The 264,665-nt window shown below is 37.6% G+C and overlaps 3 protein-coding genes across 6 annotated transcripts; 2 read left to right on the plus strand and 1 right to left on the minus strand.

The window, feature by feature from the left end:
* Positions 1 to 5,183: 5,183 nt before the first annotated feature.
* OPRM1 (opioid receptor mu 1) lies at positions 5,184 to 60,927 on the plus strand. Its single transcript, XM_043964265.1, has 4 exons — positions 5,184 to 5,701; positions 43,355 to 43,707; positions 47,689 to 48,209; positions 60,625 to 60,927. Exons 1-4 carry the CDS (start codon positions 5,403 to 5,405, stop codon positions 60,661 to 60,663), a joined length of 1,212 nt encoding a protein of 403 aa, XP_043820200.1. The 5' UTR covers positions 5,184 to 5,402; the 3' UTR covers positions 60,664 to 60,927.
* A 17,045-nt stretch (positions 60,928 to 77,972) lies between these two features.
* On the plus strand, positions 77,973 to 82,944 carry LOC122755160 (rho-related GTP-binding protein RhoF-like). Its single transcript, XM_044003505.1, has 2 exons — positions 77,973 to 78,067; positions 82,455 to 82,944. Exons 1-2 carry the CDS (start codon positions 77,973 to 77,975, stop codon positions 82,942 to 82,944), a joined length of 585 nt encoding a protein of 194 aa, XP_043859440.1.
* A 7,053-nt stretch (positions 82,945 to 89,997) lies between these two features.
* Positions 89,998 to 210,850, minus strand: IPCEF1 (interaction protein for cytohesin exchange factors 1). Of its 4 annotated transcripts, XM_043964260.1 has the most exons (11): positions 210,828 to 210,850; positions 205,307 to 205,359; positions 186,957 to 186,993; positions 186,100 to 186,269; positions 155,507 to 155,580; positions 153,600 to 153,671; positions 144,745 to 144,803; positions 143,646 to 143,734; positions 128,794 to 129,157; positions 105,295 to 105,488; positions 89,998 to 96,774 (listed from the first exon to the last, which is right to left on the minus strand). In XM_043964260.1, the coding sequence occupies exons 2-11, from the start codon at positions 205,328 to 205,330 to the stop codon at positions 96,571 to 96,573; spliced, it is 1,287 nt and encodes a 428-aa protein (XP_043820195.1). In that variant the 5' UTR covers positions 205,331 to 205,359; positions 210,828 to 210,850; the 3' UTR covers positions 89,998 to 96,570. The 4 variants fall into 4 exon arrangements, with proteins under 4 accessions (XP_043820195.1, XP_043820199.1, XP_043820197.1 ...); XM_043964264.1 differs by lacking the exons at positions 205,307 to 205,359; positions 210,828 to 210,850 and having other exon boundaries at positions 186,957 to 187,191; XM_043964262.1 differs by lacking the exons at positions 186,957 to 186,993; positions 205,307 to 205,359; positions 210,828 to 210,850 and adding an exon at positions 186,740 to 186,878.
* Between the last annotated feature and the right edge of the window lie 53,815 nt (positions 210,851 to 264,665).

Consider the following 264,665-nt stretch of genomic DNA (forward strand, 5'->3'; position numbering starts at 1 on the left):
ATGTCAATTAGATTTAGGTGAGGCAGAGGTTCTATAAAGTCATCAACCTCATTCCTCTCTTCGAGTCATCAAGGTTCAGTGTCAAGATAAAGGTCAAAATAACTGGCAATGGCCCAGGATGCAGTGAATGACCCTGTTGTCATTGATGTATGACCAAGTTCTAACCACTCCCATAGCACTTGCTTTGACTGCCTTTATGGCCTGTTGGAACAAATTGCTCTCATCTGTCCATTTCACCTGAGGAAGTCTCCACCTACTTGGGGTAGACACCCCTCAAACTCAGTGACAAGTTCAAAGATCATCAATTATACTCAACTTGGTTTAGAATATCTGCTGGGATGGTTTTACTGGGGTGGGGCCACTGTGCATGTTATAGTTTCTTGGAGCCACAAGTGAGTTGGGTGACAGGTGGACACCAAAGGTGGATGACTCGCACTGAAAGGGCTCAGCAAGCACTCACACCAGTGGTGCTAGTCTTCTCTGAATATTCCATATACCCCACCCCATCATTTTACAGATTAAGAAACTGAGACCCAGGAGCTTTAAGTGACTTGCCCAAAGTCAAAAAGTAGTAGACATCAGGTGTAGCAGCTTAATCATCTCTTTTGACACTAGAATTGGTGTTCTTTCCAGTGTCACAGAATCTTTCAAGTGAGGAGTAATAATAAAAATTGTCATTATGATGATCATGATAACTCTAATAAATCACATTTATACAATTACCAAATTAGTTTGCATATATGCTTTACCCAAAAGATAAGTATGCCTAAAATGAAATATCTTTAAAGGAAAAACAATAAAGACGTTTACTGAAAATTACTCCAACCATCAATCAAGATCATTCAGGGTTCCTTGGGAGATATAGCAACAGAAATAAACCAGCCCAATAACTCTGATAATAAACATCAGGCAAAACATAAACCCGGGAAATATTAGTTCTCTGAAACTATTTGACACTATGATGGAGGAGATTAGGTACAGAGCAAACACTGAAAAAAGATCTCCTTCTGGATTTGGATTATGAAGTCTTCTGGCTTCTCCTTTTTCCATAAAAATAAATTGTGTCCACTACATCAAGCCCCAAGAATGCAAAACTGTCTGGAAGAGATTTGTAATCAAAGAAATTTGGCCTGTCCATCTACATACGGAAGGCCAAATGATTGAAGGATGTCTATTGTTCAGATTACAACATGCATCTGAATGGAAACCCCATAAAGTTTGTCTAACAGTATGTATATCTGGAAAAAATGCTATAAATAAACAATGTTCTGCTCCCAAAGTTGAAAAGAGAAGAGCAGGCTGGATTACTTTTCAAAATCTACAGAACACTTTTACTGACTCTAAGTTTCAACAAAAGCTAAGACCCATCTTTTTGATATAAACATTTTGTTGATGGTACCAGATGACAATGAAACCTGGATCAGAGAGATAGGAAGGCAACCAGCATTTATTACGCACTTATTATGTGCCAAGCAATGTCCCTTTAAGCACTGGAGATACCAATAGAAGCAAAAAAAAAAAAGGAAGACAGTCCCTCCTTCAGAGAGTTTACATTTTAGTGAAGAAGTGCACTATAGAATAGTCAGTGCACTATAGTCTAGAAGTCTCTATGCACACAAAAGGGAACTAAGAAGTGAGGAGCAGGTGAAGGATGGTGGTGAAGTCCAGATACTTAGAAATAGAGATGGAAAAGTATAAAGGATAGCAAGTCTTCGTGGGCACCCGCCCAAAATGAAGGCTCCAGGGGAGAAACCCACCAATAGAAGAAAGGGGCAGGAGGAATGGAGGAATGTCCAAGGGTACCAATGTTGGAGGTACTTTGTATAGTTTCTGAGTGTGGAGGCAGCTAAGGCATAGTGCCAAAATCCAGAGTCAGAAGCAGAGGAAGGAGAGACACAGAATACCACCGCCTTCAAGAAATTAAAGATAAGCATATCACAGAGATCAATGAAAAGGTGCATGGTGTGTGTGAGCATGCTATACACACATATACATGACATTGATATAAGTATATATGTATACGTATACACTAACCAACAAGAAATAATTAAGAACAAAATAAAAGATGTTATCATGAAATAATATGAAAGAAAAAAAGATATCATAGTCACATGACAAGTTCAAGGGATGACAGGAGATGGGAAGAGTGGTCCACTAATTCCCTAAAGATGCTGGGACAAAGCACAAAAGATTCCTGTAATGTTGGGTAAACGGCCTGTAGTAAACATAGGATATGGATGGCAGTCAAAAAAATAGTAAGAAAATAATCAATTTTGATTGGCATCATTGGGCAGAATTTACAAATCAATGATATTCCAGATATATTTGAATATTTGAGTATATAAAAATAGCCTCTATCACAGGCCACATTCAAGATATACACATAACTTGGTCTGTGGGAGGAGAAATAAGTGCAACTTATATACAACCCAGGAATGATCAAAAATACCTGAATGTTTCAAATTAGTTTTTTCAAAGATTTCCTGAACACTATGACCAAATGCACTGTCTTGAAACACATCTTAATAAATTATTTTATAGCTTGGAACCAGTTCTGATATCAGTCTTAGAAACATGGTCATGTTTTAATTCTTCCCAAAGCACTAGTTTGCTATTACAAAGATCTAGGATAAATTAGAAGTAGTCAAAGAAGAAGAGGAGAAGGAAGGGGAGAGGTGGGAGAAGGCAAACAAAGCAAAAAAGAGGGGAAGAGATGGAAGAGAAGGAAAGGACACTATGGTGGGACAGTCAGGAGAGAAGCTTGATAATTCCCTAGAGTTATTGTGAGGCACAGATATTTGGGAAAACAATTTGCAATCTTAAAGCACTAAATACATGTAAGTTGATATTCATTTATATTTAGTTTATAAGGTACCTCTTCCGTAGAAGGTTCCATGTAACTATCTCTATGCACTATTAAAAATTCTCAATAATAAACCACAAGAAGCACTATAATGGAGATACATAGAAAGATAAAGATAAGAGGCCAAATAAGTATTAGTAATAGGAACTTTAATTACTAGCATGGTCTTGTTATACAAAGTTCACATCCATCATCTAGGTACTGTTTAGATATTTCTATAGACAATACAAATGTTGTTTTGAAGGACCAGTGACAGCTATTTTGCTTTATGATAGTAATTTTAAATGAGAGGTCAAATAGTCATTGCTGGATCATACAGGAAGTGAGAATCCCAGGCTCATACAACCTCAAAGACTTCAAGGTATAATGAAATGGTCACAGAGTTCTTGTGTGAGTGTGAAAAACCAGTAAAATTAAAATAATTACATTAACATTTATTTCTTTCTATCTGAGTTATTATAAAGCATGGATTTTCAATAGTTTTTAGATTTCTAACAAATTATTTCATATTGTTTAATTCTATAGTCTAAAATAAGATGAAACTTGGATATGCTAATATAAATAAATCATGTCTAGATGGTAGAAATAACCTAACATCATTGCATCAGTTAACAGTTTCCTGTTTCCAAAGCACATCGTTTTTTAAATTGAGTTTATTCTTTTCTCCTAAAATGCAGTTAAATATCTACCAATATCAAAAGACTTTTAATTTGTTTTCCCCTCATATACAGGAAAGAATTGAGGAAATTACAGTGGTTTGGGATTAATTTTCTCATTTAAAAATGAATGGGCACAAGTTGGTTTATAAATGTCTTCCCCAAAGTAAATATGATTATTTGTTGACTTAGATGGGGAAAATATATTCCAGAAATAATTCAATCTGCAAAATGGGACCAATGATTACTTTCTTCCTAAAGGCAGTTGGCTAGACCAGATAATCTTGTGAGATTCCTTGAAGTTTTATCATACTTAATCTTTCCCCCATGAGATTTTTACATCAGACTATTAAAGAATGATGTTTTAGCAGCACTCAAAACTGTTTTAGAATAAGGAGGGTTATCTCTGTTCTAAAATAAGTGGAGATACAAGTTAAGATATGCATAATATGTCCAAGATCACAAAGCTAGTTAAAGAAAGAAACAAGACTAGACTCCAAGTCTCCTAACTCCCTCTCTGGGAGCACTACACCATTTTCCCCCACATTTGATGTATGGAAACTTTCATCCAAGAAAAGTGGTCTAGCCTATAAAGGTTCTACCGTCACATGATTTTTAGATAATTCATACATGCCATTCAGAATGTAAGGGACTCAAAACTATTTGTTTATACTTCATGCTCTATTTTGGTGGGGGAGGGTTGTCTTTTGTTATTGGTAATTCCCATAACTTTTCAAAGGAAGAGGGTCAAATTCCATTGGACAACCATTCTAAATGTAGACAGTAAAAGCCTCATTGAAAGTAAATGCTATATGAGACAAAACAAGCTAATTGGCATCTGATAGTCTATAATGTTCTTTGTTGTTAGAAAGTGACAAATGAAGGTCTTTACCCGGCAGATAACACTTGGAAGATACCTTAATCTGATCAATTCTGCATTTGCTCCCCTGCCAGGTGACTTCTACACTACATATGATTTGAGCTGCTATCCACCAGCTTCTCTCCCTTAACACTAGAGAAGAAAAGTAATTGATGGAATTAAGTCTAGTTTATAGGAACAGCTGAGAAGGGGAAACAAGTGAAACTGTTACCTCAGCTGAACTTCCTTGGCTTTTCCTTTGTTTATCCAAGGACTTTTGTTTTCCAAGTAGGTTTGAGAGATTGAGGGTTCTAAGTTAGATATAATAAAGGGTCTGTTCTTTTTTTCCGTTCACGTAGATATGGAAGGAAGCAATGAGATTTGATAGGGGAATAAACATAGAAGAGCAGAGTGTCATCATCTTCCAACAGATAGCAAGAGGAAGGAGTTGTGGTTTAGGGGTTGTGGTGCGATGTCTTTATGTCTTTCATGCCATATTAAAAAGTGAAAAAATGAGACTGGAAGGATCTAAGTCCCCTCTCCTCTCCTTAGTGCCCTCTCTCTCTCTCTCTCTCTCTCTCTCTCTCTCTCTCTCTCTCTCTCTCTCTCTCCCCTCCTTCCTTCCTCCCTCCCTCCCTCATCCACCCACCCAGCCACCTTACTTACACACGTAACCTTATGCAGGCACATGTGAGAGCCTAGTGGGGAGACAGACTACTTGGATAGCTTTGCGCAAAATCCACTCTCCTTCATTTTCCTTCCTCTTCACTCAGCCTCACACCCCTCCTACCCGCTTTCCCGAGCTGCGCCTCAGTGTGTGTGCACGGGGTGGGAGGGGGCTACTAGCAGAAGACAATGTCAGACGTTTAGAGCTCCCCTTTTCTTTGGTTTGGCTCTCTTCTCCCTGCTGCATTTGGGTTTCTCTGTGAGCAGCAAGAACTGTGACGGCAGTAGTAGCAGCCTGGTGAGACTAGAACTGCGGCTTTTACCCAGGGAACTTGGACTCCTGACCGCCGTCAGAACCATGGACAGCAATGCCTTTCCAGCCAATTCCAGTGGCTGCTCTGACCCCTTCTCTCTCACCTCCAGGTGCTCCCCAACACCGCCATCCGGTGCATGGATGAACTTGTCCCGCCTGGATGGCAACCTGTCCGACCCGTGCAGCGGTCCCAACCGCACTGAACCGGGGGGCGGAGGAGGTAGCCTGTGTCCACCGACTGGGAGTCCTTCCATGGTCACCGCCATCACCATCATGGCCCTTTATTCAATCGTGTGTGTAGTGGGGCTTTTTGGAAACTTCCTGGTCATGTACGTGATTATCAGGTAAGGAAGCACCTAGTGGCCCAAGCGACGGGTTCACTGGCCGCGAAGGCAAAAGAAGCACACTTGAGACACTTGATCCCATTAGTCAACGGGGAGGAGGTTTGGGTATAGGAAGGAAGATACACTAGGGAAGTAGGAGAAAGCAAGGTAGAAGTGGGGAGCAGGGCAAGATAAAAGAGAAAGCTCACTTTTCGTTTCTCTTCCCAACTAAGTGAGAACCAAAATTTTGTGAAAGTCAAAGGTGTACTGGCATAGGGCAAGCAGGGACTGAAAAAACATAGACCAGGACAGTGCCTTCCTATATAGAGTCCAATGGAACTAGAGAGAGAGTTGCTGGTGAAAAGGGAGAAGAGAATCTTTACTTGCTCTGAGCTGAGAGAAGAGTAACTTGAAGATAATGGTAATTGAATTCTAGTTGTTCTTCCTTAATTGGGGAGTAGGACTGGTTTAGATTTCCCAGGCATGATCCTATAAGGAGTATCACTTCACTTGTCCCGGACATCCCTTACCACACTTCATTTCACTGACAACCTTCCATCATGAACCACAGCCCCTCAGCCCTTCAACAGAAGACATGTATTAAAGTTTGTGCTAGAGAGCTTTATCTCAAACATTTTTCTCTGCTGTGGACAAGCATATTAAGGTGCTGTTGTTAGCATCATTGATGCTGGAGAAATAGGCAGCTAGTAGCTGCAGGGGTGCTGGAAAATCTGCATGAAAGTCTTGTGGAATAAGGGAATGTTACAAAGGTTTCATTGGTATGATTAAGAATTTTTATTTTCTTTATTTTTTTAGTTTCTGAAAGAGATGAAACCTTTTAGAATGAACAGATCAGTGCCAAATTTCTGCTGCTTAAACTGCTAGAAAGGGTTTATAGGGAGAAAATTCCAAATTACACATTTAAAATGAAGTGCATTTGTTCGATGACCTCATCTTGAGATAATGTCTTATCAACTTCCTGTTCAAACAGAGAAACTCCAAATTTACTGGGGAAGAGTAGACTATATCTTAGCAGTGTGTATGTATATATTCAATGCTTAGACTGTACTATGGGTGAGACAAGTGATGAAAGAATAGATTCTGTGATGAAAATATTTTACAGTTTACAAAGCTTTAATGTTAAATATTTCTCTCACATTAACATTTGAATACCAGTTCCTGATTTTGTGTTTTCTACCATATTACATGTATGTATTGGTACTGAATATGACATTTAAAATTTAGTTCTAATATTTGCCTTAACCTTTCAACAGATGATAATTGGCTTCCATGAGGATCTCTAATTACCTAAAAGTGATTAAAAACACTTTCATCTCCACAATGTTCGCAATTACCCAGAATAGCTCTTTCTTACATATCACATTTTTTTAATTAATGATTGGCTAAGCACAAAATTAGTTTCTCTGATCTTCTAAAGAGGAATAATATGGCAGTAATGTCTCCAAGAAAAGAGCACCATCTATTGAAAGTAATACAAATAACAGATGGAATGATGCAAAGAATTGAGGGGGGAATCCATCTTTTAAAAAGCTAAAACAGTACTAATAATTTTGCATACTATGAAGTAAAAATTCTTATAAAAATAAGAATAAAGGAACTTTTAGCATCTATACTTATAAAAAACACAAGTTGCAAATAGAAAGGACAGATGCTTAGTAATTAAATCAAAGGCAGCTAATAGAATTATAAGATTTTAGAGTTGGAAAAAACATTAAAGTCCATTTTACAGTTTATGAAACTGAGGCACAGAGATATTAAGTAACTAGCACAAGGGCACATGACCAATTAGTATGATGGCACTGAATTATTCTTAGCTATCTAAAACCACTCACAGTTCACTTTTTATTTGCTAGGGACAATAACTATTTTTATCCAAATAGTAGAATGATCACTGAGAATCAACTAGTAGAAATAATGTAGAAAGGAATTATCCCATATATAAGCATCACAGAAGCTGAGCAGAGAAAATCTCAAAGCAGCTGACTTAATATATGAGAAATTCTCTCAGACCAAATATGAAATCTCCCTTTTTGTAATCTTCATGGTCTTTAAATTCTAAAGATAAATTGCACAGAGAAGAACTCTCTGTGAAAGAGATACATTAATCCTTTCCTCTTTGTGAGGATGAAACTGCCAGTTGGGTAAATTTGTTTTAGCAGAATCACCTCAGAATGTTGCCCAGCAATAGGGGTATCACTGTAGTTGTTGAGAAAGTGATATTAAGCTCTATCCCTTCCCAAAAAACACAATAAATGCACAACTATTCAGAAAATCACCCCCCCAAAAAAAACCTTCAATAACAATGAAGTTTAATTATAAGAAAAAATATTTTTACTTTATTCAACTAATACTTAGGTGAACCGGCTTACAAGTAAATTGATTAAATATTGCATTTTATATGATTAAACCAATACCTGACAATAATAAGAGAGCAATATAAAATCAAAAGAAATAAACATTACATGTATACATTTTAATCATAAAGTAAATGACAAGGAAACATCACTATATAAATCAATAAAGAAACATAGTAGCACACTGGTGATGCTGTTATGCAGCAAAGATAAAGAAATCATTTTGACAGGTAGATATAATGAAAATACTGACTCCAGGATTAAAGGAGTATACTGATGTGGCTTCAGATATTTTACTGATTGTTAGCCAGCTCTAGGATACTGAGTGGTATGAGTTTTGCTAGCACCAAAATAACAGCTACAACAACAACAAACATCTCTTCCATTAAATTGCAAGAAGTTATGTGTTTTTCATTCTTGTGGTGAAATATTCATTTATTGGAAGTATTTTTAGTTATGTAAATAGTTCTGAATGACCCGGTAGTTCCTCTTTTGGTTTGTGGCTAACTAGTCCATGTCAGTACATTTGAATGAACTCTTCAGAGAAAAAAGAAAATACAAGTAACAAACATAGTTCAAATGACTATGAGGATGAAATATGGTACTACCCCTTTTTCATATCTGTTCAAATTCCTAACGTTATACTGATTATGCTCAAAATTAATGTTAGTGGGAAAGCACTATACCTGGAGTCAAGAGGCCTGGGCTATGATCCCAGCTTTGCCACTAAATTCCCTGTGTGACCTTGGTCATATCATTTCCTATCCTCAGGCCTCAGTTTCATCCCTATAAAATAGGGAGAAAAGATTGAGCTAGATTATCCCTGGAATCTCTTCTATTCCAAAAGTTTCTTTATATTTTTTTATCAAAGATCTTAACTAAGCAAACACAAGGTTGTATAAAAAAGTAAAATAAAAGAGACAGCACTCCTGTCCTTAGAGTGATTACAAATCATAAGTCAAAAACTAATTATATTCCTTGTCCTTGAAATACTTAATAAAAATATGCCCCACCTCCTGCACAAAAATAAAGAACATACGTTTGAAGAAGAAACATATCACATAAATAGAACCTAGATCAGAATTTCCTGATCCAAGCTATACTTCACACCAACAAAATTCCCTACCATAGACCCATGCCATCCTCCATGACCTCAGGATTATTATAGGGCAGAAGATAGAGGCTACAAGCAGCAGAGAAAAAGAGATCCAGAGTTGGGAGGATGCTTTGCTTTGGAAGGAAAAGGAAACAAGTGTAGGATGACTCAATTTTTTAAGTTTATGGGATTCAAAAAGGTCTTATGGTAGTAAAAGTTTTATAGATTAATAAAAAAAATTAATGATACTGCTGCTGGTTTGTGCTGGTCTATAGAACAGCAGTTGAAAAAAACTGATCTAGGACCATATGAATACAAGCCAATCAAGGCAAGAAGAGTATTTCAAAGAGAAATAAATATTTCCATCCCTGACGTGACAGCAGAATCTAATCTTTAGAATTTAGGAATTTATCTTTAAAATTTAAGTTCTATGAAAGTTGAGCTTAACAGTAAAATGATCAGACAAAATGATGTATTAAAATGTCTCTTCTAGGAGATGCTTCATCTGGAAAATATCTAGCTGTCAAATCAAGCCAAAGCAAAACATTGGCTATTACCACAATCATTTAAATATTGATGCAGTTCCAAACACATTTTAGCTAATGACAACAATTAATCCAATAGAATATAATTCACATGTATGAGTATCCCAGGAAAGGTCATCTATTCTGTTCCCAAAAGATTTGTCTGCAAAGAGACTGGTTAGAGATATGTTATGAAAATAAGAGAGCAGACTCTTACTAAATTTGTTTATGAGGAGCCAAAAATTCTGTTATATTCTGAAAATTGAAGATTAGAATAGAGTACCATATACTTCTTCTAGTTATGACAATGTTCATCATTAACTAATCCAAACAGTCATTTATTAAGGGAATAAAAGCAGTAAGAGGCAAAGACTATGTCTACACTTCATTTAGAGACAAGCAAAGCAACTGTATTATCTCAATTATTCAATTATATGTCTTCACACATCTCCCCTTACATCTCTACAACACACACACACACACACACACACCATTAGACTGCAAACTCATCAAGGGTGAGACTTGGGTCATATTTTCAATTTTGCATTCCCTGGATATAATACAGTAGCTTGCATATTGTAGGTACTTAATAAATATTTGTCATTGACTACACATGACTTCTGAGGTGATTCTATAATCAATAAAGAGTGGAAAAGCTATTTATTTAACTTGAACAACATAAACAGTCAAGAATTAAAGAATCAAATAATTATCTAGTCCAGATAGTTGAAGTAAAAAAATGTTATTTTACATTGCCTTAATTTCTCAGATAATTATTTAACTTTATTTTTATAGAATCAACCAGTTGTTATCATTGTATATGTATATATGTGTGTGTGTATATAAACACATATATACATACATGTCTGTGTTTTTATATGTATACATATATATGTATCCACGTATGATAGATTTTTACCAAAGTAGAACATTTTAAAGAGTTCTTCAAGTGTTAAAGGCTAAAATTCTAGCTAAACTTTCTAAAATATCTAATGAGTGGTCGCCAATAAATTATAAGCTTTAGCAAGAGTTAGACTTTTAAGCATTTATTAAGGAGAATAAGAATTTGGTAAAGAGAAAGAGAAAGGCCTACATCCATCTATCTATTAAAGGGAGAGCACATTACTAGCTCCCCTCTCCACCAGAGTCCCCAGGAAAGAAACAGTCAGAGCACCAGGCCCCCCTCTTCTTCCTCACACTCGCAAACATCACTTCCTGACACCAAAGAAAAGACTCATGGTCTGGCCTTCAAAGATCTTCACCTCATGGGTGGAGCTCTTCTACAGTAAGTCTCCAGCAGGTGGCATCATTCCAATCGTTACACAAGAATTACAAAGACTTAAGATTTCATTCCCAACACTGTTGAATTTTGTATTTTCATTTAGTGTTCAAGACCTGAGTGTGGGTTTTTTTAATTATGAGGGAAAACTTTCACATGTAAACACATGTAAATATATCATAACTACATATTTCTATAAATGACTTTGTAATTATTCTTAGCATGTCTCAGGGTATTTATAATGCTATGTAATCTCTTCTCTGGTTTGCATATAAAGAATAACTTTGTAAGGAATAATTTTGTCTCAAATTAGATGGCACCAACTCTGTGAAAGAACCTGGTCCTTACTTAGGGATAGTATTGAGATGAGGACCATCAATGCTTTATGTAAAAATAATGGAAGGTTTGCTTGGTATTTATAATAGCATTTGCTACACATTTCCTTAAATAAAAAATATTTTATTGGTGCTTTTTCCCCTTTAAAACTGTTACTTCTCAGTATTATCCACTCCCCTCTCAAAAAGAACTCTTCTTTGGAACAAGAAAGTTCAGATGAGCAAAACAAGTCAATACATTAGTCAGGCTGTGCAACATATGGCAAGACAAGAAAGGCCCACTTCCCATTAGTCTACCACATAAAAAATTGGTCACTATTTAGATTAGCATTCTATCTTTCAATGTTATTAGCCTATTTTGAAAACCAGAGGTAATCCCAGATAGACATGGAAGAGTCTAAATTTGAAATTTGACATTTGAGTCTTAGATAACATTTGAGCATATTTTAAAGTTGATTTACAAACAACTGATATTGACCTTTGAGAAATAATAACCACGTATGGCACAGCATGAGTAAAATAGATGTTAATTATCTTTGCAATAGTCATGAAGTAACAACTTATCTTTGCTCACTTAACAGGACTGACTATAAGAAATTAAATGTATGAGGACATGATAGATTTTCTTAAGATGATTTAATTAGGTTTCATAGACAATTGAATCAAAATGGCCATGTAGATTCAATTCAGATGTGGAGCTTAAAATAAATATCACATTTTTTGGATGACAATTACATACTTTGGAAAAGGATATTCCAGTCCTTGAATGACTGGAGAAGTCTTGGTTATCATATTCATGACAATGTGTGCATGGTGGCATCTTCTGTTCTTAGCTCAATTTTTACTTGATCAGCTGCTCTTTGGATATGAGAGGACACAATAAAAATATTCTAATGGGAATTGAAGAAAAGAAACTTCTTTCTCCTACTTCTTTTCCAATTGTCTCCTCTGGAAGGTAATCAAGTGAGGGAGGTAAAGGAGGAACACCTATGTGCTGATTGATGCCCAATACATGGACCTCCTAAAACCTTGGAAGCATATCTTCATAAACTCCATCACACTCCTATAGCTATATTAATTTAAATTATAGAATTTTAGAGGTGGAAGGTACATTGGGGGTAATCACTAAGTCCAATTTCTCATCATACTGATGCTTTATTTCTTTTTCCTTCTGTCAGAGATAATGTATTCAATTTTAAGGGCATATATTTATAGATATATCCACTTATGATAAAACTCCAAGTTGCACATTGTTTTTTGTTATTGCTATCACTAGTAAAATTATATTTTTCTCTTTGCATCCTTATTTCTAAGAGATCAGAATATTTTCTTTATCACATTGGCCCTTGCCATGTAAAATGAGAATAAAGAAAATAGCTAACATTTATATAACACCTTAAGGTTTATCAAAGTGCTTTATCTACATAATTTCTTTTGATCTCCGCAACAGCCCTGCAACTTAGGTACTATTAAGATCCTTATTTTGCAGATGAGGAAACTGAGGCTGAGAGAGAAGTGACTTGTCCAATGTCCCACAGCTAGTAAGTGTTTGAAACAGATTTGGAATTCTCCTGATTCCAAGCACTCTATCCACTATGCCAACTAACTGTTAATACTCCTATTTTCATATGTGTAAACAGTGGCTTAAGGGGATGGAATATCTTGCTGTTACACAAGTGAGCCCAGGACAATACTGGCTAAAACTCTAAAGTCATTAAATGAATCCTGAAATGCTGAGATATCCCCCTCACCAAAATCAATCTCATAACCCTTGAGATGTTTCATGGTAGAGTAGAAAATATACTTTAGATTTAGATTAAGTTTAGAAGGCCTGGATTTGAATCCTGCTTCAGTCACTTTCAAAAGGTATAAAACCCTGGGCAAAACCACAACCTATCTGAATTAGTTTCTTCATTTGTAAAAATGGGGATATCGCCATTATGTCCTACCTCACGAGATGGTTGTGAGCCTCAAATGAGAGGATATAAGTAAAGCACTGTTTAAATGCCACTACTATTATCCCCAGTTATATTCAGATAAGAAAGATGAAAGAGAAGTAGATTCTTTGGTGCTGAAGAATTTATGACTATGTCTGAGAGTCAGCAGGCCGGTACTTGATGGCAAGTACTTCTTTTTCTTCCTTTCTCCTCTGCACCTCTATTCCATCCCTCAAGGTACCCAGTCCTTGGTCCTCCATTTGGTACTTGTGATTACTACTTCATTACCACACCTAACCAGTGATTAAAGAGGAAACACTTAGAGATGAGAACAGAACATTTCAGAAGATTTTTCTTCTTCTTCTTCTATTGAATGTGATGTGCAGCTATTTTAAATCAGAACAATTTTCTAGACTTTCCCTGGGCACTTCCATCCTCAATCATTTGTAGACTTCTGGGGAAAATTGAAGTTGTCATCCATGCATTCATAGTAACTTCTTAACAAATATAAAATGTGTCCTCAAAGATAGCACTAAAACCCCACCCCTTTTCTTTCTCACAATCCATGTACCTACACCCTTTAATTTAACTAATGAATAGCAACTTCCTTTTCTCTTCCCTACAGCATACCTTTACTAAAACAGAAAATCTTAGATTTTTTTTCCCACTGTCTTGGAGCTTATATAACTAGAACATTTTTTAAGCTATTATGCATCTTCCTGTGGTTGTTTTGAAGAATTTTGTTTTTAGCGTTTGCAAGTTCTTCTATGTCTTGCTGGGTAAAGAAGGCCACTGTGTTCTTCTGAGCTGAATTTTTTGTATCTCTTTGTTTCTGTTGTGGCATACAGAGCAGGGCACTGAATTTTCCCTATTTTGACACGAGTAATGCTATTTTAGAATGTCTCCATTTCAATGTAAAAGAGCAGTTACCCACATGTTTTGCCTTATTTTATTTAATTGCCCTTTTGTAAGGACAACTCAAGACAGAGTCCAAGCTGTCTTGGATCTCTGAGACCAAGAGTAGACTTCTCTCAGTTAACTGTAAAATGCTAAAGATGGTCCACTGTTGACTATCACTTGCAAAAGTCTGTTTGTTGGAGGCAGCTAGATGGCACAGTGGATAAAGCACCGGCCCTGGATTCAGAAGGACCTGAGTTCAAATTCAGCCTCAGACACTTCACACTTACTTGCTGTGTGACCCTGGGCAAGTCACTTAACCCTCATTGCCCCACAAAAAAAAAAAAGAAAGAAAAAAAGAAAAAGAAAAAATATATTTAAAAAGAAAAGTCTGTTCTCTACGGTACTCTCATCAGGGATGCCTTTAATTTTCATATAGATAATTCAATATTCTGTGTGATAGAAAGTAGGCATATAGGTTGGTAACTACAAACTACAGATAACTACTGACATTCCCTTTTTCAGTATTAATAAGTTCTGAGATTTTTTTTTCATTCCTTTGGCATCTTCCCCTCTTTCAGATACACATCCCTCAATACACCAAAATTTTCATACCCCTAGAATAGACCTTTTCTACAGATTTTAGGTCTAATCCAGCTGCTTTTTTCCCATTTTTGTTCTCTTCGATGCCATTTCTACCTCCTCCATATCTCTAGAACTGAGATATTAGGATTCAAGAGTGGCGGTTCTACTGTCTTTATTGAAGAAAACAGTGTGTTAAAATGATTTTTGAAAATATTTTCCATTTTTCTTCTGTGTATGGTTTTTCTACTATTTCATCCTTGAATATAGTGTGATCATACATATGTATAATTTATAAGTAACAATTATGGGTGGTTCTGCTAAAGGCACTTTTTCCTTTCTGCTCCCTCATTCCTTGTATAGGGAAGTGGAGCTCAATCTCACCCATGCTTTTTGTATTTCCACCCTGCCCCATTTCTTTTTTTTCAGATTGGTTGTTGGATATGTAATTAGCTATTGATATAAGAGCTAGTTCCCTAGGGGCAGTATAATATCCTTCAGCTCCCTGTAAAACCTTTCTTTCTTTATGGAGTTTATATCAAATATAAAATTATTAATATAACCACAATAGTTTAGAGGTCCAATTATGAAAAATTACTAAGATTAGGATAAATGTTTGGCTCTCTGGCCTAACTTAAAATTTTGTGTATTCCTAGCTAATCCCAGACTCTATATTTGATACAATCAAAATCAAGATATAGGAAACATTTAGGTAGAAAAAGCAAGCTAAATATGTTGAAGTGTTTGTACTAGACAGGCACAGGGAGGGGGAATTGAGGAAATAATTGATTTTTATGTGAAAGGAATTTCCCTTGGTCCTTGAAGAGGTGAGTAGAAACAATAGCCTCAGTCTACACCTTCTTTTCCTATATTCTTACAGATCACTTTGATATCTTCCTTCTCTACTTCAATCAAGTCTCCTTTTCGATTCTCCTTTTCCATTTCTCCTTTCAGTTGTTGCCCCTGAACTTCTGATTCTTTCCATCCTAGGTCACGCATTCAAAGACAGGGACTGCTACAGCTGATACTACTTAGTACTCAGAAGTATGCCTTTCACACTCTGTATATCCCTTTAAGGATTCAAGAAATGATCCAAACCCATCTTCTGTTCAAAGACTGTAATGGTTCCAGGTTGCTCTCTAAGCTTAGAGGGAATTCTTGTCTCTGTGTGTAAGTCCTAGGATGCCAGTAAGTTCTGAAACCTCTATATCATTCTTCCTGGGGCTTAGAATTTTACAGCTTCTTGAAAAATTGTCTGTAGTACTCTTGACACCTGACATTATACAATAAAATGCCAAATTACATTGGTATTTAATAGAACAAGGATGATTAACCCAATGTCCCAGGTAATCACCTTGGGGTGTGATTCATAGCAAATATACATCAACAATACAGTCACTAGATCTATACAATACAAAGAATCACTCAGGCTGTTTGGGCAGTTACAGGTCTAAATTATGAGGAGGAAATATTACATGCATGTGTTTCAATAATACATACTTATCCACATGCATAATAATGCATAATAATCAAAGCAACAAAAATATTGTTAGGTTAAACAAAATAGTCAGATTGTATGCACATAGCAGCACAAGTAAGCATAGTTAAAAACTATTTTGATCCATGCAAAGTGCTAATAAAAAAGCAAATATAGGCATGACAGAAAAATAATAAAAACAAGAGCACATTAATAAGTGCATTAATGAATATGTAATTACATATGAGATGCACAGCACATGGATAAACAGCATTATCATTTGGCAATAGGTCTTGCCATTTTACCTAAGATATTGTAAATTATCTGGCCATTGGCCTTTTCCCTTCTTCAACTTTCAAAACTGTCTATCCCTATATCAGTCCTAGTTGATGTTATGCGCTTATCATAACCCTCATCAAAATCATAGTCCTGCCTTAAGAAATCTAAACTCGCAGAGGACTCAGGCTGGCTAGCAATGTTACTACACTCTGTAAGGTATATCTGTACCCTGTGAGTCTGTATGGATGAAAAGGTATTACTTCTGGGTTCAGTTCTCTCTCTATTTGAACTAGTTGTTGAAATAGAGTATACAAAGTCTTCTTCACTTGAAATGAATGCTTGTGAGCCACTATTCCTTTTTTTAAACTTGGGGTTGGAAAAGCTTTTTGTAGGCACCAGGGCAAATGGTAACCTAAGAAAAATTTATCTCTTTATTAAGTTGTATCATGTATTTGAAGATATGTAAGAAAGCTGAACTGTGCTACCATCCTGGAGTGGGCTAGTCCCCAGTAGTTTATGTCCAATATTGGAAGATAATAAGATACTCATGGGTCATTGTATAGAAGATTTATTTAGCCATAGCAAAAAAAGAATGTTCAATAAGAACATGCATTGAAGGCACTCCCTACTTAATTCAGCTAAGTAAAGCTAACCTCACTATAAGTTGCCCATTGTGTTCTGACAGCCAAACATCAAAGAGTACTTGGATCTCCCTATGGCTATTTTGTACTCAGGTGACCAGGAAGTGCTATGAACTACCTGAGCCATTAGTCCCCCTGAGCCAATCAAGTTTCAAGGAAGATTTCAATACCTTTTAAGGAAAAATTTTCCTAACTTGCATGGAGGGGAGAGATGGAGTTAAGGTATTGCTCCCACCACAGCCACACAGACTTTTCCTAAAATATTTTTAGTAAGACACTTAGCAAAGCACTGGAAAAGGATGATGTTAAACTTCCCCAGGGCACTAGAGATTTGGGATGTAACAAAGCACTGCACTTGATATGCTGGGGATAGTGTGTGTGTGTGTGTGTGTGTATGTATATACATATATATGCGTATGTATGTATATACACATATATGTGTGTATGTATATATGTGTATATATGTATATACATATATAAGTGTATGTGTGTATATATAGATATATGTGTGTATGTATATATATACATATATAAGTGTGTGTATGTATGCATATATGTGTGTATAGATATATAGATATGTGTGTATATATGTATATACGTATGTATGTATATATGTGTATATACATACACATATATGCATATATAAGTATGTGTATGTGTGTATATACATATATGTGTATACATATATAAGTATATGTGTGTATGTATATATACATATGTGTGTGTGTGTATATATACATATATATAGTGTGTGTGTGTTCAACACAGTATAAAGGTGAGGTTCCCCATTAAGCCAATTAATGTTATACATGATGTTAAATGTAAGGGTGATCACATCTTATGAAGTTATAAATGTGTAAACAAGATAATGTGCACCCTTTTAATGAGTAAAGAAGGAAAAATCTGACTAAGTAAATAAGCTATGTCCCTAATGAACCTTAACTAAAACAGGAATATGAGCAACTGATTTGGTTGATCAGTAATTTAATGAAGTAGTAGAGAACTAGATACGCAGGAGTACCTTAAGGTGACAGATCCTTTTGCCTGTAACAAAGAGCAACAGTGAAGGGGAAGAATAAGACCAGAGGGAGATTTAAACTTCATCTCTCCCTTCAATAAATAAATAAACTGGGGCAGCTAGGTAGCACAATGGATAAAGCACTGGCCTTGGATTCAGGAGGACCTGAGTTCAAATCCAGCCTCAGACACTTAACATTAGCTGTGTGGACCTGGGCAAGTCACTTAACCCTCATTGCCCTGAAAAAAAGAAATAAATAAATAAACTCTGTTATTAGAAAGATTGGACCAGTAAGAAACAGCAAATTGGAGGCCATGTTACATGGTGGATAAAGTGATAGACTTAGCACAAACACAAATAAATCCAGACTCAAATGTAGAAAGATAGCCACAAAGGGAAGAAAGAAGTGACTTCAAGGATTATTATCCCTCATAACAGGGAAGAATGTTACCTAAAGACTCAAGAAAGGATTTCCATTAAGTTGTCTATTAATGCACATTCTCCACATGTATCTATGTATATTTGTTAGAAAATATGCCCCAGGGGGCAGCTAGGTGGCACAGTGGATAGAGCACCAGCCCTGGAGTCAGGAGAACCTGAGTTCAAATCTGGCTTCAGACACTTAACACTTACTAGCTGTGTGACCCTGGGCAAGTCACTTAACCCCAATTGCCTCACTAAAAAAAAAAAGAAAAAGAAAATATGCCCCAGAATCTCTTTTGCTGGGGAAAACATTTTGTATTAATTGTGCTTACTATGCCACATTAGTAGATATGCTTTCCTAAAAGATAATTGAGATCTAGCTGACTGATAGCTGACCGATATTAATAGGAAGCACACCTGTTTATAAGCAACATTACTACCAGTTCATAAGCTCATAAGCAACACTGATAAAACCTCCAGACCCTCAGGGTTACCCCTACAACACTGAGGAAAGAAATAGCCATCTTTCCTTTGGCACCTTAACACCCAGTACAAGAGAAAATGAGGAAACTGGGGAAAAGAGTTGACCTAAGTGTTCAGGGTTTGCTACAAATAAATAAGACTATACGTATGTATCAGAGATTCATTTTTTTACTAATGGGGAGTATTATTTAAATTTTGGTGACCACTGAAGGAGACAACATCTGAGGTCCCTTCCAACCTTAAGGTTCCACAAGTCTGTGAAGCTCTTCAGTGAAAAACTGATCCCCAAAATAAATAAATAAATAAATTTTTTAAAAACTGATCTATATTGTAGGAATAAGCCTAGTCAGAAGATAATTGAGAGGGGAACTCAAAAAATAATGAAAAGAACAGTTATTCATGTAATTCTCCTTTCTAAATAACATCCAGACACTTTCAAATGCATCATCATAAACAGGCCATGAATGCCCATAATAGTCCTTAAAATAAAATAAAATTATTAGAATCTAAGTTGGAAGAGGCCTTAAAGGTCATCCAGTCAAGCGCCATTGTTCCATTTTTTAAAAGTAAGGCTTAGAGGGGTGATATAATTTACTAAAGGTCAGCTGCTCCTCTAAAACAGCTATAAGCATTGTTACAATTTTTGTGTGTATGGAGATACATTTTCCAAATGATAGGGTGAAATAGCCATATTCCTATTGTGATGTTTAAAATCTTAATTGTGGTCGCCAAAAATTAAAAGACTTCAGTACCAGTCTTTGGGCATTAAACATTTATTAGAGCATACAGATATTTACAAAGAGTTCAGAAGGTTATGAAAAAGAAGTCCTACCTAACCTAGCATTCCAGCTTGGTTGGGTTCTTCCTGAAGTCCTCCTCCACAAGCCTGCTTTAATCAGGAACTCTCCCACGAGCCTGTTTTTATCAGGAACTTGTTAGCAAGCTGTTTGTGGAAGCTTTTTTATAGATCTGGAACAGAGGCAGTCCTTACACACTGCTTCAAGGTGATTGGTTGGCATCATCCAAATCCATTGGCTTTGAAGGTGTTCTCAAGTTGAGTTCACAGTCTAGTTTCTGAGAACAATACCTTCTTAAGGGATAGCCAGGCGTGATTACAATCCAATTAACTTGAAGTAGGCTTAATCAGCAGTCAATCACTCTCACTTGATTCATTCAGTCTTGATTAATCTCCAGGTGGGTCTTTGAGTATCTGCTAAATCCCATTATTTCATCATACTATGAAGACCCACAGACTGCCCACAGCATTTTTTTTTTGTCTTCATGATTTATCCTAACTCCTCTTTGACTTTTTTTCTCTTCGTACTATTCCATTCCACTGTGTCAAAGTCATCTTACCATTGATTCTGACAATATGAAGAGATTGTAAGTCTAGGTCAGAAGGGACCTTAGACTTTTTTGTTCAGCTCTATTTGCTGATTAGAAAACTGAGGTTCAGAGGTATTGAATAGGAGGGAAGGGAAAAGGAATGGAATAACCCTTTAATAGCCACCTACTATGTTCCAGGCACAGTGCTAAGTGTTTTACAAATAATATCTCATTTGAACCTCACAACAACCCTGTGAGCTAGGTGCTATTATTACCCCCATTTTATGATTGAGAAGATGCTTTGTCAATGTCACAGAAATGGGAAGCATCAGAGTCAGATCTTCTGACTTAAGACTCAATGTTCCTTGGGGCAGCTAAGTGGAGCAGCGAATAGAGCACCTGCCCTGGAGTCAGGAGGACCTGAGTTCAAATTCAGCCTCAGACACTTGACACTTACTAGCTGTGTGACCCTGGGCAAGTCACTTAACCCCAATTGCCTCAACATGGGGGGTGGAGGGGGGAAAGACTCAGTGTTCCTTCCACTGAAGTAGCTATGGCATGTCAGTTTCCTTAGGTAGATACATATGTTGTTCTCCTTCTATTGATGGACCTTCTTATACTTTTAGCATTTTGTCAGAAAAACAACTTTGGTTTAGCCAGTTCCTTAAGTGGGGTTTTAAAAAGATTAAATGACTTGTTTGGTAGACCAAAAAAATGAAAAGCTTGTATGATCAGAGCAGCCACTGATAGAGGAAAAAATGCATTTATAGAATTTATACACCAATTTTGTACCAATTCGATAATGTTTAGGCCTGGTAGGTATGAAAGGTAAGGGACTTTGCTGAGGCAGTGTGGTATGATGGATAGTGTGAGAGATCTACCATCAAATAAATCTGGGTTCAAGTCCCATCTCTAATTTTTCCTAGCATTATTTCCATGGGCAAGTCACTTAACCTTCATAAGGCTCAGTTTCCTCATTTGTAAAATGAGATTAATAATACCTGTGACACAATAATAATACTTTACAAGGATATGAAACTTGCATGAACCAATTTATATAAAATACTTCATTAACATTAAAGTACATTACAAAGGTCAGGTATTATGCAGCATCTAGCAGAGTGTCTAGAACATTGTAGGTGCTTAACAAATGTGTGTTCACTGAATTAATGAATGAAGTAATGAATGAATGAGTGAAGTGAATGAATGATAAATAAAAAAGGAATGAAAACTTGTCCTGACAGGAGAATTAGAAAAGTCAAGGTTAGAGAGAAGGGAAAGAACATTTTCTAGGAATCTTGATAGTGGAGACACATTTGGAATCAACACATTTTGATTCCACTTCATAACCGTTGGCAAGTTATTTAATCTCACTCTAAATATCTCTAAACCAAAAGATGTTTCCTAAGGTCTCATCCAGCTCTAAATCTTGTGATCTGATCAATGGTTAACTGACTTTTCCCATATTAAAAGGTTTTATGTAATCTTTTAGATAAAACTTCCATCTGGAATGCTGTCTCTAGGCGGACAAATACTTTTCTGTTCATTTGAATGGTTAATGTACACTGGAAGAAAGGTCCCTAACAATAACACCCCCAAGAAACTAAATAGTAAGTCTTTAAATGGCCAGGAAGCTTTACTGTATCATCCCTGCAAAAATCACTTAATGTGAGCCAAATGTTTTGGAAACAGGAAACTAACCTATGATAAAATTCTGTGTCTAGGCTTCATAAAAAATAATTACCCAAAGAATTGGCTAAGTAGGATCTCCATTCCTCACACTTTCCTTTGTCACCTTTTCCACAATTTTTCAAAACAAGCAAGACCTATTAGCTTCCTAAGCTTGAAGAGTGTAGGAACTATTCTAAATGAAAAGAGTACACTTTGCCAAATTCCATTGTCATTAAGGACTTGAACCTATTCCAAGAAGGGAGTGGGAGGAAGGTGTTCCTGAGCAAAGAGTTAAAAGAAAGGGAAAGACTTTTTCTTCAAAATGATGCATTCAACTATATGCTAGCAAGATCTGCCAACTTCCTAAACTAGACGGGTTGTAGGAACCATTCTAAATTAAAGAAGCACACTTTGCCAGATTCCATTGTCACTAAGGACTTGAATCTGTTCCAAGTGGGGGGGGGGGGCACTTCCTGAGTAAAGAGTTAAAAGAAAGGAAAAGACTTTTTCTTCAAAAACAATGTGTTCAACTATATGCTGGGTCCTGTGCCAGTAAGAAGTCAGGTATATTGTGGGGGAGTATTAAATGTTAATTGAAAAATGTTGGAGGCAATCTAACCTGAAAAGCCGACCCTGGCAGTAACTGCCAAGGAGAACAAGGAGAATTATTATCGACATTATAATTTAATACTTACTCAGCCCTACCTACCAGTATGCTAGTCTCTGGAATGGCAACGACCTGAAATAAATGAAATTAAATATGAGTGTGCTTCTGATAATGTATATGTTCCAGTACAGACAGGGAGGGGACAGTTAAAATTCAATTTTGTTGATTAAGGGTCTTTCACACAGTTTCTACCCTTCTGCTGAAAAGGTGGAGCTTATTTACTCTTATGGTAAGAATCCATTTCAATTGATATGCATTAAGCGATCTCAGTACTATATTTATTTAGCCACAGCAAAAGAAAAATATTCAACAAGGATAGGCATTGAGGACATTTCAAGTCGATTTTGCTGACTCTGGTATCCACCAGGATCTACCAGGCAAACCTCTGAGAGAAAAACTCCATGTAGTCAGTCTTTGGGATTGTTTTTGTACTCAGGAAGGTGACAACAGTCTACTTAGTCCCCTAAATCAACCAAGTCTCAAAACCGTTTGAAGAAAAGCTGGGGGGAGGGGGGAGGGGCAGTAGAAATTAGCATATTGCTCCTACCACAGGATGGTGCTAGTAGGACTCTTTTCCAAGACAATGTGATTTTCTCTTGGTTATCATGATCGTGAGAGAAAATGTGGCATAGTAGAAAGAGAGGCAACCTCAAAGCCAGGAAAGAAAAAAAAAAACATTTTCAAGACCTGCCTCTGATACTTTTTCCCTCTATCAATCTAGGTAGGGCATTTAATTTTTCAACCAAGATTCTAAGTTGTGCAGAAGGTGCTGATTTGTATTGGCAGAGGGTATGCTCTCAGCCTGGAGTTCCCTTTAAAAAAGATATCATGGGGCAGCTAGGTGGCACAGTGGATAAAGCACCAGCCCTGGATTCAGGAGGACCTGAGTTCAAATCTGACCTCAGATACTTGACACTTACTGGCTGGGTGATCCTGGGCAAGTCACTTAACTCTCATTGACCTGAAAAAAACAAACAAAAAAGATATCACAAGTATAGTTCCTATGCTCCATAATGAACATACTGAACATGATTTCCCTGATAGTAAAGGGTTAAATGGATTTTATGTGGAGCATATATTGGGTGTGGTAACATTTTATGCCATCTAGGGAGAATCCAGGGGCTCTCAGCATGAAAATCTTTGTGTACTTCTCTATGGGTACATTTAAAGACATATCAATATGCCACTGAAGCACTATTTGTGAACACATATATTAAAGGGAGATTATTGAAATAGGACCTTTCACAACTAAATCCTTGAAAACACTCAATGATTATAGGCAATTTAAAGAGAGGATAAAATTCAGCCCTGAAACTTTACATTTTTAAATTGGTGTCTTATTTTTCTTTAATTCAAGGAAAGAGAAATGACATGAGAGCAAAGGAATCTCTCCAATTTAAAAGGCCATTTGAGCCTTAAACAATGGAAAATTGAATTCATGTGAGCAAATGTATCATATTCCCACAAAAGTCATTGGGATACTCAAGCCAATGCTACTTACTTACCACGTGTTAAAATACATTAGCCACACAGCTGTTATACTCAACAAATGGATATTTGGTTGCTTGGCAATTCAGAAATTCCCAATAACATACTATATGAAGAAAATATCTAGAAAAATAGTAAGAGATTGCTTCTCATTAAAACTGCCACTTCCACATTTCAAAACAAACCCCCAAAATGCGCCAAATTAAGTTATTAAAAGTACAGCATGGGGGGCAGCTAGGTGGCGCAGTGGATGGAGCACCGGCCCTGGAGTCAGGAGTACCTGAGTTCAGATCCGGCCTCAGACATTTAACACTTACTAGCTGTGTGACCCTGGGCAAGTCACTTAACCCCAATTGCCTCACAAAAAAAAAAAAAGTACAGCATGAAGAAAAAAGGGGGAAAGCCTCCAAATAGTATAAAGCCTTCTGAAATAATAGTAAATGGTTACAAGAAAAATACAGGGCCTTGAGGGAGTAGGTGAAGGGAACAAGCATTTATTAAGTGCCTACTCTGTTCTGGACACTGTGCTAACCCTTTTACAAATATTAACACCATGAGATTGCCCCTACATATCTGAATTTAAACATATTGGCATACCTCCTTGAAAGTGACCCAGTGAGGGGGCAGCTAGGTAGCAAGGTGGATAAAGCACCGGCCATGGATTCAGGAGGACCTGAGTTCAAATCCAGCCTCAGACACTTGACACTTACTAGCTGTGTGACCCTGGACAAGTCACTTAACCCTCACTGCAGCACCCCATGCCCCCCAAAAAAGTGATCCAGTGATTCCCCACCCTTTCCCAAATCTTAAAAGACACAGAGCCTAAAACTTGTCAAGACCTCTGATAGGACAACTCAAGTTAGAAGAGAGTGGCAGAAATACAAACATAACTAGAATTGAAAGAACTTCCTTGAGAGAAAGAAAAGAGAATAACTAAGCTCTAGGCATCTTCCTATGAGGTTTTCTTTCATGTGTCAGGGATCTAGCCTGAACCAATCATATGCACAATACAATGAGATTGTCAAAGTCAATGATATCATTAAAGTCAACCAGTTCTAGCTGTAGGAACATTAAAAATAAATAAATAAATAATAAGTGGCAGTGGATAGGGAGGAGCCAAACAATGAGGAATGATGATACAATGCTAGATGGAACAACAACAAAATGCAAACGTGGATGCCAGCAGCAAGTCTAATAAGAAGGAAAAATGAGAAAACACAGAGACACAAAATAATATTATTTACTAAATAATAGGACACCTGAAAACTTCTACTAAAAAAAAAGCCAACAAATTCTACGCAACCATCAGAAATACTAGGGCAGTGGATAGAGCACCGGCCCTGGAGTCAGGAGTACCTGAGTTCAAATCCTGTCTCAGACACTTAACACTTACTAGCTGTGTGACTCTGGGCAAGTCACTTAACCCCAGTTGCCTCACTAAAAAAAAGAAAGAAAGAAAGAAAGAAAGAAAGAAAGAAAGAAAGAAAGAAAGAAAGAAAGAAAGAAAGAAAGAAAGAAAGAAAGAAAGAAAGAAAGAAAGAAAGAAAGAAAGAAAGAAAGAAAGAAAGAAAGAAATACTAGGGCAATAGCAAGAAACCTTGGAAGATAGATGATCTATTTTAAAATAATTAAAAGAAGAAATAAGTATGAAAATTAAGGCAGAGTTGAGAGTAGAAATTAGTAATCTCAAAAAAGAAATCAGTAAGAAGAACAAAATAGTAGACAATTTAAAATACATACCAGATAAGCTTTTTAAAACAGTGGATGTTATAAAATAAGAATATGTCTTCTCTCAACAATAAAAAGGGGAGAAAATTTGAGAGAATAGATTTTGAAGAGAACAGGTTTGGAAGCACACTTGAATTATTTTCCAGTTGAAATGAACATCCTCAAGGATAGCATGACCTGAGATAATTGAAGTTGTTTGTTTTTTTAAAAAATCCTTCTTTTTTTGAGGTAATCATGGTTAAGTGACTTGCCCAGGGTCACACAGCTAGATTTGAACTTAGGTCCTCCTTTACTCCAGGGCCAGTGCTCTGTAAAAATCTCTTAGAAAATCATAATTAATTTTTAAAATGCTTAATCTTATGCTGCAGAAAAACAATTCTCAAAAATCTGCACAGAAGTAAAATCAGAAGGAAAAATTTAGATGTTAGAATAGACAGACTGTTGGCAGAAAGAATCCCCAAAGTTAGTTCATCACAAAATTTAGTGGTAAAACTTTAGAATTTCAACATCAAATAAGTGTTATAGGTAATCAAAAAGTAATTCCTTAAAATATAAAGTAAAATCAAGTCATATGGCTGACTGTTACTTGTATATGAGAAATCAAAGGAACTGTAATATGATGTTTCAAAAAGCAAAGATGATTGCACACAAAAAAGCATATCCAATGAATGTGAACTTAATTATCCATACAAACAATAAACTTCAATAAAAGAAAGAGATGAAGAAAGAAAAAAAAAGACAAAATGGAAGAAAATCTCCAATTCTACTAGCAGGTGAACTAGAAATCAGGAAATGGGAAAAAGCAAAAGTTTTGGAAGCCCAAATTTCTAGGCAAGAAATAAAGGGAATAAAGAAATAACTTATCAAAAAAAAGGAAATTAAAGGTAGATTCTATTTCAGAATACTCTAGTAGGTGAGATGCTTAAGAATGAAATCAAATGAATTAACACTTCTCAAAAAAGCGCAGTTTGGGGAAAGGAGCAAAAAAAGGGTTGGGAACTTTACTCTTATTCGAGATAAAAATAGAAAGAAATGGAAAATGAAAAGCAAGGTTATAATAATGAAAGTGGAGTCAAGTAACTTAGGACTGGGCACAGTAATGGGAGGAAGGCTGGCAGACTGTGAAAAGAGAGATCAAATTAATATGAGTAAACAACCAGAAAGGGGAATCAATATAAAATGATTAAACATAGAAAAACAAAAATCAAAAACCAAACAATTTAAGCTTAACTGCGACTAGATTGAACTCCTCAATATAATTAAAGAGTGCATGGAATGGATAAGAGACAAAATACAAACTCTCTCTCTCTCTCTCTCTCTCTCTCTCTCTCTCTCTCTCTCTCTCTCTCTCTCTCTCTCTCTCTCTCTCCTGTCTGTCTCTTTCTCTGTTTAGCTCTGCCTGTCTTTGTTTCTTTGTCTGTCTTTCTCTTTGCCTTTCTGTCGTTCTTTCTATCTCTGTCACTGTCTCTCTGTCAGCTAGAGACTGTCTTTTGCCTCTTTTTGTCTCCCCCACAATCAGCATTATGAAATTAAAGGGGAAATAGATATACTTGATATAAAAGATCATAGAAATTATTTAAAATTAAGAGCAGTATTTTAAAAGTTATGGGGCAGCTAGGTGGCATAGTGGATAAAGCACTGGCCCTGGATTCTGGAGTCCTGAGTTCAAATCTGGCCTCAGACACTTGACACTTTACTTAGCTGTGTGACCCTGGGCAAGTCACTTAGCCCTCATTGCCCTGCCCCCCAAAAAAAGTTTAATAAAATCAATAAATCATTGGTAAATTTAGAGAGAAAGAGAGATAGGAAAATAAGGTAGGTAAAATGGTAAAGTGGATAGAGTGCTGGGTCTGAAGTCAGGAAGATATGAATTTAAATCCAGCCTCAGGCACTGATTAGATGTGTTACCTTGGGCAAGTCACTTAACCTCTGCCTCAATTTCTTTAACTATAAAAAATGGGATGATAATAGAATCTACCTCCAAGGTAAGTGGTAAGGATAGAATGAGATAATACTTGTAAAGGACTTAGCACAGTTCGTGGCATATACTAGGTACCATATAAGTGCCGGCTATTACTATTATTAATAATAACCATTGTCATGATTGTTGTTATTTATATAAAAATTAAAAGTTAATAATATACATTTGAAATCAATAGAGAAGAAATAAAAAGTTATCAGAAAATATGTGGTTATAGTCCAGGAAAACTGACAATTTAAAAGAATTTTATGATTTACAAAAACCTTTTGTGAGTTGGCTTTAAAGTATTAACTGCATCAAGAACTAGGAACAAAGAAAGTTTTAAATAAATCTGCCTTATTGGAATGAGAAAGAACATGTCACCCTGTTTCTCAAATATCTCCAAGAGAAAAAAGTTCAGCAAAAACTAATTTCATTGGAGCTCTACCTCTGATCAGGGTCCCAGTAGGTAGAGGAAGTAGCCAATTTAGCAAAACAACCTCAATGCCTAGATTTTATCCCCCTCTCCCTCATTATCACTTATTTTCACCTGTTCAACTCCATTCAAACTTCTGGCTTAGAGTGTATCCTCTACAAAACCAAAACTCAGCATGTCTGAATTTCTGTTTCTTTGCTGTTGCATTCTGTTTGGAATTTGATCATCTCAGTCCTTCCCAAGACAGGAAGAAAAACACTGTCTTTCTGGACTGTATTTCCCATAAATTCATATAGCTAGTTTCTGAAGACTTCTCTCCATCTGGAAAAATCCATCTCAAAAACAATTTAAATACCTCAAGGAATATCCAACACTCATGGCTGGGTCATTCCTGCAGAATAAAAGTGGTGATATTTCAAAAATTAATTTATAGTTTGAATTATCAAAAGGATACATTAAGGTGCTCAATAAAGTAACAAAATTCATCTGCAAAAAAATCTAGTACATCTAGTAAAAAAGGAAGGAATGAAGGGAGAGTATGGTTTCTGGAGCTGACACTATATCATAAAATAGCAGTTATTCGAACCCTATGGTACTGGTTAAATAATAGAGAAATAGATCAATGGATAGGACTCTATAAAAAAAGAATCAAAAACAATAAAAATGTCTGTGTGTGGAAAATGAGGCAGGTAGATGGTAAAATGGATAGACTGCTGGGTTTGGAATCAGGAAGATGTGAGTTCAATATCTTAGATCAATATCTCAAGTCATATTCCAAAATACATTTTAAATGGATACGGAATCCTAATGCCAGACATCATTTCATTAAAAAAAAAAATTGAAGAGAAGCAGATAATAGAACTTTCAAGACTAAAGATAAAAAATATATTCTTAGCCAAATAAGACATTGAGAAAATTAGATAAATTTTGATTACATGTAGCAATAGCGCTTCTTCACAAATAAAATTAATGCACCTAGGATAATAAGGGAATCACTCAGTCGTGTAACAAGATGGAGGACTGGGTTTTTCTCTAATCCCGACGACCTCGAAAACCTCCCCAAAACAGAAACCATACACCAAAGATAAAGCAACTTCAGCTTTCTCCATAGTCCAAAGAAGGTGAAAGATAAACAAACAAAACAACTAACTCTCTGACCCTGAGTTCTCTGGATTGCTGGTGCTGGATAGGCTACTTTGTAGGGAGAGGCGGAGTAGAGGGAGAGATCATGCGGCATTTCACTAAGCCTGAGATAGAGCGCAGCAACCAGTTGGGGGCAGTTCTGATCATCCAAAAGTCCCTGGAGAAGAGACCTAGGCTGGTGAACATTGAAGTGCCCAGTATGGGAGGAGGCTGACTTTCTGAGATTCAGACGCCCAAGAAAACCACTGTCAAAATAGACAAAGTCAGAAAGTGAGGATCGTGAAGAAATAAAAAAAAAATCAGGTCGGAGGAAGAGGGGGTGGGGACAAAGAGAGACTGAAATTATCAAAGATCTCAGCAAGAAGAAAATCAAAGACCTTAAACACGGACAGATTAAATCAAGAAGGAAAACATTAACAACAGAAAGAAATATAGCCTCCAGATCTATAAATGAGTTCAAGCATCTATGAGTAAATACTGCAAAACTGAGTAAAGTAATCCAAAACTATTTGGGGAAAATGTGGAACCACAATACTCTATTCTTAAGTGTTTCAAAAGAGAAATGAGAATTATGAGAGCAGAATTTTGTGTCTGTACAGTGAAAATAATGGGCAAAATAGAAAAGTTCTATTCTGTAATGACAAATCTCACCAAAGAAACAAAAGAAAGAACAATAGATTGAGAATGCAAATACACAGACATAAAGGATAATCTAGAAGAAGAAAAGCAAAATATAATAATACTAAAAGAAAATATGTTCACTTTGCAAACAAAATGTACTGATCTTGAAGACAGAATTCTTAAGAGGCATAAATTGCTAAGGATCATAGATTACCCAGAAGAACATGACAGGACAACTAACCTTAGCACAATAATGCAGGAAAAATAGAAGATAATTGCCTTATGAATTTATGAATATAAAAAATGAAATACCAATTGAAAAAATTCAAAGATCAACTCCAGAAAAAAAGAGAAAAACTATGGTTGCAAACTCCTAAACACAAACTGGTTAAATTGAACAATTCAATTCAGAAACAAATTCTGTAAGCAAGCAATAGAAAGAACTTCAAATACAAATGAAAGGAAATTCAAATAGCACAAGAATATTCTTCATCCACAAGAAAGTGAGGGAGAGAAAGGAATGTGCTCTTAAAAGCAATAGAGCTCAAGATACAGCCCAGGATGACCTACCCTGAAAACCTAAGCTTAACCAAAATGAAAAAATGATGGGCTTTCAATAATAAACTTTTTAAAGAAAGAACACTTGAACTGAAGAGATTATTTGCTTTTCAAACAACTCCACAAATAGAAATATGGGAGGAATAAATAAATACAGCATCCAAGGACAACCGCAACATAGTAACAGCAGAAAGACCAGTAAAACCAATTTTAGAAAAAAGCAGCCCTCTTTTCTAAATGTACACAAGGAAACAGGGGTGTAGGTAATAGTAAAGAGGTAGATCTGGAGCATTATTGACAGAACCTGGTGACACTTGCCTACCTGTGAATCATTTTTTGTGACACTTCATTGCAAAATGGGAGGGCACATGAAAGAGAGGAAATGAAGCAGGGAGATAGAGAAGAATGTGTGATTTGTAAGGAGTCAAATTAAGGGCTAGGGAATGAAAGGAAGGTAACTCCAGTTGTCCCAAAAAGAGAAAAGCCTACAATAGAATGAATGACAAAGAGGGGCAAGAATTGAAAAGGGGGGAAAGTCTCAGAAAAAGAAAGAGAGATGTGAATGAACAGGGGCTAGAGGAACTTATAGTACAATTATCTGTGACAGAAAGAATTATACTTTAAAAATATGCCTAAAATCCATTTGGAAATTCTTAGATATTCCTTGAAATTCCGACAAGTTACACTCTGGAGTTTTGATCATATTAAGGATCTCCTTATATTAAAAAAATTAAATAAATTTAAATCACCTTGTGAAAGTAAAAATGTGTCTTTTTAGATAAATCAGTCTGTCCTTATGAAGACATCATCATTAATGTTGGCTCAATAGAAATTATTTCACCATATGACTAAAGACTAGGGCTTTGAAGACTAATGAGAATTATTTATTTTACCAAAATTACTGGTTTATTCATGACTCATATTTTTACCCTACAAGTGCTATTGAATTCTCCACAGGAAAAGCGAAATATCTTCCAAAATATAGCTGTGCCTGAAAATACTTAGAAAACATTCAACAAGTTGCTTTCCATTTCTTAGAAAAGTCCCAGGTCAGTATGATGGGGAAAATACAAAAGACTTTGTAATTCATGGGTGGAAAACAGCCATTATAAATACAATTCTGTAATGAAGTCAAAATCTACAGGAGCTAATGACATTAGCTTTAATTTTACTCTGATTGGAATTTTGGGAAATAAGTGCCTGATGATTTGGAAAGAAAGAGATGCTAGCAATGAGACTTCAAAGAATGGGTAGCACATGGTCATCAATCGACTGACAATCAGAAGGTGAATTGGATTCCTCTCTCAGCTCCTTTAAATATGCATAACTTTGACATGAGGAACGTTTGACAAAGAAAATATTTTCATGGTACTTGGGAGTGACCTCTTAAAAATTGTCTTAAGCGCTGTCAATAAATCTGAAACATTGCCAATTCTGACAATAAATGCTCTCATACTGTTAAAATACTGTGCTTATAGTAGGCTAGACAAACAAATGATGCCTAGAAGAGAAACAAAATGTTCAGTCATCCACTCTTGTTGTCCTCAAGGCACCAAACATACCAGAGGCCAGGTCTTGTTTTATCTATCCAGGAGCTCTCTGTCTCCAGAACAGTATGAGAATTTCATCAAATTCAGAAGTACTAAAAAAGAGAAGGTTGTTTTTTTTTTCCCCTAACCTAGCAGTCTGATATTCATTTCCCACCCAGCCTATCTCATCGATTTCACAATCCAGAAATTCACCATTCTGCAAGATGAAATCCACTCTGAAACTCCTACCTTCTTAGCCTTGCCCCCTAGGGTTCCTCCCTCCCTCTGCTAGGAGTAGAGAGTTGACCTTCTCTTTGAGGATGGACAGGCAGAGAATTTACCCCATCATTTTCCACCCAACTAATCTGGATTTTCTAATCTCCAGAAACTCAACATTCTCTGAGATCAAATCACCTCTGCAACACAAACCCCCTCACATCATTTCCCACTCTAGCTGCAGGATTTAGTCATGCCCTTAGGCTGGTACTTTCACTCCCCTCTTTACAATTTCTTTGTTGTGTTGTCTTCTGTTGGATTGTGAGTTCCTGAAAGACAGGGACTATCATGCCTTTCTCTGGATCTCCAAGCACTTAGCCCAGTGCCTGGCACATAGTAGATATTTAATAAATGTTTATTAATTTGATATGATTATTTCCATGCCTTGATGAGACTTTGGGATAGGATTTTGGTGGAATTAAAGACAGTATTGGTTAAATGTTTACTATTCGACTAGAGCTTTATTCAAAACAACACAACAATACATTATATAGTCCCTGCTCTCTAGGAATTTACAATCTATGAATGTGAGTCTGTGTACTTGTGTATATGAGACCGAGAAAGACAGAGACAATGAGAGAGAGAAAAAAAACCTGATTTCTTTTTTAGCCTTCAAAAATAGTACGCAAGAGGCAGCAGCTAGGTGGTACAGTGAATAGAGCACCGGCCCTAAAGTCAGGAGGACCTGAATTCAAATCCGGTCTCAGACACATGACACTTACTTGCTGTGTGATCCTGGGCAAGTCACTTAACCCCAATTGCCTCATCAAAATAAAATAAAAATAGTACACAAATATTCATTTTAAGCCCATTATTTACAAAGATAAATGTGCTTTTAAAAGATAACATTATGATCAATCATTGCAGTATATTGAAAGATTGATCTCTCCCGGTATACATATTTCTTATATCTGAAAAATATAACTACAATAGTTCAATTTAAAACTCCCAAATATATATATTTTTTAAAATAGGCTTTAAAGTTCCACATTTTCTGATACTGATATTTTGATGTGGATTTAAGACTTTTGACTGGTTGCTTTGATCATCCATTTATTTGCAAAACATCATTTTAGAGACATAAGTAATCCATCTAGATAACTGATCATATTTATCCATGCTGTCTATACAATTATGTACTTTCTTATACTGTGGGAGTTTTAAATGTCACTCTAGCAGAAGTGAGGGTGTGGTACTTTGCTGTGGTGGTGAGCAGGGTAGATGAGCTAACAGTCACTTTTACCCCCAACTTTATGTGGTTCACGCTTCTGCTTCCCTTAGGCATGACTCCTATCTATTTTAGCACTCCTCCTCTGTCTCCTTTGCTGGATTTTCATCTATGTTGTGCTTGTAAATACTGGTTGTCCCCTCAAGGCTCTTCCCTTCTCCCTCTATAATATTTCAGCCCTCTAGTCACGCAAATTCACAATTTTGGAATCAGCTTTGCAGGAACATTCAAGTAAAAGCTTAATGAGTAGATATTATGTGATATATACATATATCATAGATATGTATATGTGTGTGTTCATGTGTATACATGAACATTTACATGCATATGTATACATGTATATGTATACTATATATTGTGAATGCATATTAGTCTATACTACATATATGTAGTCTACATTTCAGGGATGGAGAAAATGTTAATGTAGATTAAACTTAAAAGTATAGAATCCAGATATACAAATATATTATATTACATAAATATATTATATTATATATGTAGGATATATGTATGTTGTACATATATGTAGGACCCATACATATATACTTATATCATGACATATACGTGTGTGTATGTATGTATAGGTATATGTGTGTATATACATACATATGTATATGCATACATGCACACACACATACAGTACCCACTTTTTTTTGTTTTGGTTTTGTTTTGGGGTTTTTTTTGCGGGGCAATGGGGGTTAAGTGACTTGCCCAGGGTCACACAGCTAGTAAGTATCAAGTGTCTGAGGCCGGATTTGAACTCAGGTACTCCTGAATCCAGGGCTGGTACTCTATCCACTGTGCCACCTAGCTGCCCCCAGTACCCACTTTTAAGTTAATTTACTTTCTTAACATTTTCTCCATTACTTATCTGTAGACAATCAACAAAATAATAAATCAACTCCTGATTTATAGCATTTGCCAATTTCCAAGAAGACAGAACTTACCCAGAAAATTTAACAATTGACTGTGATAGACCCCTGTATCTTTGCCTCTTTCCTGTTTCTTACTTCTTGACTTAATCCGTCATGAAAGCTTTCCAATTCCACTTTTCCATTTCCCATACTCTCTCCTTTTATCTCTACTCACAGACCCACAATGAAAATTCAGGCCCTCATAACAAAGATACACATACTATTGAAATAACCAACTGATTGCTCTCTCTGCCTCCAGCTTTTTAAAAGTTTTATTTATTTTATTTTTAATTTATGGAATAAAACAAGCATTTCCATAACATAATTTTTAAAAAGATGATTGCACATGAAACTGCAAATCTATTATCTACAACTTGCTATTCTTTTAAATACATAATAATCATGTAAATTTACTTTTTTTTCCCCACTCCCCTCCCCACCTAGAGATATGGTTACCTTTAGACACACACACACACACACACACACACATATGTGTGTGTGTGTATACATACATATATGCAATCATTCTATACATATTTCTATTTATCAGTTCTCTGCCTCCAGCTTTTGCCTTCTCTACCACACAACTAACAAAGGAATATTCCAGAGTCAGAAGTCTGAACATGACATTACCCTTTGCAAAAATATTCAGTATTTCAGTGAAACAGTAGCTCAGTTTCAGTGACAAAGTACATACCATTCAGTCAGACATTTAAAAACCTCCACTGTTGGAGGGGCGGCCAGGTGGCAAAGTGGATAGAGCCCCGGCCCTGGAGTCAGGAGTACCTGAGTTCAAATGTGGCCTCAGACACTTAACACTTACTAGCTGTGTGACCCTGGGCAAGTCACTTAACCCCAATTGCCTCACTTAAAAAAAACAAACAAACAAAAAAACCTCCACTGTCTTACAATGTTATGCTACTTCTTTCTCAGACTCCATGTTCCAGCCAAACTGGGTAACAAGCTTGGGATGAACTCCCTATTCACCTCCACCTCACAGAATCATTCTTCCTTCAAGGCTCAGCCCAGGAATTACTCTCTACCAAAAGTCTTTCCAAATCTTCACCAGCTCCAACTCCCCCCACGCCACCCTTACCCCTCAGAGCGCTCTGTATCCTGAAAGTCACTCTCTGTTTAGTCAATAGTAAATATGTTATGGATAGCTAGGTGGCACAGTGGGCAGTGAACTGGGCTTAGATACAGGAAGAGTCATCTTCCTAAATTCAAATCTGGCCTCAGACACTGGCCATGTGACCCTGGGCAAGTCACTTAACGCCTTTTGCCTCAGTTTTCTCATCTGTCAAATGAGCTGGAGAAGGAAACAAACTACTCCAATATATTTTCCAAGAAAACTCCAAATGGAGTCGTGAAGAGTCTGAAACAACTGAACAACAACAAAAACATATTATATCTGCCAAAAGGGCTCTAAAGAGCAAGGGTAGGGGCAGCTAGATGGCGCAGTGGATAAGGCCCTGGATTCAGGAGTACCTGAGTTCAAATCCAGCCTCAGACCCTTGACACTTACTAGCTGTGTGACCCTGGGCAAGTCACTTAACCCCCATTGCCCTGCAAAAAACAAAAAAGGCAACAAATAAAGAGCAAGGGTATCTCTTGTATTTGTCTTCATATTACTAGTGACTAGCATAGCATTTTGTCAGCAGGATGTCCAAGTTAATATTGAACCACCCCATGATTTTGTTTGGAAGTAAATCAAAGTGCATTCTAATTCTGCCTCCCACACATTAATTGTCACGTAGTTGTCACTTAACCTACCACAGCTTCAGTTTCCTTACCTGTAAAATGGGAATAATAGTAGAACTTATCTCCAGAAAGATGATATAGTAGATAAAAACCTGGACTTGGAATCAGAAAGATCTGATTTCAAATCCAGTCTCAGATACTTACTAGCTGTATGACTCGGAGTAAGTCACTTAACTTTTCCCTCAGTTTCCTCATTGGTAAACTAGGAATAATACTAGCACCAAAGTGATTATGACAATCAATGAGATAATGTTTTAATGCACTTTGCAAATCTTAAAGCACTATAAAAATGCTACCTAATGTATCAATTAAAATGAGAAACTATATGTAAAACAATTTGCAAACTTTAAAGCACTATATAAATATAATTGTCATTATATTCTGTCTTACAAAGTCAGGTATCCTACATTAACTATGCAAGAGTAATATTTTGCCAGGTATCTCCTCCATTTGAGGAAGAATGTTTTGGAGCCGGCTCAGACAGGCTCATGAGATCTGATTTTTAAACTTTCACCTTGGAAATTGGCAGCAGATGCCACAAAGTAGGGCTTAATTTATTGTTTTGTTGATTGTCTAGATCTAAGAAAACAATAGGAAAAATGTTAATGATACAGGTTAAACTTAAATATACATTTATACACATACACACACACACAATGTAATTGTTAAGCATTTACTAGGATACCACTCATTGGAGGTCTTTAAGTAGAGTCTGGATGACCATTTAGATATATTGTAGTGAAGATTCATTTTCCAGTATTTGTCAGAATAGATGGCCACTTAGGTCCCTTTAAATTAGCCCAGGGTCTGGCACATATTAGGCACTTAATAAATTATTATTGAATGAATTCTGATGTTCTCTGAGTGTGTGAAAGGATATGAAAAGGTAAATAGGAGATAGACAAAAAGGGAGATGCAGAAGCACAGATAGTCAATCTCAATAACAAAGTGATCTATCTCTATTTCATTTCCTATTCTAGATGTCTAACCTTCCTTCTGAGTCCTCTCACCAAGAGCCAAAGTGCTAAATAATAGTAATGCTCCTATCTACAGTGCTAAGAAAGCCTGCTTCTTTCACCCCACATTGGCTTATCTGAATTCTGATTCCTTTATTTTTCAGTCTGAGACATGGAAATAAGTGAAATGTCTCCCGTTCAATCATAGCATAATAGGCATTTCTCCTGTCTCTCTCTCTGTCTCATATACGTGTGTATGCATATGTATGTGTGTATGTGTATTTACATATTTGTGTGTATATATATATATATATAATTTTCCCCCAATTACATGTTAAAACAATTTTTAACATCTGTTTTTTAAAAGTTTGGAGTTCCAAATTCTATCCTTCCCTCCCTCCCTCTTCTCCCTCCCTCCCTCCCTCCCTGACACACTTAAGCAATCAGAAAAAGGTTATATATGTTGAATCATGTAAACAGTCATTTTGTACAAGAAGAGCCAAATAAAAGCAAATGGTACCCACTCTCTTAATCAATTAATCAATCAATATGCATTTATTAAGCACTTACTATATACCAGACACTTTGTATAGCACTAGAGATACAAAGATAAAAAAAATCCAGCTGCTGCTCTCAAGAAGCTTACATTCTTTTTTTTTTTTTGAAGCTTACATTCTTTCCTGACAGATAACATGGATATTTATAGGCATGTGTAAAGTAAATGCAAAATATTCTGAGGAGGAACAATCTGAAACTAACACCAGATAGCCCCTTGCATTACTTCAATGGCTGGCCTTTGTGTAGGACATCCTACTCTTGACAAATGTTTATAGCCCAGTTTTCAGACTGGATAACCACAGGGTAAGCAAGGTGCTTACTTGAATATTCATCCCCTCTACATTTTCCTACAATCTGGGGCAACATATCTTTATTTCATTAAATTGGATCCTGGGCATTAAGTAGGGATTCAGTAGGGTAACTATGTGGTGCAGTAGATAAAGTATTGGGCCTGAAGTAAAGAAGACTCATCTTCCTTAGTTCAAATCTGGCCTCATACACTTACTTGCTGCATGCCCTTGGGCATGTAACTTAACCCTATTTGCCTCAGTTTCCTCATCTGTCAAATGAGCTGGAGAAGGCAATGGCCAACCACTCTAGTATCTTTGCCAAAAAAAAAACAAAAAACCCCAGGGTCATGAAGAATCTGAAATGACTGAACAGCAACTCTTGGAACTGTGCTGTCATTCTTAACTTCCATTTTGAAGCAGAGATAGACTTTGTTTTGCTCTCTTCTTTCTGAGAGGTGAAATGTACATAAAATGTGAGGCAGATGTGAGAAACTGAAGTGGCATATGGTACAGAACAAATAATGGTACACCCACACATAGTAAAGACTTAGTGAGTTCAATAAAAAAACAGCCTGTCTTTCAGTGGCAATAGGGAAAGGCTGCAAAACATCATTAGTTAGAATGTCCTGGCTCAACAACAGCATGGAAAATAAAGTGGGTCCAAAGTAGAGCAGGTGTCCTGCTGCACTTCCCATTCATTTCTTCTTTTACAATGAACTCCAAACCTAGGGGACAAGGCTATTTAAAGAACTTGTTCCAAGTGGCCAGCTGGGTTCTAAAATAGTTTTTCCCTCATTTCCAAAATTTTCAGAAGTTCATCCTTAGTCAAAACTTGTTTTTATTTCTGGAGTCAGAAAGAGTTCATGGTCAATTCAAAGGCAGATTTCAAAAGGAGTTTAAAAAAAATTATCTTGAATAGACTTTTTTTTCTTTTCATGGAACAGACTAAGTTCAGGAAAAAAGGCAACAGAAAGATCAATGAATCTGGACTTAAGCCTGGGCTAGATTTTGTGCTAGAGAACCCCTGGACTCTACTGCTTACTACCTGTGTGATGCGGGGAGGTGGGGGAAACACTTTTCCTCAGTTTCTGCCTTCGTAAAACAAGGAGGATGGGCTCTCTGACCTCCAAAGTCCCTATCAGCTCAAAGTTTATGCTTCTTTGATCCTAAGTTCCCCACTCTTCCATGGACTAGCTGTTTGGTCTGTAAATAGTAATGATAATTCTTTTAGTTAGTAAACAAGGCTTTATTAAGTGCTTACTATGTGCCAAGCATTGTGCCAAGCACCAGGCATGAAAAGCCAAACAAAAAGAGGTCCCTGCTCTCCAGGAGCTCACCTTTTAATTGGAGAGTCTATAGGAAAATAATAATGTAAATATGAGATATGTATACACAGGTGTGCATAAGAAGACTGAAAAGTAGGAGAGAATCAGGTTGTGAAGAGTTTTAAATGCCAAACAAGAGGATATTTTATCATATAGGTAATAAGGAGCCACCGGAGTATATGGAATAGGATGACATGATTGATCTTGCCCTTTGGGGAAATCATGTTAGCTTCTAAATTGAAGATAGATTAAAATGGGAAGAGATTTTAGTCAGGAGACCAATTAGAAGGCATTGGAATAGCACACGTAGAAAGTGATAAGGGCTCAGTATAAGGATATTGGTTAACTCTTTATCAATAAGTCAACACTTATTAAACACCTATACTATAGTGTATAGAGTATCCAGTGAGAGAAAGTGACCAACAGTGCCAAAGGCTGCAAAGAGGTCAAAAAAATATGAGGCAATTAAGTGATAACTGGAAACTTTGGAGAGAAGAATTTCAGTTGAATGATGCTCTACATCCCTCAGAAGGTGGTGCCATGAATAGAACACTGGACCTGGACTCATGAAGATCTGACTTCAAATCAAAACTCAGATACTTATTAGTTATGTGACCCTGGGCAAGACACTAAATCTCTGTTTGCCTCAGTTTTCTGAACTGTAAAATGGGGGTAATAATAGTACCTACCTCCCCAGGGTTATTGTGAGGATAAAATGAAATAACACCACCTAAACATTTCACAGTGTGGATACATCATCCCATTCTGATCATGTCCACATAACTATGACAGAATTGGAAAGAATTGAAAGAACTACAGTTTCATAATATTTGGGGATTTGAAAAGTGCTTTACAAATGTTATTTCATTTGATCTTTGCAATAATCCTTGGAGGCGGGTGCTAATATCATTCCCACTTTTCAGATGAGGAAATTAAGAGAGGCTAAATGACTTGCCCAGACCCACAGTTAGTAAGCTAGGAAGTATCTGTGATAGGAATTTGAACTCAGGTCTCTATTACTCCAAGTTCAGTTTTATATCCACTATGCTACCTAGATGCTTATGAGTCTGGGGAAGGAGAAGTTGAGGTACACAACCTATTCTCTAAAGTCTTGCTTAATAAACTGGAGCATGACTGATTATATTTCACCTATATAGACAAAGACCAGTGACTCAATTTGTGAGTAATTTGGAGAGGAAAAAAAATAAAACTTGAGTCACTTCTGAAAAAGGGCTATTTTGCTTTAAATAAAGAAAAATTAAGCAGTGCCTTAGTTATTTTTTTAATGTCAATTGGGATAGTTTCAGTAGATAAATGTGCAATTTTCTTTGCATGACACATAGGACAGAGAATCTAATTTTGTTCAACTTCATCTCAGTGAAGGAGAAAATTATTTTTAAAAAAAAATTTAAATAACCATACAGCAAGAAGCACTGAATTCCAAGATAAGAGAATAGGCTAAGATGTGTTATGATGAGTCACCACCCTGACAGTGAAGGAGCTGATATTTAACATAAAACACTCTATTATAGATAAAGATAAGGTATGAAATGTAGATTCTGCTTGGTAGAAAAATGACTAATGCAGCAGGAAAGTCTTTAGACCAGCCTAGTCTGTAATGAACAGCAGCTACCCATCAATAGTGTTCTTGTCTCTTCTGCTCAGAAACATCATTAAAACCTGATTTTGATTAAGGTCAGTGATATCAAAGCTTAAAGACTCACAATTTCTTTTTAACTAAAAAAAAAAGAACAACCCTCCTCAAAATTGTGTTCCTTAGTTTGTTATTTTTTTAAAAACCTCATAAAAATAAAAATGTTTTAGCTACTTAAGTTAAAGACAATTTTATTCATTTTTTTTTCTTTTTGAAAGATTCATTTCTTTTTTTTTTAATTTTTTTTCTTTTTTAGTGAGGCAATTGGGGTTAAGTGACTTGCCCAGGGTCACACAGCTAGTAAGTGTTAAGTGTCTGAGGCCGGATTTGAACTCAGGTACTCCTGACTCCAGGGCCGGTGCTCTATCCACTGCACCACCTAGCTGCCCCCGAAAGATTCATTTCTAAAGAAATAACCTGAGGTGATGACTAAAGTTTTGGTCTTGGGGTCAAGAAGTCCTGGGTTCTTATGCCCATTCAGAAATAGATTAGCTGTATTACCTTAAAATGAAACCTTAATGGGGCAGCTAGGTGGTGCAGTGGATAGAGTACCGGCCCTGGAGTCAGGAGAACCTGAGTTCAAATCCAGCCTCAGACACTTGACACTTACTAGCTGTGTGACCCTGGACAAGTCACTTAACCCCCATTGCCCTGCAAAAAAAAAAAAAAAAAAAGAACCTTTAATCTCTATTTGCCTCAGGCTATTCAGTAGAATTTCTCTACTAAATCACAGGTTAGAATGAAGTAGACTCAAACACCTAGGAAAGCACAGGTTCTTTTCATATTCTAGGTAGTGGGTGGGGCAGAGAGGATAGAGTTTAGGACATAGAGTTAGGAAGAGAGCAATGCAAATCCTGCCTCAGACACTTTCTGCCTATATGACACCAGGAATCTCAAGTTCAGTTTCATCAGTTCTACAATAGGGAGACTAACAGCACCTACCTCACAGGGTTGTGATGAAGATCAAATGAAAAAAAGAAAAAAGGAAGAAAGAAAAAAAAGAAAAGAAAAGAAAAGAAAAGAAAAGAAAAGAAAAGAAAAGAAAAGAAAAGAAAAGAAAAGAAAAGAAAAGAAAAGAAAAGAAAAGAAAAGAAGAGAAGAGAAAAGAAAAGAAAAGAAAAGAAAAGAAAAGAAAAATTTGGGGCAGCTAGGTGGTGCAATGGATAATGCACCAGCCCTGGATTCAGGAGGACCTGAGTTCAAATTCAGCTTCAGACACTTGACACTAGCTGTGTGAACCTGGGCAAGTCACTTAACCCCAATTGCCTCACACACACACACAAAAAAGATAAAATGAGATAAGAAAACCTTAAAGTGCCTTATAAATAATAGCTACTATTATTTTTACATTGGTTTTCTAGACTAGCTAGTCCAAATATCTGCTTCCTGGAGCCACTGTTTCTATCATAGAGTCAGTGCAACACAAGTTTTGTCAATATTACCCTACCTCTGGAGGTTTTTAGAGGGTTTCTGATAATTACAACAAAAAGCTAAGGGGGGATAATCATTACACAAAATTGTTTAACCTCTGCCAGTGAGATTCGATTACCTTCAGTTTGCCTTTCTAAGTTGCCTGGGAAATATTTAGGATTACAAACAATTCATGAGCTTCAGCTTCTTTGTTTTATCTTTAACTTTTTTTTTGTAAAGATCACATATAGATTTCAAATGCTCTATGGGGAAAAATGATAATTTTGAGACTACATCTGTGAAATAGAATTTTTACACACACATACACACGCAAATATTGGAGCAAATCATTCATTCTTTCTAGGGCTCAATTTCTTTATCTGTAAACTGAAAGCATTAGACTAGATTACCTCTAAGGTTTCCTTTTAAATCTAATATTCTTGAGTCTGTCCATCAATAAAAATGTAATAATAATAATAATATTAACAACTAGCATTTATATAGTGTTTTAAGGTGTGTAAAGCACTTCACAAGTATTTTCTCCTTTGATCCTCACAACAAGCCTGGGAGATAGATCCTATTATTATGCCCATTTTAAAGAAGGAAGCTGAGGAAGACAGAGGTTAAGTGACTTGTCCAGGTCACTTATAAAGAGACCAAAGCCAGATTCGAACTTAGGTCTTCTTGATTTGAAACCTGATGCTTTATCCACTAAACCACCTCCCTGCCTTATAACCAAGAATAATGCACTTTCACAAAACTAGAATTTTTACTAAATTACTTTTGATTATTTCACTGAGTCTATGACCACTCTTCGTTTATCTTTCAGATACACCAAGATGAAGACAGCCACCAACATCTACATTTTCAATCTAGCCCTGGCAGATGCCCTAGCAACCAGCACACTGCCCTTCCAAAGTGTCAACTACTTGATGGGCACCTGGCCCTTTGGCACTATCCTCTGTAAGATTGTGATCTCCATAGACTACTACAACATGTTCACCAGCATCTTTACTCTCTGCACCATGAGTGTTGATCGCTACATTGCCGTCTGCCACCCAGTCAAGGCCTTGGATTTCCGTACTCCCCGAAATGCCAAAATTGTCAATGTCTGCAACTGGATACTGTCCTCAGCCATAGGTCTTCCAGTCATGTTCATGGCTACCACAAAATACAGGCAAGGTTGGTAATGATTTGAAGGGTGATGGTGCAATACAAAATGTGGGCAGAGTTGAGTAAAGAGGAATTTGGAGGTGGCAATATGCTTTGATCAACGTTTTTTCTTCTGTACTTACTCCAATTCTCTGATAGGCAAGATGATGTAAAAGAGAAAGGACCAACCCTGAAATTAGGAAGACATATTTAATTCCTGCCTGTGACATAGATTAATTTTGTGACCATAAGGAAGTCAGTTAACCTTTCAGTGTCCTAGGCAACTCTTTAAGACAATTATTTACAGATTAATAGCCAACTTGTATTAACAGAAGAAATTTTCACATCAAAAGTTTCCTATGCCTATAAAAATCAAAGACCCATCCCAAAGACAGCAGTTAAGGAAAATGCAATAATCTAGTAAAATTGTAAGCTTGTAGATAATGGATCTTCCCTTCTATGAATTGTTACTGATCTATGTTCATCAATTCTTAATAACTATTGTCCATGTCTTCCTATAAGTACACCATAAGGGATCTACCCAATGTGTTGGCAGCCTCCTCGCTTTTGTAATATCATTTGGATGCCAATGAAGCACATGGGCCATCAGAATAATATGTTATGGATGTTTATTTACCTCTTGGTTGGAAAGAGTCCAAAAAGGATTTGGAACAAAATAGTTTCTTTAATTTTTTAATTCATTGGTGTATAAATAGGTAAAAATACGTCCTTCATTTCTTTTTTTTTTGTGGGGCAATGAGGGTTAAGTGACTTGCCCAGGGTCACACAGCTAGTAAGGGTCAAGTATCTGAGGCCAGATTTGAACTCAGGTCCTCCTGAATCCAGGACCAGTGCCCTAGCCACTGCACCACCTAACTTCCCCCTACTTTCTTCATTTCTCAGGATAAATAGGAAATAAGAGAAGGAAGGCACTCCTCCTTAAGAAGATAGGGAATGGCATAGGCTTCATGTAGATGATGGAACTACAGTAGGGATTTAAAGGAAGCCAGGTAAACCAGTAGGTAGAAATGAAGAGGCAAAAATTCCAGGCAGAGAAAATGCCCAGAGACAAAAGATGGAGTGTCTGCAAGGAGGCCAATGTCACTAGATCAAAGAGTATGTAAAAGAGAGTAAGATATAAGTAGACTGGAAAGGTAGGAAGGTTCTAGGTTAAGAAGATCTTTAAATACCAAATGGAGAAATGTATATTTGATCCTAGAGATGGTAGGAAGCGACTAGAGTTTGTTGAGTAGAGGGTAACATGATTAGAACTGTGCTTTAGAAAAATCACTTTGGTGGCTGAAAGGGAAGCTAGATTAGAGTGGGCAGAGATGAGCAGGCAGACCCACTAGAAGGCTATTGCAACAATCCATGCATCAGAGGGCCTGAACCAGAATGGTGGCAATGTCAGAGGGGAGAAGGTAGAGAATTTGACAGGTGATGCAAAAGTGAAATCAACAGACCTCAGCCAAGGATTGGATATGGGGGGAGGGAGAGGCAAAAGACAGTGAGGAGTTGAAGATGACTCCTAGGCTGTAAGCCTGATTTAGTGGGAGAGTGGTATTGCCTTGTACAGTAATAGGAATTGGGGGGGGGGCAGGATTTAGGGAGAAAAAGAATGAGTCTGGTTTTGGACAAGTTGAGTTTAAGATGTCTACTGGACATCCTGTTTGAGATGTCTGAAAGATAGTTGAGATGTAAGACTGGAAGTCAGCAGAATGGTTGGAGCAATATAGGTAGATTTGAGAATGATAAGCATTGAGATGGCAATTAGATCCAAGGATGCTGAAGAGATCACCAAGTGAAGAAGTATAAAGTGTAAAGAAAAGAGAGCCAAGGACAGAACCCTGTGGGATATATGCTGTTAGAGGATATGATCTAGATAAGGATCTAGCAAAGGAGACTTAGAAGGAGTGGTCAGATGGGTAGGAAGAGACCCGGGAGAGAGTGGTGTCTCGAAAATCTAGAGATAAGAAAGTATCGAGGAGGAAAGGGTTATCAACAGTGCCAAAGGTACAGAGAAGTTTAGAAGAATGAAGATTAAGAAAAGATCACTGGATTTGGCAATCAAGAGATTACTAATAACTTTGGAGAGAGGAATTTTGATGGAGTGATCAGGTTAGAAGCAAATTGCAAGAGGTCAAAAAGAGACTGAGAGGAGAGAAAATAGAGGCACCCATTGTAGATAGATTTTTTCCAAAGAGTTTAGCCACAAAGGGTAGAAGAAATAGAGGATGATAGCAAGATAGAAAGATCATATGAGGATTACCTGCCCATCATCAGACTGGTAGAGAAATGGGAATGTTTATAGACAGTAGGGAATGAGTGAACAAACAGGGAAAGATTGAAAGTAAGTAATAGAGTGGGAATGACAGAGGGGGAAATATGTTGGAGGAGACCAGATAAAATGGGATCTCTTGAGGAGGGTGAGAGGTTAGCCTTGGTAAGGAGTAAGACAATTCAGCATATGATACAGGAAGGGGTAAAAGAGATTATAGCAAAAGGCAAATGGATCATATGAGATGGGGAAAGAGGGATTAAAGGGAGCCCATATAAAATGACCTCATTTTTTCCATAAAATGAGTCAAGTTTCTCAGCTGAGAAGTCAGGGGAAGGGGAGGAGAGTCAAGGGAGGAAGAAAGGATGAAAAGGTTTGTAAGAGCTGCTGTGGAGAGTAGGATAGTGAGTTATCAGGCAGATTTACAAGAATTATCTAGCAGCAATGAAAGCCCAGTCAAGGAAAGAAGGATGGGAGGCAGCTAGGTGGTGCAGTGAATAAAGCACAGGCCTTGAATTCAGGAGGACCTGAGTTCAAATCCAGCCTCACACACTTGACATTAGCTGTGTGACCCTGGACAAGTCACTTAACCCTCATTGCCCTGCAAAACAAATGCAAATATAAAAATATAAGAAAGAAGGATGAAACAAAAGAAGGATGGCAGAAAGTTTAACCAATGGGTCAAAATGTGGAAAAGAATAGAGTGGCTAGTGCAGGGGAGATGGCCTGGGAAAGAACTAAACAATCAAGAGATTGACAGTCATGGTGCAGACAAAAATTATGGTTTTATAAAGGAATGAAAAGAGAAAGAGAGATAAAAATCAATAAGAGCATAATAAGATATGGGGATTTCAGAATTCTTCAGTGTTGAGGTGGTAAATTGTGGGTGATGGCAAGATCAACAGTATGACCATCTTTGTGTCTGACCAATGGAGGTGGGATGGAGTAGTATGTCATGGGGAATAAGTAAGTTGAGGACTTGAGTGGTTAGAGTGTTTGAGGGACAGTGAATATATATGTTGAAGTTTCTTAATATGAGGGCAAGAGTTGGGAAGGAGAAAAACATTGTGAGCTAAGAAAGGAGAAAAGAAAGAGAGTGGCCAGACAACAGTTACGTTGATTGCTAAAAGAAAACAAGAAGGCTCCTATTATGTTGGCTAGAACCAGGGATACTGATAAATGTTTAACAACTGCTCGGGTTTGGGGGAAAGAAGAGAAAGACATATTCCACACTTCTGCGTTGAATTATAATTATTATTAACATTTTCATCAATTTCTTGAGTGTAAACAATTAATTAAGCCTTGGTTTGTAGTTTTTCACTGTTTCCAAAATATAAATACTCACAGTGAAATTTTACCAATTGTTTCATGAGAGCGATTGGGAACTGGCTCCAGTACATCTCTGGCTAGAACCCCCATGGCCAAATAATGGGAGGACAAACACAGGGTTGAGAGGATTGGGAGCTAAATCACTGGAAGGATTATTCTCATCACTAAGCTCACAGATGCCTTTGAATATCTAAGAGAAATTGTAATATAGACAATTTAAACCAAAACATCCCTCCTGAAATATCCAGAGAAGCAAGCCATTTCATTATAATACATAGGCACAGACTTAGTTTTTGTTCAAGGGTCCTTCACAATAAACAGCTGTGGCAATGATTTAAAAAACAACAATAAAGAAAGTCTGCAATGCTATTATTGCTCATCCTTCTTTATAACTTGTATTCTAGGTTCCATTGATTGTACACTCACATTTTCCCATCCAACTTGGTACTGGGAAAACCTGCTGAAGATCTGTGTTTTCATCTTTGCCTTCATCATGCCGGTCCTCATCATTACCGTGTGTTATGGTCTGATGATTTTACGCCTCAAGAGTGTCCGTATGCTGTCTGGCTCCAAAGAGAAGGACAGAAACCTGAGAAGAATCACCAGAATGGTGTTGGTAGTAGTGGCTGTGTTTATAGTCTGCTGGACCCCCATTCACATCTATGTCATCATCAAAGCCTTGGTCACCATCCCTGAAACTACTTTCCAAACTGTTTCCTGGCACTTCTGCATTGCTCTAGGGTATACAAACAGCTGTCTCAATCCAGTCCTTTATGCATTCCTGGATGAAAACTTCAAGAGATGTTTCCGAGAGTTCTGCATCCCCACTTCCTCCACTATCGAACAACAAAATTCGACTCGAATTCGCCAAAACACTCGGGACCACCCTTCCACTGCCAACACTGTGGATAGGACTAACCATCAGGTATGACTAGTGGTTGAGATGTCATGTCCAGAATCAGTTATTCCCACTGAGAGTGACTTGAATTTGAAAGTTTTGTAATTTACTACCTAGTTCCAATTGTGAAGTTTTGGCGGGGGGTGGGGGTGGGGGGAGGTCTGGTGTGTGTGTGTGTGTGTGTGTGTGTGTGTGTGTGTGTGTGTGTGTGTGTTGAAGCAAGGCAGCTTATTTTTACACATTAAGTCCATATATATTCCTAGGTGTAGCCACACAAATACAAATGTACTTAAATAAAAAAGAAAAGCCTTTTAGTAGCTGGATCAATACATTCTTTCTATATATTAATCAGTTTCCACAATCTTTTTTTTTTCAGGGCAATGAGGGTTAAGTGACTTGCCCAGGGTCACACAGCTAGTAAGTGTCAAGTGTCTGAGACTGGATTTGAACTCAGGTCCTCCTGAATCCAGGGCCAGTGCTTTATCCACTGCCACCTAGCTGCCCCCAATCTTTTTTTTTCTTAATCTATGGCATTCTCATATCACTAACGTAACTAGCAAAATAGTTCTATTCTAGGGTCTCTTTCCAGATCTCCAGTATTAGAATAAGTCTATATATTTTGATATATTGAAAAAACCTTGGACTTGAAGTAAAAAAATAAAAAACACCTTGAGCTGTAGCCCTGGCCTTGTCACTGACTAGGCTTAGACTAGTCTATTTCATTACTCTGTGACTCAGTTTCTTTATATATCAAAAGAGGAGTTTAAGCTCCCTTCCAGCTCTGAAGTCCTACAAATCTGTCTTTTTTCTAAGAACTTTATGAATTTTCATGTAATCTCTGACCATTGTCATTTTCATCTGAAATTATTCTGACCTTGATACTGTTCTTGGTGGTACTATGTGTCTAGAGAAAGTATCACCTCCTCAGTTGTCTTATCCACAGTACCATGCTGTGACTGTCAAAGTCATATTGCATCTATGAATGTGCTACCAAATAGATATTTATTCCACTTCATGTTAATGAAACTAACCAATTCTCAAGGAAATAGAAAAACGTTTGTTCCTAAGAGAGTCCGTATAATAGGCTGCTGACCTGCTAAAATGAATGAAAAGGAAAGTATAAGGGTGTGTGTGTATGTGTGTGTGTGTGTGTGTGTGTGTGTGTGTGTGTGTGTGTGTGAGAATATTACCTGTTCCAACTTCTATTTCAAAAATTAGAAGCTGGAAGGGTGGTAGTGGTGCCTTATTTCTCCTATTTGACTCTTTCATATTCTTTTGGTTTTGTTTTTGCGGGCAATAAGAGTTAAGTGACTTGCCCAGGGTCACACAGCTAGTTAAGTGTCAAGTGTCTGAGGCTGGATTTGAACTCAGGTCTTCCTGAATCCAAGGCCAGTGCTTTATCCACTGTGCCCCCTCTTTCATATTCTTTTACCAACTCTTTTCTACCTAGTTCCTTTTTCTAAGCTCTCTTCCAGTTTCCACTGATTCATTTAAAATATGTCTAGGATTTTAGGAAAGGAAAATTTTAATGGACCATTCAAAGCCCAGTATGCTGCAGAGATTATTGACCTAGGGTACATGATCTTATTTTATACACACACATATAAGCACATGTACACATACACATATATGTTCCTATATAATGATACATGTAAACGTAGCATATAAATAAATATAGTTATCACATGTATATATATAACTATATGCAACATATATAAATATTTTAATTCTATATACTTCATTTTATATATTTAAAAACATTACTCTGAGAAGACCTCCATAGGCTTCTCCAGATTGCCAGAGGAATCCATCACACACACACATGGTTAAGACCCCTTACTGTAAAGGCTTATAGGATGCAATTCATATGATTAGATAGTTGGGTGGTGCTGTGGCTAGAGCACAGAACTTGAAATGTAGACAAACCTGACTTCAAATTTCCTTTCAGACACTTTCTAACTGATGTGACCCTGAGCAAGACACTTGATCACTGCCTGCCTCAGTTTCCCCATTAGTAAAATGGAGTTAATTATAACATCTACCTCCCGGTGCTATTGTGACAGTTATTGAGATGATATTTGTAAAGGGGTTTGCCAACCTTAAAGTGGTATATAAATACTTGCTACTACTATTATTATGACAATCCAAGCCCAAGACCCAAATGTAAGTTGAATTATTTTATTCCATTTAAGTGGCATGATGATCACTTATTGCAAGCATCAGAGTACTCTGTGTTTAGGTCTTTTCCTTCCCACCTGACACAAGCTCTGTCTCTGTGGAAAGTGAGCTCTTAGGTGGAGTGTAGTACTTCACTACTAGGACCTCTTTACATCCAAACTCCAGTTCCAGCTTCCATTCTGTTCTGTTGGTCATGTGGCCTGGATACAGAAGCATGACCTTGGCTCCCAGCAGCAAATGGGCTTTCCTTATGCTGACAGTGACCTTAATGTGTCTCTAACATGGTCCCAGCACAGTGCAGATTAAGGTAAATAAAAGGTCTGCCTTTAAAAAAAATAATTATGCTTTATCTTCAGCATTATCTCTTTGGAGTTGCAGCAGTGTCAGATACCAGTGGAAATGCATTAGCCGAAGAATTGGCTGCCTTCCCAAACTGTCCAACTGGGAAAGTCATACAGGGGAAGAAGGCCACCAGGAAGCAAGAGAGTGAAATGCAGCAATATTTGCAAATTCAGAAAAACCTGAGGTTCCTTCTTCTAATCTCTAGTGAAATATCATCATTATTAGGGCCAAAGAAGTTATACACAAACATTTATTTCTCTGAGGCTTCAGTAGCAATTGGAGCTATATACCAAAAATATATATGATGTAGCTAGAATTAAAGTCCTTATATCAGTGATCAGACAGTACATAATGTAATCCTGTTATCTTCAAAAACAAATAAAAACAACCAGCCAAATCAGATGATTTGGTTCTCAAAATGTAATGTGGAGACACAATTGCAGGCACAAGGATCTGTGGCAAAGAACCTAAATATTTCATGACACATCAGGACATGGAGATAAAAATGGAAAAGTAGAACCCACCTGCATAGTCTGACAATTCAGATGTCCAGCCACCTGGTCACTGAGGATATGTACTAGGCATTTGAATTCAGAATCAAGGGACCTGCATACCTGCATATAGCATCAACTAGCTATATGACCTTAGTCTCCTCATCTATAAAATGAGATGGTTGACCTAGATGAAACGTAAATCCCCTTCCAGTTCTAAAACCTATAGATTTCTGTTCTGTATTATCTTTTCCAGTCTAAATAATTCCAATAACAAAAGCCTCTACTCTAGTCTCATACATTCCAAGGTATTCATCATCTGAGTTTAGCCTTTGGATAATCGGCATCTGTCTTAGACTGTGAATCCCCAGTGCTGGTCACCATACTCTAATGAGGACATGCCCCAGGCTGAGCACAGTGAACAGATTACCTCATATCTTTGCCATGTTGTCCCATTTTTGTGCATTCTAGAATCGCCTACTCTTTCAGCAAATTCTGATTCATGCACAGCTTATTATCTTTATGACCCTTAGATCTTTATTAGATGCACTTGCACATAGACTATCATTTCCCATATGGTATTTGTGCAATTGATTTTTCCCCATAAAACGTTACCCTCACTTGCCCTTTATTGAACTTTGTTCTGTTCCTGAATACTTCTCCCATTCAGTAAAAGTATTCTACATTCTAATTCTTCCCTCAGCCATCATTTGTGCTTCCCTGACCTCTCCTTATCAGCCTTCACAGTTTGGTTTCAGGCCAAAGCTTTCTTATTGAATCCATTTTAGTTCTATCCTAAAGTGGATTTATGAAAATCTTAAACATGACCCAAGGAAAATGATAGATCCTTATGCAGTACCATTTGATTTCTAGGGTTTCACCAGGGAGACAAGGACCCAGTGACAAGTGTGGCAAATAACTATAAGCTAGGGCAGCTAAATGGTACACTGGATAGAGTGCTGGGCCCAGAGTCAAAAGACCTGAGTTCAAATTCAGCCTCTGACACTTAACTAGCATTGACTCTGAGCAAGTCACTAAACCCTGTTTGTCTCAATTGACTCATCTGTAAAATGAGTTGGAGAAGAAAATGGCAAACCACGCCAGTATCTTTACCAAGAAAAGCCCAAATGGAGTCACAGAGTCAGACACAAGTGAAAAACAACTGGAAATAACTGACTACAAAGGACCACCAAATTAGCTGTTTTGACTGTTATGGATTACTCTCACAAGTCAAAGTCTTAGGGACAGCTAGGTGGCGTGGTGGATAGAGCACAGGCCCTGGAGTCAGGAGGACCTGAGTTCAAATCCAGACTCAGACACTTAACACTGACTAGCTGTGTGGCCCCGGGCAAGTCACTTAACTCTAATTGCCTCACTTTAAAAAAAAAAAAAGTCAGTCTTGACCTTTAGCATCATTTTCTCACTGAATTCACTGGTTATACTAATAGATTGATCTTTTTTGTCATTAAACAAAATTTTAGGACCAAATGCTGAGCTGAGTTAGAACATGTGCTGATTTTACAGGCCCAGTTCTACTTCCTTACTATCAGGATGACCTTGAGAAAGTATCCTAAAAACTCTGTGACCAAGTTTTCCTATTTGTAAAATAATGGAGCTGGATCAAATCAGGAGTCCTTATCATTTTTTGTATCCTGGACTCCTTTTGAAGTTTGATGAAGCTTTTGGAACCTTCCTCAGAATAATATTTCCTAATATATAAAATAAAACGCATAGGATTAAAAAGAAAATGAATTAATTATATTGAAATGCAATTATCAAAATCTTTTTGAAGCAAGTTTATAGACTTAAGGTTGTCCTGACTATAATTTATAATTTATAATGTCACATTCTATAATGTTTTCTTACTAAATAAATGAATTAATCAACAGGAAGAAAGGAAAGAAGGAAAGAGGGAGGGCAGGAAGGAAGGAAATATTTATTAAATAATTGCAATGTATCAGGCACTGGGCTAAGCACTCTCCCAATATTATCTAATTTTATCCTCACAACAATCCTGGAAAATAGGTGTTATTACTATTTTCATTTGAAAGATAAGGAATCTGAGGGAAACAGGTATTAATTCTCTAAGGCCATATTTGAACACAGGTCTTCCTGAATTCTGCCCCAGTAGTGTATTACTATGTCAATCTCACACCCAAGTCAGAACAAAAGCCTTGATCAAATTAAAATAGGGTATACCTAGCAATTAATCCTTCTCCTCGACATACTATTGTTATTATTGTTTTTTTTACCAATTTACAAATCTTATAAACAGATTTTTTTTTGTAATTCCAGTCACAGGAATAAGACTTCAGAATTTTAAAAAGGCTCTCTGAATTACAATTGATTCATTCAGCTTAGTTCTATCTCCAGTTAGGAGATGACTTAAAACAGAGATGATTTTTTAATGGCTACTAGAGTATTCCCATATCCTGGGTCTTTGCTTTTACTAGGCATCTGCTAGGGGCTAAATGGTGGAGAAAGACATTTAAAGCCCATGACAAAAGCCCTAAATGAGAATGGCTCACAAATTGCAGAGCTAGAATATAATAACACACATTTGATCAGCAAGGCCAAAATTTCCTTCCCTTCAATTTTGTGATGTAAAACCATGGTAACAGCTGCATTCTCTCTCTCTCTCTCTCTCTCTCTCTCTCTCTCTCTCTCTCTCTCTCTCTCTCTCTCTCATTTATTTCTCTCTCTCTCTTTCTCTCTCTCTCTCTCTCTCACTCTCTCTCTCACACTCTCTCTGTCTCTGTCTCTGTCTCTGTCTCTCTCTTTGTCTCTCTCTCTCTCTGTATCTCCCTCTCTCTACCCCTCTTATCTCACCTCTCTCACTCCTTCTTCCCTTTTCACTCTGTCACTCTTCCTGGTATTATAATATTAGAGCAAATTTAGTTTTAAAATGAATCATGCATCCATGAAGAACTGGTATACATTAGGTATATCCCAAGTTCCAAGTTGAATATAAACAGAACCAGAAGAAAAAAAAATTGTTGATGGTGTCACAGTGTTTAGATGTAAATGAGACCTTGGAGATCATCAACTACAAATCTTTCTTAGCTTTTACTTATTAAAAAAAAAAACAGGATTAAATTGCTAACAAATTTTATTTAATTAGAGTCTTAGGTGGTAATTAACTTTAAGATTAATCTGGTTTAGATTCAGTAAATTCAGAACCTTTAGAGTTCAATTAAGTCCAATAAAGTTTTAGCTTAAGGTTTACTTACTCAAGGACCAGTTTTCAAAAGCTTTGGTTCACTTAGAATTGCACAAGAGAAAAGAGAAAAAGAATATGGAGATATGACTAAAGGACCAACAAGGACCAAAGCACAGCCACTTCGAAGATTCATTAAAGTGAGAATTCTGTTACTACTGTCAACTTCAATTATTGGTCTGTGTTAAAAAGAAAATAATAATAGTCGGGGCAGCTAGGTGTCGAAGTAGATAAAGCACTGTCCCTGAATTCAGGAGGACCTGAATTCAATTCCAGCCTCAGACACTTGAAACTTACTAGCTGTGTGACCCTGGGCAAGTCACTTAACCCTCATTGCCCCACAAATAATAATAATAATAATAACAACAATAATAATAACAATCTGCTGTTATATAAGGCTCATCAGTAGATGATATTTTCTTTTCCACAAATGGGGATTTTGTATTTTTTAGGAATGTTTGTAAAAGTGAACTGGCATTTATAATCAAGATATATGATTTAACTTAATTTGAGAAATTATTATTAACAAAACTAGACACAGCTTTAAGAATAGACTATATCTATCACATATAATATGGAGATTTGAAGACAGGGGTTTTTTTTTAGCATAACATAGGCAATGTAAGGATTACATTTGTTACTATAATTTTGTGTTTCAATATGTGGTTCCAGAAAATATTGGGCATGTGGTCTAAATGACAGTGGATTGTTCTTATTCTTTAAGGAGGTAGTTCAACTGAGATTTTAATTTTCTTATTTGGTTCAAATTAAGATTTCAGTTAGAATTTTATTTCATCTCTTTTCATTTGCTTCATCAAAAATGGTGGTTTGCTTTTACCTGTGTACCAGAGAGGAAGTGCGGAAGTGAATAGTGGTTAGAGAGCCAGTATCAGAGTAAGGAAGACCTGGGTTCAAATTCTGCATGTGGCATACTGACTGTATTACCTTTGACAAGTCACTTAATGGCTTACTATAACAGGAAATCATCTGTGACTTAAACTGCAGGAAAATTGTGGATCCACAATAAAGAGGGAGGAAATTACAGGCCTGAACCAAAAAAAAAAAAAAGCTGTCTGACTACCCCCACACATAAATGAGCATAGACATTTTGACTGAAATGAAATCACTAACTGGTTATTTGTCTAAACAGTTTGGCTGCTTTTAGTCCCAGCTGTTAATCACACTTTGTATGTGTGTCTATGTCTGTCTATGTGTGTATCTGTGTGTGTGTGTGTGTGTGTGTGTGAGTATAGTCAGTAAGTGAAGTCCAAATTGTAAAACAAAAGATCATAAAGCAAGGCCCTTTGCATTTGGCAAAAGAAAAAAGTTTTTCATGTTCTTTTTTTTCTAATAATGATCTCCCTGAAGTAAAGAATTTGGGGGCCTCACTTTGTACCTTTTCTCCTTGTTTTCCCCTTTGGTATCTCTTTTCTTTGTAGCAGAATCATTGACTTCAAAGCTCCTAAAGAATATTCACATTTAAGAGCTAGAAATGGTCTATATCAATAATGCCCTTCACTCTTTTACACATGGCAAAGTGCCTTCATGCTACCAAAGACAGAGAAAAGAAAAGGGAAAAAAAGCCCTGTGATCAGGATCTTATCTATTGTGTGTATAAAATAATTTTATGTTAAAGATGAATGATAGAGTGGACGTTCCATTCTGAAGATTTATAATAAGCTGAATATGTATCGATAACGTACTTCAAGGATAGAGATTCAGAAAACATAGAGAAGCATATAATTCTAAAGAAGATTTAGCATTCTAGAAACTGGATGACAAGTTACACAGTATTCCCAGCCCCTAGTATATTACCTGATAGTAGGGTGCTTTAAGAATGTTTCTTGGTTGATTTATATGTCATCTTTGTTCTTTTTTCTCTTCTAACCTAGACACTAGAGATATAAGGAAACCTGAGCTTTTGCAAAAATCTATCAATCTTTGGAAAGGTTAATTTCCTTTTTCTACTCCATTTCAATTATTAGCATGTTTCTTTCTCCTACCCCAAGCATTAACAAAGCATTGCTGGGGGCGGCTAGGTGGCGCAGTGGATAGAGCACCGGCCCTGGAGTCAGGAGTACCTGAGTTCAAATCCAGCCTCAGACACTTAACACACACTTACTAGCTGTGTGACCCTGGGCAAGTCACTTAACCCCAATTGCCTCACTAAAAAAAAAAAGAAAGCATTGCTATTGGTAATTAATCTAGTAGGGAGTTGATGGGGAATCCCTGATGAGGTGAGTTCTCCATTCCCCAAATTTTAAAGGGATATCCTCTTATACCTCTTGTTCTCAGTTGCCTTATAGTATCATTAAGTGGACTTGTGGGAATCAGTTGGCCAGGATTCCCTGATCAACCCCCTGATACAAATAAATACTAACCAATTTCCCAAACACTAGGTTTGGTTACACAAAGAGCCTCAGAAATGCCTGACCAAAGTAGAAATTAATAAAAGAGAAATATGGATAACTGAAATAATTATTTGCTTAAGTAATCTTTGAATCTGTTTACAGCTTCTAGGAGCTTTAGGAAAGAATATTAAAATACCTCTTATCTATAGGAAAAAAAAAAACAGTGAATTCAGTAGGTTCTGTGATTGCTTTGCATTCCTGATTGAAGGAATGTGCATTGGCCATCCTATAATTATCTATTTAACTAGATTATGCTATTCTCTTTCTTCTTCCTCCTCCCTTTCCCCTTTTCTTTGTCACATTTCCTAAATTATTCTTTTGGTCAGAAATCTCCTAGAATGATTAAATTTGGCTAATCTAGACATGAGACTATGACTCTTAAAATGGTCTATGTTTTGGTTGGGGGTTTTTGTTTTGTTTGTTGTTGGTTTTGGTTTTTTGGTTTTTGGGGTTTTTTTTGAGAGAAAGCTATTTAATTCTTTCTGCATGGAGCATTTACTGTGCCACAGATGGAAATTTGCAATGCTGGAAGTTTGTGCTTTAATCTATTAAAAAGCACGTCATTGAGCTCTCTCCTTGGGGCTTCAGAATGCTATCACCATTATCAGAGAGTCTATCTAATATCACCATTCAAATAGTTACAACATAGTTTTAAAAAACCATCAGCAACAAATTACTGAGATTAGCTTCATTGAGCAAGTCAGAATAGTCCTGGGATGATGCAGCTGGAAGGGACTTTGAAGATCATCCAGCGCCACTACCTCATTTTAAAGATTAGGAAAACAAGACCCGGAGGGTTATTCAAAAATATTTTATGATTTTGTTCTAAATGTAATGGATGGGACAGATGAAGACTTTTAAAATATCTGCTTCTCAAATAGCTTTTACAAAGTAGTTTGGTAGCCAGGGCAAAAACAATGTATAACATTAAGAACAAAACAGTGCTATGTAAAGGCTGGTTAATTTCAATAAACACAATCCTACAAAGTGCAAACTGTATAATCATCCAGCTTAGCAGCACAAACAAAATTTTACACCCTCAAAAGTTAGATGACCCATTTGTTGTGCATTCCTATGAAATGGGGTTTTTTTCTGCTCTTAAAAAAAGTTTCCTTTTTCAATTAATCAATAAGCATTCACAAGTCCTTACAATGTTCCATGCACTGTGCTGAGTATTTGTAAATACAAATAAAGGCAAAAGACAGTCCTTGCTCTCAGGGAGCTCACAGTCTAAAGCAAAGGGGAGAAGAGAGAACATAAAAAACAACTATGTACAAATAAGAGATATCAAGGCTGAACTGGAGAAAAATAATTAAATTGGAGATCACTAATAGAGATCACATTGTAATGGGCGAGGCCCAACATGCCAAAAAAAAAAATGTACCTATAAGATATACATTGTGAATGTAAGGTAATCTCAGAAGAAAGACAAGCAAAAAAGTAGGGGAAGAAAAACTTGTAGTTCTGCTTGAGATGAGGAAGGTTACAAGGGTTTGCAAAGGAAAAATGGTAAGGAATAGAGGAACTTCCTTAGTCCCATCCTGTATGTATTAGTTCCTTTCCAACATTCTATGGTCGAGCCAGACTGGCTTTCCTACTTTTGTTCACACACAACATACCATCTGCCATCTTTCTGCCTTCGTATTGGCTATCATCTGTTTCTGGAATGCATTCTATCCTCATCTCTGACCTTCTTCAAAACTCAGCTCAAGCATAGCTTTGACACGAGGACTCTCCTGATCTCTTCCCCCCACAAACAACTAGTGCCTTCCTCCAAAATAAAACTACCGTATATCTATTTTGTTTGTACTTATATATGTTCATATTGTCTCCCCAGAATGTAAGCTCCTTCAAAGCAATCACTGTTTCATTTTTGTCTTTGTATCACTAATCTAGTTCTATACCTGAGACAAAATAAGTGCTTAATTAAAGTCTGTTGATTAATTAAATGATGAATAAGGAAACAGGGGATCAATTAGGAATAGTGAAGAGTATGAAAGGACTTCACATCTCCTGGATGTAGTTTTTGGTTTGGTTTGGTTTGGTTTTTATTCAATACCACAAGGGAAAACTCTTCAGAATCACTGACCTTCATTCAGTTCATGTAGTGATTGGAGAGAGATAGGGTATATTTCTTCACACTCTGAATTTGCCTGATACCCTAAGCTATCAGGCCCATCTGGCTGAGAATTTTATTATTATTGTTATTGTCATTATCATTATTATTTAGGATTGAGCTAGAGCTTAATAGCACAGCAGCACAGCATAAATGGCAAGGCTGTTTGTTCATTTACTTTATTGTTTCTTCTTCTAAACAATTTGTCCCAAAAACTCATCTAATATAGTCATTAGGAATCTAATATATATCGTGTTCTATTAGTCCAAATAAGACTTCAGTGACAGTGGTAAAGAGACATTCAAAGCCATAGCTCTACTTTCACAGGCAATCATTCTCCTCTTAGCAATAAAGCTTCCTCTTTATGCCATAATTATTTCTCATTGGAAGACAAATGTGAAAGGCAACATGAAATAATAGACGAGGAGACATACTAACTGGGTTACCATGGCCAAGATAATTATCCATTCCATACCACTAGGCAACCCCTATAGACTATAAGTTATAGTATAGTTGCCAACAGAAATACTCCCATGTCTATTTATTCCCAAATGTAGATGGTTTGTGTTGAATAGAAACTCAGAAGCTCCATTTGTAAGCCAATATCTTAAAATATAAATGTGTTTCCTAATGAAGCTGACACAAATGCTCATGAGCAAACATGAAGTTAGTGTAACTTTTTAGCCTTAAAGTTTGTCACTTTGGGGTTTCTAGGGTAAGAGAAAGGACTTTGGCTCCTTTGGGATGATTTATATACAACTGCTGTTTTATGGAGTACTCAGAAGCCAAGATATGCTAATGACCCTAAAGATCTACATTTTTCTTTTCTGAAGATTGGGTCTCCCTATCTTACTCAGGCTGTAAATTCAGTCACTATTCATAAGCCCGATTCTACTGTTGATCAGTATAGAAGTTTTGATCTTGTTTGGGTCACCCCTGAGTAAGAAGTTCCTTGATCCCAATGACTTAGCATATTGGTGGTAGACTTAGTATAGATACGCAGTCAATGTTAGCCCAGTTGCAGCTAAGAATTCTGAAATTCAAAGAACCACTAGTCTTGACCTCCCCAGTAGCAGGGATTACACATGTGCATTTCACCATGGTTTTATATACTTGTTCAAATAAATGGTATTGATGTGTTTTATTTTTATATAACCTATATTTCCAAAGTCTATCCTCCTCAATGAAAGTAATAATAATAATAATAATAGTTAAAATTTATGTAGCACTTTAAATTTTGAAAAGGACTTTGCATATTTTTCCTTTAATTTGATACAACATACCTATGAAGCAGGTATTATTATTATCTTTATTTTACAGATGAGGAAACTGAAGGGAAGACAGATTAAATAACTTGTCTAGGCACACACAAGTTAATATGGGTCTGAGGAAGGATTTGAATACAGATCTTCCTGACTCTTAGTGTAGCATTCTACACACCAATCCCATATGACAAAGGATAAAAAAGAGGTGGGGGAGACATTTCAACAAAACAAACTAACATATCAAAAAAAGTCTGACATCATGTTTAGTGTTCACCACTCCCATGCTCCCACCTCTGAAGGAGGCTTTTCATATGTCTTCTTTGGGAGGTTTCTGTTGATATCAATAAGAAAGACTTTCATTTCACCTGCTAATATTCCAAGAGAACTTGCTCATAATTGCTTTTCAATTTCTTTCTTTTCAGCTAGAAAACTTGGAAGCAGAAACTGCTCCACTGCCGTGACAAGGTCTCCTACTCGAGCTCAAAGCAGTTGGACACCAGCACCAGTGTCTGAGCAGGTTGCTATGAGAATATGGAGAGGGTGGACTGTTGTCTAGATGGGAAATGCCTGCTTCCCAAGGCTTCACACTTCCGCTCCTCTCTGATGACTCTTCTTTGTACATCTAAGGGGGTATTCAACGTATGGCAAGCAAACAGAATGGAGGGAACAGGCTATGCAGTCTTGCAGGAAAGTATATATAGTCATGAAGAATAGAGCCACCAGGGCCAAACCATGCTGTGTTATGTGAATTATGGTCATCTCAGCAGATGATTCCAACACCTGTATATAGTCTTTAGTTTTCATATAAATATATATGACCACATCATTGAAAATATCATTCATTAGTATATCCATCACTGTAATGTGTAAGGTAAAAGCTACCTCTGAGCATCAAAGTATCTTTTTATAGGAAGGCCAAATCTTATTAGTGTTTGATGAGATATGTGTGTGTGTATGTGTGTATACATACATACATATACACATAAATATGCATTGTGCATACACGTGTATACACATGTATATATACACATATAGTATATATGTCTATGTATGCATGTATATATATACATACATACATATGCACACAATATGTCTTTAATACTGACTGAGGATAGGCTTTTGGTTAAAGTCAGGATTTGGGGGGGGGGATTTTTTTTTTGCTCTGTTAAATTATTGTTGCTTCCCCCCACACTCAAAACCCCTCAAACCATATCTCCATGATTGCACCAGAGGGAGAAGCCCACACTAATGGCAATCTGGAAAGGGACAATGTGTCAACAGCAGAAAGGTAAATTCCTTAGTGTTTCCAAAGCACTCGTCTTTTTCATAAGAGTCATAATGGGTATTTTTCCACTCTTCCTCTTATGGTAGTTTTGCTTCCCAGTCCCGATTGTGCAATCATTTCTCTCCCATGGAAGTATCCTCAAAAGGCCCATCATCAAACTTATCACTTCATCTGTGAATGCAACCAACCATTACAGTGCATTCTTCATCTAAGCATTGTTTTCCAAATCGTTTCCTGCATACATTATTTTCTTTTTTTTTAACCCAGCTCAGACTATTTATGCCCTTCTTTCAGTCAGTGTTATTAAGTGACAGTGTCTCTCTGAACTGTGCATTGGCTGCCAAAGCACTTTATATTTTTCAAAGTGAGTACTGATCAGGGAAGGTAGGATCCAAGATACAAAATTCTGCTAATCCCAGAGAGAGACAATCAGTGATCACCTGGTCATGTCTGTGTAGTCACCAAAAGTAGAATGGTGATTGCAGTGGGGCTAAATGCAATATCTTGTTATCAGAGGCATTACCACAAAGGCCATGCCCTGTAAATTAATGTAAAGTTTTGGTTTCCTTGATCCTTGGTGTTTTTCATGTCTCCCTTTAGAAAAAAATCATTATGTATATAGAAACCTCCTAAAATATTGCCTTCTTGGACTCCTATGTAGCACAAGGTCAAATGGAGGTTTGGCAACTTCCCATTTCATTCAATCTCTGTAGAATCCAAATCAGATTATTCCTGCCAAAAGATAATCCACATTGGAGCCTTTGTCAACATCAATCAAATGGACCAGATAAGTCCTGGCTATATGTGAAGACAGAGCCTGAAGGAACAATGCTGGCTGGCTTCCCTATGGAAAATGTTCAGAGGTGGAAGTCCAGGTTAAGTCATTGCTCCAACTGGATACTTGTCAGCAACCTGGACTAAAACTTCCCTGAGACTGTCAAAGGTAGTCTCTTTTATTGAATGTGACTGATCTAATAAGGCTTGGCCACAGGGTTGGAATCTAGACCATTGGTTTCATGAAGACAATGGTGGTGAATTTGATGGTCTCAGGTCTGATTGGGTGCCTGTGTACATTCATGTTCACAGACTATGAAAGTGTATACTAGGTAAGGAAAACAAGTCCAGATGTGTGCCTTAATGATTCCTTCTGACAAGAATTCTCCTGTTCCCACCTTTGCTTTATAATTTACGTGGAACAAGATCAATGGCCTAGGATCCCTCAATCTGTCTATTGTGGAGTAGATGTACATTCTCTTTAGGGTTTTTATTTCAAATACCAGAGTAATTAAAATATTTTTTTAAGAGAATGAGAAAAATTAAATATATACATATACACATATATGTATATATGTGTGTGTGTATACATATGGATATATGGATGGATTAATACATCCATATATATATGTATATATATATATATTGCACATAAACAACTATATTTCATAACATCCAGTAGTTTCATTGAAGAAAGTGACTAATTTTCCTGAACCATACTGATATCAATGCTTTAAGGACCTAGAACTTCACTGATGTAGACACTCCCTCAACTGATGTAGTAGATTGTGATCCCTCTATGTCTTATTAGGTGGTCTTCTGAAAAATTAATCCCCTGATAAGGTATCTGATTTCACAGTGATGAGTGATGAACCTCTCAGTACTTAGCCAAGCTGTTCCTTAGAATAAGAATATCTGGTAGACTAGTGAGCCAAATATTTCAAGCTTTTTCCAGCTTGGTAGCATCTGCCAGAAGCAGCTCTGTTGTCAGAGCTTTCCAGACTCAAGGGCTATCGATACTCCATAATTAGACATAGAGTCAAGCAAGCAAGCAACAAGAAATAACTGAGCATTTACTATGTAACAGGCAAGGAGGAACAAAAACAAAAGTGGAAAACAATCTCTATCCTCAAGGAGATTCCTTTGCTATTAAAATAAAATAGAATATGCATTAATGCTAAAAAAAACCACTTAATTGATGAATAATGATGTCATCAGGCATCCATGTAGAAAGTGGGAGGGGGAATTTGAGGGGCTATCACTTATTTAGGCCATATGTAGAGACATAGTTGATGGTCAAGCTATTTGTGCTATACCTATCAAACAATTTGGATGGTAATAAATGAGGTGCCTGATTCTGCTTTTTAAAAAAATGATCTTCTTACAGAAAGTTTCTGAGCATCCCTATTAGTTGCCAATGAATTGTTCCTGTTCATCTTTACTGACAAAATCCCCCTCATTTATCAGCAGGTCAGACAAATGACTTCATTCTTGACATATTTAAACAGTCTTTATAGATCATACAAGCTTAAGGACCCCACAGAAAGACAATCTAAGTTGCACAATATAATAATTCTGCACTATAATGCAGTGTAATACTTAATGAACTGCTGTTTCTGAAGATAATTGTTTTTGCCTTTGCTCTTATTTCACAGTCAACATATTACATTCCTCCTGTATTCAAAATTATCACAATAGCAAATGGCCAACAGCAAATTTCAATCTCAAAATGAAAGCATCTGGAAATTCACTTTGGAACCTAGGTTGGGAGGCATCTTATTTCCTACTCTCACTCAATCTCTTTCACAATTTTGTCCCTATTACTCTTCCCTCACCCAATATCACTGACTATACCAAGGCAAGAATCCTGGAAGGTCTGCCATTCTCCTGAGACCAAGGTCCCAGGAGAGGACCCTCCCTAGCTCTTGTTCTCCTCTTAATAAGAAGCAGCAACACTTGGCTTTCCATCATCACATACTTTTGCTGCACAAAGAGGGATACAGGAATACCAAAAGTAAGGTAAACTTCCTGAATCTATCAGAATTCCTGGTACAGATCATAGAATCACAGAATTTGAGAGTTGGAAGGAATTTCAGGAGCAATCTAGCTCAACCCACAGCTTAAAGGAATCCCTACTATAACATATTTGACAACTGGTCATGTAGCCCTCCAGAGAAAAGAAACACGCCAGTCCATTCCACTTTAGGACAGCTCTCATTTTTAGGACGTTTTTGCCTTTCATCAAGTCTAAATCAGCCTGTGTGCAACTTCCAAGTATTCCTCCAGGTTCTCTGCTCTGAGCCCAAAAGGAATGTGCCTAATCATTTTTCTATATGATAGCCTTCAAATAGTTGATGATAGTAAACTTGTCCTGTCCACCTAAGTTTTGTCTTTTCCAGGCTAAATAATTTAAGTTCCTTCAAGTGATCTCCATATAAAGCATGGACTTGAAGCACTTCACCATTCTTTGTTACTCTCTTCTGGACAGTCTCCATTGTTTTAATGTCCTTCTCAAACAATGGCACCCAGAAATAAACACAATATTCCCGGTGAGATCTAATGAAAGCAGAGTGCAATAGGATTATCACTTCCCTATTCCCATCAGCTATCCCCCACTTAATGAAGCTTCTTTCACTATGACTTTACACTGCCAACTCATATTGAACTTTCAGTCCACTAAAATTCACACATCTTTTTTTTCAGAACAACTGCTGTTTAACTAGGTTTTCCCATCTTATACTTGTGAAGTTGCTCTTTTGTACTCAAGTTCAATATTTTACATATATTCCTATTAAATTTCATTGTATATTCATCTAATTTCTCCAGGCTATCAAGATTCTTTTACATCATGGTTCTGTCATCCAGTGTTTAACTATCCCTCCCAGCTTTTTGTCATCTTCAAATCTGATGAGCATAGCATCTATGCCTTCAGCCAAGTAATTGCTAAAACTGTGAAGCAGCAAAGGGCCAACCACAAATTCCTGGGTTATTATAATGTAGACCTCCTGTCATGTTGACATTGAGTCATTAAAAACTCTCTTTAAGGCAAGCCATCCATCCTGAATCTAATTGATTGTTTTATCATCTAATCCATTATCTCTCTATCATCTCCATCAAAATGGCATGAGATACTTTATCAAAAGATTTGCTCCCAGGGTTGTCAAAGATCAGGGGTTAGGAATTTCCAATCTGCCAAGCACAGACTACCAATCTCAGGGAGCCCTTTTGGAGGGACTAAAAAAACACCAATATAAATTTTGTTTCTGTTGAATTAGCAGGAAAGAGTGAAGACTGTCATCTTTAAGTCCAACAATGGCATTACCTAGAGCAATGAATTTGGGTTACTGGAAATACTTACAAAAGTTGAAAATTGACAGGTTGCCATATTAAAAATGAAGTATGCTTTTTTAAAAAAGCAGCTATGAATTGGACCTACTTCAAACAGCAAATTAACTCATTTCTGTAGCTTGAATTTTGAGAGTAACATTTGTCCCTGTTCACAGATTCTAGTATTCACAAGGTGCTCAGTTAAGGCCACAGAGAAGGGACAAACAAAATTCCATTTCCAGAGCTCTCACATGAGGCTTCAGATAAGCCAGAATTCTGACATAACCTAAATCTGCAGCCAGAGATAGCAATGACCCAGTCCTGCAGCATTTAGCTAAGAAACCTAAGGACTGGGAAAAAAGTTTTCCTCTGATTAAAACCTATTCCCTAAGGCCTTATCACAAGACATAAAACACCCAGCCAAAAGTATTTGTATATTCAATAGCTGAGGAATTTGACCTTTTGAGTATTGTGTAGGCTACTTTATTCCTTTTTACCTGCAAGGAACTCCTGTTTTTGACAATGTGTTTAGCCATGCTTATCTTAAGGGCTTTATAGAACACTATCATAGTGAATTAAGAGCTGGCCTTGAAGCCAGGAATACATGTGTTCAGATCCTGCTTCTGACACAGATTGGTTGGGTGAGTCTGGTCAAATCACACTTGTAGTGCTTTAGGAAATTCTCTAAAAATTAGAAGTTGCATAGAAGTTATTGAGCTGCATCATCAGAAGATGTTTCCTATATCAGTGAAAACAAAATTCCATCCCTTTATCAAAAAATATAGGCATTTTGTAGGCAAAGGCTTTCCCTATGTGCATTTGTAAAACAATCCACTGTTGAGCCTTCTCACTTCTTCATGGCTATCTTAGTGTACCTTGCTTGTTCCAAGGGATTCCATGAGTCAAAATGTCCCAAAGACCCAGGTTGAGGCATTCCTAAAGCCCAGGTTTCCTTTCAAGATTAAGCTTTTGGAAAATGTTCATTAAGTATTATCCTAACCTTGACCCAGAACTGCCAAGCATTTCCCACAGTTGGTTTTAATAGTTCTTGAGCTTCCATATAATATTATAGACATTTGATTTTTTTTAAATAAAGAAAACTAAAATCAAATAAAACCAATAAAGGGGAATGAGCTGATTTAATATTTCATCCCTTTTTCCAAAGAAATCATTGAGCATGGCAGGAAAAATGGGTAATGACACTTTTATTGTGAAATAGACTGAAATAGAAAAAAATATTAAAATATATTAATTTGGCAACAGAAGCATTTCTAAAAAAGAATATTATAAAATATTCCCAGGTTACATCAGCAAGCTATTAAAGGGCTTATTCAGTGTACTTAGCATGGGGGGCAAGATGAAAAGGGGAAGGAAGGTAGAAATCTGTAGCTTTTTGTTACTCTTGTGATTATTTTCTTTTCGATTGTATTCTTCATGACTTATTGTTAAATTTAAGAAAGGACTCTGGTCAGGAGAATAGGTTGTCCTAATATATATATATATATATATATATATATATATATATATATATATATATATATATATATATGTATGTATGTATATGTATGTATGTATATGTATGTATGTATATATGCATATATGTGTGTGTATATGTACATGTATATATATATGTGTGTGTATGTGTATATATATATATCCAATATATATATATATTTCTCCTCAAAGTAATTTTCTGTTTTTCAATGCTTCGGCTCTGAAAATGGGAAGCTTAATTGGCATCTCTTGGCACAAGCTTGCTGTAGCTAATCTTAAACAATGTTTAGTAACAAGATGTTGAGTGGGAAGGGAAGAGGGAAAGGGGTTGAGAACATGAGGAGACAAAAGCAGAAGAAATGTTGGTTTCTTTTTTTAAAAAGTATCCTATTTAGTGTGGGGAGGGGGGTCAGGGTATAAATGAACATAGATCCTTACTCTATGGAAAAATATGTCATATGAATTTGAGAATAATGGGTCAAGTGGGTCAGACCTCTGCTTCTGTCCTTTCCTTGATAGATGTAAAGAGCACTCAATGAGAAAGCTACAAGAGAAAGAAATAAGGATGTGTGTGCATACATGTATATGTGTGTGTGATGAAGATTGTGAAGAATGATATAGACCTCACCCACCAAGAAAAGAACAAAGAAGTGAGATCTCTGAGAAATGGCCTTGATGAGCAATAACTTAACCCTTCCAGCAAATCCTCAGTGTGGGAGGGGAGTGATGGCAGGTTGTGTTTGACTGTTCACCATAATGCTAAGTGATATTTGCAGAAGCCAGCCCCCAATTCATTCTTTCATTTCCCTGGCTTCATTCTGGGTATGGGATCCAAGGGTGTGAGGTCTTTCTTCATGTTCTGCTTCCCACTGGAACATTTGTATCTTGACACCAGGACAACCAAGTTTACACTACTGCAGGGACCCCTGATGGGAATAGGGGACCCTTCCCATCCAAGACATATAGGACTGAGTTGGGTAGGTCTAGATCAAATCTGGAGTCTTGACCAGGATTGACAGTTAAAGGTGAAGATGTAAACATCATTGGATTCTGTAGAGGAATCAGCACTTGAGTCTTCTCTTCCCTACTCCCCCCAAAATAGAGAAGGTTGCTATTTCCATAAGATTTCTTTCATAAAGACTGATTTGATTTAGTATTTTATGATTTTCCTAGTCAAATACCATATGGGACTTGTTTTTCTTTGTTTGGGCCTTGCGGCAGCAGCATATTATAATGGAAACACTGCCGGATGTGCAGTCAGCAGACCTGGATTCAAATCCCCACCTTGTCATAGCCACTTATCTAGTCTTTTTAAATCACTTACCCTTTCTTCATCTGCAAAATGAGGTGGGTTGGCCTAGATGATCCATAAAGGCCCTTCTGGATCTATATCTCTAATTCTGAGGTCAGTGTTCAAGTATCATTTGTAGAAATTAATAGAGAGAGGGAATGTGGTTTAGGGATAGGCCACTAGGCTATTCTTGTCTTGGTCCTGTCACTAATTCGCTGTGTGACTTCAGCCAAATCACTTCTTCTATAAAATGAAGATGGTGGTCTAGAATGATGCCTAACATCCCTTCTAGCTATAACATGCTAGGAATGCATAGTTATTATCTAAAGATTCTATCAAATATTCCTAGGTGGCTGCCACCAAAGAGCTACACAGTAAAAGGGAAATTTGATAACTGCCCAATGAGTTTGTAGATAAGCTAATATATTAAGCCCCCCTGACTATTTTTTCAACCTGGTTCTGCAACCGCTTGGGGGGGAGTAGGGGGCAGGAGGGCAGAGCAGGAGGAGAAGATGCAATTTGCTAGCTTTGAACTGGAATATTTCACTTTATGTCATTGACATTCTGGCTGTCATCCAAGTGTTATTTTTAAAGACCCCCTATTCCCACTTCTCCTACATGCAACACTCCTTCAAAAGGAGTAGCCTTGACCTGTGTCACCTAATCCTACATCAACCACAGGAGGGCCGAGATATTCAATTCCAGCTTTTGGCCATCCACCTGGCCCCAATTTCACCAGACAATTGCAGACAATCTGCCTTGCTTTGGCTGTGTAGATCCAACCAGAGGGCTCAAGCTGCTATATTTTTAACTATTACATAAAAGAGATTTTACACCCATCAGGTTATTCTCATTACCTCTTGGCTCCCTGCTAGGTGGTAAAATGGATTCAAATCACCTCCTGCCTGTCTGCCTCCTCCAGTTTCACTGCAGGATTCCATTCAGAAACCAGGAAGGCAACAATGGCTTCCTGGAATTCTCTTTCGGTGGAATGTATAGCCTATTCAAACCTTCCCCTCTAGAGCACAGGCAGGGTTACAAATGCAGAGGCCAGTCAATCTTTTTGTAGTATCAGTGCCAATTTCATTTTCTTCCCAAGGGAAACTGATTGACCTAGCATATCTGCAGGGATTCATGGGAGCCAAAAAGTATGGTACCCAACCTACCCTATTTCTGCACTTTAGTTAATGCATTTATTTACAATAGATAAGATAAAGTCAACTTATTTCTAGCATTTTATAAACTTGCTGTTTACAACAGCTAAAAATGTTAAATATTCCCTTGCTTTTCTTATAACTTATGAATGTTACCTATAATTTCCAGAATTAGAAAAATATATATGCTCCAGTATTTTATTTTATTTTACTAGATAGACTCTGCTTATAGAGAAATATAGATGTTTAAATAATTTCTTATTTTTTCTTGATCATGAAATCCCTTCTTTTTGAGAAATGCCGGCTAAATCCTTTACAGCAGAGACCATCCCAATAAAATTTCTGTAATCAGATTCCCGAAGTCTAGCCGATATCCTACTAATTTCAAATGATATCCTCTTTACTACAAAATTACACTGTGACAAAATACAATAAGCAGTCCATTGATATTCCTGTTCATGGGAGCTGCCCTCTACTGCTAAACCTGAATGTTAGGCATCTCTCCTACATTTCCATTGATTCTTGGGTTTGACTATTGCTATAACTAGTATTTCTGGTGGAAAATAAATTCTTTCATTAGAAAGAAAAGTAAGCCAGCAGAATTTTGTAACAGAAAGAGCACTGGATTTGGAGTATTAGGACACTTGGGTGTGATTTTGGGGTCAGAGGACATGGAATTAGGGCTACTTGAATTCAAATCCATCCTCACACCTTTCCTATGTGACCTTAGGTAAGTCATATAATCTCTCCAAACCTCAGTTTCCTCACCTGCAAAGTGAAGACAATAATAGAACCTAGGGTTGTTGTAAAGCTAAAATGAGATAATATATGTAAAGCACTTTGCAAAAATTAAGTTTTTCTATAAATGCTGTTATAATTTTGACACTGCTCTTTATTACCAAGGGCAGCTAGGTAGTGCAATGGAAATCAGGAAGACTAATCTTCCTGAGTTCAAATCTGGCCTCAGACACTTACTAGCTGTGTGATCCTGGGCAAGTCACTTAATCCTGTTTACCTCTGTTTCCTCATCTGTAAAATGAGCTGGAGAAGGAAATGGCAAACAATTTCAGTATCTTTGCCAAGAAAATACCAAATGGGTTCACAAAAAGTTAGACATGACTGAACCAAAATTTACTACCTATGAGACTTTGCATCACTCATTCAGTCAGCTGGGCCACTATTTCTTCATTTGTCAAATGAAACAAGATTTTCTTTAGGGTCCCTACCTTCTCCAAATCTTATGAATCTATGAAATACGATACAGTGGCGTGATTGTGTTCTTGGCTTCTACTTAATCACCAAGAAAAAATAGAAGCTCTGAAAAATGAGTTCACCATTTGCTCAGTACAGATCATGGAGATAGCTGAAGTCATCCCACTGCCTCTTCTATATAGTCTGATTTGACCTCCCTTTGCAGACATGTTCTATTGCTGAGCTATTACCAGCAAAAAGAGGAAAGAGGTTATGTTCCATTTGGGGGATAGAGGTAGAGAAGAAATTATAGCAAATGAAAACTTACCAGATCAATCTAGCTACACACACACACACACACACACACACACACACAGAGAGAGAAAGGCAGGCAGTTAGCTGGTACAGTGGATATATAGAATGAATGCTAGAACTGGAGTCAGGAAGACCTGACTTCAAATCCAATCTCGGACACTACTAGCTTTGTAGTACCTGGACAAATCACTTCTCCCAACCTCATTTTCCTCATTTGTAAAATGGCAATAATAGCACTTACCCGTTAGCATCACTGTGATGATCAAATGAGCTTATTTGTAAAGTCTTTGAAAACCTTGACACACTATCTAAATGTTAGTTATTAAGATTGCCTCTGGCAAACCAAGGTTTCCTCTAGTTTAGTGCCCCCACCAGGTCGTGTTTCACTTGTACAACATTGAGTGTTATTTTGACATTGTCTAAAGATATACACCAACTGGACTGAACTCAATTTTTTAAAAGCCACAGGAGTTTTATACAAGATGATAAATATCCAGTGTGACTAAATCCCTCCCCCAATTTGAATGAGTTATTTGGATACTCTATAGATGTAGTTTAAGATCCTCCTACCGAACGCAAAGTGAAAAGAAGCTTTGGCAGTTATCTGGTTTAATTTAATCTATGTAGAGCAACCAAATAGGAAAAGTGAGATCAATCTCCAACCCTACCCCCACAAAACAAAACAAAAAAATCTCATCTTGGAACTTTGTCATAATATTTAGCTTGCTGCAGTCATCAAAACCATAGGATCACAGCAGCATGAATGCAATGGAAAGATTCCTGAATGTGAAGTCAGATGACCTGAGTTCAAAATCCAGTTCTACTATTTTCGACATGTGTGATTTGGGGCAAGTCAATCCCCCTCTCTGGGCATTACTTTCTTCCTCAGGAAGACAAGGTCATTGGACTAGATGGCTTCTGAATTCTCTTTTAGTTCCAAATCATTGATACTATGATTTAAAGCTGTCAGAAATTCTAGGGATCACCTAGTCCCAATGCCCCCCACCTTTTCTTTCAGATGAAGAAACAAGCTCAGAGAAGTAAACTTGCTTGCCTGAGTTTACACAATGAGCCACCAAGTCAGAATTCCAGTGGAGGATTTCTGATTCTTTATCCAGTTCCTTAACTACACTGAGTTGCTCTCAGTTAATTGTTGTTAAAAACACATCTCAGTTTGTCCTATGGACCCAAAGCTATAGAATTAAAAAATTGGAAAGTCAGTATCACTCTCATCTGTTTATTTTTAATGTATATCTTTATTTAGAGTTCAATTAACTTAAGCTATTTCTCTAGGGCACACTCATTGCCTCCCTTCACCTTTTTTTTTAACCTGAAGCAATGAATCATTCTCTCACAAGGGATAACAGAGGGATTAGGCTACCATAATGGTGGAGTAGAATCTATATTTAATTATTTCCATCACAGCAAACACCAGGACCAATGTAGCACCATACAAATCAACATATGATCACCCAATAAGTGTGGTCCAGGGAAAGATGTAATAAATTCTCTCCAAGTGGCTGAGACAGCCAAATCTATTATAAACCGAATACCTTTTTGCCTTGCCAGTACATTTCCTGGACTTTTTGTCCAAAAACCAATTTTTAGAAAATGAAACTGGCAGAAGAATATATGCTTTATGACTTTCACTCTGTTACATGGAGAGAAATGAGATCCATTTTTGTGTACAAACTTCTTTAAAAGAAGAATTAAAAATTCTCCCCCACTGCCCATAGGAATTGCACAAAGTTAGACTGTAGATAGTCCCTGATATCTTTGAACTTTCATTTAGAGTTGGAAGGAAATGAGAAAGAGTCATCTAATACAACACTTTCCTTTAACAGATGAGGACACTGAGACCCAGAACAGTTGAAGTATACAGTAAATGGACAAGATAAATGTAGGATTCTAAAGAAATCCATAGGTGCTCTGTCTCCTTTTGTAAGATGATTTTTTCTTTCCCCAATTTGCTTTTCTTCATAAAGGAGTAGAAAGCAATGCATTTTTGTGCTTGTATCATCCCCTAACTGAATGTAATATTCAAATGGCTAACAACTCTTTGATGAGGAATCCCTTTGAGTAGTTGCAAGAAAAAAAAAAGGGAAGGGATGGAATCATGAATTTAGTGAGTTGATTAGGTTAAAGGAAGCAACCTATGGATAATCTAGCTCAGGTATTTTTAAATTGAGACTTGGCTGCAAAATTACTTCTGTCCTGATAAGTCTATACAACTGACAACCAAATCATCTCCCAACCTGTGCTCTTACTTTAAATTAAACCCTTCAACTACACTTGACAGAGATACTTCTCCTGAAGTGATTGATGCTTCTAATTCCCTGGAGAATACTCAGAATCTTCACTGGCTGCTAAATTCTGACCAGAAAGGTTCCCTATAGGCATGGTCCCAGGACATCTCCCCAGCCTAGCATGACAACCCTGTCGCTATTAAAGAGAAATCTTTCCAAGCAGAGTATTGGAGATATTACTAAGTAGCAACAACATATGGAAAAATGATGAAAAAAATGGTTGAGTGCCAGTGTTTTCAGATTCTTGTGTCCCATCCAAGGAAAACAATACCAAATCTTTTCAAAATAGAATGAGAAATCAGACTGAATATTGGGCATAATGTACTTAAGAAACATCAGTTAAGTTCAGCTTTAGGAATCTTCAAAAAGAGCTGGCAAAAAAGGGGGGAATAAAAAAAATAGTTGTCCTAGGAACAATCTGGGTTTGTTTGATTTGGGTGGGGGTTGGCAGGGGTGGGGAGGGGGAAGGAATGGGGGTGGTTTTTGTTTGTTTTACCCAGGACAGAATGCTGGACTTGGAGTTCAAATCCTGCCTCTGACCCTAACTGTGTGACCTAGAGCAAGTCACTTAGTCACCTCTCTAAGCCTCGATTTCTTCATCTGTAAAATGAGAAGGTTGGACTAGATAGCTTCTAAGGTCACATCCACCTCTAAGCCTATAAGTCAAAAAACGTGGCTCTAATTTTTGCTTCTGATACATCCAGGTCATGTGGCCTGAGGGAAGTCACTTAACCTGCCAATGCATCAAGAAGTATTCTAGTTTCAGAAAAGCAGCTGCCCTGCACTGGTGAAGGCAATTTCCACACTGGAAGTTTCCTCCATCCATTAAACAAGAAGTCAAATTGTGAAAATATCCCTTCTAAAGGCATTTCTGAAATTGGTTTGGAAACCCAGGAACGAAATTCTTGCAGAATTTAGGTTGCGCAGTATGAAGAGAAAAACTTGAACTTGGCTCCTTTCATTTAGTTAGTTTGGGGAATAATGTTTGCACTTCTGTCAGCCTGTCCATCCCACCCTACAATGTCTTCTGAATTGTTCAAAAATGGATACCCATGCTTATTTATAATGACCAAGACCCTGTGAACTGTCATGTTCTCTTTCACATTTTACCCAGACATAAATGTTTCCATGTAGGACAAGGTGACCAGATGTAATTTTCAAAATCTCCTGCCAACTCCCAATGGTGGAGAAGTTAGATCCAAGTGTAAAGTCATCTTAGAGCACTTACAAATATTCATCAGATCTTCATTAAAAAGAGTCGGTATATCTGGAGAATAATTTTGTACTCTTATTTGAATGCATAAATCTGTGGTTTGTAAATCTCTGAAAACTTTGCATAGTGTTTTCCCAATGTGCTGGGATATATAACAATGTGTATAAATGTGCTGTGGTTTTAATTGCATGCCCTGTATGAAAATATACACATATATGAATAAAGGAAAACTGAATTTAGAGGCGTCTGTATATTTTCCTTAACATAAAGCTAAGGAAAACCTGGGATCTAATCCAGCTTCTGTCACATATTATACTGTGAACTTAAATTTCAGTATTTCAAGCAACTCTAGAAGACTTTAAATTGCAAAACAGGTGCAAATTAGCATTGATAGAGGTAGATTTCCCACTGAGAATTCTTTATATCAATAAATGCATAGGTCTGGGTGAAAAAAAAATTATATGTATGACTTGCCCATCATTCTGGTAGTGAGCCCATCAGCCAGCGTGAAGAGGGTATTTTTAGATGACAGATTTATATGGCAGAATAAAGAGCCTGGGGATCCAAATTCTATTAAAATGCAGAAAAGATATTTGACAATTTCTGAACTTGTAATTTGGATATTTAGCAAATACCTTTCATAGTAATTCTTTTTGAACTGTTGTAATTTTGGCACCAAAATAGTAATGACTGAAACAGTCCCTAAAGCTCTAACTTCTACTGCTAGTAATCTGTAGAGAAATATTAAGTACTTTGGGGGAACAAAAGATAATTACACACTTATAGCACTAAAATCAATTGTGCTCTGCCTCCTCTAATGCATCTGCTTAACCTAGTGGCATTTGAAAATTGGGAAAAGCTTCACATACTATTATAAACTAAATGAGATAAAGAATAGAGTAGGCTTTAAGATCCATTGGCACTTTAGAATGTAGAAACCAGCTTTTACGAATCCGCTTTACAGTGGAAACAAATAATATGAAAATAATGTATAATTGCAATTTTATTACATAGAAAATAGATGATCAAATCTCCCCAAATATGTCCCATGCCTCTACTATTAAATATGAAGATGGCAATTGAAGAAAACAATGACCCAGAATTTAAGATTGGAATTCTGCTTGTTCATTTGAAAGGTAGTTTAATTCCCTATTGGGAAAGCAAATGAAAAGTGAGACAGGGTCCTAGAGTGGAAAGAGCATTGGCTCTTTAACCAGAGGACTGGGCTTAAAATCCTTTCTCAGATGTTTACTGTCTGTGTGAACTAGGGGAAGCCATTTAGTTTCTCTTGGCCTCAGCTTTCTCATCTGTAAATTGGGAGAAATAAGATTAAATGTCTTCCAATGTCCCTTCCATTCTTATAGCTATGATTCTTTTATGATTTATTTTGCTGGACAGGTGATTTCATCAGCATATAAAAACTCCCTCTACCCAATCATATTAGTAACTCATACCCTTAGGGCTGGGGTTTTTAACCCCCTTTTGTACAGTTGATTCCTTTAAAACCTCCTGAAGCTTCTGGGATCTTTCTCATAATAATGTTTCAGTTCTTAACTAACCCTTAGTCATTAAGTGGCTGATGCCTCAGAAAAACTGAGTCCCAGGAAAAACCTTAATTTAGAAATGCCAAGGTCAGTCACTGCTTCCTGGGCCATCACCAGTTATCCTGACTTTTGTCTTATCACTGGGCTTCAATGACTCTGGAGAAGAGAGTGGGGCTGACAACTTTGAGCAGTTCCACCTCACTTAAATCCAATTCACCTGCAAGTCAAGACATCACCCTTGTGATGCAATTGGTCCTTTTTAAAGGTGAAGGACAAACAACAACATTTTTAAGGCATAAAGTAAAATACAGAGAAGTAGAATGTAAAGTAATTATACTGAAAGCAACTTACAAAAATAATTTTGAAAATAAGTTCTCAGGTTAATTTTTAATTAACCCTCTTTTGAGGGTTACCTATGGAACACTGACAAGTTAATTAATTTGCCAATTGTTATGTATATATGTATCAGAGAGAAGTTGAATCTCTTCTGGGCTATTGGGCTATGAGAAGACCCTTCACCACCAAGAGTACCCTACTTTGCCTTCCCCCTTCATACCGTTCACCAGCCCCAAGCTGTCCCAGAACACAGACACTGGGAAGGAGGACTATTTCTAGGCATAAGCCCTGCCCTCAAGGAGTTTATAGTCTACATTTTACTGAATAGAAACATTAGGTACATAGAGAAGTAAATGCAAGTTATACAAACATTATATCAAACAACTGAAATACTATAAATATGTAAATATCAAGATTTTTCATGCCTGCTGAATGGATTTTATACTATACTTTTCTCTCTCAAGTCTCTCCTTTTTCCTCACCTCATCCTCCCTATCTAATTGCACACTAAAAGGAGGCTTCTTCCGTGTTTGAAGGCATCTATCATAGCCAGGTAGTCTCTCAAGGACACAGGCTTTGTCTATGCATAATGAAAACCAAGATTTTTTTTTTCTGAGTCAGTTTTGGGGACAGTCACAGCCAGAACATCTTCATAGGTAAGTAAAGAATTTTGTGAGGAGATTCATCATCTATACTCAACAAAAAGGAGTGCAATCTGGGTACTCGGCTGCACAACCTAAGGTGTTTAGGCTTAAACCTGGGGCGTACAAAGCTCTTTTGTATGAGTTAACCTATGTGCCATATCTGTTTGTCAGGCCATTCAGTGAATTTTGTCAACCAGTTAGGGAGCAAATCAAGTCCAGTCAGTGAACATTTATTAAGTGCTTATTACATGACAAGCATTGTGCTAACCAATGGGGAAGCCAGAAGAAAAATAACCCCAGACTTTGAGGAGCTTGCATTCAAAGAGAAAAGACTACCCATAAAAGGAAGCCATAAAGGGGGTAGGGAGGAAAGACGGGAGTGCACATGTGCAAGGGCCTGGAGGCCCTTCCTTAAAACAGAGGTGTTAAGAAAAAAAAATCAAGAAAGCCAGTATCTTGGGGGCAGCTAGGAGGCACAGTGGATAAAACACTGGCCCTGTATTCGGAAGGACCTGAGTTCAAATGTGACCTCAGACACTTGACACTTACTAGCTGTGTGACCCTGGACAAGTCACTTAGCCCTCATTGCCTCACTCAAAAAAAAATAGAATCATAATTCAGTGGAGAATTTTGTTTTGTTTTCTTTTGGGGTTTTTTGTTTGTTTTTGCTGGGAAAAAAATAAATAAATAAATAAATATATATATATATATATATATATATATATATATATGTATATGTGTATTCTATATTCAGACAATATAGAGTGAAGGAGCTCTCCCATTATGAGCAAGATTACTTGGCTCTACCCAAAGAGTTTGTCTTTAATCTCACTCAAGGGAAAATGACTTAAAGTCTCTAGTGTAGCAAACTGGATGTAGGGACAAGATGGCTACTCATGTCTTCCCAGAATCTTTTCCGTCAGCAACCTGAAGTGGGATTGGCCTCTTCTATCTTGACTCTGGAAGCTAGAAGCCGGAAGTGCCAGACCTGGTAGGTGAAGAATCCTGAAGAAGACTAGCACTGTAAGAGTCCCAAAGGGGACTCAAATGGGAACTCTCTTTTAGAGAGTCCCTTTACTGCCTGCCACCAACTTTGCTACATTCCTCCTGAATATCAGGACATTCATCTCCACCAATAAGTACAGAATTTCATGACCATGAGCTTTGAAACAGAAATTACGTTTAAATAAATGGAAAACTCCATACCAACGCAGCTCAATTTTTCTAGTTAAAAAATGTGACCACTATAATTTGAATAAATTAAGACAGTGAGTATTTAGCAAGAACACACTACATGCCCAGCATTGTGTTAAAGACTACAGGTAATTCAATTTCAAAGAGTTTACAAATCTTTTTGGAGAGAGAACAAAATAATATAGTACAAACTATAGAATCATACATTTATAATAGAAAGTGACCCTCAAGGTCATTTAGTCATGGGTTCAAAAATGTAGTGCTTAAAGAGATCTTACAAGTCATCTAGTTTCTTATTATAAAGATTAAAAAAAGTGAAAATGGGCCAGCCAGGTAGCACAGTGGATAGAGCACTAGCCCTGGACTCAGGAGGACCTGAGTTCAAATCTGGCCTCAGACATTTGATATTTACTAGTTGTGTGACCCTGGTCAAGTCACTTAACCCCAATTGCCTCACAAAAAAAAAAAAAGGTAAAACCTAGGAAATTTAAATGACTGGCTCAAGGATATAGGTAATAACAGAGGTTTTCCAAGTGGTGCAGTGGAAAGTGTGAGACCTAAAGTCAGAAAGGTCTAAATTTAAATCTAGCCTCAAAAATGTACTAGCTGTTGTGACCCTAGGCAAGTCATTTAATTTCTGTCTGACTCCATTTTCTCAACTGTAAAATGGAGATAATACCACCTACCTCCCAGGATTGTTGTGAGAATCAAATTAAATAATTTATACAGTGCTTGGCACAATACCTGGTACATAGTAGGCTCTTAATATTAAATCTACTACTCCATGTCCCCTCAAACAAATGTAAAGCATGTTTTACATACCATATAAGCAAGGGAATTTTTAAGAATCAGGTAGAACCACCAATCGAGGTGAAAAGCCTCCCAAAGGAGATGGGACTTGAAGGAAGCTAAAAATTTAAATAGATAGAGGATAAAGGGGAAGCAATGTCAACAAAGGCAGGTAGATAAAAATGACAACAGTATATATAGGGAAGAGTGAAGAGATCTTCGTGGTTGGAATGGAGGGACTATGCTGATGTCTCCTAGAAGATGAGATTGGATCCCAGATGGGACTCATCTATTTTGTTTTGGTTTTTTTTTAGTGTGAGATTCTCAGAAGACTTCACCTTGACAGTCAGTCATAGTCAAAGTAAATGAGGCTCATTTCTATGCCACTTTAAAACTTCTTACCTCTCAAAATTTCTCTCAGCTTAGAGAAAACAATAGGATCATCATGGCACAAACTCTTAGGTGGTTACCCTGAGAGTTCTGCCTAAGATCCCTGCAATCATCTTCAATGGGCCATTTATTTTATGGCTCCTTGAAGGTCTTGCCTGGAAGTACATTCTTTATTCACATCCACAAGCTGGGGTCCTTTGAGGTAACTTCTTTACCATTTGAGGGGAAAAGTATCTTTTATTTCACAGTTTTCCTCAAGGAAAAGACATGCACTATTTTAAGGATATTGCAGTGGTATGATGTGACCATGAATGGAGAATTGGCTGGCATTTTTATTGAGAAGCCATCAGAGTGAACACTACTTTAAAACCTTTGGAATTAGAACACACACACTTGGATCAGTGTCCAGCATTGCACACACTAAAAAATTAATGAAATGTATTTTGTGTCCTCCAATATATATGAAAGAAAAAGCCAAGCCAGCCAGCCAATGCACAGCCAAAGGGTCAGAAATAATAAAAGTTAATTATCTTGTCTACATTATTAATTTCACCAAGCCATGAGTGATGTCTCCTTGGGAATAAAAAAAAAAATATCCTTGAATCTGTCTGTTCAGTGGGATGTTTGAAGAAGTGCCAATGTATCTTCTCCACACTGGCTGCTAGGGCCATCCAGCTTATCTGCTGTAACACCTTCTCCAACTTCAATACAAAAATGCAGAGAAAAGGAACTAAAATGTTGATATATAGGTCATTCCTCAGGCAATGAGTCAGTTTTCTTCTGAAAGCAATTAGCAATTACCAGTATTTATTCAGTGAATAAGTCAGGCAAAATGAACAGATAGTGATTTAGGATTCAACAGACTGTCACTATTACAACAAAAGAACCATGAGGTTTATCTTCCCCAAGAGAAAGAAGATTTTGAGAACTACAGCCAGTTTCAATTTGGGCTACTTTCTGGGTTTTTCACAAAGAACTTTAAAATAACATAATAGTCTATGGTTTATATTTATCAAGTTATGTCTTCCCAAGGATGTGCTGATGATTTCAAAGAGTCCTGAAAAGGATAGAAAATTTTACCCAGAACAGGTCAGTGATAGTATTGAAATAGTCAGGGGCCCTAAGGTCAAATCCCAGCTCTGCCACTCACTACCTATGTAAGACCATAGGTAAGTCACATGCCTAAAACAAAAATGTTAGATTGATCATCTTTTCAGCCCCTAAATCTGTCATTTTTCAATGTCCTCTAGGTGGAACCCCCAAATCCCTATTTCAGGCATCTCCCTCTTAGCAAGACAAGTCAACAAACAGGTACCTACTATGTGCCAGACAATGAATCTGCAAAGCTCCACCAAATAATTGTGTGTTGCCTTATTTAGAACTATAATATCCTTTTAAACCGGGCTCTACAACTAACTTCTTTCAATATACCTTTCTAGCTCAGTCTTCTATTAATTCCCGAATGAACCCAGATTTGTCTTCTCACTGTCTCCAGAATGTACTCTAGAGAGAGTCAAGATGCAACAGGAAGTATAACACCAATTTCTCCCCACCAACCCCTCCAAAAAAAGAAAAGCCATACTCCAAACAGTTCTATAAAAATACATTACACTGAATCTTATAGGGAACCCCCCCAAGAAATCACAATGATTCATTTTTTCATACCTAGTTTGGCATTAGGAGACAGAAGGAAAGATCTGTGGATACTGGTCTGGCCAGGAACAGCCAAGAACTTCAGTATACAGGAAAAGGTTGTACACCAAGACTCTAAGAGAAGGTCCCAGATCCATAGCAGGGCACCATGACAAGAATGAGGGCCACTGGCAGTTTAATCACCCACTACCTCAGTTTCAAGTCACAGATTCAGGGCAAGTAGAAAAGGACCTGCATCCAGGGGTGGCATTCTGGGGTAAAGAGCAGTGTCAGGCTCTAGGCTGTGTACCACAAAAGGAGCAAGTTCTAAAGGAAGCAGGAGTGGTGTGGCTCAGACCCCAAGAGTTTAGTAAAGTCTCAGTACCAGGTTCTAACCCTATATGAATCCTGCACAGGAATACTCAGGGCAGGAATTTGAGACCAGAGCAGAGCTGGCAGTTCTGTCCCTCTAAATCAATAGAGCTTTCCAGCTGAATGATAGTAGCTGAGTCCAAAAGCAGTCAACTATTGCTCAGATCCAAACCCAAATCAAGAACTGACAGCACTCAGGGGGATAGCAATCAGACTTTTTTCTGTAGATCCAACCACTTTGGGAGCATTGAAAACTTGCAATCCCCATCCCCACTCAATACTCCAATAAAGCAATGACAGAAGCAGCCCAGATCTCCCTTCCTTCCAAAAGTATGCAGAGCCCATCCCTAGAATCAAATCTGAAGTCAGAAATTAGACTGGAAACATGAGCAAACACAAAAAGAATCTCGCCATTAAAAGCTGTTATTTTCAGTGATACCCAGGGCAGAAACCAGAAGCACAGAGATCTTTAAAATGTCCTAAAGGAAAGCCTAATAATAATAATAATAGCTTTGATACAGATTCAACTAGAATTCCTAGAAGGGATGAAGCACAGTTTTTCAAAAGAGCTAAAAATGTTTTTAGGATTGAAATGAGAGTGATAGAATTTTTTAAATGGAATAGAAAGGAGAGCCATGAGAGAAAGAATCAGAAATGGAATTTACTGGTACAAGAGGTTCAATATCTTGCCCAAGCAAGAAACTCTTTAAAAATTGGAATGGACCAAATAGAAGCCAAAGACTTCATAAGAAAACAAGAAATATTAAAACAAAGTCAAAAGACTCAAAATAGAAGAAAATTAAGTTCTCTCAAAGCAAAAACAACTAACCTGGAAAATAGATCAAGGGGAAAAAAATCAGGACTCATTGGATTTCATGAATACCATGACCATAAACAGAGTTTACATATCATATTTCAAGAAGTCTCAAAAGAAAACTGCCCAAAGATCTTAGAAGCAGAGAACAAAGTAGAAATAGAAAAGGTTCACTGGTTAATTCCAGCCAGGGGGCCTTTCTGGAGCACTATGCCCTTTCAGTCTTCGAAAAGTATACAACCAACATGACCCTGGGCAGCAAGGAGGTGATCCTGAACCTCTATGATACAACAGGTCAGGAAGACTATGACCACCTTCGTCCACTATCATACCAGAACACTCACTTAGTCCTGAACCCCATCAGCTATGACAATGTGCTCATTAAGTGGTACCCTGAAGTCATTCACTTCTGCCATGGGACACCCATGGTTCTCATTGGCTGCAAGACCAACTTGGAAAAGGACAAGGAGCAGTTGCGGAAGCTCCGAGCGGATGACCTAGAACCCATCACCTATGCCCAGGGTGAGAGTGCCTGCTGGCAGATGAAGGCAGCTCTGTACCTGGAGTGTTCAACCAAGTTCTGGGAGAACGTGGATGACATGTTCCAAGAAGCCACCAAGGTTGCCCTCAAGAAGGCCCAACAAAAGAAGAAATGGCATATCTGTCTGCTGCTTTAGTGGGATCCCAGGTCCTGTACAGCCCCTGGATGGGCTAGGCCAACAGTCTTTGTTTCCCCCGTATCCTTTGGACCTAGCGGCTGGAGAGGGAGGGGGGGGGGTGACACCACTGCTGCTCTGGGAAGGGACCTTAGACCCGATCCCCAGGTGACTCCTTTCCTAGCTCTGAGTCAGTGAAGAGCAGGGTGTAGGATTCCTCCCATGGAACCCACGGCCCAGAATGATTCCCTTCTGCCCAAGTGGAGCCAACAACTCCCAATCAGTCTCTCTGGTTTGACCCTCATGTTGAAAATGGGGCCTGGAGGCTGCCCAGCTCAGATGATCAATCCACTTTAACTTATTGATAAGCACCTCTGTACCAGGCACTGTGCAAGGTGTTGGGGTTAAAATTATGACGAGGCAATCCCTGCTCTCAAAGAGGTTTCCACTCTATGAGGCACTGGAGATAAAGGAGCCATTGCTTGGATCTAAGTGGCCACTTCCTGGCTGTTAAGGGGGCCACACAGGCAGTTCTATTTTCCCCCTCAACCCAGGGACATAGGGGATTGGGGGTCAGTCAGGCCCTCTGGGTAAAACACAGGAGCAATCTGGGGAGAACATAAGGGAGGCCAGACATGGCCTCAGGTAGAAGGAAAAGTTCCCTGACACTCAGAGAATGTTGCGCTCGGAGAGATCAGTGCCCAAGTCACTGGCAAGATGGACGCTTGTCTGGGTGGACACTTTGCTGTCTTCCTGTTCGTTTACAGGCTGGAATAGCTGACTTCTGCAATCCTGTCATGCTCTGAGAGTCTCTTAGTCACCCAAATGACACACAGGATTCCTGCTGTCACAGAGAAGCCAAAGAGAGACTTTGGAATTCCCAAAGCCCCTTTCTCACACCCTCTCCCATATTCAATTTGAAATTAAAAGCCACCACTGGTAGAAAAGAAAAAAGTCAATTATGAATAATTACATACCCAACATACAAAATTAAATGAACATAGTCACAAAGTGTTCAATAAATCCAAAGACCAAAGGACTCTTTTAAAAAAAATTCTGAGAAAATGGAAAAAAGAGTCTGGCAAAAATTAGGTTTAGAACAACACCTCACATTAACACAAATATCAGTTTCAAATGGATACATGATCTAAATATAAAAAGACCACATCATGTGCAAATTAGAAGAGCAAATGAAGGAGATACTTTTTACCACAATGGATAGGTTTATGACAAAAAAAAAATAAAGGATAAGGAGGATCATAGAAAATAAAATATATAATTTCAACTATATAACATTTAAAACTTTCTGCACAAAACCAATGCAGTTAAAATAAGAAGGAAAATAATTAAGTAGGAAAATTTAATGCATCAAGTTTCACTAAGAATGGTCTGACATCCAAGACATATATGGAACTGATGGAAACATATAAGGACAAGTGCCATTCACCATCAAATTAATAGTCAAAGAATATGAACAGATAATTGTCAAAGGAAGAAGTCCAAACTACAAATAGCCATATGAAAAAAAAATACTCCAAATCACAAACATCCATAGATCAGCTGATAACAATGTCTGTATTGAAAGCCAAGGAAAAAATGGACATTGATTTGCAGCTCTACAGATTACTTAGCAGAGAAGCTGACTAAGAGAAACCTGAGTACTCTATGAAGGGGAGAAAAAAACTTCCAGCCACTAAGGACTATGAGCTATCCCTTTGCCACATGTATACTCCAAGCTGAAGCCCATTGTCCTCTGGACTCTGTACCTAATGGTGGGAGATTGTGTGAGACTTGAATGGGATGTTTGATAACAATTATACTACCTTAGTAAATATCCCTTTCTGAAAGCTCCTTAAGTCTGGCTAACTAAATGATTCACAACTGATAGTCACCGTGAAAAACATCTCAATGGGGACTTTTAAGTTATGACATTAGAAGAAATACCTGGAGGGGGCAGCTAGGTGGCACAGTGGATAAAGCACCAGCCCTGGATTCATGAGGACCTGAGTTCAAATCTGACCTCAGACACTTGACACTTACTAGCTGTGTGACCCTGGGCAAGCCACTTAACCCTCTTTGCCCTGCAAAACAAAAACAAAAAAACAGAAGAGATACCTGTCTCAACTCCTGAAAGGTAACTAAGACCCCTGAGGGGACATAATAACCAGGCTCTGAGGAGCTGACTTTTCAAGGCACATGGGAGGTAAGTGCCACAGACCATGGGATATACGAGAAATGGAAATACAAAGAAAGATGACGAGAAACTCAAGTTCCTAAATAAGTATCAAACTCATTCAAAACATTATTTTCCTTAGGATAATAGTTTTATGTTTTGGAGTCTAGAGAATTTGAGCAGGAGTTAACCTCACAAAGTTGATGTATGATGCCTCTAATCTGGCTTTGCAGATATCTCCCTATGCAAGATATAGAGTCCCCATCAATTCCCCATGAACTTTGATGGGATATGAATAAGTACTCATTCCCGGGTGCTGTTGCCACTGAGGATGATTAATTGAATTAGGACTATTGTGAATCTGAGTTTTACCACTGAACTTGGTTTATAAAAAGGGGCAAAAGAGGCAGAACCAAGATGGCAGAGAAAAGGTGCCTCACCTGAGCTCTCCCCAAAAGCCCACCAAATACCTTTTTAAAATGCCACAAAACAATTCCTGGAGCAGCAAAACCCACAAAAGGGTGGGTTGAAATGATTTTCCAACCAAAGGCAACTTAGAAGGTTGGCAGGAAAGGTCTGTTGCACCTGAGTGAAGATGGAGTAGTCTAATGCAGGGCACCAGCAGGACAAGGTCCCAGAAAACCAGGAGCAGGCCCTCGGAACCATTGAATCAGCAGCAGCAGCAGCTACTTTTGGAACTCTCAATCCACAGATGGCAAGAGGGTAGAAAAATTGATCAGGAGATCACAGGGGTCTCTTTGCTGGCTCTGGGGGCAGGACTCTATTGCTTTGCCCATAGTCAGATATGGGTCACAGATATTTAGATATGGGTGGCAGTTCCAGGACAAGGAGGAGCACTAGCATACCAGAGCTTGTGGTCACGGTAGATCAGGGACCCTTGTCATACTTCCAGGGCAGAAAAGAGTGCTTGTGGTCACTTACAGACTAGATCACAAGGCAAGAAAGTAGTAAACACACTTTTCCTTAGATCATACCACCTTGGAAAAACTGAAAACTTACAAGTTCCTACAAATAACTCTATTTGTTTTTGTTTTGTTTTTTGTGGGGCAATGGGGGTTAACTGACTTGCCCAGGGTCACACAGCTAGTAAGTGTCAAGTATCTGAGGTCAGATTTGAACTCAGGTCCTCCTGAATCCAGGGCCAGTGCTTTATCCACTGTGCCACCTAGCTGCACCCTTACAAATATCTCTGAAAACAGCTGCACAAAACTTCTAAAGATTGTGACAGTGCTCCTCCACCCTGAAAGCAGAACCCTACTTTAAAAGGGTTAAAAGTCAAGAAATAAGCTGGGGAAATGAGCAAACAACAGAAAAAATTCTGACCACAGAAAGTTACTATGGTGACAAGGAAGATCAAAACACACCCTCAGAAGAAGATAGCAAAGTCAAAGTCTCTAAGAAAAATGTGAATTGGTCTCAGGCCATGAAAGAGCTCAAAAAGGATTTTGAAAATCAAGTAAGAGAGGTAGAGGAAAAATTGGGAAGAAAAGTGAAAGTGATTCAAGAAAATCATGAAAAAAGAGTCAACAGCTTGGCAAAGGAGACATAAAAAAATGCTGAAGAAAAAACACCTTAAAAACAGACTGGGCTAAATAGTTAAAGAGGTACAAAAAGCCAAGGAGGAAAAGAATGCCTAGAAAACCAGAATTAACCAAATGGAAAAAGATGCACAAAAATTCACTGAAGATTAAAAAAAAACTCCTTAAAAGCAGAAGTGGCCAAATGGAAAAGAAGGCACAAAAGCTAACCAAAAAAAAAAATAATAATGCTAATTCCTTAAAAATTACAATTGAGCAAATGGAAGCTTACGACTTTATGAGAAATCATGAAACAATAAAACAAAACCAAAAGAATGTAAAAATAGAAGACAATATGAAATATCTCATTACAAAAACAACTGACCTGGAAAATAGGTCCAGGAAAGATAATTTTTAAATCGTTGGACTACATGAATGCCATTATCAAAAAAAGAGCCTACACATTTTTCAAGAATCATCAAGGAGGGGGCAGTCAGGTCATGCAGTAGATAAAGCACTGGCCCTGGATTCAGGAGGACCTGAGTTCAAATCTGGCCTCAAACACTTGACACTTACTAGCTGTGTGACCCTAGGCAAGTCACTTAACCCTCATTGCCCTGCCAAAAAAAAGGAAAAGAAAAGAAAAAAAAAGAAATTATCAAGAAAAACTATCCTGATATTCTAGAACCAGAGGGTAAAATAAAAATTGAAAGAATCCACCAATCATCTCCTGAAAGAGATCTCAAAATGAAAACTCCCAGGAGTATTATATTCAAATTCCAGATCTCCCAGGACAAGGAGAAAAATGTTACAAGCATCCAGAAAGAAACAACAAACATCATGGGGCCACAGTCAAGCTAACACAAGAATTAGCAGCATCTACCTTAAAGTATTGAAGGGTTTGGAATATGATATTCCAGAGGGCAAAGGAGCTGGGATTACAACAAAGAATAACTTACCCAGGAAAACTGAGTACAATCCTTCAGGGGGAAAATGGGCATCCAATGAAAGAGTGGGCTTTCAGGCATTTTTGATGAAAAGACCTCAGCTAAATAGAAAATTTTACTTTCAAATACAAGACTTGAGAGAAGTATAGAAAGGTAAACAGGAAAAGGAAATCATAAGGGACTTTAATAAGTTTAAACTGTTTACATTTCTACATGGGAAGATGTAACTCATAAGAACTTTCTCATTATTTAGGACAGTTGGAAGGAGTATATAAAGAAAAAAGGCACAGGTGTGAGTTGAATATGAAGGAATGATATCTAAAAAAATAAAGGCGTTAGGAAGAAGAATACACTGAGGAAAAGTGAAAGGAAGAGGTGGAATGGGGTAAATTATCTCACATAAAAGAGGCAATAAAAAGCTTTACAGTGGCAAGAAAGATGAGAGAGGTGAGGGAGAGTGAGTGAACTTTACTCTCCTAAGAACTCATCAGAGGGAATAACGTATACACTCAATTGGGCATAGAAATTTATCTCACCCTTCTGGAAAATAGGAGGGAAAAGAGGATAAGAGAAGGGGAGTAGTGATAGAAGGGAGGCAGATTGGGGGACGATATAGTCAGAAGAAAAAGAATTTTGAGGAGGGAGAAGGTGAAAGGAAAGAGAATAGAATAAATGGATGAGGGGGGATAGGATAGAGGAAAATACAATTAGCAATAGTTACTGAAAAATTTTTCAAGTTCACTGTGTGTAGCCCCTTTCTCAGTCCTTTTTTTTCTGTTCCAAGTAAATTTTCAGAACCTCTCTGTGTATCAGAGTTTCTAAATTTCCATGTCTGATATATCTGGGATCAATGAGTTCCTTCCCCCTCTCCATTTTCAACTTCTCATACCTCTGTTCTGTCTAGGCTCCGACAGTCCAACATACCATGCCTTGACTCCAACATAATGATGTCATTTTGGTTGTCTTCCAGAACAGAGGACAACAACCAACCAACCAAGCAGAGGGTAGATTTGAGAGGCAAGAGATTTGAGGTAGGGAAATCAATCAGGAAGCTATTGCAATAATTCAGGCTAGAGATGATAGCCAACTAGGGTATTGTCTATGTAACTAGAAAGAAGGGACCAGGTGTGAGAGATTTAGAGAGAGAATCAACAAAATTTGGCAACTGATGAGATGGATGAATGCCTGTATGTGGATATGAGGGAAAGGAAAGAATGGAAGATGGCACTAGAGTGACAAAAACCTGAGAGTGCCTTGCAAAAGCAGTCATTTGAGTGAGCAAGGGAAGGAGGGCCAGGGAGTGGGCACAAAATATTCCCTCTGGCATTTCCCTAGCTTCTACGAATAGTGGTTCATCTAGGTGATAACTACTATGAGGGGCTGACAGCTCAGAAGGAGATGGGTGAGGAGGGAAACTGAGAGATTGAATAGCTAAAGGAAAAGTCAAGTTTATAGTGGGAGAGTGTTGGAAGATAAGTTGTGTTGGAAACCAGAACAATGTTCTGGCCACCTTTGGACCAGTTGATCACATACTTTGTGATCAGATCAAGGTCCCTACTTCGGAAATTACTAGACAGGGCCACTTCTGGTTATAATTTGCAGTCAATAATTCAAAACTACCATATATATTCCTGTGGTATAACGGATTTGGAGTTAGGAAGGCCTGTATTTGAACCCCATCTCAGACACTTAGTATCTATAAAACCCAGGGCAAGTCATTAAATCTCTCAAGGCCTTAGTTTCTATAACTGTAAAATGAGGATTTGGACTTGATTGACCCTGAGGTCCCTTCAGACTCCAAATCTATGATGATTATTTGAATAGACTGGTACTTATCTATCTGTCTCTTGTTCTCATCACCTTTTTTCTTCATATTTCTATTTTTCATTCTTTCTCTTTGGTTTTGTGACATTTCTTCATCTCATTTATTGACATGGAATTTATCAAGAGAACTTTTCTGGGGCTCAATGCAATCTACAATTAAGAATTTCATGTACAATTGTACTACTTTACGAAAGTGCTTGTCTTATTTCATAAATTAAAAATATTTTTTAAAAAGAATATTTGGAAAACTTCCTAAAATAAAAACGGAATGAAAAAAAAAATGTAGATGCAGCCTGAAACAAGAGCACAGGGTTTGAAGGTAAAATACTTACATCTGAATTCTGCCTCTTCTGCCTCCCATCTCTGAGATCTTGGATAAGTTAAATAACCCTACCCCCCCCACCCCTGCCTGTTTCCCCACTGGTCAAAAGAGAAAGTTTGAGTCGATGAGCTCCAATGTCCCTTCAGCATCAAATTCCTCCAATATACCTGGCCTTTCAACCTTCATTTCAATATTCTAAGTTTCCTAGCATGATGATGAGAGATGAGAGACAGAGACAGAGAGAGAGTGACAGAGACAGAGAGGTCCTTTACTAAGTTCTTTTTTTACTGTAAACTTAACCCTCAAAGTTTAATGATACCATGGACATTAGAAAAAATCAGGACGGCCTAGGAGTGGTAAAGAAGGAAGCAGTGAGAAATATGCAATGCAAATTTTATGGCAGAAATACAATTTTGTCAAACCCAATGAAGGCTAGGAAAATTTCTAAGGCTCTTGCGCATTTGAAAACATGCATTATTTGAAAAGACAACAGCAAGTTATCATTTGAAAACAGATTCCCCAACATCATTAAAGTTTTATTTGCATAACAATGTAAGTTAACATGCACCAACAGTATGTGAAACCCAGTGACTATTTGGGGCCATTCTATTTGTTCAGATAAGTGAGCAGCTCATTTCATATCCACAAGAGGTCACTCTAACCTTTGTAGAAGAAAAGGCTTGAAAAAAGAAGGCAGCCCAGAGCATGACATTTTTTTTCCCCCGGAACAGAGAGGCAGAGAAGCAGATGAACCCCAAGCGCTATTTTTAACAAATTTCCTGAAAGTCTTTCTGTGTTGCTTTATTAAACATATTTTCTTTTGTTCAATATTTTTAAAAGACATTGGACAATGCAATTTAAAAGTATAAGGTGATGCTTCCTACATTTTATTTCAGATTTAACAACATGGGAGCATGGGGTATTCCTAGTAATTGTTGACATTTATCCATGTTATCCTAAATATCACATTGCCTACCTAACAGAGATTTCCAAGAAAATGCAATGATAACATCCTGGTTTGTATCACATGATGTTTGAGAAACAATTCTCCACAGAGACATGTCTCAATATTTTAGGTGCAATTAGCCAGGAACAGCTTAGTTCTCCTTTTCACAACAGAAAAAGTTGCAAAGTATGGGTAAAGATCATTGTGATACTCTCTGGGCCCTTTGCGTGTGTGAAAGATACCTATTTACATTGAAGGCAGGAAAGCCACTTCCTGCCTCACTACAAAAAAGCAAACCCACAGCTTTTCAGTCCTTCATGGCTGAATCGTATTCATAAAAGTCTATGGTAAAAAGAAACCCAGCTCCCTAGCAGGCAGAATAACATTCTATTTCTGAGCTATAATTCTGAAGTGTTAAGAGTCTTATAATGTTGTAAGTGAAAGAGATCTCTGAGATCCCTTGCTTTTCAGGAGGAAAATGAGCCCCAGAGAGGTTATTTGATTTGCTCTAAATCACACAGTTAGTTAGGAGCAAAACTGGGACTAGATCTCTGGATTACCTATCTATAGCATCCTGCTAGAAGCACATCACCTTTCTACCTTACTGAAGGTCAGTTTCCTTACTTTCAAATGAGAAAACTGACATATTGCCCATACTGAGAGGAACATGGATAGGAAGGTCCAATTCAAATTTAGCAATTGAACCCAATAAGCATTTATTAAGCACCCATTGTTAAGTTTGTTAGTCCAGGAAAGAATACAAAATTGAAGACAGTCCCTGGCCTCATGGGATTTATGAGCTAGTAGTAGTGTTATGTCAGAGTAAGAGTATACCTAGCACTTCTTTTGGACCCTGATGACTATTTTAGTATGAAGTGATAGTTTGATCTTCATTGCCTAGAAATGTAATGTATGTAAATCTATGTCTAATACAAGTATTTCTGAGAACAATTGATGGGGGTATATTTTATAGAGATATATACTGAAATTGAGTATGGAACTTGGTTATATTTGCTCCCTGGGGATTATATAGCACCTTTTGAAGCCCAAAGGCTTATTTCTTGAACATCCAATTATCCCATTCATTTTCATAACATCCCTATGTGATATAAGGTAATAAGGGGAAAATACCCATTTTTCCTATGGAGAAGCTGAAGTTAGGGAGTTTGGCCAAAGTAACAATTTGTGGCAATTCCCTCTTCACAAAAAAAGTGGGATGTTATCAATTTTTTAATAAGTCCATTTTATTAAAGGCTCTCCAAATTCCTAATAAACAGTATAATTTGTCTTTACAAAATGGGGAAAATATTACTAACTTACATGGTTTGTCCCCAATTCATATAATTCATTAATGTTTTTCAAAACATGGGTGGGAGGGAAAAGGGAAGAAGGAATTCCCACTACACTTGGAAGAGGGCTTTCTCTGCCATCAAAAGCAAAAGGGACCATCTCATTTCAGAGGATAGAACCAGAAGCAATGAATAAAAGTTGCAAAAAAAGATGAATTTATGATCAATGCCAGGAAAAAACCTTCCTAACAATTAGAGCTGTTCCCAAATGGCATGGAATAGCTAAAAAACGGCTTCCCTTTTTTGGAGGGAAGGTTTCAAGCATGGTACACTAAAGATATGAGGGTGTATGGGTTGGACTATATGGCTGCTAAGAATTCATCCCAACTCTCAAATTTTTGATTCTGTCACTGGACTCCTATGATCTTCAGTGTCATGTTTAAAATTAATTTAAGTCAAACTGTCTCTTGTTCCTTGGTTTCTGCTTTTCACATCAATTTTACGTCTAAATTCTACTCCAAGTAGCCGTTCTTCCTGGGGCTTCTAAGGACCTTTAGAAATGTCTCTGGGCATTTCTTGCAATGTTCTTTGAACCTTTCACATTCTAAGATCTGGCTTTCTATTATATATGCAGGAGGCCTCATAAAAGACCCCAGAGGCAAGTTGAAGTGCTCGTCCCAAATGTCACCACCAAAATTCACTTTTTAGAGTACTCTGGTACTGATTCCTGTAAACAGTACAGTGTTGTAAGTTGTGGAATGATGAGGAAGAGGGGAAGAAAATCTTAAAGCTGGCCCTCCATCTCCTGCATTGGCTTCTCTTGAGTCAGGTCTAGATTGAAGCGTCCCCGAGGGATATCCTCTTTTGACCTTGGCCACCAAGGAAAATTCTGCACCACGATTATTCGGAATCACCCACTCTCAATGGGACCCTAAAGAGGTTAGGGTAGCTCTAGATGAAACCAGTTTTGTAGGTGCATCTACGTGATTTGGGTAAGTCATGGTATGAACAAGGACCTAATCTCTAAAAATAAGCTTGAATTGGTGCCGCTTTCCATTTATTCTTTAACCCATGGTGACCTACCTGAAACAAACTCCTATGAACACTCCTAAAAGAAGAGAAAGTATGGCAGTTTGGGGAAGAAACACAAAAAATACTCACTTCGATCAGCCTTCTTATACATCATAGTGAGGACATTTCCACACTTTCCATAGGGAACTATCTGGAGATCCAGAAAGAAGGCCTTACCCAATAACTGTTAGGTTGATTCTATACTCAGTGATGCAAAATCACCATTACCTGGGACAGAATAGGGTTGTCAACTTTCCAGATCTATTTCCAACTTACCAAGACTTCAAAACAGAGGGGCCAATAATACCTTGGCTTTTATCCTCCTCCACCAGATCTATAATCTCACTAATTAGGGCATTCTCTTCAGTCCATGCCTACCCATCCTGTAGGTATTCTTGTCCATGTCCTCTCCTAAATTCACAGCAGGAGATCCCACCCCAAGTGCTGAGGGCCTTCACCATATCCCCTTCATAACAGAGGATACCAGTGCAAGTACTACCAGATGATGATCAAAGAAGGCTTTGAAACATTAGTAAAAAAAAAAAAACTAGTGTGGATTTGTTATAATTCTGGGAATTACAACTAATGACAATTAATTGACTCCTTGGGTCCAGTTCCACATACCTTTACCTGACCACTACCACTCCAGTCTACATAGAGACAAAGGTTGGGCTCACTATGTAGAATTTCAATTTGGGGAGGGGGAATATTGATATGACCATCTTGACCCCAATGATGTTACCAAAATTCTTTATAGAACTGTGTCACAGATGATTTTTGAAGATCTTTCAAAGGTTTGGCTTTTGACCTTTTCCCTTCTTCAATGTCTATGGTAGCATGACAGTTTGCATTAAAAGGTCAATGGGACTGCCTCATACCACTTCTTTAATATTAAAAGCCTATAGTGAGACATGGAAATGTATCTACATGACAGAATAGGTATTTCTCATCCTAGTGTCATTTCTACTGCCATAACTGTACTTTAAAGAGTTTTTTTTCCTTTTCACAATAAGATTGCTTCATTCTTAAAGCCAACAGTACTAAAACCCATGGAGCTTAAAGTTGTTTTAATTGATTGAATATTTGCATTTAACTGATAGGTGCAGTTTAGGGGTTTCCTCATATTTTTAATGTTAAGCCAAATGTTTAAGCTATGAAATATAATGTGCCATTTCAATGGTCTGCTTGATGTAAGACCAAAATGAGCCATGTTTGTTCTTCTAGTGAACAGTCATTAGGTTAATTCCAAAATGACACAGCTTCTTTCCTCATCTTTTTCCTCTAATAATCCAAGTTAATCTTCAACAAGGAGTACCAGGATTTCTAATACATCTTAATAAGAATGTTATTCCAGGGATATGTGAATCTGTTTGGCATTTGAATATATGCATGTTTGTATATACACACAAATATATAATTGCATATACACACATTATATACATACATGTATACATATATACACATATATTACTATAATTACAATCAATGCAATTATATCATATACACATATATATATATATATAGTTAGCAATGTGAAAGAGGAATATGATTGAAAGATGTTCCTTACAATGAAGGAAAATATAGATTTCTCTTTTTTTGAATGATAATTTTATATGAAAATATAATGAACTCTAAGACCTCTCTGGCCAAAGTTTCCCAATTTAAATAATTTTAAACTAAATTTTGATTTATGTTTTACAAATCCTTGGTAGCTCTCTTCAAATATGTGAAGGGATATCAAATGGATGACGGATTAAAATTTTTCTGTTTGGTCCCTGATGGCAGAACCAGGAGAAATGGATGGAAATGAAAAAGAGATGGGCAGCCTTGTAAAATGGAAAACTTCCTAACCTCTAAAACTCTACCAACGTAGAATGGGCTGTTTTTCAGGAAGCTGTTGGTATCCCATCTCTGGAGGTCTTTAAGCAAAGGTGAGGTGATGCCTTGCCAGCTATGTTATAGAGAGGATTCTTGTTCAGGTACAGGTTTGGACTAGTGCTTCTCTGATGTCCCTTTTAACCCTGAGGTTCTAGGATTCTGTGAATGCCACTACACGTATAAATAGGGAATGAGAATCAGGGAATGTTACAGTCAGAGGGGACTTCATAGATTATCTAGTCCACTATTCCTAGCTTTATTCTATAGATGGAAAAACTGAGGCTCAGGGAAGATAAGTGATTTGGCCAAGATTCCATGGCTAATAAATGACAGCCACATTCTGAATCCCTATACAGTGAGCTTTCCATTATACTATACTACTACAATGGAGGAGGGAGGAACCAAACAACATATTTGGCATGTTCCCATATATATCCTACAGGTTTCCTGCAAATGCTTCAGACTTTTCAAGGTGATGCACTGGAATGATTGAAACAACTCACTAGTATCTCCATTTTTTCTCAGATTAAAAATATGTCTACTTAGAACATGTAGCCTATTCAATAAGGGAAAAATAGCATGATCTTATTAACACTGGTAATCTGGACTTCTATAAATAGACTTAAATAACAAACATATACATATTGATATGTACATAGCTATATATTCACATAAGCCATAAAGTGACAGATAACCTTACAAAAATAAAAGCAACTATGAATTAGCTCAATTTTTTTCATTCCTTTGAATAAAGAAATTGAAAAACTTCAGATGCCAAAAATATCCTTGCTGTGTGGATCTTAGGGCACCTGGACACAAATACAAATCCTGTACCATAGTCAAGTCTACAGGCAGCAGACACACCTTTCCTGATGCATGGTTAAGTCCTGTGGTTGATGAATAAAGTCAGAAAACAGACGTCCCCAAGTGGTACAAGCAACATCTCTCCACGTGTTGTAGAATTTCCCCAACCAGTGTGAAATTTGGAAATGTCAAGTAGTCCTTTGAGTCCACAAATGATAGGACATTTCTCCCATGGAATAGCTCTCTTCTGAGTCTTTCTTTTTATTTTAAATGCCAATGTATTCTCTTTAAGGGTTTGTAGAAATGGGATTAGTGATCTGCAACCCCAAAGACAAGATTCTGAATTAAATAACAACAAAAAAGAATTTATATTGTATTCCTCCCATCTAAAAGTGACATGGGAAAGATGACAACCCAGCAAGAAAGACCATGGATATTCTTTTTTACATTTTCTTCCTGTTACCAAGGGATTGAATCATGAAATTATGAAAATTTCTTGTGATTCTCTATTCCACAGATTGTTGCTGTATGTTCCTTGAAAGCAGATCACATCATATGAATCTCTTGTTTCCCCCACACGCTTCCTCACCTCTCATAGCACCTCATATATAGTGAATTCTCAATCATTTATACCTGAATTAAATTGATTGATTCATCAAATGGATACACTGTCATTTGAACTAGGGATTCCATGCATTAGGTAATTTGCTTCCAGTGAAGTCGCCTAATCAGGCCAGATCTGAGGTTCTGGGGAATAGTTTTTAGGTCTCCTTTTCAGGAAAAATGCAAGACTTTGTAGCAGCTTAAAGGGTTGCTGAGGATAAAACAAGGTAGGGAGAGAGTTCTGGCTTGACCTCAAATAGAACTTTCAACATGGGTAAAAGAAGTTTGTCCCTCAGGCTCCAGGTGAGGTCCTTCTGCGGCAGTCTTTGCACTCTGCTGCTGATAGATCTCCTGCACCAACAAGCTATTTGTGCTCTTCCATTCTCTGTACTTCTTTGCCGTCAGCTTCGGATCCTCCAACAACTGGTTAATCATGGCTAAGTCATGCTCTTTACACTGGCAAAGGAGAAAAAGAAAATTAATGGAGTCATACTTTCCATACAATCCAAAGAGCTAGGATTAGTCCTTTGAAAAAATTACACTTTCATCAGTCAGATAGCATTTATTAAGTGCTTACTATGTGCCAAGCACTGTGCTAAGAGCTAAGGATAAAAAAGAAAAGCAAAACTGTCCCCAGACATCAAAGAATCCACATTCTTTTTTTTGGGGGGGGGCAGGGCAATGAGGCTTAAGTGACTTGCCCAGGGTCACCCAATTAGTAAGTGTCTGAAGCTTGATGTGAACTCAAGAATATGAGTCTTCCTAACTCCAGGACTGTCAATCTATCCACTATTGTAACCTAGCTGCTCATAATAATAATAGCTAGCATTTATATAGCATTGTAGGTTTAGAAAGCACTTACAAATATTATTTTATCTTCATAACAACCTGGAGAGCTAATTGTTATTATCATTCTCATTTTATGTATATGGAAACTGAGGCAAACAGAGGCTAAATGACTTGCCCAAGGCCATTTATAAATGTCAAATCCAGTGCTCTATCCACTATGCCACCTATATGTTAGCTATTATTATTTAGGACTTTTGAATGAGACAAGGGGAGGTGAGTTGATGGACTGGAGCTGAGAATCATACTTGGCCTAAAAGCCACAAAAGAGAAAGAGTATAGTTGAAAAATAAGAGCAACCATAGGCAGGTGAACTAAATTTGGGCAGGAGATTATACAGTGGATAAAGTACTTAAAGTCAGAAACACTGCATTCAAATTTTTTCTCTTCCTTGTACTGCCTGTGTAATATTAAGCAAGTAGTTGGGTATTATCTCTTTTTTAGGCTCAGTTTCTTCATGTATAAAAAGGGGAGGGGGTTGGACAAGATGATGGCCTCTCTGGTCCCTTGCAATTCTAAATTTATGATTCTAAGGCATATACACAGAAGGTAAATATATCTGGAGGGACCTAAATGACTTTTATTTTTTAAGAGAAGCACTTCTTACTCCTCCTGTGTATTTATCATGTTAATTTTTTTTTAGAAAAATTTTGGGGAGTGCTGGTTAGCTTCCATGTTCTAGCATGTAGGCTCCTTCATTCATTTTGATATCTTCCCAAGGGCTTTGGGCACAATAGGATTAGAGGATTTGGAATAAGAAAGGATCTTAGAGATTTTTATATCCACCTCCCTCATTTTACAGAATAGGAAACTGGGGCCCAGATGTGTGTCCACCTTACCCAAGATTATTTCGTATCTATTTTGTCCATTTTTGAATATACCTATATGCATGTTCTTTCCCACATTAGAATGAGAAATCTCCAAGGTCAGGGATTAATTTCTTATTTTCTTTTTATCCACAGCACATATCATAGTGCCTGGTAGGTAGAAATTCCTGTTGATTGATTACTTAATTGATTGATTAAATGACTAGCCCAAGTTCATATGAGTAGTATGAAGTACAACTTACTAAAGGTTTGAACTTTTTAGTAACCCAGTTCCAGATTCAGAAACAGAAAGACAATTGTACCACAATACCTCCCAACAAATGTTCATCGAATTAAACTAAATCATGTTTCTAGGATCTAGATTTTAAACTTATAAAGAAATTTTCTTCCATTAATTGACAGTGTCTTCTAATCATACTATGATATTTCAATCAATAAAATTTATTAAATGCCTACTATGTGCCAGTCACTGTTAAGTATTTTACATTGCTCATAAAATATTTCTATTGCTTAGAAAACTTAATATTTTATTCTTCAAGAAACTAGCTTTTTTTGAAATTTTGAAAAATAAGCATTGTTTTTATTTTTTAAAGCAGCCAACTCAAACCCAAACATAACTACTGAATGGGGTGGGAATCCTTCTTCTCTGTTGGATCAAAAACTCACGTTACCCTTGTATTCTACTAAGTATGCTCCACCATATTTGTCTCATTTATAGGTTTCATTTTGTGAGAATTAGAATGGCACCCCCTGCTGGGAAAGATATTGCAGGGAAGTTCCACCATGAGGAGAAAGCATGTGATTTAGAAATCATGTGACTTTAGCATCTTGAAGTGAACTTTTCTGGGATTTTGAAGGTCAGTTCAGTGTCCAGAACTTACATCTATAGAACTGCCTGTTAGTTGTGTCAATCAAAGTTACCGACCAATTAGTTTGGAGCTGCGTGTGTGGATGGCCCTATTTCCTGTAGAACAAGATGTTGTAGGAGGAGATGCTGAAGCATTGATCTTTTGGGTTCCTGACCTCGGTATGGAGGGTTGGATGCTGGGGTCTCTTAGAGATAGTTAGATTATTACCTCTCCCTCTCCTCACCAACTTCTGATTGCACTTTAATAAATATTCAAAAGTCTAAACTCTTGCTAAAGCTTCTAATTTGGAGTGACCACTCATTAGATTTTAGACATCATAGCTAGAATTTTAGCCCCTTACACTTTTTTATGAGTAGTAAAGGAAAGTAATTTGGATTAAAGAAAAAAAAATTTTAATAGTTTTTTGGGCTCCTCTCCTGGAATATCTCCTGTGAGGGCTGGCAATATTTATGAAATGACTACATTGATGTATGGTACAAAGTTCAAGATGGTTGAATAAATGTTTTTTTTCACTACTCTCAATGTTGGGCCTGATATTCTGGCAAATGGTCAAGAATTTTAATAGGGTTTTCGAAGCTGAGGAGAAGAAATGTTTGACTTTTATTTTGCCGGGCAAATATTCAACCTCCAGCTGGACTCAAGATCTAACTATTGAGGGGCAGCTAGATGGTGCGGTGGTTAAAGCACCGGCCCTGGATTCAGGAGTACCTAAGTTCAAATCTGGCCTCAGACACTTGACACTTACTAGCTGTGTGACCCTGGGCAAGTCATTTAACCCCCATTGCCTGAAAAAAAAAAAAAAGATCTAACTATTGAAAATTTCTTCCACCACTGAGTATTTAGAGTTAAGCTTTCTTTATGGGTGAGCATGCTGCTAACAAGGGTTTCAATAAGTCCTACAATGGTTCAGTCAACTAACTGGATGGATGCATCACAGGTGAATTAAAAACTTAAAAAGCCTTAGCCAAAAGTCAGCAAACATGGAACAGTTCCAAGAATGCCTGGGGATCTATATTATGGCATCTTAAAGAAATATATTTAAATTTTTCTAGCTTCCTGGAAGAGCTTGCTTTACAGTGTGTTTTCAGTACAGAGATTTGTGTTTATTGCTGGAATGTGCTTATGGGGAATACAAACTATAGCTTTAAGCATTCTCCTTGTTTCTTCATGAAACCCTCTGCTGTGTTTGTCTTGTCCACACCCGAACTGCTAATGCTGAAGAGTATAAAAAGACATTTCATCAAGATTTTCTGTATTACTTAATGGGTTATTATGCCCCCCAAAAAAGTATTTTCTAGTCTGGTTGCATTTCTGATGATGAGCCCTTGCTTACTTTGGTAATCTGGACCTTTCCTTCCCATAACAGATGTAGTCTGTCAATGAGAGCTCCACTGTCTATCACAAAAGCCCTTCCAGCTTGATGGAAATATACTCTATTGGCATTTCCCATGAGCACCCAGGGTCACTGGTATACTACAATGAGGTTTTAGAGAAGCACTTTCTTCTTCATTGTAAAGCAAGGTGGTACAAAATGAGTAATATGTTAATGGGTTATATAATCATTCATGTATAGCCCAAATCTGATTGTCTGCCACCTGGGGGAGCGGAGAAGAGAGGGAGGAAAAGAGGGATAAAAATTGGAGCCCAAAACTTTAATTTAAAAGTTTATTATTGGGGCAGCTAGGTGGCTCAGTGGATAGAGCACCGGCCCTGGAGTCAGGAGTACCTGAGTTCGAATCTGGCCTCAGACACTTAACACTTACTAGCTGTGTGACCCTGGGCAGGTCACTTGGCCCCAATTGCCTCACTAAAAAAAAAGAAAGAAAAAAGAAAAAGAAGGAAGCAAGGATAAAGAGAGACTGAAAACCTGGATTTGGAATTGGAAGGTGCAGACTCATCTGACTCTTAACAATTATTAACTACAGTTGTAAGCAAGTCATTTAACCTCTCAATTTGCTCCCACAGGGGTATTTGGGGGGGGAAGTACTATATAAAAATTGAATTATTATCAGGAATATGGTTAGCTTATAAAGTGGACAAGAATCCTTTACCGGACTGTTAGTCACAAGCCTCTCTTTTCATTTACTTTATGTAACTATAAATTCATATATTTAGAGCTGGAAGGGACCTTAGAGGTCATTCAGTCTTATTAATCAAAGAAATTACAAGTAATAAAGTACCTAGTATGTGTTATGCTCCCTGCTAAAATCTGGAGATACAAATAAAAAGAATGTAAACATCTCTATTCTCACGGAGCTTACATTCTAAGGGAGGAATGAACATGCACACATATTAATATATACAAAATAAAATGAATAAATTCAAAGTAGTGGGGCAGCTAGGTGGAGCAGTGGATAGAGCATCAGCCCTGGATTCAGGAGGACCTGAGTTCAAATCCGGCCTCAGACACTTGACACTTACTAGCTGCGTGACCCTGGGCAAGTCACATAACCCCAATTGCTTCACCAAAAATAATAATAATAATAATAAATGAAAAGTAGTAAGGAAAGGTAAACAGTAGCAGTTAGGGGGAAATCAATTAATCAGTAAACATTTATTAAATGTCTACTATCTGCCAGGAACTGGGGATACAAAAAGAGTGAAAAGACTGTCCCTTCCCTCAAGGATCTTTTAATCTAATGGGATGAGAAAAGGCTTATTGTACAAAGCCATGGATCAATTACTTCTGAAGAAAAATAGGGCTTCCACAAGACAGAGAGGAAAGAGAAAGTGTATTGGAGGTATGGATGATGGGCAGTGTAAAGACAAGGAAACCATGTATAAAGAGATAAAGCTAATTTGACTGGATCACAGAAATTAGGAGGAATATTGTATAATAAGGCTGCAAATATGAGTTGGAGTCAGGATGTGAAGGGCTTTAAACAGTATGTGGTGGTGACAAGGGTTTGCTGGAGCCAGTTAGTACAAACTCATGATTGTTAAATTTTTTCTGTAAGAATTTACACCAAAAACTAAAATTATGACTGGATTTGTTGTTTTGTTTATTTCTAAACTCTAGGAAGCGATTGGAAAAAATGGCAATAATCCAGATTACACTTAAAAATACAATATAGGGGCAGCTAGGTGGTGCAGTGGATAAAGCACCAGCCCTGGATTCAGGAAGACCTGAGTTCAAATTTGGCCTCAGACACTTGACACTTACTAGCTGTGTGACCCTGGGCAAGTCACTTAATCCACATTGCCCTCTTTTTAAAAAAACCTATTAAAAAATAATAAAAAGTACAACATGCATATTGGTTTTACTAGAACACCTGTGATTGATAGACATGAACAAAGGGAAAGAGATATATCAAAGAGATGTTGTAAAGATAAAAACATTAAGATTTGGCAACTGGCTAGTCATGTGGGGCAAAAGTGATTGAAAAGAGGAAAATAATACCAGAGTAATAAATATGGGATATTGGAAGTCATGTCCTCAACAAAAATAGAGAAGTTCAAGAGAGAAGTACGTTTGAGAGAACAATTAACAATTCTATTTTAGACATGTTGAGTTTGAGTCTTTTCAGGGACATCCAGTCTGAAATGGCCAATAGGCAGTTGGTGATATAGGAGATATATGGACCTGTGTGGGATATATGGACCTATGACTCACCAGCATAGAAATGATAATTAAACCCATGGAAGGTAATGAGATCACCAAGAGAGAAAGTGTAGCTAGAAAAAAGAAAAGGGCCAAGATTGACCTTGAATAATAGCCGTAGTGACAGAATGGTATGATTCAGATGATGTCAGAAAAGGAGTGATTAGACAGCTAGAAAGAGGAAGAGAAAATAATGCTGTGAACACCCATAGAGAAGACAATATCCAGTAGAAAAGTGTCAATTGCAGCAGAGAGGTCAAGAAGGATGAGAACTGAAAAAAAAGCTATTAGATTTGGTGCTTACATGATCATTGTTAACTTTGGACATGACAGCTTCAGTTCAGTTATAAGTTCAATAGCCAAAAGGGTTGAGGAATGAGGAAAAAGGAAGTGAAGTCAATTAATATAGGCAGTTTTCTTTTTCCTAGGAGTTTGGCAGATAACAAAAGCAAAGATATATAGAATCATAACTTGAGGAGATGGTAAGATCTAGTGAAGGTTTTATTTTATTTTGTTTTTAAAGGATGGGGGAGACCAGGGCATTTTTGAGGCTAGTATGGAAGGAACTAGGAGATGAGGAAAGACTGAATATTGAGAAGGGATATGTTGTAGAGCCCCGGAATATTCTAGAGAAAAGTGAAGGGGATGGGATCCAGGAACATGTCAAAGGGTTGGCCTTTTCAAGGAGAAGTGTCACTGAATTCCTGAAGATTGAAATAAAGAAGAAATTGGGATATAAAGTAAAAGGGTTTTAGGTGACGAAAAAGAGAGAAGAGTTCATGGAAAATGGCCTCAATTGTCTCAATAAAATTGTAAATGAGATCTTTCTGTGAAAGGAGGAAGAAGAGGTATAGAAGACTTGGAAATAAAGGGAAGGTTTGGAATAATTTCTTTGGAAAGTGAGATAGGGAGATGATTGGGAAGGAATAAAAAAAAAAACTATCCTGCTACTGTGAGCATCCAGCTAAGGTTGGAGAACAGGAATTTATAGTGCACTCAGTCAACATGATTGTGTGACTTCCTCCAGGTGTATGGGAGCAGGGGAGGGAGGCAGATGGTGGGAGTAATCCAGGACATAGTTTAGCAAGGGATGAGCCATCCCCTCATTTTAGAGATAATGAATATCAAACTCTTACTCTTACAATACCTTCCCAAAGACTTCTTTCCTAGGCTTACTACAAAGGAAAAGAATTTCAAAAAGATGTTTTAGGATGATTTAATCTTTTGTTGACCAACATGGGAAGCCTATTTGATATCCACTGAGCCCCTTACTCTGCTCTTTCATATCACTGTATTGCTACAATGCTTCCTGGTAGCCCACTCACAATGCATGATGATAAAACAGATTGAAAAAATAGAAATAAACAAGCTAATCTATCAAAGCTTTCCAGAACTGAAATGTTTTCTCTCACTGCAGGGAGTTGTTTTTTTTTTTTTTTTCCCAAAGTCTCTAAGACTCCCAACCACGGTATTATGCCGATGTGAAAGCAGGATGTCGTTGCTATTAAGAACCACTTTAGTTACAGGAGGGCCCAAAATAACTCCAGTACATCCTGTGCATTGTTAGCATATCATGAAAACATCTGCTTCTCCATGATCACACGTGTATGCTTTTCACTATCCTGCTTTCATTCAGATCCCCGGCTTTAAACACCTTCAGTTGGAAGCCACCAAGCTTGCAAATGCCTTAATAGAAGAAGCATCAATCTGACCTTGGACGTAGTAGATACACACTTATAAGTCTATCACACCCCTACTAGGTTTTAATGACGTGTGGAGTAATTAAAATGTCATCCTTTAGTAGCGCAATCAGCATCCCACAGATTCTATGCCATTTATTTTTGTTGTTTTGTATTTTGGACTTGACCTGTGATTTCGTTAGCATAGGGAATTCCAGTGAGGAACCTCCCATACCAATACTGATCACAAATCTTCTCTGCAGCTCAGAATTATAGAGTTACTGAGATCTTAGGGGAGTTAAATGATTTGCCCAAGGGGACCCAGCCAATAGATGTCAGAGGCATCTCTCTGTCAACACTACACCATGCTGCTAATCTCTTATTTATGAACCTAATGTCACTCCTTATGCTACTAGATAGGAATCAGCTAGGTGGCTTAGGAGTCAGGAAGATCTGAGTTCAAATATGGTCTCAGACATTAGATTTATCTGAGACAAGTCATTTAACCTCTGTTTGCCTTAATCCACTGGAGAAGGAAACAGCAAACCACTCCAGTATCTTTGCCAAGAAAATTCCATGGACGGTATGGTCCATGGGGTCACAAAGAGTCAGACACAACTGAAGAACAATAAAAATGCTTACTTAAACAAATGAATGAGAGGAACTAATGACATATATTGGGATTTTTCTATCAAAATTACTATATAAAGCAAGGATTATTGAAGAGGGGTCATTGTGCTTACCTATAATATTAATATAGTAATTAATATAGTAATATATATAATTTATACATATTTTAATATAGTATTTATGTCTCTTTCATGTTTGCAAATATATCTTACATGTTAACTCATTGGTCTTCAAAAAAACCTTGTAGGTACTGTTATCACCCCCATTTTCCAAGTAAGGAAACAGGTTGAAAAGGATCACAGAGCTAGTAAGGGCTTAAGAGGGGATTTGAAATCAGTTTTTTTCTTAATTCAAGTCCAGAATTCAATTCACTGCACCAATTAGCTACTTCATACATATGATATCACAAAACACTCAGGATTAAATAATCCTGTGAAGATTTCAGTTTGTGCTCCCACAACTAGAGCAACTTCCTCCTAGAACTAAAACATTCTGTCAGCTCATCTTAAAACCAGAAGCTTTACCTTTAATGTGCTATTCAACGTCCGGATTTTGTGGAGTTTCTCATTGATGGACGGATTTTTGCTCCGCTTGACAAAAGACTTCCTCAATTCCTTTTTGGTTGAAGGTCGTCGATCACCAATAGGAGATAAACTGGCTTGTTCTAGAGATTTGTAAAGCTTTTCCATTTCGTCATCTTCCAGGCCTTTTGTCTGTTCTATAAAGAAAAATGATAATCACATGGAATCGCTGATTTGGAGAGTGGAAAGGTACCTCAGAGACCACCTCATCCAACCCTTATACCATCTCATCACTATAACAAACCTGACAGATGGTTGTCTAGACTTTGCTTGAGGACTTTCAAGGTGGAAGAACCAATCACTTCTTCAGGCAGCTCATTCTACTTTTAAGTTGTTAGAAGTTTTTCCTGAAATCAAATCTAAATTGAACTCAGTAATTTCTACCCCTTACTTTTGGTAATAACTTCTAAAGTCACACAGGTAAAAATAACAACAACAACAATAACAGTAAATATTCATAATATTAATATTAATCTAATCCTTCCTCAGCATAATAGGAAATAAGTATTTATAAAGTATCTGCAGTGTTCCAAGCACTGCGCTAAGATTTTTACAATTATCTCATTTGATTTTCACAACAACCCTCCAAGGTAGGTGCTGTTATTATCCCCATTTAACAATAGGGAAATTGAGACAGAGGTTAAATGACTTGCCCAGGGTCACACAGCCATTAAGTGTCTAAGGCCACATTTGAACTCAGGTCTTCCAGATTCCAGCCCTAGCACCCTATCCAACATATCATATAACTGTACAGGATTCATTAATCATGCTGATAACATATTGAATCTTTTGAAAAAAAAAGATTAACAAAATTCTGAAATCACTTTGAAATAAAGGTTGGCAACACCTTTCTCTAGGAAGCTCAGAAAAATAGGAAACAGAGCTGAGCACATAACAGGGATACTATATATATGTATGTATGTAAGTATACATATATACGTATATACATATATACACATGTATATACATATATGCATACATATACATATATATATACATATATATTTGCTGACTGAGTCTCATCATCCTGGGATGAGTGTTCTCTGAGGGCAGGGAGAGAAATTTAGTAAGTGATCTCATATGGTCCCTTCCAATTAGAGCTAACCTCACAAACCAGCAAAGATTCTCAAGGCTATTCTCAAAATATCTACCTGACCTGATAATGCCTAAGATTTCGCCTTAGCTTACTTTAACTTACACTACTAATCCCTAGTGAATGCAAATATTTGTGCAAAGCATTACCTCCTTGTAAATAAGCTTCATATCCTTTCAAAAGAGCAGGTAGTGGGCAGAGGATGAGGGAACTATGGCTCCGAAAGAAATGGTGAGAAGGCTTTATCAAGGGGGAGGAAAAGGGGCTGGAGGCATTAGAGATAGATATATTTTTTCTAATTTGTAACTTTTTTTTTTTTAATGTATGAGGTATTTTATTTTTTCCGTTACATGTAAAGATAGTTCTCAACTTTTGTTTATACATCCTTTACAATTTCAGATTTTTCTCCCTCCCTCCCTCCCCTCCCTCCCCCCGACAGCAGGCAATCTGATATAGGTTATATCTATATATCTCTATACATATACATATACATATACATATACATATACATATACATATACACACACACACATATATATATACACATAATAACATTAATCCTATTTCTGCATTAATCCTGCTACAAGAGAAAGAATCAGAGCAGTGATGCAAAACCTCACAATAGAAAAAAAAAAACCAACAGCACCCAAAATAAAAGAAATAATATGGTTCAATCAGCATCTATACTCCACAGTTCTTTCTTTCTTTCTTTTTTTTTCTTAGATTTGGAGATCCTCTTCCATCATGAGTTCCCTGGAACTCTTCTGTACCATTGCATTGGTGAGAAGAATATAGCCCATCACAGTAGGTCAACACTCAATGCTGATAATACTGTGTACAATGTTCTTCTGGTTCTGCTCATCTCACTCATCATCAGCTCACGTAAGACCCTCCAGGTTTCTCTGAACTCTTCCTGCTCATCATTTCTTACAGCACAATAGTATTCCATTGTATTCATGTACCACAACTTGTCTAGCCATTCCCCAACTGATGGGCACCCCCTCAACTTCCAATTCCTTGCTACCACGTAAAGAGCAGCTATAAATATTTTTGTACATGTGGGTCCCTTTCCCCCTTCCATGATTTCTTTGGGCAAAAGACCTAAAAGTGGGATTGCTGGGTCAAAGGGTATGCACAGCTTTATCGCCCTTTGGGCATAATTCCAAATTGCTCTCCAGAATGGTTGAATTTGTAACTTTCTTAAAGCTAGCCCTTCTTCCAGGCCTTTGACTCTATGGATCTATATTCCAGAACATATTTTCAAAGAACAAAAATGTTTTCCCTAAGAAAATTAATTGCAAATGTTCTCATTTTCTTTGAAAGAGAAAAAATAGATGCTGTATTTGAATTACAGTGGTTCTTAATTCTCTAGATCAAACTTAATTGTTAAGGGTATTGGTTGGCCCTGAATACTTTGTTCTCTTTCTTAACAGTTTTGGAAGAACAATGACAGAAAATTCCAAAGCTACATGTGGGCACAATTAGCTTTCCTGGCCAGGCTTGTGTACATGCAATACAAGGGAGATTTTGTGCAAATGCCATCACAATGGATGAGATCCACAAGGCAGAAGTAATAAGTCATGGCAACCATCTTGGAATTAGGCTAAGAATGTAACAATGTTAGAATCATAGACTTTCTGAGTTGGAAAGAAAATTGGAGGCCACATAGTACAATCTGTAGCTAAATAGGAATCTTCTTGGCAATTTACATGGTAGTTGGTCATTTAGTCTTTGCTTGAAGGCATTCCTCACTTTTGTATAGCTGTATATTATCAACTAGGCCTGGAGGACTGGATGTAGAGTCTTAGGTTTAAATCTGGCCTAGTTTTGTGATCCTGGGAATATCATTTAATCTCTATCTGCCTTAGTTTCCTTAGCTGTAGGTACTTTAAAAATCCTTCCCTCCTTCCTTCTGTTCATCCTACCCTCCTTCTTTCCTTCATTATTTGTCAGGTTGTTTTTCCTTACATCACTCCTGGAGAGGTAGGATGGTCTAATGGATAGTGACTGGGCTTATGGTCAGGAAGACTAGTGCCTAGCTGCCTCATATTCTCTTTAGCTCTTTGACCCTAGGCAAATCACTCAGCCTTTATGAGGCTAAGTTTCCTCATCTCTTAAATGAGGGGGTTGGACTCTAGGGTCTCTAAAATCCCTTCCACATCTAAATTTATGATGCTATGATTTTGTCTCTCTGTACCTTATACCCATTTTTACCATCTGGGGCTGAGCATAACATCTCTATTCCACAAGGTAGGCCTTCAAAAACTTGAAGATAAATATTCTTTTCCCCCTAACTCTTCTTTTCCCAGACTAAATATGCTTGGCTCTTTCTTTCTTTCTTTCTTTCTTTCTTTCTTTCTTTCTTTCTTTCTTTCTTTCTTTCTTTCTTTCTTTCTTTCTTTCTCTTTCTTTCTTTCTTTCTTTCTTTCTTTCTTTCTTTCTTTCTTTCTTTCTTTCTTTCTTGGCAATGGGGGTTAAGTGACTTGCCCAAGGTCACACAGCTAGTAAGTGTCAGGTGTCTGAGGCCAGGTTTGAACTCAGGTACTCCTAAATCCAGGGCCAGTGCTTTTTCCACTGTGCCCACCTAGCTGCCCCTATCCTTGGCCTTTTCAATCAGTCTTCATGTGAAATGAAAAACATATGGAATGGTTTTGACTCCCCAAATCATTCTGGTGCCCCTCAGGATGTTCTCCAACATGTCCATGTGCTTCCTAAAAAGTGGTAAACAAAACTCAATATAAGATTTCAAATGCTGTCTGATTAATACAGAGTTCAATGGGTCTATTGCCACCATAGTCCTGGATGTGGCTTTTTAAAATTCAGCCTGAAATCATCTTAGCTTGAGCTCACAATCTACTAAACTCTCAAGATCTTTTTGTTTGTTTGTTTGTTTTTTTGTTTGTTTTTTGCAGGGCAATGGGGGTTAAGTGACTTGCCCGGGGTCACACAGCTAGTAAGTGTTAAGTGTCTGAGGCTGGATTTGAACTCAGGTACTCCTGTATCCAGGGCCAGCGCTTTAACCACTGTGCCATCTAGCTGCCCCCTCAAGATCTTTTTAAACTTTTAGATAGATCAGAAGAAAAGGCATCTTAAAATTAGCAGAGTTTTGTGACTTGGGACTGTGGTACTAGGATTTTCCAGTATCCTAGAAGAAAGGAGGTAGACAAGCATTTATTAATCATCTACTACATGCCAGGCATCTTGCTATATGCTTTACAAATATTATCTCATTTGATCTTCACAACAACCCTGAAAAGTAGGCACTAGTATTACAGATTTACAGTTGAGGAAACTGAGGCAGAATTTAAGTGACTTGTCTAGGGTCACACACTAAGTGTCTAGAGGGTGGGGGAGGGGGTCCTGGATGAACTCAGAATTCCAGGCCCAGTGCTTTATCCACTGTGCCATCTAACTGCTTCCTAGGACAAGTATTTTTGTGATGCTTTTAAGTAGCTTGGTAGTTGCACTTTAATATTCTTTTTTTTTTTTGGTGAGGCAATTGGGGTTAAGTGACTTGCCCAGAGTCGCACAGCTAGTAAGTGTTAAGTGTCTGAGGCCAAATTTGAACTCAGGTCCTCCTGAATCCAGGGCTGGTACTTTATCCACTGCTCCACCTAACTGTCCTGTTGCACTTTAATATTATTAATAAAGGTAACTATTACTCATGACTTGAGTGTTCTACTAAAGTCAGTACTGTAGTGAAAGAAAAGAAAAATCCTGCATAATGAGACAAACAAATTGCAATCATTTCCTCTAAAAATCTTTGTTGTCACATGATCATTGAATTCCAGAGTGGGAAGGCACTTAAGAGACCATCTGGTTGAAATATGATTCCCGGGGGCAGTTAGGTGGCGCAGTGGATAGAGCACCGGCCCTGGAGTCAGGAGTACCTGAGTTCAAATCCGGCCTCTGACACTTAACACTTACTAGCTGTGTGACCCTGGGCAAGTCACTTAACCCCAATTGCCTCAATAAAAAAAAAAAAAAAACGAAATATGATTTCCTTCTACAACATTCCCAGCAATATCTATCTCTGCTTGAAGACTTGCAGTCATAGGTAAAAGAGCCCAACTGACTTTTTGGACAGTTTTGTTATGAATTCTGCCACGACCCCCCTCCATTATCTTTAATTTCTGCTGCCTTGGAAACTTCATCAGTTATTCCTAGTTCTGTCAGCTGCTCTCTCTCTGAAGTTTTAATGATCTCTTAATTGCCAAATCTAATAGCCTTTTCCCAGTCCTCATACTTCTAGAGCTATGTGCAGCCTTTGATGCTGCCAATCACCCTTTCCTCCTGGATACTTTCTTCTCTCCATGGTTTTGTTACAGTGCTTTCTCCTGGTTTTCCTTGTACCTCTCTGACCTCTGTTCTTTGCTAGATCTTTCCTAGGTTGTGCTCACTAATCAATGGATCCATACTATGACCCTTCACTTTACCTCTATACTGTATCACTTGATCTCATCCGTTCTCATTAACTTGGCTATCATTTATATTTAGATGGTTCCCAGATATCTATATCCAGTTCTAATCTCTCTCCTGAGCTTCAGTTCCATATCAATAACTACCTTTTGGACATCTTTAACTAAATATCCCACAGGCATCTCAAATTCAACATGCCCAAAACAGAACTTACTATTTTTACTCCCAAATCCTCTCTTTTTCCCAACCTTTCTTTTAATATCAAAAGCATCATCATCTAGGCAGCCACACAGGCTTGCAACCTCTTCATAATCCTTAACTCCTCCTTTGCACTTACCCCATATTTGTTGTCAAAGTTTATCATCTTCACAACATCTCTTGTATATGTCCCCTTCTCTCCATTCACTCAGATTTTATCCAAATGCAGGCTCTATTCACCTCTCTCCTGATCTATTGCAATAGCCTTCTAATTGGTTTCCCTGCCTCAAGTTTCTCCCTACTCCAATCCATCTTCCACTTGGCTGCCAAGTACAAGGAGATTGTTTTATTCTTTATTCTGGTAAATGTAACTATTCATGAAGTTTAAGATTACATTAGCTTCTGTGATGGCATGAACACATTTACATTGAAAATAAGGTACAATAAGACCCTCAGGTCATGAACTGCTTGTAGGCACATCTTTCCTATCATTTACAATCGATTCCTTATGAAATCCAAGCATATTTCTCCTTATTAAATTTCCCCTTAATAGCTTCAGGTATTAAGTTTCCAGCCCACCATCATCTTTGAGTCTAAGCTCATCATTCAATGCATTAGCTATCCCTCACAGCTTTGTGTTGTCTGTAAATCCACTGAACATATGCATCTTTGCCTTTATTCCCATCACTGGTAAAACCGTTGAACAGAATAAGACCACCCATTCCTATTGTTCTCTCTCCTGACTTTCCTTGTACCTGTCTGACCTCTCTTCTTTGCTGGATCTTTTTCCAGGTCATGCCAACTAACCATCTGATCTGTCCTGTGTTATTCTATTTCTGACCCCCTTCTCAATTGATGCTGGTCCATTAATTAATTAATATTATTTGGTTTCCACTGATGATCAACACCTATATTCACTGAATTGTATTATCCAGTTCATATCTTTCCATCTGGCTCACAAAAACACTGATTAATTTAGTCAAATGTTTTTTGCTGAAATCACTGTGCTCTATTTCTACATCTTCTATAAGTCTAGAAACTCTATTATCCAGTAAGTCACTACTACTAACCATCCAGAAAAGAAGATAGTTCCTAGCTTATGCCAGGATTAAAGATGTATATGTTATATCAAGTTTAGGGAAATCACAAATTATTATAAGCCAAAATTAAGTTCTGATACCTTGGAACAACTTGATCTAGGCAAAAACCCCATGTTGTATTCCACAGAGAGATATTGGACAAGGACTCTTAGAAGTGGTCCAAAGCAGTAAAAAATAACCATCTGTGAATATCCTATCTTCCATTTCTCAAACTAATTAATTTATATTAATAAAATCAGTTGTCTTCCTTCTTGCTTTCTCCCATCCCATTTTGAAATCAAGAGCATGAGTAATTAAGTTTTGTTTTGTTTAACATTCAGAGGATCTCCCAACCCAGTTTTGCAAAATCAGGGCTTCCAAGAATTCTACGTCAATAGAGCATATCTGTTCTATTGGATGCTCCCAGAAATAGGCAGGGGCCATATGGAAATGTGAAGCTGCTAGAGTTACAGAAAGGTTGTGTAGCATCCAAATGATATTATCTAGTAGTTTCTATGGAGTTAGCATTCATGATTTGGAATTGTCTAAAATGTTAAGATAGATTTAGGAAAACTAAGACCTATGCAAATAAAATGAAAACTAACTAAACATAACCTTTAAGAGGTAAATTTGGCTAACATTAAATATTAAAATTTTTAATTAGCAAATCAATCTATTTTTCTTTCCCACTCATCATTCCACTTGAAAAGAAAAAAAGAAAAACACATCCTTGCAACAAATATTCATAGTCGAGTAAAATGTACTCCTTCAATAGGCTTATTCAAAAATTATGTTTCAACATGTGCCATGAGTCCAATACACATAATTTAGCTAATATTGTATATCAGGGAGCAGAGAAACGACCAATGAGGCAAGGACACAAAAATCACTTATTAATTTGTTCCTGCTAATCCCCAACTTGGATTCCATCAGAGGAAACTTAAAACTAAAAAGAACATTTTGGGACTATCTTCCAATAACCTGAAACTAGTGGCACCCACAAACCATGGAGTCACTATAATGCTATCCTAATGCAGGGGTTGGATCATAAAGACAAAACCCCACGTTGAGTACAACATTCAACTTAGGGCCAAGATGAAGTGGCTTCATATCCTTGTCTAGCCACTTATTAGCCATGGAACCTTGGGCAAGTCACTTGAAGCCTCAGTTTTCTTATCTGGTAAATGAGGGTGTTATTAGTAATATTGTTTACCACATGGAGTTAATGTGAAAATTGAGAGGTGCAGAGGAGGGAATTCATACCTGTGACTTCACGACTATCAAGAATTCAAGTGAGAAAATGCCCTCCATCAATCTAGATCTACAACTTGGAGTACATGGGAGCACTAAGAGGTGAGATAACTTAAGCTGGGCCACAGAGACAATCCAAATCAGAGGCAAGAGCAGCCAGACCTCTGTCTTCCATCGCATTATACCTCTCACTCAACATCCAGAGGGCATGGTTTCCTTTCTCTTGACAGTGAATGGACACCAATGGAGATCATGAGATTGTAAGTTACCCCTCCCTAGCTACATGACCAGATCACCTTCTTTCTCAGTCACACATTTCTATAAGAATAAAATGAGAAAATGTGTCTACATCTGTAAACTTTACTGTGCTATGCAGATGTCTAAGATTTTAAAAAGCAGCTATTGGCTTTTTGTATCATGGTGTCAAATATGTACTACAAATACAGGGGATATACCATCATTAAAACAAAGGCAAAGTCAATAAGTCAGTCTGTCAAAAAGCATTATTTAAGTGATTTGCTATGTGCCAGCCAATGTGGTTTAACATGACACTTTATACTTGGAATTTTATATTTAGAATATTTCCAATGGTAGAAGTTTAGGTGTCCACAGACCAGGAAATTAAGAGTATAATAATCATAATGAAAACTGGTAACACATTAGATCATGGGACCCAAAAGTCCACAAAACAAATATAAAAACAGATGCATACTACACCAAAGAATCTTCCCACTAGTCAAGCCAACAAGCATTTATTAAGTACCTACAATGTGCCAGTTACTGCAGCCTTCCTACTAGTCAACAAGCATTTATTAATTGCTTACTATGTATCAACCACTGTACTAAGAACTGAGGATACATTGAATGTTTAAAAAAAAAAACAGTCCCTGTTCTCAGTAGGAGAGACACCATGAAAGTAATGGCATAAACAAGATACATGCAGACAAAATTTAAGGTAATCTCAGAGGGAAGGCACGAATGCTTAAAAAAAAAAAAAAAAGACCCGGAAAGGATTTTGGCATAAGGTGGGACTTTACTGAAACTTGGAAGAAGCCAGGAAGTAGAAATGAAAAGGAAGAGCGTTCCAGGCCTAGGAGATAACAAATGAAAATTCCCAAAGTCAGGAGGTGGACTGTCATATGTTAGGAACAAGAGGCCAGTGTCACAAGAATATGGAGCACATGAAGGGATTGGGGGAGTTGGGGGAAGGATGGAAGGGAGTAATGTACAAGACTGGAAAGGTAGAAGGCGGCTAGGTCTATGAGGCGCTTTAAAAGGCATACAGGATGTTGTATTTCTCTAGAGGCAAAGTTGATAAAATGTAGAATGGGGACAGGGTAGGGTGGACATGGTAAGAATTTTGCTTTCAGAAAACCAGTCTGACAGTGGAGTGGAAGATGGAGTGGAATGGGGAGAGACTTGAAGCAGGGAGCTCAACCAGCAGGCTTTGAAAGAGACCAGGAAGGGGCAGCTAGGTGGTGCAGTGGATAGAGCACCGGCCCTGGAGTCAGGAGGACCTGAGTTCAAATCTGGCCTCAGACACTTAACACTTACTAGCTGTGTGACCCTGGGCAAGTCACTTAACCCCAATTGCCTCACCAAAAACAAAAAAAGGAAAGAAAGAAAGGAGATAAGGAAAGAGAGAAAGAAAGAAAGAAAGAAGAAAGAAAGAAAGAAAGAAAGAAAGAAAGAAAGAAAGAAAGAAAGAAAGAAAGAAAGAAAGAAAGAAAGAAAGAAAGAAAGAAAGAAAGAAAGAAAGAAAGAAAGAAAGAGACCAGGCATGAGGTGATGGGATCCTGCACCAGGTCGGTGGCAGTGTCAGAGGAGATAAAGGGAGCATATGGTTAAAATCCTAGATGCTCAATAAATTATTACTTTTGATAAGTCCACCAGTAATCATGCCTTTCTTTATGTATTCCAACTAGATTTCCCCCTTAAATCATAGGATCATAGACTTAAATCTGGAAAGAATCTTAAAGACCATATAGTCCCAAACTCTAATTTTTTAGATGGAGAAACTGAGACCCAGAAAAATTCAGTAACTTATCTAAGGTAATACAGATAGCTGGTAACAGAGCAAGGGATTTGCACATAGATCCCTGATTCTAAATTCAGCATCCTTTCCATTTCTGTACCATGATCCCACCATTTTCCTGAATCACTTCAAAGTTTTACTTTATTTCAGTGCGGTGTGTTATTTTGTTTTTACTAAATTAGGAGTAAATACCTCATTGTATCCCATCATCTTAAAATGACCAAGACAATAAAACTGGCAGGGTAATCAGTTCCTCTATCTCCCATTTGAAATAGAAGCCATGTTAATTATTTCCACCTCTCTTTCCTTTCTGAAGCTAGATAAATGGATCTTGTCTGAAATCCAAGTGTTTCAATTGCAATTGCTACCCTTCCTCATCAAGTCCATATTCTTACATGATAATAATACAGTGTTGATTTCCATGGACATAGAAGACACTTTATCATCAAAATCTCATTTATCCTTATAGGCACTCTGTGAAGCAGGTTAAAGGACTCTCATTTTGTATAGGGAGAGATAAAAGTATGGGCAATTATTTTCCTATGATAAAAAATGGGCAATGGAGAGGAGAAAATCTCAATCACTCTGTCATCAAAAGTATAGTGTGATAGATCAAGGATTTCCAATCAGAAATACATGTCTGCTTTCAACTTAAACCATTTATATATTCATACATTTTCCCTTGATCTCACCAATGGGTGTACTTTCTTTAGTGATGCTTTCCTATCTCAAATAATTCATAGCATCATAGCTTTAGAGCTAATGAGGGCTTAGAATCCAAACCCTTCATTTTACCAGGGAGGAAATAAGGCCCAGAGAAGCTAAGGGAAGGTTTTTGTCCATGTCCTCCCATGAAACCTCCACTGACAGTGCCTACAACATGCTGCGGGCTTTCCACAATATATGGACATAAACAGAGCACATCTTACTGACTCCATGTCAGGCACTCTCTCCACTGCATGATAAATCTGCTCCAGATGTTCAGATACTAGAAATGCCATTTGGCAACTGATTGGATTTATTAGGTGAATGAGAGTGTGGAGTTGAGGAAGACACAGAAGTTTTAAAACAGCGTACCTGGAAGAATGGTGTTGCCTTTTATGATAATGGGGAATTCTGAAAGACAGGTGGGTTTGGGGGAAAGATAATAGTTCTGTTTTAGACAGGGTGGGTTTCAGAAGCTAGAGGATATTCAGTTTGAGATATCTGATAAGTAGCTGGTGATGTAACAAGCATTGGCATTCAAGAGAGAAACTAGGTCTGGGTATATAGCTCTAGGAATCATTAGCATAGAGATGAGCATGGAACTAAGAGGAGATGATAAGATTATTAAAGAAGAATACAGGGGACAGCTAGGTGGTGCAGTGGATAAAGCATTGGCCCTGGATTCAAGAGTACCTGAGTTCAAATCCAGCCTCAGACACTTGACACTCACTGTGTGACCCTGGGCAAGTCACTTAACCGTCATTGCCCCGCAGCCCCCCCCCCAAAAAAAAAGAGTACAGGGAGAATAGAGAATAGGGCCCAGCATGGAGATCTCTCTTTCCTCTTTTGCCCCCTTCTGTTCTCTTCTATTTGTCTTCTCTTTTCTCCTTTTTCATACTCCTTTTCTTTGTTCCATTTTTCTTTTTATTTGAATATTTACTCCCTTCTTCCTAGCATAAAATTAAAGTCTTAGAGACTCTCTCAAATCTTGCTTGGCCCTGTTTATCTCAGGGCTTTAGAGAATTCTGATTTCTACTGTACATATTGAAGTAATGTCCAACTTGTGTGCCTAAGGGTGGTAGAAGAAATAGAAACTGTCATTTGGAGACATCTCAGACTCAGAGGATTGAACGAGTCATTCAAAATCTGATCCTAGTGCACTCCCTTAACCTTAAGTGGGACTAGGATCTTGGGCTTTAGGTCCACAGGAGGGAAAATGCTACAATATCTCTGAACCTTAATTTTCTATTTATTTTAAAAATGGTAATCATAACACTTGCCCTGCCAACTTCTTGAGAATTGTTTTAAGGAACAAATAAGATAATGTATGCAAAGTGCTAACCCTAAAGAGCTACATAAATGTCAATTATCCCTTGTAATGATAATAATAATGGGAAATGTCAAGGGTTGAGGGCTAAAATATACTGATTTTTATGTTCTTTGAATGTCATCAGCAATGATGACAAAATAACAATTCTGGCATATAGTTGGCAGTCACCCATTGCCAAGTTCATGTTAGTTTATCAACCCATGTGAAGGTGCTGCTCATTCCTCTTCCTCCTACATGCTCCAAGCAATTGTCTTTCTCTGACAAGGCAACGAACCACTAATAGGCCCTGCATTTGGCTGTCGTAAACACCATAGAGAGATGATCTCTCGCTTTGCCTCCCCCACTATCTTATTTTTGGCTTAGTTTTCCCTTGTGCTCGCTGGAATGGGGCTGTTTGTTTTCCACTTTGAATATAAATGTTGCTTTTGGGAGACAGGAAGGGAATTCATCTGCCATTTTTCACTTCACAATTCAAAGGAAGCCCTTTTGAGATTGTAGAAGTTTAATGATGTCCCGTGGAAGATAATTATAGCCCCCAAAGAACAAAAGAAACTTGGAAAGAGTTGGCGAGAAAGAGAAAATCAGATTTACTGTGGTGTGCAAAGCTGCAACCATAGGAGGAAAGGGAAATGAGAGAAGAGGAAGGCCAACATCATCATGAAAAAGTATTGAGCCTGTGGCCAATTGTATCTATAAGAATTTAAAAACAAAGTTTCATGCAAATGGCCTTTATGGACAGAAATCACTTTAGACCCCTTTTCTTGTTAGGCCTTTTGGTCCTTCTGAATAGAAGCAGCTTGGCTGAAGAGAGGTAGCATGGAAAGAATGCCAGAGATGGAGTCAGTAAAGAGCTAAGTTTGTATCTTGGTTCCACCACTTAATAATATCTGTGTGACCTCAGGCAGGCCCCTTAACTTCTTTCTGTCTCAGTTTCCTAAGCAAGAAAATAGGACTACAAAACTTTGTGCTCTCTACCTCACAGGGTTGTTGTGAGGAAAGTGTTTTGTTTGCATATGGTAATATTATTGAGAATTGTTGGATATGTTTTTTTTAATTCATGCCAGTGTTTTTCATCAATATATTGGTTCATCAATATATAGTGATTAACTTTTCTACCAATGCAGACCTACTTCTTACCTTATATGCAATTTAGAGTTTACCATGGTCACAAACATAGCTAGCATGTGCCAAACATAGGATTTGAACACAGGCCCTTTTAACTCTGAGACTAGTTCTATCAACTATGTAACACTGCCTCTCATTACCCATATAAAATCATAGGCTAGTAATGACTCGTCTTCTTTATTCATTCATCTACTCATTCATTCATTCATTCATTAGGCCTGCACCCTGAGCCTTTCCTGTGAGTCAGGAACCACTGGAGTTTGTGCTCTGTTGGTATCACTATCTGAAATCCAGGGTCACCTGCACATAATTATATGGGGCTGGAAGAAGACTTGTGTAAGATGGTGGTAATATTGGCATTATTAAGGGTATTATTATTGCCAAAAGTTATATGCATTTGAATCTAAACTTGTAAGGAAAAAATTGCAATTTCTGCTTTAAAATGTTACTAGAACTCTTACCAAAAAAAATGTTACTAGAACTATTTTAAATTAAAAAAGCCAATTCTCAGTTGGCTATACTGCCAACCACATAGGCCTAGTTACTGTTCCTAGTGATTGTTCCTGTCTCTCCATTCCAGTCCTCAGCTAACAGTGATGTTCCTAACTTGTTGGTCTATCCCTCTATTGAATAAACTCCAGTGACCTACTGCTACCTCCAAGATGAAATATAGAATTCTCTGTTTGGCTTTTAAAGACCAAGTTTGGCCCTTTGCTACCTTTCCAGTCTTGTTAAACTTTACCCACCTCTCCACGTACCCTATGATCCAGCTCTTATAACCACAACGCTCCGTCTCCTCTTGCCATATTTTTCTCCCGTTGGCTTTTCTCCATATCTGGAATGTCCTCCCTTCTCATTTCCAACTCTTGGCTTCCCTGATTGCCTTCAACTCAGCTCGAATCCCACCTTTTGGAACTTTCTAGGACCCCCTCCCAGTTCCCTTCTTCTGAGACTATCTTCTACTTATGCTGTACATATCTTTAAGATACATAGTGGTTTACATCTCACCTCCCCCATTAGAATGCCTCCCATTAAAGCTCCTTGAGGGAAAGAACTGTTTTTCTTTCTCTTTGTTTCCCAGTTCTTAACACGGTGACTGGCACACCAGTGTGTGTTCAGTCATTTTTTTTCATTCATGTCCCTGTGACCCCATTTGGGGTTTTCTTGGCAAAGATACTGCCATTTCCTTCTCCAGCTCATTTGACAGATGAGGAAACTGAGGCAAACAAGGTTAAGTGACTCACCTAGGGACACACAGCTAGTAAGTGTCTAAGACTAGATTTAGACTCATGAGGACCAGTCTTCCTGACTCCAGGCCTGGCACTCTATCCACTGAACCACCTAGATGCCCTAGCACATAATAAGCATTTAATAAATGCTTACTTACTGACTGGATGATTATTATATTTTCCCTCTCCTCTACTTGTACTTTTAAAACCATTCAAAATCAATAAAATCCCATCTGCCTCAAAAATACTAAGTAAACACTGGGCTGCTAAACACTGATAGAAACATCTTGGTCTAATATCACAGATTTAAAAGATTGTCTTTTCTTTTTCCTGCCACTGCAGTCAGACTCAGCAAAAATAGATATCTTCAACATGAGGCATTAGTAATGTTACTCTGGCCAACATTAATGTTACAACATTTTCTCCACCCTCTCCTTAACTTGGGGGCAGCTAGGGGAAGCAGTGAATAGAGCAGTAGGCCTGGAGTCAGGAAGACCTAAATTCCAATCCAATGTCAGATACTTACTAGCTGTGTGACTCTGGGCAAGTTGCCTCAGTTTCCTCATCTGTCAAATGATCTGGAGAAGGATATGGCAAACCTTTGCCAAGAAAACCCCAAATAGGATCACAGAGAGTTGGACACAACTGAAAGACTGAACAATGACAAAAATGAACTTGTCACTTTTAAAAGATATTTTGATAGGTATATTTCAAGATAATCAGTTTTCTCTGTAACACTATGTATTGTATTTAATGCATCTTAAAATCTTATTCTGAGAAGGGGTCCATAGGTTTCACAGATTGCCAAAAGGATCCATTTCACATACAACAGCAACAACAACAACAAAGGTTAATCCCTGCCTTAAGGAGTAGATGAGGGAATGAATATTCCTAGCACTTTGTTTATGTATCTATTTTTTTAATTCCTAAAGTAAAAGCCTTTTAAATTTTAGACTTAGACTTTAGGATTCTACTTTTTATAATTCTTATTAGTCTTAACAATCTTTCTATATTATAAACACCCTGATAACAGTTTATACAAAATTCATATCTATCACTTCCTAATTCCTTCTCCCCACCCCTAATTATTAGAACAAAGTCTAACTCATAATAAGTGCCCATATCACATAAAGTAATGTTGATGGATAGATAGAAGGGAAGGGAGAGAAAGAGAGATATTTTAAATTTTTAAAGAAAATATTGGTTTGTGAAAATTATATAAATGTTTTCCTCTATCAGCAGTGTTCTATTTCACTAAAATAACATCAATTCTCTAGCAAGGGTAATAGTTTCTAAGAAACTAAATTGTTACTAGTTTTTGTTAACAGGAATTTAACCTTTTAACAACTTTTGCTCAAAAGAAAACAATTCAAAATCTAGTATCCTCCTTTTTACTCCACAGCCAAAAAAAGAGAATCATAACAAAAAACAACATATATCACCACCAACAAAAAATATCAGAAAATTTTTCTCTTTGTCTATAATTCTATTCTATCAATCATTCATAAAATATATGCTTTTTGATCTAAGTGCTGTTTTGTGTTAGGCAAAACAGAACTATAGACCAAACTATAATAAAATAATAGACTGGAGATAGCAGATATTTTCCCATTTTATCTAAAGATAAATAATATTAATCATTGAAAAAATATCTAGTCCAACCCTTTTATTTTACAGATAAACTGAATAAAAAGAGGCTCAGTGACTTAGTCAAGGTCACATAGAACTAAGGAGAAGAGTTAGATCCAAATCAAGATTGACCCATTTCAAATCCAGTGCCCCTCCCATTACACATGGCCTTTAAATGTGGTGATTTTAGTAACTTATCATAATGCTGGGAGAATTCGCCCTCAACAACAGATTACTCTAATGCATTTGGTTAATAAATCACTAGTATTGCAGTAATGAGTTAAGACCTAACTGATTTGAAATGTAAAAGTGAAATTAAAGGTTCTCATAAAACACACTATCTCCCACACATATGGTGAAAAGTATAGAATATTCTAAGACATAATCATGGAACTGACATTTTCCAGCAATCTGCCTGGTAGCAACATGAAGCAAGGTGTAAAACAGAGGCGGGGTGTGCACATCTAGGGTGTTCAGCATTGAAATGGAAGATGCCTCATGCAGAGTCCAAGTAGAAAAAGAATTCCTGTTGATGGATGGTTTCTCCAAATATTCTTTATTCAAAAATTATCTTATTCATTAGTGTCAGCCCTCCCTCACTTAAATGCAATTCACTGCAAGTCATGACATCACCAGATGTTATGGTCCTCTTCAAGAACAAAAGGCAAACACCACCACCACCAATATTCATTAGTGTGAGCTCAGGAACACTACAAAAACACTTTAATGAAATCCACAGTGATTCAAAAAGGATTGGCCTATCTATTTACATGCAAAACAAAAGCATGGATGAAAAATTCATATGGTCCAACATATAACAACCAGTAGCTGTGAACAATTCATTGAGTTGGTCCATCAGTGTTACATATCTTGGAAAGGTTCTACAGATACTGGATTGCTGTGAATCTCAAATAGTGAAAAAGCAATTGGGGATAAAATGAGCCTACAGAGAGGTTTATAAGAGACTTAACTAAGTCAAATCATCAACAGAATCAGAATAAAAGATAATTTAAAGAATGATGGAAAGAAGCATGATAGATGTAAGTAGGCTACAGCTGTAGTGTCAACCACTAAGCCATTAAGGATCCCTGTGGGCTGCATATTGACTTAGAAAAATACATATTAACATTGTCTGTGTTCCACTATATTTTTCTTTATTTTAATAAACATTTTCTAATTACATTCTAATCTGATCAGGGCCACACAAAGAATGTGGCAGGTGGCAACATGATTGATACTTCTGGGCTAGAGCATGATATCAGAAGTGAGGTACATTTGAGAAGCTGTATGAAATGTGTCATCATGGACATTTAAGACCTGAAAAGGAAGTGGACAATAAAGTATAGCTCTAAATCTTACAGTCCCAACTAATGACTGTAAGATATAATGGGTGGGCATCCTAGGAGTGGTATAAAAAAAAAAATTAGAGGATTTAGTCAAAGACTTGTGTCATGTTGGATACATCCTTTACAGATAATGCAGAGAACAACTTTCGTGAGTGTCTGTGTGTGTGTGTGTGTGTGTCTGTGTGTGTGTGTACTCGTTATTGTTGTTGTTGGGGGAATGTACTGTATATTAGGGGAAACAGAAGAATCAAAGAAGAAATAGGACCAGTATTCAAGGTATATAGGATGGTGAGAAAAGGAAGAACTAGGAAATTGCTGTTTTGTTTCAGCTTTGTATCATTAGAAGATGATACAAAGATAAGTAGGCAGGTGATAAGAGGAGTGATAAGCTCAAATTCAAGACAAAATTACATTGTAACACAGAACACCTGAAAGAATTGGCAGATGTAATTTCTGAATCATATGTCTAGAATGCCCTGCCTTCTCACTTCCAACTTGCAGTTTGGGGGATTTAGTCCATTGCAGATTTTTAAGACAAGTTGATAGTTTTATATGCCCTCCCCTCCCCCCAAAAAAGCTAACACTGATCAGCTGGAGTGTATAACAAAAAGGATAAATAGTAAACTTAAAGTCGCTGAGATCATGGCACTTGAGAATCAGTTGCAGGAACCGAGTATGTTTAATATAGAGAAGCAAAAATTGAGAGCCCACAATGGTTATTGAAGTCTTTGAAGGCCTATAATGTAAAAGATGGACTAGATTTGATCTACATGGCCCCTGAGAGAAAAACTATAAGCAATGATGGAATTGCAGAGCCCAACTTCTACTTAATAGAAGGAAAAATCTTCTTAACAAGGTTATCTCAAATTGAAATAGGATGTCTCAGGAAGTAACTGATCCATTCTTAAAAGAGGATTACCTCAAAAGGAGGCTTGATAACCTCTTTCATCCATTCATTCAATAAACATTTATTAAGAGTCAGGAAGACCTGAGTTCAAATCTGTTCTCAGATATTTACTAGCTTGTGTGACCCTGAGCAAGTCACTTCACTCTGTTTGCCTCAGTTCCCTCATCTGTCAAATGATCTGGAAAAGGAAATTGCAAACCACTCCAATATCTTTGCCAAGAAAACCTTAAATGGGCAAGAAAAGTTGGACACAGCTGAAAAATGACTCAACAACAACTCAACATGTGCCAGTCCCTGCCCTCAAGGAGCTAACAATCTAATGGGGGTGGGGGGAGCATCATACAAACATATAGAAATGATACTATATACAGGATAAATAGAAAATAATTAACAGAGGGAATGCACTAGAGTTAAGAGTTGTTGGGAAAGGCTTCCTATAAGGAGGTAAGATTTTAGCTGGGACTTAAAGGAAGCCAGGGAGATCAGTAGTAGGAGTGAAGGAAGGAGGGTACTCCAAGCATGGTGAACAGTCAAAGAGAAAACCCAGAAGCAAAAGATGGAGTGTCTTATTCATAGAATAGCCAGGAGGTCAGTGTCACTGGATTCCCGAAAAGTACATGTTGGGGAATAAGGTATAAGAAGACTGAAAGAGTAGGAAGGGGTTCTGAAGGGCTTTGAATATCAAACAAAGCATTTTGTATTTAAAGCCACTGGTGCTTATTGAGTAGGCAAATGACATGATCAAATTTGCTTTTGGCTGCAGTGATGTGAAGTTTCTCAGACAGAGGTGGATTGGACTAAAGGGCTTCTGATATCTTTGACAACTCTGAGATTTTGTGATTCTGCGACATGGTCAAGAATCACAATGAGAATGTCTGAGAGGATTGCTACTTTTGTTTTTCAAATCTAGGAAATTATGTTTATTCATTCATTCAAAAATGTATGTACAAGAGGCTTAAACAGTATAAAAATGAAAGATATTATGCTGCAATACCATAAATAGTATATTACAATTATAACATGGCATCGTAGGTAGGGGTTAGACTTAATGTCAGGAAGGCTTAATGTCAGCAAATTCAAGTCTCCCCTGAGGCATACTGGATTATGTGACCATGTGATCACTTCACTGGTATATTCCATATACTGTCAGAATTAGTTGATTTGTTGGTTAGTTTTGCTGAACTTTTTTTTTATCCTTTTTCTTTTTTATTCTTAGATATAAGGGATGGCTCTCTGTATGGAGGAGAGATATATTTGGAAATAAAGGTGATATAAAAATGAAGTTATACAAATTTTTTTTCTTTAAAAGGAAAGCTACTGACTGGCACTTTGTAAAGTTATCCATGCTAGTAGAATAAAAGAAGATTTAGAAAGTTTTGGTTGTTTTTCAATGTCTGTCCTAGGCTAAATGTGCCCTTCTCTAAGCAAGCTTGAAAGTAAAGATTAACAACATTGAACTTGGGATAGCAGTTTTTTTGGTTCCATTTGGAACCAAAGTCGTGACTAGGAACACCTCGGTACTTTATTGATTATCTTGAAACCTGAACATTGTGACACTTCTCAATCACAGACATTTCAGGATTCTTCATTATACCAATATAATAGCAAAGTTTCTGAAAATTACATAAATGAAATGCTACCCTCTGACCTCACCTACCCTTTCCCTCCTTCCCCAAAAAATGCAGACACAATTCTAAAAAGGCCTGGGAGGCATACAGTATGTAATTTGATTCCTCAACAGTAAGTACTAAGTGCACATGACCAAATGATTGGGTTACAGTTTCCATAGTTACTGCTTCACTTGGTTTAGCTATTTTGGGAATTCAACCAAAACTCATAGACAGCAGAGGAGAGAGAGGGGGGGGGGGAGAGAGAGATTGAAAGAGAGAATGAGAGAGAGAAGAAGAAAAAGAAGAAGAAGGAAGGAAGGAAGGAAGGAAGGAAGGAGGGAGGGAAGAAAGGAAGAAAGAAAAAGAAAGAAAAAAGAGGGAGAGAGAAAGAAAGAGATATACAACATATCGCAACTGTCAGCAACATAAGATAAGAAATAGTTTTGTTTTCTCTTATTTTTCTCCACAGGAGTGTCTTTTCTCCAAGCAGTTTAAACAAGTACATGGAAATTACAGACTACACTGTTCTTCAAAGTCCCCTAAAACAAAATATTCCAGGATTTCCTTTTCCTCCTTTCATTAAAATATCGTGATGAAAAGGGCTACTGATATATAGTCCAACATTGTCCTGTGAGCCCTCCTGAAGTGATCTGGATGTAAGAGCAACAGGAGCCTGCCCATGACCTTTCTGTTGGGCTATACTTAAGACCAGCTGTCCCAAAAAGCCCTTCCTCAAGCTACAAGGTTATCTCATGGAAAACAATGCAAAGATAGGTTTAAGACTTTATCGCATTTCTTTTCAGTAAAGGACTGTGACCCTGTAGATGGGTTGGGACTTTTGAAAGCCAACATTATTTCTTCAAGGGTGTATCAATTATTAAATCAATTTCTCTTTTCCAGAAAGTAAATTATTTACTGGGAAATTTTTGTTGCTGTTGTTCAGTTGTTTCAGTCATGTCTGACACTTCATGGACTCATTTGGGGTTTTCTTGACAAAGATACTGGAGTCATTTGCCATTTCTTTCTCCAGCTCATTTTACAAATGAGGAACTAAGAAAAACAGGGTTACGTGACTTGCCCAGGGTTACATAGCTAGTAAGTGTCTGAGGCCAGATTTGAACTCTGGTCTTCCTGATTCCAGGCCTAGCACTCTATCTTGCACCAATTAGCTGCTTTACTGTGAAAACTAGAGTCAAAATTGACACACTCTAATTCCACCATTTTATAACCATTTAATGACTAGATTAAATTCTTTCTTACAACTCACAAGTTATCATGATACTCACTCAAAAAGTATTCAACTGTGAGGCCAAATATTCAATGGATTATTTAGTTTAATTCCTAATTGTCACTTAATACCTGTGTGACAATTTGCTATCCTTTTTCTCTCTAGTCCTCAATTTTCATATTTGTAAAATGAGAGTGTTAGACTACATACATGACCTCTAAATTCCCTTTGAGTTCTAGATTGATTACCCTCTCATCGATCATCCTCCATATTGCTCTGTGAGAACACCATCCTTTAGGTCTGAATATAACCAGTCATTGTCTCAGGAGCTCCCCCATATCCCCAGTTTGGAGACAGGGATTACTCGAATCTGGAAGCTCTTTGTAGCACTTTGACATTACAATAACTTGGCCAGTGCCCCTTATTTCAAAAAAGCCCTAGAGGGTCATACCATAGAAATCAATATTCAATGGATTTCAGATTGTTATGTCAACCAAATTTGGTTGTCAGCACAGAAGATGGAAAAATGCAGAAAGTCAGATAGGCCAATTAGTGAATTTTAACACAACAAAAATGAAGACTTATGACTAATTAGTATGTAAGAACTAACAGCATAATTTATATATATGGAAAACAAACTCAAGTGCAAAGACAGAATAAATAATGAAAATTCATTGCCCTTCACATATGAATATACATACTGGTTTACCATTAGCCTAGACCTTGAGTTCAGTATGCAACAGTGCCAAAAGATTTGGTAGAATATAAGCTCATGGAAAACTGGGAATGTTCCATTTTGTCGTCATATCCCCAATGCCCAGCTCGGGGCCTGCCATATAGTAGGTGCTTAATAAATCTTTGTTAATTGATTGACTGAAGTACATTTGAACTAACAATTGTCATTTTCCTCTGTGTAACAGACAAAATATTTGTGAAGTGACTATCTAAAACACATTAAGTATATGTGTGTGACCTCAGGAAAGAGTGGAATTAAATGGCCTATGGAGGACTCAGCTACTTTGATGATGATCTTGGACTAGTTACTTCTTTCTGGAGCCCAGCTTCCTTCTATATAAAACAAGCAGTTGGACTAGGTGATATCATTCATGTATGTATATTTTGATCCTGTGACCTTACTAATGAAAGAAAGAAAAAAAAAGATGGAAGAAAGGAGGAGAAAGAGAAGGAGGAAGAGCAGAAGAAGAGGAGAAAGAAGAAAAGAAGGGAGGGAGGAAAGGAGAAAGGGAGGGAGAAAGAGAGAAAGAAAGAAAGAAAGAAAGAAAGAAAGAAAGAAAGAAAGAAAGAAAGAAAGAAAGAAAGAAAGAAAGAAAGAAAGAAAGAAAGAAAGAGAGAAAGAGAGAAAGAAAGAAAGAGAGAAAGAAAGAAAGAAAGAAAGAAAGAAAGAAAGAAAGGAGAGAAAGAAAGAGAGAAAGAAAGAAAGAGAGAGAGAAAGAGAGAAAGAAAGAAAGAAAGAGAGAGAGAGAGAGAGAAAGAAAGAAAGAAAGAAAGAAAGAAAGAAAGAAAGAAAGAAAGAGAGAGAGAGAAAGAGAGAAGGAAAGAAGGAAAGAAGGAAAGAAGGAAAGAAGGAAAGAAGGAAAGAAAGAAAGAAAGAAAGAAAGAAAGAAAGAAAGAAAGAAAGAAAGAAAGAAAGAAAGAAAGAAAGAAAGAAAGAAAGAAAGAAAGAAAGAAAGAAAGAAAGAAAGAAAGAAAACAGCAACCTTGAACTAGCCAGCCACAAACAACAGAGTATACATAGCATGACAAATCTGGTTTCCTATATGGCTCATAGAAATCAAAATCATTCTCTAGAATCACAATTTATGTATTTAAAAAGCACCTGTCAAATTAAAATGATTTATTGGCATGCATTGGTAATCCAGAATCATAAAAAATTCTCTAAGGTTATGAATTGTCTAATTCTTGAGTTTATCAAGTGCACACTGGATTGAAAAAGCTAACATGGGTTTGAACCAACTCAATAATCTTGTTATTCAGTTATAATAACCATAGTCTAGAAAGTTCTTAATTCACATTTATATATCACTACAATTAAGTCAGTTACACAGGTCTATATTAAGTACTTACCTGACACAGGGCTATACTTCCACAAAGAAATAAGAATTTTTTTTACAGTATATATATATATATATATGGGGGGGTGGCATGTGAACGCAGGTTTGTGCACTGCATACATACATACATACATACATACATACATACATACATACACATATAAGACAACTTTTCAATGTAGTTACCTCTATCTGATGTCTTGAATCCTATAGTGTCATCAGGAACAGAGAGATGATCTAAACTACTGTTCAGTGAAGATGTCTCCTCACTTGACAAAGAGTTCAGAAATCCACTTTCAGATTTGACAAGGTCATTTTCTGAGGCCTCTGGGAGGGCAGGTGAATGGATCTGAACCATTATGGACTGTCCCACATCTTCAGTGACAGAGGAACTGTTGACAAGGTCGAGCCATGATTGCCTTTCTGCGTAGGCTGCTTTAGATGTGGAAGAGGAAGAGCTGCTGGGTGACTTGACTGAACTCTCCAGGGAAGAAAAAGAACAGGATGGTTCGTTCAATACAAGTGAGGATGAAGATGCTTCTTGTGGACCCTATTATTCACAAGTAAGGAAAAAAAATCAGCCCATCAGCTAAAGAAAAAATATCTAGCACATGCTTTTTAAAGATAAATTTTTATTGCTATTTCTTTTTTTATATCACCTACTTTCCTACTGTAACTCCATCTCTCTGAGTGCCACCCCTTCAAAAGATAAAAGGAAAAATAGAAAGAAAAAAATCAATAAAACTAACCAACATATCAAAAAAATCTGATGATATATTCAGTTTTGTACATCGATGGTTCTCCATCTCTGCAAATAAGTGAGAAAAGGTGTGTTCAATATCTCCTTTTTGGAGCTGAGGGCACACATTATAATTTCACAGTACGCAGTCTGGATTGTTTTCCAATATGTACTTGTAATGATCATTTCCCTTTGTATTCCAAAAGTCTATAATAGTTATGGGACTCTGAATGAATCATTTAAACTCTGGTCTACCTCAGTTTCTATATCTGTATATCTATATCTATATTATATATCTATATCGGAAATAGATATAATTGTTATTCCTTCCACATCACAAGGGTTAGAGGTACATGGCCCCAATGATCTGAAAAATCCACATAAAAGTTTTTGGCCCTCCCTTCATATCAGAGACGAATTTTACAGTACTTCACTGTAAAATTTGTATTAGGGGCAACTAGGTGGCACAGTGGATAGAGCACCAGCCCTGGAGTCAGGAGGACCTGAGTTCAAATCTAGCCTCAGACACTTAACACTTACCAGCTGTGTGACCCTGGGCAAGTCACTTAACCCCAATTGCCTCACAAAAACAAAAATTGGGGTTAAGTATTTGGTCTTGGCTCTGTGTTGTCTGCTGGCCACTTGTGTTCTATGGCTTCCATAAAATTCCCCAAAAAAATCCCATTTAATTTCTTATGCAGACCCACAATATGTTGAAACCACAATGGGGAAAGTCATGATGTGGAAGGGATAACTGTAACAGCACCACCATCCCAGGGTTGTTGTGGGGATCAAATGAGATATTTGTAAAGCACTTTGCAAATGTTAAAATCCCTATATAAAATACTAGCTGCTGCTGCTACTACTTTATACACTAGAAAGAAAATTTAACTTAGTAGTCAGAAAAGACATGGGTTTTTGTCCTTCCTCTGACATTTACTAATTGGATGACCTCAGGTAACTAAGGTAACCTCCTCCAGTTTCAGTTTCTGTAAACTGCAAAATGAGGATAATAAAACTTGCAGTTCCCACTTTCCATAATTATTTCAAGGAATGAGTTTCATAAACCTTATAGCACTATAGAAATGTGAGTTATTGTTACTATAAAAAAATGACAGAGGATAATTGTGATGTTATGTCTGATTAATATCAGTAACATAGGTCTGTATTTTACTTTTTTCCAAATAGTTCTGGACACCTTCCAACTTACTATCCAAAGATCTGAAGACTTCCATCACCTTCCCTATTCATTATTAATTTTATTCACCTTTGATGACTTTTTTCTATAATTTTTTGCATTGTTTGGAGCATACCCCACACTAAACGAATTTTTCTCTATCACTTAATATACATATATTGGGGGAGAAACATGAAGAGGGAAATAGCAAAGAGCTTGTCAGGAAGAAGCAGTCAGGCCAATATGAACCTCCTAGCTTTAAAGAATATCTTTCAACAACAACAACCGTTAATATTGCTCTTTAGGGTTTACAAAGTGCTTTCAACTCTTTACCAATATTTTCTCATAAGGAAAGTAGTTCCCAATGAGATTAGCTAACAGTAAAGAAAAATGTTGCTTCTTTTATAACTCATTATGTTTCTTAGGGCCAACAACGCTTTCAAGCTGCTTTGCTCAGCTTTGACTCCATCCTAGTATCACTGTCCTACATAATCGATTATATGGTCAACTACAGTCAATGAATCCCAAAGTGCTTCAGGGACAAATAATGGAGTCAATAAGGCACAGACTGAACTATTAGCTAGGGCATCTAGGTGACACAGTGGATAGAATGCCAGGCTGGGAGTCAAAATCTTCATTTTCCTGAGTTCAAATCTGGCCACAGACACTTACTAGATGTGTGATCCTAAGCAAGTCACTTAACCCAGTTTTCTCATCTGTAAAATGAGCTGGAGAAGGAAATGGCAAACTATTCTAATATCTTTGCCAAGAAAACCCTAAAGAGGGTCATGAAGAGTTAGACATGACAGAATTATTATTGGCCTGGTTCTTCTCAAGAGAGATAGCGGACCCTAAATATATCCTAAGAGTCACCAGTTCCCCCCTAGAATGCAGTTGTCTTGGTACAGCTGAAAGATAAGTCAAAGTACTCAAGTTCAAATCTCACTCCTGACATTTCTTATCTGTGCATCCTTGAACAAGTCAATTAAGTTTCCCTAGTCCTTGATACCCTCCTTTATAAAATGAGAGAAGTTGGATTAGATGACTTCTGAAGTCTCTTCCGGCTATAGCTATGATCCCTCAGGTTTAAAAACCTAAGGGTTCTAAGGGTAAAGGCCAGAAATGTCAAATAGTTCAGCATATTCCTGACAGATTATATACTAGTTATGTGGTATGTCAACAAATTTAAAAGACGTCCTTAATTTAGGGCCTGTGAACTTGTTTTAAAAATAATTTGATGATTGCAAATAATAGTAATGATAAATAGTATATTGTCATAATTATATAAAATAATATATTACAGAATGTCATTTTATAATAGCTAGCATTTATATAGGCTATATATAGGTACTGTGCTAAGCCCTTTAGAAATATTATGTAATTAACTCCTCACAACATGAGGTAGATGCTATTAGAATCCCCATTTTTCAGATAAGAAAACTGAAGCAAATAAAGGTTAAGTGACATGCCCAAGGTCATACAACTAGTAAGTATCTGAGGCTGGATTTGAACTCAGGTCTTCCTGACTAGCATAGTACTCTATATACTATGCCATCTAGTAACCTTTGAAATTATATTTCAATGTTAATTGGTTTCTTTTGTAATCCTATGTGTTTTCTTTTATGCATTTCACAACATTATCCTGAGAAGGGGTCCATGGGCTTCACTTCATCAGACTTCTAAAGGAGTCCATGACACAAAAACAGTTATGAACCCCTGATCTAGAACCTTTTCCCAGGGAGTCAAAAAATGACAGAGCATGGAAGCATTTGGTCAGGAATCTAAATTGACTCATCTTCCACAATAAAAATAAATTTGTGTTGATATTAAAACTTCTTCTGAGTACCTTAGTGGGACAGAAGGGGAAGTATATAGATTTGCTTGGATTCTCAGACCCCTTTAGCACCAAAGAAAAGCAATTTGCTAATGATACCCTAATGATATCCAGGAGTTACTTCATACCAAGTGGAATGCCCAAATACCACTCCAAAAAAAAACTTATCCATTGACGGGCCCTAGAAAGATTCATATCAGCAAATATTAAATCATACCTCATTCTAGCTCAGTCCAGTGTCATGTCCTGTTGCAAGTTATTTTTGTAGCATGCCGTGGCTACATGTTCTACCTCCTATTCTAAACAGAGATCAGGAAAAAGCTTTTCCTGTGGCTCCTGCTGATGCTTTTCTCATGTGATGAAAGCAAAGCCTGCTAAGGTTCCTGGTTTACAAGAGGACATCGCTCCACTTAAGTACATTAATAATAGCTAGCATTTATATAAAGTCTGCAAGAGTTTTACAATGGTTCTCTCATTTGGTCCTCACAACAACTCTGAGATAGATGCTATTATTATCTCCATTTTACAGATGAGGGAACTCAGACAGAAAGAGGTTATAGGCCAGCCAGGGTCACATAGCCAAAAAAGATGTGAGTCCATGTTTGAGATCAGATCTTCCTGACTCCCACTCCAATGTTCTAATCAAACACTACCTAGCTGTCTTAAGACACTAAAAACCAGAATATCCTGTTTAAAGAACCAGAGACTTTGTGTTAAATGTCTATAATTTTGGTAAGCAGTACTTTTGAAAGAGTGAGAGAATAGAAAAAGCACTGGGTTTGAAACTAGAGGATGAGGGTTTGCTCTACCTACTTATTACCTGTGTGACCTTGGAAAATCACTTAACCTCTCTGAGCCTTGGTTTTCTCATCTGTATACTGAAGGGGTTTGACTAAATGACCTCAGAGGTTCCTTCCATCTCAAAATCTATTATGGCATAAGTACTTTCCTGTTGGTGGCATTATACAGAGGACTTAATCTTTTTGTAAATTACTTTCCTCACCTGTAAAATGGAAATTGATAGTTTTTGCATTACCTGCTTCATAGGATTATGGGGAGCATAAGACTAGCTACTTACAAACTTATTTATAAGCCTCAAGGTTCTGGAAAAGTATAAACCAATATTACTGACTTACATAGATACAGTGTCAGTGTTAATACTTTATTTCTTTCAAGATCTTTTAAGAGAAACAAAGGAAGGAAGGAAGGAAGGAAGGAAGGAAGGAAGGAAGGAAGGAAGGAAGGAAGGAAGGAAGGAAGGAAGGAAGGAAGGAAGGAAGGAAGGAAGGAAGGAAGGAAGGAAGGGAGGGAGGGAGGAAGGAAGGAAGGGAGGGAGGGAGGGAGGGAGGGAGGAAGGGAGGGAGGGAGGGAGGGAAGGAAAGGAAGGAGAAAGGGAAGAAGTAGAAAAGAGCAGGAGACCAAGAAGAATAACAGAGGAAGGAACAAAAGGAAAAGAAAGGCATAAGGCCCGAGAGGAAGAAAGCAAATAGGAGGAAAATGAGACTCTAACTTTGTCTGCCAAGGATAAATGCCTATTTCATGTAGATCTATTGTAAAAGCAACAGAGAAACACTTACAAACACAAATTAAATTGGGGCTTGAAGCTTTATAGCTACCAGGTGCCCAGATAGCTTTTAGCCAAATGTCCTTTCCCCAGCAAGGATTCAATATGATTTATTCATTCAAAGCATCATAAACATTTCAGTGCAAAATTTATAAGTTACAAGAGAAACTATGACTCATCAGATAAGAGACTAGACATCTGGATTCCTTATGGAATAATGCCTTCATCAAGGGTCAATGATGTACCTCCCAGACACCCACTCACTCACTCACTGAACCATTATAACTTTCTCCTTTGGCAGAACACAGGGTAACCAATACCTAACTTGCACAGGTAAGATCACCATATGACCTTAGAAAATATTGCATCCAATCCCCTCTTTCTGCAAAGGAGGAAACTGACTTTCCCAAGATGACTTCTTTTTCCTCTTAGCTCATCTACATATCCAGTAGTAGAACAAATGTGAATGTACCCTGCCCACAAGGCTGTATAACTTAACATGCCCTGGACATTTGTGGCCAGCAGGCATTCCCACTTGTAACCCTTGTGACTCAGGAATTTTAACTCCCATAAAACATCTTCCAGATGCCAAAGAAACCAAAAGAAATTTTAAGTATAGACCGAGGCCTATGTATGGGCCAATTAAATCTAAAGTAATCCTGTTTTTCCCTCATGAAAACAGCAAAATTGAAAAAATCTGTTTTAGAAAGCCTGTCATTTTTTTTCATTTGACTAGTGCTATTTAAAGCCAAATTAGACAAAATGTCTTTCTCCCCACATTCTCTTGTTTTCAAAACATTTTTTATTCACAAGTAAATGATACTTCTATTTATTTAAGAAACTTGGTTCAACCACCAGCTAAAGGCAAGTTCTTTTCCCTTGAGCTATTTGAAAACATGAAATTGATCTTGTGAAAATTAATCAAACAGAAGCACTGTGAGCCTACAATCAGGAATGCATGAGTCAACATAAAAACTGTAAGATAAATTAGTCAAAGCCAACATAAAGAAGAAAAAGAAAAGAGTAACAGGAGACAAAGCATAACTAAATGTTACAAAGGGTAGGAGGCAACACATTTTCCTTCACTAGTTTTGGCCAAATGATTGAATATAGGACTATTTAATAGGGCAGCTAAGTAGTGGTTAGAGCACTGGGCCTAGAATCAGGAAGACTCATCTTCTTGAGTTCAAATCTGGCCTCAGACACTTACTAGCTGTGGGTGTATGGAAAAGTCACTTAACCTTGTTTGCTTCAGTTTCCTCATCTGTAAAATGAGGTGGAGAAGGAAATGGCAAACCACTCCAGTATCTCTGCCAAGAAAACCTCAAATGGGGTCGCGCAGAGTCAGACACAAGTGAAAAATGACTGAACAACAACTACTACTTCTAACTGGGCTAAACGGTGTTTACTTGTTTCCTTTATGGTATAGGGGAAAGGACATAAGAAAAAGAATAAGAAGGGTTTGATTCTAGTGTTAGCTCTATAACTAAATTCCTCGGTGCACTCAGGAGAATTCCCTAACCTAACTTCACATACTCTGCAATCCGGAAGTGCTGGTCTCCTTGCTGTTCATAGAACAAGACACTTCATCTCCTGACAATGCATTTTCACTGGCTCTCCCCTATTCCTGGAACACAATCTCTTCTCACCTCTGCTTCCTAGCTTCCTTCAATTCTTGCCTAAAGTAATATCCTACCTAAGAAGGCTTGCCTTAATATTGGTGACTTCCTTAGGAGACAATCCCCAATTTATGTTGTTTATACCTGTTTGCATATTGTCTCCCCCATTAGACCGTGAGCTCATGGAGACCAGGGACTGATTTTTGTCCTTTGGTTTTGCTTTGTTCATCGCTGTTGCTGCTGTTGTCATTTTTGTTGTTGGGTGGGTTTTTTGGTTTGTTTTTGGTATTCCCAACACTTTGCACAGTGACTGGCACATAACGGGCACTTAACATATGCTAGTTGACTGACTGAATTTTTGTGTCAGGATCTCAGTTCCCTCACTCATAAAATGAAGGTCATAATTCTTGCCCAACCAACAAGAGGAGGGATGTTTTGAGGGGCAAATGAGAAAATGAATCCAAAGATTCTATGAAAATGTGTTATTGTTGATTTGTATAAAATTATTGATTGAATAGAGATGACTATGGTCACACATTTATATAACGCCACAATAACTGTTCATTTATCCATTCAATAAATGTGTGTTGCATGCATGCTTTGTTCAAGGAAAAAAAGATGACTAAAGCATGGAGAGCTTACATTCCAGATGGCAATATAGTGGATTCAATACACTCTCTGATAAATGCAGATTCAATCAGATTGTTCAGTGATCCCACAATTAATTTCATCATTTCCCCCACCCTGAATTCATTGAAGTGCTCAATTATTTTAGCATTATGGAAATTTAAGTGGGGAATACAGGCGCAGGGTTTTATTTTTATGGTTTCCATTAATTCTCCACAGAATGTTGGGCAAGGCACTTAAATTCTTTCAACTGAATTCTGTAAGCTTCTTGGCTTAAAGGTATCAGGCAAAGAGAAATGCATTATTTAGTTACCAAGTTCATTTTCATGTAGAAAAATCTGTACTGTGATACAGATATTAAAATAATATTATAAAATTCAAGTTAGCATGTAAGACTAAAAGCAACTTGGTGGCAAAGTACACATACACATATACATACATATATATATTCACCACTATATGACCATGGACAAATCACAGTCTCTCAATACCTCAGATAAATCCTATTAAGACTAGAAACTATAAATTGCTGATCTACATTAGTATAAGGAGTTTTCACACCAGTAGCTACCTATACTGATGAAAGCACATGTCTGGCCTCTGTAGCTGGCTACTGCCTATGGTTCTTTAAATCACTGATTTACTGGCCCCAGAAGGAAGCACAAGGAACAGGGGCTAAGAGAAAAATTTAGACTAGATATAAAGGAAAAATTTCCTATGGATTAGAGGTAACCAAACATATAATAGACTATTTCACTTGTTTGGTTCATTGATTAAACTCTGTAGACTTTATCCACCATATGTGAATACTGTGAGATTGAATTTTTATTTTCATTGCCACATGCAAATCACTTAAGACACCGGTGAATAAAGGCAACATCAGTGAATGGAGAAAAGATATTGCCAAATACCCAAGATGATTTTACTTTTAAACCTCCAGTTACATAAGTTGTATTTGAAAGGAGTAAGAGACCTAGTAGGAAAATATAAGCCCTTTACCCTAAGTATTTTATTCATACTTTCCCTTCAAAAATTTTTTTTGAAATTTTCCAGGAAAAAAGCCCTTGGGGAAAATGTACCCATTTTTGCTTTTTCCCCTACTCAAGTCAGCCTTCATATCTCTCTGCTAAAATTAAAACTGACCCACAAGAAACTGAGCCAAGATCTGACAAGTTTAGCTCTCTGGCTTAGGGATAATTATATTTTATAAATTTCATTTGTTCAAACAAAAGACTTAATATTATTTCAACCCAATGCTTTCCATGTGTGTTATTCACAAACAGGAGAAAATGAAAACAAAATCTGGCTGGAAAATATGGAAGATGGAAGATGGTGTTCTTTTGAAAAGGCAAAACAAAACTGTTCAACATTTATCTAATTGATTCAATGATTTCTTTGGAAGCTTTCTAACCTGCCAAGGAAGTCTCAACTGAGGCTTTTTCTCCAGAGTAGATGCTACTGGTAATTCATTGATGTCTTCGGACTTGGATGCCTTAGGGCACTGTGACTGTTATTGTATCATTAGCATCCCAGAGGTGGTCATAATATTTGGTAATACATATCATAGAGGCTTGTTGAGAGGAAAAATGTAATATGGGTATGAAAATACAGCATAAATTGTTTGTTTCAATTGAATGATAAGCAATTATTCAAAAACAAAATATTTTCTTATTCTATGTTTTGAGCCTTTTAATTAGTATTGTAATACTTCAGTGTAACTTAGATGTCATTCATGTGGATACACCTCCTATTGATCCTATAACATCTTTTGGAGCTTGCTTGTGTGTGTGTGTGTGTGTGTGTGTGTGTGTGTGTGTGTGTTTAGAAAGACTGTTATCTATTTCACCTCGAATGGAAGTACAATCCCACTACCGATCAGAATGGAAGCTTTAACCTACTCCATTTTTTTTCCAACCTGTACCAGTTTATACCTCCTTATAGGCATCCTGGTAGCCTCACTATACTCAGAGACAATCATGTTGGTGCCAGACTTAGTGCAAACACCTCATTAGCTTTAGCTCTCCTACAACTAAGAATTTCCAAGCTCAAGTAATCCACCAGCCTCAGCTTCCCCAATAGTATGGATTACAGGTGTGTACCCCTATACCTAGTGTATACCCTATACCCTATACCCCTATGCCCTATACCATACATCCTTTCTACTTTTTCTTGTCTTTGTGTTTCTTTTCCATGTTCTCCCATATATCATCATAAGAAATTATAATGCTCTGGAAACCTTTCTTCTAGGTTTTTCTTAACATGTTGTGGGCACTAGTACAACACAAGCTTTCCACAAATCTGTCTTTTTCTATCTCCCTCATCTTCCCCTTCCTCTCCTCTCCTCTCCTCTCCTCTCCTTTCTCTCTCCCTCTATTCCTCTACTTCCTTCTTCCCCTCCCTCTCTCTCTCACCAGATACCTCTTTTTCTGATCATATATTCCATTTCCTAGATGATACCTTTTATACCATATCCAAACTATTGGACATCACTGGAAATAGGTTGTAGATGAGTGGTGTCTAACTTGGGACCATTAAACCACACGTAAGAGCCTTAAAGTCCATTCATTGACTTAGAAAACTACTTGACATTATCTGTTACCATGTATTTTTTTTTATTTTGTTGAATATTGCCCAAATACGTTTTAATCTGGTTTGGTGGCACTCAGGAGGGTCCATGAGTTTGGTACCTCTGTTGTACACTACCTATGCCCATCATGCAGCTATTTCTCCATTACCCTTTGCGTCACCCACAATTTGCAGCCTGTAGATATTGTTCTGTTCTATCTGTGTTGTCCATCTGTATCCAGTGTTTTTTCCTAATAAACAGATTGAAGTACTAATACAACAGACTAACTACAATTCACAGTCTAAACAATATTTTTTCATCCATTTACTTTTTTTTTTTTGGTGAGGCAATTGGGGTTAAGTGACTTGCCCAGGGTCACATAGCTACTAAGTGTTAAGTGTTTGAGGCCGGATTTGAACTCAGGTCCTCCTGACTCCAGGGCTGGTGCTCTATCCACTGTGCCAACTACCTGCCCTCATTTACTTTTTTAATGCATGATTTGTTAACCAACTTCTGCATTATGGACCTCATTAAAACAAAAAGGACAATTGATCATTTGTTTTAAATCCTCACTATTAGTCCTATGAGGACTAATCAAGAGAACAGGTATATTGCCATTACCTTCCGGATCAAGAGCCAGTAAGTGGAAGACCACCCACCACCATTACCCCCACAATTATTCTTTCCTCTCTTCTGAAGATGGCTGTGCCCACTGCAGGCAGAAATGCATCTTTTTGTATTTAAAAATTTTACTGTACTAATTGTCTTAAAAATAGAGAAATAATGTGTCCCTGTGAGTAAACCATGATCCCTGATATATAAGTATTTTCGTGTGTGTGATCTCATCAGTTGGTTCTCAATATCTAGTAGAATTCAAGTGTTCTTCCAGACCTGCTTTAAATATATTTACATGCATAACTATATGCATGATATATCATACATATGATAGATATATGTAGATACAGATGTTTATCATCATGTATCCAGCTCCCCATCCAATTTAGTATCATAGAATTATAACATCTTAATACTTAAATCACTCATAAAGAGATCATATAATCCAATTTTCTTATTTTAGAGATAAAGAAACTGAGCCCTGAGGAGGTTACATGGCTTCCCTTGTCAAACAGTAAAGGGCAGAGCCAGGATTAGAACACAGATTATCTGCCCCACCCAATCTCCCACTAGTTTAGGGTTCTTTGTTAGGGCATCATTCTGTTTCCCTTTATATTTACTTTTGTGATGATCCCAAAAGATAAATTATTTAATGCAGACTGATCTATATAAGCATACTTCAAATCATTTTGGGTAACAAATGGCCAAGCCTGACATTTATCTTTCAATATTTCAAGTTTCTTTTTTAATATGATATCTCCCCAGGCTCCTACTGACTCTTTGGCAAAATGGTTCTAGCTTCAGAATCTCTAGAATATCATCAACATTCTTCTGATGAATAGGGTGGCCCCAAACCAAAATGTCTTGTCTTGAAAGAAAGCAATTTCTCCTCCCAACTTCATGTACTACTGCTAATGGTCTTATTATATACATTTTTAAATCAGTCAATTATCCTCCCATACAAAAAGGAATAAATTCTTAATACATGAAACTCAACACCTCAGTTCCAAGGATATTGTACCCAAAATAGGGTCTTTGGAGTTTGAATAAGAGGGGAATAATGGAAAGCAGCAAGAGAACTCACCAAAATTCTAATGTTTTTTCAACCCATACCTTCTGCATATTATGTTCTACTATAGTAAAAATTATATTGAATCATTAAATGATAACCTACTATATGTAAGACATTGTAGGCAACATAATGAAACATAATATAGGAGATTATACTAAAAGATCATTGAAGTACAATTAAAAGCCCCTGTATTACTTGCCTTTATGTCTGCTTAACTTAGATTTATTGGGAATAGAATGGGAAAATATCTCTTGTATCCACCCATTCATTTCTTTCTATTCCCAATTCCCCTATCCAGGTTCTTATGTTTGCATACTCAGATTTTTGCAGTTACGGCCCTATCGGCAATTTCCTCATCTCTAAAATGGGGATAATGAAACTTGCATGCTCTTCCTCACTTGGTACACAACTACTTCATAAACTGTGAAGCTATATAAATGTGAGATATTATCAATATTACTATGATAAAATTCCTTAGTAAGAAATTGTACTGCCAAGGTTTTTTCATTTTTTCTTGAAAACTACATATATGCTTATCCTACCCAAGTAATGTGATACCCTCATTTCTTTAGATAACTCATTCAAATGGATAGTAACCCTTTCTTTGAGTGCTGGATGTGTAATCAAGAAGACTGGATTTGAAAGAAGAAGAGAGAAGAAGAAGGAAGAAAGAAGAAGGAAGAAGAAGGAAGAAAGAAGAAGGAAGAAGAAGGAAGAAAGAAGAAGGAAGAAAGAAGAAGGAAGAAAGAAGAAGGAAGAAGAAGGAAGAAAGAAGAAGAAGGAAGAAAGAAGAAGGAAGAAGAAGGAAGAAAGAAGAAGGAAGGAAGAAGAAGGAAGGAAGAAGAAGGAAGAAGAAGAAGAAGGAAGAAGAAGAAGAAGAAGGAAGAAGAAGAAGAAAAAGAAGAAGAAAAAGAAGAAGAAGAAGAAGAAGAAGAAGACAACTGGATTTGAATCCTGCGTCAGACACTTAATAGTTTGGTGACCCTGCATCAGTCATTTAACCTCTTAACCTAAGTTTCCTCATCTGTAAATAGGGATAATAATAGCACCACTCACAGAGTTGATGTAAGGATCAAATAAGGTAACATATATAAAGTACTTTGCAAATCTTAAAGGTGTTATATAAATACTACCTATTATTATAATTAGAAAAAGCACAAAGTTGAGTGAATGGCAATGCTAAAAGTAACATCAAAGCAAACTGTGATGAAGTATTTAGCATGTTTCTCTTTTTGTTTTGTTATAAGGGATTCTGTGCTTTAAAAAAAGCATTCTCTCTGTTTCTCAAGCCAACCAGGCAGAGTGGCTGCTAAAACTGTAAATGACAATTACCAGATGAAACAAATCAGAAGGGAGAAATTGGGAAGGAAAAAAAGGAGAAATAAAAGGAAGAGAAACACCACAAATGATTGGAATGAGAGAAAAACCTGGGTCTTATATTCCTGGAAGAAAAGAAATGCTGAGTCTTCCTTTCAGGTAGCTTCTTCCACTACCAGGTAAACCTAAAGAACAGAAATGAGCCAATGCAGGGGTATAGGAAATAGACACGCCCAGAAAAACATCCAGGTGTCTTCCTAGTAAGTCAGAGAATGGTTATTCCTAAGGAAAGAAAAGCTAAAAGACAAGCTACAAAGGAAAAATTAGGAATTGACTTAAAGTTAGGTAAAATTCAAGAGAGGATGTACTCAACAAGACTGCTACCAATTTTCAATGGGTAAAAGACTCAGATTAGGCATAGCTAGAAGTTAGTTAAGAAATGATACCTATTATCAAAGACATTACTTTGTATTCCAAAGAGTCTCTTATTTAACCATTGGTGTTTGAGTATTGTGTAAGTTTAACTATAAAAAGAAATACTTGTCCATCCCTCCTCCCTACCCCCAGTCACGGGAGCCTTCCCTCTAAGGTAACCTTTGTTCTTTGTAACTTTCAGTAGTGGAACTATTTTTTCCCACATTCTGTCTCCTCCATTAGAATGTAAGTTTCTTGAGGGCAGATACTGTTTTTGTTTCTTCTTTGTATCATTTGAGCTTAGCACAGTGCTTGGCACATACAAGATGCTTAATAAATAGCTGTAGATTGATAAAAAGTGAAATTTTCTAATCTGTGCAGTTGAACCTTACTAAGTGGACCACATGGCCATGACTTGGGCAAGTCACTTAAACCATCTGGGCTTCAGATTCCCCACCTGTGAAATAAGGGTTTGGAAGGTCCTTTCCAGTGCTAGATCTATGATCCTATGCCTGGCTTTGTCCCTTTGTGATTAACTATCAAAATTACAAGTATTATTGCTAAAAGTAGAAAACTTTCAACCCTTAAATAAGGAAACTGCAACTCAGTTGTCCCAGAGGGAACAGCTTTATTATAACAACACTATAAATGACAACTGCAAGTCCCCTATGTGCTCAGAGGCTAAAATAATTTCCATGGGGTCTAAGAGAAAGCATAGAATGACCCCAAGTGAAATTCAATAGTTTTTGCTTTTCTCATTCCCTTATATTGAGTGCACATGAGAGTTTATTTGGGGATGGATTCTAAGCATATATATGGATTTTTATATAAAACTGTTTTCTCAGACTTGTAGGAGCTTTGGGAGCAAGTTAGGGAGGAAATGGTTTGATAAGTATAGTTGGGTAACTGAAAATAAAAATAAGTCTGTTTTTACGTAAATCTACATTTACCTACTAAATACTTATTTAGCAATGTGTGCAACGGAAAAAGAAAAGATATCAATAAAAAAATCTGTTTTCAAAAATGCTTACTGAACCCTTAACTTGGAGACTAGCACTTTGTTGTCACCTAAGTAAGCAGAGTTCTTATCATCCATGTTGCAAATGTGATTCATATGAAGAAATTTTTCACTACTGGAGCTCCTCATTAACAATCTGAATTTGTTGGTAATTAGTAACCTAGAAGCTTTTAATATTCTGGTCCGAGTCCTCTGCACTCTCCTTTTAGAAATAATGACATATCTGACGTACTCTCTTATACACACAGATGTTGAGTTTGTCATATCAGTGTGTTGCCATGGAAAAGGCTGCAAATCAGCATCCAGGAGGACCACAGGGTTATAAATTACTAAATAAACACCTGCCCATTTGGTAGACACATTAAGTTACTGCATCACTTAAAAGTTATTAGTCATCAATACATTATACAAAGAGGGTGGAATGACGTTAATGCCACTGTAGCAATGACAAGCAGGCTAATTACTATTACACACACCAAATGCGATGGAGGCTCAGCAGAGTAGGGAGGGGGTGGCGTCTCCACAGCTATTTCAGGATCCTCATGTTCACTTTCACTGTAGCATTCTGCAATAAAAATGGAAGTGCTCAATTGTGGGGGGGGGCGGTAATCATTGCTACATATTCCATAAAGCATCAGCTAAGATATTTTTCTGGCTAATTTTCTTACAAAGGTCGACACACACAAAATTCATTTCTCCTGCACAAAATGCCCTGCCTGAGGATCTGTCTACTTTGAGGAAAGAGAGACAAAAATGAGAGTGAGTGGGCTGGTTTCATTGTGTTGGGTTTCTTTAAATGGTTTTAAGACCAGGTTGGAATAGGTAGCTGCAGCAAATGGATAAGGAGAAGGAGAATCTTTCCATTTCTAGGTTGAAGATTCTATACCCTTTGCCCTTAAAAGTTTAAATTTTGTTCTTGGCTCCTTTTAGTGCAGGGCTAGTTAACATTCTCTGTGTCATGGACCCCTTTGGGAGTCAGGAAAAAGACTAGAAAGACTCTCTTTTGAGGTATGAAAGCTCTAGGCAGACCCAGATGATGACACCTCCCACTACCACCATTTCAGGTCCTGGCATCCCTTTATTAGTCCATTCTTTCAGGAATTAGCAGCATACCCACCTAGCACATATGCTAAAATACCAGAGAGGACACTGTAGGATGGAATGTTGTCGGGCTGAGAGCATGACTAGATCAGTAAAAGGGGTGTCTGTCTGAGTCTGAGCTGTCATAACTACAGAAGTGGGGAAATAAAACATTTATGCTGGCAATTACTTTCAGTGCCAATGAAACTTCCAGCTACTATGTGGGTGAATTAAAGGTAACAACATACTTATAGCCAGTACAGACTGGTAGAACAAACTCATCTATATGTTCCTCTCCTTTTTCTCTTTTTTCTTCTCCATTCCTTCCTCCCTCTTTCCCCTCTTACTCTTCTTCTCCCACTTCTCTTTCTCTCTAATTTTTAGGGAAGTTCAAGTTCAAATGTTCAGATTCATTTCATCTGCATGAGGCTCATTCTATTTCCATCACCTAATCACCTCCCACTATAAAACCCATAGGTTTAAAATAAAATATACCTTCATCTTTTCCTGTAGATGCAAGACGGATTACAGCTAACCCGAGCTTATTTAACCACCTAAAATTTAAAAGAGAAAGCAAAAATGTATATGGCAAGCTTTGATGATCACAGAGAAGCCCAATGCCCCTGTACCAAATTGGTACGGAAGCCTCAAACCCCCTCACTGAGCCTTCTTCCCCAAATATCTGCAATAAGAGATTACTTCAGTCCTGGTGCTAAAGGGAATACTAATTTCTACCCAGTATCTTCATGGGAATAGGAAAAGGCAATAATTAAAAAGGATGTTTTCCCAGAAGGGCTGGTAGTTCAGTGAGGTAGAAATACAGCCTTCATGTAATCCTACAAAATGGGAGCCCAAGGCTTTCTCACAACTTTTGTATTCAAGCCATCCTTGGTCGTGAACAACAACCAAATGGTTCAGAGCAGCAACTAAGTTGCATGGCTTTTTAGGACATTCTAAGTGCCAGTGCCAAATATAGTTTCTTTTGAAAGTGTCCACTCCAAATATTATGTCATCACTTCAAGTTTTAAAGTTCTATCATCAAAATTGCATCTCAATACAAATGGCTGGATAGTTCTCTTTGGGAAGACATGGGATATATACAGTACTTTAAAAAAGATATTTCCACATTTAATTACTAAAATCTGGCTGTGACTTAATTTATGGTACCCCTTAATTTATGAAAGATATAGTTTCTGGAAAGTTAAATGTAATGCAAACATTTAAAGATCCTGTTTTCCATTTTTTTTTAAGTAGAGATGTATTCCTATGAGAAAACATTTCCCAGTTGCCTCAATTTTGAAATTTCAGGTAGGAAACAAAATGACACTATTCTTAGAATAGATGACCTGGATTAAGACCCCAGCCCTGTGTGATGCCTTGGGAAAGTCATTTAACTTCTCCATGTTATAATTTTCACATTAATAAGAGGAAAACAATACATGATCTTCAAGCTCTAAAATCTAAGGTTCTATGATAATGCTAGACATATGGTAAACTCAATTAGGATTATGCATATTAACATTCAGCAGCATGTTACACTGGGGCATATCAAAACAAAAGAGAGAGGGAGGAAGGAAAGAAGGAAGGAAGGGAGGGAGGGAGGAAGAAAAAAGAAGGAAGGAAAGAAGGAAGGGAAGGAGGATGAAAAGAAAGAAGGAAAAGAAGGAAGGAAGGAAGAAGAGAAAGAAGGAAGAAGGAAGGAAGGAGTGGAGGGAGGGAGGAAGGAAGGAAGAAAGGGAGGGAGGGAGGAAGAAAAAAGAAGAAAAGAAGGAAGGAAGGAAGGAAGGAAGGAAGGAAGGAAGGAAGGAAGGAAGGAAGGAAGGAAGGAAGGAAGGAAGGAAGGAAGGAAGGAAGGAAGGAAGGGAAAGAGAAAGGGAAAGAGAAAGAGAAAGAGAAAGAGAAAGAGAAAGAGAAAGAGAGAGAGAGAGAGCGAGAGAGAGAGAGAGAGAGAGAGAGAGAGAGAGAGAGAGAGAGAGAAGCTAAGTGTTTCCATAACTTGGCAACTAAGCTCTTCCACATCTTATTTTTAGCCAACCTTGAATGCTGCCAGCAGTAAAGGTAACCATGGTGGTTTCCATAGAACTAGAGACCTCAGCAATCAATCAATCAACGAGCACTTTTTAAGAATTTACCATGAGCCAGGCACTATACTAAAATCTATGGGGTACAAATACAACTGAAACAACACCTACTTGCACAAAGTTTATGTCTTAATGAGAGCAATCACTTTGGTGCACATTTTAAGAGAAAACTGATGCCTGCACCTACATGGTGATATTGAAGCCTGATCATTTCTACTCAGGAATGATAAGGTGACATGTAATTAGCCTATTTAGAAACCATAGTTTACTGATAATGTGAGGGTCTTATTTTATTTTATTCAATATAGATCAATTAAAACATGAAATGGTGAAAAAGAATCTCAAGTTTTGAAGTGAATTCAGAAAAATAAGGAAGGGGTTTCCTAAGCCAGTTCATAAGATAGAAAAGCATGGTAATTTACCAGAGCTTCAACAGAAAAAACAAACAAACAACAACCACCTAACCATTTATCGGTCCCAATCCATTGTTGTTATTGTTGTTCAGTCATTTTTAATTGTTTCCAATTCTTTGCGACCCCATGGGGTGGGGGGAGGGTGGTAAAGATACTGGAATGGTTTGACATTTTCTTCTCCAGCTCATTTTGCAGATGAGGAAAATGAGGCAAACAGAGTTAAGTAACTTGCCTAGGGTCACACAGCTAATAAATATCTGAGGCTGGATTTGAACACGAGTCTTTCTGACTCCAGTCCTAGTGTTCTATCTGTTGTACCATCTGCACCCTGTCCATTATGTATATGTAAAGAGAGAGGGTATATTGGAGCTTCAATCACTAATGTACACAAAACAGTAACTGATTATGAGAAATAGGCATTTGATCAGGATCTTTTGTATACTGAATTTTTAAAGCTTACTGCTTAGATCAATCCCATCACCAAGAATTTTCTAAAATATTAAGGCTATAAAAAAGCATCCATTCGTGGTTAAATAGATGGTTGCACAAAAGGACACACAGTTATGGAGAGGGAGGATCACAGATGTTTCCTGGGTGTTTGTTGTATATTCCTTTGATGTGAATGTGTGTGCTAGCATAGCCCGGGTGTTGAGACATCAACACACAAAATCCAAGCACTCTTATTTCAGACACTGGCAGAAAAGCCTACTTCTACCCCCAAACTGAGTTTAGAAACTGATTCTTCCCATTGCAATTGCTTCCCAATGTAGTTTTAAATTGAGGGTAACTGCAAAACATGAGGGGTTTCTATTAACCTTAAGTATTTTTCCCTCTGGCCTCTCGGATAGATATTCAGCTACTCAAACAAAGCTGTTTCCCATGGAGACAAAGCTCTAAGAATGGAAATGACATCTAAAAGTGGTCTCTCTTTCCTGCTACGCAAATCTATTCTGATTCTGAGAAATATTTACACCACTTCTACATCAATACTTCAAAAAACAGGGGCTTTGTCAATATGGTTATCTACTCCACTGTTACAAATCATAAATAATCTGTGACCTGGTAAACCTTGATAACAATGGGAACTGAAATGATTCATCACCCCATGCATGGCAAATCTAATGATGAATTCCTCAGTGTTTAGCTGAGGTAGATGTCAGACAATGCTATTGTCATTGCATCAGTTATTAAAGCCTTTGAACTTAGGTGGGACCTTCTAAGTGCCTCTCATCCAAGAAACCAACATCAACTGTCCATCCTGATGCTACACACTCTAACAAGGCCCTGGAGGAGAACTATAGTAAGGGGTTTATCAACTGGTTAAAAATCAGAGGATGCAGCTAGGTGGCACAGTGGTTAAAGTGCCAGCCCTGGATTCAGGAGGACCTGAGTTCAAATTCAGTCTCAGACACTTGACACTTACTAGCTGTGTGACCCTGGGCAAGTCACTTAACCCTCATTGCCTCCCAACAAAACAGAAACAAAAAATCAGAGCAGTACAAAAGTGAGCTAGAATCTCTTCATCCTCAGAATTCTCACTGAATCACATATTAAATATCACAGACAATAGTAGGAGAGGTATAAGAGGATCATAGAATAACATATGGACTAGGTAGGCCTGTGATCTCAGGTAGCTTTACTCCTTTACTGCCTTCCTAGAGTTTAAAAAATGCCTTCATCAGGCTCCTCAGAGTGAGGGAACACACAGCCTCAGTGTCCTTCAGTGTTATCTTTTGACTTCTGTAAATAAATATAAACTAGAATTTTATTTTGATATGACAGTGAAAATAGGTATATAAACTGATTCTGATATTTGGGTGTCTTTATGGGGCTGTGGTTTTGTTGGGAGAGTTGGTTCCCCTTTGCTACTTCAACAATATTTACAATATAATTACACCAGACTCTTCAAGTTTATCCCCCCCCCCATTTAAAGCAGGTGCCAGGCGGTGGATAAACCTGACTGGGGATCAGTGTTTTAAGACATAACTCAAATCTAAATGTGCCTTCATTTGGACAGGACAATTACTCTTTATTATATGCTTAAAAAGAAAACTATAAAATAGAGATCTACAACTCCACATACGTTACTCTTTTTCTGTTCTATGTATATCAAAATGCCCATTTGGGGGCAGCTAGGTGGTACAGTGGATAGAGCACCGGCCCTGGATTCTGGAGTACCTGAATTCAAATCCAGCCTCAGACACTTAACACTTACTAGCTGTGTGACCCTGGGCAAGTCACTTAACCCCAATTGCCTCACCAAAAAAACAAAACAAAACAAAAATGCCCATTTTATTTGATGCTTGTTTAAAGTCAGAGTAAAAATAAATTGATGGGGGAAAAAAGAAAGAAAGCCAGTTGTTGCTAAAGACTACAGTGCTGGAGCCAAACATTAAATCTTTACTTAATAACAAGCAGATGTTCAATGTGGTTTTTTAATCATTAAAACGTGCTTGCTTTTTCATATTTTTTAATTTGGTAAACATCAGAAAATGTAACATTTTTAAAGTCATTAACTTACATTCCTTTAGTAATTTTTAAATTTTGGTAAATGTGAAAGAATGTACATTTTTCTTTGCTTGGTAACAAATACATTATGGGAGAAATGTGATCATTATTTTTAAGTGGCACATATAATTTCTACTGGACGCAATAATATTTGATCTAATGGGGATCTCGTTGCAGCACTTTTGCTCTTTTAATGAACAAACATCCCTTGCCTCTGATCTTGCTAAAGCATTGCCAGGGATTTGTTTATCTGATTGGCCAACTGACACCCATTGTCACATGGGAGAGACATTTCTTGAAGGAATAAGACAGGGCAGGACAGTTTGAAAGTGGGGGAAAGGAAGTTGGAGACATGGAGCTCTCTATAGAAGATGAAAATAATCGCTAATAGATGCAGAATGCTTTATTGTTCCTTTTTTTCTTTCTTTTTTTTTTTTGGTGAGGGAATTGGGGCTAAGTGACTTGCCTAGGGTCACACAGCTAGTGTCAAGTGTCTGAGGCCAAATTTGAACTCAGGTCCTCCTGAATACAGGGCTGGTGCTCTATTCACTGTGCCACCTAGCTGCCCCGCTTTATTGTTCCTAAATCTTTGACAGACCTTATCTCCAGGGAGCTCAAAACAATCCTATGATAGAATGGCAGTTATTATTATTCTAATATGGCCAATGTGATCAAGTGGGAGGCATCATGAAGACATTATGGCCATTGAAGACCAGAGCTAGTGTGAGACGAAACCAAAGGCAAATTTCATCTATTTCATCTATTTTTCCAAGGCAGCCTCAATATTATAGAACACGTGCTACTTTCAAATGCACAAAATCCATTCCTTATATAGCAGAACCTATCCAATGGTACTTAAGATTTCTTTCACAAATTAAAAGCATTTGAACATTTAAGCCTTCTTTCCAATTCTTGCTTTTACTTTGCTGAGTAGAAAAGAAATAAAATCAAGTCTCCTTCAATTGGCTAAAAAAATTGTGGCACCAGAATCTAATGGAATAGCACTAACTAAATGAATGAGAAATATAATTAATTTAGAGAAATGAGGAGGGATATAAACTAATTCAAAGTTTTTAAAAAATTCAAGAAAAAATAGGCACAATGCTTACAATGTAAACAGTAAAAGCGGGTTGATATTTTTTTAAAAATTGAATGCTATGTAATTATAATGACCAAGCTTGAACACAGAGATTTGAGAAAATGTACTTCCCTCCTTCTACTGCAGAAGAGGGAGAATATGGGTGTGGAAGAATCAATTTATTTTCAGATATGAACAACGGCTTGGGTCAGTTTCACTGAGTTGGTTTTATTTTAGATTTTTTTCTCTTCTTTTTAGTCTTTGTTACAAGTTAAGACATTAGTAGACAAAAAGAGAGGAAGATTTCATTGAAAACAAATGCGGTGTAAAAACAAAGACATCCATAAATCTGTGTAATAATAGTAATCACTTTGTCCTAATTTTTTTTAATCCTGTGTTTTGGTTTTAGACTAAATTAATAGTATTGATTTGTCATTTTCCCAGAGCACTATGTGCTTGCTAAACAAGGAGAAAAAAAACCAAACACACAGGCTGGTAACATTCTTTATCCTATATCAGGCAAAATCATAGAATTAATCATTGATTCAGATGAAGAAGAGACCTTAGATGTCCTCAATTTGACCACTTCCCCTCACTTTCTAGACAAAGAAAGTTGATTCTCAGAAAGGGTCAGGTCAAATGGTAATAAGTAGCCAAATTGGGATTCAGTTCTGAGCTTGCCTATTTCATCCCTTGTTTTGTTATATCTAGAACAAGAGTGCCCACAACTTTTTGTGCTAAGGAGCTATACTACTCCTCACCTGAAGAGTGCGGATGTCATCAATGACTGGTGAAGGGGGTAGCAATCAGAAAGCATGTGACCTGGGTTCTGTGTACTGACAAAGAAATGTTGCTGGCAAGTCAGGAGATATAAGCCATGTCTTTACTACTTTCCCTTACAGATATCTGATAGGTGGGGAGAGTATAAGAAGAGACCCTAGAAGAAAATCATAGAATTTTAGAATGTTGAAAGAGAATTGGTAGGTACCTCAGAGGTCTAGTTCTCAAAAGAATGAGAATTCTCTCAAGAACAAACCTAACACACACACACACACACACACACACACACACACATACACACACACACGCTCCAGTAAGAGGGAGCCCACCACAAACTGGCTCTGGAAAACTGATTGTTAAATTTTCAGTGAGAGCATTTATACCTCAGAAATCTGAAAAGGCTACAAATTGGGGCCTGATTTATTGTTTTGTTAATTGACTAGACTTAAGAAAGTGGTAGAGAAAATGTTAATGCAAATCAAACTTAAAAGTTTATACTATGGTATGGAGGGCAAGGATGGCATTGGGGACAAGGGGGGTATTAGGGGCAGGGGAGGGAAACAGCTGTTAAAAATTTACCAGCACACCTCTGGAGGGAACCCACTGCCTCCCAAAGCAACCTATTCCACTTTAAGTTTGTCATAATTGTGAGGAAATGTTTCCTTACATTAAGCTTAAATTTGCCTTTCTACAACTTTGACCCACTCTAGCTCTAGAGCCAAGCAGAAAAAAAAAATTGAATGCTTCCTTCACATGCTAATTCTTCAAATACATGGAGCTCTTCCCCTACCAGATGCTAAATCTTATCTTCTCTAAGCTAAACATCCTTATTTCCTTCAATTGATCATCACAGAGAATAATCTCAAGGCCCTTTACCATCATGGTTGTCCTCCTCTGGACACAACAAATTAGCAACCTAGAGAAGTTCCTTGAAAGTAGGAATTTTAATATTTTGTATTTGCATTCCAACATCTAAGATAGTCCCTGGTGTATAATAAATACGTAACAAATGCCCATTGATTGGTTGATTGATTAGCAATAAACAGATAGATAATAAAAAGACACAAGTAATTAGAAAGCAATGTACAAATATCAGATGTGATGAGAGTAAGGTGAAGCAATATGAGATGGGAAGAGAATAAGGTGATCTTCTAAAGTTTGCTTTACCATGTAAGTTCACATTCAATCAAAATCCATCCTAGCTGAACTCTGATATAAACCAGAGAGATTCCACCATCTGATTATCTATCACATAAAATTTTTAATAGGCAAAAATAAGAAATAGGTTTAAATTAGAGAAAGAAATTTATCCTATGAGTAAAATCTTTCTGACAGCAAATTTATCAAAGGAATATGGCAGGAGGTTGTGGAATATTCTCTGCCAAGAAAATCTTTAAGCATCTCATGGTGACAACCAAAAAGTATTTAATAAATGCCCACTTCCATATGGCTCTATGATGAATTCCAGCTGAGATGTCACAGATGGCATCTGCTGAAAACAGAGAAATTTACTTGTGGTTCTATCTAGCCTCATTTTCCTAATTCTCTGATTTTTACAGCTTATATAATATTATTAACAGTGACACCTTGAAATGGCCACTATTTCCTCCTTCCTATTTTATTGTTACTGCAAAAGTATCCCACAGGTTAATTTGAAAGAACTTAATTTTCAGGTGTACTTTCTTTTCTAACTCTCAAATTTCCCTACTTAGGGAAATGAATATGAAAACAACAGAAAGGAAAAGGAAAAGACAAGGATGGGAATGCCAAAAGTATCAGAAATATGAAATATATTTAAAAGAAAAATGGATCCCTTGGAATACTACTATGCTATTAAAAAAAAAAAAGATGAAGGGGACAATTTCAGAAAAACCTGGGAAGACTTGTATGAACTGATACAGAGTGTAGTAAGTAGAACCCAAAGAACAAGGTACAAAATAACAACAATGGAAAACCAACCATGACTCACAAGGATTCATGATGAAATGTGATACCCTTCTCCTGACAGATATAACAGATTCAAGGCATAGATAGATATAGATATAGACATAGACATAGATATGTAATTATTTTTGACATGGCCAATAAGGAATTTGTTTTGCTTGGCTGTGCATATTTTGTGACAGGGATTTTTTTTTCTGAACAGGAGGAAGAGAAGGTAAACTTTCATTAATTTTTTTGTTTGTTGGTTTTGTAGGGCAATGAGGGTTAAGTGACTTGCCTAGGGTCACACAGCTAGTAAGTGTCAAGTGTCTAAGGCCAGATTTGAACTCAGGTTCTCCTGAATCCAGGGCAGGTGCTTTATCCATTGTGACTCCTAGCTGTTCCTTCATTAATTTTTTAAAAATGAAACTGAATTTTAAGAAATAAAAACCAAAAAAAAACAAAAAACCCCAAGCCTGACCCTTGCTTGGAATACAAAATGCCAAAATGTCACCAAAATGTGTCTATGCCCATAAAGACTCAGAAGCAATTGTTTTATTTACTTACATGTTCATTTCCTGCACATTCTCTGCTGCAAAATAAAATGTCTTGATCTGTGGATGGCTGATCTTAAAAGCACTTGAAGGGAAAACAACAAAGATACATGAGAAGTTAATGTAGAAGAGAATTTGATGGATTCACAGCTATACCAGTAAAAATGCTACTCTTTCCCCCTTCCTAGCTCAAATTTAAAAATTATTTTAGACGAATTAAATTCTGCCTCTTCTATTCCCTGGCCTCCACAAAAAGGTGTGAGTCAATTCCTCCTGTCATCCAAAGAATAATGTTAATTAATGGTTAAGACATTCCCTTTAAAATACGATTATACTGTTTTCACTTGGTCAAGAGTGCACTGTTTGTCAATGCTTAAGAGAATGACAAGATGCAGGGGAAGGAGCTTCATCTTAGAATAATTGACCCACATCTTTCAATCAAGACTCCTCCAATGTACACAGGAAATTCGGAAAGGCACCTGTAGTTTCAGGGCCCTAACTACAAAAGAATCTTTCAGAACATTACCTTATGGAAGGGTCCTGAGTTAAAAACCTTCCCCAGTTACCCACACTTTGATATGTGTCACAAAATGATTTCTGGAGTTCTATTAATAAAAAATACATCTATTCCAATCTGCTGTAATTAAAGTTAAAGGTAGGCAAACAGGTATAAAATTCTCATGTATTAACTACTTAGTAACAACCAATTTCATACATGCTTAATTCAAGACAGACATAACACATTTTAACAAAAAAAAGAATAAAATTAACATTTGTCTCAATTTAAAATAAAAGTTTGAAATATTGAAATTAATGAGCTAAAGTTTTTCAGTGGCTATTTCCATGTTTGCTTTTAAACCAGTAGTCCAAGGCCACACGACCAAGACCATCATTGCTAATTAACCAAAAGCCACCTAAGTCAATTATAAAACTGCACACATCCTGCTACACCAAAGCATCCAACACCCAAAGGGTAGATAGTACCTTCCACCCAGCTCATCCTCCTTGTTAACAGTTTAAAAACAGGGGTAAGCTCTGTATAAGCTCCGGCAACCATTACCCTAGACGAATGCTGACTTTTGATTGGACTACAGAACAAATTAATTGGAAGTGAAAGACAGAATAGGGAAAAGGGGGGCAGGGGGAGAAAGGAAAAGGGATTATTGGGGAAGCAGTACTGAGATGCACTGGAAGAGAAAGGGAAGGGGATTGGGAGCTGGGAAACTTGGCTCCAGTCCTAGCTCTGCATCTTGCCTAACCATGTGAACTTATACATGCTGCATAACCTTTCGAGGCCTCATCAGCAAAATGCCAAGCTTGGACTAGATGACCTTAAGTCCTTTTTCCAGTCCTGAAACTCTTAGGATCCTATATTACCTCTGTACATGAGGTACTTGTACTCAAACACTTGTTTTCAGCAGACAGCTAGCCTAGGATTTGTGATTTCACTTGGAAAACAAACAACTGTCCATGCCATGAATGGTTTCACAAAGAATTTAAATAAGAAAACATCTTTGGCCTTACTTGTCATCTGTGCCTATAGTTATGTGGAGGGAGGTCTGCTGAACCTCGGTTACTAACTAGCACAGAACCTTGGCATCTCCTGACCTCCATAGAAGAATTTGTTCATGGAGTTCCCTCACATCACAGAACATAGAGCTCTGATGTAGAATTTTATGAGGGACTGTTAAAAGGTCTATCATTTCTCTCAGAATGCCAATGCCCAACACACAGGAAGAGAAATTCTTCTATTCTTAGTCAACTTCTCCAGGTCCCGGGTCTGTTCCCTTCATTAGCTTCTAAAACACCACACCTCTTTTAAAGTCAGGGTCTCACCCAGGCAAATGCACAATGAACATGAATTAGGTGAATGTTAACAAGGACCATGCAGGAATTTGTGACGTGTGATGAATGACTCACTACTTTTTCTTGCATTCAGCAGCTCTGTCCACAACAAAATCTGGCAAGTTGATGAAGCCATCAGCTTTCTCTGCCTGAAAGAAGTACAAATCACAAATCTAAATTAAACGTGCCTATCTTCAGTGCATTTTATTTTATTATGATTAAACAAACTGAATTTAGGAGGTGGGATAAAGAGAAGGAAACATGGCTGCAACATGATTAAATCTTAATAAAGGCCAATATGTTGTAATGGACAGAATGTTAGACATGGAGTCAGGAAGATCTGACTTCAAATGCTTCCTCAGACTAGCTATATGACCCTGGACAAGTCCCCAAATCTCTCTCATTTTCAGTTTCCTCATCTGTAAAAAGGGAATAAAAATATCTAGATTGTCCAGGATCAAATGAGAATACACACCACACATATAGTGCTTTGCAAACCTTAAGAATACCATACAAAAGCAAATGGAAGGGGGCGGCTAGGTGGGACAGCGTCGAGCACCGGCCCTGGATTCAGGAGTACACGAGTTCAAATCCAGCCTCAGACACTTAACACTTACTAGCTGTGTGACCCTGGGCAAGTCACTTAACCCCCATTGCCTCACTAAAAAAAAAAAAAAAAAAAGCAAATGGAAACTAATATGTCACTAGATACTATATCCTGAGATATTTTCCCATCTATAAAGATTAGAGTCATCTACTTTTGTTGTCATTTGTCCTTCATTCCTGAAGAGGGCCACAGCATGGGAATGATGCCATGACTTGCACTGAATTGGACTTAAGTGGAGGGGGGGTAGGGGGGAGGGGAATGTGCAAAGTCACCAACCTCACTCTCTCCTCCAGAGCCATCTGGGCCCAGTGGCAAGATATATATATATAAAGACAACTGGAAATGGCCCCAGATGTTTAAGGCAATTGAGATTAAAGAACTTGCCCAGAGTCACACATCTAGTAAGTGTCTCAGGTGAGAGTTGAACTCTGGGCCTCCAAACTTCAGAGCCAGGCTCTATCCACTGTGCCACCTAGTTGCCCCACAGCCATCTACTATCTACTAGGTAGAGACCCTCAGGAACATGGAGGCATCAAGATATTGAAGGTTTTTCCTCACAGGGAAATTACATATTAAGAAACAAAACTCTATGTTGTCACACTGGGGGGAAGAGTTTTAAATATTACAACACTTTGTTAATGGAAAATAGTTTACATCTTTTATTATAAGCTCCTAGGATCATAGATTTAGAACCTAAAGGGACCTCAGAAGCCTTCTAGTCCAATTCTATCATTTCATATTCAAAAAAAAATTAAGGAACAGGGGGTGATTTTACCCATAAGGTCACACAGAAATGTGAGGCAGGATTTGAACCCGAAGTCAGTGCTCATTCTGATGTATCATGTTTCCTCTAGGTTTACTTCACAGTTGTTTTTTTGTTTGTTTGTTTGTTTGGTTTTTTTTTTTTTTTTTAGTGAGGCAATTGGGGTTAAGTGACTTGCCCAGGGTCACACAGCTAGTAAGTGTTAAGTGTCTGAGGCCGGATTTGAACTCAGGTACTCCTGACTCCAGGGCCGGTGCTCTAAACACTGCGCTACCTAGCTGCCCCACTTCACAGTTGTTTTAACATTAAAATCAATAGTTTAAGACTGCAGTATAACAGTAAGACACAGCACCTGTACCTGCTTTAGTCTCCTTCCTAATTATAACCCATTTGCTAATTCATTCCACATAGGATCTCAAATCTTTAAAAACAAACAAAAAGAACCTGATCCACTGGAGGCAGCTATCATAAGTGAGGTATTTCCTCTTCCTGAATAATACTGAACCTAATTTTTATATTTGCACTCAAGAGCCTCTGCACACAATCCAAGAGCCTTGGATGATGCCAGATTGCTCTCAAAAGGTATGGATGGGGCAGTAGACAATATATGAACCAGAGGAGATCATTGTGTGACTTTGGGTAAGTTGTGCGACTTTTCTGGGCCTCGGTTTTGCCCTCTGTCAAATGAGAATCATCTCTGTCCTCTGTGCTTCATAAGATTATTGTAAAGATCAACGAAGATAATGGATGGATGGGAAGATAAACTGTAAATGCTACAAGTAAGCAAACAATGTTACTGTCATCAATAGTCATTTGACACATTGAGTATACCTCCAAGTACAGCAAACATGGACAGGATAGTCAATATTTCAGAGACAAGAAATCTCTGCTTGCCCCCTCCTAAATTCCAGATCCTGGCAGACAACAAAATGTTCTTTCTAAGACCCACCCCCCATCAATGAAGGAAGGAATTCTATCTTTCTAAGTTTTGTATTTCTCCCAAATAATAACTGTAAAACTGCACACAACAGGGACCTAATAAGTGCTCACTGAATGCAATGGAATTAAATTAATTGGAATAGAGTCCCATATAGTAGATATTGCCAGTGATTCTCAGACAAGTTATCACCTAAACCCATGACAATTCAAAGCTAAAAAAATGATCTCCAAGTGGTCTGGGCCTCAGTGGCCTTTCACTGAAGCATGAACAATTGAAATACCGTCAAATTTTGATGAACGAGGTCTTGTCAAATTATAATAGAAAAACTAGAGTCAGAAAAATGCAAACTAATATTAACGAATCGAAACTATAAGAATAAAAATCAAAGAAAATGAATTGAGAAAAATCCCTCAACCATTCAATGAAATACAAAACTGCAACAATGAACCATTTAATTAGTATTGAAATTAGAATTCAAAATGATGTTACTGTTGGGGAGGACAGGTTCTGATTTACTAAAAGTAGCCTATACACTGCAAGTGAGTGGCAGCTTTGTAGAATAGATAGAGAGCCAGTGTTAGGGTCAGTAAAATCCAGTCCTACCTTTGGCACATCCTGATTGTGTGACCATAATAAACAAGTCTTATTTAATGTCTTAGTACATTAGGCAATGGGCAGCTAGGTGGAACGGTGGTTAGAGCTCTAGGCCTGGAGTCTGGAAGATCTGAGTTCAAAAGCAGCCTGACACATACTAGCTGGGTAACCCTCAGCAAGTCACTTAACCTCTGCTCGCCTCAGTTTCCTCATCTGTTAAGCTGGAGAAGGAAATGGCAAATCCCTCTAGTATCTTTGTCAAGAAAACCCCAAATGGGGTCATGGTCACACGACCAAAATGACAGAACAACAACAACATATACCAAGATATTTATAGCAGCATCTTAGCACCACATGACAAGAAATAACAACTGAAAAGAAACTGGGTACACATAAATTAAGCAATAGTTGAATAAGTAAGTAGCATACTGACTAGAGTAGAGAATTTAAAATCAAGATGATCTGAGTTCCAATTCTGCCTCAGACACTCCTTTAACTCTATTATACTGGGTGAGTCTCTTAACCACTGTCTGCCTCAGTTTCTGAATCCATAAATGGGGATGGTAATAGCATCTACCGCCCAGGGGTGGTATAAGAATAAAATGATATTTTTAAAGTACTTCACAAACCATAAAGCACTATATAAGTACTAGCCATTATTATTATAAGAAAAGGATCAGTGAGGTGAGTTGTAGTTAAGGAGACTGTCTGTGATATAAAACCATGCAATGATTTTTTTAAATGAATTAATTTTTAAGTGCATTGTGAGGTGCGAAGAAAGTGGAAGAAATTGTATGAATGAGAGTAACACTAACTCCACAGACCAATTAGTTAAGAGTGGAACAACTCTGAAAGAATCTCTCTCTATGTATCCAGTGACTCTTATGATTAAAAAATAAGAACTATATTCTTTTTTTTTGGTAGAACTATATTCTTTCAGTTAGCCAAACTAATGGAAAAGAAGAAGACATGGATGACAGATCATTCAAGAAAATAATATGGTACTTACAATGGGCATTTTTATTTAAATGTACTTTACTTCTTATCTAAAAATATGAGAATTTATTTCAATGTAATGATGCAAAAGCCACCTAAATCAGGAAGTAAAAAACTGTCCAGTTCCCTATCTCATTTCAGAATCTTTTCCAATTTTCCCTGAAATCCATAGCATTCTAAGTGGTGTAGTAGAGCGCTGGACTTGGAATCAAGAAGACCTGAATTTGTTTTGTCTTGAACTCTTAAGAGCTGTGCACTCAGACCTGGGCAAGTCCTCTAATATCTCTTAGTCTATTTCCTCATCTATAAAATGAGAGCTTCAGATTTGATGACCTTCTAAGGTCTTTTCCAGCTTTAAAACTGGATGTATAATATTTTCATGCTTTAAAATTAGTTTTTGCAAATCAAACCTGTAAGTAAATAAGGTGAGTATTATTATTCCCATTTTACAGATGATGGAACTGAGGTTCTGAGAGGCTGAATGATTGGATCATAGTATCAACAACCTAGTTCCAGACCCAGGAAATATAGTAGGCATTTACAAAATATTTGATTGATTGATTGAATAAAATAAAGAAACTGTGTAAATGAGAATAACATCTATCCAGTGGCTGGATACTCAGGGTTGAATCTTGTTCCCCTGACCCCCAGACCATGTTCCCTTGCCAGCAATAGCATGAACAACCCAACCCTTTCTCATATCTTCCCAGAACAGCAATGCTGAGGTTTCCTTGCTAGTATGGCATGCAATCAATTTGAAGATGTCAACAGAATTCATAATTATGCAAAGGAGCTAGTTGTAATTAACTTTTGAGCAAGGTAAAAAATTCCAATAACCCACCCCCGTTCATTGAAAGGTGGTTTTCCAGGCAAAGGTTCACCAAAGCTATCAAATTTTAAATTGCTAAGTCCTTCTAAGTAGGCTTTAAATACAGTTTAAAGCTCACCATAAAAATAAAAAATAAAATTTTAAAACCACTTATTACTCACACTTGCCCATAAATTTTCGAAAAGGGTTTTTTTCCTTCTTCCTGATGTAGCTAATTTCCTGTGCTTTACTAGAAAAGCCATTTCTAAATAGATTTAATTAATCACCAGATGAGTACTGAATGGCAAGTTTTTTTTTTTAAGTAGCATAATATAAATCTATATGGTAGAGATCTGTGGCTTCACAAATAATTTTTTCTGTTCACTTTGCATATGCAAGTGTTCTTTTTTCATGTTGGTATTTATTAAATTTAGAATTTAGACAATTTAATAAAGGAAGCTTATTATGAATCAGTGTGAGGTAGAGTAAAGAAAACTATCCTTGGAGTCAAAAGGTCTGGACTTGTCCCTGTCTTTATTGTTTACTAGCTGTGGAAAGTTAAGTAAATCACAAAGTTTCTTACAGCCTCAATTTGCTCTTCTGCTGAAGTGAGGGTAATAATAATAATAAAAATAATAATAATAAAAAGGCCTCCCTTTCTTATTAGGTTGCTGTGAAGATCATAATCTTGAAGCTGATAAGAACTTTAGAGATTATCTGCTCCAACTCCTTGGTTTTAAAGATGAGGTAACTGCAGAAATTTTTCTTGCTGTCTGTTTATTCATTTCAGTCATATCTGACTCTGTGACCGTATTGGGGGTTTTCTTGGCAAAGATGCTGGACTGGTTTGTCATTTTCTTCTGCGGCTTATTTTATAGATGAGGAAACTGAAGCAAACAGGGCTATGTGACTTGTTTAGGGTCACAAAGCTAGTAAGAGTCTGAGGTCATATTTGAACTCAGGTCTCCCTAACTCCAGGCCTGGTGCTCTATCCACTGCACCACCTAGCTGCCCCCAAAGAGACTTATTCAAGATCATACAGGAAGTGAAAGGTAATCAGAACTTGACTGATGTTTAATTTTCTTTCCTCTGCAGTGAAATGAGACTAATAGCAGGAAAGTTCTACAACCTAAATGAGCTAATAATATTAGCTTCACTAGTATATCAAATAGAGAAAAGAATGTTCACTCCACACATTGAATTCATATTCCTGGAAACACAAGTAACAAATGAATCCTGGTTTCCTTCTGACTTCTGGTTAACTGTTATATCCCCTGGACCATGTTGTAGGAGGCAATTTAAAAAAAAAAATATTGTTCGGCTGATCCAGGGTCTTCTAAATTACTATAATTCTAAAAATGTCATGTAATTTTCCAGAATTAAATGCTGAGAGACAGGTTATACTATTTTCTAAAATCAGTCTAGCTCCTCTAGATTTTCAGGTTAAAAATGTTGAATGGGAAGGGAAAACTGAATCTCCTGATCCTGGGAATTCTGGACTGGAGTATGATAAACTGATCCGAAGTGTACACTAAGTTTAGAATTCGTGTGGTGAGTCCCTAGACGTTGGAAGCTACTAGGTTGCCAAAGGATGGGTGAATCAACCCAGGTCTGAAGTGAAGCAAGTTAAAGTTTGTGTGCCAGTCAGAGCAGGGCTGGCTATGAGAAGCCCCTTGCACTTCCAGCCTGGAAGAGACAGGGAGATCTAGTCTTTAAAAAGAAAAAGAAAACACAAAACAAAATGTCAGGGGCACCTAGGTGGCACAGTGGATAGAGCACTAGTCCTGGAGTCAGGAGTGACTGAGCTCAAATCCAGTCTCAGACACTTAACACTTACTAGCTGTGTGACCCTGGGCAAGTTACTTAACCCCAATTGCCTCACTTAAAAAAAAATGCCAAGGGAGGAAGTGGGGGGGTATCAAAAATAAGTAAATTGTATAACAAATCAGTGTGTTGAAGAGCAGGCCACTATTGTGGGAAAGGGAGAATGATTTAAAAAACCCCTCCTTTGGGGGCAACTAAGTGGTGTAGTGGATAAAGCACTGGCCCTGAATTCAGGAGGACCTGAGTTCAAATCTGGCCTCAGAAACTTGACACTTACTAGTTGTGTGACCCTGGGCAAGTCACTTAACCCTCATTGCCTTGTAAAAAAAACCCTTCCTTTCTTCTTTCCTTCCTTCCTTTCTCCTTTCTTTCTCACTCTCTTTCCTTCCTTCTTTCCTTCCTTCCTATACACCCTCCCCTCATAGTTGTAACTTTACATAGTTTTTTCAAGCCCAATAAAATCCTGATATGTCTATAATTTTTATTTTTAAAGTCTGAATATCCTCCTCAGAAATAAAGTTAATTGGAGACTTTTCTCTGTAAAGTAAGTCTACAATAAATCCCTTTGTAAAACTCAGGGGGAAAAAAGCTTCTCATAATCTTAATAATCGCCTGCGAATTTATCTGTTTTGTAAATGCAGGTCGACTCAGCCTCAAACACTGGATAAAGAGCCAGGTTTGAAGCCAGGAAGACTTAGCTACAGGTATTACCTTGAGCACATATTGACTGTGTAACCACAGACAAGTCACTGAATCTATCAATGGTTTAGATCACTTTCCAAGACTTTATGTTGCACAGAAAGAACCAACCTGCCCAAGTAGAAGGATTTTCCTTATCTAGTCATTCTCTATGCCATTGAAATCATAGTTCTACTTCCTCCCTCTCTTGTTCAGACTCACATATGTTGACTATAAGACCCAGACAATTGCAATTCAATTCAAATCAATAAACATTCATCAAGCACTTACCATGTGGTAGGCACTGTACTAATCACCAGGGATACAAAAAGAGGCAAAAGACAGTCTCTGACTTAAAGGAGCTTACTATCTAATGGGTGTGTGGGTGGGGGAAGGGCAACATGCAAACAAATATCTACAAGGAAAGCTATATATAGGATAAATTGGAAATAATTAACAGAGGAAAGCACTGGAATTAAAGGGGGTTGGGAAAAGCTTCCTGTAGAAGGTAGGATTTCTGTTGATATTTAAAGGAAGCCAGAGAGGTTAAGTAGAGTGGAGAAGTGAGAGCATTCCAGGCATAGAACACAGTCAGAGAGAATACTTGGAGCCAAAAGATGGAGTGTCCTGTTTGTGGGACAGCAGGGAGGCCAGTGTCACTGTCTTTCTGAAGAGTACATGTGGAAAGGAATGGGGGGGTGGGGAGCGCTAGGTTATGAAGGGCTTTGAATGCCAAACAGAGCATTTTGTATTTGCTCTTGGAGGCAAAAGGAAGCCATTGGAGGAAAATCATCTTAGTGGATGAATGGAGAATGGATCGGAGTAGGGAAAGACTTGAGGCAGGCAGACCCACCAGTACTATTGCAGTAACCGAGGTGTGAGGTAATAAGGCCTGCACTAGAGTGGTGGGGGGGCAGTTTGGGGGGGGGCATATTCAGGAAATGTTGCAAAGGTGAAATCAGCAGGTCTTGGCAATGCTTGCATATGAAGGGTGAGAGATAGTGAGTAATCCCAGATGACTCCTTGGTTGCAAGCCTGACGGACTGGGGGGATGGTATTGACCTCTACAGTAATAGGAAAGATACCAAAGACACTTTGGTACCCAAGCATGTATACTTTCTTTACCCTTGAAATTCAGACCCTGGCCTCTTCAGCCAAAGTAGACAAATGCCTCTTTTCTTTATATCTTCAGGGGACAGATAGGCAAGCAGTCAGACAGACGAGATAGAGACAGAGAGAGGTTGATTATAATGGCATAAAGACTAGACTTGGAATCCAGAAGGCTAGAATTGTAATACAGAGATGTGCTGGAGCCAACTCATACCTTTTAATCAAGAAAGTCAATTGTTACATTTTGAAAATAAGCATTTATACCTTAGAAACTGGCAAATGCCACAAATCAGGACTTGATTTACTGTTTCTTTGATTGTCTAGGCTTCAAATGATGCAGAAAATGTTAATAATGTAGATTAACCCTTAAAGTGTGTCATCTATAGTTTTGGAAATAGTTATAAAAACATTTACCAACATATCTCTGACAGAATTCATATACTATACTGAATAGATATACATACTCATTTATAAGTGACATAGGCTCTGTCACCCATGGCTGTTTGCCTGGAGCAAGTTATCTCTTTGAACCTCAGTTTCCTTGTCAATAAAATGGGGATGATAACATTTGTACTACTGATCTACAGTGTTATTATGAGGGGAAAAATGCTTCCTAATCCTTTAAGAACTATATTGCAGGGAGGAAGCTAGGTGGCACAGTGGATAAAGCACAGGCCCTGGATTCAGGAGGACCTGAGTTCAAATCCAGCCTGAGATACATGACACTAACTAGCTGTGTGACATTGGGCAAGTCATTTAACCCTCACTGCCCTGAAGGGGGGACCTATATGTGTAAGTAAATAAATAAATGGATTTTAATTTTTTTAATTAAAAAGGAACTATATGTGCACAGCATGGTAAACCATCTTTCAATCTGTAGTTTTTTCTTTTTTTTAATTAAATTAATTTTTTTGTGGGGCAATGGGGGTTAAGTGACTTGCCCAGGGTCACACAATTAGTGTCAAGTGTCTGAGGCTGGATTTGAACTCAGGTCCTCCTGACTCCAGAGCCAGTGCTCTATCCACTGTGCCCCCTAGCTGCCCCAATCTGTATTTATCTTTCAAAAATAAAAGTACCAGTTTGCACATGGTTAAATTCATTGGATTCTGTACATTCCCTAAATCATACCAAATAAATTGATATGAGCATCTTTGAATTAGTATGAAGACAGTCACCAGGTTGGTCATGTAGGAAAGATATGAGGAGAAAGCAGCCAAATAAAAGATTAAATGGGAAGAACAGATCTTGAATGCGTGGGAGCAAATTTGATTAAACTCCCCAGTTGCTGTATAAATTACATCCTGTGCTTCAGAATAAATCATAAGCAGCCACCATTGGCAGCAACAGAGGACACAAGAAAGGGAAAGCTACTGAGAAAACAAATAATCGGCTTGAGAATCTCCACAAGATACTTGTGAGAAGAAAAGAGGAGGTATAAAGTGTTCAGGGTGACACACTCCTGCCTTCACACATTTTCACCTTTGCATCTTAATCACAATTTCCCAGTTTGTCAAAGACAGCTGTTTTCACAGGTTCTAATGTGATATGAGAACTCTAATGCTTTCAGATCTATGTTAGACAAGGAAGGACAAAAAGGCCCATCTTCAGGAGGAAGGGGGGGAGGAGAAGAGGAAGGGTTATAGGAAGGGTTATGAACAGATGTTAAAGTACTCCAGTGATTAACCTTGCTAGTGAGGGCAAACACATCCTCCTTGATTCAGGAAATGAGGTCAATGCCCTTCTTTGCTATTTCTTTAAGAAGTTCATCAAATTTTAACGCTTGAAGTCACCTTGGAACAACTCTGGCCTCTAACCCATTCATTTGGTAGGGGAGGGAGCAGAGCCCCCAGAGAAGCTATAACTTGTCCAAGGGCTCACAGTGAGTAGATAACTATACTGACACAGGAATCATATTCTTCCGACTTCTAATACAGTTTCCTTTTGAACTCAACAAGCTGCTTCTCTAGCTCATGTCTTACATATATTGTCCCAGTTTCTCAGACTTGCAACCTAGGAGTCATCCTAGACTCCTAACTATCTCTCCACCCCCGCCTGCCATATCCAATCTGCTGCCAAGGCCTGCAGATTTCATCCTGCCAACATCTCTTGAATATATTCCCTTCTCTCTTCTAACACTGTCATCATTCTAGTGCAGGCCCCTCCTCCCCTCACCTGATTTATTGCAATAGTGTGACAGTGGGTGTGACTGCCTCAAGTCTCTTCCCATGTTAATCCATCATCCATTCTGCCACAAGTGGTTTTCCTAAAATACAGGTCTGACCATGTAACCCAACTACTCAATAAACTCCCTATTGACTCCAGGATCAAATTAAAAATCCTCCATCTGGCATTCAAATCCCTTCATAACCTAGCCCCTTCCAATCTTCTTACACTCTCTTTCCCTCCATGAATTCTGATCCAGTGACACTGGCCACCTCATTATCCCATAAATAAGACACTCCATCTCTCTTCTCTGAGCATTTTCTCTAGCTTTTCCCCCATGTCTGGAATGTTCTATCTACTTGTCTGTCTAGTGGCTTCCCTGGCTTCTAAGTTCAAACTAAAATCCCATCTTCTGCAAACCTTTCCCAACCCCTCTTAATTCTAATGTCTCCCCTTATTTACTTCCTATTTATCTTATATGTCACTTGTTTGTACATATTTGTTTGTTATTGTCTTCTCCACTGGATTGTAAATTCCTTGGAGGAAGGAACCATCTTTTGACTCATTTTTTGTCCCCAGAACTGGCACATAGTAGGCGCCTAATAAATGTTTATTAACTGACTGAATGACTAGGACAATTATTTCATCCATTTAGCTAAATTTTAGATTATAAGTTTCAAGAGGGTAGCAGAGAATTTTTATATCTTCTTCAGGGTATAGCATTTAAGTTTTTGCACATAGTAATATTAAATAACGAATGAATTTATTTTGAATTGAACTGAAAGTAATTTCCTCCTAAAAGACTGCCTTTTAAACATTATTCAAGAGGGTAGCAGAGAATTTTTATATCTTCTTCAGGGTATAGCATTTAAGTTTTTGCACATAGTAATATTAAATAACGAATGAATTTATTTTGAATTGAACTGAAAGTAATTTCCTCCTAAAAGACTGCCTTTTAAACATTATTCATTATTTTGCATGTCTTCTGCTACCCTTGTTTTCTTTAGAAACCTCTTTAAAACACGCTGAGAAATAGGGAAGGGATCAGGTGGGTGGTTAAAAGCAAGCCGAATGTACCAAACCATCACAGACAAATTTATCAGTGAGCTCAGCTGGAAAAGCAGCTGTGTCCCTCGTGTGTGATGCAACTTGGTCCAAAGGTGCAGCAAATCTTCTCCAAATGATTACCTCTCAATAAAGCCATCAGAGCTCAGGAAAAGTTCAGAATATATCCCACTGGGCACTTTTCATCTCTGGTTCTGGAGAAATGTGTGCATCAGTCTTGCCAATGAAAAATGTAGGATATGTAATTTTCTTTTGAGTAAAAATCACACGACGGGGGTGAACGCTAAGAGGTAGCTAATCCATCCTCCCATACAGGTGGACAAAGCTATTGATTTTAGAATAATGAGAACAGGCAATGCCACAGTTGCCTTGCAGGAATTCATTCTGCTGTATAAAAATCATTAGAAAAAGAATCCATGCACCCAACACTCAGAAGCACAGCTCTTCTCCAGCTATAATAAAGCTATGTACTTTTCAAGTGTTTTCATATAAATTATCTTATTTGATACTCACAAAACCTCTATTTTGTTTTGTTTGGGTTTTGGTTTTGGTTTTTGCAGGGCAATGCAAGTTAAGTGACTTGCCCAAGGTCACACAGCTCGTGTCAAGTGTCTGAGGCCAAATTTGAACTCAGGTCCTCCTGAATCCAGGGCCCATGCTTTATCCACTGTGCTACCTAGCTGCCCCCAAAACCTCCATGTTTTAAAGAAGGTAAATATTATACCAGTTTTACAAATGAGTCAAAAGCACAAGAAGGGTTAAATGCATAAAAGCCAATTTGGGGAAGAGCCAAGACTCACACATAGATTGCTTCTTGACCAGCAGTCCTGTGCTTTTTCTTCATTTGAGCCATAACCGAAAACCAAGGCTTTTTTCCAGGGTATCAAAAATCTAGAGGCTGAGACAGCCCCATCTCAAGACATATTTTTTACTAACCAATGGCCAGACCCTGAGGTCCATTCACCTCTATCAGCATTCCCAGCCGTGGCCAGTCCTTCAGCAGCATGGGAATTTCCAGGTATCCTGAGACATGCTGCCTCCTCCTGACAAACCCACATTAGTTAATTCACCCCTAATCCAATGTGCAAAAATTCCAAATTATGGTTTTAAACTCCATTCTACCTAATTCATTCACCATTCTCAATTTCCTAAGCCAGTTCAAATCTAACATATAACATCTCAAAAATACTGATATTTTTAAAGTACTTATTAGGAACTTTGGTCACCACCCCCAGATTGTTCTCTTAGTTTTAAAGTTAAGGATCATAAGTCCTCGGTTCAAGTTCTAAATCTGCTACTTGGGCCACAGATACCTCACCTATATAATCAAGGAGTTAGAGGAAAAAGTGTCTAAGTTTTCCCCCAACACGAGCATTCTCTGAATTGATAACATCTATGGATTGAATGAAAGAATGGCATTTCTACAATTAGAAGATCAACCTCATTTTGAGTCAATAAAGTGACATGACAGCCAAAAAAACTACTTCAGTTTTGCCCTATGTTAAGAAGGGTGATGTTGCTGTTGTTGCTCAGTCAAGTCCAACTCTTCGTGACCCCTCTGTGGGTTTTCTTGGCAAAGATACTGGAGTGATTTGCCATTTCCTTCTCCAGCTTATTTTACAGATGAGGAAACTAAGGCAAGCAGGGTTAAGTGACTTGCCCAGAGTCACACAGCTAGTAAGTGTCTGAGGCCAGATTTGACCTCAGGAAGATGAGTAACTGCTCTAACTGCTCTATAAAGGGATAGTTTCCAGGAACAGACAGGTGATAATCCTCTTTTATTCAGCCATTGAAAGTCAGCATCTGGAATACTGGATATCCAATTTAAGAAGGAAATTGAGGGGCAGCTGGGTGGTGCAGTGGATGGAGCACCGGCCCTGGAGTCAGGAGGACCTGAGTTCAAATCCGACCTCAGACACTTAACAATTACTAGCTGTGTGACCCTGGGCAAGTCCCTTAGCCCCAATTGCCTCACTTAAAATAAAAAAAAGAAAGAAAGAAAGAAATTCATAAAATGGAAACTCTCCAAAAGGAGAAACACCAGGCTAATAAAGGGCCTTAAGTCCATGACATATGAAGATTTGTTAAAGGACTGCGCCTATTCAGTGAAGAAAAGAGAAGACCAGGGGAAGGGGGTAGTGTGATGGCTATATTCAGGTATTTAAAGGATTACCATGGACTAGACATGTTCTTTTTCTCCTTCATAGGACAGAATCAGGAACAAAGGGTAGAAATTGCTAAGGGATCAAGAAAAACTTCTCCAAAATTAGAACTTTCCAGAAGTAGAAAGGGCTACTTAAGAAGGCAGTGTGGGCAGCTAGGTGGCCCAGTGCATAAAGCACTGTTCTTGAATTCAGGAGGACCTAAGTTCAAATCCAGCCTCAGACACTTCACACTTACTAGCTGTGTGACCCTGGGCAAGTCACTTAACCCTCATTGCCCTAAAAAAAAAAGAATTAGAAGAAGACGACAAAAAAAAAGTATTAATTAGATACCCTAAGGAAGTGAATGATCAAAAGAAAAGTCCCAGGGGCAGCTAGGTGGCACAGTGGATAGAGCACCGGCCCTGGATTCAGGAGGACCGGAGTTCAAATCTGGCCTCAGACACTTAACAATCACTAGCTGTGTGACCCTAGGCAAGTCACTTTAACCCCAATTGCCTCACCAAAAAAAAAAAACACAAAAAAAAGTCCCATATAAATAAAAACATTTGTAGCAGTACTTTTTGTAACAGCAAAGAACTGGAAACAAAGTATATGCCATCAACCTGGGAATGTCTACACAAGACACGGTACCTAAATAGAATGTATTATTGTGCTGTGAGAAACAATGAATATGATGAATATAAAGTTACAGAAGAAGACAAATTGATGCAGATTGAAGTTAAGTGGAACCAAGTAAATAACATATACATTGACTACAAACATGCAGATTAAAAAAAAAAAACAGCAACCATGCAACTGAAATGGAATGCCATAAACTTATAATGAGTAAGCTTGTCCCAAAGGAAATACTATAGGTGGGAAGGAACTTCCCTCTCTTCTTGGCAGAAGTAGGGGAACAGGGTGAGGAATGCTCCACATATCTGACTTTAGAGGGGTGCTCTATACTTTTGCTGGATTTTTTCCCCTCTTTTTGTTTTTATACAAGATGGATTTATGGGAGAAGGAGAAAGGAAGGATACATTAGGAAATGTAGACAATGTAAAAAAAAATAAAAGATATTAGTAAAATGAATATTAAAAAAGAATCAGTCACTGTGACTTGAACCAATTCTTTCCTACCACCAGATCCAATAGCTGTTTATTACTTCATTCTTTGTTCTAGATCTCTCTGTCTCTCTCTAGTTCTCTCTGACTCTCTTTCTCTCTCTCTTTATCTCATTCTGTCTCTCTGTCTCCCTCCCTTTCTCCTCTCCCTCCCTCTCTCTCAGCTGAGACAAAGTAACCAGGCATTTAATAACATTAATGTTTCAAGAAAGCTAAGGGGGAAAATTCGCTGGAAAATTTAGGGAGAAACAATAGTTATCCAGTTGAAAAGAATCAGATACAAAATCTGAAAACAAGCAACTTGTTCTCACATTATTCAGAGTTTAGATAAAGAATGTCCTGCCTCAACCCCCACCTCTTTTCAGAGACTGTCCTGACACAGCAAACTATAATGCATAGTAAGTCATTAGTAAAGGGAGACAGTCAATGATCCATTAAGCAGAAGAAAAATTAGCACACCATAGCAGATTCATGTTCCCTACAGAAACTAAACAAACTCTCAGCTAGTTTTTAAAACACTCATTCCCACTTGCCTGCAATTAAAATGACAGCAGTGATAAAGAGCATAACCAGTCCTCACTTTGCATATCTTCAAATTTCCCCCATTCACTCATTCAGCCCAATAAGTACCTTGGTGTACACTTCTGCCATGGATTCAAGTTTCCCTCCACCCCTTCACCCTCCACCCCTTTGTCCCCTCCCATTTCCAACTCTTTATTGTGTCCCATTTGGTTCTACATTTAGAGTGTTCTCTCAAATCCCCTATGTAGCACTCCAGCCCAGGACATTCACAGCATGTCTCATTTTCTGCACAACCCCTTCTCTTGACTCACAAAGCCATAGCTCTAATTCAGGTCTCCCTTACCTCTCGTCCCTATTACTACAATAGCCTTCTATTTTTGATCCTTTTCTCAAGTGTCTCCCATCTCTTATCATCATCCATCTGGCTGCCAGAGTGATAGGTTTGACCATGGTATAGCACCACTCAATAAACTCTGGTGTGTCTCCACGTCCTGCAAGATCAAAAGTCCTCTAGAGCTAGGTCCCAATAAAGGCAAGTAATGAATTCCCCATAATGGTCACGTGTATTTGAATTCAAATTATTTGAAGTTCTAATTATTAGTCCCAGCCCAGTGGAAATATACAGTGTGGATTTGAATACTGTGACCATTTTAGGGAAAATCATTATTCACACTAATCAGGACCTAGCCATGTTTGGCATTTAAAGCTCTCCATAACTTTGGCCTCATTCTACCTTTCAGTTTTTCTTATATGGGGCAGCTAGGTGACACAAAGGATACAGTACCTCACTGGCCAGGGAGTCAGGAGGATCTGAGTTCAAATCCATCCTCAGACACTTATTAGCTGTGTGACCCTGGGAAAGTCACTTAAACCCAATTGCCTCCACCAAAAAAAAATTCTTATATTTCAATCCACTCCACACACTGCACAATCCAGCTATACTGGTCTACTTGCCATTCTTCACATGCAAAATTCTGTCCACATTCTCTTTTATACAGTCAAAATCTACCGACTCACAGAATCTCCAGGGTGGGAAGATACCTCATGGGTCACCTAGTCCAATCTCTACCTGGACAAGAATACCCTCTACAACATAACCAATGAAGGTTCATCCATCCTTTGCTGGATGACCACCAATGACAGGAAACTCATCACTTTCTGAAGCAGCCTATTCCACTTCAGGGAAACTCTCATCATAAGGAAAATATGAAATCTGCCTTTCCACAGCTTCCACCTATTGGTCTTAGTTCTGCCCTGTGAGGCCAAAGAGAAAAATTCCAATCTTTTCCTCTACATGACAGCTTTCCAAATATTTAAAAACAGCTACCATGCCCCCCATATCTCATCACCTAATACATTGTAGAACAGGGACACAGGGCCTAGCTTGAGAGATAGCTTCTCCACAGAATACTTCTAGACTAACTCTAACCTACAAGAAAGAATTATATTCCTCTAATGAGGAAGATCATTTTATTTGACTATCAATTCACCTTCAAAACTCTTTTTTAAGGTGAGAGGGAAATAATGAAGGACAAAGGGGACATTCATATAACCAATCAGAACAATTGAATGATAACAGCATAGATTTAGAATTGAACATGACCTTGGAGGCCACTCAGTCCAACTCCCTCATTTTGCAAATGGGGAAAACAAGCATAGAGAATGACTTGTCCAAGATCACAAAGGAACTAATTAACAGAGTCCTCAGTATTTGAACCCAAGTCCCTTGATTCCAAATAAGGAACTCATTCCTCTATAGTACACTACCTCAAATGGCAAATGTCAGGAGTGGAGATCATTGTGTGACATATCAGGAATGTGGTAGAGCCAGCTCCAATCAAAGCTGATTATTAAATGTATAGTGTGAGCATTTACACATTAGAAATCAGCAAACAGTACAAGCCAGGGTTTCATTTAGTGTTTTGTTAATTGTCTAGACTTTTAAAAAGAGATAGAGAAAATGTTAATAAAGCAGCTTAAACTTAAAAGGGTATCACAGATATATTTGGTTGCAGGGGGCCAGTTGTTAAACATTTACCAGCAGAGCACTGGATATATTCCAGCCAAATTGCCCTAACATCCACTTCACAATGATTCTTCCCTTACTCAATTCCTCCAGCACTTACTACATACAGTCTGTCTCATATATGTGTGTGTGTATTGATTTCCTTGAATTATGCTTAGTTTCATTTGTGTCTAGCTTGTCCCCAACTTACTATTAAGTTCTAAGGTAGGGGTCATATTTACTGTAGTTCAATTGAATTCAATTCCAATTTATCAATCTACTGGCTTCCAAGTGTAATTCTTTGTATCCCCAAGATTTAATAGTATCTGGCACATAGTAAGTGCTTAATAAATATTTATTGCTTGTTGATTGATTGCTGATTAATGTGCCAGAAATTATTGTTGAAGCTAGGGTCCAAAGACAAAGATGAAACAATCCCTGACCTCAGGGAGCTTACATTTCACTATTTCTTTTGTGTCCTTTTGTGCAGGATTTAGTTTAGTTCTAGGCACAGATTACTTTTTTTTAGAATGAGGAACACCCTTATTCTAGAATTTGAATCATTTAAAATGAAATTTTGGCCTACTCTCCATTCCTTGCAGTCACATAGACTTTGCAATGCAAAGAATTATTTGTTAGAGGGAATGATTCAGAATCAAATCCATGTATATACTCTGATGACACCCTATGATAGTCTACATATGTTCCTCAGTGATATAAGGGAGTAAAATGCCAGTTGGAAGAACTAGCATAATCTGTAACATTTTCAGAATATAAGCAGATGACAGGCATCTTATCTAATACATTGGCATGAATGTAAATATATTTTATTATCTCTATAAGACATATTAAAATGTTCTTGATATATGTGGCAATCATGAAAATGTTATACTGCACTTAGAAGTTTAGAAAACAGATTTCCATAGAAGATCATTTCATTTGACCCTTACAACCACCCCATGAAGTAGGCAGGACAGGTATAATGATACCTGTTTTGTAAATAACAAAACTGAAGTTCAAAGGTTAAGAGAGAACCATAGAGATCATCCAGTCCACTCTTCTCATCTAACACAGAAGAAAACTGATGCTCTGTTAAAAAAAAAAAACACCTGTTTGCCTCAGTTTTCTCATCTGTAAAATCAGCCAGGGAAGAAAATGGCAAACCACTCCCAGTATCTTTGCCAAGAAAATGTCAAATGGGGTCATGAAGAGTCTAACACAACTGAAAACAACTGAACAACAATGGCAAAGGAATTTACCCAAGATTATATGGCATGGTGGATAGCGAGAGCCTCAAAGCAAGAAAGACCTGGTTTCAAGTCCTGTCTCTGACCCATTTTGGTCACATGACTCTAGGCAGATTACTTAAACCCTCAGTGATCTAAACAATGGTTTCTTAAACTTTTTCCACTCACAACTCCTTTTCACCTGAGAAATTTTTCCACAACCCCGGTTTATAGATAGGTATGTAAAAATAGGTATAGATAACCTTTCTGCTGTTTTCATGACCCCCACATTCAGTTACATGACCCCATGTTGGGTCATAACCCATAATTTAAGAAGCAAGGATCTAGACAGATCTCTTAGGCTCCAAGTTACAAAGAAGGTACCAATCAACACTAGTAGAGGAAGTTTCCTATACCAGTGAAATCATTGGTCCCATTCCTATCCACAGAGCTAGTAAATATCAGAGTTAAGATTTGAATCTAGTTCTTTTGACTCCAAATCCAGTTTTCATAACTGAGTCCAATACCAAGCTCCTTTCCTAGAAACAGCTTTACTAATTGAGAAATGGTCAAAGGATATAAACAGGCAGTTTTCTGATGAAGAAATCAAAGCTATCTATTGCCATATGAAAAAATGCTCTAAATCACTATTGATTAGAGAAATGCAAATGAAAGCAACTCTGAGGTACCACCTGACACCTATCAGATTGGCTAATTTGACAAAAAAGGAAAATAATAAATGTTGGAGAAACTGTGGAAAAATTGGAACACTAATGCATTGTTGGTGGAGCTGTGAACTGATCCAACCATTCTGGAGAGCAATTTGAAACTATGCCCAAAGGGCTATAAAGCTGTGCATACCCTTTGACCCAGCAATACCACTATTAGGTCTTTTTTCCCAAATAGATCATTAAAAAAGGGAAAAGGACCCACATGTACAAAAATATTTATAGCTGACCTTTTTGTGGTGGCAAGGAATTAGAAATTGAGGGGATGCCCATCAATTGAGGAAAGACTGAACAAGTTGTGGTATATGAATGTAATGGAATACTATTGTGCTGTAAGAAATGATGAGCAGGCAGATTTCAGAGAAACCTGGAAGGACTTACATGAACTGATGCCGAGTGAGATGAGCAGAACCAGGAGAATATTGTACACTGTATCAACAACATTGTGTGTTGACCAACTGTTATAGATTTGACTCTTCTCAGCAATATAATGATCCAAGATAGTTCCAAAGGTCTCAGGATAGAAAATGCTCTCCAAATCCAGAAAAAAAAGAGATGTGGAATCTAGATGCAGATTGAACCATACTGTTTCTACTTTTTTTGTTTTCCTTTTTTGATTCTTCTTTCACAGCATGACTAATGCAGAAATATATTTAATGTGATTGTACATATATAACCTATATCAGATTGCTTGCTGTCTTGGGGACGGGGGAGGGAGAAAAATTTGAAACTAGAAATCTTATAAAAGCAAATATTGAAAACTATCTCTACATGTAACTAGAAAATAATAAAATACTTTTATGATAAAAAAGAAACAGCTTTACTGTATAATCTTCTTAGGATGGACATAAGAAATCACAAGCATAAAAATTTAATCCAAAAATCTGAATGTCCATTACAGATATAGTTACCAGACAATGTTGTTGTAATGCACCTTCATGTCCACACATAATTTATTTCAGTCAATTGCTAATTATTTCTAGTATATGCAACCCCAGCTCATTGTTGAAATTCACTGAATATAGCTTAGATTTTTTTCCTACCTCTGCACCTCTGTTCAAGTGTTTCTCACATTTGGAATACTCTCCCTCTATTTCTTTAGTTGTTTTTCAGTTGTGTCCAACTCTTTGTCACCCATTTGGGGTTTTCTTGGCAGAGATACTGAAGTGGTTTGCCACTTCCTTCTCCAGCTCATTTTTACAGATTAAGAAACTGAGGCAAATAGGATTAAGTGACTTGCCCAGGTTCACACAACTAATAAGTGTCTAGATTTAAACTCATGAAGATGAGTCTTCCTGACTCCAGGACCAATGCCCTTTCCATTGCATCACCTAGCTGTCCTATTGCCCTATCTCTTCTTATTGAAATCCCATCTATCCTTCAAGATCCATTTCAAATGATCTCTTAGCCATGAGGCCTCCCCTTAACTCTTCAATAAGTATATGAAGGCCAGCTCATCCTTGAACCTGTTACAGTGCTTTATTTGTACGTTTTACTCACTTCTATTTTAGATTACAGTTATTTGCATCCATGTCTTATTCCTCCCTAATAAATTGTAAACAGGGAAGAACTTATTTATCTTTATATACTTTCTAGAACTAAACGCAGCACTCTGCACAAAATAGGCCCTTGATTATTATTCACAGAATGAATGAAAGACAGAACTACAAATCTGGGAGGAAAAAAATAACATGGTTTTGCCACCTGGGAATGTTGAGCTGTATATTGGGAGTGATGGAGGTGGCAAGAGTCATTCCTACACTTTACTTTGCCAAACAGCCTTAAAAGTTTATAATAGCGGGGGCAGCTAGGTGGCCCAGTGGATAAAACACCGACCCTGGATTCAGGAGGACCTGAGTTCAAATTCAGCTTCAGACACTTGACACTTACTAGCGGTGTGACCCTGGGCAAGTCACTTAACCCTCATTGCCCTGCCCCCCCCAAAAAAGTTTGTAATAATTACAAAAGATATAACAAGTTTTGTCATTAACACTTCTTAACTGTGTTCCTATATGCAAAATTTAGGATCCCTGGCTAACTTAACAACAATCACCACTTAGCCCTGTCATTTGGTCTAGCTATGTTCCACAGCAACAACCTGGTTCTCCTACCAAGTTCTGGAAAACTTCCCAGGATGCAGTGAAGTAGAAATGCATATTGTAGGCTTTGAGACATTTACTCATAGGAGCGATCCTGGGGACTTGATTTTTTTTTTAATTTGGATCAATTTCAATGTGTCCAAATGAGATTTCTCACCTATAAGGAAAGAACTGGAATAGATTGCCTTTCTGTTTTCTATGGACACCACAAAAGCACTCAATTAGTATAATTAAGAATTTAGAAGTCATTCTGAATAAAGTGATTTTAAAGACTAGCTTACAGGGGGCAGCTAGGTGGCGCAGTGGATAAAGCACCAGCCCTGGATTCAGGAGTACCTGAGTTCAAATCTGACCTCAAACACTTGACACAACTAGCTGTGTGACCCTGGGCAAGTCACTTAAGCCCAATTGCCTCAAAAAAAAACAAAGATAAGACTAGCTTACTTAAATGTATTCCATAGGTACCCACAAAGACCCAGAACAACCAATAACAGAGTAGGGTTCCTTTTCATTCTCATATCAAACATTTTTTTAAAAGAATAAAGTATGTAATGGGGGCAGACATATATGTATACATACTGTGTATTATACTAATAACACACATACAAAAGAAGTCAGTCAAGGAATTATTGAATCACGAATCCTTCATTCAGCACCCACTCATTATGTGCCAGGAACTAAAGATGCAAAAACCAAAAATACCAACACTAATAATAGCTAACATTTCTATAGCACCACTATGTGCTGAAACTGAAAAGTTATCTTATTTGATTCTCCCATCAACCCTAGGAGGTGGGTGTTACTCTTATCATCCTTTTACAGCTGAAGAAACTGATGCAAACAGTGGTTTAAGTGATTTATCCAGGGTAACACAGCTAATAAGTATCTGAGATTGTATTTGAACTCAGGTCTTCCTGACTCTAGGCTCAGGGCTCTCTATCTACTGTATCACCCAGCTATCTTCTCTCAAGGAACTTACATGCTATCTGAGGAGACAACATGTACACATAGAAGTATACACAGGAGAAATACTAAACATAATAATGATAATGATATAAGATATTTCGGAAAAGAAGGGCAATAGCCTAGGGAAAACTCGATGTCTTAGGTGGTGCTTGAGCTTAATGCTGGGGGAAGTCAGGGAACCTATGAAGCAAAGTTGAAGAGGGAGTCCAAGCCAAGCATGTAGGACAACTGGTGCAAAACTAAGGAAAAGGAAGAGAGCCAGGTGTGAAGAACAGAGAGGTGAAGATGTGATGAGGTTGCAAAGATAGGTTGGGATCAAGTTGTAAAGGGCTTAAAAAGCTAAACAGAGAAGTTAGGAAGTAGAGATTCACTTATTGAATAAGTCTAACATGGTCAGACTTACACTTATGGAAAATCATTTTTGCAATTATGTATGTAGGGGATAGTTTGAAGAAGAGAAAAAATTAAGGTGTGAGGAACAAAGTGATTATAATAGTCCAGATAAGAAATTATTAAGGTCTAAATTAAGGCTGTGATGATATGAGTAGTGAGAAAGGAACAAATGATAGCTATGTTGTGGAAGTAGAAATGACAATATTGGACAACTGATTAGATATGGACAGTGAAAAAGAAGAAGGAGGGGCAGCTAGATGGCACAGTGGATGGAACACCGGCCCTGGAGTCAGGAGTACCTGAGTTCAGATCCGGCCTCAGACACTTAACACTTACTAGCTGTGTGACCCTGAGCAAGTCACTTGGCCCCAATTGCCTCACTAAAAGAAAGAAAGAAAGAAAGAAAGAAAGAAAGAAAGAAAGAAAGAAAGAAAGAAAGAAAGAAAGAAAGAAAGAAAGAAAGAAAGAAAGAAAGAAAGAAAGAAAGAAAGAAAGAAAGAAAGAAAGAAAGAAAGAAAGAAAGAAAGAAAGAAAGAAAGAAAGAAAGAAAGAAAGAAAGAAAGAAAGAAAGAAAGAAAGAAAGAAAGAAAGAAAGAAAGAAGGAAAGAAAGAAAAAAGAAAAAAGAAAAAGAAGAAGGAAGCAAGGATAAAGAGAGACTGAAAACCTGGGAGCCTGGAAAGATTGTGGTGCCCTTCCCCAAAACAGGGAAGTTCAGAAATGGAGTGGCTTTTGGAGGAAAGATGCTGAGTTCTGTTTTGGACATGAGTTTGAGATGTCTAGAGGACATCCAGTTTGAAATGTCTAAAAGGAATTTGGTGATATAGAATTGGAGTTCAAGAGAGAGAACAGGACTGTGGATAGGTGGGTGGGTGAATATATGAATGGATGGATCGATGGCCAGATTAGATAGACAGACAGACAGACAGACAGACAGACAGACAGACAGACAGACAGACAGACAGACAGACAGATAGATAGATAGATAGATAGATAGATAGATAGATAGATAGATAGATAGATAGATAGATAGATAGATAGATGATAAAAAGATATATTATAAGTAGGTAGGAAAAAAGAAAAATAGAAAGATAGGTTGATGATAAAAAGATAGACAGGTAGAAGGAAGGAAAGGAAAGAAGGAAGGAACAGGTAGAGAGATAAAGAAACAGATCTGATAAGAGATTATATCAAATATCATCTGAGAAGATAAGGTAATTAAAATAATAAGAGCACATGACATTGCCCAGGGAGAGAGAATAAAGAGAAAAGAGGGTCAAGCACAAAGCTTTGATGGGGCAACAAATGGCTCTCACTGTAATAAGATTTTAAGTGTTTCCTCTAGTTCTGGGTTTTTCAATTGTCTGAAAAAATGTCCTATAAACATAGGTTCTTAGCTTTTTATGTCATACACACTATGAGAGTTTGGTGAAGTCTATGGACTACTCAGAATAATGGTTTTTTAAATAATTGAAATAAATATTGAATTTCACTTAAATGTTACTGAAAATAAACTTGTATTTTTTTCCTATCCATGTTCCTGGAGCCCAGGAAATTTATTTACTGACCACTAAAGAAACCCCAGGTTAATAACTCCTGCTAAAGAGGAGCAAGTAATATCTATGAGATGCAAATAATAATTCTCACCTCAGTTTCTTGTAATCTGATTTTCATATCTACCAACCAACTGAAATTGTACTAAGGTCACCAATAATCTCTAATGAATGACCTTTCTGAATTCTCATCTTTCTTGGCCTCTGCAAGAAATGACACTCTTGATCACTCACTCTTTCTGGATACTCCCACCTCTCGGTTTTTGTGAAACTGCTCTGCCTACTTCTCACCAATCCTCGGTCTCATCTGTACGATTTCTATTGATATTCTATACCTTATTATGGATATACCCAAAAACACAATCCTGGACATTCTCCTCTTCTCTCTTTACACTCTGGTAATCTTACTAGTGGGCAGTGAGGTGGTGCAATGGATAGAATGTCAGGCCCAAAGTTAAAAAGACTCATCTTCATGAGTTCTAATCTGGCCCTAGACACTAACTGTGTGATCCTGGGCAAGTCACTTAACTCTATTTACCTCAGTTTCTTCATCTGTAAAATGAGCTAGAGAAAGAAATGGCAAACTATTTCCAAAATCCTTACCAAGAAAACCAAATGGGGTCACAAAGAGTCTGAAATGACAAAACAACTATCTCATAAGCTCCCATGGATTCAACCATCATCTCTATGCTAATGCCAAATCTATTTAACCAGTCCTCCTCTCTCCTGACCTCTAATTCCACATCCCCAACTGCCTAGTGAACATCTCTATCTGGATGACCCACAGGCATCTGAAATTCATCATGTTCAAAATTATAGTTATTACCTTTCCCCCTAAACCTCCACTTCCCCCTAATTTCTCTATTCTTGTTATCGGCATCACCATTCTTCCAGTCACCTGAGTTCACAACACATAAGTCTTCTCCAATTCCAATCAATTGACAAAATTCATAAATTCTTCTTCCATAGCATCCCTGTCATAAAGTGTCTTCTCTCCATTCACATCACAACCACTCCAGTCCATATTCTCATCACTTCTCACTATAATATAGTAGTAGCCTCCTAATTGATCTCACTGCTTCTAGTCTCTTCCCTCTTCAATTCATTCTCTACTCAAGAGATCGATATTCCTACCAAATTGATATTCCTAAAGTACAAATATAACTGTGATATTCCCCTTTTCAAGAAGCTTCATGGGCTCCCCATTGATTCTAGGATAAAATACAAATTTCTATGTTTGGCATTTAAAGTCCTTTACCATCTGGTTCTAACCTATCTTACCATATTGATTATAGATTACTCTTCCTCCCATCATCACCCATTCTATAGTCCAACAAACTGAACCACTTGCTCTTCTCTCTATAAAACATTTTATCTCTGGACTCTACAGACACACAAGTTGACCATATGTTTAATATGATCTCATCCTCACATTTGCCTCCTGTGAACCAAAACTCTTTTCAAGGCTAGGTTCAAGTGCCAGTTCCCAGTAATTGTCTGGAATTTAGTAAGCACTTAATAAATGTTTGTTGACCGGCTGACCTATTTTAAGAAGTTCTTCCTGACTCTCATCATTGGTAAGATGCTTCATCCTTTCCCAAATCACTTTAAATTTATTTTGTACTTATACTGTATCTACTTATCTGTGAATATATTGTTTCCTGCAGCAAAACAAAAACTACTTGAAAGCAAGGGCCTTCTTGTATTCTACTTTCTATCCCTAGTACCAAACCTGGCATTTAGCAGGTGATTGATAAATGCTGGTTGAATGATGAAATGATCATTTTCACAATTCATTAATTCAATTCAATTAAAGTTTTATTATGTTCTAGGCACTGAGTTAGGAGTTAGGTTCTGAGAATTAAAAAAAAATGAATCAGTCACTGTCTGCAAGTAGTATCCTGCCCTCAAGGATTTTCTCCTGGAGGTGGATGGAAAATAAAATATACACAAATAAATATAAGGTACTAAAAATTGAGTAAAGAGAAAACACCAAGAATTGGGAGAATCAGAGAAGGCTCCTTGTAGGAAGTGATACCCTTGCTAATCCTGGAAGGAAGACAAAAATTCTGAGTGTCAGCTATAAGGAAGTGTATACCACACCTAGAGAATGTTGTGGAAAACAATCTAGTTTGGCTAGAATTTATATAATTTGTGAAAAGTAGTAGTGTGAATTACTAGAAGAATGACAAGTGGGAGTCAGGTTGTAAAAATCCTTAAAATACAGATTAAGGAGATTTCTATTATATAAAACAATGGAAAACTATTGAAAGTTTCAAAATGGGTAATGACGTATGCCTATTTAGAAATTTTCATTTTTCCTTCTTTTCAAATACTTGTCTTTATGTTCTCAAACTCATCTCTAATGCCTGGCTCCACTAGGTAGGAGGGCAGACCCCACTGCAGCTGCTATTTTAAGCTTTGGAAAGTCTATGGTAACCCTGAGCTCAGAAATTGTCTAAATCAGAGATTCTCAATGTGTTATGCCTTGGGATCCCTGAGACCCTTTCAGGGGTCAACAAGGTCAAAACTATTTTCACAATAATACCAAAAAATTTTAACCTATGACAAAGCAAATATTAACAATTATGTTCCACATAAACAAAAGCTTTGGGGGGATCCTCAATAATTTTAAAGAGTTTAAAGAGGTCCTGAGACCATAAAGTTTGAGAATCACTGATCTAGTTTATAGTACAAAACCCACTGATATCCCCACATATAAGTCATCAGGAAGAGTTTTACAAAAGCAATATTCTTACCCAACCCATGTCAATTTCTGTATCTCGAACCTTCACAGGATATATTAAAAAAAATAAAGGGGTACCCTGGCAAAGCTGGCTTGGTTTAATTTTTCTCTTTTCTGTTAAAAATTATAGTTTTATAAGTCATTTACTCTAAACCCCCCAATTCCCTTCAATTTATAGAAGAGGAAATTAAAGTCAAGAGATATAAAATCAATTACCCAAGTTCACACAGACAGTAAGTGGTAGAGGCAATATTTGAACTCGGCTCCTCTGACTCCAAATCTTGCTCTTTTTCCATTATTCCATGAACATAACCTTTTTAAAGATACTGTTTTATATGCCAGATATGTTTGAATTTCCTGAAATAATTATACCATGCAAGTAAAAAAGTGGAAAAAAGAACTTGGATCTGGAATACTGAGAAATACTGCCCCAATTTAAGCCATATCCATATGAACCTAAGTTTGAGTTCTTGAGAGAATGAAGCACAGCATATTTTAAAAAGTACTCCCTAGAGATGCTGTACACACATTTCTGTCAGGGCTATTATTGGGAAAATGTGGGCTTTGGGGTAAGACCTCAGTTCTATTACTCTGGCTTTTAAACATAAAACTTCTGATAGATGAGAAAAATCTTGGTGCCTTTAATCTTTTCACTTAAACTTGAATTTGAAGATTAATTTCTCCCAACCAACCAAGAAATGAACCAGTGACTGACAGGACTTGTTACTAGGCAAAAATAAAGAATTTGAAATTAAACAGGAAAGAAGGAGGCTCAGGACCTTATCTGATGGCTTGATCAGAGGTACCAAAGAAACAGCTATCAACAATACTAAAACTGAAGTGTTTTGGGGTCGTGTTCTGCATCTTATATTAATACCTGATAGCCAGATTATGAATGTCAATTAATGACTCACTGATGACTCTTTTCCTCCATGAGAAAAAAACATTAGCGTAGGGTCAGAGGAGGAGGTGTCTTTTTCATATATGACCAACTGAGTGTGATAAACCTCACACAAGAACTAGAAGCATCCCTCTCTTTAAACTGATCATCATAACTATGCAAGCTAATGTTCCATAACTTGAATGTTATTCATTCAGGTGGAAAGAAGTTCAGGTAACAACAGGGACAGGAAAGAGGTATATGAACAACTGTGAGCTTACTTTCTTCCTTAATTAGGGACTCTTTCAAAGTCATAGCCCAAATATCCAGCTCTATAAGAGGAGCTACACACACATAAAACAATCAATGGCTACCCAATTATGCAGCACTTTCCATAAAGAAAAATCAAAACAAAAGGAGTCAGTGGTAAACCAGTAAGAACACATGTCTAATCCCTGTGGCTCAGAACAGATTTACAACAATAGGCAAAAGGTTTTTCATAGATCATTGATTTAGAGCTAGAAAGGATCTTAGAGACTATCAAATTTAACTCTTTCATTTTTTTTTTTTTTTGGTGGGGCAATGAGTGTTAAGTGAATTGCCCAGGGTCACACAGCTAGTGTTAAGTGTCTGAGGCTGGATTTGAACTCAGGTCCTCCTGAATCCAGGGCCAGTGCTTTATCCACTGTGCCACCTAGCTTCCCCCTCTTTCATTTTACATGTAAGGAAACTGAGGCACTGATTTTCCCAAAGTCACACTTCCAGTAAGTGTCTGAGGTGGGATTTGAAAGTAGGTCTTTCTGTGTCCTGTATCCTGTGTGCCCTATCTACCAAGCCACCCTTCCTTTGTCTTTTTATATTCTGTAGAATGCAAAGTTTCCCACTAACCTCACAATCTCTCCTGAAAAAAAAATATATTCTTTGCATATGTGGAAAATCTAGGTCAATGACTGAGACAGGATGGTATAATAAAAAAGACTACCAGCTTTGGGATCAGAAGATCTAGATTCAAGTCTTGGCTCCTCTGCTTACTCTCTGTGTGAATGTAAGTAAATTACTTCTATCAGTGTCAGTTTCTTCAGCTGTAAAATATCTTCTTTATTTTACAGGATTGTCCTGAGGAAAACACTTTGTAAGCCTGAAAATACCTACAAATCTGAACTGTTATTATCATCTGTGACTTACTAACCCAGTTCAATATAATATCCAAAAATTACATTCTTTATAGGTGCCTAGTGAGTGAAATTTGTCAGCTCAAGATTTTGCCCACAATCAAACAATAGCATTTTGTTAGAAATCCAATCAACTCATGTACAAAGTTTCATGCTTTTAAACTGTGAAGTTTACTAGATTCTTATGAATGTAGACATAATCACTGGAGAGTATTACTTTTTTTTAAAAGTCCTGACATTTGAGAGGGAAAGGTGCTTCCTTATTAACAGGTGCTCCCTTCCAAAGCACTAGGGCTTGTAGCTAATATACATATTTCATAGCACGTAAATGAGGTTCTCAGGATTTCATGGATAGAGAAGCCTTCCCTCTGAGGCAGCATGATCTCATAGAAAGAACCTCATACCTAGAGTTATAGGATCACAAATCTAAATGGGATCTCAGAGTTTATGTGATTTAATCCCCCTCAATTTCACAAAAGAGGAAACTGAAGCCCAGGGAAGTTAAGTGACTTGCCCAAAGTCACAAAAAGTAATCCTTGTCAGAAGTAAAATTTGAACCCGGGTCTTCTGAAGTCAAAGCTATTGATCTTTTCACTGTACCACTTGAAGTCAGGAGACCTAGTTTAAACTCAAAGATGTAATATGACCTATGTAACTATGAATATGCCATCTAATTAATCTCTGAGCCTCAATTTCCTCATCCATAAAATGGAAACAATAACAATATACTACCAACCTAGCCAGATAGCTGTGAGAAAAATAGTTAGATCACTACAGAAATGTAAATTCTAAATATCATTGATTCCTTCTAAAATTTATTTATTTATGGTCTTACACAACTGAGATCTGGTTTGTGAAGCAAGCCATCATATTTTAATTAAAGTTAAAGGCTGACTGAATTCCCAAGCACTTCATCAAGAACAGGCAAAAGCATTATCTTACAAGAAGGGGACAGTTCGGTTTAACACCTTGTGTCCATGGCAAAAACCCTGAACACCAGCATGAAACAGAAAGGTGAAATAGCTGTTAACAATCTTGATAGCAAGTTTCACAATACAGAAGAAGAGGAGGGGGAGGAGGAAGAGGAGGAGGAGGAAGAAAGCAAAAGCAATGTATGAGCAGTATTAGTTTCTCTTAATTAAATCAACAATCTACAGCATACATGACATGCACCCATGGGACAGAGACCACCGGGGGAGCTTTGATCTTTCTTATCTTTCTTTTTCTTTTCCCCATTTATCATATTTCAGTTATCTTTCACCTGAAATGAGGGAAATCACTTTCAGAATTAACAGTGATGAAATCTGAAAAACCCATCCACAAACGGCTTAGAGTTTTAAGGCAAAAGCATGGGGCAGAGGTTTTGTCTTCATAAAAGAAGATTGTCTTTCTCACAAATTGACTGATATGGAAAGGGCTTCTACAAGGTGTCAGTCAATCCATTGAGGAATCACTTCCTCTGCTCAGAGTAGAGCCTGCCCTTATACTCCTGGGAGCCATGCTCTGCCCCTACAGCAGCAATCTGGTAGCAAGCCTCAGGGGCTTAGGGGGAAAGAGCACTCACCATCTGATTGCTGTACCAGTACAGCGATGCCCCCTTGAGCACAACCCAGAACTTTCTCCATTTGTTGCTGAGGAAGGTGCCTTTTTCCTTTTTCTTGTATAACCACCCCTGGAAGTCAGCGTGTCCCAGATCTTTGCAGGATATCCTCCTCCGACTCATTGTGAAGAAACCTGCACAGCATTCGAACCAAGAATGAAATGATTATTCTGTGCTCAGGGAAGCCCGAGAAAGATCCTGCTAAAATAAGCAATTACTTAAAGCCAATGCCTCCAAGTTGCTATATCACGCACCCCAGAGTTCCCTGGAGAACAAATCTGAGCAATACAAATTGCCACCTCCTCTGGTGCTTTAGCTTTCAAAATGCATTGCTTCTATATAAGAGGTATAACAAATAAAACAAGAAGGAAGGAACAGTGTTCAGCATATGAGTAGTACTTAAAAAAAAACATGCCAATCAACAGGGTCAATTAGAAAATAAAGTGTATTAGACCACCCGGCATATGACTGCACAGCATAGCCGCATGCAGCCAGCAACAAGAACTGCAGTTATGCAACAGAAGTGTGCGGGCTAATGCCCATTTAAGCGTAAGGCTACTTCCCAGGCTCGCAATTCCACTATCTCCAAGCCCTACTGACATACCACAAGGGATTAATCCAAATGAGCAGCATGTCGTCATTTCTCAGAAGCTATAGAAAAATAACCACGAGTCAAGCTGCCTGCCAACTACCCCAGGACCACGATACTCAGGCAGGCAAAAAGAAAAAAGAAAAAAAATCGGATCCCAAAACAAGACATCCAAAATTATAATAATAATGATAAATAATAAAGGAACAAATGAGAGCTCTTACTACAATACCTTGAGTTTTCTTCCTCGCCTTCTGACGCAAGGGAACCTGCAGGAAGTGCAGGAAGGAAAGAAAAGAGGAAATTTCTGATTATGTTGTAACATTTGTAAAGGAGAGAAGGAGGGAGGAGGTGGTGGTGTTCACGTGCAGGATAGAATCTTAAAAAACAATAAAACAAAAACAAAATACACCACCACCACCACTCAGAGATAAAGGAAAGCTACTAGCTGAAACATAAAATGGGCTAATTAGAATTGATGTACATAGAGTTGAACGTGAGAAAAAAAATGTAACATTGTTTTCATCACTAGTGTTTCCTGTTTCCACCCACAAGCAGTTTTTTCACTAGTACTTTTGAGTCAAGAGAGTACTACAATTCTATAAAGGAAAAATACAAATGGATATATGTTATAATAATAAAAACAAAAGACTTGTTCATTTTCTACTGACCTGGGGAAATGAAAATCTTATACTTCAACCCTTCTCACTACTTAAAGTTTCTAAGTGCTGATTGTAATTTAAATAAACACTGAAAAGGTTACAAGACTTGTTATGCAATGATAGGATTGTCATTGAAACCACATCTTAGCAGGATTACACTAAAATCACATCAGGTAAATAAGTTCCAGAAAGGGAAATTCCAATCTTCCTTGGCAACACATCTGAATTTATCCAGCTTCCCTATCCAGAAAATCTTTATATTTAAACTTAATCTCTCCTGTTGTCATTGAAACCTAGTTACTTTTATATTCTCCTTATGAGACTAATATCAATATGGTCTACAAAGGATAAATTTGCAATCTCCTTCTACTTTATAATATTATTTCAAGCATTATATATATGAAAATGGACAAGGCTTATTGCATTTCAAATTTACTTGAGATGTAATTATATGTTATACACTCATATACGATTCCATTTTTAAGTCTCAGTTATTATAAATATAGAAAACACAAAAGCTATTTTAGCCAGTAAGCCTATTCTTGACTTCCTCTAATTTCTCTCTGTAGCAAACGTCCTTCATTTGTCCTTCATTGGGAAAATTCCTTTTTAAAAATTTGTTTTTGCTCAACATTACTTACACAGAATCGATATGTGTAATGACTTGACCTTTAACATTAACAAGTGCAGAATATGCATAGCCCAAAGAAAAATATGAATAACTGAAGAATCAATGGGAAAAGTCCAGATGTACTTTTTATCGTGTTTACTATGCTGTGTATTCTTGTGTTGTACAAGTGTCAAGTGTATGACACAAAATGCTTGTAGGCGTAATAGACATGAATGCTTTGAATTTTTTAAAAAATATTTTAACACTCAGTCCCTTTCTGAAATTCAAAGTCTAAGTATTCTTCCCATTTCTTTCATCAATAAAGATGAAAATAAACAGCTTGGTTTCATTTTTCTGGATTTTTAAAAATATTTATATATTACATTTCTATTCTAAGGCTATTAAAGGGAAGTTTAAAGACAAAAAAACAATTTTGAGGTAAATAAGTAGCTTTAATATCTAGGGCAGTAAGCTTTGCAAAACACTTTAAAAATATTTCATTTTACCCTTAAACAACGAGGGACATTGATGTTACAATCATCACCATTTTACAGATGAGGAAACTGAGGCAGGCAGAGAAGTGGCTTGCTCAGCATCACAAGTCTAATAGGTTTCTAAGAAACCTTCATGAATACAAGTACAGCACCCTATCCAGTTCTAAATCCTAAGGTTTGTCATTTGAAAACAAGAAACAACAACAGAATTTTGCTTACTTTTTATGAGTTCCCTGAGATGCATGTATGTAGATACAACTATTATCAGGACAATACCTTCTCTGAGTAGTCATGTGATGTGGGGCTAATTCAAAGTAGCTATTACCCCATTACCCTGTGCCTAGGTGGCATAGTGGATAAAGCACCAGCCCTGGATTCAGGAGGACCTGAGTTTAAATCCACCCTCAGACACTTGACACTTACTAGCTGTGTGACCCTGGGCAAGTCACTTAACCCTCATTGCCTTCCCACTGGCCAATCAACTTGATGTTAATTTCATACCAATAGGGAAATGCTGTTGGATCATGGTTCTGCAAGTAGAGTCCTAGAACCTCTATGGGGTCCTGGAGACCCTTTTTAGGTCCATGAGGTCAAAATAATTTTCATAATAATACTTAGAATTGTCAGAAACCACATTGCAACTAATCTTTAAGGAAATACCTACCATTCCTAGAGTTTTAGTGTAGTATCAAAGAAAAATGTACATAATTATCTGCAGAGGCTATTAAAATAATCCTTCCTTTTCCAATAGCATATCTATGTGAGACCAGATTTTCTTCATATACTTCAACCAAAATAACACATTGCAAAAGACTGAATATAGAAGCAGATATAAGAATCCAGCTGTCTTCTATTAAACCAGACAAACAATACCACTCTTTTCACTATTTTTTTTGTTTTGGAAAATAGAGTAATTTTCATTTTAAAATCATTATTTGTGTAAACATATAGTAATGAGTCTATTATTGTTTTTAATGAACTAAAAATAAATTTTAAAATTTTATCAGTTTTGATGTCTAACAGTAAATATCAATAGAAATAGCACAAATAAACAAAAGGTCTTTGGGAGTCTTCAAGTTTTAAGAGTATAAAAGGGTCCTTAGATCAAAAAATTTGAAAACTGATGCTTTTGTATTATATCCAGGAGTCCTCCATTAAGATGTGAATAAGTTACAGAAGAAGAATAACACGTGAAATGATTAGCACTCATTAAAACTTTGACCCAGATAAGTTCATTAAATTGGTTAATAATAACAGAACTTTTAGGTTTATAGTGTGTTTTCTCCACAACCATGTAAGGCAGGTAAATTAAGCACAGCTGAAAACAGGATCCTGGGCAAATAGAACTCAGAAGAGAAAGGATGCCAAGAAGAAAGGTTTTGGCTTTCTGAGGAGGAATATAAGAGAGTTGGCACAACTGTGCCAAGACAGAGCAAAAGAGAATGACAAAAAGAGGTAAGCAAGAGCCATTCCTAAGGAGTGCAGAGCCAGGAGAAAAAAAAATCATTCGTTTATTCGACAAACATTAAGGACCTAGTATGTGCAAAGGATCTTTCAGTATACAATGGAAAAATCACACCTCAAGCTTACACTTCCCAATCCTACATCTATCATAATTTTGGTACAGTTGAAGTGACTTATTTATGGACAATTAACAATACAATGCCTGATATGCACAGTAGAATCTTTTATTGACACTCAATAAATTGCACAAATGAGATGTGGTCTACAGTAGAATATTAATCATGAAAGTCTAACTTGTCTCCTTTATTACATGCATAGTATATGCAATTAAAGATTTTATTAAGATGAGAAAGTAGGATATGAGTTGTTTGTTGCCAGTGTCTCCTGGGTTTCCATTTTCTTAATGACAATGCTATCCATGATCCTTTTTCATTTTTTGATAACTTTTTTTTTTGCAAGGCAATGGGGATTAAGTGACTTGCCCAGGGTCACACAGCTAGTGTCAAGTGTCTGAGGCCACATTAGAACTCAGGTCCTCCTGAATCCAGGGCCAGTGCTCTATCCACTGCGCCACCTAGCTGCCCCCTTTGATAACTTTTAAGATATTTAAAAATAGATATCTGCATTCTGCTAAAATTATGTCACCTCCAACATGGTTTTCTTCTGTATATATTTCACCAGATTCAGTAACTCCTCCCAAATTCATTTTCTTAACACTATTCCCACTTCTTTATACAGTATGTGGGATCCTGAGGCATTGAATCCTAAAGTGGAGGTTCCACTGTCATCAATGATGAGAATAAATCATCTTGTAAAACACTAGAAAATCTTTTCTATTTCACGGATATTTATCATCCTTCCAGTTTCATCTCATACATACCCTTGAGGGTAATCTGGCCTATCTGGGTCTCACACAAAGCATTCTATTGATTTACTTTCCCTTCTACTGCTTTTGACTATTTGGTGAAAACATTATAATACTGGTCATAATCACTCTTCATAATACATTGAAAATTAGCTTATTAGCTAAACCAGTACTAGTTAAACTAATACTATTCTCTTCACTTGGCAAGGGGACCAAGTTTTATGTGAGTCCTTTTGGCCTCCCTGTTGGAGTGGTTCCTTCTTATTAACTAACTGCTCTAAGAAATGGAGATAATCAAAATCCACATCCATTTCCCGTTTATCAGAGCTTGTTTAAATAGGTCAGGTTGGAACTATTGCAATTTTGCGCACTACCTTCTCAGCTTTATACTTTCTTCGCATTTGGTTTTGCTCTTGACCTTTACTCTAGTTAGTCAATAATCTCACTGTAGAAAGGCAAAATCCCACACTGGAAATCAGTCATTTTCTGAAGTTATGTATGGTGCTTTCCATGTTCAGTGTTTTACAAGAAGAAAGTTTTCACAATCGTCTGATATAAAGCTTCTGAGTAATTGATAAATCTTTTTCTTATTTTTTCTTTAATCTCAAAATATTTTCCAATTTTTTTACTTTCTTGAAAATTCACCTTCACTCAGTTAAACACCCAATTGTTCAATCAAAAAGTGCTACTATATTCCACTATATGTGACAAATACTGGGAATACAAAGACTTAAACTTATAATGTATATAACTCAAAAGTATAATTTTTTTTGCATGTTGTCACCTCACATTAGAAAATAATCTCCTTAAGGGCAGGGATGTTGTTTTTCCTTTTGGTGCAAGACCAGTCCTCAGCTGTCTGGTGCAGAATCCAAAGGAAAGAGTTATTTATAGTTCATATGGTTCATCACTTTTAATATTCATTTTTAGAGAAAGATAATATTATGATGACAATAAATCCCTCGACAGCAGGGGTTGTGCTGTTTTTATCTTCATATCTCCAGTCCCAGTGCCTGACTTATTTAAATATTTTTGATAAGAAAAGAAATAAGATGGATGATGGAAGATGATGAGCATTTTTATCTCATAAAACATAAAGAAGCCGTGGAGGGAAAAAGTTTAAAGGAATCTTGGTAATAGTCCAAAGTAAGTCATGCCATCCATCAGGCATTTGAGAACAAAATAGGAAGGAGAATAATGAATCAAAGAAATACATAAAATATCAATAAAGATTTTTGAAACAAACTATTTTCACCCTTGGGCAGAAAAACCAGTATGTATCACAATCCCAGATGTGTTTAGGTAGGAAGTGGAAATAGCACTAGGAGAAAAAAAAATAGGAAACACATCTGAAGTAGGTCAAGTATACACAGAGGAGTTCCATGATGGGAGTGACACAATTTTGAGCACAGCAGAGCATTAATGGGCAAGGTACCTGAAAGAGCAAAAGATCCTAAGGGGGGGGGGGGGGCAAATTGCAGACCTTATTACTGCCAAAAGAAAAGGGATTGAGAAGTCATCAAGAACTACTGACAGATAGGTTCCCATCTATATAATCTTTTATGAGACTAATAACCTATCATCAAGCATTTATTAAATGCTATTATATATGAGGCACTACTAAGTGCTAGAAATACAAAAGTGAAACAGTATTTACTTTCTTTTTTTCACTTTTTACAAGCAAACAATCATAAAAAGAATTGTAAGAATGTGAAAAATAGCATGCTTCAGTCTGTTCCATCAATATCAGTTCTTTCTTTGGATGTGGATAGTATATTTCAATAGTCCTTTGAGTTTGTCTCAGATCATCGTATTGTTGAGAATAGTCACTTTCAAGGATCTCACATTTTAGTGTGGGGATAAAGCATATCCATAGAGAAGTAAAGGATATATATGTAAGGGTGGGACCCAATTATCTCCCTCACTTACAAGTGATTACCTTTATTATTTAAACAGTTAATGTGAACAAGACCTAGCCACCACTTGGAATCAATCAAATCCATTACTTGATAGACTTGGTCATGCTCAGGAATTTGTATAATTTGTATAAAAGGAAAGTGCTCTCTTAAAACCAGATAGGAATTCTAAGGGTTGGAAGAAGAGAGAAAGGAGCCACTCTATACAGAGCTAAGGTCAAAAACAAAAACAGCCTTGGGGCAACCAATAAATGGAAAAAGAGTTGATAGGACTGAGCTATGGCAGAAAAGAACAATAGCAAGGAAGATCAACTCTACAGGAATCTCAGGGCAAAAAACCCAAGCTAATGCTACCTACTCAAGGACTGAGGGAGTTCTCAAGAAAAAAATCTACTCTTTCTCCAACTTTCCCTCCCAGTGACTTTCTATCTACAGATATGATGATATAATCTGCTAGTTCATTACAAAAATGTTTCCAGTAACCTAAATGTTTCCTCAACCACAAATTGGTCAAGACTTAACAAGCTACCAAAAAAAAAAAATGTGTAGTTAGTCAGAGAGCCCAAATTCTGCCTGAATATTATATACTTTACTTGTTCATTCTTCATTTTTTGAAGAGGACCAATGACATCACAAGTGATGACTTGATTTGCAGTGAATTAGATTTAAGTGAGGCAGAGTTGAATAAAGTCATCAGCCCAACTCTATCTTCCTGAGTTATTGAAGACCAGTGGCTAGCACAGTGCTAGCACAGTACATAGTTGTCACTTGAAAATATTTGTAGAATCAATAAATTGAATGAAGTTCCAGGATGCTTATTTCAATAGTCATCCCATTGAATTAGTCCATAGTAACAATAGCTAGCATTTATATAGCACTTAAGAGTTTACAAAGCATTATACATATGTTAACCCATTTAATCTTCACCACAACTCAGTGAGGTAGATGCTATTATTATGCACATTTTAAAGATGAAGAAACCAAGGCTAAGAGAGATAAACCAGGGTTATATGGCTAAAATGTATAAAGTATAATTTAAACTCAGGGTGGCAGAGTGGATAGAGTATGAGCCTGAAGACTCCTCTTCCTGAGTTCCAAATCTAGCCTCAGAAACTTACTAGTTGTGTGACCCTGGGCAAATCACCTAAACCTGTTTGCCTCAGTTTCTTCATCTATAAAATGAGCTGGAGAAGGAAATGGTAAACTACTCCAGTATCTTTGCCAAGAATACCTCAAATCAGGTCAGAAAGAGTCAGACACAACAATGAACTGAACTTCCTGACTCCAAGTTCAATGCTCTCACCCACTGTACACCCATGTTTCTTGAAAAGATGCTGAAGACAGACAAAGAGCTGGACCCTGAAATCAGTAGGGCAAGAAAGCAGACTGAATTGCATTGGGGAAATTGTACCTTTTTTCATACCTATTATTACATTGGTATAAGGAATTCTCAATGAAGAAAATCCCTTTACCTATATAGATTGGCACTTTCTCTGCATCTTACAGTTTTAGAAAGTTGACTGTAAATAAACAAACCTATCTATTTAGTGACTTGATCAGGGTAATAAATCTATTGAGTACCAGAAGTGAGACTTGAACCAATCAGGAGTCTAGTTGGTGATTACAAATGATCTTAAATAACATATGACATTTTATTTATTCTTTTCAGAAGCCTTAAACTTTGATCTGCACTGGTCAAGACCCTTCTAATCTAAACTTGTATATAATCCAAAGAACTTCTCAAAGAGATTATAACTCCACACAATACCCCTCTCACCATCCTTAGATAGGCTTTATAAATTGAAAATCATAGAATTTCCTCTTCTGTATTATATTTTATTTCTAGGTAATTGGGTGGTACAGTAGATATAGTATTGTACTTGAAGTCAGGAAAACCTGAGTTTTAATCCTGCTTCAGACACTAATTTTGTGAGCCATTACAAACCACTAAACTCCACTCAGTCTCAGTCTCAGTTTCCTTATCTGTAAAATGGGAATATTAATAGCATCAGGATTATTGTAAGATTCATAAAGTGCTTTGAAAATCTTAGAGCACTATGTAAATGTTAGCTATTATTATACTCCAAGGACCTTAAAGCTGAATTCATTCAGATGGAAAACAAATTACTGTCTTAACTTCAGTAAATATCAGCTACATCTTATTTCTCAAAACAGGAAGTAGAACCAATGTACTCAGTGTCAGCATGAAGAAAGTCTCACTTGTGGGTTTGTATTTGGGGAATGACAGATAGGAGAGCTCTTTGTGCAATAATGGTTTCCAAAGAGAGATAGATCACAACTCGTCACCAGAACACCATCCAGATTCAAAACTCACTCTTTTCAATGGAATCATTATAGACGAAACAGAAAGAATTCACCCAACGGCTTGAGTTGTGCTTACTGAAGATTAACCTTTCCAGGGTACTTAATTAATTTATTTTATATTTAGCATTTACTGAGAACTTTCTGAGTGCAAGACACTGGGGCAAATGCCAAACCTTTTTATGGAAGTAATCAATATTTCCTGTTGTTTATGGTGTTGGTTGTTGTTGCTGGTTGCTATTGTTGTTTGAAAGTTTATAAGATAACCACTAAGTAACCATTACCCCAGAGTGTATTTTATAGAAGGGTTGCTTCTTTAGAGAACACATTGAATGAGACAGTGGTGAGGTCCCTTCCCAGTAAGTCTGTGATTCTATGAAGTTTCCAAGTTGAATAATTGCTCAAAAGTAGACAATTTAAAATACAGTGGAGAACACCCACTTGAATAATTCAGGCACAAAAAATGGCCACTTACGATGTCTATTCTTATCTTGTATCTCCCAATTTAGCTGACTCCAAACTCAAGTTATGACCATACATTATTAAGACTGATTTTCGGGGATGGTTAGGTAGTACAGTGGTTAAAATGCCAGCCCTGGATTCAGGAGGACCTGAGTTCAAATCCGGCCTCAGACACTTGACACTTACTAGCTGTGTGACCTTGGGCAAGTCACTTAACCCCCATTGCCCCACAAAAAATTTTTAAAAATAAATTAAAAAAAAAGACTGATTTTCATACATAGGCTATATAATCATTAATTAACTTATAATAAAACTTTACAATTATATATTCCCAAATCCCTTGCTCAGTGCCATGTAGACATGTTCTGAGTCAATATAATAAGCATTCAATGAAGGGGAAAAGATTTAAGTCCTATGTGTGTGTGTGTGTGTGTGTGTGTGTGTGTGTATGTGTATATACACATACATACATATACATATATATAGGATTACAAAGAAAACAAAATTAAATGTAGATATTCATAAATATCTTCATTGCCTCTAAGAATCTATCTTTAAAATAGAAAATTATTATTTCCTGTTTTATATGATTATACATGTATAACCTCTATCTGATTGCTTACTGTTTCAGGAAGGGATGAATGCTAAAAATTTGTTTTCCTATGTAATTAGGAGAAAATAAAATATTATATATTAAATTTTTAAAGAAAATTATTATTTCCAATTAAAGGCTTTGGCAATCAAGGACAGTAATAGTAAATGCATTTATATCACTCTTTAAAGTTTACAAAGTGCTTTGCAATTTGTTATCTCATTTGATCCTCACAACAACCCTGGAAGGTAGATGCTATTATCCTCATTTTACAAAAGAGAACACCGAGGCAGAAAGCAGTTAAGGGACTTGCCTAGAGTCATACAGAACACTAAGTATAAAATGCAAGATTTGAAATCAGATCTTCCTGACCCCCAGCTCAGCAGCTTGTCTATAATAAATGAAGAAAGATGGCTTTTACAATAGCATTTGCTTTTCCTCATTTCATAAACAATTTTTAAGAAATGGTACCCTGCATCTAATCAAGGGAAAATGAGATGTGATATATAGGTTACATTGTGGGGCTCTAAGTATTTTAGTTTCTGTATTTCCTGACTTTTGTGATTTGATTTCCTGAAGATGTGTCCTAAACACTTCAGGGAATCTAAAATCACTGCACTGTTTATTTTTATATATTTCCTTTCTACTTTTGTCACGTATCATTCAGTACTCTGCATTCTAAGTTCTGCCTCTTTTGCTAACTTAGCAGTAAGGCTAAGAAGAATTGTTATCACATAACTTTAACTTGTCATGAAATTGTAAACATTTCTCAAAGGAAGAAAAGTCAGATGGAAAGAATAAGTCGCTTACCAGAGCCTACACCTTTTGCCCACTTCCACTTGAGCAACAGCTTCTTTTGAAATAGCATTTAAAAGTTGTGTCACTACCCCCTGCCAGTCATTCAATCAATGATCATATACCAAGCACTGTGCTAAGCACTGAGAATACAGACTGTGAGGGGATTGGGGTTGGGGGAAGGAGTGAAAATGTCCCTGCCTTTAGGGAACTCACATTCTAATGAGGATATAAACATACTTTCAAGAACCCCTTCTCTTATTAGCACTTAATTCTATGTCTCCCTGAATTCTCCAGTAGTTTTATGACTGTCTCTTGTGTCCTCAATTAAATAATTAGATGGTTAGCTACTGGAGGGCAGGCAGGTATTCTTGTTTCCGTCTAGACACCTAGCAGCAGCAGGCAAGTTACCAGCAGTAGTCTGAGAATTCAGTAATGTCTGCCTGTGCTTTGCCATTTCAGAGCTTTTTTATCCTCGGTCTGCTGCCAGCAACCTTCTTCCTGTGTCTAACCAGCAGAGGGGAAAAAGAAGAGAGGAAAGGAGGATATGCATAGCATCCTGCCGCGTTCCTCCATCCCGTGTCAATGCCTGGCTGAACTGTCAGAAAGCATCAGGTTCACTAGTTGGATATAATAACTGATTTAAACTGTCTCTGGCTGGCCTGATCTCGATTGACAATTCAGCCAACCAGTGACATTGCTAGAAAGAAAAGCCAGATTTCTGTGCCTCCTTAAGATGAATAGGTCCATATTAGTGAAACATCCCTGCATACACAAGCTTGCTCTGACTTCAGGTCATCTAAAAAGGGAAAGAGGGGTAAAAAATTACCTCCTGAAAAGAGAAAAGTTCACAAAGTGGCTCACTTAAAGGCATGATGCTTCCCTACCTGCTATACCAAAATATGCATATGCTTTCTTTACTCCTTGGGGACAAATCCTATTTTCACTATTGTCTTTTTATACCCAGTGGCTAGCACTCTGCCGGGAGCAACAGGAGAGTTTGTTGATTGACTCATTGATTGTTTCATAACCACTTCTTATTGCCATAATATTAGTTATTAAATATTTTAAAGCCCACTCTGTTTTAGGTAGACTCAATATATGAAATTCCAGACTTATAGAAAAGTTGAATTGGAATGTAATCTTTTCATTTGCAAAAAGGATGAAAAACAGGACATCTTTAAAAAAACAACCTCCTGTAATACATTCAAAACAACAATTTACAGACATTTGATTCACATACAACTTTTCAAAATGCAAGATGCAACTACACTTAATGTTATTATTATTGTTCTTCCCCTTAAATAGCAAGGTAAGAATAGACATCGTATGCATATTATACTGAAAAAAATGTGGGAAATTCTCTGGGGCCGGAAAAAAGGGAAAAAAACAACTTTCTCATAGTCCCCTGAATAAGTCTCATGCTTTCCCACCTGTATGGTTTTGCTCATGTTGTTAACCCTTCCACCATGCACATTGTACAAAACCTTCAATATTTAATTCAAGGCTCCAGGAAGCTTTCCCTGACCACTTTAATCCACAGTGATCTCGTCCTCATCAAGATTTATTGCATTTCAGAGTGAAATGAGCAGAACCAGAAGAACATTGTATAAAGTAATAGCACTATTATAACATGAACAACAAACTATGAATGACTCAGCTATTCTCAGTAATGCAATGATCCAAGACAATCCCAAAGGACTCAAGATGAAAAATTCTATACATCTCCAGAGAAAGAACTGATGGAATCTGAATACAGCCTCCTTACCAAATGGAACTGTCCTTCCACTGAACATTGGTTCAGATCTTGGTGATTTCATTATCTGACATTTCAATTTCAACCCTATTGTCCTACTACAGGAAGTCTTTGATCAGACATGACTCTTGGAATAATGGTTGGCAATTTTTCATATGACCCCATGGTAAGAACCCTAGTTATTCCAATAAAAACAACCCCTACTCCAAGGAAAAGCAGTGTCCATCGTAGATAGAGCTGGCTCTGAAGCCAAGAAGATCTGGGTTCAATGTCTGACTCTGACAGATACCGATTCTGTGGCCCTCAACCTCTCAGTGCTCTAGGCAGTTCTTAAGATTGTAAGTTTCAGAGAAGTCCTTGACCGGCATTGACAGAATTTTCCTTGTCTGCAAAGTTTCTCACACTAGTAAAATCACAGATCTACTCCCTATCCTACTCCAAGGATCTATTCCCAGGGATATGTCAACATCTTCATGTTTTTCATGCTTGTAGCAGCCTTACAACATTCCTCAAAATATAAAAACAAGCACAGTTTCTCTCTTTGGTGACCTCCAATTGTACCACTTTTAATAAGCTATCTCCTTGTGGCAAAAATAGCATGTACCAATATGTTGTCAAACAGGACCTAAGATGGAAGGGACCCAACCAAGATTAATAACAACTCCAGGAGTAAATGTTCACTGCTAGATGGTGAATGAACTTGTGTACAATAATACAAGACATTCAACAAATCATAATTATTACTTGCTGTGAACTTTATCAGTACATTTATGTTCTGGGGAAGAAAACTCACCCCTTAAGTAAGTATTGTATTTTGAGACAGTAGTTCACTGATTAAAGGAAACCAGAGGCTGAATTTCTTCCTCAAAAACAGAATTTTATTTCTGTAATTACTATTGAAGTCTAATCTAAGATGCTAAAATCCTGTGTCTTTCAGTATTAGCTCAGTAATATGGTATTACTTCATGACAAGACTAAGTCTGGGAGGTGCTGGACTTAGGGGAAGAAATGACAGCAATGAGATGGAATAGATAATTTCTCAAATGCCTGTTGAGTCCCATGTTTTTTAAGTGGGTCTGTATTTTTCCTTTTGTAATTAAAGTATACCATTACTAATGCCTATCTTAGACTAAAGAACTCTAAGTATAGTTTTGGGGGAATAAAACATTATAGGAAGTTGTTCATCTTTTTTTCCAGTGAAATAGTAATCAGAAAATCAATGTCATGTTGATAGAGTAAATGGGAGCTGAAGAATATCATGAATACCTTAAAATCCTTTAAGATCGGGGGCAGCTAGGTGGCACAGTGGATAGAGCACCGGCCCTGGAGTCAGGAGTACCTGAGTTCAAATCCAGCCTCAGACACACAACACTTACTAGCTGTGTGACCCTGGGCAAGTCACTTAACCCCAATTGCCTCACTAAAAAAAAAAAATCCTTTAAGAGCAATGTCAAAATAATAACAATTTTTTTCTTGTGCCAAGATCGATTCTATTAGTGAATAAATTTATTTTGAGGCAATATGGTATAGTAGAAGGAAAATGAAGCAGTCAAAAAAAGTGTGGTCTAATCTCAATTCTGCCACTAACAGAATCTCAGATTCTGCCACTAACATGACCTAGGACATGTCACTTTCATCTTTCCAAGTGGCAGTTTTCACATATTCAAAATGAGCTCATTAGGCTAGATAGACCGTACTTAGGGGAATATCTAACAGTTCATTAGACTGCAGTTTTAGCTCTTTATCAGTTTTATGAATTTGTTGACTCTTTTCAACCACAATGAGAAAATTTTTAAAAGGTGCTGTTTGAGTGCACTAGATGATATCATTTGTTCTGAAAGAGTTCAGAGGATCTTAGAAATGAAAGGAACATCAGAGGCCAACTAGCCCAACCTGTACCCAATCAAGAATAGCCTCTACAATGTTATTGATAAGTGACCATCCAAGCCTATTGCTGAAGGTTTTCAATGAGGAGAAATAGTTTGTTTCACTTTGGGGTAGCAGTCTATAGAGTCCCAGATCTGGAGTCATAAAGACTCCTGAGTTCCAATTTGGCCTCAAACACTTACTAGCTAAATAATCCTGGGCAAATCACTTAACCCCGTTTGCCTTAGTTTCTTCATCTGTAAAATGAACTGGAAAAGGAAATGGCAAACCACTCCACTATCTTTGCCAAGAAAAGCCCAAAATGGGGCCACAAAGAGTTGAATACAACTGAAATAATGACAAATTATTAGTAAGTCTATCCTTATATCAAGCTTCAATCTACCTCTCTCTAGCCAAAGGATTAGTTGTTCCTATTTCTAAAACCTAGAGGTAAAGAGATCATGTTTAATCCCTCTTTCACAGGACAAATATCCTAATACTTGAAGACTGCAATTGTATAGACCTTAAGTCTTTTCTTCTTCAGGTTGGACATCCTCAGTTTTTTAAAATTTATTTTCATATGGACCTAAGTACCACAATACTCTTACCATTTTGGTCACCCTATTCGTGTGATACAAACATAAAAGTGTTTATTACATTTTTTAGTATTTCTTAGAATTTATTGTTATTCCTTCATAAACAAAAAGTATTTATTAAACACTTACCATTCTAAGGAAGTACTGGGGATACTAGCTCAAAAAGTGATATAATCCTTTTCCCCAGGGAATTTACTTTCTAAAAGGAGAGACAATACATAAAGGGAAGGGGTGCTGGAAAATCATTTCATCAAGAGAGTCACAGATGTTAAATTCATCCACATCTCAATTGACCTTTCCTGAAATAATGATAAAACTGATTTGACAATCATGCCTAAGTCAAGACGTAAAAAGGTGGGTGGAAGGAAGGAGTAGGATATATATGTAGCAACATAGCCTAGGAAATGCCCAAACAGGATATAGTGGGCTAAGTAAGTTTAGGGTGACTCAGTCCCAAAGCAAGATGTTTTAGTCCTAGGGTAAGATTTCAAGAGTTTCATAGATTAATTTCCACAGGGACTATGACACATCTAAAGTCCACGAGTAGGCCTTTTAGAGCAAAATACAGAGAGTGCTGGTCCAGGTAGGTAGAGTTGGGACAGTGGCAGTGGGGCAACTGGCAAGAAATGCCCTTCCTGAAATGTACAGCCCAGATTTGAACACATTACTCAAGTAGTCATCTGACCAGGAAAGAATGTAATGGAAGTATTACTTTTCTTCAAAACACTATTATGTTTTCCTTAATGCAAGCTATTGCATTAACCTTTTTTGTCTACCCAATCATACTGTTGACTCATAATGAATCTAGAGACCACCAATACCCCAAGATCTTTAAAAGAACCTGATTCCACGTTTAGTTCTGGTATTTGAAAGACTCTGAAGGCTCCTTTGATTAAAAAAAACATAGCCTATAATATGATGAATTTGTATTCAAACCAAAAATAATGTGGCTTCAGGATCTCAGCTGCATGGTTTTAAATGTATAGAATTGTGGTTCCTGAGTTAACCATGCCAGATTAAATGAACAAAACAAAACAGGATCGTGAGAAATAAAATTATAGTTAAGATCAGTCTACTAGAATCAAAGTTCTAAAACCAAAAGCTCTATTAACCTGAACACAGATCTCATGCCTGAACTTTATGGATATCAGAAGACAATAGGAAATTCCAAAAACTTTGTAAACTATAAAACAAGCTAGAATAGATTTGTTGTTGGAGGGCAGACAGAAGAAATGCAGGAGAACATCATTTAGTGTAGCACAAACAACAGCTGAGACAGAAATGGTAATGGATGCCTCAACTTAATACAGAGGTCAGTTAGGGTAACTTGTTCTGACCTAGAGCAGTTGGCCTCCAACTCATATGAGATGAAGAGTGACAAATGGTTCTCTACCCTACCAAGAATGAACAACTAATGGACAGAATTCGTCCAGTGGGAAAAGAAAGCAGGACATGTGTCATAATGGTAGGTCCCCTACACTAGGAGTCAAAAAACCCACTTTCTAGTCCCACCCAGCACTTTGATGATGATTGTGGTAAAATAAAAACAGAACAAAAATTGGAAACCATTCACTTGTAATGAGTTAGCCATGCAGAATAACTTTATTTTGTTTGCATTGGTGCTTTACAAATCAGATCTCATTTTGTTCTTGCCACAACCCTGGGAGACAGGTACTATTATTTTTCCTATATTAAAGGTGAGGAAACTATGGGAGATCGAGGTTAAGTGAGTTTCCCAGGATCACACAGCTTATAAATTGTACTCAGTTCTTCCTGACTCCAAGTTCAGAGCTCATCCACCTAGCTACTTCTAATAATATTTAATAATATGCCTCTACTAATTTCCTATATGGCTTTAGTTCTAGAACCTTGAAGTTGGAAGCAGGGTACATTGGAAAGAATGCTAGGTTTTGAGTCCTAGGACTGGACTACAGTCTCTGCTATTTATCACCTGTGTGATGTTGGGTAAGCCACTTAAATATTCTGGTCCTTGGTTTTCTCATCTATAAAAAGATAGGTGTCTTCACCTATGATCCTGTGTCCCAAATCATCTAATTTCACCACTCTCCCAATGCATGGTCCATCAGTTATCCCTTGCTCTCACCACATGGTCAGTCCACATTCTTTTCTGGTCATATACCTCTTATCATGTCTTTTAGGCTGCATCTTTTGAACAGTTAGTTCTTGTGTGGTAATGTACCATGACCCATTTACACCCACCCTGAACCTTCCCACTGCAGTTTAGGTGATTCAATTTTAATTTTTCAGAGAATGATATTCCATGACTCATATTCATACAATAACACCATCATTTTTGCCTATTGAGATATTTTTGAATACTGGTTCTGTCATTCATTAATATAACTTCATTGTTTTTGTTCTTGAATTTTTTAAACATTATCTCAGATTTTTCAATCAGAAAATATAATAAATGCACCTTCTAGTTCCCCATTCAAGTTGTTGGCAAAAATGTTGAACAGCAAAGTACAAATGACAAAGCCTACCAATAGAGATTTCCTTTATTTCCAACATTAATCCATTCATTAATTAACCATCTGTGTGTATTGATATTCTACTAGCTTCAGAGGCAACTAAAAATAACTATCACCTAGGTCATATTTCTTCACATATATCTACTGTGCCTCCTAGATGCCTATCACGCAGCCTAGCATATAGTAAGCACTTAATAAATGCTTTTTTGCATAACTGACTTCTTTCCCAATTACAAACTCTAAAATGATTTCCCCTGCTTCCCATTTTTCTTCACCAAACATTTTCTCCCTGATGAAAAGAATTAAATCCAAAGAATCAGTTCCTTTCATTGCTTTTTCTTCTTTTCAAGAAATGAAATTATCAGCAAGGCAAGGAAATAATTAATCAGATACCCTGCTTTTATAAGTGAGACTGCCAATAGATGTCCAGATACTGACTTTGGTTTTTTTTGTTTTGTTTTGTTTTGGTTGGTTGGTTGGTTTTTGGTGAGGCAATTGGGGTTTAGTGACTTGCTCAGGGTCACACTGCTAGTAAGTGTCAAGGGCTCTATCCACTGTGTCACCTAGCTGCCCCCAGACACTGACTGTAATCAGTATTAGTAAATCTTTATTCATCTCCTCAAGAGAATAATGTGGCATAATAGAAAGATACTGGATCTGGAGTTAAAACTTGAGTTCAAATTCTAGTTCTGCCACATGGATTCAGGGATGAGTCCAAAAGAAAAATTAACTTTTGTTTTGGTTTGGCAATATGGGTTAAGTGACTTGCCCAAGGTCACACAGCTTGTGTCAAGTGTCTGAGGCTGGATTTGAACTCAGGTTCTCCTGAATCCAGGGCAGGTACTCTATCCACTGTACCACCTAACTGCCCCTGAAAAATTAACTTTTAAGGTAAGTCTGGGTGTGAATCTATGATCCTCTGATTGGTATGGGTCATCTGTTATGTACTCTCAATATTAAATATTTCTCTTTTTCCCTGGTTTTTCCTCAATCCAGTGTTTTTACTTTGCATCTGTGCCTCAAATTCATTTACCTTAACAGTTGTTGTTTTGTTGAGTCATATCTGACTCTTGGTGATCTCATGTGGGATTTTCTTGGCAAAGATGCCAGAGTAGTTTGCCATTTCTTTCTCCATCTTAGTATACACTTCACTTTTTCCTCCCATTTTATTGCATCTGTTCCCTCCAAGCAAAGAATAACTTCCAGTTTCCTGTTCTAACCATGAATTCCATCCCAATTCTCTTAACTTCTTTATGCCTTAGTTTCCTCATCTGTTCTACCAATGCCCTATTTACCATACATGGTTGTTGTGAGCAACAATTGAGATAGTGGACGTGGAAACACATTGGAAAAGGCAACTCAGTGGAAATAAAGGTACTTGTACTATTGAACTGTGTATTCACATGTGATAAGGTCATCAGTAGCATCAACTTTAAAATACAAGGGACAATACAATACAGATACACAATATTGCCAGATGATAATTAGATTACTAAAGAGGAGAGCCTAATCAAACACTTGGTGAATATAAAACCTTTGGGACCTAATGATAGTATAATTTAGCTGTATTGTAATTAATGAATTGAGAAAAAATAGTCATTCAAGCACACAATGAACTCAACTATGATTTTTAAGTGTTCTTCTACATCCATCTGACCCCTAATATCTCTCTAGCTAAAAACATACTTACAATGTCATTGCCATCAGCAGCCATGGGTAAGGTCAAATCTGTAGAAACAAAAGCTGCAAGAAAAAGGATATGTAGTTAATATGAAGTAAAATATTCATAATAATATGCAAATATGTGATGGGGAAATTTTCTCATATTCTGGATTGATTGCTTTTGCAAGAAAAAAAAATCACATAATAGCTTTTATGACTAGGGAAATATGTGGACTAGGCCAGAAGTTAAAAATGAGTTGATAAAAGTGGGAGCATCTCCTTTGCTTGTCTATACAGTATTCTTTTAAGTACACAGCCAAGGACATGATCTGTAGATACAATGTTTTATTATACTTTTCAGGATTCAAAACAGAAAATTCCAAGAATTCCTCTCTGATGTTTATGTTTGTCCTTCTCTCTGTGAGGAGCTGTTAGTGTGGAGTCTGGGAAATGTTGATACTGCTAAAGTAATAAAAAAAGGAAAATTGCCCTGGGGTAAAGAAGCTTCAAGAAGCTTTCAGAAAGGTCACAATTTGCTCTGCCTCAGTTCTCCCAGCCTTTAAAATGGAGAGAAAAGCCCTTTTGATCCACCTCCATTAGTTTACTGTGTAGGTTTTCTTTTTAAAAAAAAATGAATATGTACAACATGACTTTTAAAAAGCAAATGTAAAAAGGGGAAAAGACACCTCCATTTTCAAACTGAAGAGAATTGGAAAATGATGGAACATCAAGAGAGTGCTGAAATTCTGCCCAGGGTATTGGTGTAGTGTGACCTTTTGTTGTTTCTTACAAGAAAAACAAAAATTTCCCAGTGACAACAGGAATCAATATGCTGACATTAACATGTTTCTTTCTACTTCATTTCCAAACCAAATTTATGCCTCAAACCATGCAGTTCAAAATTAATATTTACTTCCAATTTTATTTGCCAATAAAATATATTCCTTCCTTTCTCCTACTTAATTTCCACAGCAGGCACAAAGAGCCAAACATAGTTCTTCTACATAGTGGGCATAATGAATAGAGACCTGGACTTGGCATCAGGAAGACCTAAGTGCAACCACATCTCAGGTGCTTATTAACTGTGTGAAAATGGGCAAGGCACTTAATCCCTTAAAGTTAGTAATATGATAGACTACCCAGACTAACCAGCTAAAAGTGATTAGATAGAATCAGTCCCCTTATTTGTGAAACAGTGATAGCATCTACCTTGCAGGGCTGTTTGGAGTATCAAATGAGACATGTAAGTGTACATACCCATATATGTGTGTATGAAGGTGTTATGGGAGAAATTGATGGGGGGTTGGGGTAGGGGTCCTTGGAATTCCTCTTTAAAGAATTACACCCTCTCATAGACAAATCCAATTAGAATAAAATGATATTTTATTTGGATACTAGAGAAAGGAAACCAAGAGAGAAGTCTTTGGACTTCTCATGGGGAGAAGGCATGGCACAGAGGTGTGGCTCTCTGAGATACCTTTCTCCCCGAGCCAGAGACAAACAGATACTTTTAGAGTACTGATGGTGGTTCGATGAGGTGATCATCTGACCGTGAAAAGTTCCCTTATTGGGGGAATTCTATCTCCCACTGGTGGTGACTGGGGAAAGTTGGGTGAGGGGTGGCTCCAGATCTCTCAAGCCATCTCTCTCCCCCTGGCTCCACAAAGGCAGAAGCCACACCTAATCTTATGTCCCAGAGGAGTGAGGGAAACTGGAATGAAGGGTGGTGGTTCTGGAGCTAACTCAGTCCCCATCCAGTGCCACTCATCTCTTTAGGTGTGTCTATCCTTTTAGTTTCTCAAAGAGAAGTTTCTTTGATTTACCCCAGAAAACTTCTGAGGTACCCCAGGCCCATAATGAAGGTCTATATACATTAGAACCAATATAAATATTGGTGGTGGTGGTGGTGGTGGTGGTAGTAGTAGTAGTATTGGCAATGTAAGTGAAAATACATGATGTCTCAAAGTCTTAGTGTAGTTTTAAATTTTATTAACTTAAAATACGTATGTAGGTAGATGTTATAGTTAAATTTTAAAAGTGATCTAATTTCCACCACTGTTGCCTGAATAATGTATAACATTAACTAGAAGGGATTTTAAAACTTATGACAATCTCAATATACAAAAACTTCACAGTGGCTGTTTGCATGAATGTCTAGCTTCGTACAGAATCTGAATTAGACCAAAGCTCCTTATCCTGCTCCCAGAGAGTAGGTCTAGTTGTTCACTTAGAAAACTAAGGCTTGAGAGAGTATAAAACATGAAGAAGATTCCTGCTGATGACTAAGCTGGGGCAAAACATGGGGACCACACTACAGAAGGTGCTACCCCAAGGAGGGGGAGGAGAGGAAACAAACCCTGAGCTGATGAGAGGTTAGGGGTCCCCAAAATTATTATATACACTTTCATGCATTTCAAAAACCACCAGCTTTGGTTCCAAATCAAAACCATCACCAAAATGGGTCCAGGGCAGCTCAAAGACCCTTGGTTCCCACTGCAGCATGGTTTGAAGTAAGTCAAAACAACAAAATAATGTCCACTTGAAATCTGGACCAAACTTTTCCCAATCAGGAGTTGATGTTGGATATTAGCTAATGGTTAGGTGTTAAGTATGATTGCATATGAAGTCATTCCATTAAACATACATATTCCAAATAGATCTACTCTCTACCTTTCTTCTGAGAAACTTATTCATTCCACACAACATTTATTGAATGCCAAGTACAATATGTATCTACTATTCCTGCTTGACAGAACCTTACTTATGAATTTTTTCCTTGTTCCAGGGTTGGGGTGGGGGACATAGAGGGAGGGACAGGAAAACAGACAAGTGCCATGGTAAGATGGACAATCTAATTAGAGATCTTATGTGAGACCAAGACAAAAGTCTATGCCCAAATCTTCTCCTGGTTAACCTGTTGAGTATAATTATAACTAGATGCTAACTTTTTGCTCCATTCTTTCCTTTATTCACTTCTGTGAAACCAATACCCTTCCAAATCCTCTCTCTACCATGAGGTCTGTTTGTTGTTGTGCAGTCATTTCAGTCATGTCTGACTCTTTCGTGACCCCATTTGGGGTTTTCTTGGCAGATACTGGAATGCTTTGCCATTTCTGTCTCCAGCTTATTTTATAGATTAGAAAACTGAGGTAAACGGGGTTAAGAGACTTGCCCAGCCCAATTTGAACTCATGAAAATGTCTTCCTTATTCCAATCCTAATGATCTATCCACTTTACTACATATTTGCACCTCCTGAGATCTGTAACTACCACATTTCACATCTCTAAGATTTTCTCAAGAAAGAACCTTGCCTCTCACCTCCAAGCCGCTTGGCCCAAACTTAGGAATAAGCTTTCTCTGAGAGTTTGCTTTACAGGATATTGATTCTTCCTGCCAAAAGTTCAGGTAAGACATCTCTCCTCATTATAAATAACTTCTATAGAACTTGCACTTTCTGTTATCTTAACATTTTGTCATAATAACCACACAGTTAAAAAAATCACCTGCCCAATCTGTAGAATATGGAGATGAAACAAACCTGATTCTCATTCTCTCTGCTGTGAATCAGCGAATGAAAGCAAACCTTTTGAAGTCAGTAAGAAAAGGAAGGCGGTATATCATTTACTCATAGCTGTCCCCCACATCACAGCTTCTCCTGGCCTTCAGACTATTCTTTGTTATTGTTTTGTTTGGGTGAGCAGTTTAAGAGTTTCCACCCTTGTTTTATGCCTCTGTTGCAGTTTCACCCTGGAAACTCACTGCATGCCTATAGCCTGCTCATCCTAGACATCTACCTGCCAATACCGGCTTCCTTCTCCCATCGATGAGTTCCTCCCTCCCAGGGCTCCAGTTTTGAAGGACTCAGGCAGACCCATTTTCATTCCCCTCCAGTAGTGCTTCTGACTTTCCAGTCTGAGACACCATGCCCCTTCAGGTTACCCCCAGCCTTCCTCCCTGCCCTCCACATTGCCCCCATTCTATTTTATACCTCCCTTTGGTGTGTTGTCTCACAATTAGACTGTATGCTCCTTGAGGACAGGACTTGTCTTTCTTTTTCTTGTATTTGGATTCTCAGAGTTTCAGCACATAGTAAGATTTTAATAAATTCTGGTTACCTTGCCTAGTTGAATCTCATATCACCTCTCACCCAGACTACAGAAAAAGCCTCCTGACTAGTTTGCTGTCTCAAGCTTCTTCTGCCTTCTAATCCATCTAGTACCTACTGGTCAAGCTGATCTTTCTTAAGCACAGAATAGATCAAATCCTCCATTACACATTTAAAGTCCTTCCTAGGCTTTCTCCAAACTACCTTTCCAGGCTTATTGCATGTTACTTACCATCTCTCTCTCTCTCTCACACACACACACACACACACACACACACATACACACACACACACACACACACACACACACACACACACTCTCTCTCTCTCTCTCTCTCTCTCTCTCTCTCTCTCTCTCTCATCAAATTGACCAACTTCCTATTCCCCTCCATGACATTCCATCTCCCATCTCCATGCCTTTACATAGGCCACTTCCCTTCATACTAAAGCCATGAGTATATTCCCTCTACCATTAAGTCTCTTAGAAGCTCAGTTCATGAGGCTGTCCAAGCTACACGGGGCTTATCCAGCTGCTCCACCAAAATTGCTCTATGTAGATTTTACACTAACTTCTCTTTGAACATGGTGTTCCACTCCATACTACCCTGTGCAATACAAATTCCTTGAAGTCAAGGTCATTTTTAATATCCTCAGGATCTAGTTAAGGTATGTATAGATGCTTACTGAATAAATAAATGAATTAACAAAAGTGTCATTTAAGAAGGAACACAGGCATGGGAAATCTAAGGAAAATTTGATGGCAAGACAAAAGAACCATTTTTTTTAAATCATCTCTCCTCTTCCCTTTCTAAATATAGTGCAAATAGTATACAATCAGGTAATTTCTTTATTGAAGTTGACCTGTATAAGAAAAAGGACCAAAGAAAATATTTGTTTCACAATTAGTTATTGCAGAATTCTCCTACCCACATCAACAAAACACTGTTTATATGGTCTGTGGGTAATGGAAATAGCATAGTGATACAGAACCAAGTATATGAAAAAAACAGCACCCAGTCCTGAAACCATTTTAAAAAGAAGAAATTAAATTCAGTTTTTTACCACTTTTCAGTAAGAATGTTTATTAGATTATTCAGTGGCATTCTTTAAAGTGGGATTTAGTAGCTACTCCCCCTCTTAGCAGATGTTTAGATTATATGCTGGAATTATTACCCAACTATGGTATAATCTAGGTAACCCTGAAATATGTGAGAGTGCCTCTAAAAAGAACCTTTTCTGGGGCTGATGAATTTAAGATAAATATTCCTTTGCTAATTTTTGTTTGACTAAATTCCATTACAACCCAAAATCTCAGTATAACAAAAAAGTCCAAAACTTACTCCCATGATATTTTAGAGGTTTTTTAAAAAATCTAATACCATGAAAGAACGTCCTATGGTATTCACTTTACTGGGATTGGTCTATAGGCAATCAGGATCCAACCTTTGAGTGATGGTACTTCTGAAGGAAATGGTCCCTCTTCACAGGAAGACTCCTCTGAGTCAATTGAGCATCACTGTTCCTGAGAAACAAGTTGAAAAACAGTTTTATAATCATGTGCAACAAATGTGGCATTATCGACTTCCTCTGGGGTTTGTGGTTCTGATTTATCCTACTCATATACTCCATGCAACATGTGTTAAACCAGATACATGTGAAGAAATCAGAGAAAAACAGGAGGAACCTGGAGTAACTTCTCAGGAGCAACTTTTCAGGAAAAGAGAACAAATTTTAGAGATTGAAAATTACAAAACAATTTTTTTTAAATCCTTGTGATATAACATCTCGGTAATGAGTTCCTACATTTCCATTGGAACACAGTGCTTTGAAGATTGATTAAGATCATAATGGAACAGAGAAATGAAGCAAAAGGGGTCAATACCAGGCTTATTACCTGGTTTAATTCAATTTTTCTAAATGTCATCTACTATGGAAAGTTGTTTCCCTTATACTTTGTAAAATGTGTTCTCAGGAATGATGTTTTTGCCAAATTTGAAAACATTAGGGTCAAGTTAGCCCAGTAATATTATAAACAGTGACCTTCTTTAGGGGAGGATGTTGATCCTGAAAATTTAATAATTATTTCCTCTGCTAAAAGTCTTTGGGGGTTAGAGACTCCTAGTGTGTGTAGCTTAACTGCATTTCAACGTATTCTTTGCAAAAGAAGTTGAAAGTAAACATTACTATAAGAAGTAAGCCAGAACTACAGGCTTATCTCTAAAACTGGCTGTCATAAATAGGTTTTAAAATGGGAGATCTCAATGATTCAAAGTATCTTAGGCAGGGTCAAACTAGTCTCTGAAGAGGAGCTGGGAGTAAAATTTCATTTTAAAAATAAGAATGCAATGAATTTGTGCAAAGGTGCTTTTCTTTCACAAAACTCTATGAAAAACATTTCCTATTACCACAGCCACAATATGTAGCAAAAAAGACTCTATATATGTAACCAAAGACTTAGTTTCAAATCCTGACTTTGCTGTTATAGGTAATAAATCTATGTGACTTGGGTCAGATCACTTCACCTCACTGGGCCTGTTTCCTTATCTGCAAAATGGCTAAGTTGGTCTTGATGATTTATAAAGTCCCATACTCTACTCTTATCTGTGATTCTATGAAAAACCATCATCTTTTAATAATGCTATTTGACAACTTATTTCAGAAAATATAGGGTGAAAAACAGTGGCATAAGGCACATAGAAAGAAGGAATAAAGGACATTTTGAATAGAACAAATGCAATTCAAGATTCTAAAAGCAACAAATTCCAAATGAAGATGGAACCAATAGCAGGTAACTTATACTACCTAGGAATACTTTCTCATTTAAATGAAATATGTAAGATTTCATTTATGCACATTGCAGGATGGCACCAAAATAGAAATAAAGAAAACTCATGAACAACATATTCTTTAAACTTAATGAAACGGAATCTGACAAGACTTCACTCAGGTACACAAATTACCCAAAGCTCATGAAAGCCATTTGGGTAAAGAGTGTTACTCTTCATCTGGAGAACTCAGAGAAAGAGGAAACAGAAAGCTCTAGTCATTCTTAGAGCAGAACTACCTTAGGTCAACAAACCCATAACATGTGTGGCAATAAGAAGAGCTACAGACCTAACATCCGGATGTGTCAGTCTGCGTGCAAAAGGAATAGAACGTCACTGTTGTGTTATAGTTGAAAGCAGCAATTCGGGGGGAAGCAAAAAAAGAAAGGAAAAAGAAAAAGAAAATTCACCTCCCCTTCAGGGAAAGAAAAGGGCATGAAATAAATCCACAAGTCGGCTTCTTAGCACATTCCATTGTCATGGTAGGGTGAGGAGAAGACAGAAAGCTACAATATGTGAACATCTGTCTGGCATCCATTCACCAGCACAATGCCTAGGTGATCCTTCCATTAACATGAACACAACCAGGAGTTCAGCAGATAGGAGTTACAGTTTGGGCACATGCACCTTCTGAACTGGCATCTTCACAGGATCAACAAGTGAATCAGGGAGCATTTATTAAGTACCTATTATTTGCCAGACCTTGTGCCAATCTCTTGTGCCAAAAATTAAATAGTCCCTGCCCTCAAGGGCAGAGGTTTCTAACTAAGTGGTACAGTGGATAAAGCACCGGCTCTAGAGTTAGGAAGACTCGAGTTCAAATCTGCCACTTACTAGCTCTGTCACTAAACCACCATCTGCCTCAATTTCCTCAACTGCAAAATGAGGGTAATAATAATACCTACCTCTCAAGGTTGTTGTGAGGATCAAACGAGATATTTAGCACAATGTCTGGCACATAGCAGGTGTTTAATAAATGTTCCTTTCCTCTTCTCTCCTTTCCTTTTCTCTTCTGTCTTTTCTCAAAAAGCAGTTTGGGTCAGTTTGCCTACAGTATGAATTTCATAAGTATAAGTACATTCCATCCTATGTAATAAATAGAAATAAGATGAGAAAATGATGTTTTGGGCCATGGGCCATGGCATCATCTGTGTTTCTCCAATTTTTCATTTGATTCAAGCCCAATATAACACCCCGACTCCATTTTTTTAAATTATTTTAGAAGCTACTCTCTCCTTTTCACTACTTTTTCTCTTTTATATTATTGTCCTCTCTATTCACTTTACTGTTTCTCCTTTCTTCTGACTCTATGCTCAAACAATGAACTGGCAGATGGTAGGAAGAGTTTATTTTTTTTAATTATGATTAAAAATACTTTCCAACACAATAAATATACTGTAATCTATCACATTAAGAGACTAGCAAGGCTCTCACACACTTGTCCTTCATAATTCACACATTGCCTGTCATCTCTTTGACAATCTAGAAATGAATTTTTAAAACCTCTACAAATCTAAAAATCCTGGTTTTAGCCAAAAAATTTTAATCCCTGTCACCATTAAACTTCTTACCACAGACTGAAGCACGAGGCATCTCTACTAAGTGTCTGACAAAATTTGTCATTTTTTTCCTCCTTACAGATGGGAACAACTATAGGGCAGCGAGGTCACACATTGGATAGAGTGATGCCCCTGCAGTCAGAAGGACCAGAGTTCAAAACTGGCCTCAGACACTTACTAGTTGGTGACCCCAGTCAAGTCACTTAATCCAGTTTGCCTTAGTTTTCCTTATCTGTAAAATGAGTTAGAAATGGCAAACCATTCCAGTATTATTGCCAAGAAAACCCCCAAATAGGGGTTAGCTAGGTGGTTCAGTGGATAGAGTGCCAGGCCTGGAATCAGGAAGCCTCAAGACACTAGCTATAAATCCTGGGCAAGTCACTTAACCCTGTTTCCCTCAATTCCTCATCTGAAAAAAAGAGGTGGAGAAGGAAATGGCAAACCACTCTAGTATCTTTGCCAAGAAAACCTCAAATAGGGTCATGAAGAGTCAGACACAATTGAAACTACTGAATAACACCACCACAACAACATAAGATAAAGGAATGTGAACTATGTTAGATATTGTTAGAAGTACAATCCCCATTATGCCCTTGATCTGGGTGTAGACATGGCTGACGGGAGAAAGGTGTTTGATCCTGAGCACCATTTTCTAGGCCCATGGATCTACATTAGCAGGATGGCAAAACCTGCCCTCACTTCAGGAATGGCCTTTCCACATCAGACTCACTCCTAATCCAAAGAAATCCTTGGTTGTTGCTAGGGGCAATTCTGGCCTAAACTGAAGACTCTAGTGGTTTGTTTTGTCTAGCAACTCCCTCTACCCTTGAAGAATTTCTAAGAGTTGATTATTACTCTCAGGAAAACCCTGGAATCACTGATCTCCCATCACTTTCCTACATCTCAGAAGACAATCCCTACTGTGAGCATGTCTCTTATATCCTGGAGTAAGTCTTCCAGGTCTGTATCTATCACAGCCATGCATTGAAGGAAGGTCTAAGGCTTCCTAAACACTCCTCAGTTTAGAGGCTCACCTGACCTTGATGCTGGTTTAGCCTCATCAGGAGGCTAAGTTGGCCAAGGGATATCCCAATGATCTGTACTCACCTGGCCAAAAAGAACTGGCAGTTAACCTATTTGTATGGGACCCTTTCCCAGAGTTGCTGATAAACAACTCAATTGTCTGACTTAAATGTTATCTCTTTTCTAACTCCCGTTTGACAGTTAATGAGCAATGACACATTTCAAGTAGAGCATAAGAAAAGGAGGTCAGCAAACTGACTTACCTTTCCCTGAATAACATCCAATAGATTTTGTTGTACTATAATTGAGAGGCTTCACCATTGCTTTTTTCTGGTTATGATCCATTCTCATTTGAAAGGGATTTAAACTTGATGCTTTGGTTTCCCATCAGCATAATTGCTAGACTTCTAAGGCCTTTTATACATAATAGCCATCAGAATAATCTTGGTATTTTCTTCTTAATTAGCATCCTGGCTAGAATTGCAGCAAAGGATCCTTTCCAAGGCTGATCAGGGAGCAGCCAACAGCCAAAGCCCATCCCTGGTAGCAGCATCTGTAGTTAGATGCCTTTAATAGGGACTATTCTGGTCATCCTTTTTCATTCACTAGGGAGAATTTGAGGGAAATATCTAGTAAGATACCCAGAAAGCACATTCTTAATGAATCCATAGTGATGCCTTTATTAAAAGGTTAGCCTTCCCTGTAACCCTAAAGTGTATCCAAAGAGCCACCTAGTGGTTAAAAAAATGAAGGACAGTATTTAGTTTGATACTAAATTTAACTATTGTCTTCTATGTGTTTGCTTAATCTACTTCCACCCCGTAGAAAGTGATCTCTATCTCTGTTCCTAAAATACTTTGTCTGGCTCTCTTCTTTGCTCCTATAATATTGTACTTTTGTATCACACTTATTTCTGAACAGGTCCTAGCTTATACTTTCCTCTTCCTCCTCCTTCACTCCCATTAAATTGTTACTGCTTGCCATTTTATTATCTGTGCACCCAGCCCTCCTAGTACTGAGCACAGAGCAGGTACGTTAAAATATTTGTTGAATCGAATCAAATTTCTACTGGAGACCCAATGTGGAATTGGATGCACTGCCATGTACAGTAGAAAGTCAACTGAATTTCAAGAGAGAGGAGCTGAATTCAAATCTTAAATTTTGCCACATGCATGACTTTTGGCAAGTCCCTTCAACACTCTGAGCTTTCACTTCTAGTTAAAAAGGCCAAGGTCTCCCACTGCATTCTGGGCCATCGCCAGTCATCTTGACTTATATTTTGCTGCTGGACTCCTATGACTCTGGAGGAGAGAGTGGAGCTGATGACTTTGCACTGCCCTGCCTCACTTAAATCCAATTCACTTGCAAGTCAAGACATCACCCTCCTGATATCCCCATTCCTCTTCAAGAACAAAGGACAGGGCAGCTAGGTGGTACAGTGGATAGAGCACTGGCCCTGGAGTCAGAAGGACCTGAGTTCAAAGCCGACCTCAGACACTTAACACTTACTAGCTGTGTGACACTGGGCGAGTCACTTAAGCCCAATTGCCTCACCCAAAAAATTTTAAAAAGAACAAAGGACAGACAACAAAACAACAACAACTTTCACTTCCATCTGTAGAATTAAGAGGTCGAACTAAATAATGTCTAGTGTTTCTTCTGATCCTATGATCTGAATTGAACTTATTTCTGGTATCATTGAAGCCTTTTCTAAAAAATGAAGTTACTAAATCTAAGTTGTATGCAAACAAAAATATTTGTTTCCATGACTTTGAGCTAGTAACAGAATATATATGAGCATCAGAGTAAAAGCAAGGGGTTGGACAAGATGATTTCTAGAGTGACTTCCAACTCTAAGTCTATGATCCACTATAAATTATCTTTTATTAGGCCACTTAATTTATACCACCTCAACTATAATTAAGAACTAATACAAATATTGCTGTGATAAATTTTAACTGACTGAATTCTTCCCTACTCGGCCTCAGTACACAATTTTTCTTTATTTTTTCCCTTCAATATATATGTTCTGGGGTTTCCCAATTGCTTTTTAAATGAAGCCAAAGATAATAATTATAGCAATAATCATGACCAATATTTATGTAACATTGTAAAGTTTGCAAAGTGCTTTGTGTAGGGAGGGAGAGGGAGAGGGAGAGGGAGAGGAAAAGGAAGGGAGGGAGAGAGAGAGGGAGGGAGGGAGGGGGAGAGAGAGAGAGAGAGAAAGTTAGTTTCATTTGGTTCTCACAACACCCCTGTTGAGGTGGGTGCTATTGTTATCCTCATTTTATGGATCAGGAAGCTGAAGCAGAAAGAGGTCAAATGATTTGCCCAGAATTACATAACTAACAAGTGTCTATGAAGGATTTGAATTTAGGCCTTCTTGACTCCAACTCATTCACTCATGCCTCACTTTTGTGTCTAATCAACTTCCTGCCTCTACCCGTTTTGTCTGCTATGTATCTTCTTATTCTTTCTGACTTCTCTCTCCCTCTATTCAAAGTAGTCTTGTCCATTTATACACATTGACCAAATTTTTCTATAATATTTTCCTATGTATGACTCACATTTCTCTTCATAATACTAAAATTTTGTTATGACAAATATTGCTGGATATGAGAGGTATCTGTAAAAGTTTACAAATCTTTTTGTTTCATAAAACTTATTTTTCTTATAATGGATTTAACCCCATAGACTTGTAAAGCTGGAAACAATAATTTAGTCTAATTCCTTCAATTTACACTTGAAAAGGGGCAGCTAGGTGGCACAGTGGATAGGGCACTGGCCAATCGGGAGGACCTGAGTTCAAATCTGGCCTCAGACACTTGACACTAGCTATGTAATCCTGGACAAGTCACTTAATGCCAATTGCCTCACCAAAAAAAAGAAAAAAGAAACCCTGGTTTTAAAAAGAAAGAAGGAGGGGCAGCTAGGTGGTGCAGTGGATAGAGTAGTGGCCCTGGAGTCAGAAGGACACGAGTTCAAATCCGGCCTCAGTCACTTGACACTGGCTGTGTGACCCTGGGCAAGTCACTTAACCCCAATTGCCTCACCAAAAAAAAAAAAAAAAAAGAAAGAAGGAAAGAAGGAAAGAAAGAAAGAAAGAATGACAATCTCTTTTGGTATTCTTATAGAAAAGATGGAGCAATATGGGCCACATGATAGCAAGTTGAATGAAAAGATTAAATAGCTGTCAAATCAACAAGGATTTATTAATTGCCCACTATGTGCCAAGGAGCAAAGGGGAATAGCAAATGTCCTATAGCTTATGGAAAATCAAGATTTTACTCTAAAACCCCTTGTAAACTGTGCACTGTGAATCTCTTTATCCATGTTGCTATATACTGGTTCCCTGGCTATCTCCCTCTATACAAAGCACTCCCTGGAGTGCTTCAAAAGAAATCCCCTTTAAGTACTTAGGAAGTTACTGTACTATTGTCAAGAAGCATGGAAAGGAGTGAGGTGGCCTTCTCCCCATGGGACACCTAATATTTGGGGATCACCATAGCAACAGTATTGTAGGCCCCCTGAAGTTGATATCTGTCTATGTCTGTCTGTCTCTCTGTCTCTCTGTGTCTGTCTGTCTGTCTGTCTCTGTCTGTCTGTCTCTGTCTGTCTATCTCTCTCGATATCGCAGTTCTCTTTCCCTTCCTTTCTTTTAGTTTAAAGCTTTTATGATTGGATTTGCAAGATTCCAGTCAAAAACATTCCTTTTTAAAAAAATAATTGTGTTGATATCTTTTGTTTTATATCACCTATATCCCCTAATCTATTCTCCCCAACTCCCACTGCAGAGCCATACAATATGACAAAGAATTAAAAAGAGGAAATAAAACCATTTCAACAAAGCTTGCTAACACATTTTTAAAAACCTTTTTTTAAAAAAAAAATGACATCATGTATAATTTTCCATTTCCATAGTCCCCCATCTCTACAAAAAATGGGGGCAGAGAGGTACCTTTTCATATCTCTTTTTGGGGGTCAAATTAGTGCACTATAACTTTAGAACATTCTGTTTCAATTGTTTTTTTGTTCTTTCTATTTACATTGTTATAAAACTTGCAGATAGTTTTCCTTGTTCTGCTAATCTTTTCTTCAGTTTTTGTCTTCCCGTGTTTATCAGTTTTCATCATCCTCATTTCTTTTTTTTTTTTTCTGGGGCAGTGAGGGTTAAGTGACTTGGTCATGGTCACACAGCTAGTGTCAAGTGTCTCAGGCCGGATTTGAACTCAGGTCATCCTGAATCCTGGGCCACTGCCTTATCCACTGGGCCACCCAGCTACCCCCATCCTCATTTCTTATAGCACAGTAATATTGGCTTACATTCATGTATCGCATGTTTAGTCATTTCCTAATCAATGGGCCTCACTCGCAAATTAGTTTTTCTTACTCCAAAAAGTGCTGCTTTAAGTATGTTGGTGTACATTAAATATTTCTTTCTTTCCTTTCTTTCTTTCTTCCCTTAACCTTAATTTTAACTTTTAATCTTTAACCTTGTAATCTTTAACCTTAATCCTTAACCTTTTAAATACTTAGCTTTAGCATGTGCCTAGCAGTAAGATGAATGGGTCAAAGGGTATGGAAAATAAATACATTCTCACCAGCTATTCTCAGGTATATGCCATCCCTGGTCAGGAGCTTGCTATTCTTAAATTTATACCAGGGTCAAGAAATCCAAATTGTATTTTCTAACATCATATTCCTAACCAACCGTTTCCTTTCTAGATAAATTTTTTCTCTTTTTAAACCCTTGACTTTGCTGATCATCAGTAAACAAAAAAACCTATGGTCAAAGACATTTATTTTCTTGCCTATGATTATCTATCATCTATATATCTAATCATCTATCATCTATCTATCATCTATCTATCCATCCATCCATCTATTTTTCACTCACATACATACATCTATATGTAATTAGGCTTTTGTGTATACCCAGAGCACTTAACACTCCCACTTGTGTGGTAGAAGTTTTATATTGGCTCCATAGCCAGAACAACCTGGTTTTTGTTTTTTTTTTAATCGACCTGACTGAGGCACAGTCACTCTCTCTTTCTGATGGTATCCAAAGAAGTAAAAGTCTCAGTTACTCATAGCATAGGGACCATATACTAAGCTGAGTATGGAAAAGATCCATCCTCCCTTCCTTCTTAGACCCTGTGATCCCAATAAATAGTCCTAGGATTTTAATATTGTTCTGTTTGTTCTTTTCCAGTTTGAGATACAAGGAGTAGAGTCCCACACCTGGGAAAGAAAGTCATGGCAATGATGAAGTCAAGGCCAGTGGCCACTGCCCACTCCTCAGGGAAGCCCTGAGAAGCCAGAGGCCTTTGTATGTGGAACTCAGTGAGACTGATGCTATGTGAAAAATAAATTTAGCTGTGAACTTTGGACCCCAGGTATTGGGGAAAATGTTTGTATGTTTATTCTTGCTATACCTTTAAAGCAAATATTCCTTTGAAAAAATTAAGGGTAAAATGAAATGCGGCACCTTGGCCCCTAAAATTGGAGGAAAAGAATTAGTGGGGACTTGTATCAAAGGCAGAGATGAAAGATGCACGTAAGGGTACCAGAGAACCCTCAGGGATGGGTGACTATAATAAAAAGTAGAACATGGCAGAGTCCTCTAAGAATCAGGTTTGAGGCTGTCAAAGCTTGGAATGAACTGGAACTGACGAGAAAAGACAAGGACAACAATAAATACGTGAGTGTGTATGTGTGTGCATGTGTGAACACGTGTTTATAGCCACATTGAGGAAGAAGGGGAAAAAAGAGACATGATACCACTCTTAGTTTGTGAAAAAGAAATAATAATAACAAAAACATAATCATAGCAATCTGAAGTTTACATTGGCTCCATAGGCAGTACAACCTGCTTCTTTAAATCTACCTGAATTTAGGGGCAGCTAGGTGGCACAGTGGATAAAGCACTGGCCCTGGATTCAAGAGGACCTGAGTTCAAATGTGACTTCAGACACTTGACACTTACTAGCTGTGTGACCCTGGGCTAATCATCACTTAACCCTCATTGCCCTGCAAAAAAAAAAAAATCTACCTGATTTTAAGTACCTATGAGTACTTTTGAGTTCCTTTACTGTAGTCTTCATCCCCAGGTCTGTCCAGGAGTTTTCTATAGAGAGACTGAACATTTCTTCCCTTCCCAGAGAATAAGTCTTTGCTATTCTTTTTTTGGGGGGGGCGGGGGGGGCGGGAAAGGGATGGGGGCAGGGAGGAACAGTTGAAGGATACTGTGCATTCAAGAATGTAACTGGTGGTGTATTTAGTATATTATTAAACACTTTTCACCCAATTAAATGTTTTAATATTTCAATATCCTGGTGAGTAACTGACTGTTTAGGCCTAATTTAACTTTAGATACAACCAGGTAATCTCTACTAGATAAGGCCCCAAAACTTATCTTTTCTTCCTATATTGAACCAACATAATTTGGGAACCACCAAGTGGAAGAACAGCACTGTTATATCACCATAATTTGAACCTAAGTCTAGAGGGAGACCCAAGGGTGATTAGACTCTCATGGGCTACAATCACATATACCCAATGAATCATTTTGATTGAAACTTTCATCAAAGAAGAACCAAGTGCCTTAATAATGATTCACAAAATTAACCTCAGGATTACTCTGAGTTATGTTCCAATGTTTCCATTTTAGGAATGAGCCAATACATCACAAGGGAATTCAGTCCCTTGTGTACTCTTTATAGATTTTAATAGGAAAAACTATGATATTTCCCCTGAAGGCAGTAAAGCAAAAGGAACAAGAAAAGTCTGGGATCATGGGTCAGTTTGCTGCCTCTGAACAGTTTTTCCCTTTTAGACACAATCTACAAAGCCAATATTCTAGGAGATGGTCAGGGAGAGCTTTCCAGTAATAATTCATGGAAATGACCTCAAAAGATGTCAGAGTTTTCTTATTCTTTAACTCCTCCTCAGTCTTCAAATTTTGTTCTGTCTCTTTAGAAAGTTGGGTACAGACTTTTCTACCAGGCAATCACAGAAGTACATGAAATTCTTTGCCAGACAAATAATCTCTCACTTACTCTCTAGACAGTATGAAAAGTAGGCCTAACCTCTTAAAGAATAAAGGTCTTTATAAGCATTTATTCACAAAATAATTCTCCATTTCTACTTAAGATTTCTTTTCCCACTGCTTATGTTGGTATATATTTTTCTGGAAATCATAAAACATTTTGAGATGGTAATACCTTTTAAGTCATCTATTACTTTCTTGCCAAGTCACAAAAATTTTACCTTCAATTCTCTTTTTTTAAGACCCAAGCAATCCCTTTGGAGTCTGTTGATTCTTTTGTTTGTTTTTTGTTTTTTGCAGGGCAATGAGGGTTAAGTGACTTGCCCAGGGTCACACAGCCAGTTAAGTGTCAAGTGTCTGAGGCTGGATTTGAACTCAGGTCCTTCTGAATCCAAGGCCAGTGCTTTATCCACTGCACCACCTAGCTGCCCCCTGATTCTTAATTATAGGCATTAGATCAGAACCTGCACATACCGCCAAAAGAAAAATTCTTTCTATTTCCTATATCCCATTGTGAAGTAATTCATCATTGAGGCCACAAATCCAATAGGCACAATGAAAGAAAGAGAAGAAAGAAAATCCTACCGTTTCTTGTGTAGCATTACAGCTCACACTTTCTAGAGAGGCATTACAGTTTATATATTGATAAAGAACAATACACATTCTCTGGGTCATGGACAAATTGGAATAATCAGATTTAGGATAGGGAGAAACCTCAGATGACATGTAATCCAAACCCCACTCAAATTAAAAATCCCTTCCTCAACATTCCCAACAAGTAGTTATCCAAACTCTGCCTGAAGACATCAATGACAGGTTGCTCACCAAAAATTTTAGTGAGAGTGACAATTATAGCTTCTAGAACTGGCAAGGGACTAAGTCACTCAGCTCATTTTACATATGAGGCAATGGGGGCAAATAGGGCGAAGTGACTTGCCCAGGATCATATAGCTAGTACGTGTCTGAGTCCAGATTTGAACTCAGGATGATAAGTCTTCCAGACTCCATGCCTAGCACTCTATCTGCTATACCACCTAGCTGCCCCTAGATCATCTAAAGTAATCTAATCTTATTTTGAAAATAAAAAACTGAATTATTTGTCCAATGTCACAATAATTTTATTATAATCATAGCTAACACATATAACCAACTATACACACAAACCCTTATACATATTTATACACACAAACACAAACTCAGACTTTTTTACTATCCTGCACTGTGCACTTTACAGTTATTTTCATTTGATCCTCACAACAACCTTGCAAGGTACATGCTATTATTATCCCATTTATGGATAAGGAAACTGAGGCAAGCAGAGGTTAAGTGATTTGCCCAGGGTCACACAGTTAATAAGTATTTGAGGCAGAATTTGAACTCAGGTCTTCCTGATTCCAGGCTTAGCACTCTATCCAGTGTGCTACCTAGCTACCATACAATATAATACAATGCGATGCATTAATCTTTGTACTCCAGAACATAATAGTATAGTGCCTTGTACTTAGTAGGTATTTAATAAATGTGTGTCAAATTGAAACGAAATGAAATTCATTCATAGTATAGGGAGCAGAATGAACAAAGACAAGGAGGCAGTAAAGGATAAGGCATGGTTGGCAGCAGGTAGGCTTATTGGTTTGAATCATAGAAGGATATCTTCTTATCTAAGTATTAGGTAAGGTTGCAAAGTAATTGTGGTAACAAATTGTGGAAGCCTTTGAATACTAGGTCATGGGCTGTGACCCTACCAAGCATACACAGGACTAGATAAGTGATTGGATAAGACAAAAGGCCAAAGATAATATCAAGGGTTCAAATATAAAAGAATGAATGAGGCTAGGCAGAAAAGGCTCCCAATAAGCACTAACCCATTATCTATAAAGGAAACCCCAAATAATTCTTGACTTCAAGCCTAAATTTTTCTCTTTACAACTGCCACCCAACACTACCCGTTGAGATTGAGCAGAACAACCTCTTCCACATGACAACCATTAAAATACTTAAAGATAAGCATTATATCCGCCCATCTTCTTTTCTACAGACCAAACATCTCTGATTTCTTCAACTGATTCTCACATGACATGGACCCAAGACCCTCAGCCATCCTGATAGCCCTCCTCTGGAAGTTCTCCAGCTTAACAGTGTCATTTCTAAAACGCAGCGCCCAAAACAGAACACAATCTTCTGTGTTCTACAGGGGTGTTCTGATCAAGGCAGAGAACACTGGAACAATCACCTCACCACTTCTGGAAGCTTTGACCTTCTTAATGCAGCCCAAGATTACATTAGCTTGATTTTGGATGTCAAATTCCCCATTAACCGTTTTTGTTCTATCTTTCTAAGTCTGAAGATCATTCTCCTTGACACAAAAAAGAAATAAAAGAAAAGTTGAGAAGTTGCTGATAGTGTTGAGAAGTTTTCTTTGTCAGCCATTCCCATCACATCTACAGAAAGCAAAGGTCTTTCCTGATTTTCCTCTTATAACAACATCATTTTTAAAAGCCCTTTGTCATTGACATTTATCACAAAGCCTTTAAAATTTTCTGATGTTACTCTTACCTAATTTTGCTGCCCTTAAATATCTGACCCCCTAAGTGGTCTCCCTCTCTCCAATCTCTTCTTTTTTCAATATATCCTTCACATATCTCCTGAATACTACTTCTTTTGTTTGTTTTGTTTTGTTTTAAATAAACTTTTTTTATTTAAAGTTCGGGGTTCCAATTTTTATCCCTCTTACCCTCCCTTCCCTCCCCCCTCCCTGAGGTGTCAAACAATCAGATATGGGTTGTACATATATGATTATATAAAACATTACCATAAATGTCATTTTGTCCAAACAAACTTGATTAAAAGAAAAAAAATGAAAGAGGGGGCAGCTAGCTGGCACAGTGGATAGAGCACCGGCCCTGGATTCAGGAGTACCTGAGTTCAGATCCGGCCTCAGACACTTAACACTTACTAGCTGTGTGACCCTGGGCAAGTCACTTAACCCCAATTGCCTCCCTAAAAAAAAAAAAAATGAAAGAAAGTGAAAAATAGCTTCAGTCTGTTCCATCAATATCAGTTCTTTCTTTGGAGGTAGATAGTATGTTTCATCAATAGTCCTTTGGGATTGTCTTGGATCATTGTATTGATGAGAATACTCCAGTCATTCACAGTTCTTCATCAAACAACATTGCTGTCTCTGTGTACCAAATACTACTTCTAATGCTCAAATCCAACCATTTCACTCTCCTGTTCAAAAACTTTCAGAAACTGTCTAATTTGTCTTTTAGTTACTATGTGTATACATATGTATGCACATAAGTATATGCTTAATGCATATATGCATGTATATGTATTATATGTGTACATATAAACACATATAGAAATAATATAGAATTCTATATGTGGAATATATGTTGCGTACCACTTAATCACTTCAATTTCACAGTGTCCTCAATAGCTGCCTGATGGTAGACAATGGGGATTTTTTCAAGAAATGAAAAAACTATATTAAGTTTTTTTAGAACACAATCACCGTCAAGAAATCCATTTTAATGCCCCAAAGGCTATAAAACTGTGCATACCCTTTGACACATCAACACCACTACTAGGTCTATATCCCGAAGAGATCATAAAAAAGGGGAAAGGACCCACATGTACAAAAATATTTACACCGACACTTCTTGTGATGGCAAGGAATTAGAAATTGAGGGGATGTCCATCAGTTGGGGAATGACTGACCAAGTTGTGGTATATGAATGTAATGGAAAACTATTGTGCTGTAAAAAATGATAAGCAGGCAGATTTCAAAAAAACCTGGAAAAATTTATATGAATTGATGCTGAGTGAAATGAGCAGAACCAAGAAAACATTGTATACAGTAATAACCTTGTATGATGATCAACTGTAATAGACTTAGCTCTTCTCAGAACTACAATGATCCAAGTCAATGCCAAAAGACTCATGATGGGGGCAGCTAGGTGGCGCAATGGATAAAGCACCAGCCCTGGAGTCAAGAGTACCTGAGTTCAAATCTGGCCTTAGACACTTAACACTTACTAGCTGTGTGACCCTGGGCAAGTCACTTAACCTCAATTGCCTCACTAAAAAAAAAAAAAAAGATTCATGATGGAAAATGCTCTCCACATTCAGAAAAAGAACTATGAAATCTGAATTCAGATTGAAGTATTTTCATTTTTGTTGTTGTTTTGTTTGTTTGTTTCTTCTTGTGTTTTTCCCCTTTTGTTCTGGTTCTTCTCTCACATGACTAATGTGGAAATATGTTTAACATGGCTGTAATGTACAATCTATATCAGATTGCTTACTGGCTTTGGCAGGGAGGGAAGAGAGGAAGGGAGAAAAAATTGGAATTCAAAATCTTACAAAAATGAATGTTATGGGATAGCTAGGTGGCACAGTGGATAAAGCACTGGCCCTGGCTTCAGGAGGACCTGAGTTCAAATGTGACCTCAGACACCTGATGCTTACTAGCTATGTGACCCTGGAAAAGTCACTTAACCCTCAGTGACCCACCCAAAAAAATGAATGTTGAAAACTATCTTTACATGTAATTGGAAAAAATAAAATAAAATACTATTTAAAAAAAAGAAATCCATGTTAAGGAAAAAAACACAAAGGATCTTTGACTTGCAAAAGAATGTTTTTTTAAGTAGCTATGAAAGTCAAATCCTTGAGTATGTGAATATAATCCATAATATAGACATATATTTCAGGCTCACAAGTTAGCAAAACAAGGGTTATAAGATCTTGGGCTCTTCAGTTGCTCAACAGTCAAAAGCATGGCTCGGTTTTTAAGATGAGTCAATTACATATCAGAAAGGCAAGTATAGTTATGACCTATCTTACTCTAATTCTGCTCACCTCTGGTCTGGTTCAAGAAAAAGCATATAAGTTTTCACCCAAGGTATCAGTCTGAATACAGTTAGTTGCCCAAAAAGAAATCTAAATCTCCCACTACAACATCAGGATGAATCATCATGAGGTCATAAATTTAGTAATAGGAGGAACCTTAAAGGACTACTAGTTCTATCCCCTCATGTTACAGGTGAATAAACTGAGGCCCAGAGAGGTTAAACAATTTGCCCAAGGTCATACAGGTTTATGTAACAGAGATAGAACTTGATCAAGGACTTTGTTGTCCAAAGCTAGGGCTTTTCCCACTGTGCCATACTTCCTCTCCTTACTCTATAATAGTAAGATGATCATCATAACTGCCCAAGATCTTACCAGGAGGATGAACTTGAAAACTCTGTAGATATGAAAATGGAATCTCAAAGAAAGCCTGGATGGCTAGGTATACATCATAGATACTTAAGTTTTCTTACTTCTTCTGAGTTGAAGGTTTTCTGAAAAAAAAAAAAGAATAGAATGGAATAAACATTTTAATCTTCTTGAATTCTGTTTCTAATCCTATTTGAACTCCATGGTTTGTTTTGTGTGTTGTTTTTTTTTTTCCACAAAGCTTACAACACTTACGAAAATTATAAGAATGAATTCAGATATTCCTTTCTCTGTATCTATCAATGTGTCATCATCATGTACAAAGGAGAACTGTTTTGTAGAGGCTTTTAACACTGAAAAAAATGGTTAAAAATGTGATAACTCCACTATGTATTCATACAGGCTATTTCTTAGACAATGGCTGAGGAATAAGGTACTATAATGATATACTGTTTTCAAGATTCATGTATTTATGCCCAGTGCGGAGGTGAGTCAGTCAACTAGTATTTTAATAAGTTCTTACTTTATGCCTGGCACTAAGGATAAACAATAAAGGTTTTTTTTAAAAAAAGGTAGTCCCTTCTCTTAAAGAGTGGATAAAGCACCAGCCCTGGATTCAGGAGGACCTGAGTTCAAATCTGGCCTCAGACACTTGACACTCACTAGCTGTGTGACCCTGGGCAAGTCACTTAACACTCATTGCCCTGAAAAAAAAAAAAACTAGAGTTTTTGTCCCCAGAACAAGGTAGGTGGAACTGGGAGGAAAAGATGACTAAAACTGAACTACCTCCAACCAGCCAAGAAAATCCCCATGATGCCAGGCCTTTGGGCAAAGCTTCTTGATAAGAGATTTCCAGGGAAGCATGATGTCATGAGAGTTCTCTTGGGGAACTTGAAATAGGGAGAGGTAAAATTCAGTAGTATATTCTCCTATCATCACTTCCATATATAAATAAAAAGGTCCTCTCAGAAGTCACAAAGTTAATATCACGGAAAAATCTAACCCAGAGTTAGCTGATTCAGGATTGACCTTGAAGTCAGAAAATAGGATCAAGAATGGAATGCCTTCCCAAGCTTTCAGAAGCTTTATGTGATGATTTAATAAACACAGTCTTCAGACATCAGGAAAGGTACTTTCTTTTTCTTTTTTTTTTTTTGTTTGTTTTTGGTTATTTTGTAGGCAATGGGGGTTAAGTGACTTGCCCAGGTTCACACAGCTAGTAAGTGTCAAGTGTCTGAGGTCATATTTGAACTCAGGTACTCCTGAATCCAGGGCCGGTGCTTTTACCACTGCGCCATCTAGCTGCCCCCCAGGAAAGGTACTTTCTGAAAGAAATATGCCACCAAATCTGAATTACACTTGCTTAAAATAAGAACCCTTTTACTTATTTTAGAAATATCAAGGGGGTAGCTAGGTGGCATAGTGGATAGAGCACCAGCCCCGAGTTCAAATCGGCCTCAGACACTTGACACTTACTAGCTGTGTGACCCTAGGCAAGTGACTTAACCCCAATTGTCGCACACACACATACACACACACACACAAAATATCAATAAATGATGAGAAAATATCAGAGACAGTGATTTGAAATGTGATAGGTTTCCTAGGAACCCTATATATGTTGTCTTTCTGTTAGAATGTAAACTCCTTGAGGGTAGAGACTCTTTCCCTTGGTTGTATTGGTATCTCCAGTGCTTAGCACAATGCCTGGCACATAATAAATGCTTCATAAATAATCTACTTTGTGCAGGACAAAACTATTAGGAAGTCACAAATCCTATATGACCTAGTGCATGTTCTCAGAACACGTATCTTCAAGAGAGAAAGTGGAGCCATCTACCACAATGTATTCTGTGGGAGGCACAATGATATAACATTAGTGCCTAACCCTATAGTCATGTCCCCAAAAAGTATCACTGGCACCAGAAGGATGGAAAATGATATTAAGAAAAAGACACGGGGCAGCTAGGTGGCACAGTGGATAGAGTATCAGCCCTGGATTCAGAAGGAACTGAGTTCAAATCCAGCCTCAGATACTTGACACTTACTAGCTGTGTGACCCTGGGCAAGTCATCAAAAAAAAAAGAAAAGAAAAGAAAAAGACACACTCCCCAACATGCTCCCTCAGCTAAACCGAGAGATTTTTTTGGATGGGGAAAAAGAAAACTAGTAAGGAGGCCAGCTCCAGAACCAACATTCTTATGCACAACCAAAGCTACAAGAAGATACCTTAAAGTTATAGCAATAGCTCACCACAACCTGCTTCATCTCATGCCTGATTTCCCAAGTAAAATCACCTAGGCAACAAGAAACATGGGCGTAGGAGGCAAAGGATTCGTATGGCAATCATCATTGCTATGAGTGAACTTCACTGTTTAAAAGAAATAGGTACTAAGTGTTTTAGTTCCGTTGTATGCCTTAAAATCATAAACCCTCTTTGATATACAATAGGAAGTTAGAGGTTTAAAAAAAAGGAATGGGAAACCAGTAATGCAATGTTATGTGAGTCTGAGATACTCTAGCTACCAGAACTAAACCTGAATATAATGTTCTCAGAAATATAGATTCTGTCTTTGTATGAGCAAAGGAACTGATGGTAGGAAGGAAGGGGAAATTTAGGAATAGTGAGATTGTTTAATTAAGCATCTTAGAAAGGGATAAGATAGGAAATATTTTACAATAAAAGACAAACAGAGAGTTTTAGAATAGTTTATGGACTTGAAATCAATGGCTCTAATACTTAGTACTTATATGGCCTTGAACTAGACAATTTAGCTCAACGATTTGACAATTTATCAATCAGCATGCATTTATTAAATGCTTCCTATATGCTAGTCAGTGGGATAGGCTCTAGGAATAAAAATGCACAAAGAAGACAGTCCCTGCCCTGAAGGAGCTTACATTTTGCTAAAGGGATCAACCATATTCACAAGTAAGTAAATAAGTTATTTTTTTTTTTAGTGAGGCAATTGGGGTTAAGTGACTTGCCCAGGGTCACACAGCTAGTAAGTATTAAGTGTTTGAGGCTGGATTTGAACTCAGGTACTCCCAACTCCAAGGCCAGTGCTCTATCCACTGCGCCACCTAGCTGCCCCAATAAGTTATATTTGATCAAAACATTATATTTGATTTAAAAATGCATAATCAGGAACACATATAGAACTGAAGGAATAAGTGGGGGAAAAGGTTTTGAAGGAGGTGGCACTGGAGCTGAGGCTTGAAAGGAGTTAGTGGTTCCAAGAAGCAAGATGAAGAAAGAGTATATCCTAGGCATTGGAGATCACTTGTAAGGCAGGAAGTAGAATGTCAAGTCTGGAGAACAGGAAGTAAGCTTGTTCGGCTAATATGTAGGATGCATAATTGGAAGTGATAGACAATAAACCTGGAAAGAAAGGCTGGAGCTAGATTGTGAAGGACTTTAAATGCCTAATAGAGGAGTTTACATCTTATCCTAGAGGCGATAGAAAGCCACTGAAATTTATGCAGCAAGAGGTGACACGTCTATATCTGTAAATGAGGAATATAACTTTAATAACCACATGGATTATAAATGGGGAGGGGGTAGAGGAAGAAGGCGACAGAATTCAGGGAGAACAATTTGGGAGCTACTGCAATGGGCCAAGCAAGAGGGGATGAGGACCTTAAGTAGAATGGTTAGTGTGAATAGAGAAAAAGTGATGGGTATGAAAAATTATTGAGGAGGCTTAATCAAAAAAGATTTAACTCCTGATAGTATATGATACTACTTAACTACTCAGGGGTGAGGGAGAGTGAAGGGTCATGGGTAAGTCCTAGGTTTCCAATCTGAGTGACTAGAAGAGTAGTAGTAGTAGTACTCAAGAGAAATAAAATAATTAGGAGATGAAATTCAGAGGAAAAGATAACAAGTTGTGCTTTGACTATGTTGATTTTTAGTTGCCTATGGGACACAGAAGTCTAGATATATAGTGGGATTAGTGCCCAGGAGAAAGCAAAAATGGAATATATAGATTTATTCAAAAGTCATCAGAATAGAAATGATAGTTAAATCTATTAGTCAGGAATCTGGTAATGAGATTATCAAGAAAGAAAAAAGTAAAGAGACTATCGAATGACCCAAGAAGGAGCCCTGAGGGTGTGTGTGTGTGTGTGGGTGTGGGTGTGGGTGTGGGTGTGTGTAGGTAGGTAGATAGGGAGTGGGATATAGATGATGAATCCTGTAAAGGAGACTCAGAAGGCCTAGTCAGATACATTAGAAGAGATCCAGGACAGAATACTATCATAAAAACCCAGGGAGAATGTATCCAAAAGGAAGAGATGATCAACCATTTATTTCAAACACTGCAGAGGTTAAAAAAGGATAAAGACTGAGAAAAGGTTATGAGATTCAGGAGACAGAGAGAAGGGAGAGAGAGACAGAGAGACACAGACACAGACAGAAAGACAAAGAGACACAGACACAGACAGAAAGAGATAGAGACAGAAAGAGAGAGACAGAGACACAGAGACAGAGACAGAGACACAGAGAGAGAGATTGAGATTTCAGTAGTAACCTTACAAAGAATAGCTTTAGCTGAGTGGCAGGAATGGAAGCCTCATTGAAAAAAGTTGAGAAATAATTGAGAGGTTAGAAAGTGAAAGAAATGAATATAGGCATCTTATTCTATGAGTTTGGCTGAGAAAGGGACAAGAAATATACCTTGATAGGATGATCAGGTCACCTGAAGGTGTTTAAGCATTAAAATGATCTGGTAATGTTTAAAGTCAGTAGGGAATGAACCATTAGATCAGGATGGCGGGGAGGAGAAAAAGAAGAGATTAAAGGAGCAGTTTCCTGGAAGAAATGGGAAGGGATGGGATCAGGGACATGAGTAGAGGGGGTTGGTGATAAGAGACACTTCAACCTCAGAGAATGGAGCAAAGGAAAAAAGTCTAGGGGATGATGCTGAGGTTGCTAAAAGTATAGAATTGAGGAAGAGAGGAAACTGATTATGGTCTGGATATTTTTCCAATGAAGTAAAAGGTTGTCTGTTGAGGAAGGGTTAGGGGGTATGGAGTAGTGTGGATTACTTGAGATAGATTGGAATAGGTCCTATGGGAGTGTTATAAAAAACTGATTGGAATGAGTAAACTAGTATCTAGCAGTGAGGGAATTTGTGTAATAGAAATTGGAGAACATAAAAGTAGAGGGAATTCTAGCCAGCACAGTTATATGGCTTCCTTCTGAAGAATAGATTTAGGAATGAGACAGAGGGAGAACTACAAGTTTCTACTAGGTGTTATGTTAGCATTATGCCAAGCACTGGTGATGGATCAAAAAAATGAAACAGTCCAGGCTCTCAAAAACCTTATGGGGCCACAGATTCCTGATCTATAAAATGATGAAGTTAGACTAAATTCTAGGGCTCCTTCTAGATCTACCTCCTATGACTGACGAGAAAATTTGCATATATGACATGAAAGCTTAGAAGAATTGTGTTTAGACTCAAATGTACTCTCCAAATTGCTTCAGCTTGCAAAGTTGATACGTGAAAATCTAACCTCAAAGGAACTGTGCAAACAGATTTTCTTTAAGGAAAAAAAAAAAAGAATTCATTGACAAAACCTTGAACACAGCAATGTTCCTTCCAAGAAAGCAACCTGTGAGGTGTCAAACACAGGTATAAAAATGTAGGTGGCTAGCTTGAATTCATCTGTCAGTTCAGGAGCCATTTATCTTTTCATCATAGTGCAATTCCCCTAACACTTCCTGATCTATGTGAGAAAATAATGGGTTTGGGATCACCCAAAGGCCCCAGCTAGAGGGAATTGATTGGATTGATTGGATTGACTGACTTCAATGCTTAAATCACTTAAAGTTAATTTGATTAAAACCATACCTGCCTGGCCCTCAAGAGAGTATGTTCTCAGAGGCCATGGACTCTGACCTCAACACGTGGCCACCCTCAAGTCCAGTGAACCAATGGATTTGGGTGATGATACCCAATTAGCTTGGAACAGTGTGGAAGGACCGCCTCTCCCCCTGACAGAGTTCTCAGTTTGTCTCTGAACAGGCGTGGTGGAGGACTTAAGGAAGAACCAGGCCAGGCTGATCTCTAGGCTATATAGGCCTTTTCTTAATTTTCTGACCCAGGTGGTCTGTTTTTACTAATACTTGGTATGCTTTAATAAATGCTTAATTCCCAAAACTGGTGCTAAAGCTTTTAATTTATAAATAACAAATATATTAGAGACCTCAGCTAATTTTCCCTAAACTTGGGACAGAAATAAGGCGACCACATTTAATTTTACACATCACATCTATGATGAATGTTTTTCAAATCAGTGTATAGATTCTAGTCTCTGGAATTATGAAATTGTGCAATGATAGTGACATTTTTCTCTAGCCCTGGATACTGAGCTTCTTAAAGAAATAATGTGTCTGATCATTAAAATACTCAGCCAGGAAAATAAATGTAGCATCTTTCAGCTTTCACTTGAAATTCTGGCATGTTGACATTACCTTAAAAAACTCAGCTAATTCAGTAAGAATTTACTGTTTTCATCATTCATCTAGATTAGTTTTACAGGTTAAATACAGCAACATAAGCAGAATCTGAATGATGAGTTTTACATGCACACACCTTGGCAAGAAACAGAGAGCAATAGGGTATATTTGAGCTCTAAAGTCTTTAATAGCATATATTTTATTAATTTTTTTCTAATTCTTATCAGACTTCTATTACATTCAAGGAACAATGGGGAAGGCTGCCTCCTGCTAATTTAACAGCTGTAATTTCCCATGGAATGAAACTAAAGACCACAGCCGGCTGCGTGAAATTTCCATTATGTCCTATGAATGTGAATTCAAAATTGTTTTGAAAATTATTCTTTCTAACAATACATTAATAACTTCTCCCTCTGGGTGATTAGTGATTAATTCTTACAATTTTCCCAAAGTATGAACGTACAGAAAAACTTAGTTTCTTACATGTTAAAAAATAAATTGGGGGCAGCTAGGTGGCGCAGTGGATAGAGCACCGGCCCTGGATTCAGGAGGACCTGAGTTCAAATCTGGCCTCAGACACTTAACACTTACTAGCTGTGTGACCCTGGGCAAGTCGCTTAACCCCAATTGCCTCACCAAAAAGAAAAAACAAAAAATAAATTGGGGGCAGCTAGGTGGCACAGTGGATAAAGCACCGGCCCTGCATTCAGGAGTACCTGAGTTCAAATCTGGCCTCAGACACTTGACACTTACTAGCTGTGTGACCCTGGGCAAATCACTTAACCCCCATTGCCCCGCAAAAAATTAATTAATTAATTAATAAAGGGACAGATTTGGCTTTAAGAAAAAAACTATGGAGTTGAGTTTTATATTCTTTTTGTTTTAAGTTGCTCAAGTAATATACAATTCACTTAAGGTTTAATTTCTGCCCTTCTTTCACAAGCCCACAAGCGGGATACCTTCACTTGAAAATGGCAGCCAAATTATATTTCATTGTGTCACATAGTATTATATTGCCAAACCACTTTAAGCACTTATGATATCATAACTATATTTAATACTTACATAGCTGTGCCGAAAGTCCATAAGGTATGTCTCCTTAATGCTTTCTGATGCTCTTAATGTTTTAAATATTAATAACAATGATTTGCCATTCTTTTATGATTTGGCACGCATAGTGAGTTAATATGCATCAACAGTGAAAGCAGGAAGAACAAAACAGTGGGGGTTGCGGGGGGGGGGGAAGAAAACAAGGAATAAATAAATATCTGAGTCCTACTTTGGTCATTCTATGTCACAGGCTTGTTAGATACTGGGTGGCCACTTGTAGGGGAAGATGTAGTAGGAACTTTTGCTCTACTCCCAATTGGGTTGGATGCCTCTGATATTCCTTCCATCTCCGGCATTCTGTGTTTATAGTCTATGGATTTCTTTTTTCCCATTACCACGTCCAAAAAAGAGAGACCTAACTCACTGTATCTCCCAATTTTCTTTTTATCCACAGAATAATATAGAGATATAAACAATACCTAGATGCTATAGCTTTGGTGCCTTCTGTCTGACCTTGGGCAAATCATTTAGCCCTCTGGACCCTCATTTCCTCATCTGTAAGATGAGAGGCTTGGAGGGGACAATCTCTAAGGTCTCATCTAGCTAGAAATCCTATGATATCTTCTGAAGGAGTTTAGAGACAGAAAAAAATGAATCCCGAATTTCCCTTAAAGCTCCTCCTACAAGTGGCCTTTCCTGATCATCCCAACTGCTAGTGCCACTCCCACCCTCCCCAAAACTACCTTGGGTTTTTGTGTATTTTGTATACACTTATATGTTTAAGCTCCTTGAGGGTAGGGACTGTTTTAGTAAATAGTCAACAAATATTTGGCCACTACTATGTGGCAGGCACTTCCCTAAACCATGGATACAAATGCAAGTTTTTAAAAAAGACAGTCACTGCCCTCAAGGAGTTTATAATTAAATTTCTAATCCAAGAGGGAAGACAATACACAGAAAAAAAGCTGAAGAAGTGTGGAGAGTAGGAAGGTATATGGGCACATGATAGAGAAATCCAAAGGAGTCCAAAAGCAATGAAGTTTGTGGGAAATTGTATCTGAAGAGCCTCGTACAATGCTTGTGTTGTTTTTGTTATTCAGTTGTTTCCTACTCTTAGTGACCCCATCTGAGGTTTTCTTGGCAAAGACATTAAAGTGGTCTGCTATTTCCTTCTCCAAGCTCATTTTACAGATGAGAAAACTGAGCAAAGATGGTTAAGTGACTTACCTAAGATCACACAGCTAATAAGTGACTGTGACTAGATTTGAACTCAGGTCTTCCTGACTGCAGGCTAGCACTTTATTCACCATACCAACTAGCTGCCTTTTGTGTTGTCTAAAACATTACCCAAATTACTGATAAAAACATTACAAATCTTCTAAGTTTTCATCAAACCATTAATGACCACTCTTTATACTGTCTGGGTAATGAATCCTTAATCCTTCAAATTATATTATCATCTAGCAGCCATCTCTCCATCTTTTCTACCAGCATGGCATGAGAGATTTTTAACAAGTGCTTTGTTTAAAATCTAAGTTAGATGAGCCTTATTCCCTTGATATCCCAATCTTAGAACCTTGTCCCACAAAAAGGAAATTAGATTTAGTCTGTTATGACTCATTCTTGATAAATCCCTGCTAGTTCTTTGATTACTAGATCTTTTTCTAGGGATTCCCTAACTATCCCTTTAATGATCATGTTCTATAATTTTTCCAGGAGTCCAAATTATGTCATTTCCCTGTATTTTCAGACTCCATTCTCTTTCCTTTACCAAAAGTTGGGACAGCATTTGCCCTTCTCCAATCCTTAATGACTTCTCCGGTCTTTCAAAGGCCAACTCCAGTAATATCTGCCAGTTATTTCAGTACCCTGAGATATAGGTCATCTAAGCCTAAATGTGATTCATTAAGGCAGTTAGGTGTCCTCTTAGTAACTCTTTTTTTTTTGGTGGGGCAATGGGGGTTAAGTGACTTTCTCAGGGTCACACAGCTAGTAAGGGTCAAGTATCTGAGGCAGGATTTGAACTCAGGTCCTTCTGACTCCAGGGCTGGTGCTCTATCCACTGTGCCACTTAGCTGCCCCCTCCTCTTAGTAACGCGATTTATCTTTCATACTCCAAATTCAGCTTCTATACTGGACACCTAAGAATCATCTGCTTATTGAATGATTTCCAATGTCATACCTTCCCAAGTCATCTTTCAATCATGATCTCACCAAATTTCAGTATGATGTAAAATTTGCCTACTTGCATAAAGATTTCCACCCTTTTTTTTTTTTGCTTCTTAGCCATCACTTGTATACTTGTGTATAGATATCTGATGCCACCGTTTTCATATTACTGAACTTTTTCTTGGATTTTGTCTCCTGTGAATTTGGGGGGTTGAATTCCATCTGTACTGCTTAAAGACCATGGGTAAATCATTTAAATTTTCTGGTGCTCAGTTTCATCATCTGAAAAAACAAGGTTATATTAGGTGATTCAAATGGTCCTGTATATAAATCCTCTAAGTCATATACAGTTCATTCAGTTTAACAAAGGCATTATCTATCATCTCTTCAACTTTATCCAGCATACTGCAGATTTTTGGAGAGTATACCAATGTATTACGATGTTTCTCCAGATCATTCTTTCGTTCTTGGTTGCCGAGTATGCAGTCTCAAGGGACAGAGCAATGTAGACGCCTAGAGGCAAACTTCCCCAATACTTTTTCTAAACTTAACAACTAGTATGGGAAGTTAAATGGCACTTCCTTTTCACAAATCAACAATACATATTATCAAAGCTACAATTATCAAGGTACATAGCTGCAATTTTGATGGTGCAAAACTCCAAGTTCTTTTGAAAAATCCTACATAATAGACAAGGTATCAATTTACTCCACTAACAGCAAAAAGTATGACTTTGGTAAAGAATTATTGAGCCTGCAATTCACTATTAGTGGAAAAAAGACAAGATTCAGAAACTTCTAGTTCAATTATATAGAATGTCTTAACAACAACCTTCAGGAATAGAAGGAAGCCCTAATAGTTCTAATTCTTTTAACACCCTTTGAATTCCTTGAATCAATTACATTAACTCAGATGAAGAGGCTATTTTTATTTGTTCAAAGCAGAAAGAGACTGTGCCCAATTAATTCAACTCAATAGCAATGCAAACTGAAAGAGAATGAAGAAGAAAACAATCTCCTTGTCAGCGCTGAACACCAGTGGAGGGTTTCTTCTCCTTTCCTGAAGAGCACATAAGAAACCTATCAACATGACCAGACATCTTAACAAATACATACATAGAGGAATCAAAGGAAGAATAAAGCACACTGTTCCTGTTTAGTCAAGCGCCTTGTCAAGAGAGCTCTTGGAAAGGCTAAATGTTTCTTTAATGCAAGTGTTCTGAACTCTCTGTCCTTTAAGATATTATCAGTGTTTACCCCCTTCTCAATGCTCACTATAAGCCAGCATGGGGCTAAGTGGCATAGAGGACCCAGTGAATCACTCATTCAATCAACAAGCATTTTAAAATCACCTACTATATTCCAGGCATCATGCTAGGCACTGAGATTACAAAAACAAAAGTGAAACAGACCTGGCCCTCAAGAGGCTTCCATTCTACCAGGGGAAATAGACATGTACTATCATGTCAATGCAGATAACTCCCAAATCGGCATATTCACACACCTACAACTTCCTCTGGCTATCTCTACCTAGGTGTCTTAAGATGTCCCATAGGCATCTCAAATTTGACATGTCCAAAAACAAACCTCCACTTAAAAAAATAGATAGATAGATAGATAGATAGATAGATAGATAGATAGATAGATAGATAGATAGATAAGCAGCCACTGTATTTCCTAACTTGTTTATTTCTGACAATCAACCAGCAAGCATTTAGTAAGGGTCTACTATATGCCAGACACTGAGGATGCAAGATCAAAAAGATGAAACATTCTCTACTTGAGGAATTTACATTCTAATGAGGAGATATGAATATGAACTGAATAACTGTAAATATATACAAAATAGCCAGATAAAAAGTAGTTTGGGAAGGAAAATCCTAGCAGTCAGTGGGATAAGGGAAGGCTTCATGCATAAAATAGTACTTGAACTGTGTTTTGAAGGAAGAAAAGGATTACATTCCAGGTATGTTGGACAGCCAGGGAAAGGCATGGAGACAGGAACTATGTTTGCATTGAGAGACATAGTTGGCTAGATTGCAAAATGTAGAAAAGGCAGGAATATCCAATAAGGTTAAAAAGATAGGGTACTGGGGCAACTAGGTGGTGCAGTGGATAAAGCACTGGCCGTGGATTCAGGAGGATCTGAGTTTAAATCCAGCCTCAGACACTTGACACTTGCTTGCTGTGTGACGTGGGCAAGTCACTTAACCCTCATTGCCCCGCCCAAACAAACAAACAAAAAAAAAAACACTTCTCTTTGGCATTTAAAGATCTTCACTTCTAGCTCCAACCTAGCATTCCAGACTAATTTCCATTTTCTACCATAGACATTTTCTATATTCTAGCTAAAATGCCCTACTTAATGTATTTTGTTCACTAAATTCCACCTCTTATTTCTGCAGCTTTATATAGGCTATTCCCCATTCCTAAAATGTTCTTTCTCCTCACTTCCCCCTATCTTCAAAGACCTAGGTTTGCTCAACAATCTGCTCAAGGGCCAGTTTCTGTAAGAAGTTTTTCGTAAATCTCCTTCCATTTTACCCCTCCAACCAAAAAAAAAAAAAATTACTTCTTATTTTCTTTGTGTATAATTTGGTTGTGTTCTTGTCTGTCCACATCTTAGCTCTTTGAGGACAGGGACTATTTTCATTTTTGTTTTTGTAGGTTCAGTACCTACCATAGCACCTGGAATATAGAGATACTTTAAAAACATGAATTAAATTAATGTTAGCTTGTATCTTAGAGTTTCATTCTTTTTTAAAAAAAAATTCCAGTTAACAAAAATCTACTTTTTAATCCCCCTCTCTCACTGGGGAAAAATCCTTGTAACATTTTTCTATACATAGAAAAAAATTCCCACAAGTCATGTCCAATAAATATGTTTCATTCTGCACCCTGAATCCATTACCTGTCATTTGTTGGATAGCATTCTTATTCATTGGTTTTTAGGAATCATGGCTGGTCATTGCATCAATCAGAGTTCTTAAATATTTTCGAGTTATCTTTATAATGTTGTTATTATACAAATTGTATTCCTGGTTCTGCTTAGTTCATTCTATTAGTTCATACAAGTCTTGCCAGGCTTCTCTGAAAAATCATCCTTTTTCATGATTGCTTACAGGACAATAGTATTCTATTACTGTCATTTACTATGATTTATTTGGCCATTCTTCTATTGATGGGAATCTATTTAGTTTTCAGTTCTTTTCCACTACAAAAAGAGCTGCTGTAAATATTTTTGAACGTGTGGATCCTTTTCCTCATTCTTTGATCTCCTTGGGACATAAGCCTAGTAACTGGATTTCTGGGTCAAAAGGGATGTCCATTTTGGGTGCATAGCTCCATATTGCTTTCCAGAATGGCTAGACCAATTCACAGTTCTACTAACAGTGAATTAACACGTCTGTTTTCCCACAGCACCTCCAATATTTGTTAGACTTTCATTCTTCAGTTTTGAAAAAGATTCAACAATGCTGTATAATTTTAGGTATGGATTTATATTACTTAAGAGGAAAAGAGCAAATCACTATCCCAACAATGAATTAATGTGCCTGTTTTCCCACAGCCCTTCCAAAATTGGTCAGACTTTTATTCTTAACTGTTGAAAAACAGCCAGTAATGTTGTAAAATGTGGGATATGAATTCATATTATTCAAGAGCAAATTGACTTCACATTTTTTAAAAAGCATCATGTTACAGAAGGGGTTGAAGTAATCATATAAAAAAGTGATAATACAAAAGAAACAATCATTTAAAAGTGATAATACCAAAAAACAAGAAAAGAACATCAATGAAACATTCAAAAATGCACTAAAGAGAGGAGCAGGAAGGTTGAGAAGGGTATACAACCAAGAAGGGCAGTGTTGGTACTATCGTGTTAAATTTTATATATACTTTACAAAAACAGCAAGATGCATTGCAAAAGATTCATGATTTCATATGTGATCCTCATTTTCTGGCCTATGTATATGGAAATGTTTATCTTTATTGATGAATGCCAAATTCATAATAAAAAGGCATTTGAAAATAAAATTAAAAAATAAAAAACATCCTGGTAGCGGTGGTTAGAAGGAAGACCTGAATTCAAGCCCTGCCTTTGATATAAATATTAGCTATGTGACCCTGGGCTAGAGGCTTCAGACTTAGCTTTCTAAAACTTTACTTCCCAGACCAGTCACTGATGTATATCACTATAGGAATTTTTCACACTAGAGTTCCCAATATCAATGAAATCATAGGTCCAGACCAAAAGAAGGCAAATATAACTAACTCAACTCTTTAGAAACCCATCATTGTGTTTGCACATGATCCCAGTTACTTCCTTCTGATTCTCTCCTCTGTATTTTGCTTTCTCCATGCTTGTTAGCACACTACCATAGTGTGGACAGGAGAAGAAAGAAGTGAAACCCAAAATCAGTACAGCTGCTTCATAACCACTCTGAATTAAAAGTTTTGGTGGGAAAGAAAATTGAAAGTCATGGTTTAAAATGTGGTATAGTAAAATATTAGCCATCTGGGAACCAGGGGAAAAGAGTCCTTCAGGAGAGCAATGTTTTCTGAATAGCAGAGAATTTATCCTCATAAGTAACAATATGACTTATTTTTTAAATATATATATGTGCATGTATGTGTGTGTATGCCTATACACACATATATAAGTATACACACATACATATACACATATATTTTTTAATGTATATATGTGTATATGTGAGATCTTTTCCCATATATTGGATCTTTTCTAATCAGATTAAAACCTGTACAAATTTATTACTATTTTTTCTCAGCTCCAAACCTACCTAACAGCAAGATCATCTAGCCCAGTGGTAGAAACAAAGTCAATACTCCATACATAGTGATCGTTGGGAGCCACATATTGACTTAGAAGGCACATGTTAACTTTATGTTTTATTAGATTTTTATTTATTTTGTTAAATATTCCCCAATTATATTTTCATCTCATTTACCAGACTTGTTCACCAGAGTGTTGTGGGTCACATGTGGCCTGTGGGCTGAGTATTTGACACCTCTGATCTAACCCACATCTTTCCATCTTGTCTACAAAGATCAGATAGACACTTTGTAATACTTTCCTGAAATTCAGCTATACTATATCTACGGAATTCCCCTTATTTACCAACCTATTAACCTTGTCAAAAAGGAAATGAGGCTTGGTGTAGCGTGCTCTCTATGAAGTCATTCTGGTTCTTAGTTATCAATTCCATTTTTTAAAGCTCAGTGCTATCTCTTTAATAATTCATTCTAGAACTTTGTCAGAAATAGAAATCAAGCTCACTGGCCTAGAGGTTGCATTCTTTCTAAAAATACAAATAAACCACAGCAGGACATTTACTCATCTCCAGGTTTGCAGAACTCCTCCTGTATGCCAAGAATTTTTGAACATCATTCACAAGAGTTCTCCAACCATATCAGCCAGGTCATTCAGTCCTCAGAGAATATAGCGTTCTAGAATTAATGACTTGAATTCATCAGGGACAGCCAAGTTATCTCTTAACATATCCTGTGAGGTTATGTGCTCTTATTATCCCCCTTTTTCAGATGAAGAAACTGGGTTTGACAGAAGTTAAGTGATTTACCCAGGGTCTGAGGTAGGATTCAGACTCAGATCCTTTGGACTCCTGATTATGCTACCTACTTGTCTCTGACATCTAGCTGTCTTCTGATGCTATTCTTAGAGGACCATGACATTCTTTTGCATACAACTCCTGTTACCTGACCTTACTGTGATACATTTTTTTTTATTCTAAGTTTGTCCATGATTGTGCACAGAGACATCAATACTGTTTGATGAAGAATTGTGAATGACTTAACTATTCTGAAAAATACAATGATCCCCTCAGACACTTGACACTTAATAGCTGTGAGACCCTGGGCAAGTCATTTAACTCCAATTGTCTCATAAAAAAAAAAACAACAATGATCCAAGATGATCCCAAAGGACTATTGATGAAACATACTGTCCACCTCCAAAGAAAGAACTGATAGATGGAACACAGATAAAGCGTGCTATTTTTTACTTTTTTCATTTTTTCTTTTATTCAAGTTTTCTAATACAAAATGACTAATATGGTAATGTTTTACATAATCACACATGTTTAACGCATATCTGATTGTTTACTGCCTCAGGGAGGGGGGAGGGGAGAGAGGGGAGGGATAAAAATTGGAACCCCAGACTATAAATAGAAATGTTTATTACTTTAAAAAATAAAATAAAACAAAATAAATACCCCCAAAAATAAAAATGGCAAAAAAAGTTAATTCATGAATTTTCTATAAATCCCCATAAGTTTCTTTAGACAATCTCCCCTTCCTCATCAGAATACTATATTTGTGAAACTTCAGAATTTAGTCAAGAGCCTCCCCTGCCTCAAGGTGACTTCTTCTGTAGAACTTTACATCACAGAATCTTGCCCACCCTTCATCCAAAATCTTTAAAATGCAATACCACCCACCCACCATTCCAGCCCACACATCAAACTATTCCCAGCTTTCCTATCTTTTTTCATGAAGTCTAAGATGGAGGGGCCACTTTCTTCTAAGCTTTTCATTATTCCATTCAGTTTCTTTGTGTGAGTTAGAATCAGGTCCAGAATAGCAGTTCCCTTTGTCACTTCCTTCACCTTCTGAAGAATAAAAATCTTATGAAAGGAAGTCTAGAATGCATCAGATACTCTGTGTTCAGCAGGGGAAGAGCTCCAGCATTTGCCTAGCTAGTTTAAATCTGCTTTCACTGCTACATCTTACCTCCAAATCTGGCTCATGGTCTGTTCCCCAAACATATCATCTATTTCCTTCTTCATGCTGGGTGTTCTATAGCCAAGCTCCTTAAACTGTGGGTTGCAACCCCAAATGGGGTCGTGTAACTGAATGTGGTGGTTGCAAAAAAAAAAATTGGCAATAGTAAAAGGTTATTTATACCTATTTTATACACCTTTATGCCTGGGGTCACATAAAAATTTCTCAGGCAAAAAGAGGTCTCTAGTGGAAAAACTGATCTTATACATAGCTATTGCTGATTCTGCTTCCACAATAACCCTCTCTCCTCTCTTCCTTCCTCTTTATTTGCATTGTCATTACTTTGATCCATGCTCTCATTACTACCCACATAGACAATTGCAAAAATCTCATAACTGGCTTTCCTTATTACATCCTCTCATGTCTTCAGTCCATCCTTCACAGGGCTTCCAGACTTTCTTCCATATTAATAGATTTGGTTGAATTATCCCCATCTTTAGAACTCTTTAGTGGTTCTGTATTTCTTAGCAAAGAAAGCTGAAACTCCTCCTTCTGTCATTCCCTATTTTTCTAGGGTATATCATATTTTCCTCAGCATATACCCTAGATTGCAGTCAAACTAGAAAAGTGTGGTATAGTGGGAAAAGCACTAGACTTGGAGTCAGCAGAGACATATATTTGAATCCTACCTTTGACACTTAGGAATTATATCACCATGAGGAAATTAGTCAATCTTGTCAAGCCTCAGTTTCTTCATCTATAAAAAAGGGATAATACTTGTACTGTCTACATCAGAGCTTTTATGAGTTATCAAATGAAATAATGTATATAAAATGTAGTAAAGCTCTATTCAAATTTTTATTATTCTGATTTAGATAATCTATGAGATGTCATGAAAAGTTGCAATATTTTGTTGAACAACATAATGAGAGAATAGAAATTACAGAAAAGTTGTATATCTATATTGGTAGTGAAGAAGTCCTTACCAGTGGTTCCCTACACCAATGAAACCAGTTTTGGACTCCTTGTTCCTCCCAAATGTGTAGAAGTGAAACAAAGTATTTCAACCTTTTTTCTTTTCAGTATTGGGATAAAATGTGCAACTGGGGAAATGATGTGAGCTTGAAATTCCTTATTCCCCCCTTCAGAAAGTGGTCCCTCCCTCCTCAGATATTCCTAGAACATTATACCAGCACTGAGGAGAACAAACACTGTGAAAAGGGGGGGCCACTTTCCTTGCCACCCCCAACCAATAACTATTGCCACAGACAGGAAGGTTAAGTCTCAGATTATAGAAAGTGGTTTGCACCCCCCAGATCACTGATCCTTCTTCCAGCCCAGCTAGCAAAACCATCATCCTGGGAAGCAACCCTTGGGAGATAAGCTCTGGCAAATGCTCCTGCAGGTGTTGCCCTAGTAACCTCCCTAAGCATCTGTAGCTATTGAAGACCAAGGAAAGGAAGTTCTTGCTGCCACAATCCTTGGAACCTTTCCATCTGACTTGCTGCTGAAATTACCAACAGGTGTTGTCTCCCCATTAGAATATGAGCTTCTTGAAAGAAGGACTGTCTTAATTTCCTACAGATATGCCATGGGCTTACCACACTGTTTTCTGTAGAGTAAGTGCTTAATAAATGGTTTAAATTTTTTTTCATTTTCATCTCTCCTTTGTTTATTTCACATCTTATTTTGTATTATATTTAACTATATACATGTCTCAGCATCCTCCTCAAGATAATAAGGTGATTGAGGGTAGAATCGGTTTGTTTTTCTCTTTGCATCCCCAGTATCCCACAAATATCTTCCATATGAGTGTTTAATCAATGTTTGTTTAATTGAATTTCTGGGCCAGAAGCCAGAAATCAAGAGAAAATGAGAGCAAAATCATCCAATCCAGAATTAGAGGTTACTATGCCCTGAAAATTGGACTCATTCAGTGTCCCGATCCTCTACTTCAATCCTATGGTACCTCTGAAAAATCCTTCTAAATTAGGCTGTTTCCACTCACACTTTCAGTTTAGATAACTTTCATTTAAATTTTTGTATATGACCATTCCAACTTAAGATAGGAAGTATAAATGACTAGAAGGTAGGTGACCTGGTATGCCCCCATTTTCTTCATCTCAATTAAAATGTATTTGTGTGTGTGTACAATCATGCCAACCAGGACCCACCAAAAGCTTGAGCTCTATATATGCGGGCGGCTTCTGGGAGGCCAATTAGAAATGATCATGGGGGGTGACTAGGTGGCACAGTGGATAAAGCACCAGCCCTGGATTCAGGAGAACCTGAGTTCAAATCTGGCCTCAGACACTTGACACTTACTAGCTGTGTGACCCTGGGCAAGTCACTTAACTCCCATTGCCCCACCAAAAAAAGAAAAGAAATGATCATGTACCACATCCCTCATTCCTTAGACTCAAAATCTTAGAATTCATTTGAGATCTACTTTATCATTCCCCTCACCTCCTGCATCCTAATCATCTCAAAATTCTGTTCATTCTTCCTTCAATGTGTCATATGTGAACCTTCCTTCATGAAAAAGAAGAAATAAAAGGCTTATAGGTAGTTATTTTCAAATTAAGGAACAATAGAGAGGCCCCTTTCAAAAACATTTTTTTTTTGGACTGAAGATGAAACAGAATTTAAAACTATACCAAGAACCTTATCTTAAAACAGAAGTTTTCCTAAACAGTAGTCAAATTAACATTGAAGCCAGGACTCAGGACAGAGCTAACCTTGATGATGATAAATGGATAGTCAACCATGCCTCAGCCCTCTATAACACCCCAGAAACCAATCTGATTGCCTTTTGGGCTCCCCATCCTCCAGGGAAATGCTGGTAAATGTTTAACTACTGACTCTAAACTCCCCTCCCCCTGAAAAAAATGTGACAAAGACATTATTTTTAATTTGCATGTTTTAACATTTTCTCCAGCACTTAAATCTAGGCAATCAACAAAACAGCAAATCAAGCCCTGATGATGAGAGGGTTCAGGAAGGAAAGAATCTTGGTATATACCCATGCTTAAAGGGAAAGTCATGGAAGATAATCCAGCAAAGAAGCCTAAAGAGTTGTCAAACAGGTAGGAGGAGAACCCTAAAAGAATGGTATCAAGAAAGCTGAGGGAGAAGTGAGTAAACAGGATGAAAAGATAGCCAGCAGTGTCAAAAAGCTGGAGTTGAGGATGAAAACTTTCAAAGGACTGTTAGATTTGACAGATAAGAAATTGGAGAGAGTGCTTTCAATTGAGCTTTGAGATCAAAAGCCAGATTTCCATAGGTTTAGAAAGCAGATGGAGGTAAAGGAGGGAGGCAATGAATGTGGGTGCATTTTTTTAGACGTTTGTGAAAAGTAGAAGAGAGTTTGAGAGCATAATAGAAAGCAAGTAAAGGGGGCTTTGGTGGTGGTTGTGGTTTTTTGGATTTGTTTTTTTGCTTTTTTAAGCATGGCAGAGATCTGGGTTTAATAATAGGAAGAAGGAAAGGAATCACCAGATAGAGACTGAAGATTAAAGGAGAAGTAATTGTCTTTTCTCAATAGACCACAAGATGGCAATGCCTTAGAATATTTATCCTGCATTTCTGTGCCTGATTTACTACAACTCAACATGGTTCTGTTCTTTAAACCTGATATTCAACAGCACAGGTACAACCCACCACAAACTTGACCCTTTCTGGGTAGTTACAAAACTAAGAATAATTCAAATTATAGACCAAAACAAGGAGTTTGGGAGGGGGGACACTTTTTTGGCAGATTGGACACACCTTTAAATACCCAAGGTTTGCAAAGGGACATGGGGATAAGATTTGTTCTTGTTGTTTAGTTGTTTTTCAATTGCATCTGACTCTGTGACACCCTTGGGGTTTTCTTAGCAAAGATACTGGAGTAGTTTGCCATTTCTCTCTCCAGTTTATTTTTCAGACGGGGAAACTAAGGCAAACAGGGTTAAGTGACCTGCCCAGGGTCATACAGCTAATAAGTGTCTGAGGTTAGATTTGAACTAAAAAAGAGGAGTCTTCCTAACCCCAGGCCCAGCACTCTATTCATTATGCCACCTAGCTGCCACATATGGGTACAATAGTTACAGTTTTCTAAATTATATAGAGTCCATCTTAAGAGGATACATCAAGTGATTTGATAGTGATATGAAATTCAAAACAGCTCATATGAATTTTTTTTAAATAATCACTACCAGGGCAGCTAGGTGGCGCAGTAGATAAAGCACCAGCCCTGGATTAGGAGGACCTGAATTCAAATCCAGTGTCAGACACTTGACACTTACTAGCTGTGTGACCCTGGGCAAGTCACTTAACCCTCATTGCCCTGCAAAAAAAAAAAATCACTACAGACTACTTAATTCAAATTAAATGGAGGGATGGACCTGAATTATGGATTTTTTTTTTACAGCAATGTGGATTTTGCTCTATATTCAGCCCTAAGTACTCAGTCCACACTGACAAAATCTGGAGTCAGATTATTAAAATTCTGCCTCTTGTGTGAACTTGGACAAGACACTTCACCACTCTGGACCTGAGTTTTCTCATCTGTAAAATGAGAGAATTGGATTTGTTGGCTTCTAAGGTCCCTTCCAGCTCTGAATTGATTGTTCTATGGTCCTGTGAGTATAGGTATTTAGGAGAACCACTTTAATCAACATAAGTAAATAGCCTGTAAGTATAATTGCCTTAGTTTATATGAAAAGAGGATTTTCCAAAGCAGGTGACTATGCTTGAAAAGTCATTTGTCTTAACCATTTCAAGCATCCTTCCTATACTATAAAATCGACATACTGTATTTCTAAAGAAATATTTTGCTTAGCAAATATCAATTTTAGCACAGCCTTATTCCACTCATCATTGTATAAGGATTAGGGAAGTGTGAATTAATGAGACTAGGCTTTGTTTACTGGAAGAGCAAGTTAATACTATTGTCACAAGTAGTTATGCTATATGTCAAAGAGGCAGGATATGTTCTTACATCAACATCAGAAAAATAGTAGAAACCTGCGTTATACCACTGACCCTCTGAGTCTGCTATAACCACTTCAAATCATTAATTCTATTTCTCTTTGTATTAAAAAGAGAAGGCAATCCATTCTGCTTGCCTTCCCTGTGGACTGTATAGTCACCAGGAGCTGATCTGTTTAAGTAAATAGAAACACATGGAGATATGCACTCTGTCTCTACAAGAGATATAGACAAGAAAATATCTCTACCAACAAGGATACTAACAAAATAGCCCTGCCCTCAAAGAGCTTCCAGTCTAACATGGCAGAGAAATCTACACATATAAGTAAATACAAAACACATATAAAGCATATACAATGTAGCCTTGGAGGAGAAAGCAATAGCAGCAGCTCAAAGGGTGAAGAGGAACGGGGTGACCACTAAAGGTTTCATGCAGAAGATCCTTGAGACGAATTTTGAAGGAAACACAGTAAGAGATACCTATGTTTCTTCCTTCAGTAATAAATTGTGAAAATCTGTTAGATAGGGTAGAGATTTAGGGAAAAGAATACAGATTATAATTTCATCTCTGTCACAAATTTCCTGGCTGACTTTGGGTTATTTAACCTTTCTGTATCTGTTTCCTCATCTGGTAAATAAAGATAGCCTTGCAGTAAGAGTCCAAGGAAGTTAATAAAGTACATTTAAAAGAAGAAGATCCAATGCTAATCCTAAATAACATTATTGCCATTATTGTTTTTATCATGGTACAGTGAAAATGCTGACTTTGATATCTGAAAAAGTTAGTTCTAATCCTGACTCTACCACTTTAGTAGGAGTATGACCCCAGGCAAGTCACTTTGATATTCTAGGCCTCAGTTTCCCAACATTTAAAATGAAAAGACTCTAAATGATCTCTGTGAAAATCTCTAAATCTATGATTCTCTATCCATAATTCAAGAATGCATAATTTTAATGATCTGAATACTCACTTCTACTAGAAGCCACCAGAGAGCCACAATTAGAACTGCCATACCATATCCCATCTCCCTCCCCATTCCCCAAGCCCTCCGGAGATGGTCCAAAGTTACTATGGCTGGAAAAAAATAATTACCTAGTATCCAGCTTTCCAGAGAAGAGCCACTCCAAACACAGTTACAATTTCCCCTCCAAAGCATGACAGTGACTAGCACAATGGGCACTTAATGAATGCCTGTTGAATTAATTCAGTTGAATTTGTCCTTAGGCTAAAGACATAAAACAGGTCAGTGGGCTCATACTTGAAATTTCTTCAACTAGATTAAACCTGCCAAAGCTTTTGGTCCCTTGTCATGGTCTTTTGAAACCTAGTGTCACTCCCTTGCCATAATGAGGGGGAAAAACAGATGTCCCTGGAGGTTTTGTTGTTGTTCTTGTTGCTTTCAACAAATTATAATTATGATAATATGCTAAGCATAGAGTACAGAGAGCAATATGTTTTTCTTTGGAGAACAATAATAAAAATTAATATTATCATAATGTTTTAAAGTATGTAAAACATTTTACATTTGTTAATTCATTTGATCCTCAAAACAACACTGCAAGTTAGAGGCCTCATTTTACAGATGAAGAAACTGAGGCTGAGAGAGCTTACCTAAATTACCCAGGATCATGCAACTGCTAAGTGCCTCAGGCAGAATCCAAACTCAGGCTTTTAAATAAGTAAATTAATAAATACATATATACATGAATAAATAAACAGCTTAAATAAATGAATGAAAAAGTAAATAGAAGAATAAATGAGCAAATAAATAAATGCATAGATGAAAGGGATAGAATGATCAAAGCTATTAAGGATAATTCAGAACAAAAAATTGCAGGAAGAACTTAATAAAGGGTAGCTAGGTTGTGCAGTGCACAGCTGGGCCTGAAGTTTAAATCCAGCTTCAGACACTTTCTAGCTGCTGTGTGAGCCTGGACCAGTCACTTAACCCTTTTTGCCTCAGTTTCCTCATCTATAAAATGAGCTGGAGAAGGAAATGGTAAACCACTCCAGTATCTTTGCCAAAAAACCACAAATGGAGTCACAAAGAATTGGATACTACTGAAACAACTGAACAAAAACTTAAGGAACCATTTTTCATTGGATAATCAAGTGAAAATGCTTCATTTTTCATCCTGCCACCTGCTACATCAGTCTCTAATTTGCTCAGAACTTCTAGTTAAAGGTGGCCTCATACTCATACATTTTCCATAATGTTGTACAATATATATTAATAATTTCCTGTGCCACTTTACTGCCTCATACAGCAAACTGGTGTTCTGTACATGCTCCCTTATGTCTTCCCTTAGACTCATACAGTCAAAATCTTGTTTTATGAAGAGAAAACGAAAGTCCAGGGAAGTGACATGATTTGCCCAAGGACACTTAGGAATTTGGCAGGAGTGTCAAGACTAGAATCAATCAATCAATCAACAAGTCATTGGTAAGTGTCTACTATGTCAGGCACCATGCTAGTTACTAGGGATACAAGTACAAAGAATAAAATAACCCTTATGATGAAAATGTACCAAAAGTACATATAAAAAAAAAATACAGCAGGGGTATGTATCCAACTCAAATAGAAATGGATCCCTATGGCCACACAGAAAACTACAAATTTGCACTATGTTTATTGTATTTTTACTTCTTTTTTTTGTCAAACATTTCCCAATTACATTTTAATCTGGTTCAGTCACACTTAGGCGTTTTGTGGACCTTGTGCCACCACTTGCTGAAATACAGCATGTCTGGTTAAGAAATACAAACACATAGAAGGTAGTTAGTGAGGGGGCACACATTTAGGCAGATCTAGAAAGGTTTCCTGCAGAAGACGGTGCTTGAGTGGCATCTTAAGGGAAGGACTGTATAAAACAGAGGTAATAAGGTACTAGCATGGGAACCAGCCAGTGCAAAAGCACAGAGATGGAATATCTTTGGTGAGGAACACAGATCTGGCTGGATTGTAGAATGCAAGGATAACAGAGTAATAATGACCACTGAAGCTAGAAAGATGGGCAATGTCAGGTTGTCAAAGCTTTAAAAGCTAAATAGATGATCTTTTATTGTATCCTAGAGCTGGTAGGGAACCATTGGTGTTGGTTAAGTAAGGGAATCACAGGGTCAGATAGGTAAAAGGTATAAAAAACCAGGAATTGGGGGAAGCTAGGTGGCGCAGTGGATAAAGCACCGGCCCTGGAGTCAGGAGTACCTGAGTTCAAATCCAGCCTCAGACACTTAACACTTACTAGCTGTGTGACCCTGGGCAAGTCACTTAACCCCAATTGCCTCACTAAAACAAAACAAAACAAACCAGGAAATGCATGAAGGGCTTTGAATGCAAAACGGGGAATTTTGTATGTTCCTAGAGACAATATGGTGCTATTGAGTGGTTGGGTTGGGAGGGAGTGATTAGATGGAACATATGCATTATGAAAATCATTTTTTTGTGGGGCAATGAGGGTTAAGTGACTTGCCCAGGGTCACAGAGCTAGTAACTATCATCTGTCTGAGGTCAGATTTGAACTCAGGTCCTCCTGAATCCAGGGCCGGTGCTTTATCTATTGCACCACCTACCAGCTGCCCCAGGAAAATCATTTTAGTAGCCATATGGATACTGGTCAGGGTGGGGAAAGACTTGAGTCAGGCTGACCCACCAGCACGCTATAAATAGTCCAGGTGTGAGGTGATGAGGGCCTGAACTAGACTGATGACAGTGTCAGAGGAGAATATTCAAGAGATGTTACAAGGGTAAAATTGACAGGCCTTGGCAACAGATTGGGTAGGAGTCCAGTATAACTCCTACGTCAAAAGCCTGAGGGACTGGGAGGATAATGTTGCCCTCTACAATAAGAAGGAAGGTAGGAAGGGGTAGGTTTTAGGGGGAAAGATAATGAGTCCCGTTTTGGACATGTTGAGATTGAGGTGTCTCCTAGATGCCTAGTTCTAGAAGGCCATGGGAGATGTGAGATTGGAGGTCAGCCATTAAAAACTTGTCCGATAAAAACGTAAGTGCTCCATTTGCATGGCACTGTGCTTGTTGTTAAAAATACCAAGAAAGGGGCAGCTAGGTGGCGCAGTGGATAGAGCACTGGCCCTGGATTCAGGAGGACCTGAGTTCAAATCCAGCCTCAGACACTTAACACTTACTAGCTGTGTGACCCTGGGCAAGTCACTTAACCCCAATTGCCTCACCAAAAAAAAAAAAAAAGATAAAAGTAAAAGTCCTTCCCCTGCCCTTTGGAAGTATAGATAGCTAGACAGATATACACATATGCATATACATATACATATACATATATACACACACATATATGTGTGTGTATATATATATATACACACACATATATGTACCAAAGGATATATAACATTCAAAGGAAAGAATACGTAAATCATCTACTCAAATACGAGATATTCTTATTAACTTATATGCTATTGTTCTCCATTTTTTTTGTTTTGTTTTTGCCAAGAGGAAGAGTACACGCTCATGTAAATGAAAATGCAAATTACATGTCATTCAAGGCATTCCTAGCCAGAATTCAAGACCTGGAACACACTGTGAGAAACACTGATGAATGAACATGTAATTCAAAGAAAGACATAGCATTAACAACTGATGTTAAAAGAAGCGATGGAACAGTGGATAAAACACTGGCCCTGGATTCAGGAGGACCTGAGTTCAAATCTGACCCCAGATCCTTGACACTTATTAGCTGTGTGACCCTGGGCAAGTCACTTAATCCTCATTGCCCCCAAAAAAAGAAAAAAGGAAGGAAAGGAAGAAACAAACGAACAAAGATTAAGATACAGCCATAGAATAGCTTGGTTGTCTCAATGTTTAGGGTTAAGTATGTACCCTCTAGTTTCTCCCCCTGGCTTCCTTTGATTTTCAGCTCAATCAACCAATAAACATGTATTCATGTGCCAGGCACTGTGCTAAGCACTGGGGATACCAAAATAAGGGAAAGAGAGCCCCTGCCCTCATGGAGTTTGTAATCTAATGGGGGCAGAAAACATGTAAACAAACAAGGCTCGAGTAAGGCTTCCTGTAGAAGATGGGATTTTAGTTGGGACTTAAAAAAACAAAAGGCAGGGAGGTCAGTAATTGGAGTGGAGGAAGGAAAGTATTCCAGACACGTGGGACAGTCATAAAAACAATACATATTCCAAATCGAGACCTGTGCTGTCTTGTTCTTAAAACAGCCAGGAAACCAGTGTCACTATATTGACGAGGATGTGTTAGGGAATAAGATGTAAGACTGGAAAGATGGGAGGAGACTATAAATATTTGTCACAAGGGGTTGATTTTTTAATTTTTTTTCCAATGGGGAGGGGTAAATTTAGTAAGGAGAGAGAAAATGTAATATTAAAAAATAAATGGATAAAATAAATAGGCTAGCCTGGATGATTGCTAAAGTCCTTTCTTCTAACTCAAAAGAAAAAAATCCTCACAGTCCATCTATGATCCTACAATGGTGCCTTAACTGCCTATGTAACTCAAAAGACATAGCGGAGCAAATCATTCACATACATGGTTTTGTGCTCGGTTTGGTATATACCAAGTGTCCGGATTACACTTGAGAAAAGTCTATTAAAATTCCCTTTAATCCTTCCCACCCAAGTTTGCTGCTATTTATAAAGCTTCCTGAGCCTTTTCATTTGGCTGTACTTATCTGGACACATAAGCCATGCATGGTAAATTTCAAACCTATCATTTGTGGCTTCCTGCTTCCAAGATTGCCTCGGAGTGGTTCTCATGTGACCATTCCTCTAGTTAAATATTTACACACATACGGGGTACACAGGCAAGAGCTCAGGATATTTCTCATGATTTAACATCATCTGCATGTGTTTTTCATCATGACGACATGTCAAAAACATTTGCCCACTAAGCACTTTTTAAAGGTATTTGACTAAAACATCATTCCCTCACTACACATCGGGTATCATAGAGAAAAAAAATAGAAGTGAAGTTGGTCTCTTCCCATGGCCTTTCTCTTCCCTTTCCTCGCCCCGCTCCACTAAATCCCTGCCTTAGAATCCTCTCTTGCCCTCAGTCATCCTTCCCCAGACTTCAGTATGGGTCATTTCTTGTGCATTGCTTTAATTTTTTATCAGTGTTTGAAAAGTTCATAATTAAAGTGAGATACCAAGAGAAGAGGGAAAAAATCCTAGTTAAATAAAAAAGCCTCCAAGAGCAACAACTGACTTCTGGTATGCAAGTCCAAGATTGCTGTGATTATGTCTGAGCAAAGTCCCTTCTGAAAGAAAAGTGCCTGACCTCTGTCTCATGCCTCTATGGACAACCTCAAGAATGACCTGGTCCTGTGAAAGGCTAAAGAATTCTTGGCTCACAGGGAGTAATCATTCTTAGTACCCTCAGATTTAGAAGCCAGGCACAAACATTCACTTTAATCCTCTCAACTTCCTGTTTAAAGAGGCCAATCATATTTTAAACAAGCACATTATTTACTGAGAGATGATAAAACATGCTACAGTCATTTGACTCTTTCCCCAACCACTATTTTAAAAACTGAACTGAACCTGTCAGACTTCAAGTCTGTTACTTTGGGAATCATTTTGGAAATCTGGTTTTTCATTTCTCATCACATTTTGCTTTCCCCTTCCTTATCCCTCACACTCCTTAATAATAAAGGAGAAGAAAGGAAATAATCAGCTATGAACAAGTAAGGTAGCTTGACTACGTTTTAAATTAAATAAAGACAATGCAAGTAATAGTTCAGGATAGAGACCTGACCTATACTTTGATAAAAGGATTGCCCAGTGAGGCAGCTCACTATCCATGCAGACTAGTTCCTTCTCTGAAACTTTTACCTAGAACACTTAGGTCACACAACTAGTATGTGTCCGGGGTGAAACTTGAACCCAAGTCATCATGGCTTCAAGGGCCACTATATAACAGTGTCTCTCAAATAATAGCTATTTTAAACTTGGCTCTAAGCACTTTTCTCTGGCTGTCCTCCATGCCTAGAAGGCCCTCCCTCCTTACCTCTGAGTACTGAACTCCCTGGCTTCCTTTAAGTCCCAACTAAAATCTCACCTTCCACAGTAAGCCTCTCCCAGCCCCTCTTAATTCCAGTGCCTTTCATCTGTTAATTATTTCCTATTTACCCTGTATGTATCTTGCTTGTACGTGTCTGTGTGTTGTCTCCTCCATTAGATGGTAAGCTTCCTTGAAAGCAGGCACTGTCTTTTGCCTCTTTTTTTTTGTATCTCCAGTGCTTAGCACAGTTCCTGACACATAGCAGGTACTTGATAAATGTTTATTGAATCGACCTGAATTGAATGTAGAACCTAGGTTTCTCTCCTCTCTGTTGTCTATATTTTGGCCATCCCTTTAATCACACATATTTACAGCATCCCGACAAAAAAAAAAAACAGATAGGCACCATCCTTATTAAAAGTGCAGAAACTGATACACAAAGTAATTCAGTGTTTTTCCAAGGTGGTTAAATTATAAATCAACCAATCAATAAGAAATTAATAAAGAGCTTCTATAATCTAACAATGTAGCCTATCTGAAGCTTACACCTCTGTGACCATGCATAAGTCACTTAACCTCCTTGAACCTAAATTCCCTTTTCTGTAAAAAGGAAAGGATTGGACATCGTGTCAGATATTTTCAGCTCTAGATCTATAATCTACTGAAACTCACATCTGAATGAACCACTAAATAGTGGTGCCTTCCTTGCACTTTATGTGGTGGTATTACTGCCCTTGTAACCACTTCCTCTTGCTCAGTGGAAAGACAAGGTACTTCTTTTCTGCTATCTACATACATCAGTTTCTAACACTACTGCACTGGGCACACTGGACGCTTAAAAGAGGTTTTGTAAACATGGAACAGAGAGTAGGTTGTAAAGAATGGAAAATCAAGGTAAGCAGAGCAGTCAGTACCAGAAGAATCTGACCACATCCAGTACCACCGAAGAAGGAAATGACAGAACACTTAGCTCTATTTTTTAGCATGGTTTCAAGACAGTTTCTTTTTAGCATCAAAGAGCAAGTGTCAGGTGTATGCTGTCTTGTAACCTTTGTTTATCGGGCTCTTCATCTCTTGATTTGTTTCCTTTCTTTCTCACTTTTGTTCACCATCTTCCACAAGGACAAGGGTCTCTAGGATCCCATTTCCAGTTCCTTTCTACTTGAATTTTCCTACTCAGAGCTTTTGTATGTACTGAGAGCAGGGGTTTCACTCAAAATATACTCCTTATTTTGATGCTGCCAGGATCTGTTAATTTCATTGGTCCAGGGACTCCCTACATTGAAACATCAGTGACTCTTTGTGTCCTTAGAAGACAACCCGGGGCAGCTAGATGGTACAGTGGATAGAACACCGGCCCTGGAGTCAGGAGTACCTGAGTTCAAATCCAGCCTCAGACACTTAACACTTACTGGCTGTGTGACCCTGGGCAAGTCACTTAACCCCAATTACCTCACAAATAAAACAAAAACATTAACAAAAAGAAGACAACCGACAAGTAAGGAAAAAAAAAGTAATCCCTTGGTATTCAACAATCTAATCATGAGCCTCCTCAAGCTAGATGAGGCTAGTCCCGGATGATGGAGATCCCTGCTAGTTCATTCTTGAAGCCTACCAGAGTTTACAAATGGCCCAAGGACATGTCCATGCCATGCTAAGGTAACGGAGTAGCACTTCTGTGAAGGAAGATGTGATTCACTGTTGAATATCACTTTCTAAATGTCTTCATTGAAGATGCTCTTAATTCATATATACATGACTCATTTAAATTTTATATACATGGGAAAACAGACATATAGTTCAGTAGTTATTTATTGGTAGTCTTTTGGCCACCTTTTTCAGTATTAATAAGGTCTGGGATTTTTCTCCACACTTTTGGTATCTTCCCTTCCTTTAGCTACATTTTAATTGATCCCTCAGTGCCCTCACAATTGTTTCACTTTCAGCACAAATTTCTTCCACATATACTTAGTCCAAATTGATTGATTTTTCCCATCCTTTTTAAAATTTTTTTCTTTCAGTGTCATTTCTACTTCCTTTCTAAGCACCTCAAGGACTATGACATTAGGCTCCAAAGGTGCTTGTTCCACTATTCTTTTTTTTTTTTTTTTGGTGAGGCAATTGGGGTTAAGTGACTTGCCCAGGGTCACACAGCTAGTAATTGTTAAGTGTCTGAGGTCGGATTTGAACTCAGGTCCTCCTGAATCCAGGGCCGGTGCTCTATCCACTGCGCCACCTAGCTGCCCCTTGTTCCACTATTCTTGATGAAGAAAACAGTTTTTTTAAATGGTTCTTACAAAACTTTTCCATTTTTCTTGGGTTTGTAGTTCTTCCTTTTTCATCCTTGAAAGCCCTTGGGATGACTCTGATTCATTGGATATTTTGCCAAGCTTTCTTTAAAATGACATTCCATCCATAACTCCAAAGTGCTTGATGACTTGATTCTGCTCATCTCACAATGACCCATCATGCTTTTTTGTAAGATGTTAAATATGAGTTTATATTTTAACCTACTATTGTCTTTGGAAACCATTTCTTACTAGAAAGTAAGGTCGGTAACATCTTTTTCCTATCTACTAGAATGTAATCAGTTTCATTTTTTGTGATGTTATTTGCTGTTAAATTATTGTTTAAATGTTTGATATATCCTAAGTCTAGAAAATGAGTCGAGCCTAATTGTTAAGGGCTTCAAATAAAGAAGTTGTCCTAGAAGCAATAAGTAGCTACTAAAGGCTGCTGAGCTGATCAATAGCATAGTTAGACCTGGACTTTAGGACAATAATTTTGGCAGCAGTGTAGAAAATGGATTGGAGTGGGGAAAGACTTGAGATAAGGAGACCAACCAACAGGTTTACTTATTGCTATAGATTAGGCATTAGGTGATGCGGGTCTGTACAAGGGTGGTAGCTATGTGAGTAGAAAGAAGGTGTTACAGAGTGAAATAAAACTTGGCAACAGATTGGATACATGGATGAGTATGAATAAGTGTGAAAATGACACTGAGCTTTCAAACCTGTGTGACTGAGGGGCAGCTAGTTGGCGCAGTGCATAGAGCACTGGCCCTGGAGTCAGGAAGACCTGAGTTCAAATGCAGCCTCCTCAGACACTTGACACTTACTAGCTGTGTGACCCTGGGCAAGTCACTTAACCCCAGTTGCCTCACCAAAACAAACAAACAAACCCGTGTGACTGTGAGGATGATGGTGCCCTTGTCATTAATAGAGAAGCTAGGAAGAGGGGAGGATATGAGAAAATATTGATTTTGAGATGTCCAATAAGCAGTTGGTGATGTGAGCCTAAAGGTCAGAAATCTGAAATAGATGAATAGATCTGAAAATCATCTGTACAGAGATTATAAGTGAATCCATAGGAACTGGTGATCTCTCCAAGCAAGATAGTATAGAGGGAAAAGAGAAACAGGTAAAGGCCATATGTTAGGGGGACACACATACATGGTTACTGGGCATGACCTGGAGAAAGATCTGGCAAAAGAGGATGAGGATGGTCAGTCAGGAATAGGGAGAGCCAGGAGAAGGCAGAGTTATCAAAACCTAAAGAGACCCCCCAGCCAAAAAAAAAAAAAAAAAACCTAAAGAGAAGAAAGTATCCAGGAAAAGAGAGTAATCAATAGTGTCAAAGTCAATGGAAAGGCCCAGAGGATTAGAACTGATAAAAATCCATTCAATTTGGCAATTCAAAAATCATTTGTAGCTTTGGAGAGAACAATTTGAGTTGAATGATGAGGTTAGAAGCCAGAATGCAGAGGGTTTAGAAGAGAGGAAGTGGAGGCAACAACAATAGACACCCTTCTCAAGGAATTTAGCCACATACACACAAGAAAGGAAAGAAAATAAGTACATATATAGGACAATAATTTCTAGGGATGGTTGTATCAAGTGTGGGTTTCCTGAAGGTTATGTGTCAGTGATAACTGATATGAGTATAACAAAGAAGTAGCACATTTATCAACTCTTTTCAAAACCTCATAGCAACAAAGGGATTAAGCTTGACCTCAAAGCTTAATTGAGAGATGTCACAGGAAAACACAATCTGTTGTTCATCTAGGCCAGGGATCAGCAGCTTCTACAGTCATTGCAGGTCACTCTCAGAACTAAGCAGTGCCCATGGGTGCCAGCAGCAGCTCTAAAGGGTGGGCAGGGCAAGAAAGCCTACCTAATGTAAGCTCTTGTATTTTCCCTCAGAATCCAGGAATACATAAAAACTGAGAAGCCACGAAGCCTCGATTAAACGCTAACTTTTTGTTAAAGTTTGTTGGATGTATTTCATTAACTGATAATATTTTACCTGATCCTGTCCTTTACCACCTCTGTGCATTTGCACTCTGTTTTCTGTGCCTGCAATTGGATTTTTTCCACCTGAGAATCTGTTGAAATTCTTCACTTCCTTAAAAGTGCAGTTTAGGGGCTACCTCCTCCAAAAAGCCTTCATTTAAGCATCTCTTTTACATTTCTATCATGCGACAATGGCATTCTATATTGTAAGTATTTGTGAACATATAAATAAGATCTAGGGGTATCTAGGTGGCACACTTGATAGAGCACTGGGCTAGAATCAGGAAGATTTATCTTCATGAGTTCAAATCTGTCCTCAGACACTTACTAGCTGTGTGATGCTGAGCAAGTCACTTCACCCTGTTTGCCTCAGTTTCTTCATCTGTAAAATGAGGTAGAAAAGGAAATAGCAAACCACTCCAAACTCTTTGCCAAGAAAACCTCAAATGGGGTCTCAAAGAGTCAGACTACAATTGAAATGACTGAACAACAAGAATATAGGATTTTAGGTCTACAATTGAAAGGGACTTCAAAGGACTCATTCTGCAGATGAGGAAACAGACTGGGGTGGGAGGGGGGTGGTGTTAAGTAATTTTCTAATAAGTGTCAAAGATAGGAACTGAATCCAAATCTCTTGAATCTGGAGTCTGTGTTCTTTCTACTGTACCAAGCTGCCTCTTGATGCTTGATTCCTTTCTGGATCTGTAAGGTTCTTCAGGCTGGTGACTGTGTTGTAAAGATATATGAATGAATGAAAAGCATTTATTAAGTTCTTACTAGGATTCAATCACTGTGTCAAATACTAAAGATATAAAAAAATAAATAAGAAAAGTCCCTACCTTCCCCCCAATCCCACTCCCCCCACCCGTAACCACTTTAAAAAGTCTCGAGGCAGCTAGGTGGCACAGTAGATAAAGCACCAGCCCTGGATTCAGGAGGACCTGAGTTCAAATCTGACCTCAGACAGATGATAGTTACTAGCTGTGTGACTCTGGGCAAGTCACAACCCTCATTACCCTGGGGGAGGAGGGGGAGAAGGAGAAGGAGGAGGAGGAGGAGGGGGAGGGGGAGAAGGAGGAGGAGGAGGAGGAGGAGGAGGAGGAGGAGAAGTCTTAAAGGCATCACCTGGGAAGTCACAAAACCAGAGGAAATGGTACCACTGATTTAATTCTTCTAGCTTAAAAAAATTATTCACCCGCTTTTTGGTACTTCTTTTGTTTCCTCCTATGGCATTCCTTGTGGTTAATCATTAGCCATATGTGTGGATGAATATATTTCAATTCAAGAAACATTTACAAAGTGCCAATTCTGTCCAATTCAATTCCACAAACATTTATTAGGTATATATTTTGTGCAAAGTATTGTGTTAGATGCTAGGGATACAAAGATAGAACATGACATAGTACCTGCCCTGAAGGAGCTTTCAATCTAATAAGGTGGCTACAAGTTGGAGGGTGTGGGTTAGACAAAGCAGATGTTTAAATAAAATGCTCTAGGAAAATGTGGGAAGTGAGAAATCATTTTCAGTTAAAAGAAAGGAAGGGAGTCAGGGGGACATGAAGATGAATTTAAAAAGTAATCACTGACCTCAAAAAGCTTTAATTCTTAAAGAGTGATAGATATACACGCAAATAACTGTAAAATAAGGGCAAAAGGCATCATCGCAAAGGAAAGGTCAAAGAGAGAGTTGTGACATTCATGTCTAGTTGCAATAAACTTTCTGCTTGTGTCCTTGATGCCATCCCCTCTTGCCGCTTTCAGCAACTAGCCCCTTAAATTGTCGCTACTCTCTATAATTTTCAACCTTTTTTAATCAAATGGCTCCTTCCCTGCTGCATTTAAACATTCCTGGCTCGCCATCATTCTTTTAAAAAAAAAAAAAAACTTCACTTAACCATGCTATTCCCTTGAGTTATCAACCTACATCTCTATTCTCACAACCAAACTCCTGGGGGAAAAAACTGTGTACCCATATTGCTTCCACTTTCTAATGTTCCATTCACTTCTCAATTTCCTCAGGTCAGACTCTATTTCCAATGCTTAACTGCAGTGACTCTCTCTCTCCAAGATCAGAGATGATCTCTTTATTGTTGAATCAAATGGTCCTTTCTCAATCAAGTCTCTTGACCTCGTTGAAGCAATTGATACTATTGATAATCCCCTCCTCCTGCAAAATCTTATCTCCCTGAGCTTCTGTAACATAGTTCTTTCATAATTCTCTTTATACATTCTCTACCAATTCTTTTTGGTGTCCTTTGCAAGATCATCATCCAATTGCATAGTGGCCAGTAGGTTGGACAGTGGCTAGAGCACTGGACTTGGGGTCAGAAACACCTGGGTTCATATCCTGTCTCAACCACTTATTAACTATGTGGCCCTGAGCAAGTCACAATCTCTGTTTGCCTCAGTTTTCTCATCTGTAAAATGAGGCCAATCCTATGAAGTACTTTCTTCATAGGATTGTTGTAAGGATAAAATGAGATAATATATGTAAAGCATTTTGCAAATTGTAAAGTACTATGTAAATATTTGCTGTCACTATTATTATCCTACCTGCTATATTTTGAGTGGATCTTGAGGTTGTATCTTGTACCTTTTCTTCTTCACTCTCTGTACTCTCTTAGTGATCTCTTTGACTCCCAAGGATTCAACTATCATCTCTATGAAAATGACTCCCAAATGACTATATCTAGTCTTCATCTCTGTGCTGAACTCCACTTCCACATTTCCAATTGCTTGCTTGGCGTGTCAATGGATGTTCCATTGATATCTCAAACTTAATATGTCCAAAAGACATTCTCTTTTTTCATAAATTCATTCCTTCTTCATTCATTCATATCCCCAACTCATAACCTAAACAGCATCCTCATCTTTTCACTGTCACTAACTCATCACCTACCCCACCCTATCCAATGCAATGCCAAGTTTTGTTGCTTCAAACTCCTTGGCATCAAATATATAATCTCCTTCTCTGTATTTACACCACAACCACCCTAATCCAAGCCTTCACCTCCCGGAATATTGCAATATTGTTATACTTGCCTTCCTGCATCTAATATATCCTCTCTTCAAACAGACCATTTGCGCATAGCTGCCAAATTGTTATTCCTCAATACAGAGCTATGTTTCTCCCTCCTTAAAAAGACTCAGTGGTTCCTCATTGCCTCTAGGCTAAAATAAAAACTTCTCTATTTGATATTTAAAGCCTTTTACTATCTGGCTTGGGCTGATCATATAGTACTTCCTCTTAAATAATCTACATTGCAGCCCAATTGGTCTTTTTGCTGTTGCCTGTATAGGATGCTCCATCAGGCGCAGCTAGGTGGCGAAGTGGATAGAGCACCGGCCATGGATTCAGGAGGACCTGAGTTCAAACCTAGCCTCAGACACTTAACACTTACTAGCTGTGTGACCCTGGGCAAGTCACTTAACCCCAATTGCCCTGAAAAAAAAATAGAATGCTCCATCTCCTGCCTCTCTTTCTTTGCATCCTTGCCTGGAATAATCTCCATCTTCACCTCTTTCTCTTACAACTTGTAGCTCTCTTCAGCTCTCAGCCCAAGTGTCAAATATGTCAAGGCACCCTTTCCCTACTCCCACAGTTTGGTGTCCTCCCTTCCTCTAAATCTTGGCAAACATTTTATTTTGCATATACCCTGTATTCACTTATCTCTGAACATGATATATTCCCTCCAGTAAAAGATAAACTCTCTGAGGGCAAAGTCTGACTGGCTTTTGTATTTGTATTCCCAGTGCATAGCAGAGTGCCCTACTCATAACAAGTACCTAAGATTGCTTGACTGATTGAGTGATCTGTCAAGGCTTTTTGGAGAAGGCAGTCCATGAGGTCTACCCTAAAGGAATGGAAGGATTATAACAGGTGGAGGTGTGAAGGGAGTCTGGTCTAGGCATGGAGGACAACAAATACAAATGCATGGAGGTGGGAGATGAGAGAAATAGATCAGGGAAGAGAATATTAATATTTTCTTCATTAAATCACTCATGAATTCCAAGTGTTTTACCTCATTTGGATTGACAAGTGGGTAAATGCATCCCTTTTGACCAAATCAACTTCTTTGAGGAGCAGTATATCATTCCAAAGGCATTATAAACTATAACTCAAAACTGTCATGCCATGGAAAGTTAAGCACCTTCACAAAGTCCATATTTCATTGGAGCTGGCCTATGACAAAGTCACTTTGTCAACAAAAGGCCCTGCTGATCCCCTTTGCTCTTCTGGAGTATTACCCATTCTGCAAAGTATGTAGAGCAGAGGAAAAAAACATGCAGTAAATTCATTTAGGATAATCTGTGTTTAGAAAGGCTCAGGGCACTCAAACCAACAGCTAGAAGATCAGTGAGCCCTAAGATGATTTCAAAAACAAGACAAAAAAGGACTCTATCTCTAGCGGTTCAGAACCCTAATCCTCCATCCAACTAAATTAACACACATCACTCCCCTTCCTACATCATAAAACCCCAACACTCAATATATTTAAGGGGGAAAAAGAGAAGGAATTGTTATATTCCCTTTTATTTCCAATTAAACTTGCCAACAGATTTTTGAAATACTTTCATTTATCAATTTCTCTTTTTCCTGTTGTTTGCCTTAGATAAGATACAGAACAAGAAACATTTGTTTTGGCACAGCCCCAAAGCTCCCCATTCCATAGGATCCATATTGCACATAGGGAAAGAATGACAGAAACCCAATGATATTCCCTCTGAGGAGTCACAAAGTGAATATGAGCTAGAGAAGTCATAGCAAGGGGTCACCGGCTACTCCAAGATGCAATTATTTAACGTCTCTGACAATTTTTTAATGTTTCTTTTAATTGTGCCTCTCAGAACCCCTATGTGTTGATGGGTCACTGATTTAGGAAACCTGTTTT

Source organism: Dromiciops gliroides, chromosome 4, assembly GCF_019393635.1.
Source record: "Dromiciops gliroides isolate mDroGli1 chromosome 4, mDroGli1.pri, whole genome shotgun sequence".
In the NCBI taxonomy this organism is placed as follows: Eukaryota; Metazoa; Chordata; class Mammalia; order Microbiotheria; family Microbiotheriidae; genus Dromiciops; species Dromiciops gliroides.

Excerpts from the sequence above, each read along its gene's own strand:
- OPRM1 (XM_043964265.1), top strand. The coding sequence starts at position 5,403 with ATGGACAGCAATGCCTTTCCAGCCAATTCCAGTGGCTGCTCTGACCCC. Across the intron at positions 43,708-47,688 it reads TACCACAAAATACAGGCAAG|GTTCCATTGATTGTACACTC; the intron begins GTTGGTAATGAT and ends CTTGTATTCTAG. Across the intron at positions 48,210-60,624 it reads TGGATAGGACTAACCATCAG|CTAGAAAACTTGGAAGCAGA; the intron begins GTATGACTAGTG and ends CTTTCTTTTCAG.
- IPCEF1 (XM_043964260.1), bottom strand. The coding sequence starts at position 205,330 with ATGGCTGCTGATGGCAATGACATT. Across the intron at positions 105,489-128,793 it reads ATTCAAGACATCAGATAGAG|AACAGACAAAAGGCCTGGAA; the intron begins GTAACTACATTG and ends TTTTCTTTATAG. Across the intron at positions 96,775-105,294 it reads CGTTGAATAGCACATTAAAG|TGTAAAGAGCATGACTTAGC; the intron begins GTAAAGCTTCTG and ends CTCCTTTGCCAG.
- LOC122755160 (XM_044003505.1), top strand. The coding sequence starts at position 77,973 with ATGTCTTCCCAGAATCTTTTCCGTCAGCAACCTGAAGTGGGATTGGCC. Across the intron at positions 78,068-82,454 it reads AGCCGGAAGTGCCAGACCTG|CCAGGGGGCCTTTCTGGAGC; the intron begins GTAGGTGAAGAA and ends GGTTAATTCCAG.